This window comes from Callospermophilus lateralis, unplaced genomic scaffold (genome assembly GCF_048772815.1).
Source record: "Callospermophilus lateralis isolate mCalLat2 unplaced genomic scaffold, mCalLat2.hap1 Scaffold_167, whole genome shotgun sequence".
Classification (NCBI taxonomy): Eukaryota; Metazoa; Chordata; class Mammalia; order Rodentia; family Sciuridae; genus Callospermophilus; species Callospermophilus lateralis.
Window position 1 is genome coordinate 258,885 of NW_027512751.1, and position 288,358 is coordinate 547,242.

The 288,358-nt window shown below is 34.4% G+C and overlaps 4 pseudogenes; all 4 read left to right on the plus strand.

Moving 5' to 3' along the window:
* Nucleotides 1-5,466: 5,466 nt before the first annotated feature.
* Nucleotides 5,467-53,825, plus strand: LOC143387380 (abnormal spindle-like microcephaly-associated protein; annotated as a pseudogene).
* A 23,040-nt stretch (nucleotides 53,826-76,865) lies between these two features.
* Nucleotides 76,866-80,950, plus strand: LOC143387381 (transcription factor AP-2 gamma pseudogene; annotated as a pseudogene).
* A 138-nt stretch (nucleotides 80,951-81,088) lies between these two features.
* Nucleotides 81,089-136,738, plus strand: LOC143387382 (semaphorin-4C-like; annotated as a pseudogene).
* An 8,721-nt stretch (nucleotides 136,739-145,459) lies between these two features.
* LOC143640292 (small nucleolar RNA U13) lies at nucleotides 145,460-145,568 on the plus strand (annotated as a pseudogene).
* The last annotated feature ends 142,790 nt before the right edge of the window (nucleotides 145,569-288,358 follow it).

Consider the following 288,358-nt stretch of genomic DNA (forward strand, 5'->3'; position numbering starts at 1 on the left):
CTTAAGCCTTTTATGCCATGTCCTGCGCAGGCAGTGCGAATGGGGTTCCCCTCACTGGAATGGGCTGAGAAATAAAAGCTAGGAAAACTACAATTGTGGAAAAAAAAAAGAATACAGAAAGCAGTTTTAAATTGGAGGCAGGATGGGCAAGCTGACCAGTCAGATCGAACTTCTGACAAAATGGAGCCTGGACCATTTGATTTATATCAAGAAACATCAAAGAGATTCTACAGACTGTTATTTTCCCAAATAAGGTGGGCTTTTTAGTTTCCAATGGGTTATGCCCATCTCTGTTGGTACTATGAGGAATCTTTCTAGCAGAGTGAAGGGAAAAGTCATGTGCATTGGGAGAGCCATGCGAAGTTCCCAATGCCAGGCCTATCCCTCCCTGGCTTCCATGCTGAGAGAAGGTCCTCATGTATTTCATTGACGGCTTCCTGCAATGCCACATTTCACAGTTAGCAAGGGAGGATATATTGCAGTGTGGACCTGCTGCAGAGGCCTTGCTCCAGTACCCAATTAAAAAAAAAGTTCACTAGATAAATGGATTGGTGAGACATGCCCTAATAAGATATGCAGTGCCTCCAAAATCTAAAGAGGCGTTCCAAATGAAACAAATGTACAGCAGCTGCCTCTTTCTTTAGAGGGGATATCCTGACATGTCCTAGACCACTAGATACTTGGATACTTTATTGATGCAGTGGAACCCTGAGCTTTGCCATAGTTTCTCTCTTACCACCTGGCCTAAGATAGTGTTAGTATTATACAAACACTTAAATACAAACTGCTTCATGTTTTCTGTACTGAATGAACAGGGCAAAAAAAATATTTTCCTGGACAGTAACCCATCTAGCTTTTTCACTGGCAAAATTAGCAAGGTAAGTGGGTATATGGATGTAATCACTAGTTCAACATCCCTCAAGTCTTGACAATAATCTCTGGATTAGAAGAAAGGAAGAGGAGGCATGGTCAGAAGCTTCTACTTGACTATCATAATATCACTTGCTTCTTGGATCTAAGACCAAGCTTAAAAATGCTGTCAGGAACTATTCCCATTTTTATTCTGGAGCTAGATGGATCCAATGGACTCTCTGTGAAACAGACTCAGGCCTAGATGCTATTTATCTCCTGATGTCTAGAAGCTCCTTCTATGAGCTCTGGTCCATGGTAGCATTTAAATTTTGTGAAGTGTATCAGAAAGATAGAGCCATCACTTCATAACCAGTGCACAGTCTGGTTATTCCTCTCTCCTCCATCCATAGTCACAGTGATAAATGGCTGCAGTTCTCTCTCAGGAAAGTTTAAATGATGATTTAGGACATATACTTACATTCATTTTGAATGGTTCTTCCTCATAGGTGCAAGACCTTTCCTTAGTCAAGTAGTTTGTGTCTGGGCAAGAGGCTCTAAATCGCCACAATACTAACTTCAGTTTTTCCTTCATAGATGTTGTAATTTACACACACACACACACACACACACACACACACACACACATTTATATTTCAAGCAGCAGCATAATCCACTGCTTATCTTATTTCTAGGGATTTTCTATCAATTAGCTACTGCCACAAATCCATACCTCTACCATTTAGACCTTGGCATATTATGGTAAGTTCTATCACACCTGCTGTGTTAAGTACCAACAAGTCTTGGCCACTTGTGGGTCCTATCATCCACTTTGTTTTCATTGTAGCATCCTCTATCATCATTTCTGTCATATAGAGAACAGGATGCTATTCTTCATATGTGTTTTCAAGAATGCTCGAGTCTCACAGCAATGCATTTCTTAAAGCCTCAGTTGAAGGAAGGATTCTGAGGTGGGGGGGAATATGTATGTTTAGGGGTGACTAGGTTGCACTTATAGATGTTCTACAACATTTCCATGTTCCTAAACCTTTGGAATTTTTATTCTACAAAAAAAAAAAGGTAGATAACTCACTGTAAACCACTACTGAGTTCAACTTTCAATCAATGAATCACAAGTAGTAAAGCCAACCGGTAAAACTATTGTTCCAATGCATTAAATGGCAAAGTGTACCCATGACAATTATTTCTGATTGTTTCTTAAGATTTTTCCCCTTGGTTTAATACCATTATAATCCACTTTTGACTATCAAAATATTGTAACTCTTTTGGAATGCAGTACAGGTTATTTTCTCTCACAGTAGTTGTCACATTTACTTTTTCTGCCCATGTTTTATTTTTTGCAATCTGAGTTAATAAGGGATCGTGGGGAGGGGAAAATGCTGAAAATTGACATTGACTTTGTGAGTCCCTGCTCCAGGTGCAATTCTTAGAAAATAAGGAAGCCCTCAAATTGACATAGGGTGAAGGAGGCTGCCTCTGCTGGAAAGGGAAGTTTATAGAAATAAAGAGGATTACAGTTCTCAGCCTTGTCAATTCTCCAAATGTCACTGTTAGTCAGCCTTCTGCCACCATAATAGATTGTGAGATATAAAAAGAGAACAGGATTATTTTGGCTCAGTTTTTTGTTTGTTTGTTTTGTTTTGTTTTTAAGGTTCCAGTCCTTGAACAATTGGCCCTGTTTCTTTGGGCCTGTGGTCACACTTCATGGCAGGAATATGTGGTAGAGCAAAACAACTCAGCTCATGATCAGTGAGCAAAAGACAGGAAGAGAGAGGTGGGAGTCCCACTATTCCTTTTACGGGGCATGCTCCCCAATGACCTGAATACCTCCCACAAAACACCATATCTTACAGGTTCCACTACTTCCCAGTAGCTCCTCACTGGGGACCATGTCTCTATCTCATGGACTGTTTGATGAACATTCCAGATCCAAAATATGATAGTCACCATACCCATTCCCAAGGAAATCCTCCTTCTCCATAAAACCTTTTACCTAATCTAAAAGAATTAACACTGTAGAGCATTTAAATAGTGTTGTTAAATTTGTTATCCAATCCTTGGATTTACTATCAGATATTTGTGTTTAATTCTTGACCATATTTTCCTTAAGAATACAGAAAGTGAGGGACTTCCTCAGAGTTTCATAGATGCCTCTTGTTTTCAGAAAATGTTCTTAGCTGTTTGTTTCACAGATTTTCATCTTATTCCCTATGTATGCTCTCTAGGGTAGCCAGACAAAACTAAGTAACACTATAATCTTTATAATCATTTATAAAGTGTTGGCATAGCAACTAGATGTCACTGCCACTTGATATTTGAATGAATTGCTCTCCATATATACTACACTTCATGCTCCCATCAGCAATAATTTGAATAATCATGATTCCATCACATACCTCAGACTACCATGATGTTTTCCCATAGAAGAGGTTATGCCTGAGCTCTTCAAATATGATCAACTCAATTGTAGAATTCCCTGAGGCCACTATTGTATCAATCAGGATCACAAAGCTCTCTACTTCAATTTAGTATAATTCAAGGAAATTTTAATAAAGGGACTATTTGCAAACACGTGACCAGATCTAAGGACATCATAAGTGATAGTGCAATACCTTAGGACTAGTAATAAAATGGTATTCTGACCCTCAGGTCCAAGTTGTGAAGGGAAAGTCCCATCTGGAAAGGGTACCTCTAAAGCTATGTGTGAGGTTTAATGTTGAGAAAGCCAGCTAACACTCATGGAGGAGCAATTAGGAGAGAGAATTACTCTCACCTTCCTCTTCTGAGGCAAATGAGAAACCACACAGTGAGAAAACCTTTTGGTTTAGCCAATAGAGATTAGCATATTAAAGCAAAATGCAGAATGGAAAAGATTGGAGAGTAGAAAGGAAGAGGCAAGTAAAAAATATTCAGTACAGTTCATTCTATTTTTTTTAAATATAAGCCAACAGTGTTGTTTTGTGAGAAACCCATGAAGCATAGAGTAAATATGAAAAATTTTGCTATTAACACATTGAGTTGAAGCCAAAATTTGAGTGTCTTAATATAAAGAGGATTTATTTGCAATACTAATTTGATAAGTAATAATTAATTCACAGTAATAAGTAATATATATATATATATATATATATATATATATATATAATGCATTTGAAAATAATTGTAATTCATATTAGCATTCTTATTAATTGTGCATCAGTACTGTAAGATTTTAAAAAATCCTCTGGACATTTTTTTTACATGTTGATGAATCTTTATTGTATTCATTTATTTTAGTGGTGCTGAGAATGGAACCCGGTGCCTCACATATGCTACGCAAGCACTCTACCACTGAGTCACAGCACTACCCCTCTGAACAACTTTGTTTACATATTAAGGTATTCTTCAAACTCAGGTCAAATGTGGTGTCATGAACATAATTTCACACATTATCTTCCTCATTTTGTTTTTCCTCTCAGTCTTTTCTTTCTATAGATTTTGTGTAACCATACATCTATACATTATTACTGTTTTTTAAGTTTCTGCTGCCTTTAGAGGAAGTACATTTTAGAGGGTAAAAGCAAGACTGTGGCCAAACTAGGGATACATATCCTGGCTTTCTAATTAGCTGTATGCTCTATAGTCCTCATCTATAAAATGCAAATAATGATAATTATGTCCCATGAGATATCTTGTAGGATTCAAGTTTGAGATAATTATGTAAAGGGTTTGAAACTGTTCCTGACATACAGTAATATGTGAACTAAAATCATTATTATAAAAATATTAATATAAAAATCAGTGGTTGTTTGTCAAGAGAATTTTCTATCCAAACCATCATTTATGGATTATTGGGAGTCTTAGCTTTTATTTATCTAGTATTGCTCCCAGTATCTGGAGGTAAGAAACAGAGTGTACATGTAGTGAGCTTCTGCAATGGCCAGCCACTAAAATAAGCATGTTTACTAAACTGTCAATTTAATTGTCTTTATATTTTTCCAATTCAGCCCGGAAAACCGCGGAAGTAAAGTTCATGGATGTAATTCTGGGCGTGGTGGATCAGATGAGTGGAGTGACAAACTATTTTGCCCACTCAACGGTTTTATCCATGGTTGTGCCGCGCAACCGCAATGATTCCTACTTTTACTGTGGAAATGCTGTTACTATCTTCCTTTTATCATAACCTGTTTACAAACTCTAAAGGCAATTTCAATCCTAAACCTGTGCGTTTCTTTTCCTCTGCAAAGAATGACTGGCGGGTCCCATGCAATCATTTAAACGAGGCGCTGCGGTTTCATTGGCCAGAAGCTGCTGCTCATTGATTTGCCCCCTGGTGTTGTGGGCGGAGCGTGGAGGTGCCTATTGCCGGAGGCAAAAAATTTAAACGGAGGCAAAAGGCAGGGCTAGTTTTGCTCCGTGACTTGAGTTTGCGAGTTTGTGGGGTTGGTACCCTTTTTATTTCTAGGGTGTCGGCTTCTGGAAAACAAAGCGGGGTAAATTCGATCAGACCTTTTCCACGGCCGCGCGGTGAAGCGGCCAGCTTCGGTTGGAGGTCCCTGCTCCGGACCAGCCTGGTAGGGGGTAGGGAAGGAGGCCGGGACGGGGTCTGAGGCTGCCATGGCGAACCGGCGAGTGGGGCGAACCTGCTGGGAGCTGAGGCCTATGGAACGCTGGCCGCAGGCGGGGCGGCAGGAACCAGTGGCCCAGGAGGAGGCGGCTTCCCCGCCGACGCTGTCCCTCAGCCACTTCTACAGGTCCCCTTTCCCCTGCTTCGGAGATGTCCGCCTGGGTGCCTCGCGGACGCTGCCCCTGGTCCTGCACAACCCTAAGGAGGAGGTGGCTGAGGTGGAGATCTCCCACTTCCCGGCCGCGGACCTGGGCTTCAGCATGTCTCAGCGTTGTTTCGTGTTGCAGGTAGGTCGTGGGGGGGGGCGTGCCTTGGGCTGAGCTTTCTACCCTGTCCTTCCCGCCGCCTTCCTCCGTAGGGATGAAGCTTGGGAAAGGAATGACAAAAATACCCTCAGAGAATAAAGGCAGAGTGTGGTGGCCCTTGACCCACATTTTTCCACGCACATATATAATGTTAGGGCACTCAGTTACTTGGGCGGTGACAGTGCATCAAGGCATGCCTACTTATCTTTAACAGCATTCTAAGTAAACTTTATGCAAAAAAAAGGCATTTAAAAATATGCTCCGGGTATTTTTAAATACTTTTGGTGTTTTTAAACTAATAGTTGGCACAAAGAGTGCATTCAATTTAATTTTATGACATTTGTTTCAAGAACCTCCCACATAGCTTTTACAGCCTGCTTTGGCCAAAATACTAGTCCCATTCCCATATCCACAAAAGAGAAAATTTGGTTCTTATTTTGACTGATGTGTCCTTTTAATTGAGTAGATCCTTGGAAAGCATGAAATCATTAACTGAGGGAGTCTAGATGGCTAATAACCACTTCATAAGGCAGTAGTAATTCAAATCTGAGGTTCATTGCCTTCTGTGTCACTGCTTATCTGCACTTCAGAACCTGGCTGGTCTTGTTATAAATGACTGCTTTTCTTCCTATGGAAAGTTAGATTTCTGTTCTGTATAGTGATACTTTTACTTTTTGTTGTTGTTGTTGTTGTTATAATGTAGAAGTAAAGTTCTTGTTTTCAGAGTAAATTGTTTTACACAGTAAAGATTCTGTATTTGTATTTTCTAAAACAAACTGCTTATGATGTTATATAGATTTACTTTTCAAACAAAAAACTGTTTTTTTCCTCTGACAAACAACCAAGGTTTGTTTGTTTGTTATTGTTGTTTTGTCATGTCAGGGTTTGGCAGATTCTACTGGACAGGCTGTATGGTGTAGATAGATGTTAAAGTCTAAACTCTGGAGCCAGACTACTTGGGTTCTAATTATTAGCGATATGACTTTGACAAAGTTTCTAGACATTGGTCACTTCATAGTTAACCAGTTGTATGAGATACCTGTAATTGTTCCTGAAACATACAGATTGTTTAACAAAGGTCAATTTTATGATGTGGACTGTAGAGTAGTTTGTGAGAAAGAGGAAATTTAGTTGATCATCTCTATGTTTCTTTTTCCACAAAATCTTTATAATACAGGACCATTATATTTGAAATAGAAGTACTGCACATGATAAAGGAGTAGACATTTCAATTTTTTTTAAAACCACTCAATTAAAATGATCTGGAGACTATTCTATTGCTTTCATCCAGTTAGATCTTTTTTTTTTTAGTTGTCAATGGATTTACATGTAGTGTTGAGAATTGAACCCTGTGCTTCACACATGCAAGGCAAGAGGTCTACCACTGAGCCAGGACACCAGCCCTCATCCAGTTGGATTTTATTATAGTTTTATGTCGTTATGAACCCTGATAGTGCTGGTGACTATTTTCATTATAATGAAATGAGCAGATCAGGTGGGAAAAATATATTTGACTTACCAAATGCTTTTAGGATTTTAGAGTGTTCATGAATAATAGTTGTTGTATGGTATGCTTTGATTATTTTAATTATATTATCATAATCATTTTAAATGTATTCTTTTGACTGTAGCCTAAAGAAAAACTAGTTATTTCTGTTAACTGGACACCATTGAAAGAAGGCCGAATAAGAGAGATTGTGACATTTCTTGTAAATGATGTTCTGAAACATCAAGCCATATTGCTAGGAAATGCAGAAGAGCAGAAAAAGAAAAAGGTAATAGTTTAATCATTCTATAATTCAAGAAAATGTTTCATAAGTGTAAAAATTATTTTGATGACAAGCCTGAAGTAACATGTATAAATTGCTTATTAAAATAATATTCAATGGTTTTTAATTTCATCAGTATATTTTGTTTGTTTTTACAGAGGAGTCTTTGGAATACCATTAATAAAAAGAAAAATTCAGCCTCTTCAAGTTATAACAAAAAGATTTCAAATGATCAAAACATTAACAAAACATTTTGTGTTTCTCAAAAAGTTGACAGAATTAGTAGCCCACTACAGGCATGTGAAAATTTGGGTATTAATGAAGCCTGTTCTCCAACAGAAAATCGTTCTTTAACCCTTGAAGAACACAAAATACCTATATCACCTATTAGCCCTGCTTTCCAAGAATGTCATGGTGAAATTTGCTTGCCACTTTCTGTACGTCGGTCTACTACCTACTCATCTCTTCTTACATGTGAAAATGAGGAACAGTTAAAAGTAGAAGATGCCACCATTTCAAAAGATTTTAATTTTAATGAGGAAGTCATAACTAAAACTTCCTTTCAAAGTGAGGAGAATAGTAAACTTATTCTGACCCCAAACTGTTCTTCAACTTTAAACTTTATGCAAAGTCAAGCAAATTTTCTAAGTCCAGATTCTTTTGTAAGTAATAGTCATACAGCTAATAATGAAGTAGGGTTAATGACATTTATTTCATCAGATACACTTAAAAAAGATAATTCAGAGTCTGTGAATTTGGAATCCAAAAGTATACATGAAATTTACAGAACAATTTTAAGTCCAGATTCTTTCGTAAATGATAATTATGGAGCAAATCAGGATCTAGAGTCAGATTCAGTTAATCCTATTTTATCCCCAAATCAATTTGTAAAAGATAACATGGCACATATATATACCTCTCAGCAAACATGTAAAATATTATCATTATCAAATGAAAATTCAAAGATTGCCCGGTCTCCTCAGCACTGGAGAAAAAAAGAAGTTTTGCCATGTAGTCATGAATATCAGGGTTCAAAAACACCCAAGCCTAATTTTGAAGAACTAAATCCTATAGAAGTGAAGTCAAGGTTACTACAATTTTAGAAAACAAATTCACCCTAAATTTTCTGCAGTTCAGGATGTTTCTCGTTATAGCCATAATAAGCAACATAAGAGATGCCCCATACTTTCTAACACAGTTATTAAAAGGAAGACCACCATTGCCAGAGAAAATCAAACAGATTAATAAGCCAAAAGCAAAAAGATGCCTCAACAGTACAGTAGGTGAATGTGAAAAAGTAATAGATCACCCCAAAGAAACAGAAGCTTTACATTCTCATCTTCCAATTATCGATTCAGTATTAAGTAAACCTGAGTGTTATAAAAGTGAAGTAAGTAATTCAATGACAGCTTTAGTTGCTTGTAAAAGAAAAAGTGATGGAAACATGGAAGATACAAATGTGAAGGTTGCTATTATAGAACATATGGATATACCCAAAATCAAAAGAATCCACTTTTCTCCCTTGGAATTGAAAACATCAACTGTTAAAAAAATAAAGATGACAACACCAATCTCAAAACGTACTAGCAACAGAGAGAAATTAAGCCTTAAGAAGAAAACTGGTGAGTATTATTTATAAAATCTCTAGTGTATTTTCTGTTTTGGTTTAGTGAATCTGCTTTTGATAAGCTTATATTAACTTGTACTTTTCATTTGTCAAATTGCTCAGTGGAAGACAGAACAAATAGTGTGGGACTAATTTCTGAAATTGTTGCAATCTTGTCTGTTAAACTTTGGATATTTTTTAAAATTTTATTTATTTATTTTTTAGTTGTAGATGGACACAATACTTTTATTTATTTTTTATTTATTTTTATGTGGTCTTGAGAATCGAACCCAATGCCTCACATGTGTGAGGCAAGCACTCTCCCACTGATTCACAACCCCAGCCCAAACTTTTGATATTTTACTCATGAATTTTCTGCAATAATTCTGTTTTTTAAAAAATATTATATCCAAATATTTATCTCAATTTGATATTTTTGGTACCTCCTTAAGTTTTACACCCTAAGAAAGTATTTGACATGTCTTGCCTTAGTCCACACCCTAACTAGAAGGCCCAGTGAAGTTCCTGGCCCGAATACTACCATCAGAAAGATTGTAGGAAAGACCTTTTCATGTCCTGTAATCCTGATAAGCTTACTCTGTCTTTGCCTCTGTCCATCCACTAATTGGAAATGAAGATAGGTCCCTAGAGTTCTCCATTTCTTAGAGAAGAATATTTTTCCTTTTCTAGTATTCACAGCTTTATCACACTGCCTCAGAAGCAGACAGGATTAATCCCATCACACTTTTAACCCAAAATACCTCTTCTGACAATCAAGATCCACGCAGGAAAGTAACCCACACTATGTATTTTACCAGATAATTTGAAAGAATTCTAGGCCTCCTAAGAAATATACACATCTCTCATTTGAACATCCCTCAATTGGAACTGTTTTCTTTCTCCTATTCTGTAAATCCTTCTATATCCTTTGGACTCACTGTTCTTCATTAGCACTTCTTTGCAAACATTCTCCTACCTTGTTACCCTGTTGCAGCCTGACCTTCTCTTGACAACAGTGCTTTCATTATAACCCTCTCAAGTTCTGTCTGCATTCTCTCCTACTTTTATGATTTTGGAGCTCCTGCTGGAATCTTCTAATATCTACTTTTTATTTTTTATCTATTTCCAAACTAATATCCCCTCTCTCCCTTAAAAACAAGCAAAAAGAAAAAAACAAAATAGTTTAAAGCTCATTTTTCAGACTTTCTCACCCCTGTCCTCTCTTGATGCAGAGAATGATTCACTCTCAAAATTTTGAATCTTGCTTATTATACTTTCTCTAAAACTACTACTATTATGATTTCAAAATCATTTTCGAATATCTTTCTACTACTCTGGGAATTTAGTTCCAACCTCCTTAGGTCATGCTTTCCTAAAAGCATCTTAATATCCAGTTACTATCTCTATAAGTTCCACATTTCCTCTAGAACCCAACTTCAACATTGTTTATACCCCACTGTACACATACAGTTCTTTAATCCACCACTGTTTCCATGGCCCTCATCTCTGACCTATCTATCTTTCCTAATCCAGCTTGAATTCCATGGTTCAACACAAGCACTTCCCCTGGCTTCCTTCCCTTCATTGTCCATGCAGCAAATTCCAACTGTATTTCAGTCTAACTTTGCCTACTCTATGCCTGAACCTTGCTTGGTTGTTCTTTATTACTACAAACCCCAAGTAATCCCTGAACTCTTTTTATGGCTGTATTTTCCTGGCTTATTAGCTTTGCTATAGGGTACCTCACCCTTTTATCCTGAAACTTCTCTTTCCTCCTGTCTCATGATTGATAATAGTTGCTGACTGAGTTCTTTTATGTGTCAGACCTAGTTGTGAGTGCCTTACTATTACCTCTTTTAATATTTATGACATTCATGTGCAGTAAATGTTATTTTTACCCATAGCACAATTTTACAAATAGGTACATTGAGACTTGAGTAATTTTCCCATTTTACAGTCAGTCAGTGATAAAGCTGGGGTTCTACCCCAGGTAATGTCAGTTTTGTGATCCTCATCCAAGCTGATGACCCGTTTCCTATTTCACTGAGGGAGTAGAAATATAGATGCTTCTCTATTTATTAAGGATTACATCCAATAAACCCATTATAATTGACCTTAACAAGAAAAGTTTCAATAAAATAGCAAAAACTGATTGAAGTGGATTCAACAATTTTAGGTGATGAATTGGAAATAACTAATAAAGCTCCTTTCAAAATGATGTTTTACTTCAGAAAATAACTTTTAATTAAGTATAATCTATATGCAAAAATTATACAAATCAGTATATAACTCCGTGAATGATCACAAAGGGAACATTGACTCTATTAAGGAGTTTTGCTTAAAAGAAAATGTAAGCAACATAAGCATAGAGCATAGGCTGAAGGGATAAATGGTCAGTGAGTTCCACACTGTAAATCCAGTGATTATTTCTCAATCTTTTTTTTTTGTATTGGGGATTGAACCCTGGTACATTTAACCACTGAGCCTCATCCCTTTCCTGTATTTTATTTGGAGGGTCTAGCCAAGTTGCTTAGGGTCTCCTTTAGTTGATGAGGCTGGCTTTGGACTCATGATCCTCCTTCCTTAGCCTCCCAAAGTGCTGGGATTACAGGCATGCATCACCATGCCTGGCTATTCTCAGTCTTCATCTTGAGCTATTTGTAAACAGTTTGGAGCCTTGAACCTCTGTCTTCTTGGAACATTTTATCTTGCCATTCTCATTCTCCTGGTTTTCTTCCTTCTTCATTGACTGCTCCCTTTCAGTTTTCTTTGTGGGAAGTTTCTTATTTCCCTTACACTTTGGATTACAGAGGGCTAGTTATTAAACATTTTTATATTTTACTCATTCTCTTAATGATCTCATCTGTTATTTCTCAATAGTGTGGCCCAAAGCTGTGGAATTGTCCTTATTTGTGTTTCTCTCTCATCCTTTCTTTTTAAACTCAAATGCAGATCTGATTCTAAACTCAGTCCACCAACAAATTTTCTCTTTCCTTCAAATATAATCATAATCTGATCACTTCTCACTCACCATTGAATGGCACCGTTTGGGCCAGTCTTTGTCATTGCAGGATGTGCAAACAGATCTCCTTGCTTTCACCCTTGACTTTTCCATAGTCTGCGTACCCACATACTACTTTTAAAATATTAGGGCTTGGACTGTTCAGTTTCATAACATCTAATGACTTCCTGTTGCAATGAAAGCCCAAATTCCTACAATGATTTACAGGTCCCTATAACATCAATATTATGACATTTTGACTTTCCAGCCTCTTACTTTTCTCTTTCCCTTGCTCACTGTTTTTTACCACTTTGGCTTCCTTGTAGTCCTTGAAACTTCAAATATGCTGTGTCCTCAGGGTATTTGCAGTTTGTTGTTTTCTCTAACTAGAATGACCTTTTTATTTAGTTCACTCATCATCGTATCATGTTCAAAACAGTGACTTGACCCAGGTTCTCAAACGCTACCAAATATTTAGAGTCACAGTTTAAACTTAGGTTTTCCTAGCTACAACATAAATGGTTTTTTTTTCACCATTCTTGTTAAACTGTTGGGGTTTAAATGGAAGAAAAGATAAATAAAAGTTTTTATTTGGGGTAACGACCAAGGATTATAGTGATGGCACAATGGGATTCACTGACTTCAAAGTTCTGTGCCAATGTATAATTATTAAAACAACTCTTCTGATTTTCCACTATGTGGTGTTTTTCTTCCTTGCTCAGGAAACTCCAATGGTGCTTTACTATTATCAGATGATTTACAAAATTATTATTCTGTCATTTTAGGTCATCAGTTATAGGATCTCTGTTTATTTAGCCAGATATCTTTATTCACCATTCTGTCTGTGTATACTCTTACTAACATTCATATCTGTTTTTCTCTCATTAATTCAATCCTTTATTTCAAGTACTATAACCAACTTTTGTTAATACTGTTCTCTAATGAATTTCCCTCTAATTATATTCCCTTAGAAACTAATTACAGCTTATGTGACATCTTGAACCTACCTGTTATTTCTATTTCTTGCTTTACTGTTTTTTATAGATATGTTCTGATCCGATAACAAATTATTTGATTCTAAGAAACATATCCATTTTGGTCTCCTGCAAGGTATACAACAAATGATGAACAGAATGAATTCGTGAATGAATGAATGAACAAAGACCACTGAATTTTTGACACTCAAACCCATACCTGTTTTTGAGGCCACCACGTGGTTGAACCTCTTTGTTAGGTTTAGAGAGAACTGTACATATTTGGTATCTGATATATGAGCCCATAGAAGAGCCAGTAATTCACTAAGAGCTGCTCTAGCTTCTTTCTCTTCTGACAAACAATTCTCCAGATATATTTCTTCAACACTAATGAGGCCCCTTAATAAAGCACATATTAAGTGTTCATACATTGTTTAGGCTCTGTTTTCCCAGGAAAAAAATATAATTTGTATCCTCAAGCTACTCCCAGTTTTAATGATTAAGCTCTGCCCAGGGAATTATTGAAGCATAGAAGCAGAGATGTTGTATGAATGGCAAATAATGTGATAAGGTACTAATGCAGGCTTCCTAATGAATAAAATGATTTCAATGCAGAGGGACTAGCTTGTTGAAGGTTGCAAAGTGAGTCTCCCTTTTATGTTTTAAATGTTCAAATAAAAAGAAAATTATAACTTAATAAATGTTATAACTTGATCATGTTCCTTATCTTCATAATAGGTATAGATTTGAGATTTCTCTAAAACAAGAGTAAGCAGCCTTTTTTTAGGGATTTTATTAAAAATAACTTTTTAAATACCTTTATCTTATTTATTTATTTTTATGTGGTGCTGAGGATCGAACCCAGGGCTTCACACATGCTAGGCAAGTGCTCTTTCACTTGCCTAATACAACCCCAGCCCCTTTTTCTTTCATAGTTCAGATAATATTTTTGGCTATTCAGGCCATATTTCTATCACAACTGTTTAGCTCTGCCATTAACAATGTGCCTGTGTTCTAATAATTTTTTATTTATAGGCACTGAAATTTGGATTTCATGTAGTTTTTATGTCATCAAATATTATTCACTTCATTTCCCCCCATTCATTTACAAATGTAAAAACTATTCTTTGCGTATAGAACATACAAAAGAAGATTGTGCTGGATTTTACACATGGGCTATAGTTTGCTCTAATTAGGAAAGATGCTTACATTTAGTAGCAGAATATGCTGGTATGAAACCTGCTTTTGAGAGAGTGAACTGCTACTCCTATAGGTATTTGCTACTATGAATTTTATTGCCTTTTCCTTTATAATTACTTGCTATTTATTAATCATGTAAGCTATATACTTGGGAATCAGTCTGTTCTCATTCTTCACCACTTTTCTAGTGAGTTGGTATTAAGACTTATTGTTTCGACTATTAAAACAACTCTGCTCTGTTTCCTACCTTTGTTAAAAATTGTTTTATCATATCTAACTTGGCTAATAACTACCTTGTAGTTTTTTATCTTTAGTCATAACCCCATTCATTTTCTTGTTTATACTATTTTCAAAAATAAAGATGAAGGTGTTATTTCTTGAAATAAAATCTGTCACTGAAATAGAGGGTACTTCAAACTTGTTAATAGTGCAGGCTCTAGAACTTGACTACCCAGGTTCAAACCCCTGCTGCTTCCTAACTTATGTGACCTCTAAGCCCTAGAATCCTAATTATGTAAATTTTGGATAACTATAGTACTGTTTTCATAGATTTATTGTGATAATTATATGAGTGAAAGATTAATACTTAATAGCTCTTGGCATAGTATATTCAATTATTAGCTGCCACTATTATTAATATTGTTGAACTCCTCCCTTCCTCTTCCAACTTCTTTTATGTAATTTCTTATATGTGTTTATTCTTTGTTGTATCCTTGTTATAGTTTTGTCAGCAAGCCATATCCCTTGTGCTTAATATTCATTTTAGGAGTTAGCACATGTATATTTTCATCCAGAAGGTCTTTTATGCCCCTTTTAAACTTTTTCTGTATTAGACTTAACTGCCTATAGGCTGTGACAATTATCTTTCTATTCTGTATTTTCCCTGTACCTAACACAGTCTGGAATATATGCACACAGTCAATTGTGGTTAAATCTGGACAGTAACTTCTGTAGACAAAAATTGAATGTATTGTTTTGGTCTGAAAAACATTCTAGATGTTGGTTTCATTGACTACTAAGTTCATAATATTAGTATCTGAAGCATAGTAATTATTAAGTATTTGCTAAATGAATATGATTATAAAGAACCCATACTTTTAATTTTAAATGAGCTACCAACTTTGGGAATTTTATTTTTTAATGCTATTAATTTTGTTTTCTAATGTATTTTAGATTCAATGGCATTCAAAACACCTATTTCTAAAACAAACAAAAGGATAAAAACCCATTGTTGCTGTGGCACAGTCTAATTTGACCTTCATAAAACCATTAAAAGCAGGTAAGTGCTTATTATATTTAAACTGAAAATATAGTTTATTATATTTAATCTGAAAAAGTGACATGGAATGAAGCATCAATTTCATTTCAAATGGAAATGAGTTTTTTAAAAAATTTGAATAAAGGCCTTGAAGAATTTTTAAAGTGTGTATGCAAATTATAATTAAGGTATTCTATCAGATTTTACTGAAATTGCTTTATGGTAGGTTAGGATTTTTAAATAATCAGGGAATTTTGTTTTATTCCCTATCATTTTGCTTGATCACATTTCATACCCAAAATGTTTTCAAGTCTTTGTAGCAAGTAGTGAAAAGCAAATATTGTTCAGTTTTTTTATTATGGTTTTACTAGTTTAAAAAAAAAAGTTATTTTTCTATATATTGTACAGTAATTTACTAGAAATTTTTATATGTAATAATCTAGTTGTATTCTTAGATATTCCTAGACACCCAATGCAATTTGCTGCAAAAAACATGTTTTATGATGAGCGCTGGAAGGAAAAACAGGAACCAAGGATTCACTTGGTGGCTAAATTTTATATTAACTCCGGATGACTTCACTGTAAAAACAAGTATTTCTGAAGGTAAACATTAAGTTAATGTTTAAATTTAATAATACTCTTGTTTTAGCAGACCAAAATTTGACAGGATTTGTCATTCTTTAATTAAATATACTTTACTTATTACGTTCTATTTCACTAATTTATTGACTTAAGTTTTTAAGATTGTGTAGGTAATTTTTCCTTACATAGGTTGACATGAATACATTTTCTGTACTAAAAGTACTGAAACTTGCTTTTTCTTTTTACCTTCCATTCTATCATTTTATCAGCCAATGTAAGCAGTCCTTTGTGGCCTGAACATTTTGGATGTATTGACTTCACTGTTAGTACCTTAGTTTAAGGAGTAGGTCAGAACACTGCATAGTACAGGGACTGTGAGAGACAATTCAGATGAAATTTTAAAACACTGCAGTGTTTATTCTTAAAGAGAAGACTTGGGTGTGGGATAAGGTAGAAGCATGACACTAAGAAACATTTGAAAGATTTTTTTCTGAAAGAGAAAGAAATTAACTTTTGTCTATTCTTCATAGAAATTATAGGAATCCATTTCAGATAACTAAAATGATTTTAGTTATCAAACCATTGTGTAATCATGCAAAATGGTGATTTTCCCATTGTTGCAGTGTTCAAACAGACCATATTTCACATTCACCAGAGAAACGTGTAGGATTTCTTCTATTAGATGCAGAGTCTCTGGTTTAATTCCTAGGTCCTTGATCCATTTTGAGTTAAGTTTTGTGCATGGTGAGAGATAGGGGTTTAATTTCATTTGGTGCATATAGATTTCCAGTTTTCCCAGCAACATTTGTTGAAGAAGCTATCTTTTCTCCAATGTATATTTTTGGCACCTTTGTCTAATATAAGTGTAATCATATGATTCTGTGTTCTCTATTCTGTACCATTGCTTTGGTGCCAATACCATGCTGCTTTTGTTACTATTGCTCTGTAGTATAGTTTAGGTTTAAGTTCTGGTATAGTGATGCCACCTGCTTCACTCTTCTTTCTAAGGATTGCTTTTGCTATTATTTTTCCAGTTGAATTTCATGACTTCTTTTTCTATTTCTATGAGGAGTATCATTGGGATTATGATTAGAATTGCATTAAATCTGTATAGTGCTTTTGGTAGTATGATCATTTTGACAATATTAATTTTGCCTATCCAAGAACAAGGTAGATCATTCTGTCTTCTAAGGTCTTCTTTAATTTCTTTCTTTAGCGTTCTATAGTTTTCATTGTAGAGGTCTTACACCTCCTTTGTTAAATTTTGATTCTCAAGTATTTTATTCTTTTTTTGAAGCTATTGTAAACAGGATAGTTTTTCTCATTTCTCTTTCAGAGGATTTGTCACTGATATACAGAAATGAATTTGATTTATGGGAATTGATTTTGTATCCTGGTACTTTGCTGAATTCATTTTACTAGTTTTCTGGTGGAGTTTTTTTGGATCTTCTAGGTATAGAAGAATCATAGGCAAATAGTGCTAATTTGAGTTCTTCTTTTCCTATCTGTATCCCTTTAATTTCTTTCATCTAATTCCTCTGACCAGTGTTTCAAGAACTATGTTAAATAGAAGTGGTGAAAGAGGGCATCCCTGTCTTGTTCCAGTTTTTAGAGGAAATGCCTTTACTGTTTCTCCATTTCAAATGATGTTGTCCTGGGGCTTAGGCTTATCATAGATAGCTTTTATGATGTTGAGATATATTCCTGTTATCCCTATTTTTCTAGTGTTTTGAACATGTATAGGTACTGTATTTTGTCAAATGCTTATTTTGCATCTATTGAGATGATCATATGATTCTTTAAGTCTATTGATGTAATGAATTACATTTATTGATTTCCATATATTGAGTCAGCCTTGCATCCCTGGTATGAAACCCACTTGATCTTGGTACATTATCTTTTTGATATGTTTTTGTATTCAATTTGCCAGAATCTTATTGAGAATTTTTGCATCTATGTTCATTAGAGATATTGGTCTGAAGTTTTATTTTTTTGATGTGTCTTTGCCTGGTTTTGGAATGAGGGTGACATTGGCCTCACAGAATGAATTTGGAAGCGCTCCCTCTTTTTCTATTTCTTATAAATTATTTCAGAATAATTTATAGAGTATTGATATTAGTTCTTTAGAACTCAATTGTGTATTCATCTGGTCCTGGGCTTTTTTTGGTTGGTAGGCTTCTGATGGCATCTTCTATTAATCTGTTTAAATTGAGTATATCATCGTGATATTCAACTTGGGCAACTCATATGCCTCTAGAAATTTGTCATTGCCTTTGATATTCTCTATTATATTGGAGTACAAGTTTTTAAAATAATATCTAATTATCTTCTGTATTCCTGTAGTGTCTGTTGTGATATTTCCTTTTTCATCACGTTCATTAGTAATTTGAATTTTCTCTCTCCTTCTTTTTGTCAGCATGGCTGAGGGTTTGTTAATTTTATTTATTTTTTCGAAGAACCAAGTTTTTGTTCTGTTAATATTTTCAATTGTTTCTTTTGTTTCAATTTCATTGATTTTGGCTGTGATTTTAAATATTTCCTTAAATATGTCTTCTACTGCTTTTGGTGTTGATTTGTTGTTCTTTTTCTAAGGCTTTGAGATGTAATGTTAAGTCATTTATTTGTTGACTTTTTCTTCTTTTAAGGAATGAACTCCATGCAATGAACTTTTCTTAGAACTGCTTTCATAGTGTTCCAGAGATTTTGATATGTTGTATCTGTGTTCTCATTTACCTCTAAGAATTTTTTAATATCCTCCTTGATGTCTTTTGCAACCCATTGTTCATTTACTAGCATATTATTTAGTCTCCAGTTATTGGAATAGTTTGTATTTCTTATTTTATCATTGATTTCTAATTTCATTCCAGTATGATCTGATAGAATACAGGGTAGTATCTCTACTTTTTTGTATTTGTTAAGAGTTACTTTGTGGCATAATATATGGTCTGTTTTAGAGAAGGATCCATGTGTGTTTAGAGAAGAAAGTATATTCTCTCATTGAAGGATGAGATATTCTATATATGTCAATTAAGTCTAAGTTATTGAGTATATTATTGAGTCCTATATTTTCTTTGTTCAGCTTTTGTTTGGAAGACCTATCCAGTGGTGTAAGAGGTGTGTTAAAGTCACCAAAATTATTATGTTGTGGTCAGTTTGACTCTTGAACTTGAGAAGAGTTTGTTTGATGAACATAAATGCTCCATTATTTGGGGCATATATATTTAAAATTGTTATGTCTGGTTGGTATATGGTTCCCTTGAGCAGTGTGAAATGTTCTTCTTTGTCCCTTTTGATTAACTTTAGCTAAAGTCTACTTTATTTGATATGAGGATGGAAACCCCTGCTTGCTTCTGCAGTCCATGTGAGTGGTATGATTTTTCCCAACCTTTCACCTTCAGTCTGTGTATGTCTTTTCCTATGAAATGAGACTCTTGGAAACAGAATATTGTATTGTTCGGTCTTTTTTTTTTTTTTTTTTTTTTTTTTTTTAATCGAATCAGCTAGCCTATGTCTTTTGATTAGTGAATTCAGGCCATTAACATCAGGGTTATTATTGAGATATGATTTGTATTCCCAGCTACTTTTGTTTATTTTTGTTATTTAACTTGACTTGGTTTTCCTTTGATTAGCTTTTCCTTTAGTGTAATATCTACCTTTGCTGATTTTTATTGTTGTTTTTCATTTTCTCTTCATAAAATAGTTTGCCAAGGATGTTCTGTAGTAGAGGTTTTCTAGCTGTAATTCTTTTAACTTTTGTGTATCATGGACGATTTTTATTTCATCATCAAATCTAAAGCTTAGTTTTGCTGGATACAAAATTCTTAGTTGGCATCCATTTTTCTTTTCAAAGCTTGATATATGTTGTTATAGGATCTTCTAGCTTTCAGGGTCTGGGTTGAAAAATCTGCACATAACCTACTTGGTTCTCCCTATATGTAATCTGATTCCTTTCTCTCGTGGCTTTTAATTTTCTCTCCTTATTCTGTATGTTAGGCATTTTTATTATAATGTACCTTGGTGTGAATCTGTTGTGATTTTGTACATTTGATGTCCTGTAAACCTCTTGAATTTGGTTTTCCAATTCGTTCTTTATGTTTGAAAATTTTTCTGCATTATTTCATTGAATAGATCGTTCATTCCTTTGTTTTGGAACTGTGCCTTCCTCTATCCCAATAAGCCTTAAATTTGGTCTTTTTATGCTATCCCATATTTCTTGAATGTTCTGCTCATGGTTTATTACCCTTTTCAACTTTGTGATCTACATTCTTTTCAAGATTATATACTTTTTCTTCATTGTCCGAGGTCCTGTCTTCCAAGTGGTCTAATCTGTTGGTGATGCTTTCAATTGAACATTTAATTTGTTTCTTTCATTTCAAGGATTTTTTTTTTGAGAGACAGAGAGAATGAATTTTTAATATTTATTTTTTAGTTTTCGGTGGACACAACATCTTTATTTTATTTTTATGTGGTGCTGAGGATCAAACCCAGCACCCCACATATGCCAGGTGAGCACGCTGCCACTTGAACCACATCCTTATCCTCTCATTTCAAGGATTTTTGTTTGGTTTTTCTTTAGAACTTCTATCTCCCTATTGAAGTAATCTTTTGCTTCCTGTATTTGCTTATGTAGCTCTTTGTCAAGATGATTTTTTTTTGCTGCCTGTATTTGCTCTCTTATATCATCCTTTAATTCACAAAACATTTTAACTATATACATCCTGAACTCCTTCTCTGTCATTTCATCTGCTGTGCTGGCCATGGATTCTAATAATGTGGTATCTTCATTTGTTTGTGGCACCTTCTTCCCTTGTCTTTTCATGTTGCTTTTGTGTCTTCCTTTTTAGCTCTGTGAATCCAAGGCGTTACCATTTTTATCCCATAGGCTTATAGTGCCCCTGTAGGGTTCCAATACCTCTCCTGAGGGAAAGGACAATGTTAACAAATATAAACAAAATACCACCTAAAAACAAATATTTGTTATTAAGATATTTACAGGTTGGTCACAGTGTACAGAAATGGTAAATTCAAGTATTATCTACAATATAATCAGTAGGTTTGTAAAAGGGTTTATAGTTTCTGATGGTGGGCAAAGAACCTGGGGTGTAGGAAGATATGTTGAGGAGGTATGAGATGAGGATATAGAGTTAATCTTAGGATGTGTGAAAGAGAAATCTAAAGAAGAATGTTAGTAGCAGGAGAATAGAGAGGAAGTAATTCGGGGTAGACAAGTAAGAGGAAAGACATAGAATACATAAAACAAACACATGTATATTAAGAAAAATTTAAAAATGTTAAAATAATAAAAATTGGAGAGAAAGAAAAAAAAGAATATACAACACAACAGTAATATACTATTCAGTCATACCAGTCCTCAATATCCTAATTCATGCAAAGTACTTGCTTTCACATATGTTGGGGATGTGAGGGCAGGAGAATAAAGAGGGAGAAGAAAGAAAAAAAATCTCAAAGGAAGAAATAAGGATTGTTTTGGTTGGAGATGAGAATCTTTCCTGCTTCCCTTCTCATCCAGTAGGTGGGGTTGTCTGTTTTTAGTTGATATCTCTGCTCTCATGATGGTGGGGGTTACCAGGGTGTGAGGGTTGGTCTTGTGTGCAGGGCACCTGGAAGTGGGGTTTGGCACTCCAGTTGGGAGACTGCACCTCAAGGATCTCCTTTGGCATCTATCTGCTCCTATCATGTGGGTGCTGGGTCTTATCTCCTTATCTCACCTGTAGACCTCACAGTTCCTGCCCTCTAAATTAGTCTCTAAAGTGTATCTCCCTCCCCGCCCCCTTTCTACTTCCTAATCAGGAGCCTTTCTCCAGAGGTTCTTGTATGTTGCACTCTGGTGGCTGTCATAGAGGGCTGTTTTTTATTGCACTGTTGCAAGTTAGCAGCTGCTGGCGATTGGGAGGAATTAGAAAACTATGGGTTCGTGGTTATTTGGTGTTCCAAACTGGTAGTTGCCCCAACTGAAGATGGTGATGAAGATGACCCAAGATGGAGGCAGCTGCTTTCTGTGATGGGGTGTTGGGAGGGGTGGGGTGCGGTAGCCAGGAGATGTGTTGTGATTGGTTTAGATGAGCTCTGTAGCATGCAATGTTGCAGCTCTCAGCTTTTTTTCAGAGCTTCTGATGTCCCCAGGTGCAGGCCAGCTACTGAAAATAGGGGACTAAGACAGTAGTTGCAGAGTCACAAGATGGAAGCGACAGAGGGAGCCTCACATTGGTAGATGGGGGTCCACGTGGGAGTGGCGGCTGGAGTTCCTGCTCATGGGTAGCAGCTGTACTTCGTGGGAGCGGCGTCTGGGAATTCTGCGCTGGTGCTGATGCCAGTGGTCCCACTAAGGCACCTTGTGACCTGCGTGAGCAAGTAGTCAGGAGTCGGAAGTCCTTTTCTAAAGCTGAGGCCTGGGGCCTTGCGGGCAAAGAGGCTGTGATTCCTGCTCAGGATCAGCTATGGGGGGTCCTCTATCACTCTCAGCAAAGCAGTATTCCCACAGGCTGAGACCCCGGTCATGGAGCGACACAGAATGCTGCCTCCCTCTGGTCTACCATCTTGGATCTGAGCAAAAATCACATTCTTTAGGAGCTTAACTTTTTTTTATTAATTTATAAAAATGATGGAAAATAAGCCAGTTCAAAGGTCATTTAATATTCTGGATTAGAGAAGCTAATATTTTAAATATTGGTGGTAGCAGGTAGTGCTAACAGGCTGTGGAGATATATTGGCCCAAGATACTTAGTGAATGATGACAACTACATTTTAAGATTAGAGAATCAGAAGAAAACTTGGAAGGAGTGGGAAATGGATTCCATTTTTATCATCTTAAGTTGGATTTTATTGCTGAATTTAAGAATTTATGATGTTTTTTAACCAGAAACATTTATCCTTTTTTTTATTACCCAGAAAATGCTGCTACTCTTCTTTTGGGAGCGGAGAATCAACATAAAATAAGTGTTCCTAGAGCGCCTACAAAAGATGAAATGTCTCTCAGAGCTTATACTGCACGGTGCAGGTTGAATAGATTACGCCGCACAGCATGCTGTTTATTTACATCTGAAAAAATTGTTAAAGCTATTAAAAAGCTTGAAATTGAAATTGAAAATAGGCAGTTAATTGTTCGAAAAGATAAACACCTCTGGAAAGATATTGGTAAGAAGGTTACTGGTTAATTTTTTAAATTTTGCATTTAGTCCCTGCCCCCAGTTTTATTGAAGGAAGTATAATTGACAGATAAAAATTGTATATATTTAAGATATACAGTGTGATGTTAATATGCATATATATTGTAAGATGATAACTACAATGTAGCTGATTAACATATCTAGCACCTTACATAGTTACGTTTGTGGGGAGGATGGGTTGGTTGAGGACATTTAAGATGTATTCTTAACAGATTTCAAGTTTGTAATTCAGCTTTGATAACTATAATCACAATACTATACAGTAAATCTCTAGAACTTATTCATCTTGCATAAATGAAACTTTGTACCCTTTTGATAAGCATCTCCTCAGCCCTTGGCAACCACCCATTCTCTCTGCTTCTGTGAATTCAATGTTTTTAGATTACATGTGCAAGCAAGATAATACAGTGATTGTTTTTCCTTTCCTGGCTTATTGCACTTAACATAATGTCCTACGGGCTTATCCATGTTGTGAAAAAAGACATATTTCCTTCATCTTAGAGGCTGAATAGTATTTCATTATGTGTATAGACACAACCCATTTTCTTTATTCTTTCTTTCATTGGTGGATACTTAGATTGTTTCCACATCTTGGCTACAGTGAATAATGCTACAATAAATATAAAAATAAAATTATCTCTTCCAGACACTGATTTCATTTTGTGTGTGTGTGTGTGTGTGTGTGTGTGTGTGTGTATGTGTATGTGTGTGTATAGATAGATAGAGATTATTTTTTGTTTCAAAGCTAAATTTACTTGCTTTAGCTTTTCTGCCCCAAATCTCACATACATAAATATAATAATGTATAGTTAACAATAGAAGTATTTTTCATATAGACAATATGCTTCATTTAAGTGATTATTCTTTTTTTCCACTGATATCTTTTCTGTGGAATTTTATCCTCTTTATTTAATTAGTGATCTGAACTTGTCTTTCTTTTGATCTATATTTCAGGAGAACGTCAGAAAGTCTTGAACTGGCTATTATCCTATAATCCTTTGTGGCTTCGAATTGGCGTAGAGGTGAGGATATGTTTTAGTTTTAAACAGTTTATTTTTCAATTATATACTTAGAATATTCTTTAATAAAATGTGGTTTTACTCATAGAAGTTATAAAATTATTTGTTTAGCTTGATTCATCTTCAATATAAAATATAAGGTCAACTAGGAAATACTGATTAGATAAGTAGACCATGTCATTATTTATTATTGACATATTGTTACAGAGTAATTTATTTCTATAGTCTTTTTCTTCTTTCTTTTTTTTTTGTATTGGAGATTGAACACTTTACCATTGAGCCACACCTACAGCCTTTTTTATTTTTTATTTAGAGACAAGGTCTAGCTAACTTGTTTAGGGCCTTGCTTAATTGCTAAGGCTGGCCTCAAACTGCCTCAGCCTTCCAAGCCACTTGGGATTACAGTTGTGTCACCACCATGCCCAGCTACTTCTGTAGTCTTTTAAATATACATAATGTGATCTTGGCTGTAATGAACCTATAGTATAGTAAACTAATTTTTTGAACATTTATAAATGAAAAGACTAGGCTATTTAAAACATATTTTCTAATTTAAGTCTCTTTAAATCTCAATGAGATGTGTATTATTATTTTTACTTCTCTAACAAAGTGAAAGCTATGATATTAAGTGACTTGTAAAATGCTAGTAATTGATCAAGCCTTGTACCTACAACTGTCTGAGCCAAATCACAACTTTCCAATTATTTGATGGACTACTACTTAAAAAACGTCATCCAGATTTGAATTATTACATAGTACTTGTTAACTATTATAAAATTTTGAATAATTAGGGTTCTGTTATACTTTCATGATATCTGTAGTTGCATGGTTATAATTAAATTTGAACAATGTTTCAATACTTTTTAAAATTTTTGGTACTGGAGATTGAATCCAGCAGTACTCTACTCCAATACTTTTTATTTTTTATTTAGACTGGGTCTTGCTAAGTTGCTGAGGCTGGCCTCAAATTTGTGTTCCTCCTGCCTTAGCCTCCAAGTAAATGAGATTACAGGTATATACCACTGCCCCCAGCAATGGTATATACCTGTAATATTCCTTTAACTTAAAGGAAAAATTTTAAACATAAATGTAAAAGCTCCTTGTCAGATGCTTAAAAATTTATCTAAGTTCTAAGTTTTGTCTTTTTTTGTGAAGTAAACATTTAAAAATGCATAAACTATATATGTATAGTTTTAAAGGGTTATTTATTGAATGACTATGTCATTTCCTTACTGTTTAGGATATAGACTATTACCAGTTCTTTAGAAGATTGTTGTCTACTCTTCTCCAATAGTGTTTCATTCCTTTTTTGAGGTAGTATGATTCTGACTTTAGGTTTTAATTTTTTGTTTTTAGACAATTTATGGTGAACTCAAATCTTTGGAAGACAATAGTGATGTCACAGGGTTGGCTATGTTTATTCTGAATCGCTTGCTTTGGAATCCTGATATAGCAGCTGAATATAGACACCCTACTGTTCCTCATTTATACAGAGATGGTTAACATTGCTGCTTCCTTTGCATTTTCTCCACACTATGCACAAATGGCTTCTGGTTATTCTTCCTGTTTTTATTTATGTTTTACTTTCTTAAAGAAACCAGTCTAAATAGGTCTGCTTCCACTGCCTTCCTTTCCCTTATTCCCATTATTCCTCTTCACTATGTATAATTATTACTACTATTTTTGTCTCTATCCATCTTCTCCCTCCAATAGATTATAAATCCTATTCAGATTATATTTATCATGCTTTGCTACTGTATATATAGTGCCTAGGACAAAGCTTGCAAATAGTAGGTGCTCCATAAATGTCAGTTGAATGAATCCAGCTAAATCTCCTCATGTGCCCATTTTCCTTATCCATGAATTGAAAATATTAAATGGTACCTCTTATGTAGAGTTGTTGTATAGGTTTATTGAATTCATATATGTAAAACACTAAGAAAGGCACATAGTGTGATTTTTTTATTTGTTTGCTACTACTTTTTTTATGTTTTAAGTGAAACTGGCCTTTCATGGATGAATTTGTTATTATTTTTTCTAAGATCATGAAGAAGCTTTGTCCAAGCTTTTTCACATTGAAAAAGTTATTGTTGTTGGTATGCTAAGCTTTCCAGACTTATTGATCATGATCCTTGTCTCTTCTGTAAAGATGCTGAATTCAAGGTATAATTTTCATTTTATCTTATATATTTCAAATTTCCCATTTAAGACTTTTGTTGATCTTGTGGCATATTTTCTGTTTAGAAAGAACATTAACTTTGTTTTTTTTAAATTTTTTTTAGCTGTTGATGAACCTTTATTTTATTCATTTATTTATATGTGGTGCTGAGCATTAAACTCATTGCCTCACACATGTGGGGCAAGTACTGTACCACTGAGCCACATCCCCAGCCCAGAAAGAACATTTCTAGAGACTAATATGTTAGAATATAATATGAATGAACGTTTATTTAGTGAATCCCATCAGTAATTCTACCTTTCCTGATTTTTTGTTGGTTAACCTTTCACCAGTACATCATTATTACTCTTAATTTTGACATGAAAATGAACTAAACTATGTTTCTAAGAAATTAATTTTGAGGGAAATTTCTTACCTAATTTTGATGTAGTATATTATCAAATTAATGCTAGGTTTTGTAGTATGTTATTAATTATGAGCAAATTTTAAAGAGAACATTAAATTGAAAATGTATGATATTTGCAGTATTAACATTTGATATGAAACTGAAAATCTTTTTATACTATAATTAATTTTATGTCTATATTTACAGAATGACCAAAAGGATTTGCTTTTATTATATAAAAAGTTATACTATTGAAATATTATATCTGCAACCTGTTTCTTTGTAGGCTAGTAAAGAAATCTTTCTGGCTTTTTCACGAGATTTCCTAAGTGGTGAAGGTGATCTTTCCCGTCACCTTGGCTTTTTGGGATTGCCTGTTAGCCATGTTCAGACACCATTTAATGAATTTTATTTTTCTGTTACAAATCTTGCTGTAGATTTGCAGTGTGGAGTGCTTCATGTGTAAGTATAAGAAATAGAATCATTTTGCTAATGGAATAGACCAATTTTTTTTGGAAAATGTCGTACTCTGTACTTATAAATATATATATATATTTTTGTTCTTTCTTGTAATGGAATAAATTTAGGGTTGAAAAAAATTGAGATTTCTCTTTCAAAAAATGATATCAGTTTTATGCCTAGAAACTTTTCTCCTATCACACTTTTTTTTTCTGTTGGCATGTGACTTGAGTACATGCTCTGCAGTACATGGTTAGGAACTACTGATATCTCAGAAAAGGACTGGGAAAGAGCATGAAACTAATTAAAACATTAAACACTTAAATACATTTTATGTCAACAGTAGCTTCATGAGTTTCATTATCATTTCAGACTAGCTTTAGTAGCATTTACTTTGTTTTAATGTTTGATTAAAATCAGATGAAGTGATAGAATGACTTGCCCAAATTTTATAGAGTAAAATGGAGATATAGACTCTTTTAAGCCTGACTTTAAATTACAGAATATTTACCAAATAATAAACTGGAATCCCTCACAGTTGGCTATGATTTTAGTAATGGATTGCTTATTTCAGCTTTGGAATGCTTGACTTTGACCATGTACTTCAGTTAGTCTCTTTAGAATTTCTGGATTGGAGACAATAGTCTTATTTCTAGGGAACTCTCCAATATGTTATACCCTTATCAAGGAAACACTTTGGGGGTTAAAAAAGAGAGAGAGAGACAGATTTAGTTATAGATGGGCACAATATCTTTATTTAATTTAGTTACTTCTATGTGGTGCTGAGAATCAAACCCAGTGCTTCACACATGCTAGGCAAGTGCTCTACCACTGAGCTACAGCCCCAGCCTCATTATGTGTTTTTTTTATGTGTATGTGAATTTCAAACCAGCCAGTTAAACTGGTAATGGGTTGGTCTATTGTTGCAGAAATGTTTCCTACATTGATTGGTCTAGGATGATCTTAAGTCATTTTATAGCCTTTAGAAACTATGATTCTGTAAATAATTTGGTCACCTTTTAGTTATATACAACATCATATGAGGCTTGCTTTTTCTATGGAAATATTGCCTATTGTGTAGTGGATAAAATATTGGTAACCTAGATGACATTAGGAATTTGAATTCAAGCTCTGGAGTACATGTCTTTTTTAGGTAGACATTCAAATATGTTTATAGTATGCATTACTATTATACACACAGAGAGAGAAAGAGAATTCGACCAACTGTTGTTATGGAAACTGATGAAACAAGATTTTAATTGCTGTCTTATTTCTGTCATAGCAGTATATGATGATGAATTAGATCAATTAAATTAACTTCCTCCTGGACCTTTGTTTCTTTCTCTGTAAAAAAAAAAGGCCACTAATACCTGACTATGGGATTTACCATGATAACTAAAATAAAAACAAAAACAAAAAAAACACTTAACTTGATTAATAGATTATAGCACACCTTAATACATGCCTCCTTCTTCTTATCCTTCCTCTCCTTCCTTTTTTTCTTTCTCTGAAGAAGTTTATTATTTTGTTGATATGTATGTATATTTTTGTGTATGTTTCAGTTTTCTTATCATTTTATTCATGAATTTCTATATTTAAAAATTAAAAATGAAAAACAGCTACTCATTAACTATGGAGCAATACAGTTTTGAGATAGTTATTTGGAGTCTTTTTGACCTTACTCTCTTTAAACTCTTGGGATTTATGTGGGTAATAACTATTTTTAAATGAATATTTCTTTTCATATATATTGTTACATAGCAAATTCATCTGAAAATTTCTTTACTACTAGGCGAACCATGGAACTTCTCACATAGAACTGGAATCTTTCAAAGAAACTCAGGATTCCTGCAATAAGTCGTCTTCAAAAAATGCACAATGTTGACATTGTTCTTCAAATTCTTAAATCATGAGGAATTCAATTAAGTGATGAACATGGTAAAAACTGAACAGAGAAATACTTATTCTCATTGAATATTGGTATATATATATATATATATATATATATATACATGAATCATGCTAATGGACTGCATTTTTATTGGCAGGAAATTCAATCCTATCTAAGGATATTGTGGATAGGCACAGAGAAAAGACTCTTGCATTGCTTTGGAAAATTGTATTTGCTTTTAAGGTATTATACATTTGGAACATTTTGTGTTTTTTTTTTATTTTTCAATTTTGATTACTAGTTTATAAAAGGAATTTGAATCAAATAAACACAATAATAACTACCACTTATTAGAATTTATTCTGTCTCAGGCCTGTGATAATTTTTGTATGTATTCTATTTTAATATTTCTCACACATGCATTAGGTCATGTTAAGTCTCCTTCACAGGTGAGGAAACTGAAGCTCAAGTTTATATCATTGATAGGTGGAACTGTGCTGAGAATCTAAGCTTGTGTGGCCCCAAATCTCATTTTCTTAACCACTAGATATTTTATCAGTGTAGATTGTAGAATGGCGATGTAGCTTAGTAGAAGAGTGCTTGCCTTGCCTAGCATGTATGAGGTCCTTAAAGAAAATGTAGATTTTTCTGTACTTTGGGAATTTTATTTTTGGATTTTAAAATTTCTGATTAGGTTTTATTTTTTTAACCTGCAGTTGATCAAAATACAGAATAGATACTTTAATTCTGTACGTCAAAAATAACATGATGTGGAACTAGAGAGAACAAAGGGAAAAAAAGGGGGGATAGGGTGGGGAATCTCATGAAAATAGAAGACCAGTATAGTAGAGGAAAGTGAGGCAAGAAAGGAGAAGGCAGGAGAGGAGGAAAAGGGGAGAAGGGTACTAGGAAATGGCATTGACAAATCATGTTATGGGTATGTATGAATATGTAACAATGAATCCCACTAATATGTACAATATAAAGCACCAATAAAACATTAAAAATATAAACTAATATATAAAAAATTAAGGAATTTATCCTTTTTTATATGTTTCAGGTGGATATTTCCCTTAATTTAGAGCAATTAAAGGAAGAAATTCACTTTCTAAAATACACACACAGTATAAAGAAATCATTGTCTGCAGTGTCGTGCTGCTCTGATGCTATTATTAATAAGAAAAAAGACAAAAGAAATAGTGGTTTCTTTGAACAGTATAGTGAAAATGTGAAATTATTGATGGACTGGGTAAATGCAGTTTGTGCCTTCTATAATAAGAAGGTAAAGTTTTTTTGTGGTTGTTTTTGTTTTAATTCACTATCTTTAAATAATTTTGGTTGATGTCAATTAAGCTTAATGCATAAAATATTTTCTTACATATCTTAAATAATGAAATTTATAGATTTAAGCAGATTTTTCCTCACATGAATGATTATATTGTTATATGCTAGATTTTAACTTATCTAAGTTGTCACCAATTGGAAAATGCATGATGTAAGTTTTATATATCACTAAGGGGGAAAAATGCCCTTAATTAAGCATTTATACAGAACTGGTATATGATGTCCATTTTGTTATTATATTCTTGTTTAAAATGGCAATCAAGTGTAGTAGAAGCATATGCAGAATTCATAAGAGAAAACTGTGATGTTCCAAAGTATGTACATTAAGCAAACTTTGTTTAGGCATTGAGTATATAGTGCTGTTGGCCATGCTTTGTTTCTGACTGAATCAGAAACATACATAGAACAATGCCATCTACAGACTGATGAAAATGTTGGACCAGAGACTCACAGCAACTTAACTGTATCTTTCCCCCCTGAGAAGTGGTCAGTATTCCCTATTCAGCGTTCACGGATAATGAGAATTGACTATAATTACCGTATTTTCTTAAGAGAGCTATAACAAATTACTGCAAACTAGACCTTTATTCTATTAACAGCTCTAGAGACTTGAAGTCTGATATCATGCCTGAGAAGGGAATATGCTCTCACTGAAGTCTCTAGGGAACTGTGTCATGTTCTTAAGTACTGGTGGTTGCCAGCAGTGCTTGGTAGTTTTTGACTCATCTGTGCATTATTTCAGTCTCTGCCTCTTCCCATCTTATGGAGTTCTCCTTGTGTTTCTGTCTGTGTGTCTCTTTCTTCTTAAAAGGACACCAGTCATAATGGATTAAGAACTCGCCCTACTTGTATGACCCCATGTCACTTAATTATATCTATAATGACCTTGTTTCCAAATAAGGTCACATCCTGAGGTTCTGGGAAGGATGTGAAGTTTTGATTGATACTATCTAATCCAAGACAGTAATAATATAAAATCCTACTTTTGAAATGGTTAAGATTTAATATTTGAGAATTCGGCTGTGCATATGGTATACTAGATTCTCTTAACAATTAGTGTGATACTCTTTAACTACTAAAAGGATATAATGTTCTATGAAAGCTTATATGAGTATTTAAAAACAAGTAATTATTTTTCTGGTATTTCCAATCAGGTAGAGAATTTTACAGTGTCTTTCTCAGATGGCCGTGTGTTATATTACCTTATCCATCACTACCATCCTTGGTATGTGCCTTTTGATGCTATATGTCAGTGTACTACTCAAACTGTGGAATGCACAAAAACTGGTTCAGTGGTATTAAATTCTTCCTCTGAATCTGATGACAGTACTCTGGACATATCTCTTAAATCATTTGATCCTGGTTAATCCTTTTTTGTTGATCAACCTTTCTGGTTCTTTGCCATGTCTGATTTTGGGCTATAGCATTCTAATTTCTTTCTTTCTTTCTTTCTTTCTTTCTTTCTTTCTTTCTTTCTTTCTTTCTTTCTTTCTTTCTTTCTTTCTTTCTTTCTCTCTTTCTTTCTTTCTTTCTTTTTCTTTACTCGCATGATAGAAAATAATTCAGAACTCCACAAAGAACTTCTGGAAAATGAAAAGAAAAATTTTTATTTGGTCAGGTCTGCAGTTAGAGACCTTGGTGGAATACCTGCTATGATTTGTCATTCAGATATGTCAAATACAATTCCAGATGAAAAGGTAAATAAGGGTTTCTTAAACTCTTAATAAGTCTCAGAATATAACAGTGAGTATATATTCTCTGTTGATCTTCTGTATTCATCTTTTGTGTTTTTTTAGGTGCTTATTACCTATTTGTCATTTCTTTTGTGCAAGGTTTTTAGATCTTCGTAAAGAAATAAGAGCTGCTCGACTTATACAGACAGCATGGAGAAAACATAAAATAAAATCAGAACTAAAGCTCTATAAGGTAATCCTAGAAAATGAAGACATATGAATTGTACTTTAAAATATGCTAGTTTTTTTTTAAATGGTGCTGTTGATCAAACCCAGGACATACTTGGCTAATGTTCTATCACTGAGCTACTATACAGCCTCCAATTGATTGGTTCTTGATGTGAATTTTATATTTACTAATATATGAAGTTAAAAAGATAAATTTAATAATTGCATGTATGTGTTTTGAGGTGACATGGTCTGAATATTCTAATCACTACTATTTCCTTAATTTGATTCCTTTCCACCTCTGTCCACCTTTTCACTTAGTCTGCCCTAGGGCATGGGGAATAATGTTGTCTGCTTTGTAAATTTGTGAAGAATAACTTAGGGATGCTTGACTCAGCTCTTCTTACAGAAGGACTCTCCTTTTGATTTTTTCAAGTTGTGTTCTGTGAGGCTTATCCTAGTGCTAGTGTTGATTGGGTATGGACATCAAGTGTCTGATTTTGCAGTAATTAACAAGACCATTTTGTTTGTCCTGAGACCATTTTTCAGTTTATCCTTTATAAAGCAGTACTTTGGTGTCCATTATTTTATTTTTCAAAATGTTTAAGATCTGGACACAGGGATAGAGATGTTATTTATTGCTTTCTTTTGTGATCCCAACAGTACAAAATTTTTCATTAACATAAAATAGCTTCATTCTTAGGTTCTGAGAAAAATGCCATTTTTAATAATCTGAGAAATGGTCTCTTGACCAGTTGAGCAGAACAGATTATTTTAACCCTTTCAGCTTCCTACCTACTAACTAATATTATACTTAATATTTAGAAAACCAACAATAATAGAACAAGTAGTCGTCGTCTAATAAAATTTTTCATAGATATTTCAGAAATAGGTTACATTCATTATTGCTCCTCAAATTTTTAATTACAGTAAATTTATATTTATGGCCAGTTTTCAGTAGCTATCTAAAACAACTAACATTTTGGCAACTATGAAACATAACCTGCTTTCCCATACAGTGTCTGACTTAGAAAGAATAATACCTGAAATAATTTGCTCTTGCCCAAAGTCCTGTAGTAACTTAATTAACTTAAAAAAAATAATTATCATATAAGGAATAAAGTCTTAAATAATTAAGTATTTAATTCACATTTGCTGGTTTTGTTTTGTTTTTTAAGGAGAGAGACAAAACTGCAAGAATTATTCAGTCAGCTGTAATAAATTTTCTAACCAAACAACGAGTGAAAAGAAAGATTAATGCAACACTGGTCATTCAGAAATATTGGAGAAGAGTCTTAGCACAAAGAAAATTATTAATGTTAAAAAAGGAAAAACTGGAAAATGTATAGAATAAAGCAGCAATGGTCATTCAGGTATAGTATCCTGAACAAATTTTTTTAACTTAAACATTTCTAGTAACATTTTAAAGGAAGAAGGAAAAATATAACAAAATCTTCAATGATTAAATATTAGAATTCTTTTTCTAATATTGTCTCTTAATATCCAAAGATAATTGATTCCAGGACCCCTTTGTGAATACCAAAATCTGCAATGTATATGATTTGCATATTATCTATGTACATCTTCCTGTATATTTCAATTTTCTATATTACTTATAATACCTAACACAATATAAGTGCCGTATAAATGGTTATTATACTGTATTGTTCAAGGAATAATGATGACAGGAAAATTCTGTACATGTTCAGAACAGGCACTTTTTTTTCTGGAATATCAATCTCTTGGTTGAATTTAATAATGTAGAATTCATAGATACAGAAAGCTGACTATATTTGATTTAAAAAATATTTAGCGTCTCCTTACTACCTGTGAATCTCTTTGCTACATTCAGCATAAGACTGAAACATAATTGAAATGCCTTCTTTGTTCTGAAAGGGACAAGACTCTAGTTCTATGCATCTTGCTGTCTTCATTTTGTATTAGAGATTTGTAGTCTTCCACTGCATGGGACATTGTGGCATACAGCATCACTCTACTTTGAATCCATGTACCTTACCAAGGTATAGCTTTATCTTAATAATGAGTCCTAGAAACTTCTCTTTGGGAACAAATAATACACACATTTTTCTTCCAAGCCCATTTAGTTAGTATATAATGAAAATAGTGCTTATAATTAGTCAATAGAATGTCTATGTTATTTTTCTTTTTAGCCAAAGTATGTAATATCTATTTAACATAATATGTTCCTTGTGTTGACTATACTGGGTCCTTTGCTTTTTTGTATAATGTTAGCATCAGTTTGCTGATATCCAAAGTAATTGGTGAGATTTTGATTGAGATTGGATTGAATCAAAATAAAGAATTGACATCTTGATAATTTTGAGTCTTCCTAAACATACATGACCATGGTATATTTAGATCTAAATTTCTGATATTTCATCAGTTCTGAATTTTTGCTCATATAGATTTTGTACATATTTTGTTAGATATGCACCTTAGCATTTCATGGTTTTGCTACAAATGTAAATAGTACTAAGCTTATACATTTATTGTTTACTTATTATTCTGAGATTTTTTCTTTTTTTTCTTTTCTTTTTTTTCTGTAGATTCTTTGGTACCCAGTCCCTATACTGCTCTACTTGCATGAAAGGAAAAAATATATAATAAGAAACAACATGCCCCTCTCCTAATCAACAATATATAGATTGTTTTGGACAGGTTTCTATAAGAATTATCTGGAACTTGATTACCAGTAACCTGGGATCATGTAGATATCAGCAACTGGAATTGGCTGGAAAGTCTGCAGTCCTGTTTGTTGAGCCAACATATTGTTTCATTGACTAAGAAGCTACATTATAATTGTGGCTTTTCAAGAGACAAAAGTTTGCTTACTTTAGAGTGTTTCCAAAATTCCATATATATATATTCATTCCATATATTATATATCTATAATCCCCATATTTGGTAAAAGAAAGTAATTTTATTTTTAATAACAATAATAACCCTGAAAGTGGTCTAGCTCATTTGTTTCTCAAACTCCTGTATAGTTGTCCCTTGGTATCCATGAGGAATTGGTTCTAGGACCCCAGCAGATATCCAAATCTGTATGTTTACAAAATGGCATGGTATTTGTGTATGACCATGCACATCCTCATCCTCCAGTATGCTTTGAATTCTCTCATAGTATTTCTAGTATTCAATGCAATGCCAGTAGTGTATAAATAGTTTTTAGACTTTATTGTTTAGAGAATGATAGCAAGAAATCAAGTTGGTACGTGTTCAATACAGTCACATCTTTCTTTTCTTTTTTCTTTTGGAAAATGTTCCACCCTCACCTGTTTGAATTCATGGATGGGAAATCCATGGAAACAGAGGGCTCACTATGTTTATATTATCATTCCTGTAATGTTATAGTACAGGATGCCTTACGTACAGAATTTTCAAGCATAATAAGATAGTTTAACAACCATAAAATAAAGAAAATATTTAAGATCTGGAAATAAAGTCTTCAGAAATTATATATAACCAATAGATATCAAAAATATTTCTTTTCCTTTTAATATAACAAAATTGCTACTTATGACTCTGTAATACAAATGCAGTGTAAATACAATCAGAATTGAAATGGATTTCTGAATTGACTACAGCTGTATCACTGTAAAGACTAAATTATAAACAAGATGTTAGCAATGAAATATTGGCTTTCTAATTAATGTGTTCATTTTTAAGCATGGTATTAGAAAACTTAATATTTTCAAAAGTATTAAGAATAGAAAGCTATGTCTATTTTACATTTTGTCCTTTATTACCTTTCCCAGGGGTATTGGTGAAGATATTCCACTAGAAAAAGATTTCTGAAATTGAAATATTATTCAGTCATCCTGCAATCTAGAATAAGAATGATAATTGCTGTTAAATCTTATAAACGATATCTTTGGTCCACAATTACATTTCAAAGGGATTGGCGTGCTAGTTTAAGAAGAAAACAAGATCAACAAAGATATAAAAGGTTAAAATCATCATGCCTTATAATCCAATCTGTGTTCAGAAGATGGAAGCAACATAAAATGCAATTACAAATAAAAGCTGCAGTAATATCGCAAAGAGCTTTTAGAGAATGGCATTCTAGGAGAAAAGCTAAAGAAAAGTCTGCTATTGTCATACAATCATGGTATAGAAGGCACAGAGAATTACAGAAATATATTTATATTAGATCTTGTATTGTTATTATTCAGAGAAGATTTCGGTGCTTTCAAGCCCAAAAGTTATATAAAAGAAAGAAAGAGTCTGTACTGACTATCCAGAAGTACTACAGAGCATACCTTAAAGGAAAGATTGAGCGCACCAACTACTTACAGAAATGAGCTGCAGTCATTCAACTACAGGCAGCTTTCAGGAGAATGAAGGCTCAGAATTCATACAGACAAATTAGAGCTGCTTATGTTTTCCAATCATTGGAGAATGCGACAGAAAAAAATTTAGACTTTTAAACCTTAAGAAGATTGTTATCAGATTGCAGGCACACATAAGAAAACATCAGCAATTACGGAAATATAAGAGGATGAAGAAAGTAGCCATTATAATTCAGACTAATTTCCGAGCTTACATTTCAGCCAGGAAAGTTCTAGCAACTTATCAGAGAACACGTTCTGCTGTCTTTGTTTTACAGTCTGCATATAGAGGGATGCAAGTCAGGAAAACATTTATTCATATCTTAACATCTATTATAAAGATTCAGTCATATTATCATGCTTATATTTCCAGAAAGAAATTTGTGAGTCTAAAAAATGCTACAATAAAGTTGCAGTCAGTTGTCAAGAATAAACAAGCACGTAAACAATATTTACTTTTAAGAGAAGCTGTACTATTAATCCAACAATGGTACCGTACACAGAAAATGGCTGCATGAAAGAGAGAAGAATATGTGCAGATACGTGAATCCTGTATCAAATTGCAAGCTTTTGTTAGAGGATACCTGGTCAGAAAGCAGATGAGATTGCAAAGAAAAGCTGCTGTTTCGCTGCAGTCTTATTTCAGAATGAGAAGGATGCGGCAGCACTACCTGAAAACTTATAAAGCAGTTGTTGTCATTCAGAATTACTATTGTGCATACAAAGTACAAGTCAATCAGAGGAAGAACTTCTTGCAAGTCAAAAGAGCAGCTACTTGTTTGCAAGCAGTCTACAGAGGTTACAAAGTTTGCCGACTATTGAAACAACAATCTCTAGCGGCTCTTAAAATTCAAACTGCTTTTAGAGGCTACAGTAAAAGGGAAAAATAACAATCTGTTCTTTGGTCGGTAATGAAAATTCAGAGATAGTACAGGGCACACAAATCTGCTTATGATATAAGAACACATTTTTTAAAGAAAAGAGCAGCTGTGATTTCTCTTTAGTCTGCTTATCGAGGCTGGAAAGTCCGGCAGCAGATCAGAAGGGAACATCAAGCTGCAATCAAGATTCAGTCTATTTTTAGAATGAACAAGGCCCAGAAACAATTCAGATTGTTAAAATCAGCAGCATTAATCATCCGGCAACATCTAAGAGCATGGACTATAGGAAAGAAACAACGTATGGAGTATGTCGAACTCCATCATGCAGTACTGGTGCTTCAGTCTGCATGGAAAGGAAGAACCCTGAGAAGACAAATTCAAAGGAAGCACAAATGTGCGGCCATCATACAGTCATACTATAGAATGCATGTGCAACAAAAGAGGTGGAGACTCATGAGAAAAGCTGCTCTTTTGATTCAAATGTATTATAGAGCTTACAGAATTGGGAGAGAACAACATCGTTTGTATTTGAAAACAAAAATGGCTGTGCTAGTTTTACAGTCAGCTTACCGTGGTATGAAAGTGAGAAAAAGAATAAAGAAATTCAGCAAAGCAGCAATCACTATACAATCTAAATATAGAGCTTACAGAGCCCAAAAGAAATATGCAATCTACAGAGCTTCAGCTATCATAATTCAGATGTGGTATCGAGATATCAAAATTACAAACCATCAACAAAAGGAGTATCTTAATTTAAAGAAGACAGCAATTAAAATCCAAGCTGTTTATAGAGGTATTAGAGTAAGAAGACATATTCAACACATGCACATTGCAGCCACTTTAATTAAAGCCATGTTTAAAATGTATCAGTCAAGAGTAAGATACCATGCAATGAGAAGAGCAGCTGCTGCAATTCAAGTAAGATACAGAGCATATTGTCAAGGTAAAATTCAGCGTGAAAAGTACCTGGCCACTTTAAAGGCTATTAATACTCTTCAGGCAAGTTTTAGAGGAGCAAGAGTTAGACAAACTCTAAGAAAGATGCAGGTTGCAGCAACACTTATTCAGTCATGCTATAGAAGATACAAGCAGAAAATGTATTTTAATAAGTTAAAGAAGGCAACAAAAATAGTACAGCAAAGATACCAAGCAGTGAAGGCAAGAAACAAACAATTTCAGAGGTATAACCAATTGAGGCAATCTGAAGTACGCCTTCAGGCTACTTTTAGGGGCATGAAAACTAGGAGACTTTTAAAAGTTATGCATTTAACTGCCACCCTTATTCAGAGGAGATTTAGAACTGTGATGATGAGAAGAAAATTCCTTTCTCTCAGGAAAACTGTTATTTGGATTCAGAGAACATATCGTGCAAAACTTTGTGGAAAGAAGCATCACTTACAAGTCCTTCAGTTACAAAAGGCAGTTATTAAGATCCAGTCATCATACAGAGGGTGGGTGGTAAGGAGACAAATGAAAGAAATGCAGAGGGCTGCTGTTGTCATTCAGGCGACTTTCAGAATGCACAGAACATTTGTTTCATTTCAGACTAAGAAACGTGCCTCAGTTATAATTCAACAACATTATAGAACATACAGAGCTGCAAAATTGCAAAGAGAAAATTTTATCAGACAATGGGATTCTGCAGTGGTCATTCAAGCTGCATATAATGGAATGAAAACAAGACAGCTTTTAAGGGAAAAACAGAGCTGCTATTAGAATACAAAGCACATACAAAATGTATAAGCAATATTGTTTCTACCAAAAGCTCCAGTGGGCTACAAAAGTGTTACAAGACAGATGTCGAGCAAATAAAAAGAAACAAAAAGCTCTTCAACCCAATATGTGTAAAGAAGAAACAAATAGCATTCAAGCAAGTTTTCAGGACATCAACATAAGTAAACAAACTCAGAAACAGCATGAAGCTGCCATTATTATTCAGAAGCATTTTAAAGCTTTTCTCACAAGGAGACATTATCTCCACATTAGAGCAACAATAATTTCTGTTCAAAGAAGATACAGAGCATTAAGTGCAAAAGAACCCAAACAGTTACTTCTGTACAGTCTTCTTACAGAGGCTTTAAGGTAAGAAGTAATATCCAATGTATGCATCTGGCTGCCACACTAATTTGGTCATTCTACCTAATGCACAGAGCCAAAGCTGTTTATTGAACAAAGAAAACTGATTTTTATTACACAGATTTTTGTAGGTCATATGTCAGAATTAAAAAGGAAAGAAAAAAGTGTTTAAGCAAATTCAGAAATCTGACCTCTTCAGGCTGAAGACAGACAGAAATTTAAAATATATATGAGGAACGGATGGCAGTCTTGCTATCCAATCTGCATTCAACTGTTACAGAAGTAAAACCCAATATGAAGCTGTTCAAAGTGGGGATGTTATGATTTACAGGTGGTTTAACACTTCTCTGTTTGCTTTTCACAGGAAGGAGAGTATCATTCTCAAAGTGGGGCTATAGTAATGATTCAAAGAGATCTTTGTGATACAGTCACAAGAAAACTGGAAATGCAGAAATGTTCTGCCCTCCAAATTCAGTCCTTCCTTCTGATGACTGTGTTTCAGAGAAGATTTGTTCAGCAGAAAAGAGCTGCTGTCACTTTACAGCATTATATCAGGACATGGCAAACCAGAAAGCAGTTTTTACTATATAGAAAAAGCAGCGGTCATTTTACAAAATCACTACAGAGCCCGTCTATCTGCAAAACACCAAAGACAAGTCTATTTGCAAATCAGGAGGAGTGTTATTATAATTCAAGCTAGAATCAAAGGATTTATACAGAAACAGAAGTTTTATAAAATTAAAAGTAGCACCATAAAAATTCAGGTATTTACTTATTTTAAATATAAAGCTTCAATATTTTGGTCAATGTTTGTGAGAATTTTTTAAATGAGTTTAAGCAGGCCATAAAGAATAATAGTACTTTGCGTGACCATTTTATCATCTTCCAAAGTAGAACATTATTTTGAGAGTGAGAAAAGACACCAATGATGATTCAGGCAAGATAGCACAGAACTGGAGTTGTTTTGACCCTGGTCACCTTGCACTTCATGCATTTCATAGGTGTTAATTATCGCACTCCTGGAAGAATTTTGAAAAGATGGGATCTCTGTATTTGACATTTTTTAAGAGTAAATTTTAAATTAAAGTGAACTGTTATTTAGCATAATTGGATGAAACAGGATAATTATATTCCTCTAATAATATATTAGCTAGAGCTGCTTATTATATAGATGTACTTTATTCAGTTTAGCACTTGTGGCTTCTAAAGCATTTTGTTATTTTGTTTAATAAATTCTCCAATGTGTGAGGAAAATAGAGTTTTATCTGTTAAAATATTAGAGAACTGAGAAAAAATTAACCAAAAATTTCAATGTTGTATTGGAAGGAGACAGATCCAGGAATTGAATCTGAGCACTTCAGCTATTTTTGTTCTATGCGCAATAAATTGGGCTTTGAACCTAAGTGTGATATGTTGTTATCTTGATAGTTGCTGTTAAGCTTAGAAATAATATTCTCTCTCAAAATCCACAACTGTTTAGTGCTAATAAGGTGCTAAATATTGTACTGGGTTTTAGGAATAGACCGTAAGATATACTTAGTTGCTCTCCTCAAACAACTTAATTGAGCAAGGAAAATAATAATATTAAGTAAGAAGTGTATGTTAGTGGGAACAAAAAGAATCTAGGCTAATCTTGTGGTCAGAGAAAGCTTTCTAGAGTGAGTGACATATATATTCAAATATTTGGCTAAAGGATAAATTTGGAAAGAGCCAAGTAAAATGTATGGAGGGACTATTTCAGCTATAGGAGATAACACATAAATTGAAAAACTTCAGAGAGGAGTACAAAGTAAGATAGGACAAGACTGGCCAGGAGCAAAATTGTGAATATCTTTGTAAGATGCAGAAAAAAATTTATAAAGGAATTTAAGCAGGAGAAGGCTAGAATTATTTTTATTTTTACAAATTTACTCTGACAGGAATGTGAAAGGTGAACTGTAAAGGGAACAAAACTAGAATAGGGAGACTATTTGAGAGGCCATTGATCAGGTGAAAGTCAACAGTTTAATATAGGTTAGTGAAAATGAAGTTTGGAGAATTAATTTGGTTAGGAAGAGAATTGACATCATGTTGAGCATGAACAGGGATCCAAGACATGTTTATGGCTTAGGTAACTCAGCAGAAGATACCATTAAGTGACACCGGAAACAAAGGTAAGATCAGGATTCCTTTACAGACTATACACAAAAACCAGAATGTATGTGGAGTGGTAAGGATTACTCCCCAGGAAATGGAGAGTAGGTTAGTGTGTTCATTTTCTTTCTGTTCTTCCAAATGCATTGGTGCACATGTATCTGGATTTCCACATGTAATGCACATCTTACAATTTAAAATATTGGCTAGTGTTACGTTAGGCTTTTCTGACAGCCAGCAACAGGGTATGTGTGTTAAAGTACATGGCAGGCATTCATTATATCGGCACCACTGTCCTCAGAGGACTCACTATATGCCAGACTCTAATGGGAGTTAGTATGTGACTTTATTTCTACAATTGATTTTTGTTTATCTGCATTAACCTCAGATTGACTGTCTTAATACTAATTCTTCCAATTTACAAAAAATGACAGTCATTGCATACCTGTTATATTTTTTGTATTTGATAGGCTATATGGAGAAGATATAAAGCTAAGACATATTTATGTAAAGTGAGAGCTGCCTGCAAGATTCAAGCCTATTATAGGTGTTGGAGAGCATGCAATGAATATTTAGCTGTATTAAAAGCTGTTGAAATTATTCAAGGTTGCTTCTATGCCAAACAGGAGAGAACAGGGTAATGTATTGTAGCCCTGTGGAAGAGCATAACAGTATATGTGTGGTTGGCAAGTCCTCATAAGTATTTGCTATGCTCAATTTATATGGTTAGTTTTTGTTGATATTTTCTCCATTCATGAACCATAATATATCTCTTGGGATATCTTGCTTTTTAAATGTAGAGCATAGCCTTGATGATATAATTTAGTAAGAAATATTTACATACACTTAAAGCTTTTGTCCTTTTTGTTGTTGTTGATATAGCTATTGGCTAAATTTGTTTTCATATTTCATTTTCTTTTTCTTTTTCTTTCTTTCTTTACTTTGTATTACTCTTCATACTCTTTGTCCTTAATGATGAAGACCCTAATTACCAACTTTCTATGCATATTCTATTTCCTTACTTATTGAGTCATTTAATGTATGTTTTACTTACATTTTTAGAGGCTGCTATTAAATGGTCTTTTTTTTTTAATTTCACACTATAAGAATTTTTCTTCACATCCCAGAATTTGTGATTACTGTCCAGTTTAGGAGAGCAGAGCAGAGTTAGAGGACTTATTATATAGACACAGTTGCCACTATCAATATTAAGGACTGGTATCTTATTTTCTTGTACCAAAATGGTGAATTTTCTCAATGATATTCGGTCTTATTTTCTAAGAAATCTGACAATCAAACAAACTCATCTTTTTACCTTTTCTATAATACTGAGAAGAAATTAAAGAGCCCATCTTCTCAAATAAGTGTCCTTTTCTTATCTGAGGCTACTTGTAATCTTCCAACCTCTCTTTTTGACCACCTCCTGTCTGCTCAGAGACTCACACAGACTTTATTCTTTACTATTATTTGTCATGACTCACTTTATGGAGGTTTTTGTCTGGACCCAAATGGTCATACTTTCTTTTGATCTTGTTCAAAATTATTTGTCACACCAGAATTATGGAACTTCTTGTTTCCTACTCACTGGGATATTGCCAATTGCAAAACTTCCTTTTTATTGTGTCTTAAGTGTATGCATAAAATTGTGATTGCTAGAACTTAAGTATGAATTTCTGCTTCCTTTTGTTTTGCCTTTGTTGTATTTTTTTGTCCTCAGTATTGGAAGTAAGAGAACAATAAATATTTGTTGAATATATTAAATTTGAAATTGCTTTTCAATAATAACTATTTTTTAGGTTTTTGAAGATGAGAGCATCAACAATTATCATTCAGAGAAAATGGAGAGCTATACTTTCTTTAAGAATGGCTCATGAGCACTTCTTAATGGCAAAAGTAGGTGTAAATCAAAATAACTCATTTATAATACAAAAAAGAATTTTTTAGACCTAATTATTCATTTATTTTATATCTATTATACTCAAGTAAAAGTTATTTTTACTTGGAAAGACACTAGTATTTTATATATATAGTGCATGCATATATCGTATGTATTTATAAGTTATTTTCAAACTCAAGTTTGAAGTGCTTTCAGTGAAAATAACCAATCTGGAGAAATCATAATGAATGTAGCATATTTTGTCTAGTATAAGTCAAGTACTTAGTAACATGCTCTTTAAGACACTATTGATTATATATTTAAATTGTTTAACATCTGCATTTTAAAATAGCTTTGGGCTTTAGTTAAAAAATCAAAAATTAAAATTTGACTTAAATTTTAGTGTTCATGTAATATTCACTATGGTTAATAATATAACTATTATTGTTATTACTCTTACTTGTCATACTTAAAGTATGCCAAGCATTGGATAAGCTCTTGTATATGAACAAATTTGATCTTCATACAGCCTTATAAGATAGTTACTATTATCCTACTCAACTTAAAGGTGAGGAAAATGTTTAGAGAGGTAAATTTACTTGCCCAAATAGCTGGAGGTTTATAAAACAAACCTAGCTTAAGTGAATTAAAATCATTTAAATTCACATCCTCTGTGTGTGTGAAAATTAGATTGTCATGATGTTATGTAATTGAGCAACATAAAGTATGCTGGTGGTATGCTTTGTGGTTCTTGAAACCACAGAAGTTCCCTCATGGCTGGTTATAATGACCACTCTGCTCTTTATATTGTAGCTAGCTATTTTAGTAAATGTATTTTTCCTATAATAACTTTAGTCCTTTTCCTCCTCACAATGAAAAGAATCAGGAGGGTAAGAGGGAGAGAACACCAAATATCTATTGATCTTGACTTGTCCCTTCAATTTTGGCTATAGATCTATATAGACTGTATCACCTTTTCATATCTATGAAATATGACATCCTCAAACATTGAAAAGAATTCAAGAATCTCTAGTAGGTGGAAAATCTTATTATTTCTATCTATTAATGTCATTTGTAAAATTTTCCTTGTAGAAACATCATGCTGCTTGTCTAATCCAAGCACGTTTTAGAGGGCATAAAAGAAGACAGCTCTTTCTTCAGCAGAAATCTGCTGTTTTGATCATACAAAGACATATATGAGCCTGGGAGGCTGGGAAATGTGAAAGAATAAAATATCTTGAATTAAAAAATCTACAGTTATTCTATAAGCACTAGTGCGTGGCTGGTTAGAAAGGAGAAAAGTAAGTTTTTTAAGTAGAATGTTTCAATCACGTGAAATGAAAGTATTTGACGTTAAATGGTGGTAAGACATTTTGGTCTTTGGAGAATATTTTCAGAGCTAATATAATTATTAGTTTGAGTTCATTCAGCTCCTGCAGAGCTACATAGAAAGGCATTGGGTGTCACAGATTTTTGTTCTTTGACCCTGCTGCTTCCCATTGCCAGAGATGCAAAATAAAATTTCTCTTGTATAATGACTCAACAAAAAAACTGAAAGAAGTATGAGGGAAAGGTTTCATAGGTTAAAGATGTTAATTTTTACTCAGGTAGTCTTTTGCTGCCCTTAAGGAATTGTAACTACCATTCCTGTGATGTCACCCCAATCTTCAGCAAAAGATAATTCTGTTAAGGGAGCTCATGACATTTGGCTTCCAATATATAAAGCACTGGCATAGGCATAACAGCCTGATTTGAACCTAAAATAGAGTTCTTTTGTATTTTACTCATATATATTAGAAATCTAAAGCCCCAAGATCACTGTTGAAAGCCATACTATAAGAATCTTACACTGGATTTATGCTACACTAATACTGGAACAATTAATTCATATAATTTTATCAGATTTAACATCACCATTTCTAACTATTCTGCTGGAATACAGTAGCCTTTTTTGGTTTTTAGCATTGATATCTTTTATTATTCATACATTGAAGGTCTTAAATTGCTGTTGTTGGGTAGTTTAGTTAAATGCTATAATTTTGCTTACATACTATGAATCATGAGTTAAATTATTCTAAATATTTTGAAATACAGGATTATAATCACATTGAATCATGATAGTTACATAAGAGAAAAAACTATCTTAAGAATCAGACACTTTAATAGAGGGAAGGGAACAGGGCAGGAAGTGGGGGAAGGAAAAGAGATGTACTGGGATCTGAATTTTAACAAATTATATTCTGTTTTTAAATTATGTCAAAATGAATCCTAATATTATATATAACTAAAAAGAACCAATAAAAAATAAAATATTTTAATATTCTACATGCTATACAACTGAGCAATCAACTCATTTGTTATAGTACTTCAAAAAATTTCTTCAGTTAAAATATTGGTGTATCAAAAAAGTCAGACACTTGATTATTAATATTCTTTTTCTCCTTTAGATTTTAGAACAGAGAGCCAAATCTTGGCTCCTTCACTTCACAGCAGCTGCATATTATCACCTGTCTGCTCTTAGAATTCAAAGAGCATATAAAGTTCACATGGCTATGAAGAATGCTAACAAACGGGTTAATTCAGCCATTTGTATTCAGGTCAGTTTGTCTTTTGCAGAAAAACTATGAGATGTAACTTTCCTCTTAGAAATTTTTGACATATATTGAACAATTCTCAGATTCCTTATGGAAAGATCATATAATATGTAACACTTTCAGCATATAGCTATTAGAATGACTGTAAGTTTGGAAATCTTCTTTATGGAACAGCAATAAAGCTGTGAATTACTCTCTGATGTAATTTTACTCATTTATTATACTCTCACTAGTAAAGTTGGAGGGTACCTGTTCCTCTAAATCCTTCACAACAGTGGCATCAGAAGACACCCTGATTTTTGCCATTCCAGTGAATTGGAAATGGTATCTCATTTTGTTTTTCATTTACTTGATTGCTAGCAGTTCTGAAATTTTTACATTTATTATTCAAGTTCTTATCTGTGTATCATGTGCTCTTTCTAATCTTTCTTTTTATGCACTTTGTCCCTTTTTCTACTTGATGTTCTTTTTTATTATGGTTTATAGGAATTCTATATTCTGAATAAAGTTCTTATTTGTGTAATTAACATGCATGTACCAATAAAATATTTAGTGAAAAAATAATTTTCAGAATGTTGTATAGTTTGATAGAATTTATATAAATTGTAAAATAAAGGTATTACTCTGCAGGATTAAATACATACGTCCACATATACACACATCCAGTGTGGACTGGATGAGTCTCTACGAAGTTGAAGGGGGAAATGATACTGGAGGTTTGAAAGGCGTTTTGACCTTCTATTTCTTTCTCCTTTAGAGTTTAGCATTGACAGCCAGTTTGGCTTCCCCCTTCACTTCATAGCAGCTTCATATTATCTGCTTTTAGAATTCAAGGAGCATGTAAACTTCACATGGCTATGAAGAATGCTAACATATATAAAATATGTATATAAATGTATGTACGTTTTTGTCTACTTTTAAAAATGTGTTTATTAAAAGTGAAAAAATCTTCACATTTTAAACAGAGATGGTTTCGAGCAAAATTAGAACGAAAGAGATTTATTGAGAAATATTATAGCATCATAAAATTGAGCATGAAGTTCAAGAATGTATGAACCAGAAAAATAGGGCTGCATCAGTAATACAGAAAGCAGTACGTCACTTTCTCCTTTGCAAAAGACAGGAAAAATTTAATGGTAGAATAACTAAACTTCAGGTAAGTGAAAACTATGGTTTTTGATACAGGAATAAAACCAAAATTGAGGTTTTAGTTGAAATGTATCTGTTCATATCATATAAATTTAATGAAAATATTTATTTTGTAGAAATAAATGTATATATAAATTCAAAACAATATGGGCTGTAATCTTAAAATCATTCTTTTATCTCTTTAAGGCATTATGGAGAGGCTACTCTTGGAGGAAGAAACATGATTTTACAAAAATTAAAGCTATACGGTTAAGTCTTCAGATGGTTAATAGGGATATTAGAGAAGAAGATAAACTCTAAAAAAGAACCACACTTGCACTTCATTATCTTTTAACGTATAAGCACCTTTCTGCCATTCTTGAGGCCCTAAAACACCTCGGTTAGTTTGTTATAACAATATCTTGCATAAGATTAGGAATGCATTTTTTATCTTTGAATATTTAAAGAACATTGTGATTACACAGTATTAACTAAGACTTCATTTTTTTCTTGGAGCATTGTAGTGGGGTTCATTTTGACATAAATGCATATAATTTCATATGCTCCATTTCTTTTGGGGGGGCAGAGAGGTACCAGGGATTGAACCCAGGGGTGTTCAACCACTGAGCCACATCCCCAGTCTGTTTTTTATTTTTATTTTTTCACTTAGAGACAGGATCTTGCTAAGTTGCATAGGGCTTGAATAAGTTACTGAGGCTGGCTTTGAACTTGGGAATCATCCTGCTTCCACCTCTAAAGCCTCTGAGATTATGGGCATGCGCCACCACACCCAGCCAGTTTGCTCCATTTCAATCCTTTGTACTTCTTCTTCTCCCAGTCCCTCCCCTGTCCTCTTTCTCTATTCAATTGGTCTTCTTTCTGTTTATTTATTTTTCTACTTAGTACATTATAGTTATATATAAAATTGGAATGCATTGTTGTTAGTGGAAATTAACGTGTCTTTTTCTCTTTCAGAGGTTGTTACCAGAATATCTCCACGTTGTTGTGAGAACATGGCTGAGAGTGGAGCAATTTCTAAAATATTTGTTTTAATCCGAAGTTGTAATCGTAGTGTTCCTTGTATGGAGGTCACTGATATCCTGTACAAGTTTTGCTTAATGTAGCTAAGGTAGTTTTCCATTTTAATAATGAAATATTCATTGTTCAAGAAATGTAACTCTGCAAATTATTAGATAGATAGAATTGATAGAATTTATATAAATTGTAAAATAAAGGTATTACTCTGCAGGATTAAATACATACATCCACATATACACACATCCAGTGTGGACTGGATGAGTCTCTACGAAGTAGAGTAGAAATGCTCTAAATTAGAAATTAGGCTGGGAATGGTGCTGCATGCCTAATCCCAATAGCTCAGGAAGGAGTCAGAAGGATTGCAGGTTCTAAGCCAGCCTCAGCAGCTTAGACTATAAGCAACCTAGTGAGACACTGTCTCAAAATAAATATTAAAAAAAAAAAGCTGGGGATTTGGCTCAGTGGTTAAGCACTACCCTTGGTCTCAATCCATGGCACCAAAAAAGGAAAAAAAAAAAACAAAGTTTGAAATTAGGCCTCTAAATTAAAATTCATGTATATGAAGAGTCTTGATGGGGAAAATATTTAATTTATGAATATAACTATAGATATGAATGCTATTTTGTTGTTTTATTTCTATTACTTTTATAATATGAATAATAATATGAATAATAGTATTATTGAGAACTTGTCAGTATTTTTGTACATTATTTAATTTAATCCTTATAATAATCCTGCAAAGTAACTCATATATTTTCCATTTTATAGAAAAGGAATGATAATGCTTACAGAAGTTGGATACAATCAGTGGTATTAAGATGAGACATTTACCTTCCTTGCCCACCCTCACAACCATGACAGTAGTGTACCCAATATATTGAGGAATAGTGGTTAAGAACATAGACCCAAACTACTGAATTTGAATCCCAGTTCTGCAAGCTGTTATAGATTATTTGGCCTCTCTTTGCTTTACTTTCTTCCACAGTAAAATGGGTATAGAAAAAAATAATACTCATCTCAAAATGTTACTGTGAAGATTAAATGAGTTAATATACTTAAAAGTTCTTGATATATAAACATACCATGCAAGTGTTAGCTATTAATGGTTTCTTATTTTTATGTTAGAATGATTATTTTTTGAAAACATGCAAATTTCAGTATGAATGTAATAGTATCATTAAATAAAGCATGAAAAACGAATCCTAGAATGTAATAGTATCATTAAATAAAGCATGAAAAACTAATCCTAGATTTTTAGTATCAAATTTGTTTTATTCTAAAGTACATCTTCCTCTCAAGAAGGATGTAAAATAGTATAATTAGATCTTGCCTTACTCATTATCTTACTCTATGACTAACTGTAACAGATAAGTTTTCTTTCATGAGAGAGTCTTGCTAAAATGGTCTTCTCTTTAGAAGCTTGCTTTTATTTACTTCAAGATATTCTTTTTTAGATATTTTAGCTTTAATTTGTTTTATGTGGAACTTTTGAAGTGGTTAGGAAAGTAAAAGATTAATATGCATATAAGATTCAAATATGATAGGAGTAACAAAAAATTATCTCATGAAGTCCTTAGTACCTGTGGCAGATATTTCAAAGATTTGGCTCTAAGCTGTCTTTACGGTTGGGCAGTTTTAAAGGTGTATGCTTATTACAACTTTTAATTTCATTCTGTTCTCTTCAAGTATGAGAAAACTACTTCAGCAGTTTATGATGTAGAAAACTGTATACACACATTGTTGGAGCTTTTGCAGATGTACCGAGAAAAGCCTGGTGACAAAGTTGCAGACAAGGGTGGAAGCATTTACAGAAAAAAATGTTGTTTGTTGGCTGTTTTGTTGAAGACAACAAACAGAGCCTCTGTAAGTATTGATCAGTTACTTTTCTTTGAGCTTATTTTCTATGTTCTTTTATGTATAGATTTTATGTTTTTGCTTTAGTAACCATTACACTAAATATGATTTTGCATGTGATCAAACTTGTTTTTTTTTTTTTTTGCCTAGTATCGGTGTGTGTGTGTGTGTGTGTGTGTGTGTGTATTCATTGTTTCATTTTGATATTAAAGAAACTGAATTCTGAAAATAGAATTTATTTCAGTCATGTAAATAAGAATTTCCTACTTACTAGAGAGTATAACAAATTACCTTAGCAGGGTAGGAAATAAGATACGTATAATTCTCTATCCACCTATCATAACCATAAATATGTCTCAAGCTTTTCTGTGCCGAGACATCTGAGTTATTCTCTCCAGGTATCACAATCAACATAAGAGTAACCAGAGCCCTGCCTTTATCCTGATAATTGTGGACACCACTGAAGCATTTTAAGCAAGAGAATAATATTTTCCTATTTAAGTTTTAGCATCACCCTGGCTACTGACTGAAGAATGAATTTGGGAGAGCATGTATAGATATGGGGAGACCATTAAAGGAGGCAAATGTAGATGTGTAGTGGCTAGACAAGAGATTGTGCTTCACCTAGGGTTGTGTCAATGAGAGGTAAGTGGATGATTCTAGAAAGTTGGAAGAGGTAAAATTCATAGGACTTAGTATCTAGATATGACAGGTTATATTGAGTATAGTTCCTTTTTGCATTCAGTATCGAATTAAATTTACAATTTTTGAATATTTCTTCTCTTTATAATTGTCTTACATATTATTTCACAATTTAAAATAATTTGCCTGCTATACTTAGAGAGCCATGCTCTTGATTGTTAAAAGCTTGAAAGCCTACTGCATAGTATTCAAATGATTGATTTTGTTATTCTAGGAGAGATTGAATTTTTATTAGGTTTTAGTAAATGTACACTTTCTTTTTTAGGATGTACGAAGTAGTCCCAAAGTTGTGGACCGCATTTATAGCATCTACAAACTTACAGCTCGTAAACATAAAATAAATGCTGAAAGAATACTTAATAATCAAAAGAAGAATTCTTCCATAGGTATTCCCGTTATTCCAGAAACACCAATAAGGACCAGAATAGTTTCAAGGTAAGCAGTTAATTGTATTCTATAATTTCATGTCACCATTCATTCATTTAAATATATATTTGTTAACACTATCATAAACAAGATATTGTTCTTAACCATAGAGAAAAAACATTTGAATAAGAATAGACTATTCCAAAAAAAAAAAAAAAGAAAAAGAATAGACTATTCAGTAAATCTAAAGGAATCAATTTCACTATAATGAAATAATATTGATGTAGCTTTGGGTATTTAGTAGCTATTCAACAAATTCCTTATGTTAAATAGTTCAGACCAAATGCTAAGAACCTTGTTATATCAGTTTTATTTTCCATGTCAATCTCTATTTTTATGTGGTGCTGAGGATTGAACCCAGGCCTCGTATGTGCTAAGCAAGCGCTCTACCACTGAGCCACAACCCCAGCCCAATCCAGGATGATTTTATATCAAGATCTTTTACTTAAGTATATCAGCAAAAAAAGAAAAAAAACCTGTTTTCTTTTTTTCTAAATAATGTAACATCACAGATTCTGTGACTAGACATAGATATATCTTTCAGGGTCACCATTTAGCCTGTTATAGACCCATAAAGATAATTGTGGTTTACCTAGTTTATGTTACTTTTTTTTTAAGGTGTGTTTGTTTATGTGGTTACTCCCCATGATCAGGGAGTACAAATCATATAGAGCTGCATCTTGAACTACAAAGTGCTTAAATTTGGTTGTGCAGCATAAAGCTATGTGGTTCAGGAAGAATGACAATGAGCAAACAGATTAATGAGTGAAATAATAAAGATAGTGACAACTACTAAGATAAAGAGAATGGCCGAGAATGCATCATGTGATTTTTAAGTCCTGGAGGGTGAGTTGAGGAGAGGATAGCACAGAGTGGGCAGGAGTGTTGCATCATGGCATGGCTTTTGTTTAGAATAAGCTTGAGAAACCTACAGCATAAATAAGAGGAAAATATAAATAAGCCATTGGAAAATCATGCCTATGGTTGAACAGAAGAACAATTTTTTAGATAAAAATTGGAGTACTGTTGGTTTGAGGATGTAGATAGCACTTAAGGCCAAAAGATGAATGAATGTGATCATGGATTGAAATTTCACTCCTTTCTATCACTCCTTTCCATCGTATGGATACATACCGCATTTTGACCACTAACCAATGGTGAGGCATTTAGATTTTTAACAAGAAAGAATAAGAAGATGGAAGTGTACATAGTAGGGATTTGTGTGAGAAGATACATGAAACTCTCCCCTGATTTATACCGTTTTCTCAATGTGGTGTGATATTTTAAACTCAACAACTCAGAAGTAGCTTAGAGGGTATGGAAGGGATATTTGAAAAGAGGAAAGAAATAAAATAGTCATCTGGGAGAGCAGAAGCATACTAGGCAATTCAAATGCCCATTTGACATAAAATAAAAATGTATAGTTTCTTTAGCAATATCTGTATAGGAATGGAGAAAGAAGATATTTCTATTTAATTTGGAACCCAAATAGAATTTTCTAGACAAGTTTGATAAGAGAAAGAAACAGAATGGAATAATATTGAGATAACTAAACTAGTTAGGGAGGAAAGTGAGAATAACATTCTAATGAACAATAGGTATGTGTTGAGGTCAAGTGAACTAGAGATCTCAGCAGGGTGGAGGAATTGGTTCAGTGACTGTATTAAAGCAGATAACATGGATAAATCAGAAGTGGTGATAAAGTCTAGAATGTAAACTATGTGAGAAAGGATTGGTTAAGAAAGAATGGAAGGAAAGGGTTGCAAAAACTGAGAATGCTGTTGGTTTTTTAGCCATATGGATGTTGATATTAATGAGAATGGTAGCAGGATTTGGGGGAAGTCCAAGAGCAGGTTCGTAATTAGGAGATGGTCAATGAGCAAAAGATGGTAGCAAAATAAGTAGTATAAGCTCCAAAGAAGCCAGTATCATAAGGAAATATTCTAGAACTGATAATTGGCAATAATATGAAGTTCTTCCACCTCTTTGAAAAGGTTGTAAGAGAAATGATGTGTCATGAATTAGTTAACACATAAAGATAAAAATTAACTCTTTTAAGAAATTAACTCTTTTAAGAAATATATGTTTTAATGCCATATTTTTATTTTTATTTTTTAAAACAGACTTAAACAGGATTGGGTTTTAAGAAGAGATAGTATAGAAGAAATCACCAATTCTCTGCAAGCTATTCAAATGGTGATGGATACACTTGGCATTCCTTATCAGTAAATATAAACATTTTCAGTGTTTACAGTATAAAGAAATTTTAAAGCTAATTATGAATATGTAAAGTGCTTTTTGCTTTCTATGTACAACTTCTAAAATCTGACTTTGTATTAAAAAAATATGTATATTACAAATAACTAAGCTGTTTATTAAATTCTTCATTGTTTTTTATTTAATATAGCTGTATGCATATAACAAATAAATATGTCATAAGATGATTATAATACTGTTACTCATGTCTATTAAAGTGTTATATTAGTTTGAATGTAGTCATATTCCTAAAAGGAAAGGAATCAATTATTACCTGTTTTATTGATAAGCATAAAACACATGTTGAAAGTCAAAGATTCTGTCTATTCACTTAGAAAATGAGAAGAGCATAAAATATTCCCACACATGTGTATGGATAATGTACTAATTTGTATCCTTCACTGGCTAAAGCATCCAGAGAGTTAAATGAGCTTCTCTAGGAAAATTATAAGAATATAACCAGTAAGTGTATATATACTAAAACCCCTTAACTTTGAACTGATTTTAATTTGTATTATAATTTATAGTGGGAAGAGAATAGTATTGCTTTAAAAGAAACTTGTTGTTCATTTACATACTACAAATTGGAAAGTTATTTACTTTGAAAGTTACTTATTTTGTAAACTTTAGGCTATTGACATCTGTATCTATGTGGCTCCAGGGCCACAGAAGTCTGATAGGACCTCAAAGTTTTCCATGCATGGACACTATAAAAATGTTATCTGTTTGAAATAGTAAGTAAATCCTAACTAGCCTAAAATTGTCTGCCTATGTTATAGTTTGCATCTCAGGTGTCCAAAAGCTCTTGTGTTGATGCTGTAATGTTCAGAGGTGAAATGATTAGACTATGAGAGCTAATCAGTACATCCTAGTTTGAATGGACTCACTCAGTGGTAACTGTAGGCAGTTGAGGCAGGCCTGAAGGAAGTGAGTCACTGGGAATGTGCCCTGGAAGGGTTCATCTTCCCTGAAACCCCTTCTCTGTCTCTGCTTTCTGGATGCCATGAATGGAGCAGTGCTTCTCTACCACACCATTCTGCCATGATCTTTGCCCTCACCTTGGGCCCAGAGCAATGGAATTGGCTGTTTTTAGACTAAGACCTCTGAAACCATGAGAGCCAAATAAACCTTTCCTCTTCTAAGTTGTTCTTGTTGGATATTTTGGTCACAGTGATCCAAAGCTAACACAACTTATAATTTGGTTAAGATAGATCTAAACATATTGATGTGTTCAAAAGTATATTCAAATATGATGGAGATTTTTGTTTCCCACTCTTTATTTTTCCTCAATGAAGTGTCAGTACTAAGTGTTTTTCAAACCTTGTAATTTTTATTGACTTTCTCATTGTTTTGTTTTCCTTCATTCAACAGAGCTTTACTATAAATAATCTATTTTCTTTGGTAAATTATATATACTTTTAGGATTTAATTGGCCAGCATATAAACGTTAATGGTGCTAATTTCTTATAAATATAACTATAACCAACTAGTAATTGCACAATAAATATTATGCATGCAAGAAAATGACTTCCTGATGTTTAAATAGTTTTTTTTCCTTGTTGAATATTACACAAAACCAAAAATCTTTTGAAGGACATTTAACAGTATTACTGAGCCAGGGAGCGGTAAGCAGTAAGGTTAGTCCTACCAGGACTTCCCCTTTGCCCATTCCCAGGGAGAGGTGTTAGATTTAACAAGTAAGGAATTATAGAGCTGTTCCTGCACAACCCTGTTTTACTATGTGGGGTAAAGTTGCAGCCTACTCTGCAATTTCCTTTATGGTTTATACACTGTCAAATTTAATGATAAGGATATTGTGTCTTGTGCATTACACAGAAGTACAATTCCTATCTTAGAACAGCTAGATAGGGTGAGATTTAAAAAAAATAATTGTTGGTTCCATACTTTAGGTATTGTGAATTGAACTGCTATAAACATTGATGTGGCTATATCTCTGAATTATGCTGATTTTCAGTTCTTTGGGTATAAACGAAGGAGTGCAACAGCTGGGTCAAATGGTAGTTCCATTCCAAGTTTTCTGAGGAATCTCCACACTGCTTTCCAAAGTGGTTACACCAATTTTCAGTCCCACCAGCAATGTATGAGTGTACCTTTTTCCCCACATCTTTAATAACATACTTATTATTGCTTTTATTCTTGATAATTGCCATTTGACTAGAATGAGATGAAATCTTAGAGTAGTTTTGATTTGCATTTCTCCAATTGCTAGAGATGCTGAACATTTTTTCATATATTTGTTGATCGATTGTATTTCTTCTGTGAAGTGCCTGTTCTGTTCCTTTGCCCATTTATTGATTGGGTTATTTGTTTCTTGAGTTCTTTATATATCAACAGATGAATGGATAAAGAAAATATGGTGTATATACACAATGGAACATTACTCAGCCTTAAAGAAGAATGAAATTATGGCATTTTCAGGTAAATGGATGGAGCTGGAGGATATCATGCTAAGCGAAGTAAGCCAAACCCCAAAAAACAAAGGCCGAATGTTTTCTCTGATAAGTGGATACTGATCCATAATGTGGTGGGTGTGGTAGGGAAGAATGGAGAAACTTTGGCTTGGGCAGAAGGCAGTGAGAGGAGGGGATAGAAAGGATAGTAGAATGAGTCAGACATTATTACCCTATGTCCATATATGATTATATAATCTGTATAATTACATCATATACAACCAAAAGAAAGGAGTTATATGCTATTTATGAATGCTGTGTCAAAATGCATTCTACTGTCATGTGTAACTAATTAGAACAAATTAAAAATAAATTGTAAGGTGAAAAAATATAAAAAGCAGTGTAGTTGGGGCTGGTGTTGTAGCTCAGTTGTAGAGCACTTGCCTAGCACATATGAGACACTGGATTCAATCCTCAGCACCACATAAAAACAAATAAAGTATACAATTTAATGTTTTAAAAGAAATACCCAATACTTAAAAAAAAAAAAGCAGTGTAGTTGCATCACCACCCTGTAATTGCGTTGCATTCCTCGTTTTCACTTACCAGTCCTACATGCCTTCCAGTGGAGTCTCCTCATTCTATCTCATACTCAGGTGTGAACACTTCATTTAATTAACTTGGCCAGCTTCCCATTTTATCCATCTCTTTTATGTCCATTTCAATTTTCGGTAAGACTCATTTAAATAATGCAATATGTTTTTTGCATATTTATTTACATCAACAGCATCCTGAAGAGCACTTTTGCTATGGTCATGCATAGTTTTAAACACTCGAAATGACTAGTGCTATTTCATTTTGGTTTAAATTTCCATTTCCCTAACAACAATGATATTGAGTATTTTGGGGGGGTTTTCATTTACATGTCTTTGGTGAAAGTGTCTATCAAGTCTTGTACATTGAAAAAATTGTTCTAAGTTGTGAGAGATCTTTAAATCTTTTTGAACACAAGTCCTTTATAGGATATGAGAAGTACAGAAGTTTTTAGTTTTTATGAAATCCAATTTGTCTTTTTTTCATTTACTGATTATGCTTTCGGTGATATAAAATCTCTGCTTAACCCAAAGACATAAAGATTTTCTATTACATTTGTACTGTTTAGTTCATTGATCCATTTCAAGTTAATTCATTTAAAAAGACTATTCTTTCTCCACTGAAATGTATTTTTTTTTATGATCTGGCTTCTTTGGTTTGCAAAATGTTCTTTGGACCACATGGCTATTGTTCCACATACATATGAAAAAAATATCCTGCTGTTGTGTAGAGTGTTTGACAAACCCATTTCAGGCAAATTAGGTGATAGTGCTATTCAACACTTCTGTCTACTTACTACCTGTCTTTTCTTTTACCAGTTATTGATAGAGGGTTGTAGTAATGGCAGATTTGTCTATGTCCCCTTGAATCAAAAACCAATTAACTGAATGTATTTTGGAGCTCTCTTATTCTGTAATCTTCAAGGTTGTTATGTTGTCTTAATATGTCTACTAATCTAATTATGGAATGATCTAGTTTCTTAGTAACTTTTTTGTTGTAAAATTTTGCGTGATATTTATATAGCAACTCCAGTTCCTGCTCCCTTTTTCTCTCTCTCTGGCCACCCCCCCCCATTTCTATGCTTAAAATGTTTTAATTGTGGTAAAACACATGTAACATTTTAACCATTTTTAAGTGTGTGCAGTTTATTGGTATGACAAGCATTCACATTTTGGGTATTCTAATTCTGGTTTGCATAAGCATGTATATTAATTTCTGAGGGCTACTATTACAAATGATCACAAATTTATTGGCCTAAAACATCAGAAACTTATTCTGTTTGGGAGATCATTGGTTTGAAATGAAGATGTTGGCAGGGCTGCAGCCCTCAGGATCCAGGAGTGACTGTCCCTTGCCTCTTCAAACTTTGTTGACTCCTGGTATATTTCTGGGCTTCTGGCTACATCACTACAGTTTCTGTCTATAGTCTATTGCCTCTTTCTCTTTTCTTTATTTAATCTCCTTCTGCCCTACTTTTCAAACATATGTCATTGAGTTTTGGGTACACAATGGTAATCCAAGGTATTTTCATCTCAAGATTCTCAACTTATATCTACAAAGACCCTTTCTCCAAATAAGATGACATTCAAAGGTTCTAGGATTTGAACATTGAAATCTCTTTTGGAGGTCCCCACCCAATCTACTATAATATAGTATACCCATCCACATTTTACTTTTAACCTATCTGTGTTTAAGAGGTGTCTTGCAGAAGATATATGATTTGGACTTTATTGTTTAATTTACTCTAACAATTGTCCATTTAATTGGAGCATTTAGACTTATTATAGTTATTATGATTATTAGTATGGATGGTTTAATTCTTCTCCCTGTTCTTTGTTTCCTATTTATCCCATCTGTTCCTTTTTTCTGTTTTTTTTTCCTCTTTTGGATTGATTGAATAGTTTTTGTGATCACAATTTATCTACTTTGTTGGCTATAAATATTTGTCATGTTATTCTGTTATTCTGTGGCTGCTTCAAGGTTTTTAGTAAACATCTTTAACTTAACACACTATCTCTAATAATATTATACAACTTTATATACATTATTAAAGATTTTACAATTTAGGGCTGGGGCTATAGCTCAGCCCTAAATTGTAAATTGGTAGAGTGTTTGCCTTTCATGCACAAGGCCCTGGATTCAATCCCCAGCACCACACACACACAAAGAAAGATTTTCCAATTTATTAAATTTATTCCTCCCCTGCCTTTGGATTATTATCAATAGTTTACTTCTAGTATATTAAATAAATTATCATTTCATCATTTTTAGTTTAAATAATCATTAATTTTAAAGAGACTTAAATTTTAAAAATATATTTGTTTATATAGGTGCCATATTTGTTAATCTTCAGTCAATTAGTTAGTTGCATATTTCTATCTGGTGTCATTTTCCTTCTGCCTAAAGGACTTTCTTTCAACATGATTCATAATGTAAACCAACTGATCAGGAATTCTTTCAAGTTATGCATGTCTAAAAGAACCTTTTCTTACTATTATTATTGTTATTATTTACTTTTTTGGCCTTCATTTTTGAAACATTTTAATTGATTATACAGTTATAGATTGGGAGTTTTTTTTTGTATTTTGTCTTGTTTTTATGAAACTTAGGATTTTATTTCTAAAACCACTTCTAATTTGTGTGTGTGTGTGTGTGTGTGTGTGTTTAAAGATCAAACTTTAGAATACTAAATTATCTCAGTAGTATGTCTAAAATATACCTCAAGATTGCTACTATTTTAAAGTTTTATTTTTGAGATCAAGAGTTTTAAGTGTAAAACAAGTAGTGCTTTTCCAAACTCACAATCTGGATATTGAGATTATGAATTAGCTGAGCGACTCCAGTCTTTACTCCAGTATTACATTAATAATAAATAAGCAAACAAAACTAGTCAGAAAATTTTTGAAAAGATGACTTGAAGTGTGAAAACTAGATTCACATTATCTATCATAGTGAGAGTAGTGAAAATATGATACTAAAAAATCTAAAATAAATGATGAAATAGTTAGAAAAATCTAAAAATAGACCTAAAATATGTACATGAATTTAGTAAATTACCATGATGGAAATTCAGAACAGTGCAAAAACAGTGAATTATTTGATAAATAATTGGAATAAATTGGCAATTCTGATGGGGAAAAACAGTTACTTCTCTGATAACTATCCACAAAAGTTTTATGTTTAGTACATTCTGCCTGGCCTCCCAGGCTTTCCTTGAAACATCAGTGGAAACCTCCATGATTCACTGAATCCATCATCGTGCATTCCTGCAGAAATAGCACCACTTGAATGCCATGGTCTACTGCCATCTTGACCAGTACCTGGGCCTCCTGGGACTACAGCTGCAGGAGTTCTGAGTGACTGGGCAGCTGAGCACAGTGAAACAACTGTGTGTGTAGGGTGCCCAGGAACTCTTCTCAAAAGAATTTTTCCTTTTACACACTTGAGTGTATGATGTAATGTGATCTTGTCAATTCCTGCCATGCCTTCAAGTCATCAGGTCTTGTGCCAATACTTAGCATCTCTTTAGTAGCTATAATGTCTTTAATAAAACAACCACAACTTTCTTTTTTTATATTTTTTTTTAGTTGTAGATGGACACAACACCTTTATTTTATTTATTTATTTTTATATGGTTCTAAGTTACACCACTGTATTATAACTCCAGCCCACAACCACACTTTTCTTTCTTTCTTTTTTTGGAGGGGGTAGGTGGGTACAGGGGCTTAAACTTAGTGGCAGTCAACCAGTGATTCTCATCCTCAGCCCTTTTTTTTGTATTTTGTTTAGAGACAGAAACTCACTGAGTTGCTTAGCACCTCGATTTTGCTGAGGCTAGCTTTGAATCCATCCTCCTGCCTCAGTCTCCCTAGCCACTAGGATTACAGGCATGTGCCACCATGCTCCCGACACAACCACATCTTTCTTGACCCCAGTTTTGAAAGCATTTTTCTGGCCAAATTGCAAATTTTTACAATGTTTTTGATATAGTTTTGCTCTTAATTTTTAGAATAAACCTGGCTCAAAACTGCCAGAAATATCCATGCCATGGACTGAATGATGTCCTGCCTTGAAATTTCCTCCACCAGATTAATTGGTCTTTCACTTTTAAATTCAGCCTCACACAAAGTCTCAGGACATGAGTAAAATGTAGCCAAATTATTTCTCAGAATATAACACAAACATGCTGACCAATTTCCAATTGAGTCCCCATTCCCCTCTGAAACTTTACATGATAATTTTCCTTAATTCAGAACTTTTATTAACATCTATATTCATACATATTTGGACAAATATATACTTGTGACTCTTCATGTATGCAGACATTCTCATTCACTCTCTAACACAAACCCTATTACAATAGGACTTTTAGTCCAAATGCTAAACTCATTCTTCTGCCTAAATGACACTGCAAACATACCTACTGTCCCTGTTTCACTGGATGTTGTCTTTTACACTGAAGTATCTGAGGTACGGGATCCTCTGCTATGGGGTATTGATGTCTACAGTACTTCTGTGCAGAACCTAATTCAACACTATGTATCAAAATCACAGGCCCAATGCCCTTCTATGTTTCAGAACTTACCTAGTTATAAATTTTCATCTGTACACTTCACCTATACATTCTTACAAATACTCCAATTTCTCAAAACAAATTTTCACCCAACAGAATGACTCCTAACCCAAATCGACCATGATATTAACCCTAACCATACTCTGCTCCCTCAATCTAATTTCACATAAGAGCAGGATCCCTGGAGAAGATGTAGGCAGCTATGTAAAACTTGAGAAACATAATGTAATCTTGCATGCAAATACCCTGGGATAAGCCTGAATAAGCCTCTCTCTTCTCAATGCAGGGAAGATGGACCCAACCAGGCCTGTGTGGATAGCTGATCCCGGGCTCCTATGATATGTATACATTTATAACTTTTGAAAATGTCACAGGAAGATGGGGCAGCCTCCATCTCATGGGACCCTTGGAAACAACTATTAGGACAAAGTGGTTGCAAAGGAAATGACCTCATTCACTTCTCTGAAGGAAGTGACCTCACCTCACGTCCTTGGTGATGAAAATCTCTTAACTTGGGATTCAGGTAGTGGGGCACCCAGAACCAGTCCCAGTCTAAGTGGGTTCACTTGATTGGAGGTACAAAGGTCAGAGTCATTCTTTCTTGGCACCTTGTGATGTGTGGATAGACAAATTCCAGGAAAGGTCTGAAGAGGGGCCTTTCCTGAGAAAGAAGTTACTGGCTCATCAGAAATGGCCAAGGAGACCAGAGCTGAGACAGGACAGGCCACTGCTGGGGAATATAGTTTCAACCACCAGTCAGAGGATAGATGCAGACCAACTCCAGAGGGGGTTTATGTGTCTTAGTGGATGTGTGTTTAAATTTGTGGTTTTGTCTCATGTTCTGATGTCATGCAGGAAAAAGGCCTTCTTGGGTTTGAAATAGACTGTTCACTAGTGAGTACTTTTGCTAATGGTGAGTGTTTCTATATCAATGGATCCCACTGGGTTTGTGGTTAAAGAGAGTAGAGAGAAGAATGCAGCAGTGAATGTGTCCTGTGTAGTGAAAAGCTTTCCAGCACTCCTCATGGCCAATTTATGAATAGACTGTTGCTTGCCTTGCAGATGGGCAACACCTACCATGTTTCTAAGTTCCTGTATTGTTCCTGAATGTTGGTCACTCTCTGAAGGGGCTTGGGGTTTTGCATCAAAGATGTTTACCACCTCCAAGCTCTGTGATGTGGCCATGGACTGCATTGCTGAAGGGAATCCAAGCATCTCAGAGAACTCAAAAAATAGTGGGACTGGTTAGGCTCTCTCTGGAGAATCTCTGCTTGGATAGATAGCAACCCAAGTAGAATGCTCAGGAGCTGTCAGTGCCATAGTGTTCATCTTGTGGAAAAGTCTGTCCCCAGGCTTTTTTCTTACCTATGGTTCTGTTCCCCAGAATGTTAGGAAAGTCTTTGGTTTAGGCCACCCCCTCTGTGAAACCTCAAGAAAACAGTTTCAAATGGAAATAAAGAGGCCTCATCTGTGGCTGTTAGGTAAAGGGCTTTGTAAAAGATGTGTTTGAAACAGCCTCTTGGCCCTGTTTGAGGTTGTGGATTAGATTCTCAGCTCTCCAGGAAATTAAACAAATATGCCATGTGTCCATCGAAAACTAAAAGGTTAAAAACAAGAGTAATTTTGGATGAAGTCTCTTGCCTTCCTCTGCTCCGGCTCCTTATCCCTATGAAGTCAGAACAGGGATCTTCTTGGTCAAATGAGTTGTTGCAATCCCTCCAGTAACTAGCACACAGGTGGTTGGATTTTTTCATGAGTCCAGTACACATAAAGAATCTCCCCCTTGCAGGCAGTAGGTCTCTAATTTGAGAAGCAGAGAAGTATTAACTATAGGCCCATTTTATCTATCCTGTTTCTCAGGAAGGGTTTCCAGGCCACCATCACTTTAGGCAAATGAGGGGCATGAGAGCTTACTTTGAATACCATCTTAGAGTGCTCCCCCTATGGAAACCCACAGCCAGAATGTTATGATGAGTGTCTATATGGAAGAAGATGAGGGCCATGTGGAAGTTTTTTTTGTTGGAATCATGGTCTTTTGTGTGGTGGTTGGAAAAGATGACTGGGTCTACTTTAGCTTGAACTCTAGTGTAATGCTCATTAGAGACTGAGTTCTGAAACTGTCCTCAGAGACTAGTGCCATGAATTGTGTTGGGATGTTAGGAGACCAAGCATGAGAGGAACCTTTGGAAACTGAGATCTAGGCCCGGGTGGCTTTGTCCACATTCCTGGGAATCTCAGGAAGGATTTCACATCATTTTCTTGTAAAAGCCTTTTCAGGTATAGTTGAGAGCAAAAACAAACATGAACCTCACAATTTAGACCCCAATGGACCTGGATTCCTGTGACCTTGGCCACTCTTTGGAAGCCTTGCCTGCGTGAGATCTCCAGAGCTTATATTAAAAGAACATTTCTCACCAATTTATGGCTCCTAAATGAATCAAAACCCACAGTGCCAACTTCTTTATTCTTGAAATATGGCTAGGCCAATACCATGAAATATTTGAGATTCCCATGATCAGAAATCACTGGAGAACCTAGAGATCTCCTGTTGCTCATCATGACTGAACCAGACAGTGCCTTTTTTGACTGACTGGAATTCATGACCATAGTGAACAGAGATGCCAATGAGTTGGAGCCCTCTGTGAACTGGGCCTGTAGCAGTGGAGTGCAGGTGTGTGATCAAACATCTGTGGTGGGGCCCTGTGATTTTGTCATAGGCTTCCAAATGACATGTGATTGACATGGTGCAGCCATCAGACCCTAAAATTTAAAGGCATGTTATTGTGGGGAGAGGTTGTTGGGAGAGCTTTTGGGGTGATGCTCAGAATCAGGTTGCTATACTCAAGTGGGAAGTATATACGGGATAGCATCCCAGTTGGTGTTTTCTTTTGCAGACCTCCACTCACCCCAAGTGACAGAACTCTCTCCAGCAGTGTGTCCCAGTTGACCTTCTTGTATTTCATGGACAAACACCAATTTACCAGGGAAGCTGCAAGAAATGCCATGAAAACTGGAGGATGACCCAATATCTTCACAATCCACACAGGGAGACATTCAGATCTGAGTCACCACAGTTTTCTACTAAGAAAGGAATCTTCTCTGCTGCCTCATGTTTGTATTGGAAATATGAAACTACGTCCTCCTGTTCACATAAATGCAGACCCAGCATGGATGGTCTCACTACAAAGGAAGCTAATGCTGCTGACACCAACCTATATTTCAAGAGCACAAAGCTCAGAGGCAGGTTTTCAAGAAGCCATTAGGCCAGCACAGCTCTATGTTTGTGGAATGTTGACCCTGTCCCCTACTTTTGGTATCTCTTCTGCCACCACCCAAGGTTGTGAGCTCCTGAGAATTTTCCATTCTAGATATATATTCACAAATTTCCTTCCACTTCTCCTATAATAGTATCTTATTTGGGATGATAGTAATGTCAAGGCATTGTTCTGGATGACAGTAGGAAGATTTTTATGTAGCATATGTTCCCATATATATTAGACTCATTTTCTTTTTTGTCATTTGAAATATTGAATCTCTGACATTAACCCATACCCTACTAGACTCTGACTACTTATCCTAACATGGATAAAAATCATTCTAAAAGAAGAGAAGTACAGGCAGTTCATAGGAGGCTTGGTGTATACTGGGAATTGCCTTTTGCTTATCAAGGTTACGTTTTATAAAACCCGCCATGTTTTCCTTGTAATACTTCTCTATGCATTTTCAAGGTTAACAAATGTGTAACTTCCTGACTCCTTGTCTCTATTGCCTGGGACATAATATATATTTTATATTCATATATATCGTCTTATCTGCTATCACAGGTACATTCTTGAGAGTACTCTGACTTTGGCATAAACAAATTCCGTGAAGAGATCACACCCCCAAACACTGAGGGAACTGAAAATTCAAACTACGGTGAGCTTCATGCTTCAACAAGATTATACATAAAACCATGTAGAACAAAATGAATATTTTGGGGATATGTGAATAATATATATCCCCTTATGAATTTCCAATGGAATATGTACTGCTACTTTTTAATGTATTGAAAATATAATATATGTATTTTCCACGGTTTTGCAAACATGAAAAATATGTGTCATATATAAACTACCTTGACTCTTTCACGTTTATCTGTGTGGATTTATAATCAACTTTTAAGAAGATATTTCTCAGAAATATTTATTTTCCTGACATACATATTCTATATGAATACTCAAAACTAACCTCAGTGAATATTTAGTGCTAACCCTACGATTTCTACAGTAACTAACCCAGTTTAATATCAATGCAAGTATATTCATATGGAACATGATGTGTATTTTCAAGTTAATTTTCATTCATGATTGTTATATTCCTATTTATTCAGTATATATACATCATACCATGTATGTTTTCATCCACAAATTCACAAATTTATATGCATATGATTCAGTTTCAATCACTTCCTGCATTAGAACACTTGTATTTCTCCATGTTTCTTTACTTGCTTTTTCATGAGAGTTCTTTTATAAAACATTACTTTTGATTTCCATTATCATGTTCTAAGGAAATCTCAAACACAATTTGTTATAAATAGTAACCCTAATATTACCACTAGATGTATAACTACTTGGATTGAATGTATCTATGTGAATACCAGATTCAATGTGTATATATTAAAATACCAATTCAATCCATTATTTAAAATAGTAATGTGTTACATTTTTTATTCACCATATGGTCTATTCAGGCATCATCTCTATATACACCTATTTTTATCCCCAAACACTAATTGATGGGGTTTTCAAACAAGCTCCAAGATAAGGTGAAAGAAATATGCATGCCACCTGCTCTATATATTCCTTTCATCACGTAATATTCTGGACATAAAATGCAAAACTTACACTTATGATTCTTCCAAAGCCTAATTTTAATGAGAGCATGGATTACTTAAATCATCCATGTCTACGTTGCCTATTGTTTTCATATTTCAATCCTATTGGCAAGTATACATTTGTTTCTTCCTAAGGTAATGTATTCAACTGTCCCCCTGTTGAAAATATCCCTCATCTGATCAATCATTTTGTACTTTGCCTGATCTTCTAACTTTTCTATTGATATCTATTTTCCCATGTTCCTTGTTGTGGCTGACACTTCATGTGTGCTGATATTCACATTGACACTCTAACAGAAATTCTGTCACAAACGGCCTTTTGTATCAATCCTAAACTCACTCTTCTTCCTAAACCTACACTGCAATCTTACCTACTATCTCTATTTTACTGGAAGTTCTCTTTTATATTCAGTAGACCAGGTAGAAGATCTTATGCCATTGTATATTGATTTATAGGATTCATCTGTGCAGAACCTATTTCAAAACTATGTATCCAAATCAAGGGCCCAATGCCCTTGTGTGCTTCATATCTTACCTAGTTTTCTGTTTTCACACTTACATTTCACCTTGCATTCTTATAAATATCCCAGTTGCTCAATACCAGTATTCATCCAGCAGAATGACTCCTAACCCAAATCGATCATGATATGTATGATCGATTATTATAATATACATATTATGAAACCATCCTCTGTTCCTTCAATCTATTTTCACATAACAGCAGGTCCAGAGTTGATGTTGCTATACAGGGATGTAGGGAATCCTACAGCTGCTCAGAAAACAAAGGTAGATGCAGAAATAATTCCTGGAGAAAATGTAGGCAGCTGGGTTGGACCTGTGAGATCTAAAGTCATCTTCCATGAAAAACAACCCTGTCAGGATGAAGGGATGTGGCTGAATCAGACTCTCTCTTCTCAATGCAAAGAAGAAGGACCCTCCCAGGCCTGTGTGGATAGCTGATCACGGGCTTCTATGATATGTATATGTTTATAATTTGTGAAAACGTCAAGATGGGGCAGCCTCCATCTCATGGAATACTTGGAAACAACTGTTAGGACAAAGTGGTTGCCAAGGAAGTGACCTCATTCACTTCCCTAAAGGAAGTGACCTCACCTCACATCCTTGGTGATGGAATTCTCTGAACTTGGGTTCCAGGTAGTGAGGCACCCAGTGACAGTCCCAGTCCCAATGGGCTCACTTGTTTGGATGTACCAAGGCCAGAGTCATTCTTTCTGGGCACCTAGTGATGTGTGGATAGCCAAATGCCAGGAAAAGTCTGAAGAGGGGCCTTTCCTGAGAAAGAAGTTACAGGCTCATTGTTGGCTCCTGACAACTACACACAGATGGCCAAGGAGACCAGAGCTGAGACAGGACAGGCCACTGCTGGGGAATATAGTTTCACCCACCAGTCAGAGGACACTGTGGATAGACGAAGACCAACTCCAGAGGGGGTTTGTGTGTCTTAGTGGATGTGTGTTTAAATTTGTGGTTTTGTCTCATGTTCTGATATCATGCAGGAAAAAGGCCTTCTTGGGTTTGAAATGGATTGTTTACTAGTGAGTCCTTTTGCTAATGGTGAGTGTTTCTATGTCAGTGGATCCCACTGGATTTGTGGTTAAAGACAGTAGAGAGAAGAATGCAGCAGTGTATGTGTCCTGTCTAGTGGAAAGCTTTCTAGCACTCCTCATGGCCAATTTATGAATGGACTGCTGCTTGCTTTGCAGATGGGCAACACCTACCATGTTCCTAAGTTCCTGTATTCTTCCTGAATTTGGCCACTCTCTGAAGGGGCTCAGGGTTTTGCGTTAAAGATGTGTACCACCTCCAAGCTCTGTGATATGGCCATGGATTGGATTGTTAAAGGGAATGCCAAGCATCTCAGAAAACTCAAAAATTAGTGCGACCAGTAAGGTTCTCTCTGGAGAATCCCTGCTAGCATAGATAGCAACCCAAGTAGCATGATCAGGAGCTGTCAGTGCCATAGTGTTCATCTTGTGGAAAAGTCTTTCCACAGGATTTTTTCTTACTGATGGTCTGTTCCCCTGAATGTCAGGAAGGTCTTTGCCTTAGGCCACCCCTTTTTGAAACCTCAAGAAAACAGTTTCAAATGGAAATGAAGAGGCCTCATCTGTGGCTTTTAGGTAAAGTGCTTTGTAAAAGATGTGCCTGAATTAGCCTCTTGGCCCTGGGTGAGGCTGTGGATTAGATTCTCAGCTCCCCAGGAAATTAAATAAAGATCCCATGTGTCCATCCAAAACTAAAAGCATAAAAAGAAGAGTAATTTTGGATGAAGTCTCTTGCCTTCCTCTGCTCAGGCTCCTGACCCCTATGAAGTAAGAATAGGGATCCTCTGTGTCAAATGAGTTGTTGCAAACCCTGAAGTAAGTAGCACACAGGTGGTTGGATTTTTTCATGAGTCCAGTACACATAAAGAATCTCCCCCTTGCAGGCAGTAGGACTCTAATTTGAGAAGCAGAGAAGTATTAACTATAGGCCTATTTTATCTATCCTGTATCTCAGGAAGTGTGTGCAGGCCACCATGATTTAGGCAAATGAGGGGCATGAGAGCTTACTTTGGACACCATCTTAGAGTGCTCCCCCTATGGAAACCCACAGCCAGAATGTTATGATGAGTGTCTATATGGAAGAAGATGAGGGCCATGTGGGAGTGTTATTGTTGGAATAGTGGACTTTGTGTGGTTGTTGGAAATGATGAATGGGTCTACTTTCACTTGAACTCCAGTGTAATGCCCAGTGGAGACTGTGTTGTGGAACTGACCTCAGAGAACTATTGCCATGAATTGTGTTGGGATATTAGGGGGCCAGGCATGAGAGGAACCTTTGGAAACTGAGATCTAGGCCCGGGTGGCTTTGTCCACAGCCCTGGGAATCTCAGGCAGGATTGTATATCATTTTCTTGTAAAAACCTTTTCAGGTATAGTTGAGAGCAAAAACAAACATGAAACTCACATTTTAGATCCCAATTGGACCTGGATTCCTGTGATCTTTGGCAACTCTTTGGAGGCCTTGCCTTCGAGAGATCTCCTGAGTTTATTTTGAAAGGAGATTCCACACTACTTAAAGGCTCCTAAATGAATCAAAACCCACAGTGCCATCTTCTTCATTTTTGAAATATGGCTAGGCCAACACCATGAAATATTTGAGATTCCCATGACCAGAAATCACTGGAGAACCTAGAGATCTCTTGTTGCTCATCATGACTGAAGCAGACAGTGCCTTTTTTGACTGACTGGAGTTCATGACAATGGTGAAGAACAGAGATGCCAGTGATTTGGAGCCCTCTGGGAACTGGGCCTGTGGCAGTGGAGTGCACGTGTGTGTTCCAAAATCTTGTGGTTCAGCCATTTGCTTTTAAATGTCAAGTGACTGACATGATGCAGGAAGCAGACCCTAAAATATAAAGGCATCTTGTTGCAGGAAGAGGTTTTGGGATGATGCTTAGAATCAGATTGCTACGCTCAAGTGGAAAGATATATGGGATAGCATCCCAGTTAGTGTTTTCTCTTGCAGACCCTGACTCACCCCACATGACAGAACTCCCCCATCACTGTGTCCCAGTTGACCTCCTTTTATTTTATCAAGGAAACAATAATTTCCCAGGGAATCTGCAAGAAACACCATGAAAACTGGGGGATGACCCAATGTCTTCAAAATCCACACAGGAAGACATTCATACCCCAGTTGCCACAGTTACTTACAAAAGGAGGATTCAGCCCTCCTGCCTCATGTTTGTATTGGAAAATATAAAACCATATGCTCCTGTTCACAAAGACGTAGACCAAGCTTTGATGGTCTCACTACAATTAAGCTAACGCTCCTGACACCAACCTATATTTCAAGTGCCCAAAGCTCAGAGGCAGGTTGTCAAGAAGTCATTAGGCCAGCACAGCTCCATGTTTGTGGAATGTTTAACGTGTCCCCTACATTTGGGATTTCCTCTGCCACCCCCAAGGTTGTGAGCTCCTAAGAATTTTCCATTCCAGATATGTATTCACAGATTTTCTTCCTCTCCTCCTCTCATTGTTTCTTACTTGGGGTGATAGTCATGTCAAGGAATAATTCTGATTGAGAGCGGGAAGATTATTGTGTAGCACATGTTGGCATACTTTTTAGACTCATTTTCCATTTTTCTGTTTGAAATATTGAATCTCTGATACTAATCCATACCCTATTAGACTCTGACTACTTATCCTAAATTGGATAAAAATAATCCTAAAAGAATAGAAGTATCGGCAGTTCATTGGAGGCATGGTGTATATTTGGACTTGCCTTTTGCTTTGTCAAGGATATGTATTATAAAACCAGTCACATTTTCCTTGTAATACTTCTCAATGAATTTTCAATGTTAACAAATATGTAACTTCCTGACTGCCTGTCTCTGTCACCTGGGTCACGTTATATATTTTTATATACATATATAAAATCCTACTTGCTATCACAGGTACATTCTTGAGAATACTCTGACTTTGGCAAATAAAAATTCTGTGAAGAAATCACTCCCCCAAAACCCTGATTGTACTGAAAATTCAAAATATGGTGAGCTTCATACTTTAACAAGTTTATATATAAAACCATGCACGTGTCTACTTTATCTTAAAATAGATTCTCAGATTCTTGCTCATGGCTTCCCCAGTAGTGCTGTGAATACGCTAAGAGACTGTGTTCTGGCATGATTGCTGACTTCCCTTTCTATCTTGGATAATATTTTCTCAGCCATGGTTTTAACAATTCCTGAAGTCTTATGTGATATCCCAGCAGTGCAGTCCTCTAGGGTTCCTTTTGTGGCAGTGTGGTTTGCTTGTGAGATGTGCCCAAAAGCTGGTGAGTGAGACCATGCAAGGTATAGAGGTGAAATAATTGGGTTATGAGAACTTAACCCAAACTGTGTATTTTTCCCTGATGGTGTTTAATGGGATGGTAACTGCAGGCAGGTAGAATAATGGCTTGAGGAGGTTGGTCAATGATGCATGTATTTGGGGTATGTATTTTTGATCTGGTGAGTGAGTCTCTCTCTCTCTCTTGTTTCTTGGTGCCATGTCCTGAGCTGCCTTCCTCTACCACAGTCTCAGGCCATGATATTCTTTCTCACTTGGGGCCCTGAGTAATGGAGCCAGCTGTCTATGGACTGCAATCTCACCATGAGCCCCCAAATAAACTCTTCTTTCTAAAATTGTTCTTGTTGGGTCTTTTGGTCACAGAAGTAACAAAGCTGAGTAAACCAAGGGGCCCCTGGATTCCTGGCATTCTTGGGGACAATAAGCAGCATACTCTTAGTAATCTCACTGACTTCTTTTGAGTTACTTTAAATACATGATTACATATGGCCCTTAGGATAAAAGAATTTTTTGGACTAAAACAAGTTATTAGAAGAAAAACACATTCTTAAATGAACATTTCACTTTTTAAATCCTGAAATGAGAGAAGCGGGTTCAAATTCTTTCTGTGATAGTCTGTAGTGACTACCAATGGCTTCTATAAGAACTGCCTGACATTATTCCAATAAATGAGAAAATCATGGAATTTGACTTAACTCCATCTCAGAAGTGAGTCTTGTCCAGGGTGGCTGGAGCAGCAAGACCATGTCTCCCTGACTGAGCTGGGTCTGGATTCGAGGTATGAGCACAGGTCTTATGTTTGAGAGACCAAGCAGGAGACAATGTCAATTTATTGCTGCATCTTTGCTGACCTACATGAACACAAGGAGACACCAATGGGAAATGTCCATTCCAAAACTCCCAACTACTTCAGGAAGAGCATGTACTGGAAGTCTTTGAGCATCTCACTCAGGGTTCCCACACATTCCATAGCAAAGACATGACCTTTTAAAAATGCCTGCTTCCTGGAGAATGGAGGGCCAATGACCTTCATGTTCTCAGGTAGTGAGGCCACACCAAGCCTCTGGGGAGCCCTTCCACCAGGTGGTCAATGCCTTCAGGAAATATTGATCATGCATATGAGACCATCAAAAGCAAAGACTTTTTAAAGTAAGCCAAGTTATAGGATTAGCTCTGTAACATTCTTGTAGTTAGCTGTCCAATGGTGCTCTCCACCTTCAAGATGAAAGCCACTTTCTGTCCTGTGACAGATGTTTTGATCCTAACCTCAATCCAAGTCAGTTTTTCTTACCACTGTATTTGGCTGCAGTTCTTCTGTGTAGTTAAGGTATGCATCATTTATTCAAAGCCTTGTAGTGTAGTTTTTGAATCTCTGACATCAACAGAGATATCTGAAGTCTTTTGGTCACAGAAGAAACAAAGATGAGTAAAACAAGTGGCCCCCAGACTTCTGTCATTCTTGGGGACAATGAGATAGAGAAAATTTAAAGTCTGAGGTCATTCTTGTTGCAAGGTTTAAAATTATATCTGTCATCTCAATTTGCTTAAAAGTATTTAAAGCTGGAAGTATTTGTAACAAAAGCCTATGAAATTACTCTGAATCGAGGATTCAGTAATTTGAAAGTATAGTTCTAATACTGAAACTTAGTGCCACAGAGTACATGGATTTTATGCAGTGAGAATATATTGTGCTTCGTGGAATTTTCCAAAAATAGAAATAACTACTGCTTATTTTTTGAAGAAAGGAAGGATTTTGAAAAGTTCATGCAATTACCAAACTAAGAAGTTCAATGCACACACTGGGTTATGCCCTCCTGTGCTACTGGGCTCTTAAAGAGGCACAGAACGATCCCAAGAAGTAAGAGGATGATGTGACAATTTCACATAAGCCTGCAACTTCCTGCCACTGCTGTCACCAGGGGGCCCAAATTCCCAACCCTAAGGCCAACTGGCTTACAGAGCCCAGCATGGGGCACATCTCAGTGTGTCATGGCTGCAATGCACTAGTTTGGATGGATCCCAAGCTTCCATGAGAGGAACTTCTAGAGGCCTCAAGGGCATCTGCATCATGGTCCTCCTTGATGACTGTCATTGGTTTGTGCTAAACCAGCAGAACCTGAGCTTCAGTCAGAGACTTCAAGTGTCTCATACAGTTTCTTCTCTGCATTTTCTTTTTACCCACATTAGTATAAATGCTATTTGCAAAAATGAGACTGGAGGGTGTTCCCCCCAGGGCTGCAAACACCCCAGCTACAGCATGTTGTTTCCCAGTCCCATGAGAGAGCTGGAGGTCTCTGTGAAGGCTTTGGGCACTTCACTACTTCTGTGGTGGGGAGGGACACATAGAGGGCAGCCCATGCCTATGAGCTGGGGAAAGACAGAGGACAGGCCACCTGCCCACTGCACAGGAGTATCCCTCAGATGTGTCACAAGGGTATTTCTTTACTCTTCAACCTGGGTGACTCTGGATTCTCTGGTGCCATCCCCAAGGCCAGATACTCTTGCTCCTGTGGGTATTGAGGATGGAACCAAGAGCCTTGCACATACAAGGTGAGTACTCTACCACTGAACCACAACCCCAGCCCAATGTTTTGTTCTTTAATTGAAACTCACCCCTGTTATTTTTGTGAAACTGTGACAGTAATCTTCAGATAGAAAATTCTGGTTTTATTTTTGGAGCTTCTTATGCATATGCTATTTTTGTATAAATTAGTGTGTACTTGTATTTGGAAACATGGTTAAATATGTTTTACTCAGAATAAGGGTAAATAGAAAGATGGTATGATAATCTCCATATTAAGAAGGGAAAATGATTCATTCACCAATTGGATTTAAAACATTCTGGTGTATGACATGATTGATTGCATTTAAGAATAAATACAGCATTCCATTTAAAATAGAGATGATTATTCTTCAATAATAAAATAAAGGATTGTGTCCAACTACGACTAAAAGACAAATATTAAAAAAGAACAAAACATTGGAATATAAACTTGTTCTTGTTAGGGTCTGTAAACAAGTCAGGATGGTGCCTGGCATTTTGCAGAGGGAGTGGTTTGTGAAGTAACGCCAGTGAGCCATTAAGTATGGAGATTTCTTATTGGTTGACTGTTGTATCTAGTTTATGTTAATTAAGATAAGCTGTGTGGAATATATATATATAACTTACATATCATAAAATTCACCTGGTATAAAAATATATATATATATATATATATATATATATATATATATATATATATATATATATATATATATATATATATATCCCTCCTGTCCTACAATAAATGGCTCTGCACTCCTGCTATATCAATGTACACAAGTTGTTTGTCACCCCCAGTTATTTTGCTGCAGCCTGACTGCGCCATGTTTTTAAATTATTTTGCAAATCAGTCCAAGACATAATAAAAAAATTTAAGGATACACGTAGCCAGACATGGTGGTGCACACCTGTAACCCTAGAGTCTCTGGAGGCTGAGGCAGGAGGATCTTGAGTTCAAAGCCAGCCTCAGTAAATTAGTGAGGCCCTCAGCAACTTAATGAGACCCTATCCATAAATAAATATTTCAAAAAGTGCTGTGAATGTGGCTTAGTGTTCAAGTACCTTAGGTTCAGTTGCCTGGAGAGAGAGAGAGAGAGAGAGAGAAATGTAAAAGGGACATATAATAAAATATGTAAACTGCCTAGCATCAGATCCATTTGTGTCACAGCCACTTGAATCTTCTGAATTAAGTTCTAATTGTTGGGTTTGCTATAACTTGTTTTATTCCCCTATTTTAGCAACAGTACATTCAACTTTATCTAATAATTATAATATGTGTGTGTGTGTTTTTTGTTAAGTTATAAGCATCACTGAAGGCACTCAAAGCTTTTAAAATACAATGTAATTTGAATTTTTAAAGTAGCCTTATTGGAGTATAACTTACATATCATAAAATTCACCTGGTATAAAAATTCAATGTAAAGTGTAAAATTCAATATTTTTGGTAAGTTTTCAGAGTTGTGCAAATAATACCATACTAGTTTTAGAAAATTTCCACATTTCCCCAAAGATTTTCCAAATCCATGTACTCTCAGTTCCCATACTGCAGATTTTATAATGTATTAAGTTTTGCTTTTTATTCAAGAATGTTAGGTGTGAGGTGGAGAAGAGATGTAAGGGATCTAAGCACAGAGGCTTGAATCTCTCTCTTTCATTTCCTCCCTACTTTTATGTATCAAGTTTATATTTATTTAACACTCAGTTTGTACCATATTTCCAACTGCCCTCTGCCAGTTCAATGTCACTCATGAACAGGGCTGTCATCTATAGTGTGCTAATGGAGTTAAGTAGTTTAGTGGTTAAAACACCTAAGATTTATTTTAGTCTATAGGACACATTTCTAAAATGTTTTTATGTATAATTTAAAATTTAAACACATGGAAGAGAAAAACATTTAACAAACACAAGTAATATCACCTTATTTTACATGGTGCCCAACTAATTAATACGTACTTTAGTGTCCTTGATTTAATTAATTTACTATTTTTTTATGTCTACCTTACAAGAAGAAATTTTAGACAAAGCAATAGTTTGTTAACAGCAAAACTAGGATTCAAAACTAAGTATATAAAGTCACATATGGGAGAATACTGATAACTAACAGTGAAGGTAGTGAAGGTGTAGGTTGTAGAGATAGAGAACAGAGACAAATACACAGGTGCACAGAGATTCCATATGATCACAGAGATCACATGCTAGAATCATATAAAGAAGCTTCCAGTTCTTCCTCACACTCAGGAATAACTTCTCAGCTCTTTGGTATCCTAACATATTTCCCTGAAGGATATTTGATATATATTGTCTTAAGTTTGCTCAACTATAGGCATAATGGTATCATCCTTGAAAATAGTCTTGCAAGTGAAGCATGGAGGCTCATAGAGATATTTAACTGGGTCTAATTGTGATAGTAAATATGATAGTATATGTGACTCCATTCTGTAAAACAAACATTCCAAGTACATGAGTAATGACTGGGGCAAGATGTTCTTTTCCTTTTGCTACAGAAACATTTAAGAACATGGACCTAATGGGGGTATTGTTTCTGTAACTAGGGTAATGGGGCCCTGTTTCTGTAACTGGGGTGATTGGGTTAACTGTGATTGGTTAGGCTTCCCTCTACCTGACTGCATTCTCCCACTCTGTAACCTGGCTTGTTTGCATTGACTAGACCCCCATATGTCTCTTTTGCAGTTTTCAGGCTTATAAGGAGTGCCCTTGCAATTGTTCAGAACTGATCAGTAGAACATCTTTATGTTCTGGTCAGTCACCACCGGTGTGCTTCAATAAAGGTTTGATTCAATTATATGTGAGTGGTCTAGAAGTCAGTTTATGAAACCCGGGACAAAGCTTTAACCATAACACTGGCATGTATAAGAAACTTAGTAACTTATGCCTTGTGGGGGTATCAGGCAGAAAGCAGCTGTTTACTTGAACAAACAGGTATGGTCACTCTACCTCAGCACATAAACTCAAAATGGAGAAGCTCACAGCAAACTACTGCTTTGCAGAATGGAGTAAGAAAGGTTTAGGCACAGACTGAGACAGGTGTTCTATACACCATGGAGTCATTAGGGCAGGCACAGACTGACAGCTGCTGTTCTACACTCCATGGAGTAACTCAGAGCAGTCACAGCATGAGAACTACTGTTGTGTACACCATGGAGTCACTCAGGGTAGGCACAGCCTAAGAACTGCTGTTGTGTGCACGATAGAGTCACTCAGGGCAGGTGCAGCCTGAGGACTACTGTTCTACACACCATGGAGTCACGAGAAAAGGCACAGCCTGAGAACTACTTTTTTACACATCATGGAGTCACTCAGTGCAGGCACAGCCTGAGAACTAATATTTTGTACACCATGGAGTCACCCAGGGCATGCACAGCCTGAGAACTGCTGTTGTGTACACCATGGAGGCACCCAGGGCAGGTACAGCCTGAGCACTGCTTTTCTACACACTATGGAGTCACTAGGGCAGGCACAGTCTGAAAATTCACAATTGATTATTACCCAAATTAAGAAGTGAATTACAACTCTGAATAGGGAACACTTGGAATTTAGTCTTTGAGTGACTCCTTTAAGCACATGTTGGTGGCGCTAATGGGGAGAATCACAGCCTCTGGAACAGGAGTCCACTATATTTTTCCTTTGCTAGAAAAGCAAAAACTTATTTTTCCTTTTTCTCAAAACCATGTTCTCATCATTGGATTGGAATCAGGGATCAGGACTGAGCTTTCAATAATAAAATGCAACTAGGCAACTGAACTCCAAAAAGGGGGGATATGGCTGTTTATTTTCAGAAGTATCTTTGCTTTGTTAGTATAAAAAAGGATATTTTAACCTTATCACTAAAAGCTACCCCACTGAATTAATGTTTTAGTGCACTTTACTACCTAAGAATATACCTACTCTAGTTCTTCCTTGGAAACTACATCAAGTGCCTGAACTAGAATGAAAGTTCCCTTTAATTCTGGTGAAGTGCTTAGATATGCCCAAGAAATTATTGCTACATTAATATATATATAGTTGTAGATAATTTTATTTTATTTATTTTTTCTATGTGATGCTGAGGATCAAACCCAGTGCCTTAAAATTAATGTTTTCCAATGCATATATTTGTTTTACTACTCATTTGGGTGTGAACAATCTATTAATCATACATAATTTTTGAGAAACCTATAGGATCACTTAATAAAAACCCAAACAAACTCATTATGCAATACTAAACCTAACATTACCACCAGAATTGGAGCTATTTCCAATCCATGCCTGTATATTAATATGAGATTACATGTACACTTAAAACATAATTCATTTTTTAAATTTGTAAGAAATATATTATGTATAAGTCCTGAGTTATATTCATGAATCAACTGGAAAAAAATTAGTAAACATATATATTTCCCTATCAAAACACCATAGTTATCAAAGTTTTTAAGAGGTGTAGTGAAAAAAAATGCATGTTATCTGATATTCATATTCATTTCATAACAGTAATATGACTGACAGATAATTCAATATGAATCCTCAACTTATGTTAATACCAAAATTGAATTTGTAGGACATTTCAGTATACCTATGAACTCCTATGTGTTTCTTGAGTAAAACATTGAATATTCAATGCCAATGGTGACTGTAGATTTTGTGTCTTCTTCATCTTCTATATTCTGCCATTCTCCATTTAAAAATACTAATAATCATATAACATATGAGATACATTTCTATATCTCAGAACTTATGTATTTTTATCAAATTTCATACATATTTTCCAATGTATCTGCTTATGGATTCTCATGGGGGCTGACATTATCATTCACTACATCACTCAAAACCTACTGTGAATGATAATTCATTATTAAGCCTAAACTCTTTGTTCTCCCCAATAAACCTACATACTGTGCACATTTAAGTGGATGTTGACTAAGACATTACATTATTAATGGTACACTTACTGTGTCATCATTTATTGACTTATAGGATACATCATTGCATCACAGAATTTATATATATATATACACACACACTCTCACACACACATACTATGTATCCAAATTCCCCACCTAATGTCCTTCTGTGATTCAGATCATACATGATGTTATGTTTTGGTCTAATTTTTTCACTGATACATTCTTATGTATATTCATGTTTCCCAATACTGATATTTTTCCTCTAGAATGACTCCTCACCCAACTCAAAATTTCATGTTAACTCTAAGTTTATTCTATTAACTCAATTGAATTTCACAGTATATATAGAGTTGATGTTGCACGATCTCTTGGCAAAACCCAAACAACCTTATTGTACAATACTAAACCTAATATTACCTCAAGACTTAGACCTATTTTGAATCCATGCCTCTACATGAATATCAGATTCCATGTGTATTTAAAACATAACTTAAATTTTCCTGTTTAAATTTGCATGAAATATATTATGTATTCGTCCTGGGATACATTCAGAAAATCCTTACAATATGTCCCCATTGAGTCATGTGCTAGTACCAGTTTTCAGCAGCTAGCAAGAGGCAACCTTTAACTTTTCATGAGTTTTACAAATCAGTGTTAAAATATAGTCATTGGGCTGGGGATGTGGCTCAAGCATTAGCCCGCTCGCCCGGCATGCATGCGGCCGGGTTCGATCCTCAGCACCACATACAAACAAAGATGTTGTGTCCACCAAAAAATAAAATAAATAAATAAATATTAAAAGAATGCACTGCCTGATACCCTTCATCTTTAAAAAAAATAAAAATAAAAAAATAGAATATAGTTATTATTTGAAATTAAATTATGACTCCAACATTTGTGGCTGATGAGCAAGCACGTTTGGCACAGTGTTTGCTGCAAGCTGACCTACCTCTGGAGCACAGGCTTGGACTTATCTGGCTTGGGATCAGATGTCCTGACTTGGTGCTTCTGAATGCCCTGGAAACCTAGTGCCCAGACCTTCCAGCAGAGTTTTGAGGACTCAGCCCCACCCCCACCAGCGCATCTCCCACCTAACTGCAGGACAACATCTTTACAGCTCCATCAGGCTGTGGTCCCACACTGGAGTCCTGAATACCAGCAGCCACCCTACTTTCCACCGCCCTAGCAGCAGTTGGCTTACACTCAGTCCGTGGATCCCTACTCACATTTGAGTAAAGCCTATGCTGTAGCCATTAGCCCCCTGCACCAGCCTGTGGCCGCCAACAGTCAGCAATGGTCCTGGCCTGGCCGCCAGAGTCAGGAGGGGGCCGCCCTGCCTTTACAACTAGGGCGCCTGGCCGGCCTGCTTCCTCAACTCTCTGGGATAGAGGAAGTGCTGTGGGCGTCCTCGGGGATGCCTACAGCCGCTCAGATCTGCTGTTGCCCCACATGCACACCCTGAATGCTACAGGCCTGGCAAAGAACCTGAGGCTCCACAACATGGCTCACCAGATAGAAGAGGTGAAGAATGTCAACCCAAACCTGCCTGGGCATGATCAGACGGTAATCTGCAAAGGTCCCATTTTCCATGGCTTAAAACCCCCTGAGTCTCCCCTGTCAGAAGGAGCTGGTGATAGCCCTGATGAATCCTATGAAGTCTTCTGCTTGGTTCTGGGAAGATTGTCTCTCTTCAGCTCCACATCCAAATGTAAGTGACTGTGGCTGAAGTGCAGAGGTGATTGTCATTTTCTGAATGCTTAAAGGCCTCTCTGCTGGGAGGTGTTTTCAAAAAACAAAGCCCAAAACTGGCTGATAGTTGTGGGAAAACTTGGACAAGACTGGCCTGAAACTTCCAGCTGGGAGACAGAAAGCTGCTCTTGTGATCCTCCTGACATTCTTGGTGGAAGGAAAAGCTGTTCACTTGGCTTGGGGCTTTGCATAGGGCTGTGAAGTGGATTTTTCTAGTAAGCCAGTGGCCTAATATTTAACCAGGCCTTACCTAGGAGAGTAAACCAAGATGGCAACAAGAAAGAATAACACTGTGGGAGGCTCAGCAAGTTTGTAAAGAATTCACGGACCTTCTCAATCAAGACCAAACACACAATGGCAACAAAAGGCACTCCCTGGTCTTAGAAACCTACAAACAGAACTGCTTGTCTTATTTTAGCCTGATTACCCACGGGTTTGGCAGCCATGTCATCTGTACTCCTGTGTCTGGGGTGCAGAACTACATCAAAGAAGCCCTGATTCTCATAGACAAATCCTATATTAACCCCAGAGACCAGAGTCCAGCAGATTCTAATAAGACTCTGGAGAAATTTGAGAAGCAGAGGGAGTAAAACAGAGGTGAGCACAGGGCCAGAGGGGAAAGGACAGAGGAATCCATCTCCACTGGGACAGACTGGAGGCACCCTTGCTGGGGGAGGAGATTCCAACCCCTCTTATCCAACTATCCAAAGTCCTCTGTCACTTGAGGCATGCAGGATCTTGACCTGCCCTCTGGGATCCCTGCGGATTCTCTAGCACTGCAGTGTCTGTCCTTGAACACATTATCCCAAGGTGACAAGTATTGGTTTTTGTTTTGTTTTTAATTGTTCAGCCTTTATTTTTTGGAACCCCATCCCTCCTTCCTCTGAAAGTGGTGCTACAGAGTTTTAGAACCTTCTCATAAGTTCCCCAGGGCTGACAAGAAATCATAAGCCTAGCTGTTGAAAGTTTAGATTAATGATATTCAGATTATCTACCTACCTCGGTGATGGTGCACTCCAGGAGGAGGCAAAGGTACCATGTGCTCTGCTGCCAGTGAGCAGGTGCTACATTGGGGCAAACCCGGTGCACAGAGGGGCCTTCTTGTTGTAGGAAACTTGTAGGAACAATTTCTACTGACATTTCATTTTTATTTTGTCTGTTTTTTTTAACTTTGAAAGTTAACTCTTTAAATGGGTGACTCTTTGGAGTGACACATTCCTGTAAGGAACTGAAAGTTTTATTTGCATATTTATTTCAGATCTTGATTTTTCAAGTAAACTTGAAACGGGTGAGAACTAAGCATTTGCTGCTGCCTGTCACCCCTCAAACCCCTGTGGAGGCTCTGTAGTTTGAGAAACAGTGTGTTGAGTGTACAGACTTATTTATGCATAGTTTAATGGCATCTGTAAATACTGGTGCACTACTTACAAGTTTTTGAGAAATAGGATTCGATTTTAATATTAACTTTTAATTAATAAAAGTTAATATTATTATTTTAATGGTGGTGGGGTAATTTATAACATGTCTTTAAATTTTATTAATCTGTACACAGGGTATGAAGAAGCAAGAGGATACACAGTTTTGTTCTTGGTTTGGAAGATTCTGTTTAATCAGGGATCTCTGTTCAGAAAGCAATAACTTCATATCTCGTTCTTGTGAGGCTCATTCACTGTAAGGTGAATGTGTGTTATACTTGATATGGATAAAATGGAGGTTTAGAATTGAACTCCCTGCATGTAAATATTCCTCAAAGCAAAGTGTGCATATGATACCTGTATAATAAAAGTATTCTTGATAGAATCTGTGCAAAAATAAAAAAGTAAAATTAAATTATGTAAATGTGAAACTAATCAAATCATATTAAAAATACAGGTAACCAATTATCAAAACTCACCACTTTTGCTTTTTTATGGTGTCTTGCTATGCTCCCTGCACTTCAGGCTGTTTATGTGTCTTCTGTGTGTGTGGGATAGAAGTGTTCCATGGTGTGTGATTGTGTGCCTTCCAGTCACATCACACTGACTTGGCCATGATGGGAATAGTTACAATAAAATAATTACAAAGACTGGAAACTAGGGCTTTTATTTTCCTTATTAGTCTATTGTCAGGCGAAGACTAATAGGCTTATGACCAAGATGGTTCAAATTCTAACCTCTTAACTAAAAAAGAAATGAGAGAAGGAAGGAAGAGGAGAAAGGAGAGCTTCTCCCAGTGTGCTAACCTTCATATGTTGCTTTTCTCTGCAGACATCTATGATGATCTGCTGGCCTCTGCCTTGCCTTGGGTGTTCTTCAGCAGCTCTTCAGAGATGTCCAGTAGCCATGGCCTTGGCTTTGCAAGTCTAAATCAGCGAATGGTGAGTCAGCTGTTGTCTCTGCTCCTTCCTCAGAGAGAGCTTACATCTTTATTTCTGTTCCTATAGCTCAAAAATTAATTATTTGAGTTTTAATGAAATTGAAGAAATTGGAAATTTCATGTTTTTATTTATTTTAAATTTATTTTTATTTTATTTGGATAAATTTCTTCCTTATTGGTTGCTAGTAAATACTCATAAAGTAAATTTAGTCAGAATGGAATTATTGGAGCTATTCATTATTTCCAGTTCTACCAAATCTTTTTAGTTTGAGAATAGACTATGAAAAGGTTACTATTCCAGTGAGCTGATCATGAAAAACTAAAATATATAAATAAGTAAAAGAGCAAATGTCAGAGCCAATGGGATTAGTCAGCAGGCCACCACACAGTATCTCTGTGATGAAAAGAGTCCATGGCTGCCTGATGGGCAATGAGCACCATCCTGGGACATCATATGAGAGGAAGCCAGGGGAAGGTTGTTCTGATAGTAGGGATTTCCTTCTCAGGTAGTATGAAGGAAGCTGTGAACTTGCTTTTTGGAGATGTATCATTCCATCTTAGGACTCCAGTATCATTGAGTAAATTACTTTTTTCCGTTGCACAAATAGTAGTTCAGAGGATTAAATAAGTTAATACAATTAAAGATAAATCTTTCTACAAAATTCTAAAGAGGTAGACTGATTTTTCTGTGAAAGGTGAGTTAATTCATTCAGGAAGTACAACTTAATATAAGCTCTACCCCTTCTAAGTACATCATTGTAAGTATTGGTGATGTAGCCTGGAGTTGAGTATTTTCTCCCTTTATGTAATATTCCAAAGATCTGGGTGAAAGTACAGCCTTGAGTTTCTTTATCCCTTTAAAATCAAGCATGATGCTTAGTTATCAGATACATTGATAGGAAACAGTCGATACAAGAGGAAAACCCAGAACGTGATATTTAAATATAAAATATCTAAATTGCCCATGATTGTCCTCTCTCATTTTTTAAATGTGCAGGAGCATTCTGTGGCCTGAGAGTTAGACTTCAAATCTCATTCAATATATTGTAAAATATACTGTCATTGAAACCAGAGTTCATCTATTATTTACATTATCAAATTAACATTTTTTGGTCTGGTGATTAATCCAATACCATATTAACACCTAAATTTTTCAGTGGTTGCAAAGATTATAATAACTAAATAAACACTCAATTTTTTATTTTGTTTTTAAAAATTTTTAAATTTATTTTTAAAATAATGATAGCAGAAAACATTACAATTTTTTTGCACATATACAGCACAGTTTTTCATCTCAAGTTGTATATAAAATATGTTCACCCTAATTTGTGTCTTCATACATGTACTTTGGATAATGATTTCCATCACATTCCACCATCCTTGATAACCTCCTGCCTCTTCCCTTCTCCTCCTACCCCACTGTCCTATCTAGAGTTCATCTATTCCTCCCATGCTCCCCCTCCCTACCCAACTATGAATCAGCCTCCTTATATTAGAGAAAATATTTGGCATTTGTTTGGGGGGATTAGCTAACTTCACTTAGCATTATCTTCTCCAATACCATCCATTCACCTGCAAATGCTATGATTTTATTCTCTTATTGCTGAGTAATATTCCATTGTGTATATATGCCACATTTTTTGTCCATTCATTTACTGAAGGGTCAATTCAATTAATTTAAAAAAGCCCAATGGTCTTGCATGTTGTGTTTCTGATCTGCAGAGACAAAAACCTGTTATGATTCAGGTTTCCCTGCAGTAGGTACTTTGGAGGTCATAAACATATAGACGAAAAAGTCTTCTAGTTTCAAATCTACTTATTTCCATTACTAATAATTCTAAAAAGTTAACATCTCAGAATATGATAAGTAGCCATTACAAAATGGTAGTACTAAATTCACCATGTATATTTAGATTACTTTCACTGCATATTTAAGTTAATTTTTCCTAAGAGAGTAGCATTCAGCTGATTAGGTTTAGTGTTTATAGTTGCAACTCTAATTGCATGTAATGTGTGTTTCAATGAATATTCCTTGATATTGCTACCAAACTTCATGCTCATTCCTGAAGTGTGATTTACAAAGCTTAATGTATCAATACTTCTTCTGAAAGATTATTTATGTGTTTTCTGTTTTATGTGTATGATTTTTCTTTTATACTAATGCATTTTATTTATTTCTGTATTTGTGTTGTTTTCTATTGATTTTTGAAAAGTAATAAAGTATTTTTTAGGAACACTTTTATGACAAATAAAGGAAAGGGGTCTTATGAACTGTGCTGGGAAGGCTGAGTATCAATGTCTGGACAGGTTCAGGTGTTTACAGTGACCAAAGACAGAGAGGAAGTTCCCAAGGGGCTGAGCATCAAAGCAAGTGATCTTGTGGCCATATTTGAGTCAGTGATTTTTTTGAGTTTCTTACTGGAAGAGAAAAAGTATTGTAGCGATAGTAATGGATTTGTATTATCATTCAACATAGAATTAAATGTTCTTAAAGTTCATTTATTTTTTTTATTTATACATGACAGTAGAATATATTTTAACATATAAAAGCAGAGTACAATTTCCCATTCTTTTGGTTGTACATGATGTGGAATTACATTGGTCGTGTATTCATCTTTGAACATAGGAAAGTAATGTCAGATTCATTCTAGAATCTTCCCTATTCCCATTCCCCCTCCCTTCCCTTCATTCCCCTTTATCTAATCCAAAGTACTTCTATTCTCCCCCTACCCTAATGTGAGTTAGCATCCACATATCAGAGAGAACATTTGCCCTTTGTTTTTTTTTTGGGGGGGGGACTGGCTTATTTCACTTAGCATGATAGTCTCTAGTTTCATCCATATATTGGCTAATGCCATAATTTCATTTCTCTTTATGGCTTAGTAATATTCCATTGTGTATATATAATACATTTTAAGAGTTTATTTTTAAAAGCTCTGCTTGTGGTGATTCTTCTGGAATTCCCATTTAAAGCCTGAGGGTAGGTTCCAGGTATACATTTAATAGAGTGGCCCTGACATGATATGCCTTACATTTTTATTTAAAGAAACATAAACTGTTTAAAAGTTAACATCTCACAATGCCTCCCCTAAAGTTTTTTAAATTGATAGATTTTTAAAATGCCTTCATTTTGTTTATTTATATTTATGTGGTGCTGAGGACTGAACACAGTGCCTCACACAGGTGAGGCAAGCGCTCTACCACTGAGCCACAACCCCAGCCCCAAAATTGATAGATTTTAAGAAGTACAACTTATTCCCAATTAAGAAAATTCATGTCATTAGATACAGGTAAAATTCCTTTATTTAAAGAGACACTTTTTATTGTTGTTTACTTTCAGGACAAGTTTAACTGTAATTAAATATCCGTTCAATTTTAATGCCTTGAACATGACTATCTTTTTGCGCCAAAATATTTTCCTCTTTAATTAGGGGTTATAAGTTTACTTATTTGGATTCCCCATTAAAGAAGTACTCTCAATTATAGCTTTTGACCAGAAATGCATATCTAAGGCATTGTTACTGAGATGTATTTGGACTGACATGGTCCAACAAGAATCATATTCTTGCAATTTTTAAAATTATCTATTATTTTTTATTAGTTGCTCATGACAATGCAATGATCTTGACATATCATACATTTTAATCAAATGGGGTATAATTTTTCATTTTTTCCAAGTGTACAGGTTGCAGAATCACATGAGTTATACGGCCAGGTATATACATACAGCAACACTAGTGACTATTTTATTCTTCTGCCTTTCCTATCCCCCCTTCCCTTCCTCTCTCCTCCCATCACCTCTCTCTACACAATCAAATGTGATACATTTCTCTTCCCCCCTCACATCATCATACATGTATTTTGTATAATGATGAGGGTCTTCTTCCACCTTTCGTGCAATTGATACAGGTGAAATTTCTAACAAAATTGGATTTGACTGTTTACTTTGTTGCCATCAAAATTAAATTTGTATTTTCTAAAATTAAGAGTTACTATGTTTCATATAAAAGCAGATTGCTGAATATGCATTCTAAATAAAAACATGCTATAATATTAATTTTCACTTTTTCTTTTCAAAATCGTTCTTAAGAAACTTTTTACTCCACATTTATCCAGTTAAATGTTAAAAAGTAAAAAATAAAAATAAAACAACACAAAAAACTATCTCTATATAAGCTTTCACTCCACATTTTGCTTGTTCATGGACTCTAGGGACCATAGATAAAGCTGACTTATAGCATTCAGATGCTGGTGCCTTCCAGCCTCATTGGCACCTTCTCATTCTGTCAGTCATGGGGGCTGTAGGTGCAGACCTAGATATCAGAGCCATGATCTTGGCAGAGGTGGTTGAAATTGACTAGAAAATCATACCAGTGTTTTTTTTTTCTTTTCTAATTCCCCAAGTGCTTGCATAAATGCTCTTTTCTAGGAAAGGACTGCTTTGTTCATAACTTAGATGCTGAAATTGTGAGCTCTAAAGCTGAAAGTGGCCACGTGCATTTGTGATCCCATTGGAGACAGTGGAAATTGTAAATTTCTTTGATTGCAACTGAATCAAAAGTGGCATTGAGAATGCAGTATCAATTTTTGTTTTTGCAAAACAAAAGTAGATAGAGACATATGGAACTGATTTGATTGTTCCTCTTTTCCTTGTAATTCTCAGCCTTACCAATGCCATTGAATATGTGTCCACAGAACATGGACTGCACTCATCTGCCTTCATTTCCCTTTATCTAATCCAAAGTACTTCTATTCTCCCCTTACCCCATTGTGAGTTAGCATAAGCTAATCTGTGTTATGCATTCTGTAGAAACTGTACTTTGAATTTTGTATTTTAACATTTTTACCTCATATGTTTGTGGATCCAGGAAAATATTTGCCTAATACTTCCAATACTAGTCATTGCCAAGCATTTTATAAACTCTTGTTAACACTAAGATACTTATTTCTCACTTCCATACAGTTAGTAGTATATACATTTATGTTATGGGCATCAGGAAGATAAATAAGAAAATAAAAATGATTAGATAAGGGAAAATATTTAAATTTGTCCGTAAGATACTAAATAGCTTTTTACAACATGAATATTTACAATTTCAATTCTGAAATTTCCCAAATAGTGTATGATATAAAATTTATTGGCTTTTAATTCAAGAAATGTTTTTTAAAAACTTAAAAGAGTAAATGATAATTTAAAATATCTGAAAGTATGTCAATCTCTGATACAAATCAGAATATTACTAAATATTCAATGTGAATCTTACCCTCATATTTTTTTCATAGAACCTAGGTTTGTTTTCTGTTTTGTTATGTTTTGTTTTTTTTTAATTTTCATCATTATGCACAGGCAGATGCCTAATGGAATTGGCCTATGTTCCATCAAGTAGGTCAATTCAAATCACAGCAAAGGGACTTGCAAACTAGATTTCTATAAGATGAATGAAATACAGGGATGATTTTGCCTTTGCACATCAGATATTTAATTCTATTTACTTTTTTAAAAATTTTAGACCTATGAGGGCAAAGAAATTTTTTATTTTTAAGCTAACATTATGTTTTGTCCTGAGATAAAAAGGGTTTTTTTTGTTTGTTTTTTTTTTAACCCTGCAAGATGCACTATGGGTATGAAGTGCTGTGGACAGGCCAAAGGTAAAAATGTGTGTTTTCATTATGTTCATGTGCTAGCACAGAGCCCTTTCTTGGCAGTTACATAGCTTTATTTAGTCAGCTTTTACAAACTGCAAAATGGTAGCATGGGGAAGCACCTTGAACCAACAAGGTTTGTACAGAATCTTCCCTGGAGTAATTATATGGAAGGTAAACATTCATCTGCTCTTATTCTTTTCTGCTCCTCCTCTAGTTTAAGAGCCTCCATATTCTCCATAGAGCTTAAGTTACCAGATGAGATAAACAGAATAAACCGGCCAGGTTTGTGTAGTCAGCAGCCTTCGGAGAGGCAGTGTTAGGTGTGACTTTGTCTTCAACTATGTCAAATTATAGAAGTACCCTCAGAATCTGGACTCTGCTGGACTCAGTTGCCTGTTTTGGATGGTTGAACACTTTCCAGGAATGCTTTGATTTATTAGTGCTGTTCCTTCCTTGCAAAATGGTATTTGGATGCACAGGACAGTCTCCTGCCCTTGTGGAACTGTATAATAGGAGGAGACATCATGGTATACATCAACTCCTCATGCTGGTCCTTGGCTCTTGCTTGTGCTGAGGAAGTTTGCCTGGCCTTAACCCTGAAGACTAATTAATTACATCTTCTCCTGAAGCCTGTGGTGGACTTTCTAAGTGTTCCCAGGAAGCAGTCATCATCCTGTGCTGAATGTGTCCCATGTCATTTGGCTTTTTGCTGATGGTGTGGCCTCCCTGAAGTCTGTGAGTTTCATTTATGGCCTGAGCAGAAAGTCAGGGCCTGGATTATGTTTACTTTGCCACTGTCATGTTGACCTTCTGTTTAGATTCTGTTAGACTCAGCTTACTTCTTTGCCTCCTTTTGATGACCTTTTGATGGAAATTCTGAGTCACTCTGAGCCAGTGGAAAAAAGTACTGATTGATTTGTCCTGGCAGTTTAGGCTCAGAACTGACCTATCAGCTCAGCTGCAACAACTAGTCACTTTGTCCAGTGAAACCACAGAGTGCATGGAAAATGAAAGCTTTACATGACCAGGGAGTGTAAAACCAGGAACTGCAGACTGTCTCTGACTTGGCATGGTCCAACATGTGATTTTTCAGCTTTACTATGGTGTGATAGTGATTTGCATTCTGTAGAAACTGTACTTTGAATTTTATATTTTAACATTTCTTGGGCCACATGATCTTATATTAAGTTTGAACAACCTGTCCTCTATAGCATATTGTGGTATTTGATAGGTTAGGTGTACTTAATGCATTTTTCCATTTATAATGTTTTTAGATGATGAGTTCACCACTTTGCAATGCCATGTTAAGTGAAGGAATATTAGTATTTGGAAAAGGGTGGTATTGGCTGTTGACCACTTTGTCCCTACAAGATCATATCCCTAAATTCCATAGGGAAACAAAGCAAAAGCAAAAGCCTGCCTGTAAGCTTCTCATATTTCTCCGACTTTTATGATCTTCTGGGCCTTTGTTACTGAGCAAGGAGTGTGGATTACTTTCAGACCATGTGTTAGGCATTTCTTTCTCCTGAGCAGCCCAAAGTCTTCACATCCTACTTTCCTCTTTTCTGAATTGTTTATACTCTCCCTGGATTATCTGGGACTTAATAGTACAATGATCCCTGGCAAACAGCAATAACTAAAGGTGAGGAATGACAATTAGAGCAGCTTATTTCAAAATTATTTCTGTGTATATGATCTGTGTGATTAGTATATCATGGTGACCACAATTTTTCCTTGAAAGTTTTCCAATCATCTTAGAGTAAGTAGTACCTAAGGCTCACTTGGTACCTTCCCAAATGTTGCTGGGAGGCCTTCTTGTGACCAACCACATTCTAACCTAGTTGGGTAGCAAATTCTATTTCTTTTCTTTTTCAAAATAACTATTCTTATTTTTTTTAGCTTCTTATATTATTCCTGATACACTGCAGTACATTGAGAATATTAGTGTGTGCTCTCTTTATAACCAAGGTGTCTTTGTTTACTTAACCTGTTTATGAATGAAATGCTTGTCCCTTTGGAAATGTATTTTGCCCATGGCTTGCCATACTTTCAATGGCTCCTCATTCATGCACAAACAACTGCTTTGCCTCTTCTGGGGAATGAGAGATTCCCCTTTTTCCCATTCAGGGATCCTGGTAAAAGGCCTACCAACAAGGAGGGCCTTCATTCCTGGCCAAAGGCTGAGGTTGAATTAGTGACCTTTCATGAGGCAATTTGGATCACTACAGTGAATGAATCCTTTTTAAATCAAAGCACATGGGATTCCTAAATAGCAGGTCTAATTTGTAGCATAGCAATTGCTCCAGACTAATGGAATGTCTCATTTTGCTGAAAGTTAGTGGAGACCTTCCTGAGTAGGGGTTGACTATATTACTGTTTCTGGGACTCCCTCATCTCTCTTCCCCATAATCATTGGAGTTTGACTCCTATGATGTTGCTCCATGGAAATAAGGTCAAATATCACACTACGTGGACACATGCCCCCTCTTGGAATGTTCTTTATCAGTGGAATTCACCATTTGTGAAACTTGGACTTCCTCTATTTTGCATGTGTTTTAGAGCAATATATATCCTATGACAGGGAATCTACTTGTGCCTCTTCTCTCCCAAGACCCTCACAGCACATTTACAAATTGCAGTTAATTAACCTATCATAGTATCCTTAAAGAAAATGTTTTTTCCATCAATGGGATTTCTTTCCCAGAATCATTTGGCAGACCATACCAATAAATAGAGCATTTAGTTCTCATGAAATTATTTCTGAGGGCCTCACCCTTGAATTTCCTGCCATGGATGTATACTACATTTAATTTTTGATAAAAAATAGTGACTAACTAACTTCATTAGAAAAAGTAACAGAGAGCTTTCAGCATTTGGGGTATCTGGCCTCCTGCTTTGCTGGGCAGACTACTAATTGTTATAAGGACAACAAAGGGACATGCTACTGTTCTGATCTCCTGTGTGGCAATATGAAGTCTTATGTATTGAGGTAACTCAGAGGACCTCTGGAAGATGCACACAGATGCTTTCATTGACCCTGATCAGATCTCTGAATAACACCTCACAAATGTGAGGATTTTACATGATAAAATCAGCTTGGTGGCATAACTTATTCATGTATAAATTACATACTGTATATATTCAGATTGTCTATAGGCTTTCTAAGCAATTCTAACTTTATTTTTAATGTGAAAAGTTAGCAGAACTGTTTTAGAATTTGTCAGTAAAAAACTTCCAAAAACTAAGACCTGAAAGCAACAGATCAAAACAGATCTTCAAAATGTCATGGTGCCTCTCTGGCCTCTTTCCTTTCAACTTGTCCAGGAGACTGTGCACATGAAAAAACAGAGTAACATACAATAGTGGTAAATTTTTTTTTTTTTTTTTTTTTTTTTTTTTTTTTTTTTTTTTATGTAGGAAGAGCTACATAAGTGCGTATCAAATGCCAAAAGGCACTGGAAGCTGTCGCTGGGGATTGTACCCACAAAACTTCAGGAAGCTAGTGGTGACCTCTCAAGCTGAGTTCCCAAACCAGGCTCCTTTGCCCACCATACAGCATGCCAGTCAATGAAATGAGTTTTGTAAAGGATCAAGAGTTTATCCACAAGGTAGCCAAACATGAAGATGGGAAGCCTAAGTCTCATATTGACCTCCTGAGAACAGGGTTTGAGGACATTTATGGGATATGGAAACAGGGTATTTAAGGCATGGGCATGATTGGAGGTGAGGTAATCAGTGGTTTTTATAGGTGTAATAAACATTCATGGCTCTTCCTGGGTTGTGTGTTCAGAAAATGTCAGCATTAGCATGATATGAGGGTGGAGCTTTGGCCTTTTAACATCAATAGGACACCCATTACATACCTGAACAGGCCCATGGAAAGAGTCCTTTTTAAAAAAACAAACAAAAAACAAAACAAAATAAAAAACAGCCTTCTCATGCCTGAAAAGAGACCTAGGTAACGATTATCATTATAAAGCCTGTGCCAGAGGTACTGGCTACAGCAAGGCTAGTAGGAGACTAATATTATTTTGCTAAACTGAGTGACCTTCAGAGTTAGTGATTTTTAAAGGAAATGAAAAGAAGTAACTAAGCAAGGAGAATAGGGTCTCAGAGTCAGAGAAGTACAAAGGCTTGATTAGTTTAAGTGAGAGTAGGCTAGCTGTGTTTGCTATAGTCAAGTAATTGTCAAATTTAGGGTTCTTTCTTCCCTTGAAGACTTGGGAGAAAAATTCTTCTGATGATTAAGTTCTTGAGAATGACCTGAGTGGGGAATAGGAGGTTGACCTTGATGGAGCCTTTGTGCTTCAGAAGATACATATTTACCATTGTAGGTCGTTCCTTTACTACATGCCCAAGGGATGATTGTGGCCCATCTAGTAAGGGTTGGATTTTAAATATACTTTAATTGCCTCAGTATTACTGACATTTAATGAACATCTCAGATTGACCAATATAAACATATTTTCAATTTATTTTTGAGTTGCTTATTTGCACAGCCACTATAGAGTATGTATGCATTTCATTAGAAACTGTTTTACCATTAGGTTTCTGAGTGTGATTTTTTTTAATTATGGATGCACTTTTTGGGAAATTGCACACCAGCTCAGGCTTCTGAAAAATTTCAATAAGCATGGGGAAAGGAGTCAGAGCATACCTCGATGGCTCTAGAGATAAGACTGCATTTTCTTCACCCTGGTAGCTAGAAAGCTTGCATATAGATAACTGGAATTGTTCACTGAGGAATCAAAGCTAAAGTAAATACTTTTGTAAATTCCAGGGTTATGTTCAAAATCTCAGGTGTAAATCCCAGAGATCTCTGAGAGAGTGAGCAAGTAGCATGCATCCAGCTGCCTGCATCTCATGTGAATACTGCTTATTCTCTGCCCTCCAACTCACACTGATTATCTAGAAACACAAAAGAGACACCTGTGAATTCAGATGCAGTTAAGTGAGGAAAGAAACAGAGCTGGTTCCTATGCCATTAGAAAAAATGTTAACAGTGATTTGGGGGATAACTTACCTTGGCTACAGTTAGAATTTAGCATTTATTTGAGTGACATTGGGATGCCCTGAAGTTGGGCAAATCTTTTAATTTATCTGTGCTCTCATGCTTGTTAGTGCTTGCTTTGCAGGCACAAGGCCCTGGATTCAATCCCAGTACCACACATACACACACACAAATGAGAAAGCATTCACTTATTTTCACCTTTTATCTCTGAGTATTTTTTTTCTCTTGAAAAAGCTGACACTCCAACAGTCTTTAGGGCAGTGTATTCACAGGGGCCACCACAGCATTGATCAGTGTAATCATCTTTGGCCCGAATAATGAAGGCAGGGCAAGTCCTGAGCTTTTCACATGATTGTTGCTAGTTTAGTTTTCTTCATCATCTCATCTTCTTCTGCAAATTATTCAGTATTTTTTAGTTACCTCCTGAGGAACCTGTAGTAAAGCTGGCAATGACTGATGACTAAGTCATGGAATTGCTGCAAATTGCAGCACTTGGTGTGACCTCTTGATGTAATTGCCATGAGGGCAGCAATATCTGGTGCAGGCAGCCTGACTTTCTTTCATCAGGTGGTTGTACCTGGAGGGGAATTATTAGGCACTTCACACATCTTCTTATTGTATCTTCACACAATTCTAAAATAAACTTATTCTAATTTCTTATAGGGGGGAACAATGTTTCTGTGGAAGATGGCTTCCCAGACTTTTGAAGCTTGCTCTGTGCATTTGGGGCCCTGTGGACATGTTTTTATTTCTATAAATAGATTTTTGTTGATGATGCTTTTGTTTTGTTTATTCTGCCAAGCTTTCTTTGAAGAGACTGAAGATGGTGAAGAGGAGGCAAGAGACAAGTAGCTAATGCTGTGGGCAGTGGGAGAGCTGTGGTGACAGAAATAGGTAGTTAACAAAATTTTAAAAAAAGTTGTGTTAATAAGATGTTCATTTCCTCTTACCCATGAAGAAATGCAAGATACAACAGTGTGCTACACAAAACATTTTCCAGAACCCTTGCATAGAACAGTATTTTCCCAAAGGTACCATAGTAAAAACTGCTTTTCATTTTAAATTTGTGCATCTTGTTTGAAATTTCAGATTAAAATGTAAATAGCATATGAGATCGATGATATCACAGCATAGCAAGAGCATAAAACTAAAGAAAGAGAATTATGAAAGAAACAAAAGAAATTAACATAGCTGAATGCCTGGGGGATGCCAGAACCCATGCTCTGTGCTTTTTGAACATTTATTCACCAAATCCTTACATGGGCCCTGCTATGTAAGAATAAAGAAATTGTGTGAAAGATGACACCAGTTGTACAGTGTAACACAGACCATTATGAAGTCACAGGCCATCAGCTGCAGGATCCACACAAAAACTGCCTTGTCAGAGCCAGCATGGGGGATTCAGGTCAGAAATGCAATTGTGACTGTGAAGTTAAGATGATTCAGCATGGGGATCCTCTTCCTCATTGCACAGGGGGAGCAGTTTCTCTCAATCTAGGCAGGGGCATAAAATGACTAAACCCTTTCAGGGATGTTTCTATGAAATTAAGTCAGTGTCTAAATGCATTTACTGTATTTCAGTTCTCCAAGAAATGACAATGCAAAAGTATTGTTTTTTGCAGGGCTATGGGCCTGTACAGGGCCTTGTGCATGCTAGGCAAGTACTGTACCACTGAGCTCTACTTCCAGCCCAGGAACAGTGCTTTAAGTTCCCTAAAGATACCATCTACACCACATGACACATCCACTGTTTTGAAATTAATCACAAGGAGATACTCACAGAGGTGAACAGATGGTGTGTGCAAACTACTTATTGACTCATTCTTTGTTTAAAATATTTTTTAGTTGTTGATGGACCTTTAATTTATTTATTTGTATGTGGTGCTCAGGATTGAACCCACATGCTAGGCAAGTGCTCTGTCATTGAGCCACAACCGCAGCCCCCCACCACATTGCCTCATTCTTTACAATCATCATTCAGCTCATGTAAATAGATGAGCACATGACACATCACTACACCTTCGTTTTATGGAATACTGGAATATACAGGCCTTTTCTGTTAAAAGAATGAAGTAAATATACTTATTGATAAACAAGCTTTAAGAAACTTTTGGTAAAGGACAGAAAAACAATGTACTACTGTTGGGAGCTGCCACATAGGAAATGAGCACCCCTTAGCCTTGAGTGATGAGAATGTGGAGATGTGGCAAGCCAGCCATAGGCTGTGTGTATGTGAACTATGGACATCGAACACACAAAGTGGACTGAACTGTTGTTGTCCCTCTGTTCTTTGTTCTTTTCACTTGCTCTGCCATAATCCCCACACTCATAAGATGGGTGTGGCCTCCCTAGATGTGAGTCAACCTGCTGACAGCAGAAATCATGAGGCTAGATTCAACCCCCTGAACCCTGACCCTTTGCTTTATTTGAATGTCTTCTCTCCAATAAAAGGGTTCATCTCTCTCTCTCTCTCTCTCTCTCTCTCTCTCTCTCTCTCTCTCTCTCTCTCCCTCTCTCTCTCTCTTTCTCTCTCTCTAATTTCATGGACCCCTAAGGTCAGAGGAACCATCACAGGATCCAAATAAAAAGGTATTTGTCTATCTCTGTGTGGTTATTTCATGCAACCCAGTTCACCTGGAGTGACCTTGAGTGTTTAGTTGTGAGATACATCATACTACATTGTGCAACAATTTGAAATTCTTGGGATTAACATATATACTTTTGTGCACATAAATGTATGGAGTATTTCTGGAAAAATATTTACGAAATTATTAATGGAATTTTTTTTCTGGATATAGAAGTAGAGGTAAAGGACATGAAATTATTTCCAGTTTTAAATAACATGTATGCATTGTTATTCAATTAAATACTAGGATTTGAAATGAACAGAGAAAAAAAATACTTTAGAGAATTTTTAAAAATTATGGCATTCAATTTTCTATTTTAACCTTTTTTAAAGTATGTAGTTCAGTTGTGTTAAAAATACTTACACTGTTAGGCTACAGAACTCTGGAACTTTTTTATCTTGCAAAACTAAAATTCTGTACCACTGAATAAAAATTCCATCCCTTTGTCTTTTGGAAGCAAACTTTCTTGTTTGTTTTTATGATTTTGAATATTTTAAATACTTTATTCCAAGTGAAATTATACAGTGTATATCCTCTTATTAGAGACTTATTTTGCTTAGCATATTGTCTTTAAGGTTTATCCATGTTACGGCATGTGATTAGTTTTCCATTTTTTTAATAAAGCTGCCTGTATTCTACTATATGTACATTCCACATTTTCTTTATCCATTAATGTGTTCATAAATATTTTGGTTGTTTCTACTTCTTGGCTACTGCAAATAATGCTTCGGTGAATATGGGTATACAAATATTTCTTTGATATCTGACTTTCAATGTTTTTTTGGATATATACTCAGAAGTAGGATTGCTGGATTAGAATGTAGTTCTTTATTAAATTGTTTTGGAGAAACTTTCATGTTTTCCATAGTGGCTGCATTATTTTGCTTTTTTATCAACCACACATATGGATTGTAATTTATGTGCACTCTTCCCATAAAATTGTTTTAATTCATTTCCTTTACCCATTGAAATATAGTAAGTAGTTCTTTCTTATCCATGTTTCTCTTTCTGTGTCTTGTTACTATGGTCAACCATTTCTTAAAAACACTAACATTTGTTTTTATTCTTTGAAGAGAGAGATACCACAATCACATACATAACATTTATTATATATTTATAATTGTTCTATTTTATTATTAGTTGTTGATAATTTCTTTCTGTTTCTAATTTATAAATTTAACTTTATCACAATTGTGTATGTATAGGCAAAATCTATATTATTGGGCATCCTCTGGGGTGTCCAAACTTGGCTCACTTTGGGATGAGGGGACAATTGTACCCTTAAGATGTGTAGGGAGAAGAAGTCTTCCATGGACCCTGATTTCTTGTTGCATTTTCTTGTTGAATTTCCCAGAAACACAAGGCTCTGGCTGCAGCTTATCCAGGCAAGGTGTATTTGAAACAATAATCCTGAGAAGTGAGGTGCTGTTGCCCCTCAGATGAAAGTCAGGCCTTCTGCTGCTGTCCTTCCTGTGACTCAGGATTCCTCTGCTGTGGAGCACCCTGCTGTGTGCATCAGCACACATGCTGCACTCTGGGTCATTACTTAGGGAGGCCCAGGGAACCCACATGATCTTCACTGAGCCTACTCTCCTCTGTTGTGGGATGTTTTCTAAAATCCTGCCACTGTCTAGAGAGTTTCCTGGATTGGCAGAACTACAGCTTCCTGCCTAAGCTTTCCTTTATGCATCTAAAGCACTTTCAGTTGTTTTCTTTTCTCTGGGTCTTCCACGTTGATCTCTTCCTTCAAATTACACCTTTTGAGTAAATTCTGTCACATATAGCATGTATATGATAATGGCTAGAAGACATTATTTCTACACTTTTTGCAAAATTTAATGAATTAAAATTAATTTGATACATTTAAAAAACTCATTGCTTTTATAAATTATTGGTTAAGTGATGATTTAGTCTTGAGTTTCCTTCATATCAATATAATCTAAATCATTTATCTATGCAGTGAATATATTCCTAATACAAGCTCTTTGACAAAAAATAAAAATAAATACCACTGCATTTAAAAATAAATGTTTTTGTTATAGTACCAGGGATTGAACTCAGGGGCACTCTACCACTGTGTCACATCTCAGCACTATTTTGTATTTTATTTTGAGACAGTGTCTTTCAGAGTTGCTTAGCACCTCCCTTTTGCTGAGGCTGGCTTTGAATTTGCAATCCTACTGCCTCAGCCTTCTGATCTGCTAGAATTAAAGGTGTGTGCCACTGTGCCCAGCTACCTTTTTAAAAATTAAATTCATACATTATCATTATAAATAATATTGGGGTTCATTTTGACATAATTATACAAGCATGAGTATAATTTGCTCCAATTCAAGCCCCAGTACTCCTCCTTTTTTTCTTCTCTTCGCTCCCATTTCTTTTTTTCTACTGTTTTTTTCTACTTATTTATCATTTTGTTAAAAATAGTCTTAACAGATATAAATAAAACATATTTCTACTTGAAAGATAAAATAACAAGTCCTCTAGAGATGTATCTAGCTATTAAGTGTGATATGGTGTCTTTATAAATACCGACAAGGACAGCTCCAGGACAGCAGCATGCAGCTCACCTTCTGTTCATATCATAAGTACCCTCTGCTCCCTGATTTATGATTGGCAAGAATTCCTTTCATTTTTTCCTTAAGAAAGAATACAGGTCTTCCCTTGCTAAGAACTGAGGGAGAGCACAGTTTTAAAAAAAATATTAAAAATCAGGGCACATTTCTAAAACTAAGCTGCAAGCAAAGAAGAAGGGAAGACAGAAGAAATGCCAGAACTTGTCCTCAAAATATGTCTGCAACACATTGAGCAATGCTCAAAATAAATCACATTTTCTGTGCATCAGGCAAATGAAAGTTTTTTGGGTTTGAGCACTTGTCTTCTATTTTATATTTGTTTGTTCTTTTTGGAAGTTTGAATTTTAAAAATTCTATACAATTCTGTATTGCAAAAAAGTTTTAGAGCTATCAAAAAGATTCTAAGACATGAATACAGGGACTGGGGTTATGGCTCAGCAGTAGTGTGTTCACCTAGCACAAGTGAGGTGCTGGGTTTGATCTTCAGCACCATATAAAAATAAACAAAAATAAAGGTATTGCGTACAACTAAAAAACAAATATTTTATAAAAAGAAGTGAATACAAAATTTCTGTGGTAATATTTTTTAATCTGTACATCCCTAAGTAATGAACGAAAGAGTTAATTAGCTCTATCTTCTTGAAGTAGATCAATAAGTGTGTACAATCAATTAGCTTTCAGCAATATCCAGACTTTATTGATACACCTGCCTGTCAGTCAGAGCAATGAATCTTAAAACTGAAAAGAAAGAGTTTTGCCTCAGTTTCCTAGGGGTCCTGTACCAAAGTACCAGAAACTGGGTGGTGTGAAATGACAAAAAATTATTCTCTCATAGTTCTTGAGGTTAGATGTCCAAAGACAATGTGCAGGAAGAGATGTGTTCCTCTGAAGGTTCTAGGGAAATATCTGTTCTTAGTTTCTGATACTGTCAGCAATTATTGGTGTTCCTTGGTTTGCAGATGCATCACTCCAATCTGTTATCATGTGGCATTCTATTTCTGTTACATCATTGTTTTAGTCAATGGTGCTTCACTGTGACCAAACAACCTTACAAAAACAACTTAAAAGAGGAACAGTTCATTTTGGCTCATGGATTTAAAAGCTCAGTTCATGGTCAGATAACTCCATAGCTCTGGATCTGAGGTGAGTTGAACAATATGGTACAAAGATGTGGCAGAGGAAGTCAACTCAGGACACAGAAATAAGGAAGAAGGGGGAGAGGTCTAGTCACTAGGGAAAAAATATGAACTCCAAAGGCACATCCTCCAGTGACCTACTTCTTCCAGCCACATCTTGCTGTGCCTAGAGTTATCACTCAGTAAATCCATACCAATGGATTAAACCACTGATTAAGATAAAACTGTCACAATCTAATAATTTTATATCTCAATATTCTTGTATTGTCTCACAAATGAGCTTTTGACTTCATGTCTAAAACATAACATTCAGCCCAAACCCCTAAAAGCTCATGTCTATTTCACAGTGCAAAACAGACTTAAGTCTATTTTAAAGAGACCCATAGTCTTAACAGTTTTAGCATTATCCAAAAGTCTAATTCCAAACCCTCATCTGAGATTCAAAGCAAACTCGTGAAAGTTTTTTTCCCTGTAAAGATCAAAAGTAAGTCACATATAACCTATTAAATTTGGATAGAGTAAATATTTTATTTCCATAAGAGAGAAATAGGGACATAGATAGAAGGGATGGAACCAAACAAGAACAAAATCCACCTGGGCAAACAAGTTCTGAAGCTCCATGTCCAATATCTGGAACACATGGCACCACAATTTTTCCCAAAGGGCTTGTATAACTTCACATCTGGACTTGCTGCTTGTAGCCCACATGGCCTTCCTCTTTGCTTTTTTTCTGATCTGTTTCTACAGTTTTCCTCAGCAGATGATCCATGTTATTAACACCCTTGAGGATCTCCAGTGCAGCTTTGGCTTCCTTCTCAAATATTCCTGTATCATGTCTCAGGGCTAGCCCACTAACTTCAAACCTACTGCACTTTGCTGGTCTCCCAGATCTTTCTTAGAAATCCCAGTGGAAGCCTTCATGACCCTAACTTTATCATCCTATATTCCTTCATTAAAAAAGCACCACATGCTTGAAGCCAAGGTCTGCCATCACCTTGAGCAGTACACAAACCTCTTACACTATTGGCTACAGCAGCCTCTGAGTGCCTGGGCAATTGAGCATGATGAAACAACTTCTTAGACCCCCCACCCTGTGCAAGAAGAATCCCCCCATGGCTTCTTGTCAATGAAATTTTTTTGTTTTACATCCTTGAATCTGAAATGGGTATGCTCTTTCCAATTTTCAGGATGCCCTCAGTCAATCTTCCTGTTTTCTGTATGCCAATTACTTAGCACCTCTTTAGTGACTATAAACTCTAACAATCACAACTACCTTAGTCCCAGTTTTATTCACACCTTTCTGGCCAAAGTCCAAGATTTTCAAATCTGTGTGCTTTGCTTTCTGTTTCTGATTATCATGATACATTGGTTAAAATCCACCAGCAATATCCATGCCACCACCTGAATGCTGTACTTCCTTGAGATTTCCACCACCAGATTAATTTAATAACATTTAAGTTAAGTGTCACAGAAAGTCTCAAGGCATGGGCAAAATATAGCCAAGTTATTTGCCAAACTATAACACTAATGGCCCCTAGTAAAATTTCCAATAAAATCCTCCTCTACTGAAACTTCATGAGCCCAGTCTTTATTTTTCACAGTTCTATCAGCATTCTGGTGTTTTAAACTCCCAGGAGAATCACAAATTAAATTCTGTTTACAGTATTCTAAAGCTTTTCCAGCTTATGTCTCTAAACTTTTCAAAATAATTCCCCAGAAAACCAGCTTTGTAAACCACAGGTTCACAGCAATGCCCCACTCTCATTACTGATTTCTCTTTTAGTCAGCTTTGTTTCACTGTGATCAAAAGATCTGACAAGAACTACTTAAAGTAGGAAAAGCTAATTTTGACTCATGGATTCAGAGATTCAGTCCATCATTGGACAACTCCATAGCTCTGGGCAACAGTGAGTTCTTGCTCTCATGAGATTGGATTAGTCAAAGGTGAGGAAGAGGTGAGGCCAGAGATGAGGCAGAACATTATGGTGGACAGGCATGGGAGAGGAAAGCAACTCATATCATGACAACCAGAAAAGGAAGGGATAGATGGGGTTGGTATTTCTGATTTTTTCCCAAGGGACAAAATATAAATCCCAAAGGCACACCCCCAGTGTTTCCTTCAGTCACGTACTACCTGTCTACATTTACCATCTAGTTAACTCCTATCAGTGGATTAATTCACTGATTGAGATAAGACTTTCATAATCTAATTGTTTCCCCTCTGAACTTTCTTTATTGTCTCACACATGAGCTTTTTGGGGACACCCCATACCTAAACCATAAGAATTCTTTTCTATTTTTGTTTTTCCTCTTCTTATAAGTGCATTGGTTATACTGTATTAGAGCTCCCCCCAGTCACCTCACCTTGATTATATCTGCAAAGACAATTTTTTTTCAAATAAAGTGACATTTAAAGATTCCTGGAGTTGCTAGGGTTTGAAAATGTTTTGTCCTCACCAAAACTCTTGTTGAGACTTGATCCTCAGTGTGGTGGCTTAAGGCCTAAAAAGTGATTAAATCCTTAGGAGTAATTGATGCTTGTCTTGCAATAGTGAGTTCTTGCTCTCATGAGGTTGTATTAGTCAGTGAGAGAGGGTTTATTCTAAACCAAGTGTTTTGCCTCTTTGCATGTACCCACTCATCACTCTCCCAAGTGATGCCATCCTGCATGTTATAATGTAGCATAACTTTATTTTGTACTTTCTAACCTTCAGAATTATGAGTCAAAATGAATATCTTTTCTCTATGAATTATGTAGTCTTTGACTTCTGTCATAGCAATAAAAAGAATAGATTAAGGTGAATTCTTAACAACATGACAACACTTCAACATGATAGTGGTCACTGTAATGGTTAATTTTATGTGTTAAGTTGACTAGGATAAGGAATGCCCAGATAGTTGTCAAAATATTATTTAAGTATATCTTGGAGGTTGTTTTTGAAAGAGATTAGCACTTGAATTGGTAGACTGAATAAAGAGGATTGCCCTCAACCTCATCCAATCCATTTAGGTCCTGATCAGAATAAAAAGTTGTAGGAACAGCAAGTTTCCTTCCTGTTTGAGCTGAGATATTGGTATCCTCCTGCCCTTTGACATTGAGGCTGGTTCTGAGGCCTTTCAGACTCAGATTGGACTTAAACCTTTGGCTTCTTGCTTCTTAGACGTTCAGGCTTAGATCTTGCACACAGCAGACTGTGAGACTTCTTGGCTTTCATAATGTTGTATGCCATTTACTAGAATAAACCTCCATATATCTTCATCTGTTTTATCTGTTTTATGTATCTGTCATCTGTCTGAATTTCCTGTTGATTCTTTCTCTGATTAGTCTTGGAAAATATAGCCAGGAAAGACAAAGCTGGCATAAGTGATAGTTTTCTAAGAGAAGAGGTATTTTCTCATTTTGTTTGATTTGTTTTTTAGAAGGGACGAAGAACTAAGATCTGAGGTTAATAAGAAAGTTATTACAAAATGCTTTTGGACTCTTCATCAAACAGAATGTGTGTGCATGAAAGAACAGCAACTCTGAGGGCTATGTGGCATTAGATCCAGAAAGAAAGCCCAAGTTTGAGTCAAGATGAAGAACAGTGGCATTTAATATTCTGTGTATCAGGCTTTGTTTTAATCATTTCAATAGTGCCCAAGCATGAGGACAGTGGCCAGAGGTGTCCTGGGGCATTGCTCGTGTGAGGATGCTGAGTTATGTCATTTTTCTGGGCTCCTGTTCATAGATTCCTGTCACCTTTGTTCAAGTTTTCACATAGAAGCAAAGATCCCAAACTGTGCAGTGCCTATATGGTTTCTGTCTTCCTAGCAAGGGTGAGACAGAGAACAGGCATGGTTTCCTAAGTTCAAAAGGCAGCATTGAGGAAGCATTCAGTGTTGGGAAAAATGCTTTCTTTGTGATTGATGCAGGCAAAGAATCAACAAGGCAAAGGGAGAAAGGATGAATTGAGGATACAGGTGAGAAGTTGGAGGGGTATGACCCACCTTCAGAAGATGAGGGAGTCCACCTGATTTCTGCAGCCTTATTTCACTTGGCCTCCTAGCTGGTGGTCAAAGAATGCCCACACTGATTCTTATCTATTTATAATTCATTATATAATTCTCAAATGCCTTTTTAAATTTATGTTCTCATGTAAGGTTAATTTGCAGTTGAGCTTGCTTCGTTTTTGCTTTCTGCTTTGTTTTATTTCTCCTGATTTTAGCTTTATTATTCCAAGTTATTTTTTTATTCAGGTACCATTTTACTAACTAACACCATTTTATTCTGCATGCCAGAGGCTGATTTTGTAGTCTTCATATCTATTTCATCTATTTGGCAGCCCCATTTTGTTCCCAAGGGATCCAGTCTAAAGGTCATTCACCTGGGAAACTCTGCTCTCAGTGTTCTATTAACTGGATGATTTCAGTTGTAGGTGCTTTCCATCAAAACCAACTGAGTGTAGTTAGTTGGTGTAACATCCAAATCATAGGTTAGGAGGCTGTAGATCCTTACTTTTCCTCTCAGTGAAATCCTGGGTGTGAAGATTTCTGGGTTTTGTTTGTTTGTTTTGTTTTTTGGTACCAGGGTAATTTCACCACTGCGTTACATCCTTATCCTTGTTTATATTTTATTTTGAGACAGGGCCTCAATAGGTTACTGAGGCTAGCTTTGAACTTGTGAACCTCCTGCCTTAGCCTCCTGAACCACTGGGATTTCAGGGGTGTGCCACTGTACCCAGTGATTTCTGTCTTTTATTATTCATTAGTTTAAGATGGAAATATTTTAGTAATGGCAATATGTAGATGAAATAGTGGGACTCTTACTGTGTGAAATTTTGATAGGTAGAGAAAATCTTGTTTACATCGCCTTGTGGGTAAGTAGGATGAATACCTTTGTTCCACCACTGGGTGGCTTCATATGAAGTGTAATGGCAAGTGTCTCGATGGCCTGCAAATGGGGATGAGGACAGATGGCAGAGGCCCAGAGTGCACAAGAAGTCTCTACTTGTGTGAACAGGTGGATGGGGTCCCATCACCACAGGAAGTTTATATGCCAGAAGCTCTAAACTTCTTTCCGTATCACTAATCACTGTGGGCTTTACTGGCAATCTTCACATTAATGAAGATGTTCCTTTATTTGTTTACTTTTTTATGGTGGTCAAATACACATAATTGACCATTTAAAATCAATTTTCAGTGAATAGTTCATTGGCATTAAATACATTCTCCTTTCTGTTTCATCATCATCATTATCTATCTTCAGAATATTTGTTTTCCCAAAGGGAAAATGCATAGCCATTCAATACTGACCTTTCTTTTCTGAGCTCCTGTGAGTCCCATCATTCTTTCTGTCTCTATGAATTTGGCTACTCTTGATACCGCATAAAAGTAGAATCACATGGTATATGTCATATCATGATTGGCTTATTTCACTCAGCATAATATCTCTCATGTTAGAGAGAGAGAGGGAAAATATATATTTATCTATTCACTTTATTTTAATTAATTTTTCAGCTCTTGGTTTAATTTGTTCTTTGTCCAGGCACTTTTGGTATAAAATTTTGGCATGATATCTTTTTATTTTCATCAATCTCATTATATTTCTTTTGCAATTTCTTCCTTGGCTCATTGGTAATTTATTTCAAGGTATGTTGTTTTATTTCCACATATTTGTACATTTTCCAGTTTTCTATCAATCACTACTTTGTTTTTTTCCATTGTGATAAAAAGATACTTTGTATGATACAGACACTTTGAATTTTACAAAATTCATTAATTATTCTCTTATGATTTATGGTGTTGGAAAATGCTGCATGTGCATTTGAGAAAAATGTATATGCTTATTTTTAGGCCGAGTGTTTTCTATATCTTGTTAGGTCTAATTGGTTAATGATATTGGCTAAGTTCTTTTAATTCATTTTGATCTTATTCTATTCTGTCCAGTATTGAAACTGTGCTACTGAAGTCTCTGACCATTCTTTTGGGTATATCTAATTTATGTTCAATTTTTGTTCTTTTCATATTTTCATTTTATGTTCAGTGTCAATGATTTCTATTTAATTGAAGGGATTTAATGTTTGCTACATATATTTTTATTATGATTTTTACATCATTTTAGTCAATAGATCATGTTACTACGTTATTTGCCTCTTGAAACAATTTTTGGCATCCTCTGTTTTTGACTGCTGTTACTAATAACCATGCCTGGCTCTCCTCCAAATTTCATAAACTATCTTGTATACTTGAGACTTAAGTGAGTTCCTTGTAGGGCATTTAGATCAATCCTATTTTTTTATTTAAATCATTACAATAACGTGTACCTTTGGATTGGATAATTGAACCCTATTTTATTTAAAGTAGTGACTTCTACTGATGGCCTTACAATTGTGTGTGAGGATACCGGGGATTGAACTCATGGACACTCAACCATTGAGGCACATCCTGAGTCCTGTTTTATATTTTATTTAGAGATGGGGTCTCATTGAATTGCTTAGTGCCTCAGTTGCCATTTGGTAATTTGTTTTCTCTGTTTTACATTTGTTTTGTTTAGTGGCTTTCTTTGAGTTTCTGTTGTTCAGAGTTTTTTAGACACTTCTATTTTTCCTTAGTGTAATTTCTGTAATTTTTTTGTAATTATTATAGATTTCACATGTAACATCCAAAAGGTAAAACAATCAACTTTAAATTGATACCAGCTTAATAACATCACATACAAAAATCTTTAGTACTGCTTCCTTCATTTTTATTATTGGTGTTACAAATTACATCTTTATGTATTTTTTTACCCATCAGCATATATTTATAACTATTTTATGGCTTTGGCTTTCAAATATTATAGGGAAATGAATTTTAGCTATAACTAAAATTTCAGTAATTACTGGTCTTAAATTTATCCATGTCCAATTTATCTACAGCCCAAGTGTGCCAGAGTAGTAGGGTGGGTTACAGACAGACCAAAGAAAGTGACTGAGTACAGTTTGGAAGACATGTGGTTCACTGGAGAAAGCTTGTGAGAGATTAGTGACTGCTGTAAGAATAGTTCAGTGCTGACAGGCTGACAGCAATTCTGCCCCTCACAGTACTTTGCTAGCTAATAGCTCTTTTCTCTCAGTGTTTTGTTCACTGGTGGCTGGCTGGAAAAGTGATATATATCTTTTCCACAAAGTTCTCTGATCCATGTCTGTCCCCACTCAGAGAAGGGTTTTTATTTTCTATTTTTTTGATATGTTAGGCTGCAGAAGCAGTGAGGTCATCAGCATTAGCAGACTTAGCCTGAATAGATCCTGAGGAGCAACTCTCCTGATGTATATGCAAGAAAGTAGCTTACTACACATAGAACTTTTGTTCTTCACTTTCCAGTGTGCAAAAAAGAATGCCAGTGTCCTTTGAGACAGTATGCATCCAGACTTTCCAGTTTAGTCTTAATTTCATTATTCCCTTAACTTGCTGAGGTATTTTGGGAACAGAGAGGGGACATTCAGGGAAATAATGTATCATTGAACTTCTTTGCTCTAGGGACAATGCACCACATACTTACATTTACTGGAGAACTTGATACTCTGATATGGCTTTGAGTTACTTGTTAGTATTCTTTTATTTCAACTTGAAGAACTCTGTTTAGCATTTTTTTGTAGGGCAGGTATAATGAAAATGGACTCTTTCAGCCACTGTTTATGTGAGAGAATGATTCAGAAGAATTGCAAGTTCAAGTCTATCCTGGTAAACTTAGTGATGACATGTGACTCAAAATAAATTCCAAAAGGACTGGGCATGTTAGAATACTTTGTTAGATAACTGGCCTAGCATGAATGACGACCTGTGCCCCATCCTCAGTACAGCAAAAAAGGAAGTAAAAACAACTTTTTCTAGTAAGTGCAAAACCTATGATTTCAGGAGATTTATTTTGTTCTTTTGAGTAGACCAAGTTTTATTATTTCTTTGCTTGTTGAAAATTGAGCATTAAAGAAAACAGCCACCACACTAGTTCTGTTCATGAGTAGACCTCACTAGCCAGCCTCCTTGAAGGCTTGTGCCTTCTGAGAATTCTTATGCAATATCTTCCCTACCTGTTTCTCTCTCTTGCCTCCTTTGCATGCCTGTTTGTGCTTCCACCCTGTTTGAATTTCCCTGGGAGTCTACCCAATCTTTTTTATAGGGACTTTATAGGGATATGCCCTATCATATTCCTCAGTCAGTGGTCTCCTGCTTTAGGCATCTGTAGTTTCTATAAGAATGTTTTCCATGAATTCTACATATTACTTTCAATGGTTTCTCCTATTCTGAGCCACTTCTGGCTCTTTGAGCACTTAAGTTTTGTGCTTCAGGAACCAATTGCTCAGGCAGAGTTACAAATCATTCTCTGCTGTCTCTGGGTTGTGGAAGTAACTGAGTATCCAGCTGCTGAACCCCCTAAACTGCAAAGTAGGGCAGGGGCAAGTAAGAATGAAAAAAAAATTCTTACCATTTTAAATTCAGCTTCTTTTAAAATTTCTATTATTCTCCTATAAAGTTCTTTTAGTGTTTCTCGTTGTTCAATGTTTCTGTTAGAGATAAGGGCCTGGAGTTTACTTGTCCACTGTCTCATTGCCATTATTTTTCTTTATTTTTAAAATCATAGTTTTAGTAGCAAATCTGTTGCAAAAAGTGCACTGTATATATTTTAGTAATCTATATTTTTTATTTGCCTTTTTTCATGGTTTTAAACTAGAAACAAAAATATAGATTCCAGTCAGTAATGAATGAAGAGCATTTTTGTTTTGCCCCACTATCATGTACAAAGAAGGCTTTTGGGGCTGCATGTGGTTAATATCACTTTTACAGAGAATTAGTAGGCTGTCCTTAACTGAACATGCTTCCTCCAGACAGCTCTGCTCACCAATGAGAGACAGCTCAATTCCTCCAGATTCTGCTAGAGACAGAACATGTTACCATTGAGAATTCAAGGGCACTGAAGATGCTCAGTTACCCAACCCTGAAACCCTTCTCTTCCCCATCTGTGCTCATTTTCTTGTCTTTCACTTACATTTTTTGTCCAACTTTCCCTGAGGGGTTTATGGTTGTGAATTTCACTCAGGGCTAAGTGAGGCCACTTCATGAACTCACTGAATAAACTGTATCTTTTTCTAAAATTTCCATTTTATTATTTATTTATTTTTTAACTTCAGTATTGAGAGTGGAAGTAACTGAGGGTCCAGCTCCAGTGCTAGGACTCTAGTGCTTCACCACTGCTACATCCCCAGCCCTTTTCATTTTAAGAAAGTCATGCTAAATTGCCCAGACTGATTGTAAACTTGTAATCCTTCTGCCACAGCTACATGATCACTTTTGCCAGGCAATGTTGTCAAACCCCAGTGCCACTAACAAGCCTCAGGTCGAGGCTTCTGGCAACTGTAGTTAAGATTGAGGGGCCCTGTTTGGGGTGGCTTCTCAGGTCTTGGTCCACGTCTCTTCCCAGCAGATACCTGGAGTGGGAAAGGCAGGCTCTCCTGAGCAGAAGAGCCTGACTTACCCCTCTGACAGGTTGTTGAAGGACAAGGGGCTCAGGGACCTGGACAGGCTTTGCAGGGCCCAGGTGATGAATCCAGTTGACACATGAGGCAGAAAGAAGGCTGGCCTGCATCCTGCCCCAGGAGGAAGAGTGGTAAACACCATTTTGATATAATTTTTAGGAAAGAAGATAACACAAAAACACAAAATGCACTTGTGCTCCAGGAACTCAACTTGGAACTGAAGAAGCTTCACAGAATTGTATTCCAAATGAAAGGGTCTCTGTTGCCACCCATTCTTGATTGTTCATTATCTCATCTTCTGATACGATAATCAAAAGCAGTGTCCTATTCTCTTTTTATAAAACACCCCCTCACTCTGCCTTGCTCCCTGCAAGCCCTTCCTTCAGTCCCCACCTCTGCAGGACCCCTTCATGTGTACCAATTCTACCTTTTTCCATAAAGCCTGAAAGACTCCCATAGCTCTGCATTGCTGTGGGATATGGACTATCATTCTTATTTTGGTATTAAAGAGTTGCCATAGTGTGGCCCTAATTCACCTCCTGGACTCAACTTTCTCTTCTCTCACTTTCCTAAATAACAGTGAAAATCCATATTTAATTCACAAAAGACTGAAAAGTGGTGACTAGATAAGCATATGATTAATTTTGTAGCTCCTAAGAGCATATGGATTACTTATATCTATTTTAAGCAGGTTTGCATTTAAGCTGCACACATACTGTCTACATAGTGGGACAATCATGCCCCGAAAAAGATGTTTCTGGCAGCGATGGACCATGTATACTATCATGGTTCCATAAAATTATAAGGAATCTGAAAAATTCCTACTCACCTAACAATGTGGTAGCTGGAGTACTGCAATGCATTACTTACATGTCAGTGGTGTTGCTGTTGTAAACAAAGCTACTGCTCTGACAGTCTATAAAAATGTGGCATATACAAGTATACAGAAAGCATAATGCTTAAGAATGATAATCACTGTGTTACTGGATTATGGAATTACTATACTATACTTTTATTATTATTTTAATGTGTGCACCTTTTGCTTGTATTTTAAAAAGTTTACTGTATGACCTGTTAGGTCGGCAGCAGCCTCATACAGCTCCTGCTTACCATTTTTCTTGATTGCATCAAGTGGTCACATCAAAGAGTTTTTCTATATCATCCATTTGTGTAAATGCACTCTGTGATGTTGGAACAATGATGGAATACTCTGTGACACATTTCTCAGAACATGTCCCCATCATGTACTGACACAGGTCTGTGTTATGATATACCATAGTATTGTAGTTAATCGAATTTAGTAAATTGAGACTTAAAAATATTATACAAGTATGTGTTGAGCAAAGGTAAACATAAATCTCTTCATAGTAATAGAAAAGTGATGATAGAAAGTATGACTGTCTTTTTAATAAAATATACCAAAATTATATAAATGAAATTACATTCACTTGGGGAAAAAATGTCTTTTATTAAATTGTAAACACCAAAAGACATAAGGGAGGCATGTGCACAGTTTTAGTTTTATATTCACTAATGTATGAGTGAATATCTTCAACACATCTTTTATAAAATTATTTTGTGTTTTAAAAGAATGTAGTAAAAAGATTCCTTCTGCTTAAACTACTTGATGTGTCAATTCCTCATTTAGTGCTTTTTTTTTTCTTTACACAGTAGGATTTTAGTAGCCATAAACTGTAGCTGATGATCATGAGCACCAAGGCAAATGTGGGATTGTAAGTAAAGGTGGCAGAGAGAACCTGAGTCATGGGGAGACAATGCCCAGGAGACTGCTTCCTGATTGATACCTTACTTGATATCTGAGAATCAGAATAATCTTCTAGAAAGACTATCTAAGAAAACATCTAGCCTTCTCAAACTGCATTTATTTGGAATTAAAAAACTCATTTCCTGTCAATATCAGTTTTTTTCTTTCTTTGTTTTTAGTCTCCACCTTATTTTTCTTGCACAGACCAAGAGGAAATAAACCTTACTCCCTTATTACTCAGCACAGTTCCAAAACATACCCACCTTAGTTCCTGTAAATTAGGGAGGTAAACTGTTTTCTGTTAGCTGATGGTGAACCCAGCACTCTACTGAGGTCCCTAGGTGTCCACCACCAGCATGTGGAAATTCAGGCCTTGGAGTACCCAGCTTCTGGTGCTTTAAAAACTCATGTGTATTTATTACTGTTACAGAAGATGACACTTCTCTTTCTGCTGTTGTTTCTTCTTTCACAATGTTCCTCCTTTGCCTTATTACATGAGTCCTAGACAATGGTAGTCATGTGTAAAACACTATCTCATCTTCCCTGGTGGTGGGGAAAGGAGATGGGTGTCAAGGAAATCATGGTCATATCTATTTCACCCAGGAAAGAGATTAAGAGATTAATACAAAGTTAGAGTTACAACAGGTCAGGAACACTTAGATCTTCTGGCTTAAAATATAAAACATATATGTGTATATAATATATAAATTGTGTATATAAAACATATATGTGTATATAATATATAAATTGTGTATATAAAACATATATGTGTATATTATATAACTATATAACTATATAACTATATATATATATATATATATATATATATATATATATATATATATATATATAAAACTTGACTACTTATGAATTTGCATGAAATAAACTGACATAAATAGAAACAACTTATATTATAAAATGTAAACATTTTTTGCTCCAGGAACCATTTGTCAATATATGAAAGTAATATAAAATAATATATATCAAAACTCTTGTAGGAATGCTATATTCACATCCATTTTAAGTGATTTTTTCATAAATCTTGTACAAATCATGGCTTTTACATCGATGACATTTAGTCTCTGGGACTCTCTTACTTACCTATCCTCTCAGTCTTAGTGTCCCCATTCCAAGAAAGAAATGATTACTTTTTTCTCTTTAATTTCTCTTTCATCATGATGAAAATGGTTGAATAATTCAGACAATATATTATTATTGTTGTTGTCATTATATCTCTAATTAACAAACCAAAGTATGATTTTTTTTATTCTCTCCCCACTAACCCCTTCAAACTTCATTCGCTTTCATCCACATTCCAAAATATTTCATCTTTGTTTTGAAATCCATTTGTTAACTTAATTAGGTTGGAGAATGATGTGTTAAAATCAGCCATATATAGGTTAAAATCCATGGAATATGAATTATGTGTTCCACAAATGATATTTATTATTATATAATTTATTAATTGGTGAGACATATATGAAATAATTACCTAGTAGATTATACCATACTGTGGTAGGATTGTAGAAAGAAATATGACAAGTCCTTGCTTCAATAGTCTTTCTACCTAGTGGACACAATAGGGATGTGAGCAGGATATTGCCATATAATCCATGTTATATAAGAGGATGGTTCAGGAACACAACATGTTTGTTGAGGTTTTTTTAGTGGTGACTACATATGCTGACATTTCTCCTTCACACATCTGACTAGCTTAATTCCTTTAACATTGTTTTCCCTCTAATTTGAAATTGGCTTATTTTCAATTGAATTGTCCTGTTCCTGCCTGCATTTATACACTCTCTCACAAACTGTGTTGGTTAGCTTTCTGTCACTGTTACAAAATACAAGAGAAAAACAACTTAAGGAATGAAAGGTTTATACATTGTTTCTGGATCTGTGTTAAATAAGAGCATCATGGTGAGAGGTGGAGCAAAGCTGCTTTCCTCATGGCAGCCAGAAAGAAAGAAAGGGAGGGTGGGGGGAGAAACAGAGAATGAGCACATAAGAGAACACAGAAGAGGGAGGGGCTTGATACAAAATATATCATTTGAAAGCCTTCCCCAGTGAATTACTTCCTCCAATTAGGCCCCACTTCCTAAAAGTTGTTCCACCTCCTTATAGGACCATAGGTTGGCAAACAAGCCTTTAGCAAGTGGCCTTTGCACAACATTTCATATCTAACTCTTAAGAGGCCTAATCAAACCTATATCACTTTGTATCCTCTATGAGTGTCTTCCTTTTTATTCATGGCATTTTTCTGACTACTGCCTCCATCTCACAGTGTGAGGCAACCTCTAAATTCCCATATCCCTTGCAAACCCAAGCATACTTTTATCTTAACATGTGTAACAAATTGTGAAAAATGAATAGAGAAGCACTAACTTATTTACCCAAAGAAAAAACAAGTATTTAACAGTTGAAGGTAGTAAATAAAGCCTGATGCCCAGAAGTTTCTCCATCTAAAATGTAGAATTGCTATATCCAAATCGTTCTCCTTTGTAGGAATGGACAATGTGAAACTAAACTCATGGCTGTCAGATATGTTGAGCAATTTATAGATAATACTGACCACAGGTCACATCTGGTTTCTTTCCCTTGGCTTTCTTAACAGCTTAATCTCACTGAAGAATAATTGTGCACATAAGTTTAGTTTCACTATTACTTTGATCCCTGGATTACAACCTCAAGTTAGAGTTCTTTGAGGTAAACATCAATTTTGTTGGTGCTCTAAGGGAGTCATGGTTGGGTTTTGGTGGTGCTCAAGGAAAAAGGCAGAGTTGTTAATCACCCTAGGGAGTAAAAATCTGCTGCTATAATAGAGCTTTCATATGTTTAGTACCTTGTTAACATATTGGCAATATGGAAGAACAGGCTTGCTCCAGAGAGCAGTAGACCACTAACTTTTCCAATTACTTCACAGATGACTTAAGCCATAAATTAAAACCCTTGGGTGAGGCAGAAAGAGAGTTTATTTTGAATTTGAAAAAAAAACAGAATGTAAAGAAAGATGTTTTGAATATGATGGAAAAAATCAATGCCTGGGTTTTACACTGCTATATGACTCAGACAGAAGAACTCAAATACTCCAGAGACCAAGCGTCTCTCAAAAAGTACTTCCCCATCTAGGTGGTTAATGAAGCCTTGCTGAACATCTACCAGGAATTGTGGTCACCTTCCTTTGAGCAAGTGACAAATGTTCATGTTTGGAATAAAATTGTTACACTTTACACTGTGAAGGGTAAAGCTAATGGAGAAGTGTTATGACAGTTCTGCTTGTACCGCTATCCAAGTTTCTGAGGATCATATTGCTGGAAAGGACTTAAGGGATTAGATTCAGCTACTACACAGTTAAGACTTCCCCCTTCCACATTTCCCATGAGTGATTCTTAGTGGAGGTGTTAAAAATGCAGGCTCTGAAGCCAGAATGTCCTGGTTTCATCATTTCTGGGCAAGTAGCTTAATTTTTCTGTGCTTCAGTTTTCTTAACTATATTATAGATCTGATAAAATGGAAATTCTTGTTGCATATTCTTTGCAGGGTTATTGCAAAAATCAAGTTGACCAGTTACCTCCAAAGCATTTAGAAGACTTCCCAGCATATAAAAAGAGGTTTTAACATATATTGGGTACTGCCATCATCTATTGTGTGATCCACATTTGTTGAATTTAAAATTAACCCCAGAGATGTTTATTATTTGGATAATTTGTTTGCCAGTGCTCTTAAATCTATGACCAATCCCTTCAGTATAGCTAGGAGGTGGCACAAAAATAGTAGTAATAGCAAAATATTTGTAGTCAATTAAACTTGAGTTTGAATGCTTGAATGACATAAACTTATTGACACTGTTTGCTTCTAGTAGAGAACTGATAATCCCTTTACAGAGTTGATTGTCATTAAAGACAACATATGCAAATTACGCAGCCCAGCTGTCAATCACTGATTAGAATTTCTGTAACATGTGGCAAATGGACTCCATCATTTTTCATCTAAAACGCAAAGGTTTTTGATCTCTTTCTCCCTAGCTGAATTTATAAAACAAAGCCAAAATGTCACAATTACTAATTCACTTTACTAAATAGACCAAAGGAAATTGTAGCATCACTTGTATTCACTAACATGTAACTTTGTAGTCCACTGACTGGAAGGGGCTGGGTACATGAGCCATCCAGTTGACAAGCACCCTTTTGTGTCCAGATTATCCCACAGCTTTATGAATTAGGACTGAATAAAAAAGGCAGGAAGTGAAGTGCAGTTGAACTTAAAAGCTCCATTATGCTGCTACTTAGAACAATAAAGTGTCTGACAAAATAGCCACAATCACACTTAAGATTCTAGACTGCTGTTTAAATAGTAAATACTGCTGCAGAGCTTAAGAAAGGCACATCATTTTTGTTTTTGTTTTCCCAAAGCAAACTAAATCTAGCTCCAGATCCTCATCCCTAGACTTTTCAGTAAGTGCCATATCACTGTTTACAAATCCACTTTTTTAAATAAAATCTATACAAAGCTTGTAATTGAGGCAATAATTTTGCCATGTGCCTTTTTGTAGTCTGTATTGGAACATTTACAAGATCTCCTGAAAATCTTTGTGCTCCAGGACCTAGATGTCTCCAGTATGGTAGCCACATGTGGGTGTTGAGCCCTCAATATGAGGCTGGAACAGCTGAAGAACTGAATTGAAATATATATATTTGAATTATACTAGTAAATTATATATTATATATAATTGAATTATACATATATATATATATATATATTATATAACTGAATTATACTTATATATATATATATATATATATATATATATAAAATTGAATTATACTAATATATTAGAATAATTCAGTTTTCAGCACCACATATTAAAAACATAAATAAAATAAAAAGGCTCATCTACAATTATAAAAAAGATTCTTAAAAAACTGACTTCACTTATTTTTTTGAAGTTTTAAAAATGTAGTTAGCAGAAAATTAAAGTTATATACATTTATCTCATATTTCTATTTGACAGTACTATTCTAGAGTTTATGAGATGAAAACTTTATCTAACTTATTTCTTTCTGACTTAGGTCCAGGCTGATGTTAGATGATAGCCTGTGTACAACTAATAAGTTGCAACTAATTTCTATGCATAACTAAAATGCAAACCAAAAAGTTTCAATTGTCTGGTTCTGTAGGGTATTATATAGTTTTGCAGCTAAATTTGTAGATATTATTCATGTTTTAATTTCCTAACAATTTAACTAAATTATCTGATGGTTGTACTAAGCAGAATTTTGTTATAAGTCAAAATTTTGATTATTTATTCTCTTCCAGTTTTCTAGCTTATACTGGAAAGAATAATTAGTCCTACCCCAAGCCTGGTGGCTCACACCTGTAATCCCAGTAATTTGGAAGACTGAGACAGGAGAATCACAAATTTGAGGCCATTCTCAGCAATTTAGTGAGGCTCTATCTCAAAACAAAATATAAAAAGTGCTGGGGATGTGGCTCAGTACAAAAAAAATTAGTCCTACTGATCAAATTATACAATTGATGTAAACTGAAGTGTTACTCTGTGAACTATTTATGTGTGTATCTGGAAATAAGTTTCATTGAATTGTCTTGCCTTGTTTCCCTAAAATCACAGTTTCAGGAACTGAAAGTACTGATGATGAGTAAAAACTGTTTTCTTTTTACATTATCTGCTCATGTGTTTATGTTAATAAAGGCAAAGGAACTGTAATATTTTTTTTAAATTCCATCCCTAAAGAAAACTTTGCAAAGGTCCTCATACCAGTGCTGACCCCAGAATTGCCTTACTGTGGACAATGTGATATATTGTTCTCTCTACCACATTGTCTAAGGAAGAGTCTTGCATGTTTTATTTGTGATGTTTTATGAGCTTAAAAATAAACCTGAAGCCATTTCATAGATGTGTTACTATTTCCAGGTATGCAGAACTCCATATTGGTAGCCTTCTGGAACACTTGCTTTGCTAACTTTCCCTCCCTTTTTTGTACAATACTGGGGGATTGAAACTAGGGACCCTCAATAACTAAGTTGTATCCCCAGTTCTTTTAATTTTTACTGTGAAACAAGGTCTTGCCAAGTTGCTGAGGCTGGCCTGGAACTTGCAATTCTCCTGCCTCAGCCTCCTGATTTTATATCTTGTATTAAATCTAAATTTCATTTCAGCACACAACAATTTTGGCATAGTTGACAAATGGAACATAAAGTAAGTTCAGGCTGTGTGTGTGTGTGTGTGTGTGTGCGCGCACACACACGTGCACGCACGCAAGCGCACATGTATGCAGACTGGGATTAAACCCAGGGCATTCTACAACTTAACAAACCTTTTATTTTATAATGTGAGACAGGGACTTCTTAAGTCACAAAGGCTGAACTCAAACTTGTAGTCCTCCTGCCTCAGTCTCCTGAGTAACTGAATTTAATGCCATGTGCTTCCTGACCAGCTAGGCATCTTTTGTAGGGGTGGGTACTGTTCTTTTCATTTTTGTATTCCCTTGTCTAGAGAAATATTTAAGTGAATATTTACTACATGATACATTTCCAATTATTCCAGTAATTATCTGAAGCATGGACTAGGCTCAATAGCAAATACTCTCATTTATTTAGAGGAAATGCATAATTCCAAAAATATTTTGGAGATATATTTAACAACAAACATATGTCCTCAAAAGGGACTTGCATACATTAAGCTGCTTCCTTGGGCTCAGCTGGCACCCCATGTCCCCACGTTAGCATCTCACACTCGCCTACTAGCACTCGCTTGGGGCTGGTATAGGCCTCCTGGGCATGCATATGCATGGTCCATGGCTGTTACTCTATTTTGGGCCATCGAAGAAGGCAACACATTGTGGCTTCTTAAATTTCAACACATTTGACATTGATAAATACAAACACTATGAAATAGCAAAAAATTGAGATTTTAAATGGAAAATATCAGACCACCTTCTGCAGAATTTATGCAAGATACACAACATTCTCCTGATAGTAAGACTCAAAATGTTACTATAGGTTTTTTCTGAGTAAAAGGATATATGTTGCTAAACTCTTTGATCACCATGGTTTTTTCCTTGTGGATGATAGCACCCCAATGGATGCCATTGTAAAATAACTTCTGGGCATGTATGAAAATGTGGAAGGTGCCATTTCCATCAACTGTAAAGTCTGCCTTGATCTAATGTCCACTCAAATAGGCCACATCATAAAGCATTATGGGAGGAGAGCAGCTGAGACTATTTCCTGGGTCCAAATCTGTAGACCCAGCTCAGAGATCAGGCCTCAGCAGAAGGATTTGGTCATGAAACAAACCAGTGTCTGGCTGGATAGGGACCATATTCAGCAAAAGATAGGGAGGCAGAAGAATGGAGCACACTGAGCAGCATCAATCTTCCCCAGACTTCTCTTAGGTGGTATTTCAACAAGCAGTGTGGAAAATCAAGACAATCAGAAACCTGAACAAGGTAGTAATGGTGACATAATAAATGGAGTTCCACAAGGTGATAGAATTGGGGCCTTGAAAAGCTGAATACCATCAAACATTATATCACCCATAGTAATTCTTCATTACACACTTCACAGTTTTAAACATTTGAATGTAACTTTATTAAAACAACCAAGTAATCTGCTTTGAGGAAAAGCAGTTTTAGCAGTCCCTCTTTAACAAGGACGAATATTTTTGCATGAAATAAAAAGTTGTGATCAAAACTGAAGAAAGAATCTGGGAATAGAAAACTCTGAAAAGATTTAGAAAAATTTCTTTCAGAACTGCCGCAGTCTGGCTGGACAAGAATAACTGAGCCGCCACAAAGCCTTGTAGGTTCAAACAGCAACTACTTTATTTCAACTCTCACTGGCACTGCACTCACGTTTTTCTGCCAACGCCACCCACGCAGCCCTTCCAGAAACCCCCCACACCAGAAATCCTGCCTCCGGCACTTCCCCAACCAATGGGAACTCTCCTGGAATCCCCACAAGAACTCCAAAGTAGCCGGTGCCCGGAGGCATCAAGAGCCGCCCCATTGCGTGATGGTAAAGGTCAAATATACAATACAATCAAGCCAGCATCACAGCAATTATATAAAGCTTAACTCAAATCATCATCTAAATTGTTCACTGGCTTCACCTTTCAAACATTCCCTCAGGCAAATGCTAGGCGTCATTATGACTGACCTGGCTCTCAACACAGAACAAAACAAAATTTCAGATGCTTTAGTTGCTTTCCCCCTTAGAATTTTATCTGAACAAGAAAAGATCCACTAGAGTTTCAGTAACTCAGAGTCTGAGGTTTGAGCAGTGACATGAAGGGCCTGATTCACTTTTGTCTGAATTAAACCACAAAAACACTGTTATCAACTTACTTTCAGGTGAAAGTAGCACACATTTCACCATCCGGAGTGTTGCCCAGTCTGTGTGGTGCATTTTGTCCTTCTGCTGATAATTATATTCACTGATGGCCCTCAGAAGTGTATCTAATGAGAGATTTTGATGTTCTTATTTTTTATTTACACTGTAATCCCAGCAGATGCTCCTGCCATGGATCTTTCCAAATGGGATACTATTCATTTTAACCATTCTGCCTTTTCTCTTTGAAATATTGATGTGAATTTCACTATATGAAGTACTCAACTGATTTCCTTTCAAAAAAGCATGATTTACAAGAGAGAACCTTTGAAAATGACATTTAAACACTGTTTCATATTTTAACACCAAGTAGTACATTGCCAGGGAACTTTTATGGATACTTTAGAAAACTTAGGAGGCAGAACTGTTTTCTAAGTTGGAAGATGATTGCTACTGCTTACTCAGGGTTGTTTTCCACTTAGTTTTTATGCATACTAGTCTCAGTGGCATTCCCAGTGTTCTCATGTAGCCCTATTGTCTGCTTTGGGGGCTTGATGCAGACATGCAGGCCACACAGACTGTAAATTTTCTGGAAGCCTTGTGCCAAGGAACTTCCTTTTTAATATTACTTAGGGACCAAAGTATTGGAAGGCGATGCATTACTGGGTATCCCAGTCAGTAAAATTAAAATTTTGTTTTCTTCCATTTATGAACAAACACACACACACACACACACACACACACTCACACATACACACTCACTGCTGGGCTTTGCCTCTGCAAAGAGCAATCCCACATTATGGTGGCTTTAAAAAAAATAATATCAATAGTTTTCATGGTCTCCCAGTACCAATTAGGATTATTATTTCTGTGTAATCACACTGAAGACATTCCAGTGAAAGTCCTTAATTTTGAGCTACAGTTGTTGGCAGTGACAGCACTTAATTGTTGAGTGCCTTCTTCCTTAACCTTCCTGGAACACAGCCAGGTGTGTGATGCACAATTGTCAGAGAAATTATTCATATGCTGCTAAAAAAAACTGGTTTTTGTAATTAAAGAATATTTTGCAACCACATTGGTTACTTCCCTAAGAAGTGAACACTATCCATCCATCTTAACCATGCTGTCCTCTCCTAGTCTGAATCCTGGACGGAGGTCCTTTTGGAAGGCAACACCAGGCAATGCTTTTCTCTTTTTTTATTGTTGGTTGTTCAAAACATTACATAGTTCTTGATATATCATATTTCACGCTTTTATTCAAGTGGGATATGAACTCCCATTTTTACCCCGTATACAGATTGCAGAATCACATCAGTTACACATCCATTGATTTACATATTGCCATACTAGTGTCTGTTGTATTCTGCTGCCTTTCCTATCATCTACTATCTAGGGGGTAGAGAGAGAAGAGGGGAGGGGAGGGGGGAGGGGCGATAGCAGGCAATGCTTTTCTTCAAAGACAAGGTGAATGTGTGAGGAAGCCTGAATGCACAGAGCTGCCTTTATTCAAAGTTGTAGCAAGACAGGATAAATTGTCCTTGGATTGAAACATGACATGAATGGGAACTAAGGCACAAGTCAGATGGCCATATCTTTATGGGCAATTCTTTCTGCAGTAGACTCTGAGCGGGCAGGATCTTGCCAGTTTCTTAAACCTGGGGACTAGATCAATGAAAGCAGTGTATTCTTGTCCCTGAGGCAAAAAAGGCTAAGAGCTGGGTGGAAGGAGGATCATTCCATGTGCTGTTTCATGCTGAGAAAATGCTTGAGCTGTGCCCAGGACTTAACTGCTGTGACTCAGGGTGAAACTTGTAAAGGTCAAGTCCTCCATAACTAATCTCAGTGGATGCCAATCCATATGCCCATCTGCAGCAGATGGTTATGTCCTGCAGCAGAAAGAGTAGATGTTCTTTACACCTTGGCTCATGCCATATTCTGGCCCCTCGTAGTGCACAGCCATCTGGGGACTTGGTCAAAACTTTTGGTAACCACAGTGCTTTTCTATAAGTTGCTTTTTTGGGGTGGCTTCTCAACTTTCCAGCTAAAATCACTGTCATAATCACTGTATGTAAGTAGTTCACTAAATTAGTCAGAGGACACTTTGGATTTGTTGAAGGCACATTCCTTCAGATTCCCAGATGACTAGTGCTATTACATCAAAAGAATTTTATAGCAACAAGTTAAGTTTACTGGGAACATGTGTATGAACCAGAAAATTTCTGGGTCTGACACATGGAAAGTTCCTTCTGCAACAAATAAGTGCAAACTCCATCCAACAGGAAACCACAAAATACACAAATCTTCAAGGATTGTAACTTGGAGTCCAGTTAGAGACCTTCCTTCTATAGAAAATGAAGGAGTACATTTCAGGTAGAGTGATTCTGCTAACTAATGGGCCTGAAATACCTTAAAATACACACCAAAACCACTTCCACTAGGATTAAAATTAGAAATAAATATTTATAGGTGCACTTCACTCAAATCATCAACCATCAGCAAGAGTCCCAGAGCTGAGTGTCTAAAAAGTATGCTCCTCTAGCATAGAGGAAATCATGATGTATAAAAGACACTAGAACACTGTTCTCAACAACAGAGAGGGTTGATGGTAAGCCATGCTTCATTCACAGGCACCCTTGCCTGTGCTGAGTGGTGGCTTTAATTTTCTGTAGAATTTTCCAGTTATAAGCTTAAGCCTTTCAACTCCCCCATTTGCCCCAAACTCACCTTGCTACTGCTTACTAAGGGTTGTTTTCCACTTAGATTTTGTGCAGACTAGTCTCAGAAGCATTCCCAGTGTTCCCATGAAGTCCTATTGTCTACTTTGGGGGATTGAAGCAGACATGCAGGCAACACAGACTGTAAATTTTCTGGAAGCCTTGTGCCAAGAGTACCTTGAGTCTTTGCTTTTATTGAATTGCCATCCATGACAGATGAGCAGTGCACTCTTTTGGTGTTTTCTAGAAGGAACCACCTGCTTCTTTTCTTTTTCTTATTTTTATAGCATTTAAAAAGTAATGATTACCATACTTCCCCCACCTAGCCCCCCAAAAAAAAATTAATGAATAGTTCTTGTCAACTAAAATGTTCTAGTGAAGCTCACTGCTGCTCTTTCATTTCTTCTTTATTTGAATGAACAATATCTCTACGTGCAATTACTATGGGGTGTATTTAAAACATGGGACAATTTGCCCATACTCTGAAGGAAGTTACCTCCTTATCACATGGAAGAACTGTCATAGAAGAGTAATGCAGTATTATATTAATAATTTGCAGACTAATTATCTGCAATCATGAACAGATTATTAGTTTTAAAAAATAAATGGTTAATCAGTCTTTGATCATTGTTTTGATTTTTTTGTTGCTGTTGTTTAAATGTTTCTTATCATACTTTTAAAGCTGACAGAACTGATTAAATGTTGATTATCTTGAAAGTATTTTGAAGATAGCTTTACAATGGCCTGTAAATTGTGCATATATATGTAGATTGATACATATTCTTGATTTGAAAATATGGTATATTATTACTGGTTTTATACAAAATACTGAATATTAAAATTGTATAATTACATAATTAAAAGTATTACGCCCCAAAATGGGAGTGGCATAAGTTGAGGAGTCTTCTGAAATGTTATTCAAAAACATAACCTGATTTTATTTTAAATAATAATCATTTATTTGTTATAATTATTAAGAAAATTTTTACCTTTTCTCTCTCCAAAAAATTTCCATTCCTTCTTAAAAAGTAAATTTTCATTTTTATAGTTTTTATACCTTCCCTTATTATTGGGTAGTGATAAATAATTTATTCCCTGCTCCACTGAATATTCTAGGGTTTGATGAGAATACATTCTTGAAAGAAATGAAAATATCAAGTTATTCCACTTACTACACTGTGATGAATATGCTCCACAAATATATGAAATTTTACCAAGCTGGGGAAAATAGCCATAAGCAGTATGAAACAATTTCTGATAAATTAGAAAAGTGAGGAGAAAAACATATCAAATGTTAGAACATTAATTAAAATAGTCAAGATAAACATTTATATTCAAAATTTTAAAATTCCTCAAGAAAAAAAAATTGGATAGGACCAAGAAAAATAAATGAGTCATTTGTATAGATACTTCTATTTGGCCCTGGGCCTTGCATATGCTAGGCAAGTGCTCTACCACTGAGATGCATCCCCAGCCTATTCTGATTCTCCTTCTTCTTCTTATTATTATTATTTTGAGACAGGGTCTTCCCAAGTTGTTGAGGCTGGCCTGAAATGTGTCACCCTATTGCCTTTGCCTCTCAAGATGCTAAGATTATAGGTATGTGCACTGTGAGCAGCAAGAAACACAAGTTATTTTTTTGTCCCAGGAAATGAACCCAGGGCGCATTTTATCCACTGATCCACATCTCCAGTCCTTTTATATATTTTATTTAGAGACAGGGTATTGCTAAATTTCTTAGGGTCTCACTAAGTTGATGAAGCTGGCTTCAAACTTTCAATCCTCCTCCCTCAGACTCCCAAACTGCTGGGAATACAGGTGTAAACCACTGTGCCTCTCAGGATATAGAAATTTCCATGGATGTTATCTTTCCATGAGAATTTTAAAGTTCCTCACTACTTGGCATATTATAGTTCTTGTTAATAGTGATTATCAATATTTTGTCTTATGCCAGTCATTCATGATAGAGTTGATTTGTCTGTGGGGAGACACATGGCAATGTTTTGCTTGTCACAATTATGCAGAGGTGATACTACCATCAAGTGAGTAGATGACAGGGACACTGCTAAACCTCCTGCAATGCACACGCCATGCCTCACAGCTGGGAGAGCCCAGAATATCAATAGTGCCAGGGCTGAAGCACTCTGCACTAACTGAAAGCTCCTTGGAAGCAGCACAGTGTCCTACTCCCTGTCCTGAGCCCTGGCATGGATCCCTATCAGATCTACCTTGGGTCCTCAGGCACCTCCTGAGTTACATAGTCTACAAACATTTAGCCCCTGGGTTTAGCATTTCTGCAGATTAACTTTGTGACTTCTAGGTTTCAGGATTCATCCACAGCCATTTTTAATATTTTATTCAGGACAGGGTCTCACTGAATTGGTTAGGGCCTCGATAAGTTCCTGAGGCTGGCCTTGAACTCATGATCCTCCTGCCTCAGCCTCTTAGATGCTGGTATGACAGGTGTGGGCCACCATGCCCATCTCTCTTCTGTTTTTATTTTACATTTTTGATGACAGAGATTTAACACAGGGGCTTGGACATACACATATAACATACACTATAAATATAATTTTATCCTCTTAAAAATATTAATCTCATAATATCACAGACATTAGGAAAGAAAACAGTATAAACACAGCTCAAAGCACTGTCCGTGGACTGCCCTCACTCTGTTGAACTGTTGATCCCCAGGCAAGCGAGTACAGAAAGTGAGAGAGTTCAGAAACTTGGGAAGCCATGGGCCAGTGCTTGGTGGTTTCTATTCTCTGTAGCTATCTGTCTTCACCATATTCAAGAATATGAATTTCTTTTACAATGTATGACCTTTTAGTATTTAAACTTTGCATAATAGTTAAAATTGTTGGATAATTCAAAGACATATTTTTCCAACTTTTACCATGTAAATGTTAAAATTTACAGAGAAGCTGAGGGAGTTCTAGAGTGAACAATTATAGAACTACTAAAAATGTGGATTGGGTTGCCATGCTGCTGCTTGCAGGTCCAGCCAGTGTGGAAATAAAGCCTTTGTTTGGAAACGAACTTCTTCTGGAACAAGTCCTGCCCCTTATTTCATGTATTGTTTCTGCCTGCTGTTGCACCACTCAATCAGGACTGAGTAGTTTCTACAGAGAACTTTAGGCTCTGCTCCTTCACCAAGTAGCAATACATGTTTCAGAAGCACAGAGAGCCCATATTTGGATCCCCAGTTTTAGCAGGTATTGACATTTAGGTGTCTTAAATGCACATTTATGTCCCTTTCCCAATCTTACCCTGTCACATCCTACCCCCAGTCTTCTGAGACATTCAATCCTCATTATTAATAGTTTCTATCTATGCAAATTTTCCTACCCACCAGATTTAATTTGTAACCTCAAAAATCAATGCTCTTGACACTTTCATGGTCCTTTATGAATACACACAGAACCATGAAAACTTTTAGCCACCAAGTGTGCATGTACCCACCTAGATCATGCCCCACCTTCTTATTATTTCATGGTCACTATCAACATCAAGCAGCATTGATGGTGCAGGACTGAGTTATGCAAAACACATAAGACAGGCTACAATTGGGGGCATGCGAGATGACCATCAATAGATAAAGCTGCCTGGGCATCACTGATGTGAGGCTAAAATACTGACATGACAGTCACGTTACCCAGAGTGAGAAAGATGTCAAACCCTTTCCAGCAGCTCTTTTTTTTTTTTTTTTTTGGAGGGACCAGGGTAACTCGGGTTTGAACTCAGGGGCACTTGACCACTGAGCCACATTCTCAGCATTATTTTGTATTTTTTTTAGAGACAGGGTCTCACTGGGATGCTTGGCACCTCACTAAGTTTCTGAGGTTGGCTTTGAACTTGTGATCCTCCTGCTTCAGCCTCCTGAGATGCTGGGATGACAGGCATGCACCACTGTGCCTGGTCTACCCTGTACACTTCAGGGTAAGAAACTATCACAGGTGAATCTGTAGGCCACAGTGGCACCCTTCAGAGGTGCAATAGCTCTACCCTTTGCTTCAGGCCACTATAACGGTCCACCATTAGGTAGAGATAAGCCCTGGACACCACTGCCCTTTTCTTCCTGACCATGTCCATCCTCCGTAGTGTATGCCAGATGGATAACACAACCCAGATTGATGTGGCAGAAATATCTACAATGATCCCACTGAGAGAACAAAATATAAACAAAGAATGTGTCCTACATTGCAGCGTCCTGATGGTTCACAGTGAGAAGAAATGCCATTTCTTTGCCTAGAATGACCAAAGGGAAAAATAATCTTCAAATTAAGACATTTTCATTTTAAAGGCACTGATCTACATTATTTGGTGACAAAAGGATCACTCCTATGAAGAAGAGGGCCCTAGGGGGTAGCTTGAAAAATAACTCAAAAGTGTACAGTTGGGGTGGAGTATGAGTGTCTGAGTGATGGAGGGGGCTGGGAATGTGGTAGGGGTGGTGGTGCATACCTGTAATTCCAGCAGCTCAGGGGGCTGAGGGAGGAAGATGTCAACTTTAAGGCTAGTATCAGCAATATAGTGAGGCTTTAGGCAACTCAGCGAGTCCCTATCTCAAAATAAAATACAAGAAAAGGGCTGGGGATGTGGCTCAGTTGTTAAACACCATTGGGTTCAATCCCTGGTACAAGAATAAAATAAAATAAAATGGCTTGTATAGTGTAAACAATGTGAAAAAGGCAAGTGTTTGGTTCCTCAGAATTCCACAGTGGCTGATTCCAGGGAGAAAATTAGCCATAAGGTAACACTTAAATATGATTTTGGAGGCCCTTGTAGAATCCTGTATGAAGAGAGTGATGTATGCTTGGCACAGTCTGGGGAAAGAGGGATGCCTGTGGGAGAGAAGACACAGCCAGGAGGAGTGTGTGGCTTTCAAGGGGTAATTCTGGACACTCAAAGGGAGTAAAGAACCTATTTCCCTGACCTACAGCTGCACCTGCTTGCAAATGGGACAGAGCAAGAGGATTTAGTCAAGTTTAGCTCTGATTTAGACTGTGCTCTTGTGTGACTTTTTCTAACTTAAGGAAACTTCAGATTAGCAATGTTGAAATTTTGCTGAGAGGTGACAGTATAGTTTTGAGTCCACAGCATGAACCCTGAAGCCAGGCTGTGTGGGTCCCCATGGAAATTCTGTCACTAACAACTCATGTAACCTTGGGCTAGCTTCTTGAACTCTATGAACTTCAGTTTTCTCCTTTCAAAAGAGGTTCTATGCCAGGCATGGTGACACACCAGTAATCCCAGCAACTCTGGAGGCTTAGGCAGGAAGACTGCAAGTTCAAACCAGCTCAGCAACTTAGCAAGGCCCTAAGCAACTTACTTATCAAGACCCTGTCTTTAAATAAAATATAAAAAAGAGCTGGGGATGTGGCTCTGGTTATAAAAAAAGAGCTGGGGATGTGGCTCTGTAGTTAAGTTCCCCAGGGTTCAATCCCTGGTACCAAAAAAAAAAAAGTTACAGTGATGTTTAAATGAACAAATATACCTAAACCACTTAGCACAGTACCCATCACACAAGGGTTATTAATTAGTTGTGTGAGTTTATAAGTTTGTACTGGCTGCAAAGAGTCATATGCTAACATGTCTACCCAATTCCAAATTGAGTGTTATCAGTCATTACAGCAATAATTTGTTATACATTTATCAGCATATGGCACATCAAGAATTTTAATATGTAACTAACACAGACTAGTTTATGTCAATTCTTTGCTTTTCTATAGATGACATAAACATTTAGAGGTTGTCCCCTAATCCTCAACCCACTAACCAATACTCGTGCTCTTCAATCTACAATAAAAGGATGCCCACAGGAAGTTAAAAACATTGTATTAAAATGCATTCAATACACTTAACCCACCAAATATCAAATCTCAGCCTAGCTTGCCTTAAACAAACTCCAGTGGTGTGTGTCTGCTGCAGAGCAAAATCACTGATGCCATACCTCTTTTTGTTGCGAGGGGATACTGGAGATTGAACTCAGGGGTGCTCAACCACTGAGGAACATCTCATCCCTATTTTGTATTTTATTTAGAGACAGAGTTGCGCTGAGTTGCTTAGAGCCTTGCCATATTGCTAAAGCTGAACTCGAACTTGTGATATTCCTGCTTCAGCCTCCCAAACTGCTGGGATTACAGGTGCAGGCCTGCACCCCTGTGCCCAGCACAGAGATCAATTTATAACACAGTGTTGTAAGGCTCATGGAATTCACTGAATATTGAACTCAAAGTGAAAAAAAAAAAACAGAGTGGTTGCCAAGATCTGCTCTCACATCATTGTAAAGTTGAAATATTTTAAGTCAACCCATCATAAGGTGGGGGCCATCTCTATTTATGGAGTGCTATCAATCTTTCTAGCACAGACTCGCTCATTATGGGGTACAGAAATATCCTGAAGGTCCAAATAACAATCTCCCTAACCTATTTCACAAAGATAAAGCCATGAGGAAGAATCAAACTCACGCCCACTCCCTGCCCATCAACCTCTGCTCATCTCTTAGCTTAAAGGAAGAGCAAGCAGGAATCTGTCACCAGCTAGCTGGGGAGCATTGCTTTCTCTGGAATCATGCTTAGTACCACCAAACTTTATCAGCTACTGTTTGTTTCCTCCCCCAGGAACCTCAGGTCTTTTCCCAGATAATGTGGATAAATACAGCCTGGCCCTGAGGCTGTATCATCTGCTGCTCTACCTGTACTCCTACTATATACAAACCTAGCAAAACCATCATGGACCATAGGAGGGGCACACAGAACCCCATTCACGATCTGAGTAAGAATGTATCAGGACTCCAGAGTAAAAATGTATCAGGACTCCATAATGTGTCAAATTGCTTTTTCTACCACTTTCTACACTAGGGGATATTCATTTCACCCTTTTTAGCTGTGTCTTATGATGTAAGCTACTTGGAATTGTGCATGATACATTAATCACAATAGCTAAGGATTATAGAGAATATATTCTTCTAAGCACTTTTTCTAACTCCTCTTTGCAACCCTGTGAAGTATGTTGGTAATACTCCACTTGACAGGAGGAAAATCTGAGCTTTAATACATTAATTTGTGGGCTGGCATTGTGGCTCAGTGGTAGAGTGCTTGCCTAGCACAAGTGAGGCACTGGGTTCAATCCTCAGCACCACATAAAAATACATAAACCAGATAATGATATTGAGTTCATCTCTAACTTAAAAACTATTTTAAAAAATGTCTCTAGTAAGACTCTAACTCACAGAAAAATGCACATCAAATATCTCTGTGACTTAAAACTGCTTCCTAGCTGGGCATGCCTGTAATTCCAGCAGCTCAGGAGGCTGAGGCAGGAAGTTGGCAAGTTCAAAGCTAGCCTCAATAACTTAGCAAGGCCCTAAGCAAGTCAGGGAAAACCTGTCTCTAAATAAAATAAAAAAGGGACAGGGCTGGGATGTGTCTCAGTAGTTGAGTGCCACTGAGTTCAATCCCAGGTACAAAAAAAAAAAAAAAAAGAAAGAAAGAAAAAGAAAAAAAAAAGAAAAAAGCTGTTTTCCAACTCCCTTCCTCTTAGGTAGTGAAAAATTTCACATGTATTAGAGATAACTTTTTTCCCACTTGAAAAGTGGCTGCAGCATCCTTCAGAGCAAAAGTACTTCACCTCCCCAAAAATGTGCAGGCATAAACTAGATTCACTAGGAATCTGTGCCTCAATGAAACCTGAGGGGGAATGTGATCATACTTTCCAATTCACAAAATGTTTTTATGTCATCTGCACAGTCAAATGCAAAGAAAAAACTGAGGGTTATCCACACAACAGACAGCAGGCTTTAGTGTGAAAATCCCAGCTCCTATCCCTGCCCACCCCCAATAAAAATTTATGGCAAGAACTTACATCAGAAACTGCAAGATTCTTGCTGAAACTGTATATGCTAACCATGGACAAACTGTGAAAAGTGATGACATGTCTAACCATTTGCTTGAAAAGTCACCAATCTTGTTTGTGTTTACCAGTGGCTAATCCGCAGGTTACATCAGTTGAGGTCACATTGACTTTATACACCCATGTGTAGAAGTGGAATTAAAAAGTTATATTTAGCTGGGTGCAGTGGTGCACCCCTGTAATCTCAGCAGCTCTGAAGGCTGAGGTAAGTGGATTGCAAGTTCAAAGTCAGCCTCAGCAACTTAGTGAGATCCTGTCTCTAAGTAAAATAGAAAAGGGGATGGGGATATAGCTCAGTGGTTAACTGCCCTTGGGTTCAATTTCAGGTATAAAACAAAACAGAAAAAAACTTGTTTAAATATGTGGATTGATAAAATAAAAACAACAATCATTCTTCATCTTTGAAGAGGGGAGAATCTTTGTAAAAATGCTAAGCAGAGTGTTTGTGAGGGGTGAATAAGAGGGGATTTTCTGGCTTATCAGACCACAGTACAATTCTGCTCAGAAATTCATTTTACCAATTAATTAAGAGATGCTCAGATATTGTGAAAACAATTTCCTAGAAATGGATATCAGAGAAAACAGGTTTGTAGCTGTAACTCCATTCCACTTCTTTGAGGCACAAACTTCTGGTACATTTTCTCCAGGACAAGCACTACCTAGCATTCCAGCTTTTAACAAAATGATTCCAATTCTCTTTATGACTATGGAATTATAGAAGAAGGGATTCAATAAATCTTAAGTAATATGCCAACAGGTCATGATCAAGTATAATAAGTTCCTGTCTTCTATTTCAGTCTCAATTTATGTTAGGTTCTTAAAAAGTGTTTACAAATATTTGTTTCCAAGCCAATGGGACATGACATAAGACCCCACCCCCAGCTCCATCTGTTGGTGGTAGACAGAGTCTTAGTTCTGTGGCAGGCTTGAACGTTTCTTTCTTTATAGGATTCATGATATTCTGATTGATATATTTCATTCAGGGTACCCTCCCCTTGCATCCCTTCAACTCTCCCTCTGACCCCTTTGTATATACTACAGTTATGGTATATGCAGTTTCAAATATACCACAACAAAACCCACTATTCTATAAAATTAGCATAGACAAAAAATCCCCCCTTTAGAGGGGATTGAACCCAGGGACACTTAACCACTGACCCACATCCCCAGCCCTTTTCATATTTTATTTAGCAACAGGGTCTCACTGAGTTGCTTAGGGCCTTGCTTTTGTTGAGGCTGGCTTTGAACTTGCAATCCTCCTGCCTCAGCCTTTATAGCCACTAGGATTACAGGTATGCACAACCACGCCTGACTCAGAACTATAGTTTTTAGGAGAGGGGTCAAGGTACTAGAGTGCATGTTACAAGAGCAGCCCCTTGTTCTTCTTTTGATGACATACTTCAGTGTGCTCTCATTTCTAGCAGCCCTTACTTGCAAGGCTCTATGGAATCAGCCAGGTTTTGACGAAGCCGTTACCTAAAGTCACCACCAAAAGGGAAAGGAAAAAAAATTCCAGTGTGCTCTTTGCATTCCCAGGATTATCCCTTGCTCTGTTCCATGTGTTCTCTGGCTGAAAGGCTGCCCACAGAGCAACCTGCTTAATAATTCAGAGACTGGGGAGGCTTCAAGTTGAAAGTCACATATTAACAAAGAGGATTTATCTCATCACTGCAGCCCAACAGATGCACACAAACTTCATACATACTGCAGATGCTATAAGTGTGCTCCCAATTTGCTTTTTTGCTATTGGTGCCTAATGGAGAGTAGAAATAATGCCACCAATATTCTAGGGTCACACTACCTAAGGATTCAAGCAGGCTGCTGGGCTCCATCTCCAATGATAAAAGGATGGGAAATAAGGAGGAGAGAAACATTCTGAGCCTGTGCTGTCTAATCTCTGCCACAAAACTTCAACCCTGCCATCAGCTGCAAACACGTATGGGCACTGGAGATCCAGTGAGATACTGTGATATTCATTTACTTGTGTGTGGGAAGGGTGGATGAAAAGCTACACATATTTAGAGTTTCAACAATAATTTAAAAAGTGGCATGACACCCTTGGAAAAAGAACTCCTTGCCTCTAAACTTAAAAGACATGGAAAGACAATTGCTTAGAATAAATCAATTTGGATGGGTACAGCCACTCTGGAAAGCAATATGGAGATTCCTCAGAAAGCTTGGAATGCAACCACCATTTGACCCAATTAAACCACATGGTATCTCATCAAATAGTGTTCCCCCAGGCCTTCCCAACCCCCATCAGGATCAGCAAGCTCTCTTTTCCCTTCTATGGCACTTACTGGATTATGCCATGATGAAGTACTATGGGACTCGCCCCAAACATACCCATGTACTTGAGCTTAAACACAGGGACACTCTATGAGCTGCATTCCCAGTCCCTTTTCAAACTTTATTTACATACAAGTTCTTACTACGTTGCAAGGGCTGGCCTTCAATTTGTAATACTTCTGCCTCAGCCTCCTGAGTGACTTGGAAGACAAGTGCCAGGGCTCCTTGCTGGTGGCTAGGGGCTTCTGTCCTCTACTGAAAGAAGCTTCTGGAGGATGAGGACCAATATTTCCCACAGGGTATCATCCTTCTCTGCATCTACTTATGACATTACCATATTCCTTGTCCACTAGATCTTCTGGGAGGCACCAGCTGAGAAGAAGATCGAGTGTTCTGAGAAAGGGAAGAGCAACCATGTGGATGCTCAGGCTCTGCTGGCCTCCTGAGACTCACAGGGCACTCTTCCCTGGAGTACTGTCATAGGAGGTCAGACCTCTCTTTAGCCTCGGCACTAGTGGCCCTCACCTAGGGGTCTCACTGACTGATCCCTTTATCCCCAAGATGGAGTGTTTCAACTGCATCTGCTTCCTGCAGCCTTACAACACCTCCCATCTGTATGTCTGTGGTACCTACGCCTTTTAGCCCAAGTGCACCTACATTGTGATTGCTGCCCCACCCTGGCTGCCTGCCACCCTGGCCTCCAGTATGGGGTCCTGCCCTCAAGCTCATCCTCCTTCTGCCTCTAGAACATGCTCACCTTCACTTTGGAGCATGAAGATTTTGATGACGGGAAGGGAAATTGTCCCTATGACCCAGCTAAGGGCCACACTGGCCTTCTTGTAGGTGAGTGGCTGTGCCTGTTTTGGGTGAGTTCCTTGGAACTTGACACACTCTGGGGTGTCTACACCTTGTTTATGGCCTGACTGTCCTTCCATTTCCCACAGATGGTGAGTTGTACTCAGCCACCCTCAATAACTTCCTGGGCACCCAGCCTGTCATCCTCCAGAACATGGGGCCCTATCACCCCATGAAGGCAGAGTACGAGGCCTTATGGCTCAACAGTGAGCAGGGAGAAGGACTGAGGAAGCCCAGGGTAGGAAACCTGTGAGGTCCTTGTCACCTTATGACTGAACCTCCTTGCCTTGCTGCAGGGCCCCACTTCATTGCCTCTGCCTATGTCCCTGAGAGTGTGGGGAGCATCACAGGGGATGACGACAAGGTGTACTTCTTCAGTGAGAGGGTGGTGGAATACGACTGCTGTACCAAGCAGCTGCTGGCCCAAGTTGCCCGTGTCTGCAAGGTATTGAGCCCCCAGCATGAGCCCTGGGAACCCTGTGGGCTGGGCATTGGCTGACCCACTGCATCTCCTTGATATCTGCCAGAGTGACATAGCCAGTGCACACACATTGCAGAAGAAGTGGACCAAATTCCTGAAGTCACAGCTGGGGTGCTCAGTGCCCAACCAGCAGCTCTATTTCAACCAGCTGCAGGCTGTGCACACCCTGCAGGGTGCCTCCTGGCACAAGACCACCTTCTTTGGTGTACTTCATATGTGATGGTGAGTTGGCCAGGAATGCTGGGGTGGGGATGAGCAGGTGTTCACATCAAGGGCAGTATGTGGGTGGGAGGGCCTGAACCATGCTGTCCTATAGGGACATCCAAGGGGTCAGTGTCTGGAACACTGAGTACTTGCCCCTTTTAAAGGCCCCTGGGGAAAGAAGGCAAGGCCCTGCCTGGTGGCACCTTAGATCTGCCTGCTGGTATATTCTTCTGCCCATGAGCATTTTCTGCTGATCCCTACATTCCTGCAATCTCTGGAGCTGGGGTGAGATGTTAAGGTGGGCATCGGACCTGACCCTTGAGATCCCTCTCTCATTGCAACAGGGGTAATGTGAACCTTTCCTCAGTCTGTGAGTACCAGTTGGAAGAGATCCAGTGGGTGTTCCAAGGTCCCTACAAGGAGGAGGACATGGTGGGGAACCAGCAGGTCAGGACCAGAGCACCACTGGGGACTAGGCAGAAACCAACCCTGGGTTGTTTGAGGAAGTGCAGAAGTGGGGTCAATACACTGACCCAGTACCCAGCCCCCAGCCTGGTTCAGTGAGTCTTTTGGGCATGAAGTGTTCCCTGTCAGTTCCAGTAGCCTTCCAACAGCTGATAGCTCCCCTGTCCATACCCCTACCCCCACAAGTGCATCACAAATGGCACCATCACCATGGTCACACCAGTTCTCTGGAGCTGGCTGACAGAACCCTCATCTTCATCAAGAAGCACCCACTGATGGACGAGCAGGTAGAGCCTTCATGGGGCCAGCCCCTGCTCATGAAAACACCAACTTTACCCACCTGGTGGCTGACCAATTTACAGGATTTGACAAAGCCACCTATACACTGCTGTTCATTGGCACAGGTAGGTAAGCTCTTGGGTGTGTCTGGGGCTGGAAGACACCCAAGAGCCTCATTCCCTGTCATTGACACTCCCTTCTCCAGACTTCTCCAGGAGATGGCTGGCTGCTCAAGGCTGTGATCCTGAGGCCTGGGGTCCACCTGATTGAGGAACTGCAAGTGTTTGATAAGAAAAATGTGGAAAGCCTTGTGCTGTCACCAAGCAAGGTAGCTAATTAGACTCCATGCACTGCCATTGTACCCACTCCACCATCCCCAAATCAGGTTGGCATGGTTGGCCAGTTCAGCACACCTAAGTAAGCTCAGGGCAAGCCTGGGAAGTCAGGGTGTGTGCTGACAGGATTGGCACTCCACAGGAGCATTATGTATACCCTGGTCCCTGTAGGGCTGCATTCCCAGAATTAGTCCTGGAGAAAACTCATGTTTTTTTTTAGACACCTCTATGTGGGTCCAGGACTCTGCTTACAGCCTCCTCTCTGATCCTCTCCATACTCGCCAGACTTCCCCAGCTTTGACATGTTTATGGTGCCCTCCCAGCGTTGGTTTCTGCCTAGTCCCCAGTGGTGCACTGGGCCTGACCCGCTGATTCCCCACCATGTCCCCTGAAGTGTTATCTTTTTCCTTAACCCTCATACACATTTGCAGCATCCTCTGGATGATGATTTGTTTGCCCTTTGCAGCTATTATCACTTAAAATTGTTTCCCAGCACATGGAGTAATAGCAGAAAGAATATGGGGTTGTGTAAACACTCAGATTGGCAGTTACCATTCAAACAGAGAACACCTTATGCTGTGCTGGTGCTATTGTGAGAGCCAAGGGCACTGGAGGAAAATGTTTCATGCCTTCTGTGTGTATAGCCTCCCTGTTTTCTTGAGACTTGCACCTTCCTTTGCATTGCTGTCTTCTGCCTCTTCTTCATGTGGGCACCTCTCCTGCTTGTGCTCCTTGGGGTCTGAGCAGCCCTGGGATGCATGTGGCCCTACCAACCCTCTCACTCCTCTTCTCCCACAGAAGCTGCTCTTTGCTGGCTCCTGCTCTCAGTTGGTCCAGCTGCCCCTGGCAGACTCTGTGAAGTACCACATCTGTGCAGACTGTGTCCTTGCGCGGGACTCCTACTCTGCCTGGAGCATCAACACTAGTCACTGTTTGTCTGTGGCCAGCTACTCTGGGTGAGCTGGGTTCTGCAAGGGCTGGGACCAGGAAGGTGTGTGGATACGGTGGTTGGAACCATGCTTCTGACACCCATTTCCTCTGACAGATCTCTACTTGTTCAGAACATGGGGATCTCAGATACCAGAGGCTTTTGTGACCTTCATGGCACTAAGAAAGGTGAGCTTTTTTGTGTTCCCCTCCACTCCAGATGGGCTGTGGTCCTTAGGTGGATTTTCCACATCACACCTCCCTGGCCCTTGGTCTCTTGCACTGACTCTGCTACCTTCTCTCTCTGTTGCTACAGTCAGGTGAATGCTGAAAAACATCACAATGGTAGTGGGCACAGACTTGGTACTTCCCTGTCCCTCTCCTCCAAGTTGGCCTATGCCCGCTGGATCTTTGAGGGCCAGGACCTACCTGCAGATGAACCAGGCTCCATCCACTATGATGCCCATCTCCAAGCCCTGGTGGTGATGACTGCCCAATATCACCATGCTGGGGCCTACAACTGCTTTTCAGAGGAGTAGGGGACATGGCTGGCTGTTGAGGGGTATCTTGTGGCTGTGATAGTGGGCCCCTCAGTGACCTGGAGGTTCAGGCCCCCATGGAATACCTATGGCTTATGTGGCTGGCTGTGGTTGCCCTGGGGGCTCTGAGCCTGGTGTTACTGGTTTTTCTGGTTTGGTCGCTTTGCCAGCGGCTTCAGGAAAATCTGGAAAATGATATCAAGGCAGCAGAGAGGACCCTATTGTACCCGCTGGAGTTGCTCAAACATCACATCAGTCTCCTTTCCAGCTCAGAAACAGAAGAGTAACTTTGAGATCCTGTTGGATACTAGTAATTGGATGGCCCCTCTAGATTGTGCCTGGACATGCTGGGGCCAGCTTGGAGTTGGGTCCCTATCTGCACCTCCTGGCAACCCAGGCCAGCCCCTGCCTTCTTGAACACCTCTTTCTAGGGCCCTCAGGAGCGGGCCTAAGGGCCTGTGATATTGTTTAGAGACACTTTTGGTTGTTAAAATGGCAGGTGTTGTCTACATCCTTTCATGCCCAGGTCAGCTCCCACCCTAAGGACTGTTCTGGCTCAGAAGTTCAGTTGTGCTGATGTTGATAAAGAAAACTTGCCCTGTCCAAAGCAGGGCCCTTCCCCTCCAGGTTGCTCTGACACACCTCTCATCTTGCTCTCCTCAGAACACTGTTGTCACCTGACTCCATTTTGTTTCTTTGTTTATGTATTTTCTATTTCCACAATGATAAAGATCTTTTTCAATTGTATTGTGTGAATTATTCCTCCTTCAAATGATACCTTTTCTCTGGGGTCATTTTGCTTTATTCAGATGTATTATTTTTTTGTACTGGGGACTGAATCCAGGGTTGCCACATCCCAAGCCCTTTTTTTATATTTTACTTACAGACAGCATCTCCCTGAATTCCTTAAAGCCTCACTAAGTTGCTGAGATTGTCCTTGAACTTGAGATCCTCTGCTATCAGCCTCCAGAGCTGCTTGGATTACTGGTGTGCACCAAAATATGTGGTTTAATTGTTTAATAACAGCTTAATAGTTTTTATTTCAGGGAGAAAGCTGTCCTTTCCTGCCCCTACTCTAGTTATAGTTTAACTAGTCATAAATCTCTAGAATGACAGGTTGTTGTTGTTGTTGTTGTTGTTCAGTCCTTTGGAAATCTCTTTTATCTGCTTGTGTCTGCAGCAGTTGTTAAATCTTCTGTTAATCTGATTATTGATCTTTGATGCATAATGTTCTTTTGGGTTTCTTTTACATGTTCTCTTTTTTATTTATATTTTAATTATTGTTATTTTATTTTTGGTACTGGGGATTGAACCCAGGGACATTCTAACCCTGAGCTACATTTCCAGAATTTTTATTTTTTATATGGATTCAGGTTCTCACTAGGTTGGTTAGGGCCTTACTAAGCTGCTGAAGCAGGCTTTGATCTCCAGATCTTCTTGCCTCACTCTGAGTCATTGGGATTACAGGCATTCACCACCACACTCAACTTAGATTATAATTTTTAAAAATTGGTATATTGTAAATATACATAATCATAGGATTCATTATGCCACATCTGTGCATGCCCATAATTTGGTCAATCTTGTATATAATATTCTTAACTTGAGATTTTTTCTCCCTGGGTTTAATGTAGATTTCAGTCCTATAACTCCAAGTTGATAAGTCAGTGTGTCTGATTTTGTGAGGGAGTTTCTGCTGCTTTTATTGTCTTTGTACATCTATTCAAATGGTCCCTTTTCTCACTTTTATGTTTTGTTCATTTTTTACCTTATCAGGGAGGCCATCCCTGCCCACTGCATTATAGCCTTTCACTGACTTCAGAGCACCTAGCACCACCATAATATATACATACAAACACACAGTTTATGCACACAGATATATTTCAGACTAAGCATATATTTATGTATAAGATACACACATATGCATTATTCTTACCTTTCCATAAGCTCCATGTAAGCTCCATATACTATCATGCTGGCCTGTAATCTCAGTGACTCCAGAGTCTCAGTGGGAAGATTGCATGCTCCAAGAAAACTTGGACAATTTAGTGAGTCCCTGTCTCAAAAAACAAAAAGGGCTGAGGAGTAGTTCAGTAGAAGCACACCCCTGAGTTTATTACATTAAACAAGTTTCTTTAATTTTTCAAATGATTATTTGCCCAAATCTACGAGTTGGAGGTAAATATTGATATTTAGTATTTTATACTCATTTGGGAAGATAATTCTTGACTCTTATTTTATAAGTCAGAAGAAAGAAACCAAGCTTAGCTTTTCAAAAATTGGTTACCCTGACAAAAATAAAATTCTAAACTTGCACTTGCTTCCATTCCCCGAATAATATAAAAGAATTGATTTTACAAGAACTACAAGAAACCTGAAATTCCTTGAAGCACCAGTTTAACAAATTTATCCCCACAATAATTCTGAAAATATTAATTTAATTAAGGCAAATAATTGTGTCTTGTCAAATGGGAATATTGGGCCTCTGTTTGTTTATTGTTTTATATTCCAAGGGGCTTCCCAGAAATGTACCAATTTAAAATCTTGTTAATTAGCCATTATTTAATGAGATTAACTATCATTATTTTGGAATACTAAGTATAGTGAAAATAATAGCTGAAGAATATAACTATGCTAAGCAATCAATAACTTGGTTTATTTATCCTAACAACAATGCAAATTTTATAAAGAAAGACAAGAATTAAAAAAAAAAAAAAAACAATGTTTGTCTGTTTGTTTTCCACAGATACATCACCATGTATCTGTGGAACACAATGCTGGTTAGTGTTCAAAACATTTATTGAATGATTGATTGATGGATATAAAACCAATCTAATCATATGGAGGACCTATTTCCTCAACATTATTGTTAATTTCCTCCAGGTTCCATTGGGAACATAGGTGCTGCTCGTTATTCCTAAAGAAATTGAGATAGAGAACTGGTTAGAAGAGGATATTCATATCTTCTGAATTTACTGCAAAATAGTTTCACTGATTTACAATAGCTATATAGTGGATGAATAAAGGTATGGAAAGAAATGTTACTTGCTGAGAATGAATAACTCAAGGTGCCTTTCTTTGTTTGGGGCCAAGCTCCAGATAAGACATTTACTTTCCTCAACTAAAAGTACCATGAGTTTTTTTTCCAAAAATATAATTTATGAAGTGAATAACTTAAAATTTATCAGAGTTCATATTTATCTTAAATATATGTTCAAATTTACTTCAGTCCAATCAGTATGAAACAACTAAAACTTCCACTAATTATGTGCAGATAAAATAGCCAACTAGTTGATATTTTTAATCAATAAACTCCTTGGGGATAGTTACCTATTCTTTGTAAATTTTTATTTCAATGAAAAAATTATTATTTCAAATAATAATTTCAATAAAATAATTTACCAAAAAAAGTACATACAGATCCGAAATCACTTATACTAAATAAACATTGGAAACAAGATATACTCCATAACTTTGTGTCAAAACACAAGTGATACCAAATTGACCTGAAGCAATTTACAGTTCTTATATAACTCATTTTCAACCCCCAGCCCTATGTTGCAGCTTCACCTACAGGAGTGTGTCTTCCCCACCCCACTGGGCAGGAGCTAGTGCTGACAGTTAGGGCACCATCATATTTGCAGAATGCTTTATACCTGATCTGCCTCCACTCATGTGTTTCATGCCTTTTCCCTGTCCCCACAGAAACTGCAGGTCAAGGAAGAGTATAGAGCCACATTCAGTGAGATCAGTAAATCAGGGTACTGGCTGCTGTCAGAGATGGAACTGCAGGTGTTACTCATCATTACCAAGTGCTTTGAGGACATGAAGGTGGCTGCTTAAACTGTGGATAGCAAGAATGTGGGTGCCTGAGTAGGCCAATGAGTGGGCACTGTGGGAATTTCCCAAACTAGGTAGGGCCTTGCCCCTGACTGCCCACCCACTGTTCCTTCCCCCAGGACACCCAGATTCTCATTGAGGTGCACAAGTCAGGTTATGCCCGCCCTGGTGATGTGGAATTTGAGGACTTCAGCCAGCCTGTGATCTGTGCACACTCAGAAAATGGCCTGGACACCTGCTCAGATGGACAGCCTAAGTTCCAGGGCCCTGGCCATAGTTGTGCCAAGCGCTGGCCTTTTGGCAAGAAGAGCAAGGTGGGGGCCCAGAATGTTGTGTGAGAAGACAGTGAGTGGGGACAGCTGAGGCCCTAATGAATTGAGCCCAGCCACAGGAATGCTGAGTCCTGGGCCATACTTTTCCTCTTTGCTACATTCCTGGGCTGGAGGGAAGGAAGGCAAGTTAGCAGCACATTGGCCTGGGAGTCCCCTGAGACTGAGGAGGGCAGGATGTTGTCCTGTGGCATCTGTCTGCTGATGCTCAGGATGCTGGGAGAAGATCTGCTGGTGGAATTCGTGCTGGACTGACAGTTTGTGTTCCTGTCTTTTAGGAGTGCCCCTAACCCCAGATCTCTATCCATCTGATAGATCTTTATGCTCTATAGTTTTGGTATTTTTTGTTTGTTTGTGTGTTTTCAGCATCAGATGTAAACCCTAACACCACCGGTTTATATCTTGGACAGCTCCTGACTCCCTAGTATGCCTTAGACACCTCCCACTGACACCAGCCATTCTGGTCTTCAGCCCTCTCCTCCTAAGCTGTAACCCCTGACCTTTCCTGCCTTCCACAGCCCTCTATGAGTGGCATGCCACTTTGGCCTGTGTCTGAAGACTTTCTTCATGCAAATGCCTCCTGTACCTCCTTCTAAACTGAGTCCAGAAAACCCAGTGGACTATAGCATCCCTGTTCCAGCCCCTAGACCTAATAGTCAAGGGATGTAGGAGATGGGGTAGAGAGAGGTGTGACCTCTTTCTCTGAGTCTAATGTCCTCCTTGTTACCTATCAGATTTTGTGTTGCCCTTACATGTACTTTCTGTGTGATTATGCATCTTGATTTGGGATATTATTACTATTTTTTTTATTTCTTTTTTGCTTTTGCTTCTCTGCATCCATACTTATGTTCATCCTTCTGTCCATCTTCATTTTCTGCCCTTGCCTCCTCCTTGCCTGTCCCTTCCTGGACCCAGCTGGTAGTCACGCCCCCCCTAACCCTCTTCCCCCTAGAGGGTGTCATGTCCTTGGCCTTGCCTAATGGGTTCCCTTAACAGCTATGTCTATGATCCCTTGGTCTTATTGAGTGAGATCAGTAAGTCAGTCAATCTGTGGCTATCATCCTTCCAGATCCTTCCAGGAGGCCATGGGGGTAAGTGAGGACTGTGGGAGGAGGGATGGCACTGGCCCTCCCATCAGCAAGGTGGTGGACCCTAGGCTTGCTTCCTGCAGCCAGCTGGGTCCCACTCCTTCTTCACTCTGTCTATGACCTTGCTCCCAAGATATTTGGAAGGGGAGGAAGGTGGACTTGAATCTTCAGGAGTGTGCAGCGCCTGGAAGCTTCAGCTTCAGAATCCCAGACTCAACCCTCTCTTTCCTTTGCAGACTGTGGCTTCAGAGGATTTTAGCCACTTGCCCCTGGAGCAGCAGAGAAAGCAGCTCCAGTATCAGTTAGAAGAACACAACCAGGAGCTGAAGAAGAGATGAATCAGAGGTAGGGCCTGGCAGAGGGGCCAGGCAGGGGACTGAAGAGTGCCATTGGGTTATATTTAAAAGAATGGTTTGGTCAACAATAGAGTGCTTGCCTAGCACAGACAAAAAGTAACCATAAAATATTTACACTCAAATGCACCCAAAAATGTCACAGAGACACCAGCAGGGAGGTTTTATAGGTGATTCTTCATGTGCCTGGAGGAAACTGTTGCTTTCGCTCCCATGCAAGGATTTCTTGCAAACAGAGTGAAAGCTGCCAGCTTATTTAGAAGGCTAGGAAACCTGGGTTCCCAAATCAGTGAGCAAGAATTCAAGTCAATGAAATTATGGTCTCATTTTTCCTCACTTCTGGTTTTAGATACAAAATCCTGACAAGAAAATTTAATGATGTACTACAAAACAATACATGGCATGGTGGTGTTAGTTGGGTGCCAAAGAACTGTATGCTTCATAGTAATCACAAGAGGAAATTTTGTGTTATGTCTCCTTCACCAGAATAGGAAAAGGTTATTTTTTAAAGAAAAAAATACATAATCAATTGGGCATTATCCCAACAATGCAAACATGGTTCAATATCAAGAAGCCTTACAGTCTAATCCATCACATTAGAGAGCTAAAAGGAAACAAAAGCATATGGCTAACTTTTTAATAATTCAAACATTTAAATATTAAAAATAAAAATCTGCCAGGTTAAAAAGAAAATCTATCTATTTTGGATATTGAAAAACTATCTATTTAGATAGAAAAACTATCTATTTTGGATATTGATTATATCAGTATAATTTCAAGGACTATAACACACACACACTCATAACAAATATTAATATATTATTAGTGGCACAGAATGTTAACTTGAGGCAGCTCTGCTCATGTGGGGCAAGGAGTATATAAAAAGTCTCTGTAACTTCCCTCAATTTTTCTATGAATCTAATTTTTTCTCTTAAAATTAAAAAAGAGAGATCCATATATCTCAAGACATAAAATAAATAGTATCTACATCTTGCTCAGAAAATCTTTAAATATATGAATACTCTAAATTTATGTATACAAAATTAATACTTAAATGAAAATTTAGATCATTGAATTATTCTGACTATGAATGAAGTTAAATGTAATATATCCTTTGTTCCAGTTATTTTACTCATAGATTTAAGTTTAGAGCAATTTTTGAAAAAGTTTGGAAAAAAACATAGACATGATTGCTTTATTTTGGCATTGTTCACAGAAATGCCAGAATTAGAGATAATCAGGAGAAGTTGGAGACAATGTTAAGATAATTATACTGGATTTGTACAATTTCAAATGTATAAAATTGAATTATAGCTATATGAATTAAGCACAGAAGACTTATTTAGTGAGACATATTTATATTTATCCAAGTACATACATAAAACTCATTAGAAATCTGCATAAACAGAGAAGTGGGCATTAGGGATGAAGGATAAGAAAAAGGTGATTTAGGAGAATAGCATGAGACAAAATGCAGAAATTCATGAGATGACCCCTGTGCACCTGAGATGAACACAAAAGAGAAACAACTAAAACTTTATTTACCTAAATAAAAATCATTTCACCATTTATCAATCATTTTATCCTATTAGGAAAATAAAGTATACAAATTTATTTGCTTATTATTATTGTTGTACTTAAGCTGGAGAAAGAAAAGAATGAAAAGACTCTTTCTCAAGGTAACTCAGAGAGTGGAAAAGTATAAATAAAGCAGTGATCATGGATGACTTCTTGAGTAATGGTTCATCACCATTTTCTCTCATTAGAGTAAATATAAGAGGGAAAATGTTAGGAAATTAAGAAAGTATAAAATCACCCCAGAGGAATAATACGCAGTGAAAATAATTCTTCTATTTATCTCTAGTGGCAAATGTCAAAGAATTATTTTACAAAGAAGCAAAAAGGAGGAGAAATATCTGAATTTTCTTTGACGGATTTCTTTTTCTATTTTAACTTGATTATGCAGCAGAAATGGATTTCTCATTTTGAAACCAACAAAGGGTGGCATTTTGTCCTTCTCACTCTGACCTTGTGTGGATTTTCTATTTGCATATTCCATCTCAAGTGCAGTATTTCTCAGTATCAAGGACTAGATACACAGCAGAGCTGTGCTGCTCAATGTATCATCTGTTCACAATGGTTTTGCATAATGGCTCTATGTTGCTTGGAGATGTGCACTTAATTGCAGCAATCCATACAATACTCTGTAATGCTCCACACCTTAATTAGCTCTTCCACATATTAAGGGGATGCAAGGAGAGGGAAAATTCATCTAGATGTTAAAAGAGAATTCACATAGTTTTTCCTCAACTGATATGTCATAAAATATTAAATGACATTTCCTTTACTCTTAAGAACTTTTTGAAGAGTAAAGTATGAATAAATTCTACACATCTTTTGCCACAGTGGGAGGGGAATAGTTTATTTAAAACAAGGGCAAACTGAGGAAAAATTATCCTATCCTAATGTCAAATTTAATGCATGTGCTCTTTACCTTGGCTTTCAAAATCGAAAATTAGCATAGATATCTGGACATACTATCTTAATAAGAACATCATTAATTACAATATTCTTTAAAGATCACTGTAGAGCCACAGTTGGTTTTAATTTCATATTTAGAAATATCAATTTTAGCTGTTTAATTTGATAAGGTAAAACATATAGAGAAAAAAACCTATGATGATAACACAGAAATTTTTATTAAAAATTTCAAATTTATTAAAATTTGTCTATGCTCAACCTTTGTCAGTGCTAGATTTTTTTCTATTTTATAAAAATAAATTTTGAAACATATTTCTGATAGGATTTAAAATGCAAACAAGTAATATTATAGATACACCAAGATATTATTGACATATAGTGTTAGCATCTCTTTGAGGCACTATATATTCTAAATAATTTTTTATTTTATCTAAGTCTCAAAACTTTATGATGTAAATATTTTTAAGCAAAATTCCTAGAAAGAATCTATGGCGTCAAAATTGTTAAGAAACTTGATAGGGCATAAATACTAAATGGCACAAATACTAAATCTGGCACTGACAAAGACTGAGCAGAGATATTTAGTTTGATTCTGAGTACTGAAAGGAGAATAGCAATAAGGATGGTCAGAATCGAGAAGGACATAGATAAGTTTATATAACTTCCTGTTTTACACTAAAATGCATACTTCAAGTGAACTTCTCAAGTACATTTAGTTTGAAATATGTTAGAACTTCATACATGTCCATTGATAAATGAAATTGATAACTGAATTATAACAGAATGAAAGGTTCAGAAAAAATGGAAAAAAATAGCAGAAAAGAAGTATTCAGACCATTCTTTTAGTTATTTTCCTGACATCAAATTTCTTTGTATATCATAAAGTCATGATATGATTATGATAAAATTATGATATGATTCAATCTGTTATACTAACCAAGATATAATTTCATGGATTTTATGACCTATATAAAAAAGAATTAAACTTTAATCATTTATTTCATCATGACAACAATCTTTAATATAACTTATAAAAATAGAATAAATATACTTTTCGTTCATAAGTGTGATGATTATTGGGTGTTCATGTGGCTGGTGTGGGAGATGTGCCTTGCTCTACATCTTGTCACTACATCTGCACATTACTTATCTGTTGTCAAAAAAAGGCTAAGGAAGGTATTTTATTAGGTAAATTTAAACTCCTTCCTTCTCTCTTGAGTTCTTATTTCTTTTTAATAAGTGATATAATTCCACCTTACTCTGATCTCTCCTCCTGGGGCCCATGAGCCACCCTAGAAATTGTCTAAAAAGAACAAAAAGAATTATCTTTCTTATTACCTTCCAATACATATCACATACTGTCCTGTTCAATTTTCAATTTAACATACTGTCTTGTTCAATTTTCAATTTTTTTATTTTTTATTTATTTTACAATTCTAAACCAACTAAAGGATGAAGTCTAACTCTAAATAATGACATATCTGAACTTTCTTGATCTCTTTACCCTCTTCACATAATTCCAGTATATTATATTTTCACTTCCCTAAACATAGTTGCTTCAAAATATGTTCAGGCCTCATATCCTGGATAAAAATTTACAGAATAGCCCTGAAAAACTACCCTAAACTGTTTAATTATTATATTTTGCACATAAAAGTGAACCCAAATTTTTCATTATGTGGATTTACCATTTTCAGAATGTTAATATTATTTGTATGAATGTCAATGTTAATTTTTTCTTACAAGCATAAATACCAAAAGAAATTGATAAAAAATTCTTTAAAATTATTAAGGTACCAAGTAATTATAACAAAACTAATGTTTCATTTACACTATTTTTATTAAACAGATGGAAGTCTGATGGCTTTGACAAATAGATAACATAGAAATCAAGATTCAGTGAGGGAAGGAGAGAAAGAGAGAATCACACAGGCAACTTCACATAAAAAGTAGCTTTGAGGGCTGGGATTTGCTCGCCTAGTGTGGGTGGGACCTGGGTTCGATCCTCAGCACCACATAAAAATAAAGGCATTGTGTTCTGTCAATGTACACCTAAAATGTATATATTAAAAAAAGAGTAGCTTTGAGTACTAAAAAGTTACGCAGTCTGGCTGTTACGCAGTCGGTTACGCAGACTGGCTGGGCACAATTCAGGAGCCACTTGTCAAAAGAAACTAACTTTATTTTTTAGAACTACACACGCCAAACAAAACAGCTCCTCAGGAAAAAACCCTCAGAGCCCAACTGCCACCACCGGCTTCCCACAAGCCACACACACCAACCCAGCCTCTTCCTCCCACAATCCTCCTGCTCTTGAGGCTAATTGGCTGGGTCGCATGAGCAGAGCCAAAAAAGTCCCCCAATGAGCAGCTCCGTGGTCTGAAAGGGCAGGGAAACAGCCCAATGAACATCACCGCAGAGGAGCCAATCAGCTAGATGTTGCTAGATGTTGCTGGGGCCGCTGTGAGCCTATCATCAGCTGGTAGTCTGAAAGGGCTGGGGAAACAGCTCAATGAGCATCTCCAGTGAGCATCACCGCAGAGGAGCCAATCAGCTAGATGTTGCTGGGGCCACTGTGAGCCAATCATCAGCCGGCAGTCTGGAAGTTTGCTGGCAGCTGGAAGTTTGCTGGGGCCCCTTCGGCTGTGGCTCTCAACAAATTTTTAACCAATAAATCTCTAAGACAACATGGATCTGAAAGTTTTTATAATTCTTACACTTTTTAAAAAAATTCTAAGTCAAGAACTTTAACACACACAAAAAGAATTCTGAGCTAGAACAACCACAGGAAAAAAACTTAAAAAAAATGTTTAGGAAAACTGAGAGCTACCAAAGGTTTATATTGTACCAGAGCCAGTACAAATGTGTTTAGGATAGCAAATATTTTAGTATATGAAAAGATAAATCTATACACAACATACAGAATGAACTTCAGTTTCACATAATTCACATATTGTTATTGTTTGTTGTGAGGCTTTTAAGAAATACAAATATCTTAAAAGAAACAACTGAACCTTGCCAATATAGTAAGAATTCTTGCCAAAAATGAACATATGTAGTTCTGACTCTTTAAGTATATTCTTTGCCAAAAAGAAAAGATGTATACTAAATAAGATTTATTTTTAAGTTTTCTAAAGTTAAATAGCAAAAATGCAATTGAATAAGTGATATTCTAAAACTGTTGGCTCTTGAAATATGCATCTTTTTTTAACAAATTGAATTAGGAATGATGAGATTTTAGAAAAATCTTATCAATTTTAAGGAAGCTAGATACTTTAATTTAAGTACATTTTAACTCAAAAACTTGGCAACTCAGAGATGTCACATGACTCAATTATATGCATGTTTAAGAACTGTATCAATTCAACACACACTCATTCAAATGCACATTTTACTGAGCACTATACCAATATCAATGGAGGTCATAAAAGCATTAAAATACTGTTGCTATCATGGAGGATTTTATAGTCTATTTAGAAATTCAAGAGCCTAGAAATAACAGCAAACAAAAGGAAGTTCATAAAAATGTAGCTTAAAAGAGAGTCACAATATTGGTGGGTGCTTAAACAACATTTTTGGCTATGAATTAGCTTGAGTATGGCTTCATTATTGCATTAGCATTCTTCAAATATAACACCATGCATAAAAAGAGCATAATTTCATTTGGAAAAACAACAACAATAACAAAATAATGGAAAATAACTTTATTCCCAGAGAGTGTTATTAAAGTCAAAACACTAAATAAATGAATCTATACAAAGTATTCTTTCATGTAAATGCTAAAATTAATTAAAACAAAATAGTCATGTTTAGTAAGGGGAAAGACACCAATAAGTTGTAAAAACATTAAAACTAACATGAATAGAGAAAATCATCAAAGAGCAGCATTGGTTTTCATAAAAAAACATTTTCTCCAATTAATAATTATTTTGAGTTTTGGTGAGTGGGAAAAAGTTCCAAATATCAGAGCTAAGGAAGAACTTTTTGAAAGTGTCATCATTAGAGAGAAATGAGGAAATCACAATATGTGACTCTTTCGTTAGAAAGGCCTGGGGACTCATCCAACCTGAAGGCAATGGAGGAGCCTCTGCCGTGCTAAATGAAACTCTCACAGCATTCAGATCTCACAGATCTTCTCTTTTCATTTTCATCCATTTTGCATCTTCTTTTTCTTTCTAATCTTATTTCTACTAGAATTTTAGCTTTTCCAATGAATTGTCTTACTCTTTTCATCTTACATATATGGTTTGGTTTCTTCACTGGAATTTTGGTTTTGCTTTTATTCTAAGATGCATTTCACTCAAATTTATTTCTTAGCTCTAAATACTACTCTCAGATTTTAAGCCCAGTTGAGCTAATTTTCTTTTTCTTTTTTCGCTTTTGATTTCTATGTCTCCTATCAATATATTTCTTCTGAATTTAAGGTCAGAAAAGTTAGGGGGTAGCCTCCATTCTGCTTAGTCTGAAATATTGACATTTCCTTTTGCAAGCTTGTGTTTTGCTAGTGATCAATACAAAAGAGAAAAAAACAGCAGAAATAATAAATTGATAACTCATTGCTATAAAATTTAAGTTCAGTGTTAAAACCAGTTCCAAAAAAAAAATGTAGTGACATAAATATGTACAAAAGATTTGATTTTATTATCATATTTTAACTGACTCATGTTTTCATCTAAAATATTTTGAGAGGTCTCCAAAAAAATCAATCAAAGTATACATTTATATTAACATCAGAAAACTCTTTCTCTCTATTTAAAAAGATGTCATCCACTCAAACTCATTTCTACCTCTAGTGTGGTGCCTTAAGGCCATCATATTCTATAGTCCTAAGAATAAATTTGGGATGCTTTCTTGGGAACTTTTAAATACTAGAGATATATAGAAATAATTTTGGCTTTGAGCAAAGAAGCCTATTCTTTATTTTACTCTTTAGAGAGTACAATTAGTCTACATTGCTTTTCTCCTAGGATACTATAATTTTGGCAACTTTTCCATTCATTGTTCTTACCCAAGGTACACGTGGGCCACAGACTTTGAAATAGAAACACATGCTCCATTTGAAGGACAAAGGTTTGTCCTAGTCTAGCCTCAGTGAAACTTACAAATGTGGGGGCTGCTTCAAGAAAATTGGGCAAAAAAAGGTGAAAGAAAATAAAAACCATTCTCAGCTCACTAATGGAATGAAGAAATATATTTTTGTGTTTTATTTTTAAAATGGGGACTATCTCATAATCTCTGAAAAACAGCACAATGTCAGAAAAAAAATATTGCTTAATAAAACCACAGCAACAATCACAGCTTACCAACAATAACTCTGAGGTTCATTTTTGCCCTTCTCTAATCCAAAGAGTCTCTCTTATTTTTGGAGCATAGTGCTGTCTCTGGATAATACAAGTTTCCCTAGCCAGTGTCTCTCACAGGCAGGTAATCTAAGAATGGCAGAAGGCATGAAGACTGTCATTGTAGGTTCTTTGCATGGCTTCCCATTATACAGGAAAGTACCTCTTATCTTCTCTGGGACTCATTTTTTTCTCCTCTTAAATTACAATAATAATTAAACTTACTTTCTAGGGTTTCTTGGGAAATTAAAATAACTAATAGAAAGAGTGATCCATGCACTTGTTAAATTAGTTTTCTTACTTCCCTCTATTCTCTCTGTATTAGTCAAGGTTCATTAGAAAAACAGATTCAATAGATTGTTTGCATGTGTGTGTGTGTGTGTGTGTGTGTGTGTGTGTGTGTGTTTGTGTGTGTGTGAGAGAGAGAGAGAAGAAGAAGAAGAAGAAGAAGAAGAAGAAGAAGAAGAAGAAGAAGAAGAGGAGGAGGAGGAGGAGGAGGAGGAGGAGGAGGAGAGGAGGGGTAGCGGGAGGAGAGGGGATACAGCTTTAGTTTTAGGCATTTGCTGAGATTGATAATTCTAAAATCTGCAGAGCACTCCTGTGGGCTAGAAAAGAGATGATGATGTAGTTTCAGTCTAAAGGAAGTCTGGCAGCAGAATCATGCTTCTTTAGAAGAACTCAGTCTTTTCTCATAAAGCCTTCAGATGATTGGATCAAATTATGACAGGTATTTTGTCTTACTGAAAATCTATTTAAATATCAGCCACATCTAAAGAAATTTTCATAGCAACCTCTGTAAGGGAATTTCATCAAAATTTTGAGACTTATTCAAGCCAAGTTGACACATAATGTTAAGCATCACACTTCAATGTAGCAAGCAGTAACCACATTTTAAGGCAAATGCAATCCATATATTCTATACTCTTGTATAGCAGAAAGTCTATTCCATTTTCTCAAAAGTAGGTGGGAAAATTCAAATCATAGGAAAATGAAACCACCTTATCTTAATGTAACTAAATTTGATTAAACATTTTTATTGAACATTTTGGTAGATATTCCCCTCCTAAAGTTAATTGGTGCATCCTTTATTACCAGAAAATAGGAGGAAGTGTTACAATAGTTTTCCTTATTTCTGTAATAAACTTTCTTTATCTTAACAGAAACAGATAAAGTTTGGGAAGTCAGGAAATGTCTCACTCAGAAGATCCTATTTAAGATTGGGAATCACATAGGGCTATATGTTCATTACACTTCGGAGGTGGGTTGACAGAAACTAATATCCAAGTAAAAGAAAAGCTTATACATAGAATCTGAGGCAATTGTGAGCCAGCAGGAGATGGGGATAAAGAGAAAAAAAAAGAGACTTTCCACCACTCCAATATTAAGAAAAGGAGTCAGAGCAGTGGGAGGTGCTCTGGGAAAAGCTATCAAAACCTGGATTTTCGTGAGGTTTCCTTCTTTGAGGAACCAAATGTCTTTTAGGACCTGTCTGCTTTGAGCACCACTTCAGTGACTTCAGATCATTACCCCTGCCCCAGGGTTTACAATTGTTACCTGCAGATAATATCATAACTAGAATTACAATGAACAATGTTCCTTTTTTGAGAGAGAGAGAGAGAGAGAGAGAGAGAGAGAGAGAAAGAATTGAGATAATTTTTAATATTTATTTTGAGATTTTGGTGAACATAACATCTTTATTTTATTTTTCTGTGGTGCTGAGGATCAAACCTAGCACCCTGTGCATGCCAGGGGAGTGCTCTACCACTTGAGCCACATCCCCAGCCCACCAATATTATTTTTTTACATTTTTTAATATAAAATGTTTAAATAATTGGAAAAGTAGGAATAATATGTTTACAAATACCTGTGTTCTTGCTTCTTGGCATTTAGGATCTTAAAATTTAGGACAACATTGCTTCTAAGCCTTTTCATTAGGCAGAACAAGGAAATACATTTGAAAAGTAATGAATTCTTAGAATGTCAATTCAAATTTATTTTTTTTATATTTTTATTTTGTCTCTAACAATGAAATCTGGGTTTCTAATAACAATAACATGTAAGATCTACTAAGAATCACTTTCTGGCCAGTATTCCCATCTAAGTTGGCCTACTTACCCTGACAACTGACCTCACTCTCATTTGGGTAATTGGGATCAAGATAAAAGAATTTAAATAAGAAGAGCATTTGATCAAGTTGAACACCACTTCTACTTTGGAAATGTTTTCTTCACCTGTTTTGGTTTTCTTCTCTGCTTCCTCTCATCATCTTTATCTATTTAAGGTTTGAATACCCAAGAACTCAATCCAAAGGCTTTTACTTTCTTCTCTAGCTCCACTCATGTCCTTGGTGAGCTTACCCAAGCTAATAACTTTAAACAATGTCTATAACTTAATGATTTCCGTATACTTTATCAATGGTATAGAGTTTTTTTTTCCTGAGGTGCATTTTCATGTAACAAGTTCTAATTATTATGTCACTGGAATGCCTTCTAGCTATCTCCACCTTCATGTACTCGACATGAATCTCTAGTTGTTTTACAATGTTCCTCCCAAGTCTTCTCCATCTCATCAATGTCACTTTGTCCTTCTAGTCTACACAAAATAATTAAAACAAATAAAATAATGTCATTCTACAATCCACCCTCTTTATGGTGCCTCACTTCTAGCCTTCAAGTTCTTGTAGGTGTAATTTCACCTTCATTGCTACGATGCTCGTAATTCAACTATCATCTGTCCCCTAATTTCTTGGGGAAAGTGTCCTAAAAATTTTGATTATAGTCTTCTTTTTTTCATCAAAGAAATGAAATAAATCTCTTTAAAATTGAATCAGTGTATGTGTCTCTTTTGCTCAAACTTCAAGTGGCTCTCTATTTCACTTGGAGGAAAGCAAAAGTCATTAGATGACTTGTGTATTCATTTCCTTTGTGATTTTATATCTTTACACTCCAGGTTTATGATTTTCATGTCACGTGGGTTGCTGAATGACCCCTGAATAATTCAGGCACTCCTTGCCTTAAGGACTTTATTCTTCTTCCTTTCTTTTCTTGGAATTCTTCTCCTGATACATGGCTTGCTCTCTCTCTCTATTAATTCTCAGATCAAACATTCAATTTTTTTTGGTCTCCATATTCAAAATTAAAACCACTGCCTCCTCTCCCTTGTCCAAGAATGCTTGTCTTTCTTCATAGTCTATCACATTGCAATATACTATGGTTTAGAACTTTTTTCCATTAATAAATTTCCAGCAATTCTGGAAATGAATGAATTACTGATCAAACTCATCAAAGCTTTATGAAATAAAAATTAGGGAAAAAATATCTCCCTGCAATATCTTAACATAGTGCTACATGTGAATATTTCTGTCCTGAAAAATTTATATTTTGAAACCTAATCCCCAAAGTATTGGTATTTGATGATGGCCCACTGGGAAGCTGTTAGACCATAAAAGTGGAGTATTTCACATGAAATCAGTACCCTTATAGAAGAAGCCCCAGAGAGCTGTGTCATAAAGACACAGCAAAAAGGTGCCATCTATGAACCACAAAGCAGGCCCTCTTCAGACATAGAATCTGCTTTGATATTTTACTTCCTAGGTTCTATAACTGGGAAAAATAAATTTTGTTTTTTCATAAGTCACCTAATTTATGGTATTTTTGTATTACAGCTTGGAAAGGCTAAAACACAGGTTACAGAAGTTTAATATAGATTTAGCCAGTGAAGTAATAGGCTTGCTTTAATTCATTTCCAAGGGTATTTAGTAATAAAAACTATTAAAAAGTTTTCAGTATTACAAGAACATTCATGCATGGATCTTTGGCATGGGCTCAGTATAAGGGCCACATTTAATTCATCACTCAATTTGAAATTCCTGTCTCTGATTATGGCTTATTTAATGAGGAACTACTTACATCTGAATACAATTGGCTATTTTAAATGTGTTTTGAAATATTCTTTTTGATCATTATAACTCTGTGAGGTAGGTAGTGTAGACATTTTTATCATCATTTTATAGATGACTAAAGAAAAAATAAAAATAGAGCAAATGCTAGAACTTAAGTACTCAAATACCCTTCTAAAAAGCTTTTAACAGTGCACTTTGCTAATAATAAAAATTTTAGATTAGGATGTTAAGTCAAGGGATTTTTTTCCACTAATATATGACCATAACATCATTCTATTTGAAAAATAGAGTTACACTTATTTTTAGTGTAATTTAATATTTGTCCTTATAACATGTTTTCAAAATGCTCCTAAGGGCCCAACTAACTGGTATACATTGATCACTGTATTTCCCTTATTATAAGTTTGTTCTGTTTAAAAATTTGAAAAAAACACAAACCTTGAGATTTTAATTACACATTTTCTAAACCCCCACACAGCAGCTGTAGAGGAAGCAAATATCAGTTTTATTAGCATAATGGAACGACATGAGCCAAGTGAATGAATTAAATCCGAGAAGATCAGGCCTTTTGGATGAGATGTGCTTAAATAGAATAAAAAAACTATTCTGATGATTTATTTATGGTAGAAATAAGAATATAAACTTAAAGTAGCAATGCTTAAACTAATTTCTAATTGCTGTACAAAGCTGTGACCTGTTTTGCTGTCAAATGAGTTGCATTCATCCACATTCCCACAATAAAGTGCAAGCCTGTGTTTGCATTTCACAAAGAAAGCAAAGACAGGGAAAATGCAGCTCCATCAACTCAAGTGAAAAATAATATTCTCTTAGACTTAAGAATGGAATATCTAGAGGGGTCTTTCTATCATGACTCAGGCTTGATTGTACTGAGAAACATGAAGGGAGATAGTTATACAACGTAAAGTAATGAGATAATTTAGAGAGAAAATCCATGTCAAAATCGCTACACACTGAGAAATAAAAAACAGAAACCACACCGAAGGAAGCTGTACTTTAAAAATATTAAATTATCCATATCTTGACCCATTGAGTCATCTTACAATAAAATTTTCATGAGCACCTGCCTTAACCCTGTTTTCTTCTTCTGAACTCAGTATTTCACATTATCTATCCCCAAAAATTTTCTAGAACATTACTAAAGAAACTAATTACTTCTCACTTTCCCAAGAGGGAGTGAGGTTAACATAAGGTGAAAGAGTGAAAGATCTAGAAGAAAGAGAACAAGGGCAGAATAAGAAATGAAAGGTCTGCTTAAGAGTCACTTTCTGGCCAATATTTCTGTCTAAGTTGGCCTACTGCATAACTTGTTGAACATCACTCCCTTTTGAGTAAATAAGATCAAGAAAAAGCATTTAAATAAATAAGGTTCAGGTAAACTATAAATTCGACTAAGCCAGTCTCTTCAAAGGCATTAATAGATTCAGTAGTCAGTATGTCTGGTTTGGAATTTTTGCACTGCCTCTCACTCATTATGTGAACTTAAATATGTTATTTTTTCTTCATTTTCCACATTTTAAAAATGAGGTTAATAATAATACCCATATAATAATACCCATATCAACAAACTAATATAAAATGTTTAGGTTATGGTGTGACCCATAATAATGTACAGGAAAGATTAATTGTTGAAATTATCATTTTTATTCATATTTCTAAATTGGAAAACAGCTGGAATAATACATTAGAATTTTATAAGCATTATTCCACTAGTATATATAGCAATGCCTTCATTGTGATTTTACTAGAGAAGTGAGTTCAACTAGAGTGTGGATTAAGAAAGCATTCCTCTAAAAGGTACCACTGAAGAGCCTTTTATCTGGAGCCCTTGGTGACTGTGTTATAGGAACACAACATGTTTTAAAATTCATTTACATAATCCTAGCATCCTAAACATATTCCTTTAGATCAGTTTTATGCAGAATAAATGTAAGCTTTAGTAGTCATTTCTTGATTAGCAATTTTTCATGAATATTTTATAGCTGTAATATAAAAATTTGAAGAATTCCTTATATTTTTAAGTTAAAATCTAAACAAAATCTTCAATAAAAAATATCTAACTGATATTTTCAAGAAAAATAGTATGGTCTTATTTCTCAAATTTTTTTTCACTCAGAATGAAAACAACTTTAAAATTAAATATCCTACAGACCTCTCTATGAAATAATTTTCTTGTTTTCTTTTCACTTTGAGTTAAAATTCTTTAATGATATTTTTCATTAACTTTGGTTTTTAATAACAAAATTGAAGAAAGGTAAAAACTACCTACTAGATCACTCATATATTTTATGTGTTTATTTTAATTTTATAATGAATATAAATATATGAACATCATCATGAAGATGAAATTTATTTAACACTTCTAGAAAAGCATTGAGTACATAGACTTGTCTTGGACTATATGTTTTCATATTTTTTCCCCTACAGATATCATATAACTGGTATTGATGATTATAATGTAATATTCAAAACTACAGTATGCAAAATTTACTGAAGGCTTATTATGGGCCAGCCCTGGTATAATTCGTTTTTATGCATCATCCTATATAATTTTCACAACAACTGAATGTTGTATCAACTTTAGTGAAGCTAGTCAAATGTCCAAATACTGAAATCTAGTGAGTCCCCAAATCAAGATTCAACCTATGTTTAAACACAAAATGAATGACTCAATGTGTGAAATACATTACATAGTGCAAACTAAAAACAGGTGCCACACCTAAAATAAAAATCTCAAAATAGTTTGAAACAACATTCCAATTTCATTTTCTTATATTCCTTTCAACTCCACCCTAAATATTATATTTTATATTACATCAGATTTGTATATAGTCTCACATGAATATTTTATTTAATGATATTCTTTATGACTTTTCCTTAATAAACCTAGTAAGTTAAAATATTGATTTTTTTGAACTACATGTGTATCTCAATTTATATAGCTGAGCACTTGCATTATCTTTGAATTCTTAGGCACTGTCAGAATAATTATGCTAATTTCTATTTGAGCACAGGATAATGATAATATAATTGTTAAGACTTAAAGACTTTGAAAATAGTAGCTAAAAGCTGGTGTTCTAGAAATGGCATAAAATGTTATCCTTACTATTGTTGCAGAATTTTGAAATAACTTAAAAATCAGGATTAGAGAATAAAATATTTTTACTGAGTTAAAACTGCTTAAAATTTGTAAGATCTTGGAGCAATATTAAGCAGTGTAATACATTTGTTATATTTTTATAAATTTATTATAGAATGAAACAAAATTATTTTACACAAAGACATTTTAAGAAAACTCTCAGATGCCCATTTCTTCTAAGTGGCAAAACATTGATGATCTTATTTAAATTTCAGCTAGATATACAGATGTAAAATAGATTGTAGAGTATGGAGAACTAAAGTGGGAAACAAGTTACAAAAGACTCCAGACAAGCTCTGAGGAATGAGTGACTTGAGGAAGAGGATACGATGGTAATGCAATCCAACCAGGACAATTTGGTACCTAACCAAATGTGAGAGCTATTAGTGAGTAGAAATGAAAGAAGTTCCCAATCTTATAAACCTAGAAAATCAGAGAAATTTGGTGTTATGAGAAGATAGCAAATCCAGACCATTCAGATTTGCAAAGCAAAATAAGCACAATGCTTTTAATATTGAAGGGTAAGTGTTCTGCACAATGAGGAAATAGCAGGCAAAAGCTCAGTAGGTGACATCAAGCCAAAAAAAGTAATCATCAAAACCAACAAAGTAAACTTGTAGAGAAAGAAGACAACTATACCAACTGGTTCTCTTTGGATTGTTTGAAAGAGAAATCCGTCTAGAAAGCTTAGCTAAAATAAAGCTGTTTCTTAGACCCAAAATTCAGGGATAAAACAGAGCCAAGACATACTTTAAAACAAGGGGATTGGGCACAATTAGGGTATTCTTTCCTCTTTCTTTTTATACAACCTTGCTTCATTTCTCTCTCTTAGATTTAGTTTATCTTTTTAAGTCCACACACAGAATTCATGGCCATGGAAAATAACCTATCTGATCAACTGTCTCTCCTTCACCCTACTGTCTTTTTCACCTTTCCCCTCTCTCCTTTCCTTTTCTCAGACTTAAGATTTCAGAGAAGCAGTGTGATTGGGTAATTTATTCTTGGCTTGCCAGTCAGCAGTGGGGAGGGGTTGCTGGTGGGTAGACAACCATCTAGAAAATGGCTGCTTCCTTTATTTTGAATGAAATGAAGTGTATTTTTCAAAGGAGTTGTGGAGATCTGAGCCAACACTGCAATGGATGATCTCCTCAAGGATTAGAGATGTAGTCTCAATGATGCCTCTGCTTCAGAATAAAATGGAGAAGAGAGAAAGAGTCAAAAATATTTTTTCAAAAATCTAATGTGTACAGAGACACTGAGATCAGGGGTAATGAAAATCAAAAGAAGCAATATATATTCAGCAGAAAAGAAATAAGTAATATGCTGATTGTCAATCCACCATTGGATTTGACCAATGAAGATAATCAGTTGCTACATAATTTGATAAAATTTACATATGCAATGTCTATATTATTGTGCGCTGATATTGTGCAATAGTTGTAACCAGTATTAAAAAAAAGGAGGAAAATTAAGGTAGTCTTTTATGCCATTACTAGTAACAATTAGCTGACTCCTAGTGAACTCTGTTTTAATCTAAGCACCCACAAATAACTACTATAGGAGCCTTATTTAAAATTCCTTACTGGGATGTTGATTTTGAATTCACTAGTCTAGGGTTTATGGAATGACACCACATTACTATTTTGTAAAAAATGAGAATACATTTCTTTCTCCATTCTGTCAGAATCTCCCCACCTTTCCAAGACTTTATAAAGTGAATGAGATGTGATCCTCCCCAGAACTTCCCTTGATTTGCTGGGAAGTAAGTTGTCTGGGTCAGAGGAAAGAACTATTTTTAAGCAACCATCCACTTTTACATTACTTGGGTTCTATTTTCAGCATCCAAATTTTATTCCTGTTTAAAGAGAATTTACCTTGACACAGAAATTAGACAATAAAAGTATTGCAGAGTTCAATCTATTACCTTTGAATAATTTATATCTTTCTCAAACAATGGTTAGAAATAAAATTTAAATTTCTGATTGAGGTGCAGTTAATTCTAGAAAGTGTTATTCTTGCTTTATAATAACTGGCACATGCAAAAAGACAGGCATGGGATAAACTATGTCTGAAAGCCCTCTGAATGCAAGTCAGAAGAGATAAAAAGACAATGAAAATATGTGTAAGGGTAGGAAAAAAGATGTAGGAAGTATTAATCTGTGTACAAAAATATATTTGCATTGCAAAATTCTAGCCAGCAGAAGACATGGAACCTCTAGAATAATTTATGGTATCATCATCCAATGGAAAAAAATTTTTTCCTGTATTTAAAACTTTGCAACCTCTATAATTTGAATTAATTTTAATTATATTTTTAATTAGTTGCGATTATATTTGAGAATTATTAAGTGAACATAGTTTTGATTATTGCTAGAGGTTTATGGAATCAATGCAGCAATGACTCATGCTCACTCCATTCCTTATTGTTTTATCTTCAAATTTACTTTCTCCATTTATTTTTAAAAACTCAGGGCTCATTCAAAATGTCTTCTCACTTTACTGAAATAGACTGCAATCACCCCTGCTTCCTTAGCTTTATATATGTTTTCTTACTCCTTATTTTGTTGCTGGTACCAGATATTGAACACACAGGCACTTAGCCACTGAGCCATATCCCTGGGCCTTCTCATATTTTATTTTGAAACAGGGTTCTCACTGAATTGCTTAGGAACTTGCTAAATTGCTGAGGCTAGTCTCAAACTTGTAATTCAACTGCCTCAGCCTCCCTAGTCACTGGGATTACAGGGGTACACAACTGTACCTGGCTCTAATCTTCTTTGTTTTTTACTACATTTTTTCTATATACATTCTAATCATCTTTTAAGATCAAGTTAACATTCAACCTTATTCATAAAGTATTACCCAGATTTTAATAAGAATCTCTGTCTCTCTATGTATGGGTTTACCCACCATTGACACATTATTGTTACATTTTTCTTAATGCCTCATCTCTGAAACAACACTTCTTAACCTTTTATTATATGAATTCATTATGTTTATTAATTTATAAACATACATTAATTGTTCTATGAATTTTTTTTCAAATTCAGACAGAAAATTACTACAGTAAAGATTGGCTAATATTTCTATCAAATTTTCTGATACAACAACCTACACAAGGCATGGAGGTGACAATAATTTGCCAACCCCTCTTTTACACTTAGTATTCTATTGACAAATACATTGCTAGGAGACTATGGGTTCTAAAGTAAATACTAAGCTTTATCAAGAGGAGGAAGTTAACACTTCAAAAGTAGGCCAAACTTACTATATTAAAACTAAGCACAAAACTAGAACTTGGACCTAAAAGTCAAAAAGTAAAATAAAATAATGCTTTTTGGCTAATTGAGAAACATAAACAAAAAAAAAAAAAAAACTTTACAAACAGTGAATAGATTACTATGGGAAATATAAATTGAATCATATGAACTATGAATCTAGTACATACTATCATAAGTAGATACACAGATTATATAGATAGATAATTTGAATTTTTTCCAAATTCAAAAAAGCTTAGACACCTTACGACAGATTTTTGGCTTTTAGGAAGATATTTTGGTTTTTAGACAAGTGCATATTTTTTATGAAAATATGTTTTCAGGTTACTATCAAACAAATTTAATACTATCTCAAAATAGAAGAAAAAATAATAAATAACTCGAACTGTTTATAATATTCATCTTTTAGAGGATTTAATTTCCTTTTCAAATAGTTATATGAAGGCATATAGAATTTTGTGACTTTACTCAAGCTTTAATTATGACATTTTTTTTAATTCTAAATTTTATCAAGGAAGCTAAGGTCAACAGGCAAAATATTAGCACATGAAAGCACATTTCAGAATGAAATAAAATGAAAAACAAAACTAGAAAACAAACTTAAAAACAACCATGCAAACAGACATATATCAAAAACCGAATGGTTGAAATACATGTATTTTGGGTAACTTATAAATAGTATTCATGCACTGAAATAGCATTGACACCAACAGAATAGATTTCATCATTTAAGAGAACTTGGAATAAGCAGAAAAGTGAATCACCATAACCATGCAAAATGGACATGGGCTCACCTTTAACTTTATTCTTTGAAGCAGCAGCTAGTACCAAGGAAAGGTTGCACAAGAAGAAGAAACAAATATTAGATATTAGATAGACTTTCTAGTTAGCAAGAAAACAGAGATGCTATTAGTACTAAGTTGAAAAGTACATTTATATTGCCCACATACTTTATATCAAGAGAACCTATAACAAAGAAAATGACAATTGGTATACTTCATTAGTATATGATTGAAACACAGGAGTAAGAAAGTAAGACAGGAGGGCCAATAGTGAGGTGCAACTTGAAACACCACAAGACACCAACCTCAAGGAACACACTTCTTTCTCTATGTTTTTCTTAGTTCTAAGACTTAAACGATAATCAATAAAAAGTTATTCATACATAGCTATTATTTTGCAGAGGAGTGTACTGGGGAATGAATCCAAATGTGCTCTACTACTGAGCTACATCCCTACTCCTTTTTATTTTTTATTTTGTGACAGGGTCTTGGCAAGTTGGCACAGGCTGGGCCCAAACTAAGGATCCTCTGCACTCAGCCTCTAGATTCATTGTTATTACAGGCATGCTTCACACTTTAAATATGTTTAATACCATTTAACAATTAAATCGTAAACCAAAAAGTATGAATTAATCACAAGGGCAGGTCATTTTATTTACTGAATGCTTTACTAAATGCTGAGCCTGATGTCTCACACTTTCCCTACATCTTCCACATGATGATGACAACTTGGAGAGTTAAGTTTTGATGTTTGTGCCTCATAGGTGTGGAAAATGAAAGTTAGAATTGTCTAGTTACCTGCTGAAGGTGACAGAGCACAAAGAAAGCAAGTTTTGAATTCTAGCCTAGGTTTATCAAATCCCAGAATCTGTGCACGAAGATTACACCCTGTGGTGTTTGTATTTAAGGAACAAGTCACTTAATAAACTGCAAGCATCAGTACTTCAACAAAACCCAACTCAAATCATATGATTCATTAAACCCCAGCTATTTTGGTACATGGTTGACTATATAGCTATGAAACTTGAAAACTTCATTACTTTAATTGGCATGATTCCCTTAAGAGGTAGAAATTGAAGCTTATTTATATCTAGTGGTAAACACTATTTGGGGCAGAAATAAATTTAATGAGGAAATTAAATTAATTAGTCCTATAGGACAGTTGCTAATGCAAAGGATGACTCCTAGTCAAAATGCATAATTAGACACCTCTAAACACTTTTGAAGTGATATATTCTACTTTGATTGGATATTATTTGATAATGAAGACTGAAAGAGGAGGGAGTGTTTTTTCACTTTCTAAAGAATATTAAAGATAAAGTAGCCCACCCCTTAATTGGGAAATATAAAGTCTCAAGTTCTGTAGACTGACCTTTAGTGCAATTTAATTTAGATTTTGGATTTAGTACCCATGAAGTAGGAATGGAAACTTTTAATTTACACTTCATTTTTCCAAGGTATTTGAACTAAAAAAAAAAAAAAACTTGAGAAAGTTTAGTTAAATTTTCCTTATGGGAAAATTCATTTTCAAACACGGATAACAAACACTATCTTACTATTGTATTTTAAATAATATTTTTCAAACAAAACACTTAAATAAAATTAAAATTATATTAAGAAACCTGGATTAATTCCTTTTCTTAAACTCACTCAAGCTATTTATTGCACAACTTTAAATATAAGTAGGTGGTTGGAAAAGAAGAATGATTTACAATATTACTGTGAACTTTAAAAAAGAACCTCAAAGATCAAAAATTTAACTACTATTTGTTTTACAACATTTTTACTAATTATTAGGCTATAATTTATAACAACTAAATAACCAACTGGAGAAACTAGATTATGTAATATTAAATCTAAAATTTCAAAATTTTCTTTTACCAAGTAATGTATGCCTTTTTAATGAAGGAAATAAGACTGCTTCATTGTTTAAATACAAATTTGAAATATATCTAAAAAACTAGAGGACAGAGAAAAGTAAACATAATCCCCTCTCCTCCACTGTCAACTTCTAAGATGCCAATTTGAAGAGATCCCATTAAACTAGAAACATAAAAATAACACTAATGTTGGGGCTGGGATTGTGGCTCAGAAGTACAGCGCTCCCCTAGCATGCATGAGACCCTGGGTTCAATCCTTAGCACCACATAAAAAAAATAAAATTAAAAAAAAAACCACTAATGTTATTTTTAATTGCAAATTTTGAAGTTCTTATAAAACTCAGTAACAAACATGTACTTTTGGGGCTGGGGATGTGGCTCAAGCGGTAGCGCGCTCGCCTGGCACGCGTGCGGCCTGGGTTCGATCCTCAGCACCACATACAAACAAAGATGTTGTGTCTGCCAATAACTAAAAAAAATAATAATAAAAAACTTCTCTCTCTCTCTCTCTCTCTCTCTCCCTCTCTCACTCTCTCTTTAAAAAAAACATGTACTTTTTGTCTTTTATTTTCAAAAACAAGATCATACTGTGCATATTATTTTGTATTCTGCTTTCCCACATTTTTCTTCAGTTTAATACATAGAGTTCTAACTCACTTTTTAAATAATTGTGTAGTGCTTATAGTTTGTCTGAAGGACTATTTCTTATTATAGACTTGTAGTATTTTTTTAATATTAATTCTGATACACAGATCCTTACAGAAGATCTCTTCTGTGCTATAGTGATGTTTAATGTCTATAGGACAAATTTTCAAGTTGTTTTCATATTTCTATACAAAAAAACACAATTAACTAAAGATCTTAAATATTTTGAGAGAAGGTTTGGGAATATTTGGAAAACAAATGTAATAGTAAGCTAATGATTTGAAATCTTAAGAAACCAGAAAAAGAGAATAAAACTAGTATATAATCTAACATTCCTAATAGGTGACATGCTACAAACTTAGATGTTTTAAATCAAAAACTATTTCGAATAATTTTTCTTAAGTATTTAATTTTCAATTAAAAATTTAGTTTTTAAATTTACAAAGTATTTTAAATTCACAAAATATCTAATATTTCACAAAACTCACTCTCATATACAGTAAGCTACATTACTTGCTGAAAGTCAAAGGATACAGTAATGCGTCAATACGTTGATTGGTTCATGTGAAGAGAAATTTCATTTTGAAATCAATCCACCACTTAAAAAAAACATTTAGAATAAATTAGAATAAATTCAAAGAAAAATTGCCAAAAAAATATAAAATTTTAAGATAATGATTGATATTATTATTTTAAGATAATAATTTCTCATACATAACAAATACAACTAGTCTTTTATTAGAATTAATCTCTTATCCAAAATCAGTGAAATCAAGATAGAAAACCTAGGTGTTTACATTTCTTGGTGGGATGGAGAAAAATTATCAAACATTCTCAAACATTACATGAAGGCAGAAGATTTTTTTCTTAGATTCTTGGGCAAGAACCAAAATACAATAGAAAGAAAAACAAAAGCTCTAGGCCTGTTTCATTGTGTGTTCAGGCAGCTAAAGCTAGACTAGGCTGGTTAATATAATAGGAAAGAGACCAGGCTACCAGGCTTGTTAGCCCAATTATAATTCTCTGCATTTTCAATAAAAGAAGCCAAGATGACAGCAATACTGTCATAAATGTCATGTTCAATACTTGTAAGATTTTCCATTGTCAGCACAGTCCAATTATAAGTCAATTGTAAAGTGCACATTGCACACCACCCAAAAGTGACTGAAAATTACCTTAAAAATGCAAATTCAACTGTTCTTAGTTAAAATGGAAAGAAAGGAATTAAAGATATTTTGACCAGAGAAAAGTTTTAGATATGAAATCAACAATTCTTCACTTTTATAATGCAAGTAGCAAGTTGAAATTAGAGCATTACATTGGTTCACACTAGTTTTTCAGACATTATTAGTTATAATATTAAATTTAGAAATAAAAATAATCATAATATTCATCATGTGAAAACTTGTGCAAATAATGTTTGAAGAAAATTCATCTGAGTAATGAACTTATCTTCACTTTTTACATATGAATGCTGAATAGTTAGATAATATTAGTCATTATATTACTGACACTACTCCCTAAAAATTCTAATACAAAGAATCAAAACGTAAAAAATTAATTCATCATGTTACCCATTGGGTTAATAAGTCCCATTGAGGAATGTGCTTGTTTGGCTATTTATAAGAGGCGTCTCTCTCTTATAAGTGTTTGGAGAATTGGAAACTCTAAAACAATATCTCTCAAAATGAATCTCAAGGACTTTGAATAGGACATGGAGGCATGGTTAGGGACAAGACAAATTTTACATGCCTTGAATTTTACCTACCTAGTCACACTTCCCCTGTTCTTTCATTTCTTATTTCTTATGTTAAAATTTACTGTCATATTTTTATCAGTATTTGTGATATGTGTAAAATATAAAATTTTCAGGATTTATTGTTGCCTTAATAGTATTTCTGCAGTCATTTATTACTGATACATTTAATAAGTAGTCAGTAAAAACATAACTAATGCTTATTTAGAGATAGCTGATACTAAGATCCATAAATCTTATGGATTGTTTAATTTTATGATTATGTAGAATGTTTTTGAAATATTTTGATATTTTTGTCTTCTGTTTTTGATTATTCCTTTCCTGTGCACAGTAGTAGATAAGGGACCATTATTTCTTTTAAAAATAGGTAATGAATTTTAGAGTTTATACTAATAAGAGATAGAGTTTTCTGACATTTATGATTTAATATTTTGTTGTGTGGGCTGTTTCCTTTGTTCCAAATATATCTGCAATGAATCAAGACAAAGCAAAACATTGCTATTGGCAGATAGTATAATATAAAGTTTTAAAATATGAAAACATTACTTTGAGAGTGCATAGCAAAAAAAAATACAGAAATAAATGAGAATGGCATTGCCACTACTTCCTAGAGGAAATACAATAAAGTGAAGGGATCCAAAACATTACAAACTTTAGCTGAGAAAGGACAAATGCTTTTCTCTGTATCATAAAACTCTACAATATCAATTGTACAACTACAACACCACACTAAATGAACATATGTATTTTAAATCCACTAAGTCAAAATGTTATAATTTGATGTGGCATATTAGTAGTGCTAATCAATACCAGATTATTTTTATGTCTTTTTAAAAATAAAGTAAATAATTTGAAAAGAGGCAGTATTAGCACATCTACAGTATCAATACCACAATATTAAAGTGTTTCAAGATATGGAAATAAAAATTGCCTTGTAGAATTAGATAGCCACCTACTTTTATTTCTACTTTTTGTTTTTTTCCAATCACCTCTACCACAGAGTAAAACACATTTTTTTACTAATTACCTTAAACTTATTTAAAATAACATCTTACTGAACTATCAATTAGCATCATCTAAACATTAGAATTTTTTTCCATAAGGCTCATTAATATCAAAAGACTTAGAAAAGTGTGACTTTAATTTAGTTTCACAAGTTTTTATTTTTTAATAACCATACAAATTTCGTACAAGGAAATAAAGTGTGAAAATGGTGTTCAAAATGTTTTGCAAAATATATTTTCTATTGAAGTTATACCCTGATGGATAAAAAAATTTGATAAGCAGAAATTTCTTTTAATAAAAATAGTTCAACCAAGAAGTATATTAAAAATAATAGAATTAGAAAATTACCATTCTATAATCCCTAATAAATTCTTTTTTAAAAAAAATATTTATTTATTTTAGCTTTCGGCAGAGACAACATCTTTATTTGTATGTGGTGCTGAGGACCTATCCCAGGCCGCACGCATGGCAGGCGAGCACCCTACCGCTTGAGCCACATCCCCAGCCCTAACAAATTCTTATAATTGGGTAATGATTTCCAGGATTAGAAAAATAATAACCAACACCTATGCTTTCTCATAGAAAAACATTACCCACTTAAGTGATTTTGCCAAAATTAACAAACCTGGATAGAATCATGTCTCTGTATTAAACTTCAGTTGTCCAATAAATGCAGGGTCACAAAATATGTCAAATCAATGTAATTAGTTAGATATTTAATTTTGAAGCCACATAAAATTTTGGCTATTTTTTCACTTATTAAATACATTTCAGGGAAAAATATCAATTGAAGAAAGAACCTGCAAACTGGGGAAGCTGCTCAAGGGTAGAGTCATGCGCAAAACCTGAGTTCATTTTCTAGCCATGCCAAAAGAAAAGAAGAAAGATGAATCAACCAATTGTCACATGTGGACTTTTTGGATCCTGATTTGAACACTGGATATTATATTAGGTTAGTGTATTACTAACATTTAGATGAGATAATATTGTAACTGCATTTTTAAAGCCATTATCTGTTTATAAAATTAAATAATTATAACAAGTTATGTGTTATTTCATATTTGTTTCAAAATAATTTTAGAATTTGTAATATTTATTACTTCTTCACATTTATTTAAATGTTTTACATTTTTTATAATAAAAACTGTTTAAAATACTTTACAAATTCAAATAAAAATCTAGGTATATTTTATTTGTAAGTATTATTATTTTCCCTTAATATGATTTAATATGATAATGTGTATTAAACAAAATAGTATTTGTTATCTACATATATTTATATAGAATGCGATCAATTTATCTTGTGAGTAAATTATTTACAGTATGAATAAGTCAAATAGGTAACACTGAAGTAATTTTATTAAATTATCTTAAAACCATGAAATCTTAGTAATTCATTCTCTCATATAATCATTTTACTTCCAGAAAGATGCAATATAAAAGCATTGTAAACTTTTAACTACTTTATTCATGTGTATTTTGAGAATTAAATAAAATATATAATTTTTTCTTCTCGATGCTCCTGCAGTCTATAAATTCAAAATCAATTATATGTAACAAAAAATATTATTCAGCATTAATATTTTTCTCTCCACTATTTCTATGCTTCCAACACTGAGTTTACTACTATCTTTTTCTATATTTATTTTTTTTTGCTGTGAAAAATCTCTTTAAATGTCATGAGTCACTGCAACTTCTAAGTCTCTTTCTTACAATTCATACTTCCCTACAGCATATGGCTTTTGCCCCAGTAAGTATAGATACAGATTTTCAAGTCAAAAATAGGATTCAAACTCATGCCTTTAGAGGATACTATAAAAATAAATGAAAAACCTTAGATATCTCAGCTATATAATATTATGGAAGCCTGGAGAAACTACAAACATAAAAGGGTCTCAATACATAGAGTACATGGAAAACCTTTGACGTGTATTTTATTTAAGAGTTCACTCTTGCAAGTGTACATTCTATGGGTTTAGAGTTAAATGAAAATGCTTGTAACTGAAAATGCTTGTTTGAACAATTTTTGAGCCACCAAAAATCTTTTATTGAAATGTAGAATCAGTGGTGAGATGGTACCCAATACTATTAAACCAAGAAACTGTTTTAGAAATATCTAAAACCTATAACTGAACAAAATATATTATTGAAAATTTACTTTATTTCATGTTATTCCCCAGATCCTCAGCAGCCAAATTTAATTGAAAGATTTAATATATGTACTTAATTACATGTTGCCATTTATAGGTACACTATTAGATGGAAGAAGTGTTGATAAACATATCCTTAAAAATAACTCCCAAAATCAGTGAGGTTGGTCACATTTTCTATTTGGGGGCTATAATACCTTGAGAATTTTCTGCTGAATTAGTATCCTAATTAAAATTTTTATTCCCTACTTTCTTTCAAAATACATTCCATTTTACTAATTTAAGTGCATGCAAAGTAAATAATATTTCTGTGCCCATATTAGCGGTGGTGAAACAGTAAAGCAATTATATATGTTCACTTGAATACTTTTTTATAAGACTGTTTTACTGAGTTATTTTGGATTTATAGCAAAACTAAGAGGAAAGTACAGGGATTTCCCATATGCTCCCAGTCTCCACAAGTGCATAGCCAAACCTGTCAACTCCCCCAGTGGAGTGGAACATTTCTTACAATGGATGATCCTACATTGACACATCATGATCACCCAAAGTCTGTAGTTTATGTGAGTTCACTCTTGCAAGTGTACATTCTATGGGTTTATAATTGTATCCTGGTAACTGAAAATGCTTCTTTGAACAGTTTTTGAGCCATCAAAATTCTTTTATTGTCATGTAGAATCAGTGGTGAGATGGTACCCAATAGTAAGAGTTCCCAATCTATGGTTGAAGGTAGTATGAAAAAATATATATAACATAATATTCTCTCTATGTGTACTGTTGCTTTTGTATGTGTGGATAGGGAACACTATTTTGTGTAACCATATGCACATATAAGTTTTCTGAGTTCTTACTATATCATCGATAATTTAGTACTTTTAATTTTTTTCTAGAAAGAATAATTGCTGAACTCTGTATTAGTGATGACAATTATTTTCAATGAGAGAACCAAAGTATCACCCATTAAAGGTATTTATTGACTGGTACACTGGTATAAAGTGAGATAGTTCCATATGCAGCTAATATAGACTCTAGGGAAATATGTAAAATTCACTAAATTCTATTTAGTGAAGAAATATCACTAAATATAAATAAGTATGAAACTCAGGACCATATGCTATTTATTTGTCTTATCATGCTCAAGCAAATTATCATTAATGAAATATAAAGTAAATGTTCTTACATTCCTAATTACTACCTAATGGGTTAAATCTGGAAAAGTTGTGCAAAGAGAGAATGTGGATAGGAATAATTTTCAAGAGTCTGTCTAATCTCCTTCAATGTGTCTTCAGGTAACACGTTTAAATCCCAGGACACCAAAAGGTAATCATTTTAGCTGGCAAGGTCAAGCTCCTCCATGCATAAGCATATATACCTTAAGAAATGCTTGGTTTTGCCCTCTAGCATATATCTGCAGTGAGGAGCTAGAGCAAGATGAAAGGTGACCTCCAGGATGTTGTGCATCAGCCACCATGTCCAATTCTCTACTGCTACTTCTCGGATCTTGTTGTAACTTTCACTTCAGATAAAATGATTCCTTAAAACACTATAAGGGCTCGGGCACAGCATACGCTAAGGAATGCTGATCCTAGGATCACTTAAATTCTTATTTATTTCCCACAACTTTTAGAAACCAAATGGAGAGGAATGCACTCATTTAGAAATGTCATTTTTCAAATCCTTTAGACAAGATGGTCAATTATTTTTATTGTAATATACTATGATTAGGTTTCATGACATATAGATGCACTATTCATGTCTTTATAGGTGACAAAACAAGAAATGAGATTATTAATTCAACTATGAACAGATGAGTAATTATTAATATTTTGGTAGCAGTGAAAATTTTGTTATGGAGAACATCAGAGGCATCTCCTTTTGGTACAGTCTGCTTTCTACTTAACATCTTTATTCCATATTCATATAGTCAGTGATTTTTGTATAATTTATTTTATTAAGTTAATTAGTTCTGGGACACTAGGAATTATTCTATCTTGATTGATACAGTAATGCTAATCATAAGGTGAATTTTAGGTTATAGACTATTGTTAAACAATATAATCAATATTTTACTGAAGGCATATTGGATGTTGGGCAATTGAGGATCCCCTATAACTACATCTCAATTTGAAATCCACAAAAACAAGCAACACATGTGTCATTTTTTAGCAGTATAATACAGTTGTCACAAATGTATTTCAAGACAATTAAAAAGCATGTATTTAGTATGTCATAGTTTGGCCCATCTTATGATCATATGAAAATTTAAAAATACATATTATAAAAATCATGTTAAAAGCTATGTGTAAATTATATATATATATATATATATATATATATATATATATATATATATATATATATAATGTTATATATAAATATGTTATATATGTGTTTTATATATATATATATATATATATATATATATATATATATATATATATATAATTAAATTTCTGTGTCAAATACAATGTTAATTAACAAGAATAATTTTTGGAGAACATAATTTTATGGTCTGAACTTTTTATCTGAGTCAAACATTCTCTGAGTGGAACTTTATTTATGTGGTTATTTCAATATTGTGAGGGAAGGGGTGACCTAATGTAGTCTGCCCTTTATGGTAAAATGCCTATAGGTAACATTATTTGGGTCATATGGAAATATAATGGAAAATGGTCTTAAAAGTTCATTTTCAGAAAATCTATTTGGTGCACTAGCAAAATCTTCTGCACAGTAACTTCATGGAAAATTTTCTGGAAAATTTATCACAAACTTTGCCTAAAAGAGCACTTGGGGAAAAGTTATTTCAAACAGTGTCCATTATTAAAATATAATGTCCAAATGACATCGGGATTTGCAGACACATGAAAACAATTGTAATTACAAACTACATAATTACAGTGTATTAAACAAGCCACTTCATATTTTATATGTGGAAGCCAATTAGGTTACAGATATCTTGGAATGTCATGAACTGTCTCCTCTGTAGAACAGGGTAAATATTTTAGAAGAAACTCTAAATGAAAGCAATTATGAACACAAAACAATTATGTTTCACTCATGAACACAAGTATCACTATTTTATATTAATATTGGATTCAAGTAGTCTGAAATTATAGTCAAAATGAAATTTGAAATGAACTTTGCCACTGAAAGTAGAAAAAAATGTATGGAGAGAGAGAGAGAGAGAGAGAGAGAGAGAGAGAGAGAGAGAGAGAGAGAGAGAGATCAGGATATGTAAATGATGCAGAAGTATATTCTGTGTGCTCAATTTCTGAGCATCTTTAAATGTTACTCCATGTATACAGATTCCTCAGAAAAACTGGAATGAAAGAAACCTCCATTTGACCCAGTTAGCCCACTCCTCTGTTTAGATCTAACGGACTTAAAATAGCATACTAGTAATGCAGCCACATCAATGTTTATATCAGCTCAATTCACAATAGCCAAACTATGGAATCAACCAGATGACTAAAGAAAATGTGGTATATACAACCAATTGGATATTAGCCATATTGAAGAATGAAATTTTGACCATCACCAGTAACTGGATGGAACTGGAAAATATCATATTAAGTGAAATACGCCAATCCCCAAAAAACAAAAGCCAGACATTTTCTCTGATTTGCAGATACTAACTCATAATGGTGGGAGAGGTGGTTAGGGAAGAACAGAAGTATTTTGAATTACACAAAGGGGGAATGAAAGGAAGGGAGGTGGAATGGGAATAGGAAAGACAATGGAATGAGTCTGACATTATTATCCTATATACATATATGATTACATGACCAATGTAATTTTACATCACATCAACCAGAAGAATGAGGTATTATACTCCATATATGTATAACTTCAAAATACATTCTACTGCCACATATAAAAAATATGAAAATAATAATTAAAAATTTTAAAAATGTTATGGCAACCAAGTGGGGAGATGGGGAGATGGCATCATATTGTACTACAGGTAAAATAGATTCTAGTTTTGCTTCTAATATCATCATGACATTTTATATATCAAATACTACATAGAATTATCAGATTACCAACATATACTTTTAAAGATAATGATTATGATATACAATAGTTCATAGTTTAATAAAATACCCAATCGTGAAGAAGTTAGATGGTTATCCTTTTTGTTTGTTGCTTTTGTTTAAACTGATACCTTCAACTTTGAGGGTTTTTTTTTTTTGGTAATAGGGTTTGAACCCAGGGGCACTTAACAATTGAGCCATATCCCCAGCCCTTTTTTAATATTTTAATTAGAGTTAGGGTCTCACTGAGTTACTTAGGTCCTTGCTAAATTGCTGAGGCTTCCTTTGATTCCATGATCCTCCTGCTTCAGGCTCCCATCTGAGCCACTGGGATTATAGGCGTGCACCACCATGCCCCGCTGCTTTGAGTTTTAATGTCTGTAACAGCTACATTCATAATGAAACCTAACAATAACTTTGTAGGCCATTACCTTGAAAGACCTATTTAAGCATACCAAAGATATCTAGAAATGTGCATTTGTTAAAAGTAAATAGCCTACAACAGTTAACAACTTCATTAAATCAAACTAAAAATACATTCTTTTAATAAGTAACCTTCCTTTACAGAAAATGATCTACCATAAATTTTGTAGAGTTAATTAATATTATTAAATCTCACAATTTGACAAGCAATGTAATGCTTTTAAATGAAATGTTTACACATCTATGATTGCATAAGGAGTCACAAAAAATTCTAAGATCTGGCACTGTTAATTCCAAACTGAATATGGGGAAACTTAGGCTGGAGGGACAGTAAGAAATTTTCTCAGTAATACCAAGTCACTGACAACAGGATTAAGAAGTTTCAAAAGCTTCCAAGTCCCAACACAGGAATCTTCCCCTTATACCATAACTCTTGATTTTCAGTAGCCATTGTTCTGGCTTATTTCATCTATAGAATTACATAGTATATCTATCTTGGAAAGTAAATATTGTGTCACAATGTCGTTTTATAATTTTACAAACCAGTTATGTATGCATATTAATAAATATGTTGACAAATCCAACTAATCTACAGAAAATTATATTTATGAGAGAAAAGTTATCAGAATTTTTAAATAGTCAAACTGTAACTAAATTTATTCAGGTTGTTTACATTTTAATCTACTATTAAGCCTAAAATCCCACCTGGGATAATTTCAGATAATCAGAGAATCCTAAGAGTGGGAAGATACTGTTAAAAAGTCTCTTCCTTCCCAGCATTGTTAAATACTGTGAACTCTAAATTGAAAGGCTGAGATAGTTATTTAGAATCATAAACTGCAACTGTTCATTAGTTTTAAAATGTAGATAATATCGCTTAAAAATTAAAGTGAGCAAACTATAAATTCTGATTCACACTTTCAAAACAAGGCCTGAACATGAGTCACACGCTGTGCTAGCCAAAAGCCAATGCAAGATCAATGAATGGAAGATTTTTTCCCCACAGTACTACCTAATATTAAACTTCTCACAATGGCTCAGATGTGGAAATAATTTTGAGGTTATAGTTCTTTGTATAAACTGAAAACAAAATATATCCATTTTTTCCATTTTGGAGATATAATTTGAATATAATTCAAGTTAAGATAATCTAAGAGCCACTTATTGAATGTGCAGTATAAATTATAGGAATAATGATGTACTTGGACAAAGAATGTGATTACTTCTAGTCCCTGTCATGGGAGATTTTATACTGTAGAAAAGAAAACAACTATCTAGAGAAGTAATTCAAATAGAACTTAATTGTAAAACTAGGGCTAGGTCAACAGTGTGGGATTAAATTTTGAAAAAATCAATTCCCCAGCTAGATGAAGCTGGTTGGAAATCTGGGGCAAGAGATGCCTGTACAGACAGCAACTTCAATGCAAAGGTCCAGAGGAAAGGGGATTCATGGTGTTTGGAGGAAGGAGTGAGTTCAGATTGCTCTCTGTGAAGCTGAAATAGAAAATGTGTTTTGTGGAAAAGTCTACTTCTACATATACTCAGCACGAAATGCTCCAAATTATACTTATTTCACTTTTCTATAGTAATAGATCCTGGTAGATGAAGTAAAGATGGAATGGGCATGTGATTCCGTTTCCTAAGAGCTACAAGATTTACTTGCTAGTGTACTAGAGTAACACACTTTCCTGACTAGGGAAGACTTAGCGTTTAAAGAAAGTGGTCCTATGCAGGCAGGCACTTACAGCATACATTGAAACTGGCAACAAAATTAAGACAACTCCTCCTTAAAACCTCATAAAACCTCCTCTTCAAAGAGATTTATGAATAATGTGAACTAAATAATTCATGGGATTACAGATGCCAGTCCAAATAGCCTCTTCTTTTTCAAGGTTTCAGTGTGTCGAACTGTGATCAAAAGCCTTCATCAGTCATGATAGTCGCATTTGTCCTCTCTCCAAACAAACCGTATTTGCATGTGAGTGTTTTTCATTGAAACAAGATATATAATATGCCAGCCAAGGCCCAACTAAAAGGCATTTTATGCCATTTAAATTCAGTCAAATTAAAGGCTGAATGCAACCTAAAAGGTCTACTCTCAGAACAGTAATTTGACACATCATAAATAAGAATCATTTTTTGTTAGCGTAGGTTCAGCACTTGTCAGAAAATTGTACATAGCCGTATTAACAAAGTGCCGCCTCTTAGGGAGAAATAAACTATAAGGAAAACCTTGTATGTAAAGCAACAAAACATACAAACAAAGAGTGTAATATAATGTTGCTGGCTCACGTTGACATTTTTCACTGACGGGTACAGAAAAGTATAGAAAATGCTTTCACTTGCTTAAAGACTAAAAGAAACAGTCACAACTGTTTTTAGTTGTTGTTTAAAATTTAAACAGAATATTATGTTAGGGAACAGGTCAATACATTGATCACTATTTAGTACAGGACAGTGGTTTTAACTGATCAGCTTAATGCTTGGTTTTGAAAACTGAGAACCAGAAGCATTGGTAAAATTATAAACTTAAAGGTCAAAATTACATTGAAAAATATCAAGTATTTGTAAAGGTTACAATATGTTTTTGAAAACTTTAGTGATTTAGAAATGGATCTTCTTACTGAAAAGTATGAAAAGATCTTACAACTAGTTTTTTTTTAATTCTCATTGATTAAAAATAAATACCATAGGATTACTTAAACTGAGATACATGAAAATTGATAATTGAATTAGGAAAAACACTAGATTCCAAAAGATAGAGAGGATTGTAGTAAAACAGAAACAATATAAAGAAAATATAGACTCTTCATATCAAAACTGGCCTACATATTTAACCTCATTTTCTCAAATTTTTCTACATTCAACCTCTGTATATATTGTAAGTAGGTCTATTTAATTTTCCCCTGAAACACAGTTTCCTTGTCACTTTTGTATTGTCAATAATATTAAGAAAAACATCATAAGATTGTGCTTTCATGATGAAATGTTTTTTGTGGTGATTGTTAAAAATAGCTTTGTTTTTATATCTGGATTCTTCTTATATATTAAAAAATTAAGATTCCTATAGTATAGAAAATATTTAATACTCTAGGTACTGTAAAGAAAAGTCTCAGGACATCAAACGTCAACTTCTAAGTCCTCTTCACAGGCTTGGATTTCTTAGGCTGTCCCAAATCAAGGCTCAAAACATTCTACTTACTATCTCAGCTCCCTACTAGCAGGCGATTGGAGCATTAAAGTTTTAAGAAATTATTTTCTCAACTCTCCCTTTTGTAAAATAGAAAATCTTTCCAAGAAACTCTTCACATCTGGTAATAGGGATTCCTGTGATATTATTCCACATGGTAAAAAGAGTTGGCATGTAAGAGAAAAATCTGGATTACTGATACTTAAAATCTAATTCCTTCAAGTACATATTATTAGAGAGTTATTTAAAAGAATGAAGAAAGTCTTATTCTTGAAAAGGCAAAATATACTGATACACATTTTTAAAGAAGCTAAACTAAAGGGAGTTAGGTTTTTTTGCTTAGTAAAAATTGTGGGAAAAGGTTGAGGGTTGGGTGCTTCCAAGAAATTGTTTTTATATTACTAGGTAGCATTAAATTAATCTGCACAATCTTAAAGCACACTTTCTTAACTTCCAGGAATATGGATTTTTCAGTATAGATGTTACTATTTTGGTAAATATACAATTAGGTAGGAAAGTTGTGAAACAACGAAGTGATCCAAGAATTATAAGAAGATAGTGACTTTTAGAGAAATTTCCTACCTGCATTAATTATATATTCCAATTCCTATTTCACAATAAAACTATTAATGACATAGTCTTCCTGAGAAATTTACATATTTATCATCCAGAAAATAATGGTATTTTATTAAAGGAGATTAATAAAATCCAAGAAACTCATACCAGACACATTAGTTCTAAATCTACATACAGAAAACTAGTGATTCTACATATTCTTCAAAAATTCTATTACTTGATTTTGTCATATAAGACATACATATTTGGTAAAAAAAAAAATCTTAAGTAATTAAGTATTAAAATTAAGTATTTAAGAGTATAAACCCAAAGTCATATCAAATTTAAAGTATACCTATACCTGCATAGGTACATATTCAGATACATATGTATAATTATAAGTATATAATTCTAAAAGTAAACCTCTGTTAGAATATATTGAATATGATAATTTTCTAAACCACTTTCCCTTTGTTCTGATTTAACAAATAATGTATAAATTTTCTAGTTTCCATCATGAAAATAACAGAGAAACAATCAGGGATTTTTGTGTGATGACCTACATTTTCTTCTCTCCCTATATTCACTTGCAAATTGCTTATTCTGATATTGAGAATATATATATATATATATATATATATATATATATATATATATATATATATACATATATTCATATTTCAGTAAAAGGTGTCATCAGTTCTGAAGCAGATGCATTCATATGTAAATAATCATCATAAACAAGTCAATAGTGAAAATATCTAATATGCTAGGGAAATTAGGACAATTCTGATACAAAGGTATCGACTTTATAGGAAAACAACAAGGAATGGCTTGTGGCAGAGAAACATAATATATCAGTAGGAATGTGAATGCTAATGAGCAGAAGCCAAGGGGTGGGGATTTAGCAACATATATTGCAAGCAGACACTGATGAGGGCAGATGTAGAAAAATGATTATCAACTTTAGACCCCTAGAGCAACATGAATGAAATCACATCCTTGTGTTCTGGGAAATAAAACAGGCAACTTAGATAGAAATAAAGAGAGGCTTTAATTATCTAAAAGTAAATTGGAAGCAACCCATGGTAATACTGAAGTGGGGTTATTAGAGAACACAATGTAGAGTTAATTCAGAAATCAGTTTGTTCAAAAACATCAACAGCTGGGTTTAATAATAGACACAATGAATCAAAAATGAATAAAACCTTGAGATGGAAGATTATCTGAGCAACTCTAATCATATTATTAGATTTACTAAAGAAAATAAAATGACAAAGAATCTAAAAAGGAACTTATTGGTGTGAATATAGTTTGGAGGAATATTTTCTGAGTAATAAATCTGGTGGCATACTAAGAGTTAGTGTGCATATTTTTTGGATGCTCTCTAGGTTTTATGACACAATGAGTGAATTATATGAATGAGAAGGAATTTGCTAAAAATAATGAAGGATAAACTGTGAGGGGAGAAATCCATATGTTACCATTGAATGTGTTTTTCAGAATTTAAATTAGATTCCAATTAGCTTCTTCATTCCTAAGTCTTTGGAATGCAAAGTTTGGGAGGTCAGATACTAGACTTCTCAGTCCTTTAACAAATATTTAATGAGCTAAGCTCACAAATGGCAGGAGATTCTGTGCAGCAAGGTCTAGTTAAAAATGTCTCAACTTGCAGAGTTCAAAAAAATATATAACGAAGGCACCATGAAGCTTATAATCAGGAGTTGACTCCTTGTACATATATTACAAATTGAAGAATCTTAATAGAAATAATGTAGATGCAGGAATAAGCTTATGCCAGATAACCTAGTTACTTTCATTAAAATCATCCATATACCGCTCCTTGTCAGGCTCATATAAATTATCTACTCAGTATAAGCATTTGATACCAAGTTCAGAAGAGCACAGTCTTTATCATGTACTGAGGTAAACAAGTGATGCCATTTCTCTGTGCTGGTAATTCTTCATCTTTAATCAGGTAATGATAATAACTGAACCTGACTTGCAGAATTATAATAAAATATAGATGAATCAGTATACAGATAGTACTCTGAATAGGGGCTGATATACAGTAAGGTGCTTTGGACTGAATGTTTATATTCCCCCAAAATTCATATGTTAAATCCTGAATCCTACCTGTGATAGTGTTAGCAGAAGGAAAAATCTGGGAGGTAATCAGCTTATAGGGTGAAATCCTCATGAATGGGAGGAGAGCCTTCAGAAAAAAAGACAATAGGGAGCTTCTCTCACTCTTGTCTCTGCCACAATGTATATATTCTAATATAACCACAGTTGTTCCATTTGTAAACCAGGAAGTAGGCCTTCATCAAGAACTGGACCACACTGCTACCAGGAACTTGGACTTCTCTTTGCTAGAATTGTAAAAAACAAATTTTTGTTGTTTAACACACTCAGTTGATGGTTCTTTGTTTTAACATCTTAAACTAAGATGAGGGCACAGAAAATGTCCTGTATTTATATTGAAATTCATCTCCTTATGTTGGATTGTCTGTTTCCTTCCTGTCTTCTCTTTGAGGACTTGATTTTCTCTGGTAATTATGGGGAAGCCATTACCTCCTACAGAACTTTACATTTTATAGGCATTCTGAAGTTTATTTTAATTTTTAAAAAATGCATGTTGTTTATTCTAAGAAACAAAAGACAAAAAGTATTTTTTTTCAGTTTTTTAAACTACATAATGATATTATTATTTGCATGTCCCTTGTCCTTTTTACCTGGCTAGAAGGCATTCAAAATTTTTTAGCATGGGTTAGGGATGTGGCTCAAGCGGTAACGCACTCACCTGGCATGCGTGGGGCACTGGGTTCGATCCTCAGCACCACATAAAATAAAATAAAGATGAAACTGATATTAATTCTATATTCTTTTTCTATTTACAATTTTAATTTATTTTTCAACATTACTTTTATCTCTATAATCCCTTTGCTTTTCCCATCTCATATACATATACAAATACCAAGTTAAGTAAGTTTACTAATAATTATAAATGAAAGTAATGGTGATTAGTTATAGTTTACTCATAATGGGATTATTTCAAATTTCCTGATCATATTTTAATTTTGAATGTTCTATTCAATAGGTAAGTGCTCATAATTAATGAGTTTAAAATTATGTTGACCTAATAAAGGTAATTTTAAATATTTAAATTTTTATGACTTGCAAAACAATTATATTTGGTTGAGAAGTACTGGAAATAAATACAAAATTTCAAATAGATATTTGATGTAGATTTTCTAAATAAACATTTTTGCATCATATTAGATAATAAAAAGTAGATAGAAGTTATTTATAAATAATTAAATATTTTACATAATTAAGTAGTATGTCCATTAGCAATTTTAAGGAAAACTACTAATATTTCTTACCTAATATTAATTCTTCATATAGAGATCAGTGTTCATCATCTAAAATAGTTTCAAATTAAATAAAATTGAAAGATTATTATTCAAAATCTTTATCTACATACTTAATTAAAACTTTCATTAAAACTTTTTGGGTATCAACTAGTGTTATTATTTTTAAAACAAAATTCATTTAAGCAACTGAGATGACAAATATGCATTTTTTTTCAATATGTACATGATTAACACTGACAGTAAGTGAAGGCAGACAGAAATAAAAAGGACTAATAATAAAACTTTAACTGTAGTTGTAAGTATTAGGTATACAATTAGATGATAAACAGAAGGAACTGTGTTTTAGCCTGTGAGTTCATGCAGCTGGCATTGGGGCTATGATCAACAGCTGCCTGTACTCTTCAAGTATCTAAATATATGTATTTACATGAACAGAACAGAACTTGAGCTTGTGCCCCGAAGTAGAAACAAATAGTTGTAAATTTGTTTAAAAATCTCCATAAAATCATTTGATTGTTTAAATTGAACTTCCCACTACAATCATTATTTCCTATAAGTATGAGATAGAAGGTTTTTGTATTCAAATTATTTTATGAGAGTATTTCCTTTATTAAAGAAAATTTTAGAGCAATTTTAAGTCCACAGAAAATGGAGAAGAAGACATAGAAATTTCTTATTATAGCCTCAACTCCCAGATATGTGTAGTCTCTCTCATTATCCATTACTTCCATGAGAAGTAACAAATCTTTGGCCTGTATTTTCATCCATAGTGACTAAATATTAAATAAGAAAATGTCCTTACAGATTTTACAGTCTAGATTTGGAAGGTAGGTAGATCACACAGCCAAAAGTCTGAGCCACCAAGGAAATTACCAACAGAGTATCTGTGACTTCCATAACTCTATCTTAAACCAATGGGCCTCAAACCACTGAGAGGTTTTTTTTTTTCAAATGCAAATTTTGATTGGGAAGTTCTGGAATGTGGTTAGATATTCTAATAAGATTGTAGATTTTACCGGGGTAGCCAGCTGGGGGTCTACTGTAAGTTCACAAGACCTTAGAACGCTATTTGAATGATTTTAAACTAGTTTGAGTCCACCTGAGTCTCTTTTCTGGGGGGAACCAGTTTGCCTCTGCTAAACCAATAGGCAGTTATTTATAGAGATACAGACACTGTATTGACATAAGATCTGAGGTATCCATACTTGCAAGCAAAGGATCTTCTAACATAAAATGAAGTCTGGGAGGCAAGGGGGAATAGATAGGAAGCAGTGGCCAAATTTATCTGTATCACTGTGGTAAGGAGAAATTTAAAGAAATCCATTGAATTGTAAATTCAAATTGGTTATTCCTGGTTATATAGAGACATACTTGTCAGTGTAAGGGAGTCAAACAATTTATTGGTATAAGAATGATTTATAGTTATTAAATATTAAGAGATATCATATATGTGTTCCCATTTGTTTTCTTGTTCCACATCTTTGCAACTGATAACCCTAATCTCCTTATCAGTGTGACTATGTTATATTATTTTGCTCCAGCAGGGTATAGAACAAATGATTCCTAAGGATTGCTTAGGAGGGTGGATCTCTGATATAGCACTACAGATACTTAAGTCTATACCAAAGCAAATAGATCTCAGCCAACAAATATTTTCACACCTTGAGTGGTAACAGTGATTACTTATTATCCTCTAAGAGTCATATTTTTGTCATATTTAAGGAACGGAAGAAAAAGATGAAAAATTAAGGTTCCTGCTAACTCTTCCAGTGTTTTCTACATGCCTGAAGATAGAAAGAAGACAGTTTCAAGTACAAAAGACAGTTTTCCTACTGGAACCAAGTAGGTTCATTATAATTCCAGGTATTTGAACACTTTCTATGTTAAATGCTACTATAATGATTCAGCAAAACAAAGCTGACCTTCAACATTACAAAGGAAAAGTCAGTGATACTTTGGAAAGCAAACTTCAGCCTTATGTTTTGCTTTTCATGCAATCTTGAAAACATAAGATTCTCTAATATTAAAAGAATTCACAAGAATAAGTAGAAAGGGATCAATATTTTATGTTTTAAGTTATTAGATTTCCACTAGTGGTTCTATTCAGCCAAAAGGACTCACACAGCTCTATTGCATTCGTTCTGCTTTTAACCTGTTAAGATGGGGAGAGCATCCTATAAGCAAATCAGACAACCATAAAGAACAATATCCCATTAGGGTAGTTCTGAATAAACACATTAGGGAATTTTGAGGCTTTTAGATAAAATAGTGAACTACTGCATCTATTCCCCTCCCCCACCCTTTTCTCCCTGGGGAAAAAATAGAATGATTTTGTGTTGTACTCTATTTAAAATACACTTTTGTATTCACATATACTTATTATCCAGGTGGCACTCACAGTAAAAATATTTTTATTCTATTAATATTATTTCACTCACACTGCATAAGAATGCTGGGATAATAAACCCTGCAGCTCTTTTGAAATAACTTCCTTGCTTAATCATAAAGGGGAAAAAGTGTTGGCACATATTCAATAAGACATGAGATTAGTTTTACCTTTGGGCATGTTATTCACACTCATTAAAATCTTCTCGATGCTGAAGATACCTTTATTTCCTTATAATTCCACCCTGATTATGGACATTTGAAATAAAGAACACCAGAGTCATTATATTGTCCTCTTGAAACAGTATAAAGGGGGAGACATACAAAAATGCCTATAATTCAGTGAAATTCGGGACCCACTTTGTATTCAATAGAGAATGCTACTTTGGCTTTTATTTTTAAATAAAAGCTGTGGAGTCCATCTCATGACAGAAATTATTATCAGACATCTAATAAAAATTAGAATATTTTATGTTCTTGTAATTTTTATCACATGAGTGGTTACTTTCATCTACACTATTCATTTAATCTTATTTTTATCCATGTATATGCAATGCCACCTGATAATACATAATTCAAACATTCTTCAGGTCTGATTTCAGTTTGGTGAGACACATTCATGTACCACTCTAAAGGAAACTAGCTTCTTTTAATGGCCAACAGTTTACCTAAGAAAATATGAGAAAGTGCCATTAAAGAATTCAATCATTAAAAACATGTGGGCAGATAACCTCCCAGAACTTGAAAAGGACTGGACTTTTCTGTGCTTGGAAAGACCAACAATTTAGATATGAGAGATTTATAAAAAATGTTTTCCTGGCTTTGGTCAGTCAAGTCTGATCAGATTATTGATTTATTCCCCACCTCTTTTTCTCACAAATATTTCACCACTCTATTATTCTGGGTTTTTCAGTGCTCACTCACTCCTATAATGCCAAGTTGCTAGTCAGGCCAACTATGACTTTTAGCAGTGTCATTTAATTTTTCAGCTGAGCTTTACATAATAAATCTGCTGTCAGCGTGTCTATTTGTGTCACTCTGAGACACATGAGGAATGAAGCTGTGAGAAAAGCAAAACAAAGTACATTCTTTCCATTGTGGCAAAAAGCAACAGATCAACAGCTAACTAACAATGCCTTTTTTTGCACACTGCAAGACACACATTGAGCCATTTAGCACCTTTTCATCTACCTCCCAAACAAGCTACAGGTACGAAATAGGTCAAGCATTTGCTTAAACCAATTGTTTTGCTTCTGCAATGATTTTAACCTAGAAAGTACTCACTAAATAATTAGAAACAAGGAATGAATCTAAATTTAATTTTTGAGTTCTGTGGGTAAAAATATGATACTTAACTTTTCTTCTTGGTAATAAGAACCTAAGTGGGGTTGTGGAGTAGCAAAACTAGCATGAAAACCTTTCAGAAATTTATCATGAAAATTTGAGAAATCATTTGACTCCACTGGTGTCAGTTTCATCACCTGCAAAATGAAGCAGACAGTTTTAGATGATTTCTAAGGTCACTTTCAACTCCAACATGTTATGCCTCCCTAGTATCATAAATCATGCAGTGCCTCTCATTCACACATATATGACTTAAAGATGATTATCATTCAAAGAAAGGTGAATATTTAGGGCCTGCCACTAATTCTGCACTGCAATTCAACATGTTCATTATGTCTTCTTGTAGATGGAAAATTTTCTTAACCTCTGCTACAACACTTAGCTTAGAGATTAAGCAGAAAGTGCTTTCCAAAATATACTTGCAAAACTGATATTCTTCTTATCTCTCTACATTAATATAATGCTGGATGTAATCAGCATGCCTAATGAACTGTAAATCTCACACCTGCCTCTGTACCCTATATGCTAAAGTCATCTCATGATGCATCTTATCTTCCACGCATTTTGTCATTAATATAGATTGTTTATTAATAGTGGCCAGTCATGAAAATCACTGCCTACATTTAGGCCCCCATGTGACAAAGTCTATTCTTGTATGCAGTGTTAGGATTTTTCATGACATGCTGAGCATTTATTTAGAGAGGCTGTCCAGCATCTAAAAGAGCTCTGTTAACACATACAAGACTTCAGGTTCTTCTCATTTACTGTCTGATGAAAATCGAAGAACAGTATGCATGTCAATGAAGGACCATGAATTTTTCATATATTTTGTTCTTTTTCAATCCTCCAAACACCAATATTCTCCACAGTGATTACACAGTCTTCTATCAGGAACTTTATCTCCTGGTGGCAAGAGGCCAAAAGAACATGAGCTTAAACTGACCTTTGAATAAGTTTGATTGTACCTTCTTTTGCAACCTTAGAGGAAGTATGTCTGCCTAATTTCAGAAGGTAAGCAATTTGTAAATCAAGAGAACAAGAAAGAGCAAAGTGCCAATTAAAGAGGTATTTTGAATTCTCCTAAATTTAAATATTGCCTAAAGCAAAGTTCTATTGCAGTATATAAATAGGCTCTGTATGTGTATATACATATGTATACACACTCAATTTGTCAATTTTTATTGCAAGGCACATGACAAAAATTAGTTTTATAAATAAGTGTTTATTTGCCCTGCAATTCGATAATCATTTATGAAGCACATCATATGCTGAACATACTAAGAAACATTGAAGAAAGCCATCTAACACTGTGTTAAGCTCACATATTTAACTGGAGACCCATTACATGGGAATATAATTGTTCATAGAAGGTATTTTGTTTTTCTAGTACTGTAGAAATATTTTATTACTTTCATATGATTTTAAAGATCAGTTCTTTATTTTTTTCTGTAGAGTAAGCATCATCAAAATTTCAACAATTCAGACCAAGACAATTCTCTTAACTTCCATTTAAAATGGCAGTTATATGTGTATAAATATATTATATATGTAATACATTTACTTTATGAATATAATATAATTTATAGAGTATTTGGAATGAATCAAAATATTTTTATGTGTCCTTGGGCCTAACAGGACCTTTTTAAAATTCATTCTCTTAATAATAATTGAAATGTTTTCCAAAGAATATATCGGGTTCCAAAGGGCTTTTCTCTCTATGTTAAAATATTTTGTGAGTATTTATATTGGATTATTCTTGATATTAAATGGATTGTAGTAATTCAGGTTATTACAAATAATCTGAATTCTTCATATAGCAAAGCACTACAAAGCAATTATTTGCCCTAGTATTTAAACAATTTACAAATACCCAATAGAGAGGAAAATGATATTTAGCATGAATTTTCCAGGAAGAATAATATCTATGGTTTTTATTCAGATTCCAAAGTAAGGCCAGCTGACAAAAAGTGATTTACTAATAGTTGTTACATAAAATGCTCAGTGCAGTCCTGGGCAGCCTGCAGACATGGTGGCTGCCTGACAAATGGAAATGCTCAGGTTGGGTCTACGATTGAAAGCAATCCCTTAATTAATCTGAACGATTGTCAAACACACTAGCATTCCCCAAAAGTGGAAACAGGCATAATACAATCTAGAAACTGGATTCCTAGAAAAAAAAGCACAAATCAAGTTAGCAAGAAGTTACTCTGTACCTATTATGTCCCAATATTGTTCAAAGTGCTCTATGGGATAGAAAATAAATACTGTATTTGTCATGTTGTCCTCATGGGAGTCTGCAATCTTATTAGAGAGAAAAGACTTATATACATAAGACAATCGGAAACCAGGCTCATCTCTCACCCCCACACACTCCAGTTCATCCTGGTCTGTTCTCACTGGCTTTTCTCCTACTCTTTGAATGTATTATGCTCTTACCTTCCCCAGATCTTCTGCACATATTTAGCCTTCTGAACTCCTATTTTTTTATTAGATTGCATTTCAAATACTGTTTTCACAAAGAGACCTCCTTCCCAGCTATTTCCCTCCAACAGAATCTAAATGAATTTCTCCAATTTTATTCTTTTTTTAACTTCCTGCAGTTTATCACATATAATACCTATGTATTTATTTTATGGTTATTGATTTTATATCAGTTTTCCTTACTAATGACAGGAGCTCTACCAGGGCTGAGGCTGTCTGATTTGTTAGGTATTAGAACCCTTAACCTTATCTCATGGTTCTTAACCTCAGCCCTATTGACGTGAATGTCAGATGATCATTTATTGTGAGGAGTTGCTCTATAAATTGTAAGATGTTTAATGCAATTCATGTCATCTTCCCAACAAAGGCCAGTAGAAACCTAACTCAGCTATAACAAACAAAAATGTCTCCAGATATTACCAAATGTCACTTAGAGGGTAACATTTTCTCTGGTTGAGCTCAATCACCCTAGAATAGCTGCAAACACAAATATGCATTTAATGAATAAATGAATAGATAAAAGGTCTCACATGTTCAAGATGTGTAAGTGAATATTAGATTATCTGGAGTAATGCTGTCAATTTCATAATTTTATAAGAATTAAATGAGAACATACATGAAAAGCATTTGGCTGAATCTTTAGTGGATGGAATGTAAAATCTTCAATGAATACTTGTTAGCAATTACTGCCATGGATGAACAGTACTAGAAGGCTATATGTTACAGACATGGACTATTGGCCATCACTATAGGTTCTTAAACATATGAAATGCATGTGAAACAAATAATTTTAAAAGACAGACTGACAAGGTATGAAGAATGACTAGAGGAAAGAAACAGAAATATTGATATTAATTGGAGACTAAAGGTATCAAAACCTGTTAACAAGCAGCATAAAATTGGAACTATGATTCAGTACTCATTAAAAACCACTTCTCTAAAAATAGCCTAGGACCCTAACAATTTCTAGGATGGCCAAGCATGTTATGAAGGATCAGGTCCTGAACTAGAATAAAATGCAAGTTTCCACAGCTCACTGCTTACTAAAAGTCTCTCCTATTAAATCTATCTCACTCTTCTTTGCCTACAAACCAAAACTCAATTCCCAACTTTGAAGAAGTTTGATCCAAAAAACATGCTTGGCCCACCTGGATCTCTTATCAACTGGACTTCTTGCTTATTGATCCTACATAGTTTAGCAGAACATTGTCTAACATGATATTGTACCATTATTCTTTCAGTTTGGGTAAGCCAGTATGAGTTTAGACTCTGTTTTCTATTTATTTTATATCCCTCAATGACAGTTGGTGATAAGCATAGAAAGTAATGATATTTTTTTTACTTTATTCTTTACTTTCGGAAACATAGAATATTAAATTTAGAAATAATTAAAAGGTCTCATTGTTGAGCTGTCAGAAAAATTCATAAACACCTACTATAATTGCCAGAAATACAATTTTTAGATAATGCTTATTTAATATTTAGTGATGGGAAGATCACTATTTCATCTTGTCATTTTTTTAAAACGTTATCACTAAAAATATTTTCCAAGTTACAAAAAAATAACTTCAAAACTGCTTTGTGGATCCACTCAACTATCCTCAAAATGTCTCCTTAGTTCCTGTCCCTCACCATTCAACTCTACTTGCCCTCATTATCCACAGTTGCACTTTATGCTGCTTTGATTACCTGCAGGTAACCACAATCTTAACATATTAAAAGAAAAATTTCAAAACATTTAATATGTTTTAAGTTTTGTTGCATTTTGAGTAGCAGAATGAAATTGTGCACCATCTACCTCCATCCTGCCCAGAGTATAAATTATTCCTTTGTTCAGTTATACATGTTCTATATGCTACCTACCTGTTAGTCACACAAGAGCCATCTTGGTGATGAGATCAAGTTACTTAATCATGACCACAATGTTATAGCAATTCAAATATGCCCAAAAGAAGCCATATAGTGCTTTCTTTAAGTGAAAAGATGAATGTTCTCAACTTAAGAAAGAGAGAAAAGAAATATGTACCAAGGTTTCTAAGCTCTATGGTAAGAACAAATATTCTTTTCATGAAATTATGAAGAAGGAAAGAAAAATTTACTTTTGTAGTTGTGCCTCAAACTTCAAAAATTGCAGTTATAGTCAAAGATAAATGCTTTGTTGAGATGAAAATGGTACAGATTGTGTGTTCATAAGCATAGAATAAAACAGCAAACATAGGATTGGTATCTGAGATTTCAGGCATCTACTGTGGGTCTTGAAACATATCCTCTACTGATAAGAGGGGACTATAATATATTTGCCCTTTTGATTTTGTTTCATGTTTTCTTAAAAACAGTTCCTTATTTTATGTATGGATTTAATTGTGATATGTATTGAGCATTTTAAGATGCGATGCAGTGGGTATCTTTCAACTTTTAAAATTCCATTCACATATACTCTCTAGTATATAATAAAGTATGCAATAATAAATTCAAAGTACATTTTTGTTTCAATAATTTAAGACTGATACTCCAACCATACCCAGATACCCAAAGCTCTTCTACTTTGTTATTTTTCTCTATAAGCACTAACCTGTTCTCTGGATATTTGAATGAAATTATATAAAGAACATGTGATTCAATACCGTGAATGACATAAAATTGGAATAATAAAAATCCAAGCTAAAAATATATTCAGGCTCCTGCCTTATCAAATATTTGATTGAATGATAATTGCCAAAATCTGCAAACTCATTCTTTTAATTAAAAAAAAGAACAGTATATAAATATGAACAGTAGGTAAAGGGCATGGTTGTTTCAATGTGCCACAAAGTTAAGACACTCATATGAATCATGTCAAGGGGCTGCACAAAATTACTTCAATTAAGGTTACACTTGCAGAGGTATCCTATGTAAACCGCGAAGAGATAGTTCCATATCTCTGTCCACAGTAGAGAAAACACCTTTAAGTTCTATATAATTATTCCATATCACTGTCCACAGTACAGAAAACACCTTTAAGTTCTATATAATCTGGATATTAGTCTTTTTCAAAGGAATTAAAAAACAAAGTTGTGTATAATGGTGAGGGTAGTGTTCTAAGAATAAACAGGATGACAATAAAATGCTACTGCAAAATTGAGATCTAATTTGGAGAAAGAAATTGAATATAAAACAGTTTCATTTAGTGAAGGAATTTTTGTATGGAAGAAGTATTATTAAGTATGATTTTATAAATAGACTAAAATAGGTACTATTGTTTTCCGAGGGTTAAAGAAAACAATATGCTGATTTGATACGAAGAAGTTGCTTCCAACATTGAGTGACATCTCAAGATGGGAGACCCTACATGACCAGGAAATCACTTTGGATAATGCTAATCACTGACCTCTGAATTTCATACATCTATCTCCTGTTACAAGAATCAAACCCATATTTCAACAAATAAATAATTTTAAAAGAATTAAGCAAAAGGAGCAACATTACTACTTTTAAAATACAACCAGAGAGTATTACATTTCAAAATAATAGACTAGGAAAATTTTATCAACATTTTATGAATCACATTGATTTTGATAGCAGCTTGGCAGGGATTTTATGTCAGCTAGAACTCGAGCTTCCTGTTGGGTTTTTGGGTGGAAAGTAGACAAGATGATCATTAAATCACCAGAATATGGATTTCTGTGATATAAAGCTGATACAGTGAATTTAAGCCTATTTATTATAAAGGACAAAAGCTCCCTAGAATTAATGGGCCATGTTTCAATACTTAGGCATGGAGGTCTAATGTAACAGATTCTCTCAGTGGGAATCAGAAAGACATCAAAGTGAGTTATCTGCTGTGGTGTCAATAGCCAGGAGTGGTCCAGTGTGTGCTGGCTACTTTTGTGCAGACAAATGCCAAAAGCCAAATGATAGGGCATAGTTTTTTTTTTTAAAAGGAGTCTTTCTAATTAGCCCACTGATGCTAAAAACCTGATAATATATAATATGCAGGATTTTATTTCTTTCAGTACAAAATCACAAGTTTCCAGTACAAGCCATATGCATTATTTCCTCTCCCTTCTAACTCCCAGCCTTCACCCCAGACATACCAAGAAGAAATTTTCAAAAAGTGCTTTTGACTGCAAAGTTGGATGATAATGTTTAATTTACATTTTGGTTAAAAGGTACATTCTCTGGGTTAATGGTCAATATCTGTGGGATGAACAATTCCTCCAACACTTCATATGAAATCCTTTGCTAACGTGTCTGATGGAAACCCTGTGACTTGAGCATTTCTATTCTCCAACCAGTTTTTTATTAACAAAATAACATTTGTTTTAGATACCTGAGGCTATAATATACTTGGGATGAGGCAGATTTTAAAAATAATTATGAAAAATTAATTTGAACTAATTTCAAATATTGAAATCTTTAGACTTTTTTGCAACCCACCTCAAGTTTTGGTAGGTAATCAGAAAGTAGGAGCTCCTCATATTGTGGCTGCTCTCCACCCTCATCTAGGCCTAGACCTCCATTCTTTTGGGATCTAGGCCTGTTCTAATGTCATGGCCCATATTCTCCTAAGGCATTCTCTGTACTCTCTGCTCCTACTGCCTTCCTCTGTTTATCTTCCATATACCTCTCTATTCCTCTCTACAAATGTCACATCTTCAGAAAAAATAGTTCTGCTATCTTGGAGACTAAGTAGATACTTGTCACGGGAAACCTCTTCTGTCACTCTTAATGCAGGTGCTTTTTACATTTAACTTTGTTTGCATGTTCTGTACATATTTACATTTATTTGATGCATTTTTTGTGTGCTATGCTTGTATTAATATCTGTTTGTCTTAATAATATGTAATCTTCACAAAAGCAACAATCCTTTCTGGTTTTATGGACTGCTGTATTAGAAGTTTAACTGAGTGCCTCCCTCCTACTGGAAGTTCATTAAATCAAGGGATGGCCTTGAGAAACAGACAATAGCAAATTGTGGTCAAATAAAAAATGCTCCCATAATTTAGATGGGAAGCATCCCATGATCTTTTCATTTATAGATTTTCTAGGTAGAGGCTTTTAGTGAAAATCCTAATGCTTACTTAAAATATATTAAGAACCACTAATTTAGCAACCTCTTCCCCATATCCCACACATCCTAAAAGAATGTACAAAGATTTAGCAAAATTCATTTGAGTTAAAAAGAGCCAGTAACCTAAAGTAGGGACTATACTATTTTTCCCTTTTGCTTTTTTGCTCTCTTTTTTCCCTTCCTTCCTTCTTCCCTCCCTTCTTCTTACCAACCTAAGTGTATGTTCTCAGAAACAACAGGCCTATCTTCATATTCAATAATTCTGAGGAGATGTTGATATTGGTGTGTTTTGTTTGTTTGGCACTTCCTTTCCATACCTAATGGAAAAGATTATTTTAGCTTTTGGGGAAGTATCTTTTTTTTTTTTTTTCTACAGCACTCTCTTCTTAGTAATCTAGATAAATTGCCAAGCAAGCACATTGTAACCTTGGTGAATTTATCTATGAGAACATTCACATAAGCTTGAAATTAGTATGCCCCTGGAGACTAGTCTATTTTTCCTTCTTAATCAGACCTTTGGGTAGATAGTCAGTGTCTTAGAACTGAGTAGACAGAATGTAAAAGCTGACTAATGTTGGCTCGCGGAGTGCATTCTTCTTTTAAACTTGTAAGGAAAATTGTGACTAAGTGACAGTGAGGTTTTTACTTGTATGCTGTTGGTAACCTTCTGTCCCTATGTGTAAGCACAGGCTTTTCTTGGTAATGGACTGGGTTTGTGGAACACTTGTCCCCAGATGCCGTTTTCAGCCCTTAGGTCAAGAGACAAGACAATTTACATCCATTTACCTGACATTCTTTATAGTCAAAGGCTACCAGTTTAGTCCCAGAAAGCCTGATCCAACATGGCTTGATAAACAGGCAGGCAAGAAATACTTAGCACACTTCTTATATTCAGTCAAGGGAAAAACAGTAGAAACATAAGGTATTGCAACACTCTACATTCTACACTCAGTCTTTAACCAGGCTTTTAAATTTCCTGCTTACTTGCAAAAGTTGATTTAGAAGGTGCAATTAAAAAAATCTGTATACTCTCAATAAACAAACACTAATATTGATTAAATATTTCTGCATGTACATAATCTTTTTTGTTAACATATTTAAATATAAGTATTTTATAATTTTACATGTTTAAGGAATAATTTCAGAATATTTTAAAAATCAAATGCTTGCTTTTCATTTTTCATTTCATACACACACACACACACACACACACACACACACACACACACACATCTTGAACATGCTAGGCAAGAACTCTCCCACTGAGATACCTCGTCAGTCCAAATTATACTAATTTTGATTAGTTAAAAATTGCCAGAAATTCAAGGGTTAGTTTCTCTCTCCAAACAGCATATTGATCTAAATTAGATGTCACTTTAAGAAATATCCCTATTCAAATAACTAAGGAACAGAGGCTTATTTGGCCAAGCTGGTGGTAGCAATATTATCTCATAGGTGCCTTTACCTCACTGAGAAAAATCTAGAGGTAAATTTTAGAAACATGGAACTTTTACTTATTTGGTTATTTTTCTCTGGGCCTAACATTTAATGACCTAGAGGTCATTAAATACTAGTTTGTTTTTCTATGCTGATTGTTTGCTTTATTTACTCAATAAATGTTTCTTGATCACCTTCTCTCCCACAACAGGCACTTTAATAGGATCTCTGGATATTTCAGTAAACAGAGGACACACTGTCTACTCCTGAAGATTCTTTTCCTGGGTATTTTTGAAGTAGCAACACCAAGTCTACCCATACCTAGATAATGCCAGGTAATGTTAAAGACTGGGAAACAAAAATTAGGTGATAGAAAGCAATGGGTTGTACTAAGAATAACAGATTAAAGAATGCATACATTATGAGATAAATTTTAATTAGGGATATGAATAAATTGAAAGTTAAGCATATGTAAATATTTTTTTCAGTTTTTTTATTATTGAATTATAAGAGTTACTTATAAATTTGGGGGGTTTTTAGTTTTATTAATTTTATTTTTTAAAATACAAAACAGAGGAATGATTTACAATTCTTATTACACATACAGAGTACAATTTTTCATATCTTTGTATATAGAGTATGTTCACACCAATTCATGCCTTTATACTTGTACTTTTTTGCATTAAAATTCTTATTACACACACACACACACACACATATATATATTATGACTATATATATATATATATATATATATATATATATATATACCACCAATAATGATCCTGGAGTAAAGGATCAGTTGCTTTTTTCAAGGGGCAGGAAAAAAGGCTGATATGGCTGCTACAGAGTTAATGAAGTGAAAAGGGGAAAGATAATGTTGAATCTCCTAGGCTTAAAGGTGTGATATGCTGTAAAAAATGGCCAGGAGATAGGTTATCCAGTTTCTCTTCTCACTTCCATCACTTGCCAGTTAGATGCCACATGCAGATTTGAAATAGGAGTTGCTGCCTTGAAAACTGAAGAGCAGATTTTAGCTATAAAAAAGTAATATTATTATACTGTAAGAAAATAGTTTTATAGCTGTACTACAGTGCTCCAGCAGTGAGAATTATCAGAGCAAGAAGTATCAGGAAGCTCCTTTCTCCTCCAGCCCCTGTCTCAGATGCGAATATTCATGGTTTCAGCAGGTCTTTTGGTTTTAGGTTACAGAGTTCATTTGTGTGGCTTCAAATGATAGGGGATTTATTATTCAGTGTAAAAAATTTTAAAAAAATGTAATTTAACAGACACACTAAAATTTCTTCCATCTATGGTAGAAGCATTCTTAGCTCCAGGAACTGGAAGGTCTTTTGTTCAAGAAAGCACTTAATGGCCACTTTGGTTATGAAAGGCCAAACCTTCCAGAATTAGCCTAAATGGGGGCTATTTGGGCAAAAAGATCAATGGATTGCTCTGCCACAAACAAATCACATTTTGACTTTCCTTTGGCAGGCTGGATGAATGAGGGGAAAGGTGAGCATTCTATGGGTGAAAAGGGCTCCCAAAATCTTAATATGACAAGGGCAGGAACAGAGAACAAAGAAGAATAAGACCTACAATAAAGGGAGCACAATCCAGTCAGTCCTGGATTCTTCCATGGCTCTGCTGTCTTGTAAAACAGCCCCCTCTCTCTTCTTTATATCATCTACCTCTACCTCAGAATTAACACTCTCAAACAATTTCAGGTCATATAATGAACTCTTTTTTATATTACTATCTCTAATTTAGCTCTCACTTGCAAATGTTGAAATGTTAAAAATTGAATCTTCTTGGCTTGGGATTAAGCTGAGTTTTGAAGGAAATTTGGGGATTTTTGAGGATTAGACTAGCAAGTGGGATGGACTAGATGTTGAAATGTGATCAGCAGAAATTATGCTTAGTAAACACTCAGCAAGACCAAGAATGAGTCTATATTCAGGATACTTGAGATAGGAAAGAGCAAGAACATTTACGGCACATTTCCTACTTTCTAATAGAATAAAAAGAATATAACGTTTGCTGTATTATTCATTTTCACTTAGTTTTCTCTCCTAAACAACAAACAATATAGCTTCATGTTTAATTAGAAAAATAATTCATATGTGAACAGGAATGAGAGAAAGTGTATGAACAGTATTGCTCTTTTACTGTACACTATTTGCTAGGGCCAAATTTGTAGATTCTAAATTCTCTCTACTGGGAACAAAAGCAAGTTTGTAACATAAATTTAGAATTAGGGAATGTTTATGCCAGCAGAGGCCTTATAGAGCATCCAATGCAATCCTTTCATTTTACAGATGAGGAAACTAAAACCCAAGGAGAGAGGTAGAGTTTATTGAAATTGTTATTCTGTTGCTAGCCTAGACGGGAGGAAAGCCTGATTCTCTCAGGGCAACTTTCCATTATACCAGGCTGCTGCTCCTTTATCACAATGACATAAGCTTCCAAAAAAAATGAGGGAGGGGAGGGGGGAAGGGGGAAAGGGGTGGAGGGATGGGGAGAGGGAAAAGGAATCTATTTATATATTTTTTTTAAAAAAACTAGTGTATATTTTTGTCCTGTAAGTGCTGCTACATTTAGTTGCTGATGCTTTTTTTAATATTCTGTTTCCCATACATTTGTTGTACTTACATTTTTCCCTAGGCTTAGGGATTTGCTATTCTAGGTAGGAAATAATGGGATCTTGTAATTTGTACTATTATATTCTACCTTTTGTGTATGCCTCTCCATTTGAAGGAAATGTTCTAAAAGATTTAGTCATTCACAATGTGGTGAGGCTAAAATCACTCTTCATTCTGCAACCATAATAATTGTTTTTTAACTAACCATTGCTCAGATTTCACAAAAGCAAGTGAAATTGTGTTCATTTTTATAAAGGTATAGCTGTGCATAATAGCTTCCTATTCTTTATGCCCAATCCCTTCCCCATACCTCAGTCAACCTTTAACCTTTTTCTGCTCTTTTCACTGAATGAAATACATTCAGCATTTTTCACATGTGCCAGTTTAAGTTCTTTATAATGTCACAGATAATTGTTTTGACCTCGGGTGAAGAATGAGCTTTCTGCTGCAAATGATGACTGCAGAATCATCTAAGTAAAAAATGAACTAGATGTGAAGTCTTAGATTTCTTTTTCTTATCAATTATTGAAGAAAGAAACTTTGCTTAGCTCAAGAAGGATACTAAAGTGTCAAAATAAAATGATAGAAAATGATGTTGAGGGTAGAAATAAGTATAGTAAACAAGTTAGAAGGTAACGAGTTCCTTAATGAATGAGATAGGCAATGTGTTAACCACATTTACATTTTATCAGGTAAAATTATTTCTGCTTTTAAAACTATAAAAAGGAATATTGAATTTCACTATCAGAGGAAAAAGTTGAGTCAAGTCTATCACATATAAAATCCATATTCATTTCTTTCTGGGGAAATAAAAATGTATTTGACTATTACAACAAAGAGAATAACCAGAGGCATTGCACAGAATCAAAAGTATATAAATCACATTTCCTGGGCATTTACATTCAAAAAGGTGACTTATAAACCACCTCAATTATTTTTAAAACAGCACTAATCTATTTCTAAATAGTAGGTTTATATAAATTCTTTTGCTTTAGCAACAGAAATGCATGATCATTCTTTCACATTCTGAAGGTAAATAATGCTAAACCTGGGGACAGGGTGTCTGTCATTTTCATATTTTGCTATTATGAGGAAAGAGGAAACAAGGACCTTCAGCACTACCCAACCCTATCACAAAAGTGGTGATTTCTAAGGTTCTATACATTTCCAAACATCCAAAACCTGCAGTAAAAATGCTTGAAACTGAATTTATAAACACTTTCATAAGGAAAATTTGCTAAAGGTCTACAATGAACTAACATTTGAAATACATATAGTTAAGTTAACATAACCTTGAAATTTAGAATAATAAGGGGTAATATTTATTAATTCATACTCATTTACAATGGTGATAAGCTCATATTATACCTTCATGTATCATTTAACTCTTGCTATAATTCTATGAGGAAGGCAGTTCTATGAATCTGACTTCATGGATTTGGAAATAGAGATCTAGAGGGTTAAACTTAAGGTTACTTAAACAGTAAGCAGCTCTGAGATGACAAATTTCTTTTCTCTCATTTTTCTTCTTCCTGGATTTAATAGATTCAAAACTTTTGAGGCAAAATTAGAAAATGAAAAAGTCCTAGACTCAGAATATTTCCAGAGTAGTCCTTTTGCCCCATTGAGAAAATTCTCAAAGGGAGATTTGGATTTGACTTATATTGAATGAGGTGTTTAGTGATGTCAATTGTGTTCTTCAATCAGAGGCTTCTTTATTTATTTCTTTATTTTGACTGCTTTTGTCCAACATGGAAGCTACCAGCTACTTATGGCAATTGAGCACTTACGATGGGCAAATTGGATTTAAATGTGTTATAATAGAAAACATATTTTGGTCTCGAAGACTTACTAGTGGAAAAACAATACAAAATGTTAAGTTTTTTTTTTGTTGTTGTTGTTTTGGTACCAGGATTTAAACCCAGGGGAACTTAACCACTGAGCCACATCCCCAGTTGTTTCCATTTTTTATTTTAAGGCAGGGTCTCACTAAGTTGCTTAGGGCCTCATTAAGTGGCTGAAACTGGCCTTGAACTTGTGATCCTCCTCTCTCAGCCCTCCAGAGCCACTGGAAGATTACAGGATGCGGCACCACTCCTGGCTCATATTAAGTATTTTTTACATTGATTTCAGGTTGGAATGATAACATTTGGATACACTAGGTTAAATATATTACTAAGATAAGTGTTGCCTTTAAATATATTTCTTAAAATATAACATTATGATTTGGATATGTGATGTCCCCCAAAAGTTCATGTGTGAGATAATCCAAGAACACTTAGAGGTGAAATGTTAGATCATAAATGCTGTTAGATCATAAACCTAATCAGTGAATTAATAAACTGATATGTATTAACTGGGTAGTAACTGTAAATAGGTAGAGTACATCTGGAGGAAGTGGGTAACTGGAGGGTGTGCCTTTCTCTGCTTCTTATTGCCATGTCCTGAGGTGTGTTCCTCTGCAATGTATTTCCTCCATGATGTTCTGCCTCACTCAGTCCCAGAGCTATGGAGTCAGCTGGCCATGGACTGAACCACTGAAATTGTGAACAAAACTATCCTTTTCTTTCTCTCAGTTGTTCTTGTCAGGTCTTTGGCCATAGCGTGGCAAGTTGACTAAAACCCACAGCTACTAAGAAGTCTCAATTTATATGTGTGGATGTCCTTATATTTCTGTCATACAGTGCTGATCTAAAGTGCCTTCTTCCATGACTTTTGCTTTTATTAGTGATTTATTGAGCTATAATTTCCAACTGCTCTTATATATTGATTTTATGAAGAGACCAGATTACCTAGGTCTGATTTTTCAGTTATAAGAATGTGAGTGGTCTTCTTATTTCCACTTGTTCATCTTATGGTGCCCTGTTTGTTTGTTTACTTACTAATGAGCAGTAAAACTCTCATAACCAAATTAATTTTAGAGTTTAGCTTAGAATGATAATGTAGAGGATGAAATGGAAAAAACTCCATCACCCCCTTAATTAGGGATGTGCTGGAAGTTCCACCCCATAATCTGACCCCTTGTATCTCAGAAAAGAGTAGAAACAGGAAGGCCACTCCTATTCCCTCACCCTTTAGACACTGTCACCAGTTTTTGTTCCCTGAGACTGGCCATGGAATACAGGAAGTTTACTTCATCTCTGATGATCTCCTTCACTCCACCCCTGAAAAACCTCATTGAACAAGTGTTTTACCCTAAACCTGGAAAGGAGAAAAATCACAAATAAACACCAAGAAGAATCTGAACAAACAGGTCTCAATAAGTAACCCTCACATTTATTACCATTATATGCTATTTTTTGGTTCTCCAATCACACTTCTGTGTGACTACCAATAAGAATAGTTTTGTTAGGTCATTGAATATTTCTGAAGTTTTTCATGTAAAGGAAATATTTTAAGGAAATCTATAGTGCTTTTCTCTGGTTAATCTTTCTTTTGTTATCAGGTATCTTAGCTATTAACCATATGTTGAGTGAGGAAAGATAACTAGTTTTTCAACTTGAAAACTGAACAGAGAGAGAAAGAGAGAGAGAGAGAGAGAGAGAGAGAGAGAGAGAGAGAGAGAGAGAGAGAAACTATACAGAGATATCTATAGACAGAGATGTATAGAGTAGAGAAAGTCAGATTAGTCCCTCAGCTTGCTTCAGGATAGAATAAAGAAACTAGCAGCATGTGTAAATCAGATGAGAGATCTGGAGGCTGAATATTGTGGTTCCAGGACTTTATCATGGAATAATCAAGGTCACATCAACTTTACATTGAATATTAACATTGAGACACTTCACATTGCAATGTTGACTGATGTGATATCTCAAAGAGGTTATGAAAGCAAAAAGCTTCCTTTTCATTACTGTGATTTAGGAGACCATAATAACATTTATTTGAAATGATTGAGATGAGGCAAGAAAACTAGGGGAGGATCATATCCCAGCTAGAGAGAATGAAAAACATGAAAGTGTAATGAAAGGCAGAGAAGACAGGAACAAGGAAATACAACAACATTGCTGCTGAAAGAATGGGAAATGATGCATTACCGAAAAGACAATTTTTTTTAAGGATATAAAAGACTTTAGTAAAAAAAAATGAAATCATATGGCAAAAGGGTACTTGTGTTCCCATTAGCAACTATTGGTAGCAAAGTGCTAAGGCAGCACAGCTTAGATATTAGTGTTAAATTTCTGCCATTCACTTGCATTTTAAAGAAGTAAGCTAAAACCACAATTAATGGTTATGAGAAACCTACTTTAAATAGCAAATAACTTCTAATTTTTTAGTAAAAGAACAGTAGAGATTAAAGGCAAACTATACACTCATTTTATCTAGAACTGCAGTGATTCCATTTCAAGTCATTACAATGTTCAAAATGTTTTCAGAACTATCAAAAAACATTTTTAGCAAATATGTAGAGTTAAATGTATCTTAAGATTTTAGAAGTCACCATTCCATGTGATACAGTGATACAATTCCTAAGCATGTGCAGTGTGCCACATGCAAACAATTAGCATTTAAATGGCAAATAATAACAGTTTCCCAGTTAACTTATTTACTCATGAATATTGAATGAGACTTCCTTTTTTCTGGATCTCTTTACAGTTCTATGAATTTAATAGTAAACAAAACAGACAAAATTCCTTTATCTCATGGAGCTTACATACTAGTTGGTAGAAAGAGAGGGCAAATAAATGAGTAAATTAAAAATATAACTATGACAAATTCTAGAGGGAAATATAAATGTGGAAAGAGGTAAGGAATTTCAATGGGGGGGGGAAGGATTATTGAAGTAGTCATGAAGTACCAAAGAAAGCCAGCCATAGAGGGATATAGGAAACAGGATAACAGATAGAGCCAGTGTCCCTCTGAGGACTCCACCTTTTACTTTTCATAAGATGAGAAGGCAATGGGAGGAAAAGAGAGAAAGGGGATGATATGAATAGCATATTTAAATGATTACTCTTACTGCCCTGCCAAACAAGAATAGGCTGCAGGAGAAGTAATGAAAGAAACTGAGAGATAAATTGGAGGCTATTATGAAGACAAGAAATGATGATGGCTTATGCCCAGGAAGTTGCCTGGGAGAGTAATGAGAATTGGAGTAATTTGAGATATACAAATGAATGTAGAGCCAACAAGAATTTTGTTGATGCATCTGAAGTAGTGTGGGATTGGAACAGATATTAAAGATGCCTGGAGGGTTTTTACTTTTTTTGCCCTGAGAAACTGGAAAAATGGAAGTGCCACTATCTAAAACATGTAAGAATATCAAAGAAATATGCTTTAGAAATAAAAACAAAAGTATTTTGAGCATGTTAATTTGAAAATACTCTAGACATAAAAACAGAGTTTGGTGGTTAACAGCTATGTGAGTCTGAAGTTCAAAGAAGAGGTGCACAGTACAGACACATGCTTAAAACCATCAACTTAGCAATGGCACTAACAAGTGTGAATCTCAACAATATCACCAAATAAAAGTTGATACAATTAGAAGAGGATCCATGGGTTGAGTCAAAGTCTCAAAGTCTTTGGGGAGTTAAGAAGGAACCACCCAAAGAAATTGAGGAGGATCATTCCAGGAAAGAGAGAGAAAATCAGAAACATGTGTTTCTGACAAGCAAATGAATAAAATCTTTCCACTAGGAATCAAGAGCTAATTGCATAAAGTGCATCTGCTTAATTTTAAACCTGCTATGTTTTGAAGGTGTCCCCGAGAGTTCATATGCTCTTGGTATTTGAAGGTCTGGCCTTTGGGAGGTAACTAGGCTGAGATAAACTTTTAAGAGTGGAGCCCTGTGGTGGGATTAGTGGCTAGGTGAGAAAGGAAGAGAGGGCTCACACCACTTGGTATCTCTGCCATGTTGTGATACAGCATGAGGGCCTAGTAGAAGGAGCAAGAGAAGAAGGAGCATGAATGTCACAGAGATTAATGATTGGCAGTGTGAAAAGTCCAATTCTGACTGTTTCTCTTTTTCTTAGTAATGAAAGAAGCAGAATTATCAAATGCAAGTGGGAATGAGAGATGTGTTGAAGGTGAGGAGAAGGAACAGCATACCATGATCATCTGACCAGAATGAGAAAATAAGCAAATCCGGAATGTAATATGATCACTAGAAACCATCAAAACTAGTGGACCTACATTTAAATGTAGGAAATTACCCAAGGTCATTAGTAGGCATTGGTACAATAGCTTGTACTATTTATGCTATGTGTTTGGATATGAGATATTCCCCAAAATCTCATGTGTGAGATAACGCATGTTAAGAAGTGAAATGAGGGCTGGGGATGCGGCTCAGGTGGTAGCACGCTTGCCTGGCATGCGTGAGGCCCGGGTTCGATCCTCAGCACCACATACCAACAAAGATGTTGTGTCCGCCAAAAACTAAAAAATAAATATTAAAACTCTCTCTCTCTTTCTCTCTCTCTCTCACTTTCTCTTTAAAAAAAAGAAGTGAAATGATTGGGTTAAGAGACCCTTAACCTAATCAATGCATTCAGCCTCAGATGGGGATTAATTGGGCGGTAACTGAAGGCAGATAGGGTGTGGCTAGAGAAATATTTTGTTCCTGGTGAATAGAGCTCTCTGCTTCCTACTTGCTGAATTATTTCCTCCACCACACCTTCCTGTCATAATTTTCTGTCTTATCTCAGGCCTAGAGCTTTATAGAGTCAGCTATCTATGGAAAGAGAATTCTGAAACTGTGAGCCAAATAATCCTTTCCTCTTCTGATTGTTATTCTCAGGTCTTTTTGTCACAGCAATGCAATGCTGACTAAAACACTGTGCTTACTACTCCCATGAACTATGTATTCTGTGAATATATCAGTATCTGCATAGGGAAACTAAGTGATGTGATTGTCATTTTCTATGATGTGGAGGGAAGAATGAGGAGACTTCAGGCATTAGCACAAAGAAACTAGAAACTCATTGCAATTTTGTACTTGTGTAGGGGAATGGGTGAATTTCCAAAAATAAAACTGGTCTCAACTTTCACAGTATTCATATTTCAGTAGAGAAACAGGCAATGAAAGAAACACAATATACCAGGATAGGTGCTATATTGATGTTCAATGGAACTACAGAGGAGGGAGTGTTAACCATTCTTGGGAGAGGTGGGAGGAAGTGGTGTCCACAAACACTTCCCAGATGGTAAGCTGGTCAGGCAGGCAGATTCTTGAAGAAAGAAAACAAAGCCCTCAGGCAAAGAAAAGCCTGTAAAAATACATGGAAAAAATATTGCTTTCAAGGGCCCAAAATTGTTCCCTGTGGGGGAATAGTGAACGCGTAGGGTGATTACATAAAAAAGGTGGGCTGGGAACAGCTGGAGGGTTATTTAAAACTAAGAGGGAGGAGGGTGGCATGAGAAGATTTGCATTTTATGAAGAAAATGCTGGACTCAATTTTGAGGCTATATTGGAAAGGCAGTGGGAGGGAATACTTAGGATAAAGAGGCCATTTTAGTGCTTATTAATAGCTGGGAGTAAAACAGGAATTGTGGAGATGCGGAGGGATGAATTCCTGATGATCAGAAATGTTTTGAAGTCATCTTTCATGTTTTACCACAAAGCTGGAATCCTCCTGTTATGATATATCTATTTTAAAAACCCTAAATTCTCAGGACTTAAATAACTAAAATTAAAAGTAATTGTGAATAATTAATAAACATGTGTCATACTCTCTGTCAACATATTACATGTGATCTAGTTAACAAATTCATTCTGAACATTCAACTGACAGAAATTTGGCACATAATTAATGTACCAAAATTTTTAACGTTCTCAAAAGATTGAAATATACAAAGTCCTTTTGAATAAAGGTAAGTATAAACAAACAAAAAAGTAAATAAAGACAATATATATGGCATCTTGCTTTCAGATAAAGACAATAGAAAATTACATATATTTGTATCTACTGTTTCTATCTCATATTGATAAAGACTATTCTGGTCAACCCTAAAAAATGACTTTTAGAGTGCCTATATTTAAAAAGTATTCCTAGGATACACTCAGTTTTATTTTGTAAAGCTACCTGAGATTTTCTTCATTAAAATTCTTTTATTTGGTTATTTGATCTAGTGGTAATTTACATTTTATTATGAAATAGTTTTTCTAGAGTGCCACCCCATATCTGCAATAAATGAAAAACTCTAGGGGAGAAGAAAACTTTTAGATCATAACCTAAGACTGAATAAGGTGGTTTGTGTCATGAACAACTTTAGAAGACAGACACCTCAGTCTCCTGTTCTTGCACTGCCTTTCTCAAAGTAGAAACTCAGGAAGGAGGGATAAGCCTAGAGACAGGTTGTCCAGAATCTTGCCTAATTAGCATCTTTTTCTTGTCATCCTCTGTGCTTACAGTTGCATTTCAAATTGAAAACTAGTTAATTTATTTAAAGTGGAAAGTCCCACATGATCTCATTTACCTCCAAGTTAAAAGTTTCCATAATCAGACATTAGTCCCCAGATCTACAAAGAAAGCCAGTCCTTGAGCTAACATGCTGCAGCCATAGTGAAAGTCACCAGCTAACAACCTGCAGAACATGTCACTCAGGGCACCTCCAAAATACCAAAAAAGGAAGCCTATGTGCTAGTGTTAATTTATTAAATCAGAAGCAGAGCTATCTCTTGAATTAGAGCTATGGAACTACAAATTGATGATCCCTAGGGGGAGGATGAATAACTCAAGTTCACAGCAATAGTGAAAATTGCTGCATGCAATACAATTCAATACCTTCCCCCGAAGAGCTGAATTCTTAAAATCTCATTTAACAGCCCTAGCCTTCATTCTGAAAGTGGTGTTTGCTCAGTAAATGAAAGATAAAATTGAGCTGTTGTACCTCTTGCTTGCTTCTTCCTCCCCCGCTTTTTTTTTAAGGAGTTTGATTATAGTTTATAATAATCTAAGGAGTAGAAGTCACAATTTTAAAGAGAAAATGAGGAATGGAAAAAAGTACACCATACATGCTGGTCAGTTTCCCCTTTGGAAACATCTGATCTTATTCTGTGTCAGACTCTATCTATCCATGATGTTATTTTTAAACCTTGAAGAAGGAGGAAACTGATTGATCTTAAACACTTTCTAAAAACCTATTTTCTCCCCATACTTTGCCCATTATAAGCCACAGGGATCAACCTGCCTCCTGCTGATAAACTCCATAGTTTGAAAACACTAATCAAACAAGATAGTGAAATGATCAAAGTGTAATAGTCTGATTCCTCCATTCAGTGTACGACATATCTGCGAACTGAACGAGAGCAGGAGATTTCAAATAAAGACTAAAAGAACTCTTTTAAAGCATTTCTTTGTACTTTAATTTTTTTTTCATTTTGAGCTATTAAAAAAAGGGGAGCTAAAAGCCTAATAAATTCCTTTGATCTGGACATGGCAAGTTCTTAAAGAGAAAGTCTAAAGGGTTGCAGACTGTCTGCTGTTCTCTGATAATTAGAATCCAGCAAACCACCACTGCTCTCTCCCACTGCCTCCTCCCCACAACCCCCAACATGCTACACATTCCATCCATTTTAGGCAGAATAGAAACCACTAGAAATGATTAGAAGATCTAAACTTACTCAAATATTTTGAAAAAGAATACAGGACTCTTATTTTTCTCTAGTCCCAGTGAGGGTGCCTCTCATCTGGAGCCTCATTCCTGGACACATTCATGGGCATCAGAGACCATTTAATATGAATCGAGGGAGTCTATGAATAGGCATCTGAACTTCATGCATTCACTGGGGGCAGGTTGTTCATTTAAATTCAGAAAGTCATCTTTATAGCAATAATGCAGGGGCAAGATAAGTGAGAGTGTCTAAGTCTATAAGAAGGCATTTAAATTCATGTTAAAATGTTGGATGGCTAAACAAATTAGGTCCAAAGTTAAACTGGATCCATGCTTTGTCCTCTAGTCTAAACCATTATTACCCAAAGTGTAGTCTACACTTTAGCAACAATAGTCCCATCTTGGAACTTGTAAGATATGTGAATTTTAGATCCTGCTGCACGTGAACTGAAACAAAGATCTGCAGTATACCAAGGTCCTGTGTAACACCTTGGACCACACTTTTGAGAGCTGTCACAAGTTTTATTTCTAATCCACCTGTTCAATTTACTAGTAAGTATAAAAGCAACAAAAGGTTTTGAATTTATTAGTAAGTGCAAATGCTATGTTTTCAAAGAGAGCTTCATCTGGAACTCTGGACTAAAAGAGACCAGAAAATAAAAATTTCAAATAGCACACTTTCTTGAAATATTTTTCTTTGTATTTTTGTAAATATTTATTTCTGCATTATTTTTGGATTGCTTTTTCCTTTTCAGTTGAATTGACTTTATCCCAGTAATTTTATTGAGAATTCCTTTCTTGAAAAAATGTTTTGATATTAGGATTAAAAAATGATCCACATCCTCAGTTTTTAAAATGTTAGCAGAGGAATAGATAAATGGTAATTCAAAAGACATTTATAGTTGATTCTAAGTATACCAAACAGTAATGATAAAATTTTAAAGAAAGGGAGAAGAGCATAGTAGATATGTTTTGGTAAGATGAAATACCTTCTTGAGGAAACCACCACTTTCACTAAGAACAATGTTGAGGAGGCTGTTAATCACATTTCTCTCAGGGTAAGGGAAACATGGACTACATCCTTCATACTGATTGGACCGACTGTGGGGAAGTGATCCAGCAAGATTCATCAGAAACTTCTCACATGATGTGAGGACACAAGGAGGAATTAATTTTAAATTGGTTGTTTTTGTTGTTTCACTGGACATTTCAGTAATTCAAGAAGATGTTACTCTAGACACATATGCACACACGTACACACACACTACACACATAAATGCATTCATGCATACATGTATGTATTTACATATATTCTCTATAGATAGAAAAACTGATAACTGAATTAATGATATATAGATAATCCTACATACATATTGTATGAGTTTGCTATTACTTGTTAATCTTTGCCATTTCTTGGTTTGTAGATTTCTGCCTACTTTTGTGTTTGTGTCTTTGTGCTCAACTTTCCCTCCTTTGAAAGAACACCAATCATGCTGGATTAGGGGTCTATGCTCTTTCATTATAATCTCACTTTATGTAATGACAACTGAAATTACATTGTTTCCAAATAATAGCACATTTGAAATCCTAGGGGCTAGGACTATAACACACAAATTTTAGCTATCACAATTCAACTCATAACATACATATATTTGCATATATCTTGCTATAAATATTTAATTGTAATAATATAAATGTCCATCACTGTGCCAGTGAGTAAAACCCTCATACAGAATAAAGCTAAATAGAGACACCAAGAGATAGAAATAACTGTAATAACACCATTTCTTGGGTATAGACTATAATTTATTAATGTAAGTTATTGAAACCTCAAATCCTTCTTTTACTCAAGGTAAGGTGAGTGACATTTATGTAACTTAGAACTTGCAGATTCTTGACTATCATCAGAACTAACATTTATTGAGAACCTTCTATGTTAGAGGAGTGTGGTGTTGCCTGTTAAATGTATTACTTAAAGTAATCTGTATAGTGCCTCTACAGCATAAATATTATTATTCTTATTTTATGGAAAAGAAAATTAACGATGAATAATTAAGTAAATGGAAATAATTATTATATCCAGGTTTAAGTCCCATTTCTTTTTGTTTTGTCTCTAATTCTATAAACAATGACTGCAGGAGAGAGAAAATAAAACTAGCTAAGAGTTTAGAAAAGTCTTCCTACAGGTATTTCTTAAATTGAAATCAAGAGGAAGGAGTAAAATTTCAAAAAAGCAAGAATGTTCTAGGAAAATTATGTTGGATGCATAATGGCTTGGTTGTACTAAAATTTGGATATATTGAAAAGTAGCACAAACATGTTTTGAATGCAACACAGGGAGACAGAATTGAGAAACCAAACCTAACTAATTGATACCATGTTGTGTATCTCTAATTCCAAGGTGTTCAGTTTAGGCTTAATTTATTAAGCAAAGGGGATTCATTGAAAATTCTTGAGCTGAGCCATGAACTGATGAGAATTCAATTTAGAATCATTGATTTAGTTAAGATGTATAGTTTGGATACAGAGAGACGGAGAAAGAACACTCTCCTAAGAAGTGATTGTAATAGTCTGGGTATATTTTTCTTCAATATTTTAAAAGCTCTGTAGCAAATATTTTCTTACATATTCTAAGATTCTCTATAAGCTTTAATGATGATATATAAATTCCTCTATGGGAATTTTTTTAGTTTTATTTTTATAAATTTTAAAAAATCTAACATGCTCCTATAACAATCAAAATAATTAAACTATGCTGGGAGCCATCAGCCAAGTAGGTGTGACAATTTCCTTGCCAGCTTACCCCCATGTTTCTTTAGTGGAAGGACTCATGAAAATAGGACATTTTGCAGCTACATTGCATGTAAGGTGACCTTGCTCAAGGACCAGGGCAGATCCGTGTTTAGGGTGTTCCTGGTTTAGCATAATACGAGATTAGGGTGTTCCCCATTTAGAATAGGGCGTATCCTGCTGCCTGAGTTCCTCTTGAGTTCTTAGGGTCAGACAGTATATTTGGGAGATAGAAGCCCAGAAGGTGGATTTGGGCAAAGAACGTGGATTTCCCCAGAAGGGGTTTGTAGAAGGGGTGTGAGATCGGGAATAAAGAATTGGTGTTTGAATCTACAAGCTGTGTGGTGGCTCGTGATTTGTGCCCAGCCAGAGACTGCGGCAAAACTAAGCATATAAAATTTTAAGATAACATCTATTTTAATAATGGAAAACATGTAACTTTTATTTTTTAATTCAAAAACTTCAGTGTAGGATATATGAGGTTTTCACAATGTCAGTGTTCCAAGGTGAATGGGGGAGGAGAATAAGGATCAAGGAACATGAATTAGGATAATGATGAGATGAATAAAATGAAAAGGGACTCTTGGTGCAATATTCAGGACATATTTCCAGAAAGAGGAAAATAGACCAAAATGGTTCTCAAAGGTGTTCTTGAGCTAGCTACAACCCCATAATGTGAAAAGTTGTTAGAAATGAAAATTATGGAACTTTATCTCAGACCTATTCACCAGGAAACTTGAGGGATGGGACCTACCAATCTGTGCTTTAAGAAGACCTTCTGGTGATTCTGATGCCCTTTGAAGGTTGAGAATCAATAGCTTCAACTGATTGGGAACATGGGTCTGGGTTTAAATTTATGATTTATTTCTTATTAGTTGTGATTTTAAACAACTCATTTATATTGAAGAAGCTTCATATTTCTACATTTGTAAAATTATTCTCACTTGATAGTTTTAATGTGAAGACTGTGTGAAATTTTTCTTGTGAAGTCTTTAGTACAGTCCCTGACTTGTAGTAAATGCCAAACAATTATCATTTTTATTAAGATGTGATAATTAGATAGAAATAACTAGGACTAAAAAATTATCAAAGTGAAACTTTTCTCTTTTTGGGTTCGTAGAAGAACACTGGTGGTTTAAACAAAGCAAGCCAATATGAAATATGATATTCCAATGTAAAGAATGAGAATTCCTACCACTTTATGATTCTTAATCTTCACTAAGTATGACCTATGACCAGTTCATTAACCTATTTAGCTCTCAATTTTTTAACCATAAAATATTGTGAATGGACTCAATGACGTCTAAGATTTTTTTTTTGCAACTACATTTTAAGTGATGTTCTCTCATTTATTACTAAAGTCATCAATCAATCATTTAACAAAAACATTTAGAGTGTATAGTCAATGATGCACAGAACACAAGAATTAACAAATGCATGACCCCGGGTAACACATTTATAATTGGAATATGCACATGAAACTTTCCATCACCCTAAAAGTAGAATGTGGTATTCCAAAGAAGTAATAAAAATTAAACTTGGGGTAAAGATCAACCAAAGGCTGACTGGTATAATTTTAAATTTATGGCTTCTAGTGGTAAGTGGGTCCTTACTCCTACTCAGAATTCCTGTTTTTCTTTAGGCTATTTGTTTTACCACAGTCTTAATGACTTTGACTTCACATCTCTTTTTCTTGTTTTCCTCTCTCCTGGCTGGCAACAATGATTCTTAATTTCATTGAGGAAAAGACACTCAGAGGAAAGTTTTTGAAAGCTCTTACTAACCATATATTGACAATTCTGCATATACGCGCTGCATTCCCTTATGTTAAAAAATGAGTGAATTCCCCATAGTCCTTTCCAAAGCCTATGTTCTTCTTATGTACTAATTCCCATCCCTTCCTGTGTAGTCAAGAGTACAGCTTCAGTAATTTTCACCTTTTACTGTCACAGTGTCATATATTTTCTCACCATTGGACATACCCTATCAGCATACAACAATGGTTTTCTTTTTTCCTTAAAAAAATTCTTCTTTTAAATTACTTTCCCTTCCAGTAAGCACCTAACCAGTCTCTCTGCTCCCATTTATTGGAAACTTTCTTAAAAGAATTGCATATTCATCCAATCTTCGAATTATCCACCTTCATTCTCTTAAGCCTATACCAACCAGGTATTTTACCTTCATACGACCACTGATCTGCTCTTATCAAGGTCATCATCAGCTTTCAGTATGGCCAATTCTCAGTTCACATCTCACTTAAACTATGGCAACACCTGATAACAGTGATTCCCTAAAGTCATGTATTCCAGAAATCAAAAAGACTTACTCCAAAATCATCACATGTACTTTTGTGTCTTTTCAAACATAATTAGTTAATCTATTCCAGGAATACCTTTTGTCTACTTGCCACATTTGCCACAGAAATTTCTCTCCCCTTCTCTTCTAGTGAGAAAAATCTGAACTTCTGAAAGAACTCTCCATAAGGCTGCACCCTTGGGTCCCGAGCTGGGGGTGGTCTGAATGCAGAAAATATAGTGTTTTCCCCCATTCAGGACATTCAGTTACCTGAAGAGTATCCATTTTTTGACATAAAACAAATAGCCATTAAATAACCGGCTTATAGAAAACACATAACAAAGTCAAATTAGAGCTACCTGAATTTACAGAGCAAATTAAAGAGAAAGGAAAAGGTTCTCAGAGTGAATGGAACCCTAATAAGCAGGAGCCTTAATGTAAAGACTATATGTGGGCTATCAATTGCTTCCATGCTGTCCCTATCATCCTCAAACCTCCTCGATCCTCTCTCACATACTCCTTCTCCCAAGAAGATCTGCTTCTTGTATAACATGACATAATTCCAAGTGGCCATAATTGACACTTATTTTACCAAATGAAACATAATTCATAATTGGATGGAGTCCACTGACTGTTAATATTTGCACCAGGATGTGAAGTAAGAGTGAATTCGTGGCTCAACAATGAGCCAATGGCTGAACTGGAGACTGGAGCATCATTATGTCCTTGGTGATCTGAGGGATACCCCAGCAACTACCCTGTATGGAGTTCATCTTTAAGCTTTTCCTTTATTTCCATGTCATCTATTTCCTGAATGTCTCTTTCTTTAAGGCAGCATAACTAAAGGTACCCATAACTAAAGATAATGACAATTAGTGTTGTATAGGTTGGAAAACAAGAAATCAATGTTGCTTGTTTCTATAATAAATTTTTGTCAGATTTCAAAAAAAACATGAACATTAGAACTTTGCAGGAAATACTTTAAGGTGAAAATTCAGACATTTCAGCCATATTTTATGGCTGTTTGTTAAACTTTTTATCTGTGAAATAATTCATTTAGAATGATCATTACAGGTGTCCTAAAAAAAAATCACTGATTGCCTGATATAGTGGTACATGCTGTAATCCCAGCTATTCATGAGGCTGAGGCAGGATGATCACAAGTTTAAGGCCAGCCTCATCAATTTAGCAAGATCCTCTCACAAAGTAAAAAACAAAAAGCACTGGGGACATAACTCAGTGGTAAAGCATCCCTGGCTTCCATTTTTTAGTACCAAAAAATTAAAATATGAACAAATTCACTGATCAATGAGTCCATATAATTAATTATTTATTTTTCAATAATAAAAAAAAACTCATGGGAAAGAGAAGTGGTTTTATTAGAAAGTAGACATTGTTATGAAATTGGTCATCAAATTTAAAAAATTAAGATGATCTCTTAGGAATTTTTAAAGTATTCTAAATTCAAGTAACACTTTTTGTAATGTAATTATCTAAATTGCTTTTGTTAGTGGTTTAAAACTTAAAATTATTTGAAGTGGTTTCCATAGAGAAGAATAGTATACTATAAAACTGATTGGATTTCTCTATCCAGACTGGTTAACTTTCTTTCTGAGTAGAGCACAAGTGGAATATGCATGAACACAATTCATCAAAAGAGCAACTTATTTCCTCCTTTATACATGACATCAAATTCCACTGTGGGAGGGAAAAAACAGAGGGAGGCTTTTGATGAGTCAGAACTTATGAGTAAAAACATAAGAAAATAAACTACTATTTTTGACAGATGATTCATTCTTATGAATATTGCATGGCTTTCAAAAGAGCAAAATTCAAAACACATCAAAAGAAAAGATACTAACAATTGTATTGTGTGTATGTGTATGCAGAATAAAGTCACCCTGGTGAAATTTCAGTACAGGAAAAAATTTTCAGTGACTACTGGATTTCTCCTCAATTGAATATATTAACCTTTGAAAAAATTTAATAGCATTCCTGTAAAGTTCCTTTAGTTTAAATAAAATTTGACCAACTTATCTGACCCACATCATTAATAATTTTTAAACCAGGAGGAGTGACATATAGAATCAGGATTAATTTAAAAATTCTATAATTTTAAGCAAATATTTTAGCTGCTGCCATAGAGATACCATAACAAGTGTATTACACTATTATTTCTTACTTCATTTGCCTTGCTTCAAACCTTTTGTTGTCCTCAGCAAAATTTAAAAAAAGCTTCTAGTACAAATTAAAATTGCTACATAAACTAAGTAAATACTAATTACAACACTCAGCTGTTCAAAGACAAGAGGACAATTAAAACATCAAAATAATGTCTACTTAAAGAGTATTTTAATAATCACTATTTATTTGACAAACTAGCATAACCTGTGTACTGCCTAGTGATAATGGTAAGACATTAAATAGGAAAAAAATGTGTCATATCAATGAAACTAATTGAAAGTGAAGAGATGGAAAATTTTAATTAACTTTGTGAACTGTCTTTGTCTCTGTCAATTACCTAAGTTACACCATAGAAACATGGGCAAAAAATCTCTATTCAAGTTCAGACCAGAGTACTGTGAAAAAATTCCTTGGTGGGCAAGAGGTAAATCATTTCAATAGTATATAAAAGAACGAAAGAAATGAAATTAATAAAAGAACAAGATAAATGAAGAAGGGGCATGTATGAGAAATAAGGGAAATCATCCAAGCAGATTGAATTAAGCCCAGGAAGAGCTTATAACATTAATTGACTGAGTGGTGAGTCAATTCCTTTTTTATTTTTATATTGGTAACAGAAATATGTGTTGATATGCAATAACTGAATTGATAACTACTTGGTTTTGGAATTTTCACTATTTAAATAAATGAAGGCCATGGCAATTCTTGAATTAGCAATCTTAATAAATTTGAAAAATGAAACTTCATCTCAATTATTTTTTGGCCTCTTCTACTATAAGGAGTTATAAAACAAATTAAATGGAATTTTCTAAAAAATAATTGTCAAAATAATTGTATATGTAATCAAGTTTTGTGTTCAAATATTCAAAATTACTAAAACATTCATTTTACAAATACATTTCAAAAATTTCCAAAATAGATGAACTTGAATGCATATTTTTCTAGGGAAATGATAAAGGTTTTTATTAATTGTCATAATGTACTCAAGAACTTGTAATTTGATTGTACAAAGTATATATTTCATAATTTACTAGGATCCAGCATCAGTAAGTCACATTCAAGGTAGAAGAAATGACAAAATAAACAATCTTAAACTAAAAGGAAAACTTCCCAATTGTGTCTAGATTTTGGGACTGCAGGAAAGTTCAGTCTTCTGTGCTGCAACCATATGAAGCACAATGGCTATGCAATGCAATTTTTGGACAACTACTCATGACTTAAAATAGAAAGAGAGTGACAAGTTATCTTCTTCTTTTTCCATGGGTTCCTGGTTTAGGGAGGACTTTGGGGGATTTTACTTCCAATGTGTGCCAACACTGATCTAATTTAACCCTCCTCATATTACAGATGTTACCACCAAAGCCTAAATTGTTAAAATGCCCAATATCACAAATTTAACTTCTTTGTAGAAAAAAATTTACTAAAATAGAGGTTTTCTACAGACACATCTTGCCAGTCTCCAGGAGACTCATACTATATGGGATGCTCTACCACAGGCCAAGGATAAGTAGAAACTCCAAACAACTGATTTCGCTACTCCTGTTTTAAATTGTAAAACAATAGATTAGGTAAATCAATGAGACAACAGATATCAAAAATATTTTAAAAAATGTTTTATTCTCAAACTTTAAATCTGGCCTGTTGTTCAATGATAAGCAATAATAGATGACCTCTCTACTGAGAGTTAAGGACCAACCATAATAACTACCAATCCAAGTAACTTCTCTTTGCAAATCATCATGGTGCCTAAAATTTTATTTCTTTCCTTGGGTCTTCAAGACATTTTGTGATTTATTTAGAGCATTTCTTTTTAAGTTGCAAGTATATTTGAGTGAGAAATTATTTTTTTTTACAATTAGATAATGCCAATGAATATCTGATAAAATAATAAGAGGGAAATAATGAGTGGAAGGGTGGGTTTATTCCAGTGGAACTGGGAAATTGAGTAGAATTGAGGACAAATTGCCTGCTTTCATAATCATATTCAGTTATAACAGAAGACTTCTCATTGGAGGAAATTACCATGTCAGAAACTTCAAGTCAGTTTTTGCATTAATACTTGATTTTTTACTTAATCCAGCAACTACTTATCAGAAAGCTAGTTAGGTCTTGAAGATTTCTCAGACCAAGTCTTTTGAACAAAACATCTCTACCTAAAAATTAATCGTGAAGTGATTATTGGGTATGGAATTGGGTCAGCACCTCTTTAAGTAATCGTGAAGGTCAATACACAGTCTATCTCCTAAAGAATAGATAATATTTGAAATCAGAAGATGCACAGGTCATGGAAATGCTATCTGCCAAAAGAGAAGGAACAAGGGCTTAAGTGTTTCAGTTTGGCATTGAATGTAATTTTTTTTCTCCAGTGCTTATACTCATTAAAGGAAGTGATCCACTAGAATTAAGCCTATACATGCAGAAGTGCCTCAATTGATCACAAAGTTCTGTAAACAATTGTAGTACTGGCCTCGATATGATATGTCCCATTCCAAATACATGAAGGCAGATTTAGTTCAAAGATAATTCTAAAAGAGACATCATGAGGAGAATAAGGAAGATTAGGAATGCTGTTCTGCTTTGAGCATTAACTTCTCACATATTTTCTTGTTTTCTCCCTCCAAAAGTACAAATTTTTGAAAAACAATCTTTCTTTTGTTGTTTCTTTTTGTTTCTGAGTATTTAGTTTAAAAGGCAATGCATCATTCTTCAAATAAAACATTGTATCCATATTGTGAAGATATTTGTTATAATTTATTTCTCAGCATTTACTTTTACAAAGTTCATTTCTGAGAATACCTTTTTTATTTAAAAGATGAATCATGTAAAGGGAATAATAAGAAAAATAGTTTCTATTTTAAAATATTTTGTTTTCTTACACAGTTTTATTCACTAAGTAGATATACTTTCATACTTGCCTAAAACTCACTCAGTAACTTTGATATTCTTCTAGCAGAGCAGCCTGACTAATAAGGCCCATAAGAGCAAGTTTATAATTTTAATATAGAAAACAAAATGAGAAAGAAAACTAGAACAATAGTTTTTTAGTTATATAAATGTATAGTGTTTGTCTAAATATAATGTGTTTGAAATAATATTTTCTTGAAAATTCACTTGCTAGAAAAATGTTTCTATAATTTTATTACTTTATTTCCAATAAAGACAGCTGTTTAAAATTAATTTAAAATGCAGCTGTTTTTATAACTGCTTCAACAGTTTTGTTGTGTTTCTAAGACTGATCCATGTTTTCAATGCCTTGCTTGAAAGCATCTAAAGAATTATTTCTGGGAAAAGCAGAATTATTGAATATCAAATAAAAATGAGTTTTAATTTTAATTTTCTACAAATCAGAATTTTAACACATTACATTAATGATACCTTAATATGTCTTGTAGAATATTTTGAGAGAGAATAAGAGAAGGGAATATTCTTATGATTAATACTTAAAGACCTAGATATTGTTTTTAAACAATTAAGATTTTTGTGCACCTTCAAAAGTAGAATTATAAAATAAAAGCAGTTCCTGAGAAGATCCACAGATAATGGTGCTACTATTCCTGGCAAGTATATGAACATTTTGAACCCTAGGGCTTTGCCCAGGAGAGAATGACTAAATCACCAAACAAATAGCAGAGAAACAATAATAAGACACTAACTTGGTAATTCTAAAAATGTCAAAGTTATAAAATTGCATGAAGTCTTGTGTTACATAACAACTTTTGGGTCAGGGTGGCCCATGTATATACTGATTCATAGTCCCTTAAACTAGTGCCGTGGTAGTAATTTTTGAAAGCTTACTCCTTGATGTTCCCACAATGATGAAATCACCTAAGGACTCATTCCTCATAATGTGGCCCTGTTGTTAAGTGACATGTGACTTCACTTGCAGCTATAAAAATGAATGAGTCACAGTTCTAATATCTAAATCTGGCTAAGGGCATTCATATTTAATTTTAGACAAAGGCTTGATATCTTAGAACAAAAAAAAAAACCTCATTTTAAGAAAGTCAGTCTATAGACAGTTACTATATCTCTAACTTTTATAGAAAGAGTGCTGGGGAGATTTTAGTTTCTGAATACTGCAGCTCATTTCAACCTGCCCTACTGGGTAGTAATAGTGAACACCAACAGTTTTCTTCTTGGATATCATTAGCTTGTAGACTGTTTTGTATAGAAACAAAATTTAGTGGTAGTCATGGACTGAAAAATACTCATGCCAAATTCATATGCTGAAGCGCTAAATCCCAATGTGACTCTATTTGGAAATAAGGCCTATAAGGAAGTAATTGAGGTTAAACAAAGTCATAGGGAGGGGTCCTAATCCATTAGGTTTTATTTTTTATTTTTTTTAATCTTAACAGCATTTTTTTGAATTTTTTAATATTTATTTTTTAGTTTTTGGCGGACACAACATCTTTGTTTGTATGTGGTGCTGAGGATCGAACTCGGACCACACGCATGCCAGGCGAGTGTGCTACCACTTGAGCCACATCCCCAGCCCCCATTAGGTTTTATATCCTTCCAAAAAGAGGAAGAGACAGAAAAGGTCTCTCTGGTCTCTCTTGTTTCTCTTCTTTTTCTGTTTGTTTCTGTTTTTGCATATATTAAGAAAAAACACATGAGGACATGGCAAGATGGTTATCTGTAAGCAGAAGGCAAGCCATCAGCAGACATCAGCCCTACTGACCAGCCACCATGACCTTGAACATTCAGTCTCAAGAACTGAAAGAAGGTAAACTTGTACTGTTCAGACCACCCAGCCTACTATGATCTAAAGTGGAAGCCCAGCAGAGTAGCTTAGTGCTAAACACACACATGACTATTCAGCTTCACATTCAGACATCTTAATGTACACTAATTTAGTGCACAGGTCAGTATTTCTTGCAAACCTTTTATACCCAGGAATTTTTAAAAATCATGTACATAGCCAACATACATGATCATACATCATCAAACAATGACTCCATGTATGTTAGAAATGATCCTTAAAAATTAAATTACATATTATTTATTATATTTTATATGAAAATAATAGAAAGTTTTTTTCTCAAAAAAAAAAAAGAAAAGAAAAGACTAATGGGTAGCAATGAATTATCTAGCACAAAGGTTTAGGAAGTAAAGTGGTGGGTTGCCCTCCTGCCCCAACATAGTACTGTTATCTGGAGTACAGACAACTCCCCTCCCCCATTATTTAAACTGAATAAACTATAATTTTAGTAAATCAACAAAGAACTAATCAAGTTTTGATTTGCTAATTACTTTTCAATTTGATTAGAGCTGGCAGCTAAACATCTCTGGAAATTTAAAGTCAATCTTTCATTCACATTTGCAAATCAAGACTTCAATGTAAAACAAAATTGGGAATATATCATAAAAGTTCTTTGTGTTGTAACAAATAATTAATTTCTATTTGTTGCTACAATTTTAACAAAGAAAAATTTTCTGGGATGCTTCAACAAGTTGAATAATTCATGCGGTGAACCAGCCTATGCTGGAGGGGAAAAAAAAAAACAGGTCAGTTTTTACAATTTTGTGAAACAGCCCACGTTGAGCCAGGAAAGTGTACATGCTACATTAAACAAGCACAATATAATTCAAAATCACAATTTCATTTTTATGGTCAACAGTAGTTTGCTGAAGAAATATCTGCCAAGAAATTAAACCATGAACAATCAATATTATAATTGTTTTTCCAATTAAAACCAGTCTTTACAACATATTTTAGAATTATTAATATACCTAAGACAATATCTCCTTGAAAAATATGCCAAGGTAGGAAAAAGAATGTCACAGTCATTTAAATTCAACAAGGGAAAACATTATGATGAAACATGGTAAAAAAGAAATTGAGGCAGATGAGTTCGTTCTCATTTCAAGGAAAAATGTCTTTCACAGTCATTTCCCATATACTATATTTAAAATATACCCTGTAACAAAATTTTTTCTATCTTTGTCATTTTCTGCTCCTATCATAATTATGCAACTTGAAACTTGCTTGAATTTACTGCACTGAATAATGAATCATCTTTTCTATGAGGTATTTCATCATTACTACCACCTCATTAATATGATTTCCAAGCAATATCTTCAGAGGTAAAGTTAAATGAAAGTTTGGGCAATTATCTTATAAAGTTAGGTTATCTGAGCAAACAACAGACAAGTTTTTTCCCCCAAATTTTGCCAGCATAATTGATTAATTTTTTTATTTCTTTTTTCATCTAATTGCAATGAAAAGTGATGAGCTTTTAAAATTTTTCTGATGAGCTTTTTAAATTTTTCACTCTATTCCTTCTCTTTGCTATGAATTAAATATGTTTGATTTACTTCCATTTTCAGTTTTTCTATTGTATTATTTCTTCTATGTAATGCTTTAATACCTGCTAATTTTAGCAGTAAACCTGTAATTCTTAAGTATATAGTTTAAATAATATAGGTATATTGTCACATTTTGGCCTTATTCCAGAATCTTTGAAACTATCCCCTTAGGAATATCTGCATTTAACCAGAACTCAGGAAGTTAATATTAGAAAGTTCTGTCTATCCACATCTGAGGAAACGCTCTTCACTGAACTCTGCATGGTAAACTTTTCCATTGGACTTGGGCAAATGAATAAGAAAGACTTCTTTCTAATATTTTTTTCTTAGCACCCACTTCCATCTGAGCCCTGTAAAGTGAATTTCCAAGCTCTATTTTGAAGTCAAAGAAATGGAATGTCCTAGAACTATGAGGTGAGTGCACATACCTTAGATATCTACATTCCAGCCATTATTTTGGATATCTCTGATCTTCTTCAAGATATTAAATATAATTTTGCTAGATAATAACCCCAGGCTCCCTTCTCCCTCTCCAAACAATAGAATTTTTTTAAGAGGGTGGGTGGATAACCTATGAATACTCAGAAAGTTGGCTTCTTTAATTGCTTTTAGTTTAGTTCGAAATGTCCAGCTCTCGTTATTTCCTTTCTCACCTCACAACTATGCTATCAGGCAATTATTCTGGAAGCCAACATATTATGACTTTTTCTCCCTGTAGTTGTATGGATTTTGTGTTATGCCAGAAATGAAGTTTTGGGCAGGAGAGAGAGGTGTTTATTTGTTTTGTTTTGTTTTAACAAATAGGCAACTGAAAAAACAACATTATCTATTCTTATTTATTTTTTAAGTGAAAAGATGATGAAGCAATAGCTTTAAGAGTTAGAAACTATAATGCACTAATATAATACATTAAAAGTGACACATACTCATGACATTTAATGTCTTGGTGAAAGTTCTAATTTAAAGTGTAATGTGCTTTAACTTATAAAGCTAGACTTGAGTAGTTTGAAGTAGGTATTAGGCTCTGATCTTAGGCTGATGATGGTCACTTCCTTTATTTAATACTTCAAATAATATTCATCTGAATTTTGAATGTAAGCATAATAGGGTATCAATTAGGTCAAGATTTAGGTGAATCAGACCCACCTTTTGAAGCCAAATAGAAATTCCCCTAAAAGATATCCTTAAATTCCAGAGTATATGTTCCACCTAGTGCCAAAACCTTGACTTAGACTTTGATCACTTTCCCACTGAACTTCTGCAACAAATCTAAAATGGCCTCTTTTTAATAGTCACTTTTCACTTCTACATCCTCTCAAGTACTATCAGATTGTTCTCACATCTCTGCCAACAAATTGCCACCTTTAGGAAGTAATCATTTTCCATCACTTTGAATCCTGTCACATTCTGGCCTCTGTCTTACATTCTTCCCAAGGTTCCTTCCCAAGGCCTTCCCAAGGTTCCTGCCACACCAATCCTCCTGCTGTTCTCTAAAGAATGCTGTGTGCTTCTTTAGCTTGTAGCCTCTATTCTGCTAAATGCCATACTGACCCTTCCTCTCAGTGAATGTCAGATTAGAATTGAGAATAGACTGAATGTTATTTTCTCAACGTGGTCATTACAAACTCTCCCATAATACACTCCCAATTCTCAAACCTTCCCTTTAGCATTTTAAATTTAATCATAGAAGGCTATGTGTTTGGGATCAGAGATTTAAGCAAGGATAGTGCTTTGCTCATTTATTCAACAATGAAAAGCTATGACTGTTATGGCATTTTATTTAGTAGTGGAAATACAAAAATAAGATTTATAATCTTCACAATGAAAAAGAAAAAAATAAACAGATGACTACAATACTACAATATTTGGTGAAAAGTACTATGGTAGTGAGATGCACAGGGTCCACAAAAAGCAAAGGCAGAAGACGCCCAAATGTCACAAAAGCTATTAAGGAACAAGGTCCTTTCTGAGCAGCTAATATATTGCTTAGCACTTAGTAAACATGGTTTGAATGAGTGAATGAATGAATGCATGAATAGACAAATGCTAATGTGGACAGCACTTTTCTATTTTATTAAATTATTTTGCCTCCTTAAGATTTTAGATCATAAAAATCACAAGGAGGTCAACCAGAAACATTCTGTCTTTGATATTTACCACTATTTCCATGTCACTTTTCATTTCCCATTTTGGGTTACTATTGTTCTTGTACACTTGATATTAGTGAATCAAAGTTGTTATACCCTCTGTCCTGAAATCTTCTCTCTCTCTCTCTCTCTCTGTCTCTCTCTCTGTCTCTCTCTCTCTGTCTGTCTCTCTCTCTCTCAAATTTTATTTTGAGACAGAGGATCACTGAATCACCAAGATTGGCCTTGAGCTTGTGATCCTCCTGCCTCAAGGTACCCTTACCTACCAGTAGCTGAATAACTGGTATGTGCCAACATGCCTGGAACCTCCTTCTCTCTTGATGACAGCACTTGTTTCCATGTTAGTATCCACTCTCAAAATATATCTGGGGAAAAAAAAACCTTGTTCATTACAAATTAACATTAAAGTGATATGATAATATATGCCTTTTAATTATAAGACAAATGAGGAGGCACATTATAGATTGACAGTTTTGGGAAAACAAAAAGAATAACCATGAAAAAGAGCAAGACAAATCCTGGATGTGGAACATACGAGAAGTTAGCTGAACTTTATACCTGGAAAAGTCAATGGCACTTGGTAAAGAAAATTGTTTCACTAGCTTTAAGCCAACAAATTTCCCTGCATCTTCTAAAATTTTGTCCTGAATTTCAAGCAAGGTGTCAAATATCAGAGCAAGCACATTATTGTAATGTGTGATGCAATCTTGGCAAATAGTGATGTGTATCGCTGATGATAGACTACCTTACTACCTTTCTACTTTTGATGCTTCATGGACATTTGCCTGGTGTCTTCTGTGATACAATATTAGAATTTAAAGTGGTATAATTATAAAAGCTGGTTTGTAGCATCTTTCATACATCATAGGTTTTAAAAAGCAAACAATAAATTTGTTTTAAAATATAATAGACAATATATATTTTGGGTTCTTATTTACCTATAACTGCACCTTCACCTACAGAATCATAAATATTGTTTCAGTTTGTGCTCTTCTTATTTTACACTATTAAAAAATATTTTCTAAATTTATAAGAAAATATTTGAAACTACTAAAGTAAAAAAAGAATAAAAAACTAGTAACTGTCTTTTGTGTAAATTACATATGTATGTTTGTGATTTACTGATAATATATTTTAAGATTAAATAAATACTGACCCATATAAAGAAAGAAAGATTCAGGGAGGAAAAATTATGCATGAATCATTAAAGCATTTAAGCAAAATTTAAGAAGTATCAAGTAGAATTTCCATCATTACTAAAAAGTAATCTCAGAAAAAGAAAAGTTAGAAAATAGAGTAAAAACACTGAAACACACTCTCTGAGCCAAGAAAAACATAAGTATATTTGATATGCAGTAGATTTCAAACATTGACATTCTGCAGATTTCTTTTTTTTTAATATTTATTTTTTAGTTTTCGGCAGACACAACATCTTTGTTTGTATGTGGTGCTGAGAATCGAACGCGGGCCACACGCATGCCAGGCGAGCACGCTACCGCTTGAGCCACATCCCCAGCCCTCTGCAGATTTCTTAAGATACACTGTTATGGTTTGAATATTAGGTGTCCTCCAAAAGTTCATTTGTGCAACAATGCAAGAAGGTTCCGAGGTGAAATTATTAGTTTATGAGAGCTTCGACCTAATCAGAGAATTAATGCACAGACAGGCAGGTAGGGTGTGGTTGGAGGAAGTAGGTCTCTGGGGGCATTCCTTCAGGGTTTATATTTTGTCCTTGGTGAGCATAACTCCCTTTGCTTCCTCACTGCCATGTTCTGAGCTCCTCTCCTTTGCCACAATCCTCCACCATGAAGTTCTGCCTCACCTCCAACCCAGAGCTTTGGAGTCTGCTGACTATGAACTAAACCTCTGATAGTGTGAGCCTAAATCATCTTTTCCTCCTACAAATTGTTCTGGTTGAATCTTTTGGTCACAGCGATCTAAAGCTTACTGAAATATAAAACTCATAACTATTTCTGCTGAAACATACTAAAAATAACTATTTAGAGAGAAAATGCTTTTTGATCTAATCATCATAATCTTGGTTAAATAACAAACATTTAATATTCAAAAATATATTTTACACATATGTATAACTTTAGTTGTGTCTGTTTTTGTGGAGCTCATTATTTGGTAGAAAAATTTAGGAAATACAGAAATGAAGTATTATAAATTTGGAAAATGTCCAGAAAGACAGCTAACTTCTTTATTCATGATATAATACTCTTTCCATGTCCTTTCAAATTCATGCATTTTATATAGATGTTTAAATTATAGCTTTCCTTTCAAATTGAAATCTTCTAAAGAGTATTCTGTCTTGTTTAATTTGAGTGTTCAGGAGACATCTGTAATATCTACATACTCAATTAAGAGATAATGGTGGTTGTAAATCAACATTTACTGAATAATCCTAATGTGTTAAGAGGGTTTGTTGCATCAAAAGATCATGTTTTTGTCCTAGGAAATATCCTCTTTATAAATGTTACTTATGAGATTATTTACTGCCTTGTGTGATGTAGGATCAACAGAATATTGAATAGAAAAGCTGTGGGATGCTTGGGTACCTTTGATGAAACTTGATTCTAGTGGTCTAGAAGCCTTGTTTTGGCCTTATTGTCACCTAAAGGCTTGAAACAAATTTGTCCTCTTCCATATATTATTTGACCTCAAGGAAACCAGTCTTAAGTGGAAGCAAGATCATGGGTTGTGGACGATACCCTGCTGAGCTCTGTTATTACATTCACTTATTAGATGCCCTTGGCTAAGTTATTGTCATTTTTGGAAATTCTGTTTTCTGCTCTGGAAAGAAATAAGCTTAACAATACCTTTTCCCTAGGGCCCTATGAAAAGTAAATGAAAAAAAAATTATTTCAAATTTGGATCACATTAAATGCAAAAAAAGATTATTATAATTAAATGACATTATAATTTTGATTTGAAAAACTAGTTTATGTGATGTGATTTAATATCAATATGCAGATTTATCTTTACATTTCTTTATTTTAGAAAATGTATAACCTTTGTACACATATTTTTCAATGAAAATAGAAAATACATGATTTAGTCATTAGCATATAATATATCACTGAAATAATACCAAAAAGAAATAAGCATAATGTTAATGTTTAGCTTTCAGGATAAATGTTGGTTATTCTTCCTATTAAACCGATTTTATAATGACATATAATAGACATTCCACAATTACCTATTGAATGAATTAATAAATAGACATATTTTCACTAACACATTCTTGTATATTCAAATCAAAGTAATTGTTATTACAAACACGTAGAATAGTGTATATATTATTTATAGCATTTTTGTATTTAAATTTTTGTTATTTTTAACTTCTGTGTGATATAGCAAATTACTTCTTTATTATACTAACATAACAAGATAATTCAATGCTAGACTAATTTAGAATAAACTTTAATTCAAAGATTTCTTCCCCTTAGTTGTAAGAGTTACAACATACAAAATATTGAAGAAAAACTGAACAATATACTTTAAAAGTTTTTAGAATATGCAACAATAATAGAAATTCTACTAAAGAAACCATCTTGAAAATTACTTCTATGAGGCAACTCTAACTAGTTTTCAGAACAGTTATGGTTAAATCTGTAACAATTTTACTTATTCATAAATAATTTTATTGTGTGGAAAACTAGAGGCAGCATGATAGAGTAGAATATGTCAAAAACTGAAAGAAGAAGATCTTAGGTTCTATTCCTGGAAGTGACTTTTATTCCTATATTCTAAGAAAATTTTTGTGCATCAGTCATGACATGATCTCTACCATTTTAATGAGATTGTGTTAAAAATATAGAAGAAATAGAGCTGTGAGGTTTTAGAATAAGCTCCAAAGGAAGAAATCTTAAGAAGTATATACTGAAATTCTTCATTTTGTCAACTTGTTACTTATTTAAGCTTTTAAAATATATTGGTGCTATGTTCAGATTTCTCTTGAACTAAGTAATTTAATTTTTACAACACTTTTATGACATAAGAAATGTTTGGTCTTTATTTTATAGGTCAAGAAACACTGAGCCATAAGTTGTGTGAATAAATTGTTAAATATATGTACAAATAGATATCATTATGTTTTTCAAATACTTTTATTCTTATTTTTAAAGTTACAGTATAGCTTTTGTCAAGAAATCTCATTGTAATATCAGAAAGTTAGCTATTTTGAATTAACAAAATTACATCCAAGATGATTGATTTGATTTAAATCATGAAGAATATGTCAAGTGTATGTCTGGGATAATATACAGACACAAATTATAAAATTTCAATATTTATAATGAAATAAATTATTCACACATTCATCATGTTGTAATTGATTCCAGGATATTATGGTTTTCAAAAATTTCCAAAAAAAGAAAGCATATACTAATTCTGTTTGGGTTTGACAGTAATTTTACAAACATTTTCACATACAGTGTAACACAGAAAGAGAAACCATGTCAAATTCACTTAAAGTATAGTCAGCAAGTAGCTGCAATTATATGAACTTTTTAAAAAGGAGATCGAAGAGTAAAATAGTTGAAAATTATTCAAAATAAAAATAAATCCCAGGCAATATCTCAAATTCAGTACATAGTTTAGTCCACAAATCTCATAAAAGACATCTATATAAAATAAGAACACTTTAGAATTCACATCTTGAAATTCTTCTAATATATTTAAGAAAATGATCTCTTTATAAGTAACTTGGTCTGTGAGGAATGTAGTAGCATATCTTTAATACTTTATTGAAAATACCTGGGGTTATGTTTAGTCACTTTATTTTATCCTCTTTATCTTTCCTAAATTCAAGACACGTCATCTAGATTCTTGTCTGTATGCCCAAAGTCTGAAGCAAGGGAGTTTTGTCTCTTCCCAAAGAACCCTGGAATTTGATTTAACAGATTTCTCCTTTTTATTTATATTTTATTTCAGGAGTCTGATCATACAATTTCATAGGTGTTTTGTTTAGGGTTCCTGTTTAATTAAAATTTTACCTTATCCTTTATTGTCCAATGTCAGGCAGAACTGATAGCATTGTGGCAACAAGTGTTAAGTGCTTTGTCATTTACTCACTTGTGGAGGTCATGGTTTTACTGTTATATTGCACAAAATTGAATTGGAATGTTATTATTATCACTTTTGGAGCTCATTAACATTCCCCCCCCCCACTTCATCTTCTCTTTTTCCTTTTGCATGGAAAACCATTTAGTGCATACATTTCATGATTGACCACATAAAAGTGAAGACAATACTCTGAGAACAAGATTGCATCTATTAGTGGTTCTTAATCTTGAAGGTGCATTATAATCACCTTTTGAATTTAAGAAAATCCTGATGTCCCTTTTCTACCCTTAAAATTTTGATTTTAATTGGTGTATGGTGATGCATGGACATTAGTATTATTTGAACATGCCCCTGATAAAAATTACTATGTAAAACTGTGCATCACTGACATGGGGATTGGCAATTCACATGGCCCAACCTAATAGATTATCCCATTTTTCTTTTCAAAGTCACTGTTTCATAATATAGTGATATAAGAATTTTGATATTTGTTTCAAAATTGGGAAAACAAGGTTTATAGACACAATGATTTAACAGCACTAGTTCATGTGATTAGAAAGTAATAGTGCCTAGTTTGAAAAATGTTGATATCATTAATAAAAGATGCATTATCTTCAGCAGGCTAGAGTTCCTAAAGCAGAAATTCAACAATAATGGGAGAGTGTTCAACAAAGTTACAGTTACAAAGCTGGAAACAACAACAAGAAAAAGCTCTTTATTTGTTTGCAACATTACACCTAACAAAAATAAATAAATAATAGTAACAGCCACCAATATTATTTAATCAAAATACTATGATTAGTCAGGATTTTATTTAAAAAAAACTCAGTAAATTACATTTATTGATATTATTTCCAGCTTTGAGAATGTCTAAAGTTGATGTCAATAGATTTGATGAATAGCATGCATATTTGACAATGGTTTATTATACTGAATTCCTAAGGCTGTACACTGAATTTCTAAGCATAGCCGTTGGAATTAAAATAAACCTTTCAATGAAACAATACAGAAGTTATTCTATTTTCTGTTAGATTTTTTATCTAAACTCAGATGATAGTTCACATTAAATTTCCATATAAACAACACATTATATTTTCAAGACATATAATTTGGATTCAATCTTCCATGAAGAAAAGTTTTGTCCTACTGTGACTCTAAACAAATTCGTGAACTTGGGGCTTGTTATATAAACACTGGAAAATTTCCACAATACTCACAGAAGTGCACCATAAAGGGAGTAATGAAATCAAGATGTTTACCTCATGGGAATCTTTGAATGGGTTGCTATTCGGGACATAGTCTAATTTTAGCTCTTTATAATTTATACACTTATGGTTGAAGTTACAAACCATATGGTGATAAAAGGAATTAGGCATATATTAAGGAACCAGCCAAAATACTTTACTTATGTTAAGCCAACAAAATTCTCTTGCAAAAAATATGCAGTCATAAAATAGCTCATCAAATGATACATGATTTTGATTTTGGTATTATTGTTCATTTGCTTAATTCATATTAAAATTAACTTAAGTTTTGTAGAGGAAAAAAAAAGCAAATCATAACAAACCAAAGATATAACATGATAACATGAAGTTTAAATTCTTTGAACTAGTCAATTTTGCAGCAGTTGGCAAATATTAATAAAACAAAAATGTGAATTTGTGTAAGGATAACATTGCTATCATCAATGGAGATTTAAATTCAAAAACATCTTGAAAAAGGTTTATATTTTGAGACATAATACTGATTGTTCAAAAATATTGCTATTATTTTTGTGCTTTATCAAAATATCAATTAGGAAGAAAATAAATATATTCACATCAAAATTTAGATAATTGTTAGAATTGTATTGTTTAAAATGCCTCAGATAAACACAGAAAAGTAGTTTATAAGAAATTAATTTGGGGGAGAAACTGTCCTGTTAACTTACTCCTTCAGTTCTGATTTTTCTTATCTGTATTCTCATATAAGTTCACTTGCTGGCTCAAGCTGAAAAGAGATTTGCTTAAAATATGAAAGTTTCTATGGTCTAGCATGCTATTTTATTTTAATTGGTGAAAGATTTATTTCAGTATACAAATGTAAATATGTCAACCTTAACATGCTGTAACCCCTGGAATAAAACTGTTGTTAGAGTTGCCACAATAACAGTACATTCAGTTTTCAATACATGTTTATGAGTGCCTATGAATCAGCTCTCCTACCAGGTGCTGGAGATGACACAGGTTAGCATGAAGATGAGCTGGAGATGGGGTGGGAGGTAGTTTTGAGAAAGCCTTCAAGAAAGTCTGTCTAAAGAGATGATTTTCTACCTGAGACCTGAAGTGAAAAGACTGAGCAATTGTTGGAAAAGAAGAATGATGGTTGCTCAAAGAATAGAAGAGTTAAATGTCCCTTACATGTCCCTTAATTAGATAAGCTGTGTAAAATGTATAAATACTGCTCCTGTCCTACAATAAATGGCTTCCACTCCTGCTGTATCAACGTACACAAGTTATTCATCACCCCCCGCTTATTTTGCTGCAGCTGGACTGCGGCACTTGAGGATATACATTGTTTGATGATCTAGTCTGGTGATTTTTATGTACATGAACAATTGAGGATCATTATTCTGAGGACCTGTTTTTACATTGTAATGTTGGCAGTGATGCCAGGTAAGGTTTCCCACAGAGGAAGATCACTGCTTGTCTCAGATAAGAAATCAAACTGTGCCAATTGGAAGAGAGTAGAGGGAAAAATCATTCCCATGCAATAAAGATCATGATTAAAGATCATCAAGCATGGATCAAAATGGAAATTCACCACAATGAAATCTTAAGATTTTTAGGGAATGATAGAGAGCTGGAGTGGAAGGAAGAGATCAACCCAGGAAATGTTTGAACTTTCTGCATTCATGAATTTGCAGAGAGTACTAGCAAAAGGTCAGGTCCCAGTTTCTAACATAATCCACATTCCTATAAATAATAGAGGACAAAATAATACAGGAAAAAATATGTTACAAACATCTGAAGTAGATCAAGAACATTAAACCCGTTTTACTACAATTCCTTATTTACATCACAAGTAGTATCTCTATTCCTATCGGGACTAGACTATAGAGAAAAGCAAACTCAAACATTTGGCATAAAAACTCAATGACATAGTTTCTTTCATTATTCTAATATTTTATGTGAAGAAAATGAGAATTTTAAAGCCACAGAGTTGTGTGACTCATCGGCTCATTTCTAACCAATTTTTTAATGCAATTTCCAGGCTCAGAGTGGGAAAGAATAGAACAGCAAGTTTTTGTCTTTGCTAGACCTTTGATTATCATCTGGTGACTTCCATTTAGAAGTTGGCCTAGGTAAAGTTTCTTCTCTATATCTAAAGGAAACTTCTTGAAAAATGTCAACTTCATGTTTGTGTGTGTGTGTGTGTGTGTGTGTGTGTGCGCAGATTAAATGGTGTTTTAGTAAGCTTTTTCATCTTTGTTACCAAAAGACTTGATGAGAACAATTTTAGAGGAGAAGGTTAATTTGGGGTCTGTGGTTTCAGAGGTGTCAGTCCATAGATGACCAACTCTGTTGTTTTGGATCTAAGGTGAAGTAGAACATCAAGGCAAAAGGTATAGAGTAAAACATCTCAGGACATGACTACCAGGAAGCAGAGAGAGTTTCTCTAACCATGGACAGAATATATACCCCAAAGGCATGCCCCCTCAATGACCCATCTCTTCCAGCCACATCATACCTACCTACAGCTACCACCCAGTTAATCCCTATCAGGGGATTAATGCACTAGTTAGTTTAAAGCTCTCATAACCGAATCATTTCACCACTAAAGTTTCTTTCATTTTCTGACATCTAAGCTTTTGGGAGATACCTCACATCTAAACCATAACAAATGGTAAAATACATGCCCATCTAAAACTATGCCTGACACCTGAGGCCATCACTAATCATCATTTCTTTTCTCTTTCCTATCTCTTAAAAAATGTTTTTAGTTAAATATCTGTTATTAGCTTATAATAATTCACATGGAGTCTATAAACCTACACCAATTCAGACGTTGTTCTCAGTATTGTTGATGAGGTCATTTTCTTTCTATTCTCTGTATCACCAGTATTTGAATTACTTTATTCTTTCCTCAGACTTTACTCATCATTTTGTTGACAAAACTTGTGCTATATTTCTGAAGCATACATATGTTTCACAGTTAAACAGTGAGTAGCAATTCAACTTTATTATCCTTTGCGCTGTAAGAAAAGTGCCTTCCCCAAGGTATTCCAAAGTATCTTTGAAATGTTACCTCAAAATTCACAATATGATTATGAAAGAGAGAGAGAGAAAACTTTCATCATTTTTTTTTTAGTTTCCATCGGACACAACATGTTTGTTTGTAGGTGGTGCTGAGGATTGAACTCGGGCCGCACGCATGCCAGGCGAGCGTGCTACCGCTTGAGCCATACCGCCAGGACACAATATGATTATGTACACAAGTTGTGTCCCTACTATACCATTTGAAATTCACAGAAATTACAATTACATGATGGCAGGTTAACTGTTGTGTTTCTATATGTTGTTAAAACTAACTAGAATTTTTTTTAAATAACCATAGCCATAATGTATAGAGTATGATCTTGTTTTCAATGTGTGTATTTTACTGTGTAGTGATCATAATTAATATAAAATTATCCTACATTAATAGGCTAGAATAATTCTTGTGTATTAAATATATATTACCTATGGTTCATAATGTTAAGTCAATTTACAGAAAATGATAAGGGCAAATAAACAAATATTTTCTGTGTGTTTTAAAGAATTTGTGGGTTCAGATAAAATACTCCCATGTAATCTCCTTTTGAGCTTTTACTTTTTTTCATATAGGATTCACCTGCATGATATAAGTGTACAAATAGCAATACTTTAGTTCAAGCAGGTATCCTTGTGCAACCAAATATATATATGGAAGGGGGGGTGAAGCTATGAATATACTTTCTTATTATTGATATCTATAATCTGTAAAGAAACCTGCTATGCAGTATTAGGAGTTAAGATGCTGAAACCCTAGATATATTGCAGGAGTGAAATAGATGCCAGTACATTTTTTGTTTAGTTGTAAAGTAGAAACAAAAAGAACACAAAATTCCTGGGTTTGATTGATATACCAACACGATGACTAAACAGACCTGCAAGTAACAGCTGTAAATAACATCAGGTACTCCTAAAGCAGAGGCAACTTCTGCAAAGGCAGAATTATTATGTAATTATATCTACTTTTCCAAGTTACAAACTATTCCCTGGCAGGGATCCACTTCTTCATTCATTACAATTCAATATAATTTGAGCTGCTAAGGTAAAGTGTCTCCTGGCAGGGGGCTGCAAATGAATCCTGCCGATGGTTTTATTACTGCCGATTCATACTGTTTGGCCCAACACTCAAACAACTCCAGCGCTTAGGGAAGCGTTTGCAAGTGGTTATTTTGAAATAGAGCAGAGAACCTCATCAGGATGTGGAAATCCAGGGCATCTAGGAAGAGTCATACCAGTACCTGCTATTCCTTTGCTGTACCTTTACTAGATTTGATTGCTCACAATTGTCCAATTTTCTAACTAACTTATATCTTCAATAAAAACTTTGGAAATTCGTTTCCAACTAAAATGAGAAATAAGCTGTTGGAGGGCTGACACACACACACACACACACACACACACATATTTTTTTTTAAATTTTGCTTTGTTTTGTTAGTGTAATTATATTACATTTTCTTTCTTTTTTTTGAATACCACATTTAAAGTAACAGAATAGTAGAATTTTAGCACATGAAAAACCCCACCATTATCTTAATTTGTGAATTTATAGAGAAATGATGTCTCATGTTCTAGCTATGTAGTACTCATATCCTCAAAATACAGCACACTTAAGTGGCTAAACCATTGTGATTCAAATAGACTTTTATTTTCTATTATGTGAATATTTAACATTTGCTATGGAAAGCATTGCTTTTATACAATTATAGGTGGTTTCCACTGTGTGTATATATGAACATTTGTATTTATATGAATATAAACATGTGTATATATTCATATGTACTCCTATCTATATACATACACACACATATCTGTCACACAGTCTTAAAGAAAAAGTTGTATGGATCCATTTCAAATTAACAATCTTTCATGTGCATCTGTGTAGGTAAGATGAGATGCTTTCTAATAGAAAGCAGAAGGAATTACAAAGCCAGAGACTGAAATAAAGTGTCATTGTTCTTGGAACTGAGTTCTATTCAGCAACACAAAGATCATCTTAATGACCTGAAAGTTGATGATATCAAAAGCAAAGTTTCTAAAGACACACAAAATAAGGAAGGAATATTTACTAAAATAACATTTTAATTCAAGTTTACTTTCTTGCCAGTATTTTCAAGTACTATGCTGGCCTTGGGGCCTCTTACTAATGCTAATAAAAGCAATTTAACTAACGTTCCTAAACACAGTTCAAAGAAAAAGTCTCCAGTTTGACTCTACAGTCTCTAGAAACTATTTGAAGGACCAGGGCCTTTAACTGTGACAGTTAAATATTTCTCCTCCTTAATGGGTTTCATTTCTGCCCTCAGTGATTGAAGCCTAGCTAAGCACTGACTTACTAGACAGCAGGCAATTTCAACTTCTCTTTTATGCATATCTAGCTGCTCTTAAGGAAAAAAATAAGGGGGGGGATGAGTGTGAAAATGTGGGATCATTAACAATGGAATTTGCAATGCTAAAGTTTAGGGGAAAATAGATACTCATTGCAATAATTATAGTGTCTACAATTTACAGATTTTGAATTAATAATTGATAGTTTTCAACCACATAAGGAACATTTCTGCTGTCAAAAGTAACTGACAAAGTAATGACTGTTTTATTGATAATATTTTAGAAAAATCAGGGGAAATTATAACAAAATATTAAAAATTAAATGAGGGGATATAAATACATACCTAGAAATAGCTTCCAATACTTTCTTAGTGTGAGAAGACATAACTCAGTCATGGATGTCTTTTTTGAGAAAAAGATAATTACCCTCATGGGTGAGACATTTGATTTATTCTACTGAGATTCATTTCATTTCATTGTAAATTAAACTGTTTAATTAAATATTTACAATACTACCTGCTACTAAGGGGCATCAGTGATGACTAACAGCAAGCTGATAAATCAGTTATATTCCTATTAAATAGAATGTTTATAATTATTGTCATAAGTTGAGTTGTCACCCTGATATCATTTAATCTTTCTTCCTTTCTAATGACCTTTCAATTTAACTAGAAAGCAATCCCAAATCCACAAAGATTATGCTGTGCAAAGTCATACTCCAATATTTAGTTTTTGTTCTAAATCAATTAGGAATAAATGATTGAATATAAATATCTGTTATAAATCTGACAGGATCTTATTGAAACCTATTGTTTGGAGTTATAACTTTGCCTCATTGTTTAAAATAATGCAATTTTAAAAGTTTTTACTTTACATACTATTTTCCAAAATGAATAACAATCAAGTTTGGTAGATATAAACCTAATATGAAATATCTTTCTACTTATAATATTGTTATAAATATATTGAGAGCTATACATGAAAATCAGATTTAAAATCAATGTTTTATGTTTAATCAAAGTAAAACAAGAAGCAAATTTTTTTCTGATATCTATCACAGTGCTAAGATTCATTATAAACAAACTCCAAATCAGTATATGAAAAAATTTATTATTAATATAAGACAAAAATTTTTATAGACACCTCCCTAAATTTTCTCCATTTTCACCTTTTCTTACAGAGTGCCAGTCAATATTGTGTATATTAATACCCTTTTAGAAAAGTAACGTCCATACTGTGGTATGCCTTTGGAGTGCTCATCTATATGGATGGAAAGTGTACATAGTACTTATGTTCAATAGATCTAAACTGTGTTAGAATGCAGTAAAAATAATAATTCCTCCTTCAAGTGAAATTATGCATTGCAAAGGTGACAGTATAATATTTATTTACATCTGTCATATGTATGTATGTATGTATGTATGTATGTATGTATGTATTAATACTGGGGATTAAACTCAGGGTGCTTAATCAGTGAGCATTGTTCCCAGTCCTTTTTTAAATTTTTATTTGTTCAATTTTGAGACAGGTTCTCACTAATTTGCTTAGGATCTCACAAGTTGCTGAGTCTGTTTTTGAACTTCCAATCCTCCTGCTTTAGCCACCAAAGTCACTGGGATTGCAGGCAGGTACCAACTTTGCCTGAAAAAGTCTTGTATGAGGAGGATATGCTGACATAGAAAACTGTTGCTCTGCCATTCCTTCCAAACCACTATTTCCAATTGCCGGGAGCATTTATGCAAACAGTTTATAAGAAATGATACTTTTTTCCCCATATTTAACCATATGAAAATAGACCCCCACCCATATATAAAGCAAGCAAAATTGTTTGAGCTAATTTTCTAGGCTTACAGTTTCATGTGTGTTCATATTTTCACTTGCCAGTTTTAAACTAAAGTATAGACTTTAATTTGGTAAAACTAACTAATCCTTGGAGAATATGTAAGCAATGGAATGGAAATGGAGAATTCTCTGTGCTTTTGTAGTGTAGTTTTACTCACTTCTCAACTTCTTATCTACAAAACATGAAATGCCTAGGTAGGACGGTCATATCAGTCTGACAAGTTGTCATTGTGCTCAGGCCAGTGCTGATTTTGTAATTTCTTGATGTATAAAGGTATTTTGATGGATGACAAAAATCTGAAAATCTTGTGTTCATTATCCAAATCAAAGGATTTTCTCGGATTTCCAAAGAAAAAGAAAATTAAAAAAAGATTTGAAGCAATACAAGTTAGTAGAAATGAGTCTCTTCCTAGAATATATTTGAGTCTTCTTTTATTAAAGGTTTTCACTATTACAACAGAGTACAGTAATTGCATCAAACTAAGAAAGGGTGCAGAAAGACATAATACATTGTAAATTATTTCTTATTATATGTGCTGGGCTAAATAAATCTCATAAGAATTTAATTCAAATTTTCAAAGTTATTGCTTTTAACAGGTAGAATGCTTATAAGTTATTGACATAGGAATATAATGTTCCCTTAGGATTATTCTTTCCTTACTTCCTTTAAATGTTTCATTCATAAACAGATCTTATTTTTTTTTTATTTTAAAAAATGAATTTGAGAGGAGCTTATATATACTGGTTTATATAACACCCCTAAAGCACAATTTATTATTTTGCATTTATGATATTTTTAATACCTAATTGTAATAAATAAATACAGTTTTTTAAAAATCTGAGAGATACTAGTCATATGTTTAGTTTGATTACATGTTCCAAGGAAACCATTGAATACTTTCGTGGGAACAGAGGTCAACTCCTGTATTGGCATATGACAGCACTCTGTTGTTAGCAGGCACCTCTCATTGTTGAAGAACATTATCTGGAAAGAAAACTCTTTGAGCTTTATTTTCTTTTTAAAGAAATAACAACATAAAGTACATCCTATTTACAAATGAAATTCACTAGTAAGTGGACTTCATCTCAAAATAATTTTTTAACAACTAGAACACTCTCAAAGACATAAATTTTTATACAAAGTGGTATTCTCCCAGATTTCAAAGGCAATTGACTAAAGTTATAAATGATCCAACAGTGCTGTCACAGAAACATATGCCAACATCAGGAAAAAGTGGGTCTGGACAAATTTGATGATCGTTGTAGGTTCTAATGATAGCAATATCCCAGGACTATGATTTTGCATTTTGTTCCAGATGATATTGAATTATTGTTTGAAAGTTGTTCTCAGGATTGCACAAATGTTTAAAATTAAAATTTATTTTTTAAATGTTATTTTGTTGTGTTTAATGATTGTATAAAAGTCACTGAGAAAATGGTCTATTGGTAGCAAAGCACAAATTCAGGGTCTGGGGATGGAGCTCAGTGAGAGAAGAGGCTGTCTAACACATGTGAGATCCTAGGTTCCATCCCTGGCACAACAAAAGTCAATACATAAAGAAGAAGCACTTCTAATCTTATAACTAAAATTACAGGTATTTCTTATAGAAATTTCATAAAGGTAGTTTCTTTTGGAATAGAACCAATATTATCTCTATTATCTCTATTATCTCTCTAACATCTTTCACCTGGGCTTATATTTGTGTTTGTTTACTAGTTAATCTACGAACTTCATACAGAAATTTCTTTAGTTCATGTTAAATTTTGTTGTGTACATCCTGCAGTGAGATACAAGCCAATAAATAAAACTTTCTTGATTATTTGATTAAATTGAGCATTTTATGTTCTTCATATCAAAACAGTGCTTGATACCGATATTTTTAGTTATTCATTTTTATATCATCTCTCCTAGTTGTAATTCCATTCCGTGTGAATTCATCACTCTGGTACCCAAGGACATGACAAGAGAGAGGATACTGGGCTCTTGGATATGAGTCAATGCTGCTTGCCAATAGCTTAGACGTCTGGCTTCAGATTCACAGTGTCTGTTCACATGTTTGAGAATAACTATCACTTTCGTGAAAAGATATTTAATCACACTTTGTATTTGTATAATAGACTGTAAAATGATTTTCTTCAGTGTATGGGTTAGTTTGAGTTTGTTCCTTTATGGATTTCTGACAGTCTGGGACTTGGGAGATTTAGTTGTAAATTCTCTTGGTCCCTATATAAGCAATGCTGATTTTATGCTTTTTACTGACATGAGTGGAACAGAGGGGAGCGATGGGGTTGGAATTTTTCCTTAAAGATAAGATACATAAGCACATTTTCTAAACCTCTCTGTCAGAGGGATGAAAAGAAGTTTAAGAGTTTTCTCTTGAGCATAAAGACCAAATTTATAAAACGGCAGAGGCAAGAATAATAGTGATCTTCAGGATATCTTAATCCTCACAAGCCCTTTGGTACCATTCTTGAAATAACACTGATGGGTCAGATTCAGAGAGCCAGGTTGTTCCCTCAGAGAGCTTATGGTTAAAAGACCCAAGGTGAATTCGACACATGAGAGATGTGTCAGGTGGTGTATCTTAACTGATATGCTGTGATCTCCACAGATGATTTCATAAGTGAAATGGTGAAACAGTTGTAAAATGAGGGAAGCAGTGTAGATGGTTTAAAAGAATCATTTTGTTTCTTCCTTCCTTCATTCCATCCTCCTTCCCTTCCTTTGGCTTTCTTTCCTTCTTGACAGTTTAAGGCTCCATGAGATTATTTTTACTAGAGAATGTCAGTTACCAGTGAAAAAACATGACTATAAAACTAGGTACTAGTATTAAATTTTTTTTTTTTTGTATTTGAAGAAACTTGCTGCCTGAAATTATATTTTCATTTACTGACTATAAACACTTGTAGTTCACAGAGATGATATCCAAAATTTTGACACTCTTGTCTATATTCCCATTTTGTCCTGTATATAACATTGTTAGATGGTTGATAATTGAGGCTTAATTGGGAAGGTGACACTTTTGGATCACATCAAACTATGATGTTTCAACTGAGAATATAAAGTTGAATATAATATTTTTCAAGCCAACATATTTTCAATAATATTTGTTGAATATTCACAAGGATTACTCAGGTGCATGCCATGTCCCTAATGTCTATCATAGTACAGGAACTTGAAGACTCGGAATATTAAGAAACAAGCAGTAGGGAATCATCCTTTACACTGACAGAGTAAAGGTAGACATATGGCTTCTGACTCAAGTTCATGACAAATTGAGTATTCTGCAGAGTGAAGGTGAAAAGTACAGTTTGGACAAAGCCAATATTAAAAGTATAGAGGGAATTTTGGAAATATAGTACCAATGAAAAAATTCAACTGAAACACAAATGTAAATATGTTAACAATAATTCAGGAAAGTGGTTGGAAAATGTGCATATGATTTGACTTGAATTTTACATATTTCAAGCTCAGGCACGCTGAGAAAAATTAAAGCATACCAAGAATGTTTTTAGACACATGCCTCTTTTTTTCTTTTTGCCCTCTCATTTGGGGCTTTTTTGTTTACTAGATTATTACTTACCCTAAAGTAACATCAAATTAAATTTAACTACTAACAAAAACAACAGGACAAGAGAAAGCAATAAGATAGAGCATCAATTATCCTAGAAAGTATTCTATAGTGTATAATTATTTTGATCAGCATAAAATATACCTTGAGGTCTCTTAAATAATAACCTACAACTGAATTACCTTGACTTTTTAAGCTGACATACCTAGTAGGTTTAGATTCTTTATCCCATGTACTTTATAATCCCATTCATTTGTTTCTCACCCAAATTAACAAGTTCTGCTCTTATAGTTGATTTATTTATCACCAGTAGAGTTTGAAAACACCAAGCAATATTGTTCTTAAAAATTTCCACCAAATATAAATAAATAAGATGCTAACAAAATCAAGCATTTTGCATTGTTTTTTTCAAACTAATCCCACTCAGCTCAAAAATTCAGAGCTGATAGAGTAATGACATACTAAATCTATGCAATAGTTAATTAATAGAGGCCTTATTCAAGAAGCTTTCTTCACTTTTGAAATGCAAATCCAAATTCTATTGCCTTACAAAGTATGATTGAAATATATATATATATATATATATATATATATATATATATATATATATACACACACACACACACACACACACATCAGATGTACATATAGATGTATTAAATTTTATTTTTCAAAATAAGAGTTTATTAGGAAATTAGTGCCAAAGAGAAACTATGAACTAAAATCAACTAGATAACATTAGAATAGACTCATTATATGTTCACACAGTTGAAAATTGATAGAACTCTGAAACAGACAGCTTAAGTTAGCTTTATATGTAGTAGCTGGAGAACAATTATTCTCTATAAAATTTATAAGTCTTCAATCCATTATGAGTTCATGAATTGATAAAAGATCAATTTCAAATCCATTTGTAGCTGCTCAGTATTACTACTACTTGGAAACTTCTGTGAATTTTCTAAAGTTCTCTCCTTTATCTTTTACTATCCTTTGACTTTTTTATAAGTGTTCAGTTAACCTATACCCCTCCAAACACTTCTAGCCATAAAGTCATTCCTTCCCAAAATATCTTCATAAACACACAAGAATCCCTCAGCTAATCTAATCCCAGCATCATATATTTTACTCAACACTTCATATATGAAATTAGAATCATAATATTTTATGTTTACTATCTGCCATTAGGATTCAACCCCCTGAAGAAATTGCTTTCCAATGACCATTTAATTATCGAATGTTAATTACCCTTCATTTTCTTAAATCTGAAAACTTTCCTCTTAAAATTTTTGTGACCTTGGATAAGCTATTTATCACCTTGAATTTTCATGGCTTGGCCTATAAACAGTTGGCATCCACATTTTAGGTATGTTGTAGATATAACTGAAGTAATATATGTAAGATAGTTATTGCATAATTGAAGATAAAACTGTAATTGTATATTGTTTATCAAAACCTCCTAATTGTTTTGTCCATCACTAATCTTCATTTATTCAGTTTTCAAACTATCCTAATGCTAATAGTTTGAAAATACTATTCACAAGTTCATATTTCTCCATTATACTAAACTTGCAGTGATGCAGATAGAATGTTTCTTTCTAGTTCAGACACACACAGTTTCCCAAACGTACTTAGTAAAACCTGGATGTTTCATATTTCCATTAACCTTCTGTCTCTTTGTTTTCTCCTTGAAATCTAGTTATTCCACCTCAGTTCTTTCCAATCCTACTCATATGTTAAGTTCCACCTTAGATCTGAACACTTCCATGAAATCTTCATTGATCACCTCAGCAAGAAATGAGTGTCCTGATCTTCTGATTGCCTGTAGCTCTCTGCAGTATTCTCAAGGCACTTTGTTCCAACCTACTTTTAGGACTGTGGAGTCCTGTATTCTGAGCTCTAGAAATCTTCAGCATTCTTGAATCACTTATTTTTATATGCCTCACATCACTTACTGATGATGGCTAGCAGTTAGTATGTATACCAATATAACATAAATATACAAAACCATAAAGCACATATACCTTAATTATTAAAATGTATTATCACATGTTATATGAGTTTTGTTATAATAAAATAAAAAGGTTAATTTTCTTAAGTGATAGCTTTTAGTGTGTTTCTTGCCCACAAAATTTAATAAACATAAATATTTCATTATGCTTATGTATTTATCATGTTACTTCAAAACTGAGGAATATTAAAATTATGATCCTTCAGAAACCATGCTGTGAGCCCTATAACTTTGCCATGCAAATATTAGCTTAGAATTTTGGGGAAATGTGATGACAGGGACCAAGTGTAACCTTGAGAATTCTAGCATATAGAAAGCAGAGGAGGGCAAAAAAAATTGTACTGCAAGATCATTCAAAAGAAACACACAACATTGATGAGGGTTCATATCTAAAGTGGGTTATTTGCCTTCTCCCCACACCTTCATATGTAAAATAGGGATAAGAAGATTTTGCAAAGAGGAAAGAATGTCTATAACATCCTCAATACCATATACATATGCTGAGTCTGTATTACCTATTTGTTATTGTTATTATTGAAATCAAATTTCCAACTCTGCCTAATGAGAAGCCAACCTTGGAAAGTTGTTTGAAGCATGGGGAGGAAGGTGTGCCTTCTCAGAGGCTATTGTGTCCAAATTTTCTTTAATTACTAACATGTCACAGTTTGACCTTTCCTGGGGCCATGAGGCCTATCTTTGAGGTTATATAGTAAGGAAAGTGTTTCCCTGTTAATATGTGTGAGGGGATCAGATGTTAGTATCTATAGATTATAGATTCTTTGCTCAAATCAAGTTTACCAAGAAGAGTAGGACAATGTGAATGGCATGTCCTGGAGAGCTGGTCACTAGTGACACAGAGAAGATGGAAAGGTATGTTAAATGATAAATTTGTGTGCATCGCAACCTTACATATACTTATGGTACTAGTGATGATATAAGGAGGCTGGGGCTGAGTCATTCTGGGGTAGATCCATACTAAATCTTTTGTCTTGGGCCTGTTTGCAGAGGCAGCCCAGAGACTACATGTCTAGATTCTAATCCAACAGCTGTCTGTCTGTATGGTTTAACTTTGTTCATTCATTTATCTATCAAATGATAGAATTGGATCTTATGATCTAAAAATTCTTTTCAACATTAAAGCTTGTTTATTTTTTCATTATGCTGTCCTCAGAAAAGACAGAAGTTCTTAATGGTACTTATACTTCATTCTAAAAATCCTTTTCTTTTAATCCTATGAATATTTGTTCCCTGGATTCAATTTTGAGAATATAAACCTGAATATGTGTTACTGGAGAGACCTGAAGGAATTTGCCTCTCTGAGTTTTATCAGGTCCTTCAGTCATACTTTTGTCATGCTCTTTATAGTTTATTCTTCTTATTATATGTGCTGGGGGCTCTTTAATTTCATCCTTGGGTTGTATACACATATTACTGGTATTTTTAGAACCACTTTATGAGTACAAAATCTATTCCCTGTGCCCTCATCAATTTGAAATTACCATTTTAAGGCTGATTAAATAAGGATTAGTGTCAATGTTCTACTTATTAGGCTGTGTCTTCAACTGGAACTGATGATGTAGTATTTGTCAATAACTAGTTGACAGCCCTAAATTCCACAAAATGAAACCTTTGCATCAGAGTCCATCTGTCTGAAAATTTTGAGGCAAGCTTCCATGAAGAGGAAAGCCATCTATTATATGATGATATAAGTGTAAAGTGGCATGTATCACAGCTGTTTGATTACTGCTGGGAAGATGACTTGCATTCCCCCTAAGCCCTCTATCAGAATCCAGCAGTGATGGATTGAATTTTCCTTGCCTTAGCATGATGATGGATTGCTTTAGGGGGATATATATGAATTGTAGAATCTCTGCAGAAATTAATTAACATCACAACAAGAAGATGTTAGCATTGATCTTTGCCATGATATGAGATTGATCCAAGGAGTTAGTAAAGTAGCCACTAATCTTTCTGAAAATATAAATGGGTGAGCATTCATCCAAGTTTTTTGTTCAGTGACACCTAGTTCATTATCATGTACCAATTATAAGGTTAAAATATATATTATTGCCAGTTATTGCAAATCTACACATCTACAGAGATTTCATATCAGTAAATTAATATGACATGACTCTATGCACAGTTCATAATGTACATTTTGTAATAGGAGTCTTTTGGAATGATCCTTCATAAGTGAAGGAAGGAAAATATTAGGTGGTAATTACCTTAGGATGTAGTGCTAGGTATGAGGCTCGAAAAGTTCCAGGCTCCAGCACCTTATGATTACCCTGTAACTGAAATCTGTGAGTACAGCTCCTCCAGTATAAATATTTTTATCTGCTTTACCCATTTTCCTAAATAGGCATTAATGTTAACTAAATTACTATACTTCAAGCTTATAATCTATGTAGATCATTGAATAAATCAGAGCTAAACAAAGAATACAGTGACTATCCTTTGTTTCTTATATATGTTGATTAGGTGAATGATAGAAAGAAATCCAGAAGAGCGAAAGTAAAACAAAGCATTCTAAATTATTATAGTAAGTTTTTAATGTTCTTAAATGGAGTTATAAAATTATGTAGAATGATATTTTATAAATCTCAAGTTTATCATAATTAAAAATACAAAGAGAAAAAAGCATCAAACAATGACTTTAAATATTTTAAAGAACATATTTTAGTACTTGAAGTATTTAGAGGGAAAAAAAGTTAGACATTGTTTTCTTGATTTTAAGAAGGCCCTTTAGGAATCTAGTCCATTTTTGGTTGATTGACCAATTTTGTGGACCTTGTTTGAAAATATACAGAAAACTTTTAAAGCATATATTTAGGTATACTGATTGAAATTCAGTTGCTCAAGGTGAAAGCAAACCGGATCAAAATCAAGTACAGAGGAAATACAAAAAGTACTAATAAAACTAAAATTGATCTTCCTGGGAAACAGGTGCTGAGCTGGTAAAAAAAAGTTAGTGGTTAACAACAGTGCACAGCACCTTTGTTTCCCTCTAAAACAAAAATGTTTAGTTCAGTAACAGCAAGTGAGTTTCTCAGGGAATTATTCAAGAAGGCTGATGGAGTCCTGTGAGCTGAGTTATGAGTTTATTCTTGGACTTCATGAAAAACAAAGGTTTATAGACTGAGAAAGTGTGAAGGAAAATATGAAAAGGAGAAGTCATTTTAAAATGCTCTGTTTGCAAAGTTAAGTAATTAAATAAGTACTGGAAAACATGAAATGCAGACTACATCTACCATTCTCCCCCAAAGGAGGAACTGTCAGTGATACTATTAGAAGAAATGCAGTCAAGGAACTCAATTTCAGCATGATTCAGTATGGGCAGGAGACTCTTCTATTCCTTCCTATATTCAAGGTTTAAACATATATTTCAGATCCATTAAATAGCAGACATTGTGCTAGGTGCTGAGGATACACACATAAATAAACTACTGTTTTTCATGTTAAGAAATTTATCATCTTGTAGGAGAAAGAGTATGAACAAACTCTTTACTGAGTGCTAGACACTATAACCTGGTGCATAAGGGGATTTTGCTTAACTCTTGTTTATATAAATCAGTTCAAAAGGGAAACAATGAAGGGAATATAAAAAACATAAACAAGCACTGCAAAAATAAGGCCAGAAATCCAGGAGGTTCAGAACAAAATAGTTTTCTGAAAACAATGAATTTGAAATGTTAGAAAGAGACAAAGAGCACTGTCAAGGGTCAAATGCAAATTTTACTGAAGAGATAATGTGACTGAACACCTTTGCCAAAATTAATTGTGAAATGTCACATCTAAAACTGCCTTTGTTGATCTTGATGCAACAAACATCAAGACACTTCCAACAGAGTATTTTTCAAAGTTCTACTACTGAATGTGGATTAAATTGGTTTATGGGAATCAAATAATAATTTTCAATTATATTTATCATGTTTCAAATCATATGCTCCACAACCAAGCTAAAGGAGAACAGGTAGTTTTTGATCTTTGATAAAGAAGTACTACTAATTCCACAGAATATAGCTAATATAACAAAAGACAATATCTCAAGTTTACAAATGGTTTGTTATTAGATTAAGATTGTAGACAATACAACTTTTTTAATTTTTAATTTTTATTTTTGTGCTGCTGGGAATTAAAGTCAGTGCCTTTCACATGATAGGCAAAGTGCTGTACCAACTGCAGCTTATTTTTTTAAGAATGAGTGAAGATGCCTTAAATCTTTCCTAGTTTCTCTCGATCAAAATTCAGTTACAAAATAAAAGTTAAATTATAGCACTCCATTGAGCAAAAGCCAGTTAATATAAAACCTTTTTGTACTAAATTGTATTCTTATATTTGCTAGAAAAATTTGTCACAGAATTTTATAGCAGTCATGCAGATAATTAAGTTCTGAGTCGTATTCCAACAGTAAGGAGCATCAGAACATAAATTAAAAGCGTTTTAAGTAACCACATTTTATTTGAATCCTGACTGCACACTCTTAAACAAATGCACTTTTGTAGCATTAACAGACTTACAGTGCTACATATTAATAAAAAATCAAAACAGAAAGCCCTTAATCATAACTGATTTTAATTTCAAGTGAAAGTTTGAATTACAATAGTAGCCACTGAATATAATAGTGTTTGAAGTTCTTTCCTGCTGACAGTATTAATTTGACTTGCTTTGAATTTCTTCAGGACACTCTAAAATTTCAGCTGGTGTTGCATCAATTTTAAGACACATTTCTGTTTAAATAAATTTGAATACACAAATAGAAGATGTAAGGATAACAGCTAAATAAAACAGAAATGGAAAAATTGGCACAATTAAGGAGAGAATATGAAGAAATATAAACAGCAAGCTCATGAAAATCACTGAGGCAAATGCATAATAAGTGAGTACAAAATACAAAGAAAGAATTCTAAAACAGAAGTAAAGGAATAACATGAAGATATGATCTGGAAAAAATAATAGATTCAAATTCATATTAATGTAGAAATAAAAAATTAAAAACAAATTAACCTAAATAAGCAAAACCTGAATGAATACAATGCTCTCTAAAAAATAGGATGATTTAAAATGGTATCTGAGAGTAGATCTATAAGGGAAGGTATACAAATAATGAAAACAAAAACATTTCATGAATAAAGAAATGTCACCTTTTATGTGATATTATAAAAGTTAGAAAAAGAGTAGTTTGAGTTAAATGTATCATGATTGTAATAGAATGTGTTAGTTTCAATATCTTAAACATAAATGCCCATCTAATGGAGACATTCTTCCAGTGACTGAGAAAATAAATTCATACACAATTAATATATCACATGTAGGCTCAATTCCAAAATAATATTCCCAAATATTCAGTATAGAAATAAGTCAAATCATATCATACAATATCATCTTTCTTTGTATTCCACTTCTGAACAAAAGAAATATACATAAATATGTGTATTTATTCATATATATATATATATATATATATATATATATATATATATATATATCTGTTCTGGAGCTGCCCTGGACAAACACCCCTCTAAGTCCTGATGTTCCAGGGCACTGAACAATTATTGTGTCTTCTGCAGTAACTTGGGCATTACCCCAGCTCAAATAACAAGGCGTGGCTCCAGGTGTAGGCATCACCCACTGGGGTTGAGTTACATTCACCTGTTCCTTACTTTATTTCCATAGATACAAGTGCCTATGCAGATGTATGTGTATGTGTGTGTATGTATGCATGTGTGTGTGTGTGTGTGTGTGTGTGTGTGTGTACAAATATGGATGCAATGATTTCTAGGGTATTTTCCTCTATTTTTATCTTTATATCTCATGTTTTCTAATTTCAGTCATCATATCGATAGAACTAAATTCAAAGTGAAGAGATACTATAATAATTGCTATATCTTCCCCTGATCTAATTATCATCCCATTTTATCTTACAGATAAATTGAATTAGTTTGATAAAATTAGTTTTTCCAGTTTTATAGAGTCAAATTTCAAAATCTACATTTATAGAGTACAAGCATGACACAGATACATAGAAATTTTCAATATAATTTATGATGATTTGTACTGATTGAACAAAAGCCACTTTGTACTATATTTGAATTTGGTTATGTATAGTGTTCTGAGAACGGTATTTCAAAGAAAAACTAAAAATGAACAAAGCAAATCACAGAGTGCAGAAAACTTTATTTTGCAATTTGAATCTTGCTAAATTCATCTGGATACATATTTCAAATTCAAAGTTATAACAATCTCAAACAGATAAAAATTTCAGACAGGCATTATTATCCTATGTACATATATAACTAGATGACCAGTGGTATTCTACATCTAACCAGTATACTCCATTATATATTACGTATCAAAGTACATTCTATTGTCATCTATAACTAATTAAAACAAATTTAAAAAATTAAATTGCAAGAATCTTTGCAATCTTTTTAAAAGCAGATGAAATACTTTTTTCTTTATTAGTTTTATTTTTTAAGTATTTTTTAGTTGTCAGTGAACCTTTGCTTTGTGTGTGTGTGTGTGTGTGCTATATATATATATATATATATATATATATATATATATATATATATATATATAGCTCAGAATCAAACCCAGTGCCTCACAAATGCTAGGCAAGTACTCTGCCAATGAGACACAACTCCAGCCCATCTCCATTACTTTCAGATGTCTGAGCATTGGGTATCATTCATTAATTCATTATATCATGCTACAAATATTTAATGAGTTATTACTCTACTTAAGCATTCAAGGCCCTGAGGAACAATACAAATATGGTCCCTATTAAGATGGCATTAATAGAGCTATTGCAGGTCAATCAATCCCTTAGGTCCCTGACTAGTTCAGCCACAGCTACCTAAATTAAACTGGGATTGTCCAAGTACCTTCTCTGTCTGGAATTCTGTGATTGTTGTGAAAGGTAAACAGTGTGTTGACTTTCAAACATGTAAAACTGCTTAAAATGGCAAAAGATATTACGTACCAGCACCATACAAGAAGTAATTTATTTTTAAAAGATAATCAAATATTTTATTAAATAAACTTTATTCTCCTGTAGAATTGTAGCAAGACTTAAATATTTCTAATATCTTTAAGACTTTTCTACCATATTATAAAAGTACACATATTTTTACTTTATTCTATGAGAGGAAATAAACAAAGTTTTTAAATTTTTTTTCTTAATTTACATTTTTGTCCTGAATCGTTTTAATGTTTAAAATTAAATTGATTGTGCATATCATTTATAGGTTTTTGTTTGTTTTGCAGTCCTGAGGATCAAACACCGGGGCTTAAGAAAATGCCCTACTGCTAAGCCACATCCAGGATCTTCTAAACACTTTTAAAAATAAGTGTTTTATTATCATATATTAAGTTGAGCTAATATTTGCTATGTATTACACTGACACAGAAATATCTGAAGAGTATCAATTACAAATTTCCTAAAGAAATTTGAAATTTTGCAGTCATTTATGCCTTTTTAAAATAGTCACTGTACAGTTTTCTTACTCATCTAAATCAATTGATACCCTTATAATCTTATATCTGATAGTAATTGTTTTGTGAAGTTGATTCTTTTAAGCAAGTGATTTGGGAGGAGTATGCAATTCTTACAGGAAAAAAAATTGGGGGGTTGAAATGGTTAAAATGCATCACCAACTATGTCAAAGCAAGACATTTGTATTGTTATCATTAAGAGCAGAAAGAAAGGAGGAGGAAGGAACAAGTGCATAGAAATGAGAGGTTTTTTGGACTCTGAAAAGAGCTGTGGACTCTGGACAAAGTACCAGCTGTTTTCCAGCTATCTGACCTTGTGCTAGATGATTGAATACTCTGTGAAATGATAGGATAGGACTAGTGATCTTGAAGAGCCATTCCAGGTTAAAAAAAACTGTAATTTCAACTTTAATATAATGTTATAATTCTGCCTCTTAAAGATAGCCGAGTCCTAATAGTGGCCTCTAGTCATAGTAATTGCTAACCTTTGCTCTGTAACAAATATAACTTTTATGTCAAGTAATTCTAAAAGGTAGGGACAGGAAGGATAAAAGAAAATGAATAGGTACATTGCCAAAAAGAATCCTAAGGTGGCTAACAAATCAGGTATCTGCCCTAAATGCAATAGGAGAGTAAAGAAAGGTCAAAGCTATTGTGGGATGCACAACAGCAAATCTGGAGACAATAGTTTGACCTTGTTCAACTGAACATTTGAAAGAGGAAGTTCAATGTGACTCTGAAGGGTTAGGGATGATTTGATAAGTAAAAGCCAACAAGGAGAATGGACCTTTCTTTTTATATTATAGAGATTCTTTTTATATACTGAGAATGCCCTTTGACTAAAATATCTATCTATGTACATATGTGTATATAAATTTACTTAAATTCATACATAAATTGATACAAAAATTAAGCAGATTCTAAAAAGTAATCAATACAATATATACTTATCAAATGCTGAAACTTTTAAGTAGTTTTTCTGTTTTCTCAGAACCTGCAAACAGAGAGTCTGACACATATTAAATATCAGTAAATACTTTTTGTAAGATGACAAATTAAATATATGCATAACAAGTATAAGCTTTTAGGTCTTCTAAATATCACCGTTATGCCATTTTCCTATACCTTTCTGATCTTTTCTTCAATATAAATATTTGCTGATACAAGTGTAATTTTCCCTCATAAGATGGGATACTGTATGTGTGTTACAATAGATATATAAATAGAGTTGTTAATTTATACAAAAATGTAAAAATAAGTGTTGTCTAAACATTTCTAAATATATAAACCCTGGAAATTTTAGACATTTTCTCATCCTAGAAGAGTCTGAAAGAGTTTTCATCATCAGGTAAATTTCAGGGTTCCTTCAAGTATCTAGGCCTCTAATTTGGTATTTGGCTTGATGGGAAGGTCTGTGCTGATGGGAAGGTTTGTTGAGAATTAAAAGGAAAATTAAGTCTAGCCATGATGCTAAATTCAGGCTTGGATTGTACTTTATCAGTCCTTTCAAAATGGTGATCTCATGTGGTTTTTTTGTTTTCTTTACTTTTGTTAGCAAAATATGTGGAGGGGGAAGAAAGAGTCACATTTGCAAATATCTACCATAGTGTCAGTTTTAAGTCTCCTAAAATGAGTATGGATTCCAGGGCACCTGGGAGAACATGGCTAGGAGTTCAAAATGGCCAGATCCAGTATGTAATCCAAAGTTGTATGGGAAACTATTAAAGTGATGTTATTAAAAAAAAGAATCAGTAATTTTATCTCATTAAGAATTCCATCTACAAGTATTTTAAAGTAAATGTATAAATGTTTCAAGTTTAGCAATACTTAGGCTTATTTTTCCAAAATATTTAACCAAAATTTAAGTGGTTTTTAGACATACTAAATATACTAGGAACATTTTATTATTTGAATTTTTAGCAAATAAGTGGTTAGATTTCTTCTGTTTTTACCAAGGAGAAGAAACACCTTCCAATCAACCTTGCTGCCTTTATTTATTTTTTATTGAAGTTCAATAAATCTTTCAGATAGCTTCACATATTGAGAGATACTTTTGACAAAAATGTGTCTCATTATGATTTAAAATAGCACATTCTAACAGCTTGATTTAATACCTGTAGCCTTGTCTTCATTTCAGGAGTTGAAACTAATAATTAATTTTAAAAGCACAGATTTCTAGCTCCTGTAGGTATGAAAACACTTTAATTGCTTTGATAATTTGTTTTCCACCATCATGCATTCTCTGGAGAACTGGAATCTCAAATATCAGTGTAACACAGAGGCAAGAAATAGAATAAAATGTGATTTGTAAAGAGAAAGATATGCATGTTATGTACAGATTTGTATTAATAAATAGCATTTAAGAGATTTGCCTATCTGAGACAGGTACATCAGGAATAGTTATCTTGTGTTACATAGAATTACTATAGCACTGATGTGACTTAGATGAGTATATGTTGTACCTAACCTATCAAGTACTATATGGATTGGAGAGTTGTACAAGCTTCCCATAAAGATTTACTTTTTATATAAGGTAGATTTTAATCTCTTAGCAATCTTGTGCTCTTTCTAGAAATTCCATATTAATTATTTTATTTCTTTTATCCCTCTCTGAAAACACCAAAATTTTAATACATCACTGAAATCTAAGCAATACAAAACCATAATTAATATACAAAGGATACTTTTAGAGCTTGAAGTCTATTTTCATTTATATTAATAACATATTGAATACATAAAAGTAGACATCAAGTCAGCAGATTACAAAAGAATATGCTTTTTGAATGGGAAGTTATTATTCAATGGGTATAAAGTTTTAATTATTCAGGGTGAATAAATTGTAGAGATCTCAGGTACAGTATGTTATCTGCTATGATTTGGGGGTAGTTTGTCCCCTAAAGATTCAGGGTTGGAAGACTGGTCCTCAAAGTAAGGGTGCTGAGAGGCAGTAGGACCTTGAAGAGGGACCAATGATTTTCTTATGAGATAGTTAGATTCTTGCAGAACTGTATTAATTATCTTGAGGGCAGGTTGTTACAAAGTGAGTTTGGTGTCCTCTGCTTTCTCCCTTGCTTCTTCTCTTGCCATGTGCTCTTTGCCACGTGCACCACTTGTTCATCACATCTTGTACAAGCTTTCATAGTGTGATGTCATCTGCCTTGTTTCCATGCAGTATGACACCCTGACCAGGTGTAACCACCAAGCTTAGGTTTTTATTCTTCAAAGCCGTGAGCCAAAATATACCTACTTCCCTTGTAATGTTCCCTGTTTCAAGTATTTTGTGAAAGCAACAGAAAATGGACTAAGAGAAAGTCTATAGGTGACAGCAGTTAAAATTTTAAGAGGAAAATTTCACATTAAGTTTTCTTACCACAAACAATAGGAGAATGCATTGGGAACTTTTTAAAGTTGATGGATAAGCTTAATATGTGATTGTGGAATTGTTTCATAGGTGAATACACAAGTTCAAACCCATAACTTGTAAATATTAAATATCACAATTTGTGTGCCAAATACTATTAAATAAAACGGTCAAATTTTAAGAAAAAGAATGCTTTCAGTTGTGTCTTTATGACCATTACTTATTTCTTATAAATGTTTTTCCTTAAGAGCATGCATTATATGAAATTTCTCATTTATGGTTTGAATTTAACTGAAACTATTTCACACCTAAAATACTTTAATGATAAACTCAGATCAAGGTATGCAAGTATGATTCATAGGAACCCAAATAGGATATTCTTAATTGGACCTTGAAGGTCAAAAAATAAACTAACAAAAATAGATTGTGTAAATAAAATCACAGATGTATGCATGGAACAGAATTCACGAAAGGTATTTTTCAGGTGATTAAATAAATATATTTTAGGCAAAAATTTAAAGTAATTATTCCATGTGAAATTATATACCAATTAATTTAAATATAAGCAAAATCTACTTTTAGGTAGAAAAAATGCAAGAATAGAAGAAGCTCTTAGAAGATGGAAAAATATACCCTGTTCATGGGTAGGCAGAACTAACATCATCAAAATGGCGATATTACCAAAAATTCTCTATATATTTAATGCAATGCCAATCAAAATCCCAATGGCATTTCTTGTAGAAATAGAGAAAGCAATCATGAAATTCATATGGAAAAATAAAAGACCCAGAATAGCAAAAACAATTCTAAGCAGGAAGTGTGAATCAGACGGTATAGCGATACCAGATTTCAAACTATATTACAGAGCAATTGTAACAAAAACAGCATGGTACTGGTACCAAAACAGGCAGGTGGACCAATGGTACAGAATAGAGGACACAGAGACTAATCCATAAAGCTACAATTATCTTATATTTGATAAAGGAGCTAAAAGCATGCAATGGAGGAAGGATAGCATCTTCAACAAATGGTGTTGGGAAAACTGGAAATCCATATGCAACAAAATGAAACTGAATCCCTTCCTCTCACCATGCACAAAAGTTAACTCAAAGTGGATCAAGGAAATAGATATCAAATCAGAGACTCTGCGTCTTATAGAAGAAAAAGTTGGCTCCGATCTACATATTGTGGGGTCAGGCTCCAAATTCCTTAATAGGATACCCATAGCACAAGAGTTAATAACAAGAATCAACAAATGGGACTTACTTAAACTGAAAAGTTTTTTCTCAGCAAGAGAAACAATAAGAGAGGTAAATAGGGAGCCTACATCATGGGAACAAATTTTTACTCCTCACACTTCAGATAGAGCTCTAATATTCAGAGTATACAAAGAACTCAAAAACTTAGACAATAATATAACAAATAACCCAATCAATAAATGGACCAAGGACCTGAACAGACACTTCTCAGAGGAAGACATACAATCAATCAACAAGTACATGAAAAAATGCTCACCATCTTTAGCAGTCAGAGAAATGCAAATCAAAACCACCCTAAGATACCATCTAACTCCTGTAAGATTGGCAGCCATTATGAAGTCAAACAACAAGTGCTGGCGAGGATGTGGGGAAAAGGGTACTCTGGTACATTGCTGGTGGGACTGCAAACTGGTGCTGCCAATTTGGAAAGCAGTATGGAGATTCCTGGGAAAGCTTGGAATGGAACCAACATTTGACACAGCCATTGCCCTTCTCGGTCTATTCCCAGAAGACCTTAAAAGAGCATACTACAGAGATACTGCCGCATCGATGTTCACAGCAGCACAATTCACAATTGCTAGACTGTGGAAACAACCCAGATGCCCTTCAATAGATGAATGGATAAAAAAAATGTGGCATTTATATACCATGGAGTATTACGCAGTGCTAAAAAATGACAAAATCATAGAATTTGCAGGGAAATGGATGGCATTAGATCAGATTATGCTTAGTGAAGTTAGCCAATCCCTAAAAAACAAATACCAAATGTCTTCTTTGATATAATGAGAGCAACTAAGAACAGAGCAGGGAGGAAGAGTAGGAAGAAAAGATTAACATTAATCAGAGACATGAGGTGGGAGGGAAAGGGAGAGAAAAGGGAAATTGCATGGAAATGGAGGGAGACTCTCAATGTTATACAAAATTACATCAAAGAAGTTGTGAGGGGAAGGGGAAAATAAACAAGGAGGGAAATGAATTACAGTAGATGGGGTAGAGAGAGAAGATGGGAGGGGAGGGGAGGGGAGGGAGGATAGTAGAGAATAAGAAAGGTAGCAGAATACAACAGTTACTAATAGGGCATTAGGTAAAAATGTGGATGTGTAACCCATGTGATTCTGCAATTTGTATTTGGGGTAAAAATGGGAGTTCATAATCCACTTGAATCTAATATATGTAATATGAGATGTCAAGAGCTTTGTAATATTTTGAACAACCAATAAAAAAAAAGAAAAAAATGCAAGAGACACTTTATATGGCGAATTCAAGGGCAGTGCTGAAAATGCAAAATATACATGATAAAAACAAGTCTCTTTTACTCAATATTGGCTTTAATAACTAATACAATTATTTTATTGGGATGAAAGTTTTTTTGTAATCTATTATATCTTCATAGACCAATATAAAAAACTTTAAAATCTCATCAGTGAAGATAGATATTTGCTTAATAGTTTTACTAAAAGAAGAATTGATAACATAGAACTGAAATATTATTTTGTACTTTAATTCAGAGTACACTTTCCCTCCTAGTCACAAAGAAGATTCGGGAACCACATGAGAGTATGTTTTTATCACATTTGTCAATTATATTTTCATGGGGCCATTATAAGTCTATGAGTGGCAGAGTTAAAACTGGAAAATTCTTATACTTTGCACCCACCTTACAGAAATACTTTGTAATACTATGCGTGAAACCTTGTCCTTAACCAAGCATGGCTAACTTCTCAGGAGGTGCTTTCCCAAATACCATAGACAAAACAATAAGAAAAAGATATTCCAAATATTGGAAGAAATATAAAAATAATACAGTAATGGAATATAGGTTTGTAAGTCACTTGTATATTTTGCCAATGTAACCATGTCCTTCAATTGGAAAAAATTTGAGTTCTCAGAATAATCTTTCAAGTAGACCAGTGAAGACATTTAAAGGATAGAAGATTTCTAAAGGTGAACTTCAGGGCCCCTTCATGCCCTGCTGCAGCTGCTACTCTAACAGATAAAACACTGTGATTTCATCTGTAACTACTGGTGCTCTATTCAGGCCCCAAAATCATTTGAATGGACACTTCAGTCCTGAAATGCATTAGTTCCTCCTACAATTTATATTATCAACTAGCAGAGTAAATGCATGTAAAAGGGCTTGGAGATCTTTGGGAGAACTACTTGTTAAATGTAACTCAAGAGCAGATTTGAAAATTTCCCTCTTTTAAATTTATTTTCCCAGGGTCCTAATAAATGAAAGCTGGGCTGCCATCCAGGTTTCCAAGCCACTAGAGCCTGATTGTTTTCTATTTGTTTCAGTGTTTAAAGCCAACAAAAGCTGCATTAAAACTGACGGTGCCAAGTAGTAACAAGCATACTTTAAGTATAGCTAATATATGAACCCACAGCCCCAGGTTATAATATTTTAAACAAAACAGAATTTAGAGGCTCGGCTCTTTGTCACTGCATTTTATGAACAAAACATTTTTTAATATAGCATATTTATGAAAACATAAGAATACCTCACTAATAACAGAAGGGTAAATGTAATTATTCTATGTTCTCTGTATTTTTGCATTTCCAGTCATATATTTTTTTTTGTAGAGCCTCATCTTTTTCAAATGGAAATGTAAACAGAAATGCATTGTCATTTTCATATTTTTATTGCAATATCACACAATTGGTTCTACTGCTTTTTATTTAGCTTTCAAAAATGTCCATAATTGTGTTCATTTATATCCCTGAATGCCACGTTTGTGACAGCAAAAAAATTCTTCCATTGCTACCCCAAAGCATGAAGAACAAAATTATCTTTAAAATGGCAACTGAATTCAGTGTAATGTCTATTTTTATATGTTTGTTGAAATAAAGTATTATTTTATTTAATTAAGCCTTGGGCGTGTTTTTATGATTCTTATTTTTGTGTAAGACAAAAACTTTTTATATTTCTAACGTCATGAGACTCTGGCCTTTGAGTCAGGCAAATGGAGTCTCTTTAAAGACATGTAAGTATGTGCCCATTTGTAATGCTGATTATTTCAAGTTACTTTTGACTATTCTTGCATTGACAACAAAAATAGGAGGATTATATATTTTTAAAGAACAAGGTTAAAAATTTGATATTATAATTGCTATTTTTGATAATTTGGATGAGTAAATATATAACCAGTAAAGCCAGTATGCAAGATATATCCTTGGAATATTTAACTGTAATCTGCTTTACTTTTTTTACCCCTCACTATATTCAGCTCATATAACTCCAATTTTAATCTTCAATTAACCTATATTAATTTGTCTAATGATTAACAGCAATTAATCTCTACTATGTTTCTGCAGTTGTGCCTCCCTCTGTTCATAGAAGAAAAGGATGACAATGAGAATTATTTCAAGTATTGGAAAGAGTCCTTGACCCAGTTAACAGATAACATAAATTTTCTCATCTGATTCCCTCCTGCTTAACACTCTATCATGTAGAGATTCAAAGTCTTATAGAATATAAAATCCCCATTCAAACATCAGAAGTTTGACAGATACCAAACTTTAGCTTTATATGAGATATTTTAGAAAGTAGTAATTTTTATTTGATTAACCACAGCAGCACCCATGGTTTTATATATGAGGTTCTGGCTATTCTGCTTATAGATGATGCCTCTTACAAATTTGTGTACAGAGATCACAGGCAACGATTCTTTGTTCCACACACAAGTTCAAAAGAAATGCTTTCATCTTCTACAGAAATCTCTCTTAAAGGCCAAGAGCAGATCTATATAAATCGTGTAATAGTGTGTGTATTAATAATCATTTGATTATTCTGGTCATTTGGTAGTTGAAGAAACTAAGCTTTTAGAATTTTAATTGAACTAGTACTCAAAAAACTTCCTGGTTTTATGGCCCTTTTCATTCTGCTTGAACTTTCAAATGGATAAAATATTGATATTTAAAAAGCTAAGTTTAAGAAGTATGTTAGTAAATAGACAAAAATTGGAAAATACAATAATTATGTTAAAATACAATGGAGTAAAACACTGTCTAGAACCAAGAAGGCTGTTTAACTCTTATCACTGGTAAAGCACTTGGAGTCAGACAGAATATAGGCACTATGAGGTCCCTTCTCAACTCAGGATGCACAAAATTCTTTTGAAGACAATTTCTTTAACTATTTTCTTGGCTAAGTTCTTGGCTTTGATACTAATCACACTCACCAACCATATGAGCTTTCTTCTTTTTGATGAAGGCCTACAGATAAAAGTACTGCTTGGCCCAAAACCATGAAGACAGCTCAATTCAGTCCTCCAGCCTGTGATTCCTGGAGGCCAAATATTTGTTCAGTTATTGTTTCTGTGGTTACATTTTTCCTCTCGTTCACACCATCGGCAGCTTGAAAGAACACCAGAACTTAGTGTTTATCAGCTGAACAGAGATGATCACCAAACTGGTCCCTGTGCTACATTTTTCTTTGTAGTGAATGTGAAACTATGTATTGAGTGAATCATTTGATTATCTTCTATATATGAAATTATTTGTAATAATGACCAGTTACACTGACCTGTATGGATAGAAATACACTATTCCTCCATAATTTTTCTACAATCTTATGTTTGCACTGAATGATAATGCAGTTTTCAAATATGCTGGTTTTTTTACATTATGTTAAATCTACAACTAATTTACTGTTTTAAATCATAATACACTAAAAAATTAGTATTTTCAAGTTATATTTAAATAATATTTATTGAAATAATTTTTTCTAGTTAGACTCCCTGTATGCTATAATGGATTCAAAGATAACTAACTTTTTAAAATTTATATTTAATTGTCTTACTAAATTTTTATCCATCAGCCCTCTACCTACGCTCAAATTTCTCCTCACTAGTCCTTTCCATAAAATACAGAGATTATTTTCTGTATATAAAACTCCTTGGGAACAAAGTGTATTTTACAAGTATTATTAGATCTTCCGCTGTGACTCACTCCCATACAGATGGTACACATCTGAAGGGGCTCTATTCTAGCTAGCAAAGATCCAGCTGATGCTCTGAAAAATTATTCTCTCTTGGTGAAAAGTTAGCTTGCCACTGTCTTCCCTGCTGCATTATTAAACACAAAGGAGTGATTCCCTTAATCCCAACCATCTGCTCTTCCCCTACTAAAAAGTGAAAACATCCCCTTGTGTTTACAAATGTTGCTGCTAAAGCTTCACAAATTATAAGAGATGGTTGTGAAATTTCCGTACATACTACAAGATCAAAACAAAAATCCTAGTCACCATAAATCTGTAAAAAATAAACCAAATTTATATATCACACGATAAGCCCAACTGTGTTTTAATGTAATGCAATTATATTTAAACTGCAGTCTCGGAATGCAAATTATTTTAGCATTTCAAGTATAATATTTGCATTTTAAATATATTCCTACTTGTCCAGACATCCAAAAGTACATACTCTGAAAAAATGGATCATCTTCAATTCTGTCTAATTTTCACAGATTTATAGAGTTCACAGAATTTTAGCAACAGTAAAGGTTCAGTTTCTTTGAAAGTAAAGGCAAGATAAAACATCTTACTGCTCACATGAACAATAAACCCCAAGCTTTTAAAATTGGAAATCAGGGTCAAATGTCTCACACCAGATTGTGAATTTTAAGAAAATTACTTACATCAAAAAAGTACCAAGTAAAAACAGTGATATTACCTCACAATGAACTCTAGTTATCTTCACAAAATGTACTGCAAACCAGAATCATTTTGGCTAAAGAGCTCCATGAAGCCATTCAACTAATTAATTAAACACAAACAAAAGAACACACAAAATAAATTTTGCATTTTCAAATATTTAATTTGTAGTTTTTTTTAAATATCACATATGGTGCAACCCCAAATTTTTCTCTACTTCTCTTTAGAGTATAAGGATAATTCAATTTTTCAATTTATTTTTGTTGAAATCAATTGCATTAGCTTTCCTTTAGTATACTGTCTTTGTCAGCAGAGCAATTTCTGTTTCATAAGGTTTATTCCTTTCGTGCTTACCAAATAATTTCTTATCACCTGTGTTCCAGACCCTTTTTACCCATATTTCTCAAAGCCTTTCTTTAACTCTTATCCCTAAAAGTTTCTTTCTCTTTCTATAATAGTTCTAAAAACATTCATTCTTACTTAAAATGGAATTTGTATAATTAAATGTTTTATTTTCACAATACCCAGGAAATAAAATTATGCTCTCTTTGTAAGAGTCTTTCTTTCAAGTCTTCACTTAATTCAGTCTTACATACCATATGTTTATTTTTCTACTCCATTTAACTGTCCCAGAGATTTTCTTGCTTTCCATCTAAAAGCCTGAATTATTTAGGTAATGAGTTCACTCTGGTCAAGCACCAGAAAGCATGTGTTCCCTTACATCTTCCACAGTAGTTGTCCCAAGTTTCACTCCTTGGTACTTAGGACAAGCTATTTTTTGTGTCTTAGCATGGTCTTCAGAGAATGTCAAAGACTCCTTCCCTATGATGTAAATAACAAAATATATTTTCCTAGATGAATTTCCTGTTCTCTGATTGATTCTGTGTATTTGTGATTTAACTGGATCTGGTGAATTTTATGGAAAAATGTCCATAATATGAACTATCAGTGACAACCAGCTAATGGGTTTATCTCTTATTTATTCTCATCTAACCAAAATAACCAATGTCCTGTTCTTAAATACATCTTTCATGAAACTGTCTCTCAAGCTATGCTTACATTTCCTTTTGCCTCATTTTTCATTGTTATCTAAGTGGGCCCAAGCTGTTAACCCAAAGGCATTTTCTTTTAAGTTCCACAAGTTTAAAGAAGCATTGGCAGTATCTATACTATATATAGATATATTCACCTTCCATAAGTTCATTTCTATTTCTACATTTCACGCATTTCTAATTTCTGTGCTCATTGTCATTTCATAAATTCTCAACCTTAAGTAGGCCAAGTTTTATGCAATTTAGTTAGGAAACCCTGATGACTACAATTGTTTCATTTTTTATTTTAAAATAAAAGCATTTTGAAATAATTTCTAAAAGTTACCTAATAGAAGCAATGATATAGTGTGTGTGTGTGTGTGTGTGTGTGTGTGTGTATGTGTAATAATTTTTTTTTAGTCACTCTTGTATTTGGATTCCCAATGTGTTTCAAGGAGTATGTTCAGATGTTATTGTTACATTTATAACATGTTTAGTCAAAAAAAAAAAGCTAGTGATAGACCAGCATATAGAGCCCTGATGGCACACACAACCTTGGTGCTTATGATAGAACAATTGTGAGACTGGGAAGTCAGGTAGCAATAGGGATCACTGAGTTAGTTAATGATAAATTGTCCTGAAGTCATTCGATATTGGAGCTGATTCGTTTTTGCTGGGTTTTCTTCTGTAACACCACTAGGATTCAGAGTAAACTGACTCAGCTCAACCATTATGCCTAAATAATTTAGATTTTAGAGTCAGGAATTCAAATAGGATCACTGGAGAACTAGAAACACATATGAACTCCTAAAAGAGGTTGTAGTTCTCACTTATGGGCAGTCAGTCAAACAAAACAGAAAAGTAGTAAAAGGAAATATCACTCATCCCTCAATGAGTTTCTCTCCTTTAAAGTATCACCTTCCCACTTTTGTGATTAAAATACCTCAGGACTGATAGTGATGGTACTCATAAAAATTCTGTTTCTAATACAATTTTAAAACTTTAGTCTTCCCTGTGGAGTTTAGATTTTGATAGAAATATATGTTTTGGAGACATAAGCCCTAAAGTAATGAACTCTTGTCAGTAAGGCATTTAATGCATAGGCCAGCAGTGAGTGGAATGGTCAGGAGTTCCCAAGACTCTGAAAATCCCACCTTGTCCCTTGACCCTCACACAGCGTTTCTGCTTTCACAGGCTAATTTAACTGGTTCTCTACACAGGTGCACTCTTTGCACAGATTCTAGTGTCCATCCAGATGCTGACATTTACCTTTGTTTACTGGCCTTGATATGTACCTAGAAAAATTCTTTTAGTGCACTGTTGCCACTGGAAACATAAATTTAAACTCTCTGATTTGCTGAGTTGGGCTGCATAAAAAAATAATAAATAACTAAAATGGTACACAGCAGAGCTAAAGATGATGCAGAGGTACTTAGATGAAAACAGACAATTTTGCACCAGATTGCCTAACATATTGGCAGTTCTCAAATCATATCTCAAATCAGATGAAATAAGTTTCAGAAAGTTATTTAGCATGAAGAATACATTATTAAATTCATCATAAAAAATGTTAATACAGCTCTGCTAGCTCTTATTGCTGCTTGCTTGCGTTCCTCCCTTTTGCCAACATTGGTATCATAAACTTAACTGTCAGTGTTGGGTGGGCGTTTTCCCTCCAAGCAACTAGCAGGCATGCGTTTTAGACATCTCTGCAGCCTTAACTGCAAGCAAGTCCCCTTCCAGCTCTACTGAGAGTCTTACTTCAGACTTCAAAAATAATTTTTTTAGGTGCATCAACAGTTGAATTTGCATTTTTTAAATAATGCTTTATGGCCATTTTGATAGGTGACATACATTATTTACTGTGGAACATTTTATTTCTTAAATCAATCAGTATGAAGTTTTTAATAAATTACCCATTCTTAAGGTTTTGTTACTGAACTGAAATCCAGTCACACATTTTTATGGGCACACTATTTTCTTTTGTCATTGTGGATATCTCCCAGCAGAAACACTACAAGTGTCAACTAGGCTCATAGAATAAGGACAGGCATCTAGTAACAGGTTAATGCAAGGATGAGGAAAATTTTGTGCACACCTGAGGAGCCTAGGAGTTGACAGGAATTCTAGTATTTACACCCACTTTCATATTATTTAGAGGCCAGCTATATCATGGTTATTTCCCAAAGAATGAGATTTTTTTCCCCTGAGATACCTTATTTACAACAAAAATGAAGTGCCACTAGCTGGATTCTTTAATCCATGGAAAAATGCATAACTTGTGAATATAACCTAACTTGCTGGAACATATAAGTTCTTGTTGTGCACACAACTTTTCATGATCTATTAGCAATGTGTGTTATGATCAAATGCATTTTTGATATTTCCAACTTGATTTGTATCTAAGTTCCTGTGCTTTCCCATAGATCGGCCAAATGGTAGCTTCTATTGACAACTTGTTTTCTTCTAGACTCTCTCAGTCACTTTACCTACAGAATCTTTTCAGTACTATAAGAGTCCCAATGAAGTAAATGTCACTATGCCATTTTTACACATTAGTAAACTAAATGTCTAGGTTTTGTTGATATAAGATTTGAACGTTCATCTGTATAATACCAAAATCACTTTATCACAATGAATCCAGGTGCTATCTACTCTTCATTTTGTTTTCCATACACTAAACTCTCTATGTGGTACACACATGACCCATTGTGAGACCATTCTCATGACTATCTGCAGGCTGAGAGTTTTGTACTGATCCAGTGGAAGAGCATTAGGCCCCCTCACTAGAGAGTGAGGGCAAATTTAGGGTACTCATTGCTACAGTCTTGAATAATGAAGTAAGCCATTCAAAGATGATACTTCACACTGGATTTTAAAGACAATGTTGATTTGGATTTTCAAGATGTTATGTACTGAAATTGTGTAGCCAAACCAGGCTATAGCTGTACTTCTTGTAGTTTTATTAATTTTTTTAATAATCACTTCTATTCATCCTTTTATTGGTATTGGTACTTGCAAAATTAATGTTACTCTCTACTACCATAAAAGTGAGAGATATTTGTAGCTGGACTTATTTTTTGAATCATCTTTTCTAATGAAATCTAAATGGAAAGACAGTTTTATTACAAATATTACATTTGTAATTATACCTTTTATTTTGCCCTTTTACATTCACATTGACCTTAAGAGGTATAAATATAACTGATTTTGCAAAGAAAAACTATATGTTTTATCCTGCTGTTTTTCTATTTTGCATTTTTTAGACTAGGCTTTTGGAATGAATTGCTAAGAATTTGGTTTATCCTGGATAAATGGAAAGCAATTCACCCTAAGAATACTGTGAAACTGTTTTGTCTCAGCAGGCTCCATTGTGTAAGCCCAGCATGAGCGAGGGAGATGTGAGATAGGCCATGCTGTAGCAGACTGTTGCTGTACATTTTAAATGCTCATGAATTACTATCAGTAGATGATGGGTAAAAAACTGGACAAATGCAAACAGCATGAACATCAACCACACTTTAATTAGTGGTGGTTTCCAGTAAACAAAATCACACATTTAATGGCAGAATAAAATCCCTTTAAGAAGGATAGCTGTTTGAATTTTATTTTAGATGTGATTCATTAAGCACTATTATATTTACTAAACTATGAGCTTTAATACATATATTATCACATTTCATCTTTACAACCACCCTGTGGGATAAATGAGGCATTTTATTTTTCTCTCTGTTATAAGATCAGAAGGCTCAGCTTTGTTAAGCAACTTACCCAACATGGTAGTAAAGAGTTAGAAATCAAACCCATATTTCCAAACTCCAAGTCTCTCTTGATTGTTCTTCTAATATCTTCTTTGAAATCAATTGCATTTCAGTATAATGTAGTCTTACATTCAATTTTTTTTTATAAATTTGTAAAACCATTACAATTTGATTTGACAAATCTCAAATTCATGCTCCAATAGAGATTAAAATTAATTGATCAACGAGAAGAAGATCACCATTAAACAGGGATGAGAGGGGGGAGGGAAAGGGAGAGAGAAGGGAAATTGCATGGTAATGGAAGGAGACCCTCACTGTTATACAAAATTACATATAGGAGGAAGTGAGGGGAAAGGGGGAAAAAAACAAGAGAGAGAAATGAATTACAGTAGATGGGGTAAAGAGAGAGGATGGGAGGAGAGGGGGAGGGGAGGGCAGAGGAGGGGAAGTGGGGGGGATAGTAGAGGATAGGAAGGGCAGCAGAATACAACATACACTATTATGGCCATATGTAAAAAAGTGGATGTGTAACCAATGTGATTCTGCAATCTGTATACAGGGTAAAAATGGGAGTTCATAATCTGCTTGAATCAAATGTATGAAATATGATATGTCAAGAGCTTTGTAATGTTTTGAACAACTAATAATAAAAAAATTAATTGATCAATGCTTTAAAGATTTTACAAGGAAATAGCTTAGAAGCAGCAAAGCTTTGAATTTCAGAAATGATGGGATAAAAACACAGGTTCAGTATAATCTAGAGGGATTCTAGTTTAAACTTTCAGGTGCTACAAGCAGAACAAGCCTTTTTCAAAATTCTTAAAAAGTAAAAATATCATTCTTTGCTCACCCAAAACAATGTGTATTCTAAAACAAACCCTGCTTCTCTTCTCTGGTTTTCTTTCTGTCTCGATTTCTTTCTGTCTTCCTTTCTTCTTTCTTTCTTTCACATATGAATATATGGGTAAAAAATGGTATTAACATGTAATCAAGTACAGTAAGTTGGTATAGGCAACTTAAATATCATATCTTATAGAAAAACTGACAAATCCAATTATCCCCTTTTGATGGCAAAAACTATTATATGTATTTATGAACAAATAAAACTGATTAGTGAGTTTTGAAATACTGTTGCACTATTATAGATAAATAGATGGCATGGTATTATTTGTATACTACTGATATTTAAATTTGAACTTTCTATCTTGGTTTAAAAATGAACCCAAATAGATATAACTAAGGTAGAAGATTAATTTTATATAGAATGAAATATACAGAATGCTCCCAGTGAACTATTATCAGTATTTCACAGATTGCTTTAATGACACCTGAATTTTTCTTATTTTTATTAAAACATAAAGTCTTTAAAATTAGATTTCTAAATATTGTGATTGAAGTACACACATCATGTGTTTTTATACCTAAATAAAAGCTAGATGACCATTAGTTTAAATTTACCCCAAATAGTTCCTTAATCATATAATTAAAAATAATATTTTGTATAGTTTCAATTATGTGTCAAACTATATTAAAAATAGAGAGTAGAAAGTAATTGTATCATGTTATAGATCACCATATGAACAGGTTAAATAATCTAAATAAATATACACATGTAAATGTATGAGTGGTAGCAAATATATTGGAAATTTTTATATATTGGAAATCTTCAAATAATTATATTTCAAAATGATAGTATTTAATAGTTTAGATTTTGGTAAGAATTTTACCTCCATTAATAGATTTTTTTTCTAACAAAACACCACATAATGCTAATATTTTTCCTTTAAACCCATTAATTTCAGATGATTTTTAATATGGGAAAATGATTAAAAATTATATCATTTGGAAATTCATTACTCTTTTCAAGAGGTTTGGTTGTTTACTTTATACATATTTAAAAGTTTATTTTCCATCTCATTTACTGTCATTTTTAATAATTATCTCTTCAAAAATAAATAATGTTCTCTATAATCCTAAGATTATAAGATTTAGATTTAAGTTCTTAAAACTATAATTTCAGTCAACTAAAATTATGTGGAAATATGACCCTTTGCAAGATTTCTAAAGTATCATTAATGTTTTTTAAGTTGACTTTATTTTTTTGCATCATTTGAAATATGTAAAAATATTATTTTAACTCTCTCCTTTGGCCACTTACTATTATAGATTTAGTGGAAAGTTCTTTCCAGAAAAGAAGTCCTTAACCTGAAAACTTCAATTCTAATCAGTGTGAATCTAGTTAAAAGTAGCCAGTGCAAGGTGATATACTTTGACAATATTATAACTTCGATGAAAATCTAGCAACTCTGAATATCCAACTCTGAATATTTAAGATTATTTATACAAACTGACTAAATGAGTAAATAAAGACTTCGTTAAGTGAACAGAGCTGCAAACCTATAAAACCATGCAAGTCTCAGATTATTTTAGAGCTGTTATATTAGCTGCTTTTGCTATAACAGAGACATGCAGAATTTAGAGACTGCCAGTCCCCTGAATTTTAGGAACACAATTTTAATATCAGTCTTAAGATACAGTAAATTAAAAACAAACAAACAAACAAAAAAAAAACCATACTATGAGCATTTATTCAGACCTTCCCATGTACCAGGCCCTTTTGTGAAGACATAAGTATTTTAACATTTATAGTTCTAAATACCATTTCAAAGTATTATTATTACCTTTTACTTAACAGATGAGGAAATTAATGCTCAGAAAGTGGAAAAAGTACCTACACTCACCAGTAAGGATGTAGTAAGCAGGGATTTCATGGACCCATGTAATTCACTATTAGAAAGTCTATATTTGGATGTACTTCTCTCTAGAAATTGCTCAGTAATTATAAAGTCACTGGGAGATAAAGACATGATAGCCTACATTTCCCTGCATAATCAAAGTTATTTAAACTCGAGGGATTATTGGGCAAGGTCTCAAGTGTTGCAGGGTTCAGTTCCAATGTTCTACTAAAATAAAGGCAGTTTAACAGAGGATTGTTTATCGTAGTGTTGCAAATATAGAGAAATGACAGCATCTTGGAACAAGCATTCTCCCTCCAAAAGCCTTTCATTCCTCTGCTTCATAAATTCCTGGACATCCTCAGAGAACTTTTCCTTCAAAGTATCCTGAATTCTTTAGGAAGCATTTGTTCGGATTCTCTGGTTAGCACTTATGACCAGGAAGAATGATTGTCTTGTATTTAGAATATTAGCATCTTCCCTAAAAGGGCTGTTATAATATCTATGCATAGTCCTAATGTTCAATGGGTATTATCTCTGTTCTTTGTTGGTCAGTCTAAAAAATGAAAAGAATATATTGAAAATTTTTGAAACTAAAAATTTGTAAATATAAATTACTACTGAAACAGATTTATATACAAGATCGATTTATGTGATTGAAATCATTCCACAAAATTAGACATGACTTTTAAGATAATGTGAAAATAGATTATTTTAAATATCTATGAAAATATTCTACCTATTGTTAATTTATGCTGGATAATCTTAACAAAGCTGAAAAGCCAAGAACCCTGCTAAACTTCTAAAAATCTTCTACAGTCTCAAATGTGTGTGTGTAGAAAATTGGATTTTGGAATACTGGAATGAATAGACATACAACAATAAATACAATAACTTACATAAAATAATTATTTAAAATTTGCCAAAACCTGTTCTAAAGTGCTTCACATGTGCTAATGTACTTAATTCTTATTTTAAATGCAGAAAAGATTATTACAGTAAAAAAAAATGGAGACAGCATTTTGTATATGCTTTATAGATTTAGCAAACATTAAATTGTTAATGAAATAATATATTTAAAGTCACTTGACAAATCCCATTTATCAAAAGTCTTTTATTTAATACCAGGAAAAGATAGCAAAAATAGGTCAATATTTAGGTCAATTATACCAAGAACCTCCCTGGAATAAATCGTATCTATATTTGAAAAAGGAAATTTGATTAGTAATTTATTCAATGCTAATTAGTTTCTAACCACAAGCCACCTTTTACCACCCACATCACCCTTTCATTTCAATACCATTGGGCTAGTTCTGATCTTATTCTGAAAGTTGTTTAACCTAAAATGTCTTTAGGGGATAATTTTCTAACACCCTTTTAAATTGCCACGCACAGTTTCCCACAAACTAGAGAGCATCAAAAACTTTGATGCTGCTTCTTTTTATCAAATGAAATGAAGGAAATATTAAATGTGAATGACATAAAGCAATTGTATAATCTCAATTGAAGATATTATTTGCCTACTTACAAAATGGAACAGAAAGAGAAGTTAGTCATGAGTGTCATAAGGTTACAAAGAAAATAAAAGGAGAAAATAAAGTTAATAGAAGAGGATTATACTTTAGAAGATTATGTAAAAAATTATAAATTAAGTTTATGATCCAAATCTACTTTCTCAAATCTATTTCTATAAGTACCTCGTGAATTAGTTTCTTTTGATATTCCCCACTGGATCCAAATGTACCTAGAAAATCCTGTACATATTTATTTGCTCATTTTTTAAGAGAAAATAAAACATGACTTAAAATTAGCTTCAAACTTTTACCAGCTATAGATTTCAACAACCCAGATTGTGCTTTACTCCCTCTGAAACTGTGGTTCTTAATTTGAAACATTTCACACTTAGTTAAACGTTATGTTTTAAAACCTTGTAAATTCAAAATACAAATAAATATAATGGAAATGTGTGAATGCCTTGACTACATAATCACAGATGGGAGGGCATAAAGCTGATATCAGTAGCAACAGAAATTAGAAACTAATCACCATGAATGTTAAATAAATATGGCAGAGACCAGAATATTTAATCTGATTTAATTGAAATTTAAATTCATAGTATGCAAAAGAAGAAGAATACAATCATTGTTCCTCCTTTATCAGCACACACAAGTAATATCAGGTTGCAAAATCACATTCCATTGCAAAGTATCATGATGCTGTTTCATGAAGAATAGCTAGAGAAAGCGATGCTGACGAATAAATTACATTTTCAAGTGCTTGATCTGCATATAAATTTACTTTCTGGAAGTTCTGTTAAACAAAAGAACTCTAGCGTCTTGATCTTTTTAAAGTACTATAAAAATATGGCCTTTGTCCTGTTTTTAACCTCATTTAACTCTCATTACAAAACATCTCTATCATATCAGTATGAAAACCTATGTTAAATGAAAATCCAGAATCTAATTTAAAAATGATATTGTAAAGTATGGGCTTTGTCACTGTAGTACAGGATTGGGGATGAGTGGTGTGTCCTCTAACTTATTGTTTAGAACACACTTATTGGTACTTCTAGTTTTTTTGTGAAACTGCCATGTAATTATCAGTGCATCTTACACTGCAGACTTCCTATACTTTTAGCATAGAACAGCTAATAGGGGGAAGGCCTAGAGAAGTGTCTGTAAATCCTATATTAGAGGAACATTTTTCAGTGGAAGAGAATCCCTGACTTTGGGAGAATAACACATTGTGTGTTTTCTAAACAGAATATATATGATTTTCTTAACAATGTCCTCTATTTTTCTGATTATATATTAGAACTATCTGTGAAAGAATAGTTATAGAATATTTAAGAAACTATTTTAAAAAGAAAACAACATTAAGAATAGACTTTGTAGATTAGTATTAATTTTGAGGCATTTAAAATATGGTTTTAGTAATAAAATATTATAGAAAAAACAAATATTGTCCTTTAAATGCAACTTAAAGGGCCTCAGTTGTAAACAACTGTAATTAATGAAGGGTGAATCCACAATGAAAAATGAAAAACCCATCATGAATCAGCAGAAACAGAAACAACTGATAAAACAACTTGATGTGATTTGTATATTTTATTATCTAAACAGGGAGTTTACCAGTTCATTCACAGGGAAAAAAATGCTATTTCTATTCTTGATACCTAGGAGAATTTTGTCATAATGGTTCTTTTGATGAACTAACAGCAACATTTTTGTCCCCAATAATATTCCTTTTGTTTCTCTCTCCTCTTAGTGGCTCTTGGTGAACTCTAAAGTACCATTATAAAATACAACAGGGAATGCTTTTCACATTAATAGAGAATAGAGTGTGGTGTAGTCCAGTTTAATAGTTGTCTGAAAGCTAGGATTAATACTTGGTTGGAGACTGAGTGAGTCCTTTAAATCAGATTTTTTTTTCAAACTTTTGGTTTGAGGAAAATATATTCTTTTGCATGAAAGTGTGGAAATTGCAAGAGGACTCCAATTCCTCAATTTGGAAGGTTAGAACAGTAAAAACCAAACAAAAAATACATAAGGTTTTGTCATTATAATTTATTTTTAGAACCCAATACTTTCAACAGAGAAAATCTGGTTACAAAAAGTAAAGTACATTATCTATGTGTGTGTGCATGTGTGTGTGGTGTGAACATTGACATGGAATCTCAGCATTTCTGTCTTTAAAAACTATCAAGTTTAGGAATGTGATATAGCCTATATATCAGCAATACAGATCTGATGTGTCCAGCAAGTGCCAGACAATCTTACTTCTCAGAGGAATTCCTCATTTTTTGCTTCAACCTGAACCCTTTCTCAGCTTCAAGGACTGTATGCCTGCAGTTGTAAGGTACTGCCACTAGGTGGAAGCCACATCTACTTCTTTGGTAAAATAATTCTAAAGCTGAGAACATTTTCTCTAAGGAAATAAATTTGTTGAAATGACATACATTTAATACCCACATAACAAGTTTTATAACATATAAATTATGTTTAAAAATATTGACAGTCTGCAAGAATTACACTAAGAATTTTTCTATTATATATAATGAAAAATCATTTATTTACTGAGTATTTTTTATTAACTAGCTTTTGCTAAACACTTTACATGGTTTGTTTTAAAACTTACAAGACCCCTATGTTTATTAGACTATTATTCTCATGCTATGAATGAGGTAACAGCTTCACAAAAGTTTAAAAAATTCAGAGCCCTCTATGTGTTGACTTCTGACTACATGATGTCATCTCTAGTCTTAGAAGTGTACTATGCTGAGTAATTTGCAGTATTCTAAACATTCTCATCTTTTATATAGCTGCACATACTCTTTTTAAAATCTACCTGGGATATATTCTTATCACAGTTTCCCTTTCTTTCTCACCCAATGGTTTAACATGATATCATCTTATGTATGTCATCTCAAATCAAATTTTTCAGATCAATTCTGCACATAAAATTATTAAGCCATATTTTACAGTGTACTCTTATGCCATCCCTTTAATAATAATACTATTAAAGTATGCGATCCCAGATACTCAATTATTTATCTATTTATCTATACCAGGGTAAAAGTTATAGCCTGCTATTGCCTATATTTTGTGTGGAAAACTTCCATAGTGTTAGATATTCAAGCTACCGGTTCAAGCAACTATTTTTTAGACACATAATGGAAATTACAGATGTAGCCACATTTAAGAAGATAGCTGGATACAGACCTCCATATCCCTTTCTTCCTCACTGTCTCTTTCAGTCTCGAGTTTGCTACTATTAAATACTAAAATATCCTTATAGAAGGCAAATTTAAGCAGAAGTGGGTGTTTCTGAGTGCCTTTTTATATAACAGCTAGTGTGCTATGTTTTCATAGCTATATCCTATGAAAAAAAGCAACTGCTCACTCATCTATCCAGTAAAAATATATTATTTCCTCAAATATATTTGTCTCTCAAGCATTGTGTTAAGTGATAGAATCTTAAAGAAATAATACTATCAGACACTTAGAGTTGGTCTAACAAGACTCTTTTCAAATTCACTAAATATCTTTGTTTTGCTTTTTTTTATAACTTTAAAATTTTTTTAAATTCTGGCTCTCAATGATTGAAAGCAAGAAATATAAAAAGATAAATAAGGCCATTTGTTAGGAAGGTACTAATCGGAAAAATCTAAAGATGATTTTGTTAAAATTCCTCAGCTTGTTGGAAGAAACAGAGGTTCAATAGTTAAAGATGTTTCCATGACAGTGTGTCCAGTGTAATTTGAAGTGTCAGAGAGGTCACTAAGCACAAGTTTACATATTACAGACTATTTGAAGACAGAATCAGCAACATCTGACTATGAGTCTTATAAGTCTTCTTATGACTATTAATTGTGAAATTAAATAATAGTACTTGCTGCCAATGAGAAGACATGCACATTGGTCATTATTCCTATCTTAGGACCTATTTTCAAAAATTGATAATTCCCTTTCTATTGATTTTTCTAGAAACACGCTTTTCCATACATTACACAGCCTGATCTAACCATGCACTTGTCCATGGCCATACCACCCTGAGCTCACCTGATCTCTTCTAAATATTCACATCGTATTTTCCCTTTTATTGTATTGTTGTTGTTCTTGAGTCTAAAGAGGAGACAAATGTATAAGACAGCAAATAAAATGTGATAGTGTTCTTGTTATAGTGTATAATGCTTTCCAAAATCCACTTATCTACCTTATTCTTCAGCAAAGTTATCTATTGTGAAGAAATATACGATTTCTAATTTAATAACATTTATCCCAGGAAAGTTACTAAGCAAAAAGGAAAATAATGTCCTTATATTCTTGAATCAGTTTTCTTGAAAGGTGATCACAGCACCACATTGTATTTTTTGTTTTTAGTTTTTGTTCAATTTATAAATTGAAACTAATGGTATAACATCACATGAAAACAAGAGATTCCCTTTACTAGAAAATTATTAGGTAGCACAAATATACCCAAATGTTAAAGTCACCAGGCAAATGGACTTAATAAATTATCAAACCCATAAAATTCTCTTGATAGTAAAAAAATACAGTCACACAAAATTCAAACTATAACAAATATGGCAGTGTTCTTGATGTAAAATATACCTATAGTTCAGGAGTTGAGTGAATAAAGTGAAAATGTAATATGAAATAATTTACTACCTGCCTACACCACCACTTTGGATTTTTCATATCTTAAAAAATTATCCTACATATTACTAGAACAGAGTATTTTGTGAGGCAAGACAAGCAGTGTAATTAAAACAAGATCAAAACTGAGCTAATCAATTGACATTACTCAATTTTAAGGGGAAATACTAATAAAAGAAATACTGAGGGTGGAACTGTGAGTTTCATAGACATTTATTTTCATATATTTAGAATTTACCAATGTTATTTAAATTTACATTAATTTCAACCAATTCAAGAGATAAATGTAGGTCAACTGGAGATGTAGCTCAGTGATAATGTGCTTATCCAGCATGAGATCCTGTGTTAAATCCCCAGTATTGAAAAAAAAAAAATATATATATATATATATATATATATATATATGTATATATATATTATAAAAAGTTTTGTAAATACTTTAAACCAAGGCACTACAAATTTAAATCTGTTAAGTAAAACTGTAATAGGAGTGTAATAGGGCTAACTTTTTTCAGTGCCAAAAGTATATGATCAATTTTACTTAAATAGGTATAAATTAGATATTTTAGATAAGAGGAAAACCACTAATTTTGTTTCACCTTTAAAATGCAATCAAAGAAGAAAAGTACAAATAAAGAAAGAAAGAAAGAAAGAAAGAAAGAAAGAAAGAAAGAAAGAATGAAAAGTACAGAGAGGACTATGTTATAGATAAGTACTACTTTCAATTCTCTTGATATATTTGTGTAAGTCAGCATGACCCCTTGAACAAAAGCCCAGATATGCACAGTATCTCTAGAAAAGACTAAAGGCAATTCTCATTTTTTTCTGGGAACTTAAAGACGTAGAATTGCAAGACCTTGAGTTCACCTCTTGGTTTACTTAAGAAATCATAGAAGACAGAGGAGCAATTAAAACTGAAATGGAAATGTAAAATTAAAAACTAAATGGAAATGAAAATGTACCTTAAACGGAAATGTATTAAGTATTTCAGATTTGCACAGTACTGGTACTTATGAAATTTTGGCAAGATATACTTAATATAAATGTATCATTTTAATTGTGGCATTAAGTATATTCACATTGCTATGCAATGCATTCTCTCTTAAAACAGCTAGATTTTAATGATAATAACTATAGGGTAGAAATCTTAGAAACAAGAGCTGCCAGAAGAAGTTAGGTTCCAGAGTAAGTAAGACCCCCAACACGGCTGTTTCTGTGGCCCATCGTATTTCAAGACTGGAAGTACCTCAGCTAACATGCCTAATACTTTAGAAATGTGTTACTCTATTGCTACTCTCAGGACATCCTGCTTGGGTTTAAAGGCTTATATCAATTTTTTGCACTTTAACTGTACAATTTTAGTAATATATGTAATATGTTTATTTCAGGGCATGAAATCCTATATGTTTATTCCAGTTGTGTGCTCAAAGAAATAATTTTAACATACATATTTATGTTTCTCTGAAAAAAAACAGAGAAATAAAGTGATGGATTCTTTCAAAATATCCAGAATTAAATACTTATAACTGTTATAAATTATAGGGAAGGAAGAAAAAATATATGAAATGTGTACTCACCTACCAATTCATGACTTTCAAAACAAGAAAAGTATTTTAGTATGTAAAGAAATAACTCACCTAAGGAATAAATGTCTTCTAAAGGTGGACTTTGAGATTTGTGAGTTATCTATTAAGTAAATATTCCATTGAAGAGTAATGATATATAAAGAAAAAACACTCCACAGAGATATAAGGTACATAGCTCAAAGTTTTAAACATAGATGGATCTAACATAAGCCAGTTGGGGGTATAACCTGTAGTTCTAAGAGCTGGACAAGAACTCACTAGCCATTATGAACAAAGGCAATAATCTGTGTTATGGTATACTTAATTGCAACTTGGTATCATGCCAATTTGTTCATACCTCATGGAGTTCTTCTGTTTGTGCTCATTGAAGAGCACTGTTTATAACTGCATAGAGTTGTTTGGCTTTGTAACTTGTGCATGTATCTTGCCAATTTGTTCATCTAGGAGGAAAAAACAAACTTTGAAATATAATTTGAGGCACATTTTAGGCTATTTGCATTAACTATCTAAAGAAGGGTTGAGAGTATTTTAAGAGACTGACATTTAGAGTGTATAATCTTTCATGTAGGAAGTTTCATCTTTGTCTCCTGAGGCTTCTGTTTACATTTGAAGGAAACTAAAAATATGACATTTGCTAATAGTGTCTGCTGAAGGAATGCTGCATCTTCAGGGTACTTCTAAGACATAAATTATGGCAATTATTAATGAAATAAATCTAACCATTTCAAAGCACAAAGCTGTTTATTTTTAAAGGAAACTCATTACATTTGATATATGCCAACTTTTCCTCCCTAAAAATAGTATATCTAGATTTCAGAAATCCTTATCTCTTTTTGTGAATGAGATCTCTACGCTCCCAAATGTTACTAAAAATGCAGGTTTTAAATTACCAGTTACTATAGGTATCAATTTGGGAGAATATGTGTAAATCTCTCCTTGGCTCAAAGGCAGGGTAACAAAACACTCCTATCTTCTGAATATCCAATGAGATTATGTTTGGAAATTTTGGGGTAATTCTAGAAAATAAATATAAATTCAAAAATTTAGGATTATTTGTCATTTATACACTCCCCAACCCTTCTTCCATCTTTATGTTTAAAATATCTATGTGTTAGCAGAATGCCTTGTTGGAGTTGGAGGAGGCAGACTATGGGCAGAGATCATGTCCACAGAGTTCAGTGCTTCTGAGAGACACCACAGCACAAGCAATCACAGCTCACTCTGTTCAGTGGCATATGAATGATGCACGAAAGAAGCTGAATACATTTTAGCATGCAGGAAACAAATATAAAGGAAGGAAGAGGCAGTAGAGCAAGTAGAGTGACAAGGATAAAAAATGTCTGAATGCAATATTCAGAATGTCTTTATATGTGATTTTAAGGCATTTGTACTTATAGTCATGATGAAGGCATGGTGGTCTTTCACTTTAGTCAAACTTTTCATTTGAAAATACAACAATTATTTGTTCCTGCACAGCTTTAAGAAATAATTCAGAGATCCCTTGTGTCCTTTGTCCAGGTTTCCCCATGATAACATCTTGCAAAACTATGGTGTCATATCGCAACCCAGATATCTACACTGATGCTATGAAGCCCCAGAAAAATTTCATTACCACAGAATCCCTGGTATTGCCCTTTCATAGCCTCACCTAAGCCCTCAATCCTGATACCTGGCTCTTGCTAAAATGTTGTACATGTGAATTTATGGTTTATGTATCTTCTAGAATTATTTTTTACCCATTCAGTTAATTTCCCTTGTGATCCATATAAGTATAGATTTATCTTTTTTTTTTAACTTTTTATCATTGACTGGTATTCCAAGGTAGCAATAAACTATCATATATTTAATCATTCAGCCACTGAAAGATATATGGGTTATTGTCAGTTTTTGTCTATTACAGATAAGGTTCTGAGAATAGTTATTTACTGTTTTTTTGGGTAAGTATGTATTTGTTTTCCAAAATAAACATCCAATGGAGTAACTATGCAATTGTATTTTAGCTGTATGTTTAATTTTGTAAGAGTCTACAAAGCTGTTTTGAAAATTGTACATTCTATATTCCTTTCAGAAAAATATGAGCGATCCAATCTCTGTACCCTTGCCAGCACTGGTTTTATCACTATTATTTTCAGTTTAATAGTTGTATAGTGCCACAAGTTTTACATAGTAAATGATTTTATTAGATCATTGTTTTATTTTTTAAAATTGTAATGGTAACAAAATAAAAGAAGAAATGGGAAATGTTTCAATCAGTGATGTTGATGTTACCTAGAAATAACTGAAATCAGTGACTTAGGTTAGAAAGACCTGACCTGAGGGAAGAACAATGAGAATTTTAAGAAATTTCAGGGAGTATCTTATAGTTTTCAAAAAGCATCATTCAATATTTCTAGATAATTCAAGATTGTCAAAGTAGAACTGGCTGAGTAACCCAAATTCAAAGGACATGCCCTGTAATGTTCGATTGGGGAATATCCTTCCTATATGCAAACAGCTCATTTTCTATGACACAGCATGGAGATGCATCTGTTATTCAGAGCAAAACTACAAAGCACAAATGCTTAGTGATTATCTTTAAGATAGCATGATTTTAAGAGTGATGTTTTAAATACTTGACAGATTAATCTGAAAACTCAGGATAGTCATTGATAAAATAAAAACAACTTGTGATATATTTTTCAGCATAAATATTTACTTAGCAATCTTCCTGCCTGCTATCTAGCTCACAGATATCTGCCCTGTCCAGTTTTCTTCACTAGGGGAGCAATTTTATAGTACCAGCATAATCCTAAATCAACCTGAGCAAATAGTGACATGTGGAAATTGAAGTTACCAGGGAGGACACTAAATATTTCAGAGGAAATGTACTTGGCCCTCCATATCCCTGGTTCTATATCCATGTACTCAGCTAACCATAAATGAAAGTATTTAGAAAAAAATATATCTTTGCTAATCATGTATACATATTTACTTTCTTGTTATCATTTCCTAAATGTTATAATATAATTACTATCAATAGAGCACTTATATTATATTAGGTATTATAAGTCATTTAGAGATGATTTAAAGTACATGAAAAGATATACATAGGTTTTATGTAAATACTAAATTTTAATTGAGGGACTTGAGAATCTGCAGATTTGGGAAGCCAAGGGGGATTTTGGGACTAATCACCCTTAGATTTTGAGAAAACATGGTAGTTTATGAATCCAAGTAGTAAGTTTATAAAACTCTAGTAAGTAGGAATAAATGTAAATAATCTAAGGGAATAAAATCACTCTTTAAGAAGGTAAACTAATATGTTTTCCTAATGTGAACTACAGTACCTGTTTTTGGTTTCAGTTTTCTAGACACTAAGAGCAATTATTGTCTATATTGTAGTGTTAAAGGTCTCTATACTCTAATGTGAGTTTTTTCAGGCATACAGTATTTTTGTGAGCACAAATATAGGTAGCATTTTCTAAAACTGATTTTGAGACTTTAATTAGAGTATTGGAAAATACATAACCTAACATAGTGATTGGCTATACCCTACATTATTAGAGATGGTTGCCTTATTATATAAGGGAAAAATAAAGAATTCTAGCTTCTTCCATTACAAATGCAATCTATTGCCATAAATCTGAAAATCAATAAAACTTGTTTTGGGGAGAGTAAACGAATACTTGATAATTTATCTCCTACACTATCTTTCAGGGAAAGTATTAGGAAGATTGTGTGTGAATCTAATCAGGTGTGTAGTGCTATTGAAAAGTAATAGTTGCTGCTCAGAAAGGGGAAACTCAAATTGAAATTTTTAGAGACCTGAGAATTTTTCATCTCAGTATAATAAAAACTATATACCAGTAACATGATTATTGTTATCCTTACCTTTATTAATTATGCAAAACGAAGGTAAAATGTGATCTCATAAATGGAACTGCTGATGAGTTGCCCTGTTTTCTAGAGTTCTCATCTGTTGCATCCTGGCTATAGCTCTCTGAATTTGTCACTCTCTTTACTTCTGTTTGTGCCATTCTATACAAAGACTTTCATTTGGCATAATATTATGATAATTTTATCTATGAACCTGCAAAGTAAGAACATTAAACTAATAAATTATCCATATTAATGTGCTTTCAAGGTGTTAATAATTTAAGTCAGGTATTCTTATTTCATATAATTCTTTTCCTCAAAATGGCTTTCTTCAGTTGAGTTATAAAACTTAGTTAAGTAGAATTATGGCTTTAGATTAAGAAACCTTGCAATATAATTATCCAAAGAGTTTTATGCGGAAATTTGCTAGACAAATAATTTGTGGAAGTATTAGCTCTGTGTGTATATGCATATCTCTGTGTGTGTATGTTTGTGTTAAGCAGAGAAAAAATAGTTGAAAAATAATAACTTAGTGGCATATAAATAATTACATCTTTGTTAATAATGATGGTTATATATGGATATTTCTATGTTCAATATTTCTGGATAAATATCTGTAGCATATTGAATTGTTTTCATCACAATGAGGATTAAAGTATTTCTCATGCTTTGTTGGAAGTTCAAATTAAGTCGTTTCTCTCAAAGATATTTAGGTTGAATTTATTATATCTGGCCATTGACAGATTGCATCACATGTTAAGTAAGTTTTGGCATCAAAGCAAAAGTCATCAATTCTTCCTGGGGAGGTCTCTTCTCCAATGGGTTTTGAACTCAGATTATGCAGTCATCGATTCTATTTAACTTATAGTCCTGAGCACATGAATCCCCAAGACTCAGAAATTTAGCCATAGTATACAATGCAAACGTGAACAACTTCACAACCTGTTTTAGTCATATAACAAGCCAGCTAACTAGAGCTCTATTTCAAGACTTGGTGTGAATTTTCATGTTACAAAGCTTTATATAAAAATATGTGAATTAATATGATTTTCATGCATACAAACATGCATGCATTTAAATACATGTTCATGGTATTGAGACTATACATAAGATAAAGGCATTTTGTTTAATAAAATAATTTAACAAAAGATTGGAACAAATGGAAAACTTATTGTCTTAGAAAATATAGTAACCTACTTGAACATCCAAATATCAATAGCAATGTAATATATAAAAATGTGTGCTTTTAATGGTTGTGTTTCTATGATCTTCAACCAATATAACATTGTGAAAAACATTGGATCAGAAATCTCTTGAACTGTAATCCAGGTTGTGGTCTTAAATATGTGATCCAGGAATGATAATTTTTCTTTTATAATTTATTGCCCATAGAATGAGGTGTTTGGATTAAGGTCCAGCTTTGAGGTACTGCATAAAAAAATCAGTGGTCTCATGACACCATGAGAGTTGATCTGATCGCATTCTTTGCTTTACCCTCTTCAGAATCCTTTCACTCTTAATTTGTAGTCATTTTAATTTAGTAATATACATTCCATATCTACCCAGAGGGACTAGTCCCAACTATTCCCACTGTATCACTGATGCCAACTAAATCTATTGTAGTAAACTACCTATGGAGTACATGACTGTTTAAAATTCATCATCTGCTATGACCTGCTATCTATGATACTGTTTGGTTATTTCAGATTATGCCTTGTATACAGTATTCATAAGATATTGTACTGTATCTCTCTACTCACACCTTCACTTTATCACTTTATTATTTCCTTAGCCATGTGGGATCTGACTTTGTTTAGTTGAACTTTCAGACAGATCATATTCCTTGTCTTCAGTCTAGACACACCCTTGCTGCTCATCAGTGATGACTAGAATTTGGATCTTGATGCTCATTGCTGTCACTCAATGCCTAATCATAAACAAAGACTGAATTTGCTTTAGCAACACAGTTTATCTCCATGTCTAATTAGTGTATCCTTGGCTGGGGTGCTGCTAAGGTAGCAGAAATTTGGCTTCTAGCTTTGTGCTGTTAATGAGAATTTTAGACTGCAAGTATAGTTTGCCTGTCGCAACTTGGTGTATTCTCTTCATTTTAGATCCACTTACCATCAGCCCATTACACTGTTCCAATTCAGCAAAATGATACATAGTCACAAGTTGGAATCCTGTAAAGGTCCACAATCTCTTCCAGTTTTCATGGTATTACAAAACTTGAAAGACCTACTTGTTTCATCTCCTTTAGCAACACATAAATGTACAAAGGTGCTCAAATTAAACAAAAATTCTAAGTTGGTAAAGTTTAATAGATAATATCTGCTTAGAAGACTCTTCAATGTATTGAGGAATTTGTTCTATCCTTTATTTTGTGTGGTTCTAATGAACTGTTCATTCTATATGTGGCACACTCTGGTCATAAGAGGAGGCACTTGGTGCTGACCTCGACAACCTCAAAGCCCATCACTTTCTCCAAAAGAAAACCCATTATGCAGCCGAATTAGAACCCCTCATTGATTTAAATAGATGTTAGAGGAGTTAAAGTCACTTCCCCCTTCTGTTTTGAACATCTATTCTCCTAGGCCTCTTTATATATGTAGGCATATGTTATAGATATACATACGTACTTATATGTTAAGTTCTTTTTTATGGGGAATTAAATCATCAAAAGTATATCCTTACTGGAAAAGAGAAGTTATAGTTCCTCTGAAATTGATTTTTTAAAAAATAGGAGTTCTTTCATCTAAGAAATCCTTTATTAGATGCTATTATGGTGATGATGTAAATAAAGTAACATTATTTATTACAAGAAATATAAAATCCTATAATTGAACATCAAACACGCTGACACTCCTTAAACATAAAAATAATAATGTGGAACTTAAAACCTTTCTATAATTTTATTAGATATTTTTGTAAGACCTAAAAATATCAACAATCTTAAAAATGGAAATTGCAATGATCGAACATTGTACAGTCTCAAAGGTGGTCTATATAGCATATGGAAGGCCTGTACATGCATAAAAATGATAAAAAATACATAGTTAAAAAGAAAATTGTAAAGGGAAAGCATATCATTCACTAGCAGGTAGACAAAAATTTTGATTTATCTTTTATGCAGCATCTAATCTTCTAAATAATAGATACACAACAGAAAACCCAGTACTTCTTTGCTATGCCTCTGCCCTCTACCTGTTCCCTTTTCTTCACTATACTATTATTTTTATAGTTGTTTTAAATAGTGCTATGTATGTATGTATATATATATATATATATATATATATATATATATATATATATATCTTATATACATAAAATTTAAAATCAATATTTATATCAACATGGGCAAATAAAAATGTAAGAAAATGCAAAGATTTATTTATGTTTCTGTTAATGCACCATAGTTACGCATAAAATCAAGATTCATTTTGACATAGTTGTAATACAAGCATGGAATATAATGTTGTCCCACTTCAGTCCCCAGTACTTCTTTTCTATGCCTCTTCCCTCTACCTGTTCCCCTTTCTTCACTATACTATTATTTTTCATAATTGTTTTAAATACTGCTATGTATGTATATTATATATATGTATATAAATTTTATATATAAATTTTACATATTTTATATATATATGGGGTAAAATTCACTGTGGCATATTCATGTATGCACATAGTATAATTGCATTCCATTGTTCCTCCCCTTTTCTGTCCCATCTCCCTCCCCCTCAGTCCTCTTCCTCTGCTCCATTTATTTTTTCAATTTTAGTGGAAGTTCCCCCTTCCCACCCGCCCCCTTATTTTTGGTCCAACTCATGTATATGAGAGAAAAAATCCAACTCTGACCCTTTTTTTCTGGATCTGGCTTATTTCGTTTAGCATGATGTTTTCCAGTTCCATTCATTTACCAGTAAATGCCATATCTTTCATCATAATTGAGTAAAATTTCATTGTGTATATATAACACATTTTCTTTATCCATTCATCTGTTTATAGGCACTTGGGCTGGTTCCATAACTTGTCTATTTTTCATTGCACTGCTATAAGCATTAACGTGCCTGTATCACTATAGTATGCTGATATTCGTTCTTTGGTTAGATACTGCAGAATGGGAGAGTTGGGTCATATGTTGGTTCTATTGCTCATCTTCAGAAGGATCTTCATTTCTGATTTCCAGTATGTTGTAATAATTTGTAGTCCCATCAACAATGTATGATGGGACTTTTTTTTTCTTTTTCCCCACATCCTCCCCAGCATTTATTGGTATTTTATTCTTGATGACCATCCTTGTAACTGAAGTGAGATGAGATCCCTAATTTAATTTTTTTTAAAATATCAGAAGAAAATACAGCAAAACATTTACATTTTGGAGATGGATTCAGAAGTAACTGGCATACTATTTTCTGTATGTCTCAAATTTTAATTATTTTAAATTTAAAGGTATTTTAATGACCTATCCTCTCATGAGGATAAGTAGCAAAACCATTGCAATTTGGGGACTGAAAGTTGGGAACATCAAACTTTGATCTGAACAGGAAGTAGTAAAAGAAATGCCTAATTGAGAAAAAGGGAAAGGAAAACATGCTCTTCTTGCACAATTCTGCATTTGACTTGGCAATCTTTCCTTTCAGTTTCAGCATTGACTTTTCAGTCTTTCCAACTTCCTCCACACAGCGTGTCTGCCTCTCCAGTGGCGCCAACTCCCATGGCTGTGCATGGTTGTATTTGGCAGGCGTAACATAAGAAATAAGCCAAATGCCAGAATCTGTTTCCTTTCTTTCATTTATTCTTTTCATCCTCTATGTTTTTAAAGAAACATCTACTACTTCAGCACATTCCTTGGCAATTTCTATTTTGTTTGGACTTCCATCAATAATGGTGTTAACAAAAAGTGATGACTGCCAGAAACTTAGTTTCTGTGGCACCAGTGGCCTTGCAGGTCATCTAGCCAGTGCACCTGCTGCTGTGTAGAACCAGGCTGTTGATAAAAACTATAATCTGCTCATGGTTCACCAGCTTAGCTTTGAAAACAACCCCAGGCCTGTAGGAATATTTTGTGGAAAGAGTAAAGACATTCCTAGGCATATTTTTTTCTATAATCCTTTTACATTTCTGAAATCCATAATCACTTTCATGCATTTCAGAACTAATAGAGGGGTGTGTTAGTTCTGTAAACTTAAGCTGTGAATCAACAATCTCTTCCCCTTCTGAGATACTTTTACTGTCAACACAAAGCTCATTATTAATTTCTTCAGGAAGACAAGAGGCAAAAATTCTCATAGATAGAAACTATAATTGATAATGATTTTTTTAACATAAACTTTCTATTTAAATTAATATCATTCAGAAACTATTTGTTACTGAATGGGGTTTTTCTCTATCCACTTTCTAACACCCTGGCTTGTTTCCAGATTTAAGAGAAATGAAGTTTGACTTGTCACTTGATAATTATGGCTTAGGTCAACAAAAATAGCTTTTTAAAAAAGTTGTATTCGTATTATAAATGCTTAAAACTTTCAATAAAAGAAATAGCTAAAAACCTATTAATTACATAATTCTTAACCAAATTTCAGTCTCATGATAACAAGCAATGATTTATGAGTTTGTCACTACATATTAATTTAGAAACTTAAAAATTTTGTTCAGGTCAATATAAAATAAAGATTGTATTCTGATAAAATGGAAGATGTTGAGCTGGACATTTGCAGGAATATCACAGATGGTCTGTTTATCAAAAGATTCATTTTTTATAGCTAAAAGTAAAATTTGCTAAATTAATTCCTTTCATTTCTTAAGGGTGAAACTATTAATTATGAGTTACATTAAAATATGCATATATATAAATATGCAAATATTTTGTAACTATTTATTTCAGATATATTCATGAATTTAATATATTATATACCAGATAAATAAATGGAGAGTAAAATTTCAGAAAACAGATGAGATATTTGATAGGTATTTAAAAGTACTCTAAAAAGTGTACATAACAACAAAAATATCATAGCCAAAACAGAGATAATTCAATCTAAATCTCATATGATTAAATGCATACTTATCAGTCTTTTCCTTGGCCTTTACAAATGGGTTTGGCTTGCCGTCTGTTGAAGAAAATCCATTTTTGGCAAAGGTTTTATACACAAGAGATCTGGTTTATTTTGATAAAATTAAAAATTTAAAGACCACTTCTCTCCATGATTGTTTTGGTGCCTGTAAGACTTCCAAATGAAGGGGAAGCTTTAAACATATGGATAGGGCTAAGATGCCATCTGTACCCTGCATGGGACCTCATACATACTAAATATTGGGACAGATTTTCAATCAACACTTCTCCAAACTGAAGAGGAGAAATAGATTCTAAAGTTGGGTAAAAACTCAAGTTATTTTTACCAAGTTGCTGTTACATGATAATGTACAAGTATTCACACATTTGCATAGAAGATATTCTACAAATGTTATTTTTAGAAAATGGATGGGATTATGGGAACTATAAATTTCCTTTTGTAGCATACCAAATTAATTCATTATATACTTCTTAAAGTTTGTCTAGAAATAAAAAAAATATTAACTATACTCGATGATTTGAAAGTATTTTGAAACATCATTCTACATTTTATATTAAAATATCAACATCATTATTTTATTTCTTTTCTATTTCCCAAATAGAGGTGCTTATCTTAGCCAGTGTTTGCTATAAAACATGAAATTTGCTTATCTTCAGTTTAATATACAAAAGGTACATGTAAAGTGTAAGCACCGGGTATTTTTCTAGATATATTTATAAAATAATTTGATTCTAGCAAATGAGAATTTCATGAATACTTACAGGTACTGCTTACTGTACTGAGAGATTGAGAAACACAGAAAATATAACAATTCCTCGATCTGTTTCTCTCTCTCTCTCTCTCTCTCTCTCTCTCTCTCACACACACACACACAAACACACACACACACACACACTCATTTATACACACACATAACTGGAGACGTATTGGTGGTCTGTATTCTTAAAATATCTTCAGTACTGGTTTTACAAGCAGAGAAGTAAATAGCAATACCCGAAAGACCTGCTATCCATTCCTTTTTCTAGGTCTTCAATACTTCATCTCAAGACAGAAATTGTGTTCACAAATACAGACTTTTGTCTATGGAATTAAGGATTAAATTCAATGTTGGGTAACACTATTATCATCATAGCAATAGTAAAATACATTCTTGTGAAGGATCAAGACTTGAGGCCAAGATGGGACTTGAGATAAAATATAGTCTACAAAACAAAACAAATTATATATTTTTAAAACACCTAGAAGTGGCAGAGTAAGTATTTGTTTAGTACTGGCTTCATTTTTACAAGTAATGAGATTTTGTAAGTAATTAGCTTTCCTACAATCAAGTGAATAATTCTGTGTGTCAATGTCTCTCTAAATAAGTAAAAATTATTGTTATAGCCAAAGTCCTCAGCTGTATGCACTATTGTACTACTTTATGAAAACACTATACTGGAATTTTTTTCTTTATTAAAAAACATTTTTAATCCATTTCCTATTTGATTCTTAAACACAACCACAAATTGTGTTTTATACCAGTAAAATGTATCTAATTATATTTGGTTTGGCTAAAAAACTGCTACTCAGAAATGCAAAGAAATAAAATCAATAGTATAAACACTAACTTAAATTTTTCTAATATTTTTAAAATATGAAAATCTACTGTTTATAAATTCTTTAGATCACGTATAACTAAAAAAAATTAAAAAAAAATAAATTCTTTAGACATCTGATTTCTCTATCCTCTCAAATTCTCAAGTAGCTGACTTTATTTTCATCTTAGCTACAATGAAATACAGTTGTCCCTCCATATCCACTGTATATTGGAACCCAGGAAACTGCCACCCAGGACATCAAGATCTGTGGATGCTTACAGCCCTTACATAAAATACACAATATTTGTATAAAACCTATGAACATTAACTTTAAATTGTCTTTAGATTATTTACAATACATAATACAAACTATCTGTTATAAAAATTCTTGTTATATTATTTAGGAAATAGTTACCTGGAAAATGTACATGTGCAGTACAGCACAAAGTTTTTTCCCTGAATATTGTGGATATATGGTGGGTTGAATCCATGGATGCAGAACCCACAGATATGGAGAACCAACTATTTCTCTGTATCTATGTACACCTATTATGTGTGTATGTATTTATTAATATGTTGTTTTATTCTAATTTTATTTATTTATTTATACTTATTTCCTTAGGTCAGTTCATTCTCATAGGATACCGTGAGACCAATCAGATTGTAACATAATTTCCCCCTAACTTCTCTAAAAAAAAAAAAGTAAAACACTTGTTGATTTACAACTCCCTATCTTACCCTTTTCTGATCTCTTATTCTTGTTGTTATGTAGTCACAAGGTTACCACAAAGTGACATGAAAATGGTATTAAAATAATAAAGCCAATAATTCAGAATAAATGGTTTAGAAGTCCTGCTTGAATACCTTTCAAATTTGTTCATGAATAAAGAACCTGATTTTATTGCACTAAATATATTGTCAAAATCTAAAAATTTATTCACATTGACACAGTGAATTATTTTCTAACTTCAGTAATTTTGATGCCTGTCCTGATTTGTAAATCACCATATCATTGCCTAAGCATGCACAGATATTATGTGCATTGTAAAATGATCAGTAAATGATTTCCTGTACTGTTGCTGTTAATGAGAGAATACAAAGTTATTCAGAGAGCTACAATTGTGAAATAAATCATTTCTCTGCTGACCTAAAGCAATCTGCATTCTCTCTCAACTGAGTTGATGAACATTAAAATGATGCTTCAAGATAAGTTTCAAGATTTAAATAATGACCACTTTCACTGTAAGTTGCATAAAATCTCACTATGTTTTGATATTCCATAGCTCTTTAAATGTACCTGAACACATTCTGAATAATAGCATTGTCTAAGGTAATTCAATGAACATTTAAAAGGATACAGAATAGTTTTTGACATTTTGAAGTATATAAAATAAACTCATTATATATGTGTGTACGAATATATCTATAATATATACAGAAAATACATATTAGCAAAATTGTGCGGGTTACTCTAGGTTTTAGTTAAATATAGTTAAAATCTATTTCCAGTTTCTAAAATGAAAATTCCAGTCTGATCTGCAAACTAGGGGTGTGTGTGTGTATGTGTGCATACATATCTTTAGAAGTACAGTATATATAATGTATCATATATTTTTTGTTAACAAAAGAATGAATTGAAAAGACAATGTATTAAGTCTGTTTCATATGTAAATTTGGAAAAAATGACTTCAATGGCTTTTGAAACAAATGAGAACCTGAGAGTGTATTTGATAGAAATTTTAAGGTATTTCATTGTCTCATATAATTTACTATTTTTTTCTACAGCAAACATACTGAGCAATTTAGAAGTGTAAGACAAAGGTCCAAGTCAAAGTAACTCCGAATTTTGAAGTAAGTTAATTTCTTTTTTGCTCTCTTGTATCAACTCACAACATAATTACTCTGGGATATCTGAAATATGTTTATGTTAAATCAGTGCAATCACACCGAAAGACAAAAACTACTACTATACATACCTCTTTTTTTTCCTCCTCACTGCCTTTTCAGTATCCTAAGGTAGTTTAAACCAAGAATAACAGTATCAATGATTATGGAAAAACTGTTACTTTGCATGGTATATGCCAAACAAGATTCAGAGGGTGTAATGGAAGCAATATGTACTATTTTAAATTGTTGAAAAGCATCAATCACATGGGCAATTTTCTAAGGCCATGCTCAAACATGCAAAATATAATATCAGCCACCTAGAAAGCATATATTTGGCATATAAAACATTGATATAATCATTACACTGGAATGACTTTCCCCAACTCTTCATTTTTACTTTACTTGAAAAAACACAGTGTAGTCAGTGACACACTTAGATTTGTTTTCCACAGATCACCAGATTTTAACTGGAGTAAAACAGCAGTTAGAAACGATATTTTTCAAGATGAGTAGAGTAAAAATAAACTCCTTTCAGTTTTAAAGCAAATTAAATGAAAAACACTATGTATGCCCTTTTATTTATATGCATATTTTACAATTTCACATCCTGTACATCCATATGTAATGTCAATTTTTTAAAAAATACATATTGCTCTTTCAAACCATGTTAATCTTCTACCATGTATTTTTGGTGTCCTTTTTATCTTCAGTTATTGTCTGAGAACACAGATAGTACTATAACGACTGGGTCAATTTCTACATATATACCGCATTGGGTACTTTCCCAACATATATCATAACTTAATATTTTGAAGCTTTTATGATTAAAACAGCTGTGAGAATAGTCTGTTACATATGATATACCTGTTCAGGATAAAGCTGACCAATACTTATTCCTGGAGGTACAAAGTCAACTTTTTAATAATACATTTCTTTATGTTCCAATAGCTTTCTTAACTAGTATATTCATGGACCACTATACTACTGGGTATGCATATGAAAATGCAGATCATTGGGTACCTCAGGACCTCTCCTGAGTTAGAATCTCTTGCAGCAGTTGCTCCAGAGGAGCCACTCTCAAAATGTTTTCTCAGGATTCTTATTTTCACCAAAGCTTGAGGACTACTGCTCTAGAGAGAAACATTAAAATAGTTGAAATCAATTTAAGTAAGTTTTCCAAGTGACAGTAAATAATGCAATGGCTCAGATGGACTTTTCTCAAAATCAACCAGATCTGCCTGCAGAACTTAACATTTATATAGCTGTGGGAAAGTTATGCTTCTGGAACTTGAGTTTTATCCTGTGTTACAATTTAGAATAGTGCCAGCTTCTTTTATTTGATTTTTGCAATGCCAGTGATTAAACCCAAAATCTAATGCATGTTGCACAAATGCTTTACCCATGAGCACATTCCAGGTCTTTGTTGTACCTGTACAAAGAGCTATGCTTTTTCACTCTTGTTCAGTTATTACTGACATATTTACCATTTGTATTATTTATTTATTCTATGAATGATGTTATCATAATTAAGAGAAAATAAGAAAGTATACTTTTAAGAATAAAACATTTATCACATATACCAACGCATATGTATTCAAGAACATAACTTTTTAAAAATAATGAGATCTCAAAGGAACATTTAATTGTATAGGCTCTTTCCTATGTGATTGCCCAGCATCACTTAAAAGGTATTCAGAGTGATTTAATTGTTATAAAGTTATGCATTCTGATGTTTTATAAAGTACACATCTTTCCAATTTATAGTCAAATGTTGTGTAAGCCTGATTTCCAGTTTTAGTTCAGTATCCTAATTGTTTAATCTTTAATGAGTTGATTATTATATTTAGCCTTCACTTCTATCATGCTAAAATAAAGTGTTTGAATACTTGACATCTACACTGTCTTGTAGCTTTAAAGCTTTAGAACTCCGTAAAGAATATTGGTTTAACTACTCATTCACCCTTTTACACTACATGGCTAACTGACAAAGTGTGTTTGAATGAAAAATGAAATGAATGAAGAAATCCTAAAAATAGTAATTTCATTATATACATCTGTACAATTTGAGAAGGATACTACAGATGTGAAATCTTTAATCTGTAAAAGGAAAGTATGCTAAAAATTACAAAACATTTAATTTAATAAATTTCAGAATCACCATCACCTTTCCAAATGAAAAATTACAAGCCAAATAATTCAGAATAGTAAAAAATGGAATTTTCCTAGGAATACATTAGTGGCTTTCTGAACTTTAGGAAGTCTCTGATTTCTTGGAAATTGTATATCTAGTAGAAATATTTTTAAAGGGTATCTA